Source organism: Podarcis bocagei (genome assembly GCF_964188305.1).
Source record: "Podarcis bocagei genome assembly, chromosome: 9".
In the NCBI taxonomy this organism is placed as follows: Eukaryota; Metazoa; Chordata; class Lepidosauria; order Squamata; family Lacertidae; genus Podarcis; species Podarcis bocagei.
Window position 1 is genome coordinate 16656014 of NC_138134.1, and position 288358 is coordinate 16944371.

The window sequence follows — 288358 nt, forward strand, 5'->3', positions numbered from 1 at the left end:
CTCCAGCCAGACATCGTCGTTTCCCTGCTGTTGTTCGCTGAGTTGCGTGGCCGCTTTCACCGTTGCGGAGGCTGCAGTGTGCTTGGAGCTCCGCTGGGGACACTCCTTCGCCAAGTGTTGAGAGCTGTCGCATATATAACACTTCCTGGTCCCTCTAGGAGGTTTAGTCTTGACTGCCGCCGGTGCAGGGGCTCTGGTAGCTGACTGAGCCCTGGCGCCTCCCACCTCCATAGGTTCCACTCCCCCTGCTGGCGGAGGTGTGGATTGCGCACGCACAGCTTCCCTGGGAACGAAAGAGAAACTTCTCGCTGCTTCGCGCCCTCCACGTCCTTCGTCTCTGCACCATGGACGTTCTTCCAGCCTCACCCCCACAGTCAGCGCCCTTTGGACCACTTCCTGCGTGCTCCGGGGCCTCTCCCCCCTCGCAATTTCGTCTTTAACAGCACTGCTCAAACCTTCCCAGAAGAGGTCTCTGACTGGGGGCGAATCCCGGTCCCATTCTAAGGCACTGACCAGCGCAAAAAAGCGGGCGTGATACTGGCGTACGCTCGCCCTCCCTTGTTTCAGTCCATGAATCTCCCGTCGGGCAAGATCCACGTCAATGGTAGATAAAAAGCACGCATCCATCGCTTTGATAAAGGCATCAGCATTCTGAAGCGCCGGATCTTTATCCCTCCACAAATTGCGTAGCCACGCTTTCGCATCCCCATGCAAATGGGATAGTATAAACCCCACTTTCTCTTCCTCATCTCTAAAGTCTTTCGCCAGCAGTTGCAGTGCGCACATTACGTCTGCTCGAAAATTGGGGTACTGTTGTAAATTCCCATCGAAGTGAGCCACAAGCCCTCCTGCTCTCCGTGCCAACCCAACCCCCTCCGGTCTGGGTCCTGGCTGCCCCTGCTTAACCAAGGCTTCAAACCTGGCGTGGAGATCTCTGTAATAATAATAATAATAATAATAATTTTTTATTTATACCCCGCCCTCCCCAGCCAAGGCCGGGCTCAGAGCGGCTTACAAGCAATAATAAAAACAAGATGAGTGATTACAACTTAAAAACAAAAATAAAATACAACATTAAAATAATGGAACATTAAAATATTAAAATGGAGCCTCATTGCAGGAGAAGGAAAAGAAAAAAGAAAAAGGGGGCGGAGGGAATCAAATTGGCTCCAATCCAAAGGCCAGGCGGAACAACTCTGTCTTACAGGCCCTGCGGAAAGAGATCAGATCCTGCAGGGCCCTGGTCTCATGAGACAGAGCGTTCCACCAAGTTGGGGCCAGTGCTGAAAAGGCCCTGGCTCTGGTTGAAGCCAATCTAACTTCCTTAGGGCCTGGGACCACTAGGGTGTTGTTATTTATGGACCTTGAGGCTCTCCGTGGGGCATACCAGGCGAGGCGGTCCCGTAGGTACGAGGGTCCTAGGCCGTGAAGGGCTTTAAAGGTCAAAAGCAGCACCTTAAATCTGACCCTGTACTCCACCGGGAGCCAGTGCAGCTTGAAAAGCACTGGATGAATATGCTCCCATGGCAGAGACCCTGTGAGGAGCCTCGCTGCAGCATTCTGTACCCGCTGGAGTTTCTGGGACAGCTTCAAGGGCAGCCCCGCGTAGAGCGAGTTACAGTAGTCAAGCCTGGAGATGACTGTCGCATGGATCACTGTGGCCAGGTCGGGGCGGGAAAGGTAAGGGACCAACTGCTTGATGCGGCGAAGGTGGAAAAATGTCGCCTTGGCTGTTGCTGTGACTTGCGCCTCCATGGAAAGGGAGGCGTCAAGGATTACACCCAAACTCTTAACGGAAAGCAATGGCACTAATTGGGCCCCCGCAAGAGAAGGGAGTTGGTCCCTCATCCCCATGCTATCCCGACCTAGCCATAGGACCTCTGTCTTCGAAGGATTTAGTTTCAATCGGCTCCCACGAAACCATCCAGCCACAGCTTCCAAGCATCTGGTCAGTGTGTAAGGGGCCGAGTTGGTGTGGCCATCCATCAGTAGATAGAGCTGAGTGTCATCAGCATATTGATGACAGCCCAGCCCAAAGCTCCGGATAATCTGGGCAAGGGGGTGCATAAAGATGTTAAAAAGCATTGGGGAGAGAATTGCGCCCTGCGGCACTCCACACACCAAGGAGTGGCGTGACGACATTTCCCTCCCTAGTGCCACCCTCTGTCCCCGACCAGAGATAAATGAGCACAACCAGTTACGGGCTATGCCCTGTATCCCCACGTCTGCAAGGCGATGGTCCAGAAGATCATGATCGACCATGTCAAAGGCTGCTGACAAATCTAAAAGGATCAGCAGTCCTGACCCGCCTCGATCCAGTTGTCTACGGATATCATCTGTTAGGGCAACCAGAGCCGTCTCCGTCCCAAAACCAGGACGGAAACCGGACTGAAATGGATCTAATGCCGATGTTTCCTCCAGAAACCTACCAAGCTGTTCAGCAACCGCTCTCTCAATTACCTTACCCAGGTATGGAAGATTTGAAACTGGGCGGTAATTGGATAGGTCTAAGGGATCTAATGAAGCTTTCTTTAAGAGTGGACGCACCACTGCTTCCTTCAGTTCCCCTGGGAATGTCCCTGTGTCAAGGGACAAATTGATAATTTCAACCAGGGGGGTCCGTGCAACATCTGGACACTCCCTAATCAGCCAAGACGGGCACGGATCAAGGAGGCAGGTGGTGGGCCTACCAACTTGGAGGAATCTATCCACATCAGTAGGGAGTATCCGATCGAAATGGTCCAACACTGGACCTGAAGTCAGTCGAGGGGCCTCCAGTTCAGTCACTGTATCTAAATTGGCAGGGAGGTCACGGCGGAGCAACAGGACTTTCTCCGCAAAAAAGCTCGCGAATGCCTCACAGCTGTGGGTCGAATTTGTGCTTAAATTTGGTTGTCCTCCTAAGGACGTTATTGACCTAATTATTCTAAAAAGTTGTGCCGGGCGAGAGCTAGCGGATGCAATAGAAGCTGCAAAGTAAGATTTCTTAGCAGCTTTCATAGCCATCTCATAGGCTTTCATAAGCGTCCTATAAGATGTTCTTGAGGCTCCGTCACGAGTCCGTCGCCATACTCGCTCTAGCCGTCTGAGATCCCGCTTCATTTTCCGGAGCTCCTCAGTAAACCAAGGGGCCCGGTTTCGACGGGGTCGCAGAGGGCGCTTAGGCGCGATCTCATCAATGGCTGCCAAGAGCCGGTTATTCCAGTCCTCAACAAGGTCATCTAATGAGTCGCCAGGAGGAGCAGGGTTCCGCAAGGCTTGTCGGAATCTATCAGGATCCATCAGTTTTCGCGGACGAGCCCAAATAGGCTCGCCACCCGAGCCGGGGAGGAGCGGGAAGTCAATCTTGGCTTTTAAAGCGTAGTGATCAGACCATGGCACTTTCACAGCGGGGAGCATGATCACATCTATGCCAGCCCCAAAGATCAGATCCAGCGTGTGGCCTGCTTGATGAGTGGGGCCCAAAACAAACTGGGAGAGCCCTAGTGTTGCCATGGAAGTCACTAGGTCTAGAGCCTGTGAGGAGGGAGCGGCATCGGCATGGACGTTGAAGTCTCCCAAAACCAGTAGGTTTGGGAACTCCAAGGCCCAGCCCGCCACCACCTCCAGCAGATCTGACAGGGTGGCTGCAGATGTGCTGGGTGGTCGGTACATGGTCTGTAGGCGGCTGCTGCATCCTCCTCCCTTTTCTTGGATGCCTGTACCTCCGCGTTCAATTGGGTCACTGCCTGTTGCAGCGCTGAAATTTTCTCTGCTTCCGTCATCTCTGCCAACCGTTGTGAGCTTGCTCCCAAACACCAATTTCCTCCTCTCGCTGCTTCTGCCTCCGCTGCGAGGTATCAGGTGTCCGAAGCTTTAAGGAGACGGGTCTTACTGTCAGGGCTGCCACTCAGTCCCAGCTCACATAGGACCACGCTAGCCAGCGTTCAAGTTAAAAGAGTCTTTATTGGATTACAGGTTGCATTTCCAAACTGCAATGTGCAGCCCTACTTCTTCTAGGTCAGACCGGCGAAGACCCGTCTGAGTCTCCGCCTCTAGCACACCAGCTTAATATCCTAGCCTTGCTCCACCTCCTGCGCCTTTCCTTCCGTCTCTGGGTCCTTCTGCCCCCCGGGGTCTCTTCTTTCCTACTCTCTTCTGACACGGACCCCCCTGACCCTTCCGCCTCCCTGCGGCGGGCTTTGGGACCTGGCTCACTCTCTGGGCTGCTTACTGCGCCAGCTTCCGCTACATTTGAACTTGGCGCGCGCGCCCAACTCTCCACCTTCCTCTTGATCGTTTCGTCGCTCCCCGAGGTGGGCGTGGCTACTCCTGACTCATGCTCTCCCTCTTTCTGAAAGCCTCCGGAACCCGATATCTGGTCCCCTTCCTCCCCTCTGCTCCCGGCTGGGTACGTGGGTCCCGATCTCCAACTGCTGCTCTCTGATCCCTCTCTGGACCCTTCTTCCTGGGGTGTCCCCCTGTTTTCCCCCCTTGCTCTGACCGCTGGCGCTCCCTTCTGGGAATCTTCTGACTCACTGGATAAGCTCGGCGATCTCGGTTCGTCATCCCCACTCATCTTTCCTTCGTATTCCTCCCCCTCGCTCTCTGTCTCCTCCCTTCTCTGCGTTTCTGCTCCTGAACCCCTGACAATACTTAAAATGGCAATTTCCTGTACTTTTTCTTTTGAGGCGGAGCAGTGCCTCACATGACTGAATGTTCTACTAACACAGCCAAAAATCCCTACTCATAGATAATTAGCATGTGGAGGAGAATGCTAAGCTAGAATGCTTTTCCAGACATCTAGTCTTCTATGTTCAGGGAATAATAATGAGTCTCTGATAGTAATCCCCTATTGTTCATAAGCATGACTTTCTTTCTTTTTTAAAAAAGATATTTATTAAAGTTTCCAATTTTTTGCAAACAAAAGAAAAAACAAACATAAAAATATTAAAAACACTTAAATTTCACAGCTTATTTTCTTGTAACTTATTTCCCCGACCTCCTCATACCTCCCCTTCTTGTATACCCAGTTTGAATTGTTTGTACAGCAAATCCTTATCTCAACATCTTAGATTATTATAGCTTTAAATTCTTGCTTACAAAAAGAAAGTCGTTTTATCATAGTTACAGCTTGAAACCACTTAATTTCAATCCAGCATCATTCAACATTCCTTAATTTTACAATATTTTTGTAAATAGTCCTTAATTTTTTTCGAATCTTCTTCTGCCGACTCTTCTCCCTGGTCCCGGATTCTGCCAGTCATTTCTGCAAGTCCCATACAGTCAATCAGCTTCATCTGCCATTCTTCCAAAGTGGGTAGGTCTTGTGTCTTCCAATACTTTGCAATGAGTATTCTTGCTGCCATAAGCATGACTTTCAACTACTATAAGCTGTGCATCATCAGCCTAGATAGTTCAGTTGGTTATAGCATGGTGCTGATCACTGGCGGAGGAAGATGGGGGCAGGGGGAGCGCACCACCCCCGGCAGTGCGATTCCAGTGGGGTGCCATTGCAGTTGCCCACACACACACACTGGGTGCCACGCCCCTGCAGTGTGCCACGTCCCCGGGACACACACCACACCCCTAGGATGCGCACCAGCCATGCCCCCACCTGCTCTCCGCCCCCCGGTTCCGGAGCATGAAGCTCCACCACTGGTGCTGATAACATCAAGGTTGCAAGTTCAGTTCCCATATGGGGTAGCTGCACATTTCTGCATTTCAGGGGTTTGGACTACATGAGTCTCAGGGTCCCTTCCAACTCTACAGTTCTATGATTTTATTGTGACCCCAATCCTGTGGAACTCCTTCCTAATTAAGATTAGGCAGAACCACAGTCATTTTGAGGTACTTTTCTGTTTATAGGATTAAAATTAATTATTCTTCTTTGTATTTGTAAACATTTTATGTACAATTGGAGATTCTGGATATCAAGCCATATGCAAATACAGGCGTACCTTGGTTTTCAAACAGCTTAGTTCTCGAACGTTTTGGCTCCCAAATGCCCCAAACCCAGAAGTGACTGTACCGGTTTGCAAACTTTCTTTTGGAACCCGAACTTCCAATGGGGCTTCCGCGGCTTCTGATTGGCTTCAGGAGCTTCCTAAAATAAATGATTTTGCTATGGCGGAATGTTCAGCTATGTTAGCAGTCGCCTGCCCTCTGAACTGGCACAGCCCAGACATTTCTTTGCCCCCATGGTGTGGGCTTATCAAAGCACAAGATGGAAGGTCTGTGACTCAGATCTCTTGTTTGGTTAATTTTTTGTTTGGGGGAGGCTTTGTAAACCCCCATGGGGAAATGGCACTCAGGGTTTAGGGTAAAAGAGGAAGGAATCCTCTTGGTCTTCCAAGCAGTTTTGTGATATTACAAATTAGTAAATAAATAAATTTAGAGAATCCTGATTATGAATTTCCCATTCACATCTAGTTTGGGCCAGAGAAATAAGGGGGAAAGTCTTTGTGGTGTTGCTTGTGAGCGTTCCGTAATTCCAAGCAATGCTCTGATATACAGGGGTTTTTTTAAAAAAAGGAAAAGCCCTTTGCTGACTCAATGGAATAAAGGAAGGTATGAAAAGGCAATCAACTTTCACTACAGGATTCTTCCCAATTGCAAAATTGCCTCATTTATTTCACTAAGCTGCTACACATTACAGGTTTGAAGAGTAAATCATAAGGATCCCAATAACAGAAATTACTCCAGAAGTGAAAATTCTTCACTTGGCTCTAACAAATGATCTAAAAGGAAGGGCAAGGTAATGCATCTCAGATTGAAAGGGTTGCTCAGCTAGAGAGGGGGTAAAGCAGTAGCCCGGCAGATGGACACAGAAAATGAACAAGCCAGATTTACTATTACGATAATGGGCAATGACTGCACCCAAATTGCTTTTCATTTTCTAACCAGTAGCCCTTCAGAACTTCCACGGCCTACTAATTTCAATTATATATTAACTGATGGGTATTTTTTGCATGCTTTAAAGATAGACAGAGTGCTATCTTAACATAGGCTCAAATAAGGGTGAGTGAAGCTGTCCGTTTCTCTTGGTTTCTCGTATTTCCAATCTTAATTTCGGTTCTCCACATTAGTTTGTTTTCTTCAAAAAAAAAGGTCATCATGAAAATCCCTCAGAACCAGACGAAGCATGAAAGAAGCCAGGAGAGCTTGGCTTCATGCAAGTGCCGTCTCCAATCGCTTGGGGAAAGCCCTGGAGAGGAGGGGACATAGAAGATTGTGGGGAGTCAGGGACAAGTGATCCAAGGGGGCAAGAGTTTTGGGCTGGGTTGCCATCAGTATGCTGATGACACCCAACTCTATCTGTTGATGGATGGCCATCCTAACTCGGCCCCAGACACACTGACCAGATGTCTGGAAGCTGTGGCTGGATGGTTACGTGGGAGCCGGTTGAAGTTAAATCCTTCGAAGACAGAGGTCCTCTGGCTGGGGCAGGACGATATGGGATCGAGGGGGCAACTCCCATCTCTTGCGGGGGTGCAATTAGTGCCAGCACCGTCCGTTAAGAGTTTGGGTGTAATCTTCGATACCTCCCTCTCTATGGAGGCGCAGATTACAGCTATAACAAAGGCGGCATTTTTCCATCTCCGCCAAGCTAAGCAGTTGGCCCCTTATCTCTCTCGCCCTGACCTAGCCACTGTGATCCATGCGACGGTCACCTCCAGACTGGATTATTGTAACTCGCTCTACGTGGGGCTGCCCTTGAGACTGACCCAGAAACTCCAGCGGGTGCAGAATGCCGCGGCAAGACTCCTTATGGGGTCTTCGCTGCGAGATCACATTCATCCGGTACTATACCAGCTGCACTGGCTCCCGGTGGAGTACAGGATCAGGTTTAAGGTGCTGGTTTTAACCTTTAAAGCCCTATACGGCCTAGGACCCTCGTACCTACGGGACCGCCTCTCCTGGTATGCCCCACAGAGAAACCTACGGTCTGCAAATAATAACACCCTCAAGGTCCCAGGCCTCAGAGAGGTTAGGCTGGCCTCAACTAGAGCCAGGGCCTTCTCGGCTGCGGCTCCAACCTGGTGGAATGCTCTGTCACAAGAGACTAGGACCCTGCGGGACCTGACATCTTTCCGCAGGGCCTGCAAGACAGAGTTGTTCCGCCAGGCCTTTGGTCAGGGCGCAGCTTGACTCCCTCCTCTGGTAACCTGCGCAGAATTTTGTTTAATCGGTTGCCATCAATTTGATTTTAACTAATTTTTATAATGAAATATTTTTAGAATGTGTTATTATTTGATTGTTTATTTGATTGTTGTTAGCCGCCCTGAGCCCGGCTCAGCTGGGGAGGGCGGGATATAAATTAAATTTATTATTATTATTATTATTATTATTATTATTATTATTATTATTAGGGATGAGCTGCTATGCTCATTAGGCCTGACACCCCACCTAGTCTGTGCAGATTGTTTTCTTGGTAATAAATAGTTAAGTCCAGCTTACGCAGTGTGATTTATTGCCAGCTCGCTCCTGCCCTAGGCGCTCTCCTCTGTCAAGAGGCTTTGGCAGACTTATGTGGCTACAGTGCTGGTGCTCCAAACAATACAGGTTGACTGGATTGAGCAATTCTTTTCATTTCCTACAATGGCAATGTCACACGAAATGTATTTTAGTAAATTAAAAGGGTAGCTAGATCTATCCACCTGGTACATGTCAAAGTGCAAGACTGGGGTGGGGGGAGATTAAGTGAGGACCAATCAGACATCAGCTGTGGGATCTACCCAGGAGTTGGAGCCCTGGAAAATTTCCAAGGACGTCAGGCAGTGACACTGACATTGGTCCATTGCACTTGTTCCCCTTTCCACAACAGAGGCAGAAGCATAATGCAGATTTGAATCACTGTTGTACAAGACATCAGATGTTACATTTCACTTAATGCACAAAAGCCTGTGTAATTAAACTACCTCTGGCTTGTACCCGTGTAAGCATGTGTACCAAAAAAATATTTGCAAGCCTGCTGCTTGTTTGGGACACAATGCCAAAGCTGTGGTTTTCACTTTAGGAGCAGACTATATAATGTTTTCATTGCACCCCTATCTTGTAATTATCTTAATTAGATTGTAAGATTTCCAGTTTATGTGGTTTCACAGTGACTAGCATCTTGCCATTTCCACTTTAGTTGGTGTCATGGAAGGTTGAACAGACACAAAATTGGGAACCTAGACAATAACTTTATTAACTCTCTCAAACAAGGACAGGACAGGAACAGGAAACTCGAATTATACCCAGATTCAACTGTGTCCACTGCCACCTAGTACTGAAACTAAATAATCACATTGCCTGCATAACTGGGATCTCTAAGCTCTGCTTTTCATATAAACAATAGCAGATTGTCCCATTCCTGAATTATAACTGTTTAAAATAGCCAAATGTCATCCATGTGGAGTATTAGCAGTTAGTCTGGCTTGGATCTGTCTAACAGCACTACTGAAAATTTAAAAGAATGGCGCCATGGGAATATTTTAAAAGCTTAGAGTACATTTTGCACTCACTTAGCTGAAGGGAGTTCAAAATGTTCTCAATTATGTGTTCCTAAAGTCTTTTCTTGTAAATATACCTGCTTCTTTGTGAGTAATAAAATTCCTGCAGGCTTCTAAGTGAGCAGGCTTCGAAACAAGAGAAAAAGAAATGTTTCTATTATTATTTTTTAACGCTTCCCTTAAGATGATTAAAGTGATGGTGATTTTCTTCTTCTTCCATAGGTGACAAACTATATGGAATTTCAAATAGATGGAAAAAACATGCTTTTTTTTTTTTAAGTGCCGTGTGCATCTCAGTTAGCAGCATTAAAAATGAACCTCCCGTGGCTCTCCTGTATAATTCCATATACATTGTAGACACTTGAAGCCTCATCATTGTTCATGTTAAGCAATAAAATATATGTCACACAATAATAGAATACTATGTGAGTTGCACATTAACAAACACCGCCAGAAGCCAGTAGATTATTTGGTATGCACGATGTAAAGACAGAAGAGAGCTAAAAAATAATGGTTGGACACTGTGAAAAAACTAGTGTCACTGGAATACAAAAAAGGATATTATTCTATGCTACAAGAGCTACTTTATGGCTAGCTGGATCTCCAACCAATGAAACTCCATCTACTGCAACAAAGGAACCAGATAGGCTCCTATACTCAGGGCCATTGGAGATCATGCCATTAAGCCACTGTTTAGTGTTCCCCTTTGCAAGAAAGCTATCACTGATGAGTCAATAGTTCACTTTCCAAAGACTTTGCTGATTATTAGAGGTTACCCAAAGAGTGCAAGGAATGAACTTCTTCTTATGTCAATGTAGTGATGAAAGGTGGTGTTCAACTAAGTGTTACGCAGAGCAGATTCACTGAAATTAATGGACATGACTAAGCAGGATCCTTTAATTTCAATAAGTCTACTCTGAGTAAAACTTTGCTCCAAAGGGGAACAAACCTGCTGCTTCCACAAAAATGTGAGGCTCTGCAAAGGAGGGTATGCAGAGCATTGCATGTCTGTATTTAAATAAATCTTACATAATAGAAAATGCCAACAGCATTCCATGACCTTCATCCTAAGAAAATCAAATGCAAGGTATGCACTGGGAACCTTGTGATCTCTTACCGCTTGGAGAATATACGTATATATTTCTGAACCTCTGCTGTTGTTGCTTTCCAACCTCACCTACCCCGCACACTGTTTAGACCTTCCCTCCCATTTATTATCCTGTAGAACAGCCATTCAGACATTGCAGCTGGGGTTCCATTGCTTTCCTGTATCTCCAAGAACACAGGTCACTGCTTCGTATTGAGAAGTGGGGGGAAAGATGTGGGAAGTGTGGTGAGTGGTGGCAGGGTCAATCTGACACTTCTGCTGTGCATACCATGCCACATCTCACCTCTCAGTGTTTCAGAAACCAGCAGTGATCCATGGTGCTGGGAAGCCAGAAGAGCTCCACCCATGCTGTGTAACTGGCCGCTACTTCTCAGCTCGCCATAACACCCATCCCCTCAGTGATGAAAAGTAAGTAGTAGGGAAGTGGTAGGCATAGCAGGACTGGGGAGCAGTTAATAGAGAACTGCCTTATTCTGTTTTGAATGTTCCTCTGTGGCTCACCTGGGACTGCTCCCCTGCCTCCTGCTCACCAATGAGCATGGGTTTGGGGGTGAGATGTCATCATGCTGTAGTTTGCAGTGCCACCTGTCTGTTACCAAGCAAACTGCAATGTGACGACACCATTGCATTCTTAGTATACAGTAAGATATACAGCTGTACCTTGGTTCTCGAATGGAATCCATTCCAGAAGTCCGTTTGACTTCTGAAAACATTTGAAAACCAAGGAGCAACTTTCGATTGGCTGCAGGAGCTTCCTGCACTCAATCGGAAGCTGCAGTAGCCTTGTCAGATGTTTGGGTTCCAAAGAATGTTCGCAAACTGGAACACTCACCAAGGTACGACTGTATATGTATTGGCTTAACTGCTAGGGCTCCCTTCCTGCCCTAAGAATCATAAGAGCTATGTCTTGGTGATGATTATACTAGAGATCCCTAACTGAACTACAGTTACCAGGTCTCTGAGAAGAGGATATAACAATTAGCCAGTTTTAAGTCTGTGGGGTAAATTTTCTCAGTAATATATAAATGAATAAATACACAGGCATAGCCTACAGATTATTAGTGCATCCTTATATAAACCCAAAGCAGTTTCATAGTTTTATATTTGCTCTGCTTCCATGTAGAAAAGGTGTTTTGTTTTGGTTTTCTTATAAAGTCCTACATGACTCTTGGCTGTACTTCTCAACCGTATCTCTCAGCTTAATTAAGTTGGTTTCTTCACGCTACAAATACCCTTCCTTGTTCAGCAGCAAGAATAAGAGGTAAAAAAAAAAATCAAAATCAAGGGACATTCACTGAGCCATGAAGCTGTCAGTCCATCATAACTTGAATATTGATTATTATGAGCTGGTGACATTCCCTAGGCTCACATATCATAGTTGTTGACTGAGAGCTTTAGACTTAATTGAATGTGGTGCTGGTGCGAGAAGTGATGAACAATGCAGTGGATGTACAAGCTAAGCTTCCCAGCAGCCCAAGATGCATCAGAAAGTTATGAGGTGCTACGCACTTTCCAAAGCTCTGAAAAAGTTTTCTACTTTTAAGCAGAACAAGGCATTCTTGAAAATTGAAAATAAAAAACAGGAATGCCCCCCTCCAACCTATCAACCCTGTGTTGTTATGCCCCCCCCCCACTAAACTGCCTAGTTCAGGGGTGACTCCCATCAGCATCAGTCATCAGGACCAAGGATCAAGCATGATGGGAGTTGTAGCTTACAGCATCTGGAGGCAAATCCTTGGTCTAGTTCATCAAACCTCAGTCATCTACACACACACATATCCATGGAAAGGGTTGAACCTAGCTATTTGGGGGTACCTAGACCAGAGAGCCTAGGACTTGCCAATCAGAAGGTCGGCGGTTCGAATCCCCATGACAGGGTGAGCTCCTGTTGCTCAGTCCCAGCTCCTGCCCACCTAGCAGTTCAAAAGCACATCAAAGTGCAAGTAGATAAATAGGTACCACTCTGGCGGGAAGGTAAACGGCATTTCCATGCACTGCTCTGGTTCGCCAGAAGCAGCTTAGTTATGCTGGCCACATGACCCGGAAGCTGTACGCCGGCTCCCTCGGCCAATAAAGCAAGATGAGCACCGCAACCCCAAAGTCGGTCATGACAGGACCTAATGGTCAGGAGTCCCTTTACCTTTACCTTTAGGGGAAAAGAGACCATCAATCATCATTGCTCTCTTCTCCAAAGGAACTTCATAAACCTTATGAAGGCTGCCTGGGGCCTCCTAGTCCTCATTTATTTATTTGGTTCCATTTATGAATTGCTTCCTCTAAAATATCTCAGATTGGAAAAAACAACAACAGCAAAAGTAATGCCCTATGGGGGGAAAACAATTAAAAACCATGCCATGTATAACCATTTCATGTGTAAGAACTATTTCAGATCCAACACAGATATAAAGATAAAGATCTCCACTTGTAGAAAAAAGGAAAGTATTCAAAAGGCACCAGGAAGACAATGGAAACAGGTCCTGTCTGATATTAAATGGGAAGGAGTTCCAAAAGGTAGGTGCCACAGTACTAAAGGCCCGACTCCTCAATCATACAGAGCAGACGTCCTGGTGAGATGGTACCTGCAGGAAACCATCTCCTGCAGAGTGCAGAGTGAAGCAATCAGTTGGGTGCATTAGGGGTGAGAGGATATTTTAGGTCTCATGTGCCCAAGCTGTATAGGGCTTTGTATGTGAGGCAGAAAAGTGTGAAAGAATCAGCTATTGAACGCAAGGTAGGGGGGCCCTGCAAAAAGCAGAACAATTCTCTTGATAGCCTTAATCTTCTTATCATACTGCAAAGCAAAGCAAAATGGGAAGGGATTTTCAGTCCTTTTCATCATCGGGTGGGAACCCATGGAGAAAATCCAACAATTCTCTTTGCATAGAACCCTGAGATTATCCTGACCTCAGTTGTTCAGCAGGAGCATTAGGCTCATCCATGATGAACAAACAGATGCAAATTCAGCAAAGCTCCTTGTTGCATTGACAACAGAAAACTTAATAACTAGCTTGTGGTGTTCAGCAATGAACTCAGTAGGACTATTACACCTTAAGTCTTAGTACTTCCATTGAAAGGCACTGTGAGTTGGTCTAAAGCAGTGGTTTTCAAACTTCCTCCCTTCAGGGTAGGAAGTGGGCATTGATTCCTCGGCTGATCAGCTCTTGAATATCAGGAAGTCTCAAATGTCGAACAAACAATCCTACATTCTAGCCGTCATGCACAGGTAACAGTCCTTAAGAGGCATGCCCTCTGTGAATATATCCGATCCTTTTGTAAAGCCATCTACCAGGAGAAAACACCATAGAGACTTGGTTCAGATGACTTCTGCTGTAACCACAACTTTGTGGTTAAATTGTTTGTAGTGTTGCAGGCCACCCTAATCTCTGAGTGGTGCGAGATTCCAGGGGTTCCAAGCACTTACCCATGGTCCATGCTCTCCTTGGGAAATGAGGCACAGTGGAGACTGTGGTGTCTTCATGATATAAGGTTTACTTACATAAATATATGAGATGGAGGGGTTCACAGCATTTACACCCCAATATGGTCTTGCTTCTCCCAATGGATTCCAACAAAAACCAGTCATGCATCTGTCTCCCCAACTGCCCAGCCTGCAACCTTGATTCTGTCTTCTAGCTTACATAACTCAACTCTCTACTCATGCCTCTGTCTTTCTAACTACCAGTGAGTTGAGGGAGGGAGGCCCACTCATATACCATCAGGCACAGAGCCACTTCCAATTTTTCAGCCCATACTCTGTTGCTGAGATAAGCCCTTTTGTTATCGCGCTAGGTGAAGGCTGAGGTGGCAGACAGACAATCACTCTAGAGTCGGCTAACCTTTCGTCACACTGTGAATTTAAACCCATCTACACTATCAAGTCACTGTCAGATAAAATATGGTGAAAGCATAACTCTACAGCTGATTACTTGGCATAGTTATTAATGGCCAATGACATACTTTTGCTAATTTCTTTCACTGTTTGTTTCTGCTGTTGCTGCAGCTCATTCTGTCTCATAATTTAGTCCTCTGTGTCTCAGCTTTCTTGATCTCCTCTATTCTTTCTCCTCTTCTCCCTGTTGTTGCTTCTTCTCCTCATTGCACCTCAGCTGCTCTTCTGCTGCTCCTTAAACTCTTCCATGCCTGTCTCCTCCATTTCCCTAGATTTCGTGACATTTTCCTCTCCACTTTCTACACCATTCCCTCTAGAGTTCCATATAATGGACTTTCAATGCACCAACTCTGCAAAGTTATGAAGACTGGTGGCAACATTTCCCAAACTTTCTGGACTTTCTATTAGGGATCCAATTTGTAAAGCTTTCCCTTGCTGTCACTGCTTCAAACCATCTGACATTTAACAGAAAAATAACGTCTTTCACAACACTACATATTTTTAGACACATTTAAAGCACTTTGTGTGTTCAAGAAATGTCATAATGCCATTAATTCACATTTTGGAGATATGTAATTTTTGCTCTATTACAGAAGACTGCAACCAGCAAAGTGATTGCATGAACAGAGGGGGGGGGGAATCTGCAGGGGACTTGTTTGGAAAGCATTTTTTAAAAAATGAAAAATGAAAAATCAATAGTAAATGCTGTCAGATCTTTGATTTGTGAACCTGGGGATGAGTGTTCAATGGGTCTGTGAGGTAAATCCTCTTTTACAAAACAAAGCCTAAATAGTGAAGGACAACTAATCCCTAGCCATTAGAAGATTTTTAAGGTTGGATACAGTAGAAGATGTTAAGTTCAAAGCAGGAGGAAATAATTAATGAAGTTTGTTTTCCTTTTGACAATATATATCTACATGCATAATGAAGGCACCAGGCGAACTTCCCTGGGGAAAGTATTCCATAGATGGGGAGCTACTGCAGAGAAGGCTCCATTCTCATGTTGCCACCCTCCGGACCTCTCGAGGAGGAGGCAAACGATGGAGGGTCTCAGAAGATGATCTCAGGGTCCAGGTAGGTTCATATGGGAAGGGGTGGTCCTTGAGGTATTGCAGTCCCGAGCCATTTAAGGCTTTATAGGTCAACACCAGCACTTTGAATTGGGCCCAGAAACTAATTGGTAGCCAGTGTGGTCGGACCAGGATGGGTATGGTAAGCTCAAACCATCTTGTTCTGGAGAGAAACGTTGAATTCCGCACCAGATGAAGTTTCTGAACTGTCTTCAGAGGCAGCCCTACATATAACGCATTAGAGTAATCTACAGCGATCAACATGTTACCTGTAAGAGGCCAACAAGCAGGGCATGAGCACAACAGCGGTCTCCCCTTCTGTATTTGATTTCAAACAATACCTCAAAGATGTAAGAATGAAACTGGCAATGAGCAATGAAGCAGGCTATCTGGTATCCAGATATTTCCATGCTCGACTTCCCACAGTGCCTAAGCATCCATAAAGAGGGAAAAGGAGTCATCCACTTAATGATGTTTAAATCTACAACCCAGCGCAAATATGCTGCATTCCCTGCTGGGGTTGTAGGTTATCTGAAGGCACGTTGATCTTTGCCGATCATCAAATGGACTACATAAACATGTTGATTTGGCATGCAATACAGGTCTGGGCCTTCAGGTAAAAAGAAGAAGACAGCATTAGCAAATAAGTCATAATAAGTAATGTTCACAAACCTTTTTCTTAAAAAAAAAAGCGCCTTGTGCTATATGAAGAATAACAGGTATTAGAACGAGGTCCCGTTATCTCTGGAAAACACATTTGTTAGGCATATAAACAAGATATAAATTATGTATACCTTTGCTGCACCAACAAAAATATAACCCTTACGGTTTTTTTAAAAAAATCATTAAATTTTAAATAAACTGCAGCATTAGCTCGTGAGAAAATTGTTTATTTCAAGACATTTCTGCACCCATCAAAGGGCAAGTGATACTATTTGTTATTCCTGGTGGAAGAAATGTTGAATCACCAGGAAGGCAGTGCTTAATTGCAGAACTTTGGGTTAAAAGTTTGGGTAACGGGAAGGTGACACTAATTGCTACATTGAAACCTGACCTAGGGAGTCAGTGACAAAATGAAGCTGAATAAAAAATCTGGCTCCCAGGTAGGAGGCTTTCAGGGTCTGGCTAGGTGAGGAGGAGAAGTGGAAACTGCCTGACCAAGAGCCCCACAAGGAAAGCACAGAGAGAGAGAATTTGGATCCTGGATCTGGTGGTGGGAAACCGGCCACACCCCAGAGGAGGGGAAGAACTGGGAAGTACTGAAAGTGTCAGGAATGTGGCCCCCCAGAACCCAACAGAAGGGTCAGCATTGTGAAGTGAACAAGAAGTTATGTTAGAATTCCTGCTCCGTAATTGCAGTCATGGGATTGTTGTCTATCACAGGACGGTATATGTTTTGACTCCACAGAGTGAGAAGTAACGGAGACAGGATGTTTGTGTTATTGTGTTCCGTGAAGTGGGACTATTGTCCTTTGTTCTTTTTCCTCTTTGTTGTCTGATGCTAGAGAGAGAGGGAGCCATGTTGCAGTGCTCCGTGTGTGTTTATATGTAAATAAGGTAGATTAGCCAAAATGCTGAGTTGCTGAGGTCTGTCTCGAAAGTGCGCAAACTCTGCGGATCCCTGAGTGTGCCGATGTCTGTTGGCATCGGTTGCTGTGATGTTCAGGCTGAAGAAAGCTTTTGAAGCTCCCGAAGGATCGACCAGGAGGGAGGGAACATGCCAGTCGGGCATGTGTCTCTGCCAGGGTCCTACTCGAGTGTAGGAAGAGCTCCTAACACCGACAGCCCACAGCCCTCCCTTCCCATGCCAGACGCTCCTAGCTCAGATGAATAGGGAGAGTTGGAAGGCAGCCAAGGCACGGCCAGGCTGCAAACAGATAAGATAGGCTTGGGAACTTGTACACTGACAGTGGGGAAGGGCCAGTCCAGACTCTCAGTCCTCAATCTCAGCGTTGGGAACGCCTCCAGAAGGAGCGGAAGGGGAGAAATATGAGGTTCTGGCATCGTTCCTGTTGGAGGCGGAGCTCTGATTCAGATAAGAGCATCTATCGTTGCTAAGAGGGAGTGCGAAGCTCCACACTGGATGCTTATTTCTGTAAATAAAACTACCTTGAAATGACGGGAGTCTTGTTACTGCTGGTCACCCAGCTTGTTACCAAGGATTGTTATAGAAAACTGGGAGCTTGGAGGAGAGAAAAGGCAGGTGCCCAGCCCAGGACAGAGACAGGAATCAGATTTGGCAGCTCCAACCCAGAGCCGCCCTGACAGCTTCTCTGTTGACAGCCTACAAGCACCCCCACTGCTCTCAGAACAAGGTGTCTATTGCATGTGACTGAGCAGAGAACCAGGGAGAAATAGAGAGGGTCCCTGGGGGCTCACCGTAGACAGAGAGAAGGGCCTGACACAGAGGGACAGGGAGTGGAGGGGGAGTTACAAGCCAGTAACTTCATCTAGACAGGAGCATCCCTTAGACATCTCTGTGTGTTCTATGTTCTGCTTCCTTAGTAAAGATGATAACTGTAAGCAGTGGCGAAGCTGCATGCTCCAGCACCGGGGGCAGAGAGCAGGCAGGGGCATAGCTGGCGCACGTCCCAGGGGGTGGCGCATGTCCTGGGGGTGTGGCATGCGTCCCGGGGTATGGCACATGTACTGGGAGCATGGCACGTTGTCCACGGGGACGTGGTGCGCATCCTGGGGGCATGGCGTGCCGCCTGCAAGGGCATGGCGCCCGGCACAGTGGGGGGTGCACGGTGCATGTCCGGGGTGGCGGCCGCAATGGTACCTTCCTCCCCAATGGTGCTGGGGGCGATGCGCTCCCCCTGCCCCCCGTTCCTCCGCCAGTGACTGTAAGTTATCCAGTGTTTCACTGTTTTTCTCTGATCTGCAGATGACCAGTTCTTCTTGTTAGCTCCCTGACAGAGGCTCACATACACAAACTCCACACAATGAAAGGTACCTTCTAGTACAGGGGTAGTCAACATGGTGCCTTCAAGATGTTGTGGACTCCCAACTCTAAGCAGACCCAAGCAACATGGCCGAAGATCAGGGATGATGGGAGTTGTAGTCCACAAAATCTGGAAGGCACCATGTTGGCGACCCCTAATCTAGTTTGTCTTGAGGTATATGGGGTGCACTGTTTTGAATTAACTAGAGGCGGGTATGAAAGGGTACTGTTGCCCTTCGACATTGTTAAGTAGAATGCCTGAAGATGTATCTGGGCTTCTCAATTTTTCTCTGAGCAGATCCACCAATGGTAGCATTATTATCTAGGCAGGCAGCCTCATTCATGTACAATACATATTTTTTTTCATATACTACTTGTGCCTCAGAAATGGACACTTTTGTAAATCCATTCAAAGCAATGCAATCTTATTTCCCCGATAAGATGACCCTGCCGCCACATACAAAAATCATACCCATTTGGAAATAGAAATGTTTGAGGATTTTGATTTGTCTCATTCTGATGCAAACTGACCTGATCTGCAACTCCCAAGCTCAGAATGTAATGATCATTTGGATTTTGTGCTTCTCTGAGTTTTTCAAAATATTTCTTGGTTCAGAAAATGTACCAAAAGGCATTTAAAATGCCTTTTAAAATCTCAAATACTATTAGAAATAAAATAGTATTTAAATACATATGTCGTGATAAAATATGCAATTAAGCAAATGCATATTTAAATATGAATTTTATGCATAGTATTTTTTTCCAAGTTACAGATAAATGCAGAAACAGACAGAACAGACTCACGGCATGTAAAATTGAAATGTACCGGAAATAGAATGATCCATCTATCCCTAATTGGAACTCCCAAGTAAGGCTTGTTAAAACAAATGGAGGCTGTGCAGTAATAGCTCTTATTGGATTACATACTAGGACTGAACTGTGTCTTCCCAGCAGTCAAGAGACTAAGTATCTACACAGCTTTCATCACAATCATTTTTTTAAAAAATTGGGAAGATAGATTCAAGACTAGAAAATGCAATGCTGAATAGCAGGGTGGCAGAATATTGTCTCAGAAGTTATACTCCCCACATCAAACTACATTTACTCCTGATCCATACATGTGGACAGGATTTCAGCTATGGATGGGTGAATCATTTTTCCACTCTTAAGTTCAGTTCCCCATCAGTTTGCAAATTTAAAAAGAAAAAAACAAATCCTCATGGAAATCCAGTGGAGTTTTAGTCTGAATTTCTCCTAATGTAAACATCTTTGTAGACAATTTTGTCTATTTTCCACAAAGTAATTTAATCTTTTACAACACATTTGTGTGTGCTACTTTCACTAATACTGATGCAATTTACTCTGATGTGTGTGTGTATGAATATGTACGCAGTTCTTGCCAATGCAAAATTCAGAGAAGCATGAATTTCAAAGGACAGTTGTGTTTTGGTCCTCATTATTTCAGTTACAATTTGCTTGTAAATCTGAACCAAAATGAATGTCTCACCCACCCCTAATCATCTTCTTCCCATGATGGCAGTCTCAGTGCACTGACTTCCAGCAGGTTACCATACAAGTTTATTTGGCGGAGGCAGGGAAAGTAAGTGGGCAGGCAGAAGAGCAGACAGGGATGGGCAGGCATACCAATGGAACCAATTCAGTGGTCCTGCATCAGCGCAGCTCTGACCCCACCACTGCCCTGCCCTGCCCCGACTTGTCCCGGTACAATCCAGTAAACAGCAGCAAAACTGCTATCAGGAAGGCAGTGGCACAGCAGCACCTCACTGCCCCAGCTGCTCCTCTCTCTGTGTATTGATTGACCAAGTTATGAGGGAAAAGGCTTTGGAAAACTAGATCTCTCCTCCCTTCAAGATAGGATGGTCCTTAGGTAGCCCTGTGGTGACACTTGGAGTGGGATGAGAGACCTTGTAAAAATTTCCTCTTCTATCCCCTGTTGAAGACCCAGGAGCCTAGTCTTCTTTTTCACCTGGCCACCTGAATTCCTGGGCTGACCTCAAAGCCAATGGGAGAATGCTTTCTCTAGAGCAGTGATGGCCAAACTTGGCCCTCCAGCTGTTTCGGACTACAATTCCCATCATCCCTGACCACCGGTCCTGTTAGCTAGGGATGATGGGAGTTGTAGTCCAAAAACAGCTGGAGGGCCAGGTTTGGCCATCACTGCCCTAGGGTATGCATGGTTGGAAAGAGAACTCTGAGTAGCCCCACATGCTATGTGTGGCAATACAATATTCTGAATTGGTGTTACACACACACACACACACACACACACACACACACACACACACACACTGCTTTTAGTGAAAATATCCTTTAATTCAGCAAAGGAAAACATACTGAAGTAGGTTTTGAGAGAGGAGGGGGGAGAGAGAGAGAGAGAGAAAGAGAGACAAAGAGAGAGGTATTAGAATAGCTAAGCCTACCTTGTGGAATAGGGGAATTAAATCTAATTTTCAGTATGACCAAGCAGTGCTCTCACCAGCTACATTTTCTATATTCATAATATGCATGGTGTTGCCTTGAAATGCTGTGGGGATTAAAAAGAAATATATATATTTGAGAGAGTCAGCAATCTGCAGGCAAGACCACTATTGTCTAGTTAATAGGTTTAAAAATCAGGAGACATGCAAAATACCAATTTAATGTGCCCACATTTAACCATCTCCTATTCTTCTACTTACGGAAAGGTTACTTTGGAAGAACAATGATTCCTAAATCCTTAACTGTGAGTGATGTACCATCCTGAAGCAGCATAGCTGGTGATTATACAGAGGACTTATTATGTCTGAGTCCATCAATATTCAGATAAAACCCCATGACCTTGAAAGACAGACTTTTGCTATGAGCCACCACTCAGTTGAGCAGTAGAACATCAGAAATTCAGCTCTGATTTCAGACATGAGGATGGTGTCATTTCTTTCTCACTGTAGCTCTGTCCCATCTCAGTAGCAAATAACCATTTCTACTACAGTTACCTACTCATCAGAGCATCAGCAGCTCCCATGGATATTCCTAGGGAGCTAAAAGAATGTCTAAAAATTATGTTTATGTGGGCTGCTTTAATGATGTAGATTGTAAGCATAAAGGTGAGGCATCACCAGGAAGACTGGGTACCACCTTCATAGTTGCTGACTGTTAAATGATAACTAATCAGAGGCAGTTACAGTTGTAAATGGCAAAAAAAAAAAAAAATCTGTGAAAGGAAGAGGAGCAGGTTTGCTCAATTGTGTAGAAGGTAGAAATAATCTTTGTAATGAAGTGAGAGCAGTAGTTTACTTGCTCGAATTAATAAATAAGAAAGTTTCAATAATTTAAATTCTAGATTAAAATTGATTACTTAATTGAGAAGGGGATTGTAACAAAAACACTGAGACCTAATTTGAATAGTAGAGTGCCTGGTATCTGGTGGGCAATCTCATCCTTTATTTCCACACTGTGGCTGCAGACCAAATCGCCTGTCAGGAGAATTATGAGATTCAGGTGAGGGTCAGCTGCCTTTTCAATCTAAGCAGGTATATAAGAGGCCTTCGCCCTCCAGAGCCTGAAGGGGCCAAACATCTGTTGTGAATACATGTATTCCTCCTTCATTCCATAGCCCACTTCTAGGAATCTAGCTAAATGGTCCAGTACTGTGTCAACTCTTCCATGTGCAAAGAGGCTGATGGATCTCCCTGAAAGCTGCTTTGTTTGGACAGGAAAGTAGCTTGGATGAAAATATCTGATAATTCTTAAAATGAACAGCATCTGAGTTAGATGATCCAAAGCCTTCTAACCACACTGAAAGCAATCTCTCTCCCTCCAGGTGTCCGTTTATTGCCAAGTGTTGTCTTTATTATCTCTGTTTACAGCCATAAGTGGAAGAGTAAATAAACTCTTAAATAACACCATGTTGAGGGAACAGAAACAAATATTGACTGAATTAGAGTCAGCCTTTGCAGCACTTTGCTGCAAGAGATAGGACTCGGTGGGCAAATGTAATTAATGAATCTTTTCCCAGGGTGTGTTGGTAGCCTGCGCCTTTAAGCAGGGCCATGCAAGAGCTAGATGTTTTCAATTTCACAAAAAGTAAACTCCGCTAAGAGACTGCAAAGTAAGGCACTCCGGGATTCAAGCAACCAAATCCTAGCACTCTAGTCTCACTCGCATGTGTCCCCTGACACCTTACCAGAAAAGGAAACTGTCAGCCTTCTCATTGCAGTACTTAAGTAGTCTAAACCACTGAGCATCTTGGGCTTGCCAATCAGAAGGATGGTTGTTCGAATCCCCACAATGGGGTGAGCTCCTGTTCCTCTGTCCCAGCTCCTGCCAACCTAGCAGTTCGAAAGCACACCAGTGTAAGTAGATAAATAGGTACCGCTGTGGCGGCAAGGTAAACAGCGTTTCTGTGCACTCTGGTTTCTGTCATGCTGTCCTGTTGCTCCAGAAGCGGTTTAGTCATGCTGGCCACATGACCAGGAAAGCTATCTGTGGACAAACGCCGGCTCCCTTGGCCTGAAGCGAGATGAGCACCACAACCCCATAGTCGCCTTTGACTGGACTTAACTGTCCAGGGGTCCTTTCCTTTTTCTTTTTACTTAAGTACTGTAGGTACTACCAATCCTGCAACTGGACAGAATGCAGCTGTAGGATATATACAATGCAGTCAAACCAAGAATGCACGTTTGCTAGCTAGACACATGAATGGAGCTGAAGTTCACAGAGTTTTCCTGTAACTTTGCTAGAGAGAAGTCTTGAGAGACACTCCCTGCACTCTGAAAGGGAGAGAGTGTGGCCATATATAATCTATTCACCTGGCAAGACACTTCTTTGCTCTTTCGCCTCTTTCCAGCAATGTGAGAACATGGGCTAATAATGTCTTTGTTATTGGATTACCATTTTAAGACTGCCTGAAAAAAGCTGCTGTATCTGTTACTCTTCAACGAGTAAATGCTATTTTTACAAGACTGTTTGTGTGATTATTGTTTTCAGTTGGAGAAAGAGGGGAAATACCAGTAAAATCCAGTCTGCCTTAAAGCTTCCTGTATACGTAAACTAAAAGGCTAAAGTTAGCCTATCTAAGCTTCCCTTTTTAAGCTGCAAAGAGATGCACTGGAAAGAGATTTCACAAATGTAAGGAAGGGATGATAATATCTAATAAATAGATCCTCTCCTAGCATCTATTCACATTCCTACAACAGCTACACCATCCACAATGTCAAGTGACACAATAATGTTCCACGTGGACCTAGAAACACGTTTCAGACTGGCTCTTCTCCTTAATTCAGTCATAATCTAAGGGGGTCGTCAGACTGTTAACATTTGGTGGAATAAAGTGGAACAGAGCTGTAAGTTTGTGCATTAAATGCAGGTTGAAGTGCTCCGTCATCCTTGCACAACCAGCTTTTTTGGGGGGGGGGGTTAAGGACTTTTGTGGTTTGGAACATGTTAGGGAAGTGCATGCAAATTTTGGGGGTGAATGGATTATTTCTGGCAGTACCAGCCCAGCCATAAGGCAGGTGAGGCCACTGCTTCAGGTGGCAGAAACCCCACCAGGCAGCACACCAGTGGGTGCCCTGCCTACCCCACCAACTCCACCAGAGCCACTGACATCAGCACCGATTTGGGGTAAGAACACTGCTAAAATTGGTGTGATGTTGCCCGAAATCAGGACTGATTGTGTTGCTGCTTCTCCACCAGCAGCAGATGGGGCAGAGCAGACTATGGCAGGATGTAATGGACTGATGTGATGCAGAGGAATGCTGGGAGGAACCAGCTGGGGAACTCCCAAAGGAAGAAGTCTCAGAGCCTGTGGATTGGTGGTGGGACAATGATGAGTGACCAGAAGGAAAAAGAGAGAGAAGACAGAAGGGGTTGTGCCAGAAACTGAAGAGGCAACAGGGCTTAGTGAGTGGGAGAATCTGTGGCAGAATGCAAATATTAACTGGCATACACAGACCAATTGGAAATGTAATATTTACAAAACGGCCTGGCACTACTTCCATCCCCTTGCTTTATTTTCGTTAAAAAGCAGGCACACGTTCCAACAATTAATAACGATCAGATTATCAAGATAAGATGTGTCCACTACCATACAAAAATATAAGAACTAAATGTAAGAGTTTATTTCTTGTAGGGTGGAATGTTGGGGTGCCATTTGTATGCGAGGTTAGTTAAAAGAATAAGTGTTCCCTTTTTGAAGTGCCTTCAATCACAATTGGACATTTTCCCTACAGGAATTCTGAGTCAAGAAAATATCTCCTGTTTTTCCAAAAGAAACATTTCTGCTGCCAAAGAACCTGTGCGTATTACTAGGCTTTGTGAGCCAACAGTGGCATCCAGTGGAGAATCCATTTATCAAAGAAACATATTTACTATTGCTGTGTTTCTTCGCATTTCTCTGTGCTATTGTGCTTTGGGCCTGAAAGGGACAGCTCTCAAGTCTGCTACAGGCATATAGCATTAACATCTCCCCGTTACCGTTTTATAATGCGGTGTGAACAGTATAACAATGCAGTCTATTGAATAATGGATATCATAAAATTGCAAGAGGATTTTATGCTATATCAGAGCGAGAGCTATTTTGTGCGTGCAGCCAAGTCATTGGAAACATATTGAGAATTGCTGAGTAGATGCTCTAAACCGGGTCCAGTGCATGCCCCCTAAAATTTCAAGAACATTCTTCTGTACCCCAAACATCTTCTGTACCCTCTCACAGATAAAAATTACTGTCTGTGTTCCTCGATCTGAAATGCATTTTAGCCCTATCCAAGTGTTATTGCAAGTACATGAAAATCTATATGTGAGGGTGAGATGGCATTACAAGAATCACAGAATCATACAATCTTAGAGTTGGAAGGGACCATAAGGGTCATCTAGTCCAACCCCCTGAAATGCAGGAATCTCAGCAAAAGCATCCTCCAAGGAAGGTCAGTCCTCCACCTCTCGTGGAAGTCTGTTCCACTGCCGAACAGCTCAGAAAGTTTTTCTGAATGTTTAGTGGGAATGTCCTTTCTAGTAACTTGAAGCCACTGCCTTGAGTCCTACCCTCCAGAGCAGGAGAAAGCAAGCATGTTCCCTCTTCCATGTGACAGTCCTTAAGATATTTGAAGATGGTTATCATATCTCCCCTCTCAGTCTCCTCTTTTCCAGGCTAAACATATCCAGCACCTTCAAGTGTTCCTCATAGGACTTAGTTTCCAGGCCCTTGATCATCTTGATCGCCCACCTCTGTACACGTTCCAGCTTGTCAACATATTTCTTAAATTGTGGTGTCCAGAATTGGACACAGTATTCAAGGTGTGGTCTGACCAAGGCAAAATGGAGTGGTACTATTACTTCCCTTGATCTGGACACCATACTTCTGTTGATTAGACAAATCCTTGGAGGATAAGTCTCTCAGCAGGTGCTTAGCCATCAGGGGTGCCAACTTGAAGGTAAGCCCCACCCCACATAATCAATCACATGACATGGTGCTTTCACACCATTTGTATGGCAATGCCCATCAACTTTGGGGGGACCTGGCCCCCTCAAAGATTTTATTAGGGAGTGCTGAAGCCCCTGCAGCCCCTAGGAGTTGGCTCTTATGCTAGCCTAGATAGCTGTTCTACCTCCACTATCCGAGGCTGTATGCCCCTCAATATCAGTTGCTGGGAATGAAAATTGGGTAGACTGCTGGTGTACTCAGGTCATGCTGATGGGCTTCCCATATGCATCTGGTTGGGCACTGTGGCAACAGGGTTTTGGGCTAGAAGGTCCATTGCCCTAATCCAGTTCTTATGATACATTTGTATGAGCACATTTTTGCTGCTGCCCTCCTCTCCATCCCTGTTGCTCTGCACAAGTTATGGGATGGCTTTCTGAAGCAAGGGAGCCTCTCACACTCAAGGCAGTTTCTGTGCGATGTAGAACACTAGAACAACTGGGTTCCACAGTGTATGAGGAAAAGTCAGCTCCCTTCTGCAAACCATTATCCCATGGAGGGTGACATGGGTAGAAATAATGCCAAGGCTCTGGCAAGGCTTCCGGTTGAGGCAAGAGCAAAAAAACCAAAGTAGAGTCCTTTTTAATGAGTTTTGTTCAATCCTAATAGCGAGAGACAAAAGAACGCAACAAACCTTAACAATGGTGTTGCTCTAAACTGGGCTCCTCCTCCCTCCTTCCTAGAAATAGCATCTTCTCTTATGGTGGCCTTCCATGGTCAAATGTCTCTGATTCCGTTGTTCCTGCACTCTTATTTTATTTTTTTAATATATATTTATTAGCATTTTCTATAATGAAACAAAAACAAAAATAAACAACCACAAAAAAGAAAGAATATAACAAACATACAAAAATGTAAAACTTAAAAACAATTAAAAACACATAAAATTTCAATTGCTTATTTCTTTTAACTTATTTCTCAGACCTCCTCACACCTTCCCTTCTTGTATTCCAATTCAGATTATTAGCTCAGCAAATCCTTATTACTTATTTCTCAACTTTAACTTAATAATTTAATTTAACATATTATTATTTTACTTTTTCTCTTTCATCCATTTCCTCAATTTATTTTTGCTAACCTTATTTTCATTTAATTTAGTTCATTTTAAAAAACCAATTATACCTTATCCAAACTTAAACATCAATACTTATACATCAATACTCATTCTTAAAACATTTTTTCTAAAGTCGATACAAATTCCCTTCCATGAATTTCCCAATTTTCATACAAATAACAAAACAAAATAAAAACAAAACAAATTATACTTATGTACCCTTTGGATTCCCAAACTCCACCCCCCCCTTTCCCGGTTTCAGTCCCCAATAAATGTCTATCAGTCTTAATCTACTATCAGCCTGGAGATCTCACATCCGAGGCTCTTAATTCTCTCTCAATTCCTCTCTGTCGGTTTTTTTGATAGTCCTTAATATTGAACACCAAATCTTGGAGAAGCTCTGACCCAACGGGATCCATGTTTCTTCCAGCCAGACCTCCATACTTAAAAGTGGAGCCCAAATCTTGTTTCTTACTCCTTTCAAGTCCAAATGTCCCCAGAGCTCCAACTTCCACCTTAAACAAGTTTGTAATCCTTAGGTCTTCGAATCTCCACATAAGGAGATCTCTCCATTTTTCAATCTCCAGTTCAGGCCAGATTTTCCACATCGTTTTTATTTTCCTTTGTTGCCATCATGTCTGGCCTCAAGCTCTCCTTTGTCATCTGCAAGATTACAGCTCCTCCATCCTTTTCTTCAGGGACAACATATATCTCCTTCTCCAAATTCTCAAAGCTCTCAAGTTTCTCTTTTTGTCCAGTTGAATAGACTTCCTGATTCAAATCCTTATCAAATTCAATAATGTTATTTACTGTTAAGTCCAGAGTTGTAACATTTGTAGCCAAAACATCAATTTGGCCTTGTAACTTTCCCAAGAGAACAAAAACTCTGTCCAGTTCAGCCTGAATTTTCCCTCCTCCAGCCATTCTTGTAATGTCCCAGAACCCCCTCTAGAGGGATTTTGGTCCCTTGATATTCCTTCCAGTTCGAATCCAAAAATCAAGTTAGTTTGTATCAGCTCATCCTTATTTTCAACAAATTGTAGGAAAATTCTAACAAATATAACCAGCAGGAGCAACAGAAACAAAGTTCTCTTTTTCCGTCTTGACGGCCAATTTGACAGCTGTCAAACTCTTCAGTACCTCATCAACAGGCTTTCTCACGGAGCACTCCCGGGTCCGGGGGGGTGGCACATCAGCTCCCAAAATTAGCTCTTTATCCTCCAGTAAAATTTCTTAAACTGCCAAACCGTGAAATTAAAATCTTTTACCAAAAAAGGGGGGGAAGGGTTCACTCGACCTTAGTTAGCAGGTCCTTGCTTTAAATTATTTACAAGGAGGGGAGGCGGACTTCCTGTTTACACCTTCCCCGATCGTGCCTAATTCATAAAAAAATAATAATTTACAATTCCAATTTCCGTGCTACTCACGGGTTGTTACTTTAAAGTCCAATTGCTCACAAGTCAGCGCTCTCCGACAACGGCAGTGCGGCTTCACTCCGCAGGAGAAGCAGTCGACTCTCAGCACCACGCCGCTCACCCCGTCCCCGTTCCGAAGCCTTTAAAAAGGCTCCTTCGCAGCTCGGGGGGGCGCAAATGGTCCCACCAAGTCACCACGTTCACAGGCTTCACCGCCTGTGATTTTTGAGGGTCCCCGCATCGCCGCAGCGGCAAGACCCGATCCTGCGGAGCCGATTCCCTCCAGAGCTCAGGGGGAATCCGCCATTAGTCGTTCGCGCTAACCCGGAAGTCCCGTTCCTGCACTCTTAACGAATGTCAAGTCCTCAGAGAAAGGGGATCAGAAATACTTTCCAGTGACAATGTGTCATCTGGCTGCCCTGCCACAGTTTCCCCCTCTCTTCTTCCCAACTTCTCTGTTCGTTTATCTCTGAGTTATGAGTTTCCTCAAACCCCTGCTGTAAATCAAGGCTTCCTCCCTCTTTTTCTGCAGCATCAGGAGAAGCGTGGGGGGTGATCTCCACCATTCCTCCTCCTCCATCTCACCTTCTTGAGTCCAATCCCTGACAAATAAGGAACAGAGCTCGTGTGAGAGTAGTTGCCCCTCACCATGTATAGAATTTTTGTGTTACATATTAGCCTCTTGTTGGAGGCTATCCATCTAAAGTAAAAGGTAGAAGGTAAAGGACCTCTGGATGGTTAAGTCCAGTCAAAGGCAACTACGGGGTTGTGGCGCTCATCTTGCTTTCAGGCCAAGGGAGCCTGGTTTGTCCATAGCTTTTCAGGTCATGTGGCCAGCATGACTAAACTGCTTCTGGTGCAACAGAACACCTTGACGGAAACCAGAGCACATGGAAATGCCGTTTACCTTCCCGCCACAGCGGTACCTATTTATCTGGTGTGCTTTCAAACTGCTAGGCTGGCAGGAGCTGGGACAGAGCAGTGGTATCCATCCACACTGCAAGAGCATGTCCTAACCAACATCACAAGTTGCCTGTTAGCACAGCAGGGGAAATACCTTTTTCCATTTGCTCCTCCTGAAATCCCACACCCCTTCTATGTTGCCCGAACCATATAAAGAAAGGCCCCTGCTCCTACTGGAAACAATTGGTTATTGTTTTGTGCTTTGGGGATTATGTGTATTTCAACTTGCATTTTAATCTGCGAACTGCCCTGAGAAATTTTGATGCAGGGTGGTTTATAAATAAATAAGTAAAATAAAATTGAAGCCGAAGGGCCAAACTACATGGGATATGAAATGTGCCTTGGCATCAGAGCACACCTTGGTTGTTGGCTTTTAATTGATCAGTCAGAACAGGTATGGGGAGAAGGGGCAGGCAGAGGGCAGGGCTGCCCTGGGTGGGAAGATAGGGGGAGCAGAGAGGAGAGGAGCACAAGGAGTCTTGAATATATATATATATATATATATATATATATATATATATATATATTTGTGCCCCTTTCTAAAATTTATTTATTGGTGTGCGTTTTTCTTTTTGTAAATACACCAAAGCAAAAATAAATTTGAGATTAATTTGTTTTCTCAGGAAGGTGGAGGGTTTGTGTGCTGTGTCCCATTGGTGGAGTGGTGGCGGCACTCACCTCTGGTAAAGAATGCTCTGGGGGTGGGGCAAGGGTTGTTAGAAAAAGTGAGGGTCAATGAGGGTCATTTGTTTGGGAGTGATAACTCCTGGTGGGGTGGCAGAAGCATGGATGCCAAAGGGGTAGCATACCCTCCCTCCAACATTCCTCAGCTGAAAAGGTCCTTACTTTTATCTGAGGAATGTTGGAGGGCATTCAACTCGGGAATTGTAAAAGTGCTTTAAATGTGCATTGTGTACACCGCCCAAGTCACATTGTCTCTCACAATGGCCTATTCTGCCTGCAGAAGCCACTTCAGTCGAGCACTCATACACAGACACTGGGAAAGGCAGCTTGAACTTTTGAAGGCTGACTAGCTCCAGTACACTGTCAGCATTAGATAGGACAAGTTGTCAAGCTGAAAGAAATTCAAATCACAAGGTAAGAGTTTTTAAAGCTAAGTAGTTCTATTCCTGTCCCCCCACCATCCCCACACACACCAAGTTTCTGAAATGCAACTGATGTTTCTGTGGGGACAAGTCAAGATAGAATAATAGATTTGAGAAGGGAAGATGTATTTAAGAAACAAAAGATTGCAGCTGACTGCACAATTTCTCTCCAAATGACATGAAATACCTTTCCTTATAATGTGATCCCCATAAAAACAGAGTGCCCTGCAGCAGGGAAGATGAACGGTGGTCACCATTATGGCACATCTGCCCTGGGATGAGTCCAAGATAACGACATGGTGTCACTCTAGCGTAAAATTATGGTGCATATATTTATTTTATATAGAGCATTTGTACCCCGCTTTTTAGCCAAAAATCCTCCCAAGGTGGTTGTCATTACAATCAATTTAAACTAGACAATCCCTGCCCACAGGCTCACAATTTTTAAAGAAAATGACTCACAAGGAAATATGAACAGGGAGGGAAGAGGAAAAAATAATCTCAGGCACCAATTCTTATATAGGAGTTATAACAACCAGCTGGTATAGAAATGGTTCAAGAGCAGGAAGTGCCTAATGGAGCTGTTCTTTCAGCACAGCTGATGGAACAATGCGACTATCCATGGCCCTGGTCTACCGAGCTGAGAAGTTTGCACCACTGTGCATTGAATAGTTATGCCACCACAAGGACCATGATCATTTGGGTTCTTGCCACATCTTGCCACAATTCCTGATGCCTTTAGGGTGGCATCAGGAACTGTTTTACGGAGAGAATTTGAAGGGTTGCCATGAGTCCTCTACATGAAGCGCTATCTGGTACAATTCCAGTTTGTTAATTTCATTATTATAGCTGATGAGAATTCTAGGTTAAAGATAAGGAACAATCAAAAGGGAGAGTTGGAGCCTTAAAGTTGCCCATCAACCATTAGCTGCCCTCCCAACACCAGGGTCACTGCTGAGAACCTGGACGAGACTGGGGTGGGGTGGTGGCAAAGTCAGGGCTGTGCAATTTGATGCTCCCATGGGTGCTGCTCTGTAGCTGAGGTCTCCCCATCACTGCACTCCAGCTGTGTTGATGTAAGGAGCAGCAGTGCTGAGGTAATAGGGCAATTCTGTTCCACCCCATGAACTGCTACTGTATACAGGTATACAGGGCCAAGGCTGTTTAGGGCTTTAAAGGTCAGCACCAACACTTTGAACTGTGCTCGGAAACGGGAGCCAATACAGTGGTGCCCCGCAAGACGAATGCCTCGCAAGACGAAAAACTCGCTAGACGAAAGGGTTTTGCGGTTTTTGAGCTGCTTCGCAAGACGAATTTCCCTATGGGCTTGCTTCGCAAGACGAAAACGTCTTGCAAGTTTGTTTCCTTTTTCTTAACACCGTTAATACAGTTGCGACTTGACTTCGAGGAGCAACTCATAGAACGCGGTGTGGTAGCCTTTTTTGAGGTTTTTGGTGATTTTTGAAGCTTTTCCAAAACTTTTCCGACACCGTGCTTCGCAAGACGAAAAATTCGCTAGACGAAAAAACTTGTGGAACGAATTAATTTCGTCTTGCGAGGCACCACTGTATAGGTCTTTTAGGGCTGGTGTTATATGGTCTCGGCAGCCACCCCCATTCAGGGAGACAAAGCAGCATCTTCTCTTTTTCGATGCAGCAGAAGTGGAAAGATCTCTAAGTCCCTGCTATTTTTTTGTCTTAGTTAATGTATCTCAGCACAAATAGGATTTGATTGTATTTGATTATTTTTAAGGCTGTTTAATTCTTGAGGAAAGGTTAGTTGATTCTTAATTAAAATGAAAGGAGATGCACTGGAACAGGAATAAGGAACCATTTCTCTGTAACTTTACATACTTTTAAAGTTACAAATCAGGTCCACACGTGGCAACATATATATGTTGTATATGAACAGGCCATGGTAGAACACCTTTCCCCACCAGGTATGAAAACCTGAAGGTGAAATGGAGTCTACCTTACTAAATTCCTTTATAATGAATCTCCTGCTTGTGATCCTTTTCTTTCTCCCTTTCTTTTTCACAATTGTCAGATCACATGAGCAGGGCTTGCTAACAAAAGTTACATCAATAGGCTCTGGTTGACACTCAAAGCTCTGGGCACAGGTAGGATGAGTGTTCCCATCATGTGTAAAGAAGGCACAGAGTAGACCAATCGTCTCCAACTCTTGGGTCTCTGGGTGTCATTGGAATATAACCACATCAATCTCAGTCAGACTGGTGGTGAATGGGGTCAGGAATAATGGTGGTCAAACTGCAACAGCGTCTATAGAGTCACAGCTGGGGAAGGCTGCTCTAGAGATATGCATGGACCACATTTTTTAAAAAAAAAACTCACTTATGTCTCACAATTTCCCAAGGCACAGATATAGTTGCTACAAAGCTTTGCCTCACTCTAGCCCCTTCTGCAGAAGGTGAAGGTCAGTTTCACCTTTGTCTGCCTGCTTTCTGTTTTCTATCTGAGGACAGGCCAAACCTATTTCAGAGTTTCCGTCACATGCCTCAAGTCAGTTGTCAATGATATTTCTTTCACAGCCTCCAAGTCTTCCTTAAATGCTAAGCAACCCATTCTCAGCAGCACGAGGGACACCCAACACATCTCATCTGTCTATGATATGCAAACGCTGACCTTACGAGGGGTGTCAACGCTTCTACTGAACTCTCAATAAACCATTTCTCAATTTGCACATGCCTTGTCTTTGCCACCACTCATCTGGCATGCTTAATTACCTCCCCTGCATGGCAGCAGGAATCTCGCAGCTAATATTAAACATCTCTTAATATTTTCAAAAATGAGATCCACTTAACCATGTCCTTCTGACAGAATGTGGTTAACGTAAGAGGGAGGTACACTGATTTAGAACCAAGGGCAGTCAGACAAGGAGTTTAACTTCAAAATATGTTTCTTGAGCTGTAAGAGCCACTTCATACGTTGGAGTAGGTGGAGAAATCATCTTCTGGTACTGGTATGTTCATGGGGTGTGGGGGGGAACAAAACCAAAGCTGGTTTCTCTCGTTTATGGGATGAGGCCCAAACTCTCAAACAACTTCTAGGCTAGTCATGCTGCCTGATATAAGGGGGAAAGGGAGACTTTTATTGCCACTCTGCCCTACTGTTCCCTCATCATCTCCTCAGCCTCAGTAAAGATGAAGGTAAAGGACCCCTGGACGGTTAAGTCCAGTCAAAGGTGACTATGGGGTGCAGCGCTCATCTTGCTTCAGGCCAAATGACCTGGCGTTTGTCCACAGACAGCTTTCTGGGTCATGTGGCCAGCATGACTAAACCGCTTCTGGCACAACAGAACACCGTGATGGAAACTAGAGCGCACGGAAACGCTGTTTACCTTCCCGCCACAGTGGTACCTATTTATCTACTTGCACTGGCATGCTTTCGAACTGCTAGGGTGGTAGAAGCTGGGAGAAAAAAAATGGGAGCTCACCCCATTGTGGGGATTCTTTACTTTTTTATTTTACCTTGTGGATCTGGATGGCTACTTGTGGTTGCCTTCTGTAGCCAGAGTTGGGTGGTGGTGCATGGACTGAAAGTGACACCCCTACTTTCACCAATTAAAAGATTTGCAATGGGCTTGAGCTCTGACACCTGCTTATCCAGGACATATCAGTGTTATTCATAACAGTCCATAATTTTAATGACAAATAGATCTCTCTCTCTCTCTCTCCCTCTCTCTCTCTCTCTGAAATCAAAGGATACATTTCATACAAGTTGAAGTCATATACACAGCTGGCTAGAAGGAAGGTATGTTCCAGGAGAAGGTGCCAGAGAAGTGTTCAGTGTGTGAATGAATGATAAGATCTGTTTATCACGTTGCAGGGTGCTGCAACATAACCATTCACAGAAATTATGCGGAGGACTACCCAGAACAGCAGACTGAATATTGAAGAACTTCAGCCACAAAACTGCAGTCTTTTGCCTCGTTAATCGGTAAAAAAAACCACCAACTTTAAGCTAGCTGCTGATGCCCAGGGATTAGAAGCAATTCACTGTCACCCTGTTGACCTCACATAATGTTAGCAAGCAGCGGACAAGGAATGCTCTATGGAGAAATACAGGAGTCCCATGGTGCAAGAATCTGACAACTTTTTTTATTCCCTGCAGAGAAAATATGAGAGCAGCAGGACCTGACATGCAGCAAGGCTCAGTATCAACACTGTATCATCTGGTGTTCCCGTAACAGCCCTAATATAGATAATGACAACAAAGAAACTGCGTAAATGGGAGGTTTTTTTCATAAAGAAACATCGTCCATTTCTTGAAGCATTTTTGACAATCACAGGAGAAGCAGCATTTTCTTTTTGACAGTTACAGGACAGTTGCAGGAACTTTCCTGAGTTTGGCTTTCAGGAGATTGCTGTACTGCTCACCGTGAGTAGGGCTTCAGGACAAAATCTAACAAAAACAAGTTTTAAGCTTTACATAATTCACCCTTGTGAGTATAGGGTTATACACAACAAAGTCATTACATCAGTGGAATGAATTCTATTCGTGCAATGGGACTTTCCTCTCAACGTGGCATGTCACCCCATGCCCCCAATTTGTTCTGGCGGTTCCCTTGTATTTTAGTGTTTTGTTGGAAGCCACCCAGAGTGGCTGGGGAAACCCAGCCAGATGGGCAGGGTATAAATAATAAAAAGTTGTTGTTGTTGTTGTTGTTGTTGTTGTTGTTGTTGTTGTTGTTGTTGTTGTTATCTGTCCTTCACTCATGCTAGCGTAGCAGAGCAAATTCCCCTCAAAAGCTAGCTTGCAGATTCGTTTGAATCTCCTAGTTAAGCTTATTTCCTGGTGTCCCCTTTAATCCCTCTTAAAATAATAAAGACACAAGAGTCTTTCTGAGTAAAGTAACAAAAAGTTTACTCACATTTCAGTTCACGATATGATCCCCAAAAGACAGGCTTTACTTAGTGGTTACACAAAGAAACTGTGAGTTCATCTCATATGGAGACTGAATTCATGTGCCGCTGGCTGAGAGCCAGCAGACAGCAAAATTACAATAAAAGAACATAATGGCTGCAGGAGAGCAGCATGGCCGCATGAGATGGAACAAGACAACACTGGAGCAAGACCACTTCAAGATGAACAAAACTAGACTGAGAAAATGGCTGCATGATTCGGCTCTTTTATAGAGTCAGCCAGAGCCACGCCCATCTCCCAGGTCACATGCAAGGAGAAGAACAGGAAGTTACACTGACTGGATGTCCCCCTGCCTGTGTCCACTCTAGGGAAATAAGGAACGTTGCATTTGATGGCACCAATGGATTACATCCAACAGATTCAACAACTAATTCCGCCCTCATAGGACCTTTCTTGAGTTTGACTCTTAGCAGGTTGCTGTACTGCACCCCATTTACAAGGCTCTGCACCAGTGTAATCTGTATCAGTGTTTACATCATTGGTATATCTATTTTTCTGGTTGGGAGGTCACTAGGAGTGCAATAAAAGTGGGGTGCTCATGACAATTCTGTTCAATCCTGTTTAAAATGCCCTTTTGTTCTTTATGCTAGTAAAAAGGGGTGTCGGTAGTCTTTGCGGTTCACCTGCCGTAGCTGCTGTGGTTCAAGGGTCTCTCCTGCCACAATGCAACAACCAATTAAGGAAGATGGTGAAGGAGACAAGCAGGATAAAAGGAAAATGAAGACGCTACTGTTTGGATCTACTGAAGTCATGTGAGGCTGTATAGCTAGCTGGGATATGCACAAGTTTTATAAATGCATGGTGCTTTGTATTTTGTTGTTGTTGTAAGCTTTTCCATGCTGTCAGTCTTCCCACTACCAGAGACAATAATAATAATAATAATAATAATAATAATAATAATAATAATAATAATAAATAATTTATTATTTATACCCCGCCCATCTGTCTGGGTCCCCCCAGCCACCCTGGGTGGCTTCTAACAAAACACTAAAATATTATATTATATTAGGGCAGAAGACTGGCTCTAGGTTTCTGTAGCACCCAGGCAAGAGACCTTCGCTGGCCTTCTTGCAGCCCTGTGCAATTACTACCACCACCAGTCTGGATCATGTCTGTGGGGTTACTTCCCCTCTCTTTGTGGGAATGTTGTGGATAGTAGGAGAGGATGTTTTGATTAAATATTATCCTTCCTCACTCACGCTAGTGAGTCAGGTAGCAGAGCACATTCCCCTTATACATCAGGAAGCTAATTTGCAGATTCGTTTGAATCTCTTTAGTTAAGCAATCCAGTCTGGCTTGCCCAGATTGGATTATTCCTGGTAAATCCCCTTTTGATCCCTCTCAAAAGAATAAAGACACAACAGTCTTTCATTAAAAGTAACAAGAAGTTTACTTACATTCAGTTCACAGTTCCCTGAAGGCCGGCTTTGGTGTAGCCTTATTGGAGTTCACCAATTGGGTCTGCGTTGCTCCCGGAGAGGGTTGACACCGAGGGTTGGTTCAGAGAAAGAGTTCTTTATTTCTGCTCTCTGGAACAGCAGAAAGGCACCTGCGTGGTGTGTCCACAGCAAGTCCAAAGAAATGAGAAATTTCATGCAGTATATATATCCTCCAGGCACCCTCTCCCTCCTTCCCCAGGAATCCAACCACGTCAGCCTATACACGCAGGTTGACATCACATATGTTTCTGCTCCGGTATTCTTAACCATAAAAGGGTATTCCTTCCTGTACTTCTGACCATAAAAGGATATTCATGTTTCTACTCTTATCTTGGAGCAAGAGGTCACCATCTCCAAGAACACACTCTGGCGCTGTTCCCAGACTAGGTCTGTGTGTCAGAGTGTGTCCAGGACGTAAGATAAGACCTAGACGTGTCACCCCTGTTCTACTGGAACAGTCAAGGCCATCCTTTCCATCATGAACTGATAAAGGAGAGGGCTCTGAGCACTTGTTTATTCAGCCGGGTTTTTGTTTATACATTGACTCAGAGCTCGAGTTAATGGATTTTAGCTAAGGAAAAATAGGGATTTTGGTGCCTGTTTCAAACTGCCTGCACAGTCAGTTTTGGGTTTGGGAAACCCATTCCTTCATTGGCTTGTAGTTACAATTACAGAGATAGCTGTGGATTCATCCCATATGGGGATTCATCCCATGTACTCCTGGCTGAGAGCCATCAGTGCAGTCCAAGAGAGTCAACATGAAGAAAAGAACAAAAGAGTAAGATGGCTGCATGACTGGACCTTTTGTTGGGTCTACCAGAGTTACGCCCACATACCTGGTCACATGCAGGATGCTCCAGACCAGGTGTAACAGGAAGTTATACTGGCTGGAGTAACATCCCCCTGTCGGTGTCCACTCTAGGGAAACAAGGAATGTTGTATTTGACTGCTCCAATGGATTACATCTCACACTCTTCTGCTTCAGTATTCCTAGAACCAGCTTCCACTTCCTCTCAGGGACCTGCCTAGTCCAGCATACAGCATAGCTCCTTCCTGCCCCCTCTTTGCCACTGTTCACTATTTGAATGCTGCAGAGCTCGTCTGACTTCTGGTGACTCCTCTACTGTTGACCAGAGGCACCAGGCTCTGGACTGACTGGAAACCAACCTCTGGGCTATCCTAAACATTGTTCTGTATACCATGGTAGGCATCTTCAGTTTGAATCACATTGGATGCCTCTGTATCAGCCACCCCTACCTGGTGCCCTTGCTGTGCTGATGGGAGTCCAAAACACATGGGGAGGGGGTGCCAGGTTGGGAGGGGCTGCTCTCTAGCAATGTTGAACAAAGCCACCATCAGCACCTATCACAACTAGGCACCTAGTGTGTGTGTGTGTGTGTGTAGATAGTTAGATAGACAGATAGACAGACAGACAGACAGACAGACAGACAGACAGATGATAGATAGAGATGATAGATAGATATAGATATAAATGATAGATAGATAGATGATAGACTAATCAGAATTTTCTGTCTCATCTCTACTGACTACTTATCTGTTTTCCACACTGACATAGTGTGGAAAATATATGCCTTTTGTCCAATTCCATGCAGCTTTAATGTTTCCCAGTTTTATTTTCCAGTATAGGTGGTATTAAATATTTAGCTGGGACGAGTGAAGGTAACAGGTAGAATTGAGTATAACTTTAAGCTTGATGAACACCAACATTAGCAAAAGAAGAGAGTTCAAAGAGAGCATTGTTGGTGGGAAAAAGTCAAATAAAACAATCAGAATAATTCTGACTCTGAAGCTGTGTGTTGCGTAGTTGCTGCTTACCAAAATAAGACCCAGTCTGGGGAAAGGTAATCTTGTTTATGTCCTACTCAAATAAATAGACTTCAGTTGGGACTAACTTATCTCGTTGATTTCAGTGAGACTGAAATGTACAACTTTTGATTTGGACTATGGTCTTTAAAGCAGTATTCACCAAAACACATCCAATATATTTTTCCCCCTGCTCTGCAACTGATCTTATTAAACATTTATGTATTCAGACAATGAAAAAGGTTCTGGAAACCAAGTGTGAATTAGATGACTCTTCCTGAGCCCTGCTTCTAAAGGACAATGAAATGGCTACATGTTTAGGGAATGTAAATCCAAAGAGAGATTTTGATAACTTTCAAGTTCAAGTCAAAGTCATATCCTTTGCTATCTTTAATAGTAACCCAAAGGCAAAATGGGGGAGGGCATTAAAATAATTTCATGTGCTGATGGGGGGGGAAAAGCAACTAAATCCAGCTGTGACCTTCAGGTATATTCCTGCATAAGCTGACAGCAAGATGTCCCACAAAAGATGTCCCAATGGGTACCAATATCAAATAGATTGTCCTTTTCATCTCCGAACTCAGAATTCTTCCACGTGTTTGAGTCTTCTTGCCGCCAGAGTCCCTAATCTTTTGACAGAGTCATTGACAACCTTTTATCTCTTCAAACACGCTTCCCTGATGATCTGAACAGTTAAGGACTATCTTATCTTCTGCAAGAACACATGCAAGAATAACTAATGCTGCAGTCTGTGAGCTGGTTTACACATTACTTTTTGAAAATAGAAGCACATTTGCCCAGGCAGGAACAATCTGGGACACTGTGAGGTTGTTGAAATAATGGATTAAGGACATAGGCATTGGGTGAAATCAGGCAATTATTGATTATGGTGGGAGGGGGGTTGGCATGGCCGTGGGGCAAGGATCATTTCCTTTGCCTGCTCAGCCCATCCTGGTGGAATAGCACTCTATCAGGATTGTAATAATAATAATAATAATAATAATAATAATAATAATAATAATAATAATAATAATAATAATAATAATAATTTTTATTTATACCCCGCCCTTTCTGACCAGAGCTGGGCTCAGGGCAGCTAACACCAATAAAATTACAATAAAACATAATAGGGGGGAAAAACAAACAAACAACCAGTTTATTAAAATACGGGTTAAAATACAATTTAAAATGCAGCCTCATTTTAATAGTAGCCCATAAATCAAAACCATAAGGGGAGGGAAACATAAGGGCCAGACTGAGTCCAAACCAAAGGCCAGGCAGAACAGCTCTGTCTTGCAGGCCCTGCGGAAAGATGTCAAGTCCCTCAGGGCCCTAGTCTCTTGTGACAGAGTGCTCCACCAAGCCAGGGCCAGTACTGAAAAGGCCTGGCCTCAGTTGAGACCAATCTAACCACCTTGTGACTTGGGACCTCCAAAGTGTTGTTATTTGTGGACCTCAAGGTCCTCCGTGGGGCATACCAGGAGAGGCAGTCCCGTAGGTACCTAACCCCACCTGCATACGAATCAGCCAGCACTGGACCCTGGCATGGTGCAAGCCAAGCACCCGGAATATCACTGGGTGACTGGAGGAGAGATTCTATCCAAGCAGAGGCACTAACCAGAGCTCAGGGAAGCTCCACCCCACCCTCTACCCATGTCCACAATAACTCTTGCTCTCACTCTTGTCTCTCCTCATGGAACCACCTGCTGCCCACAAAAACTCCCACTCCTGCTCTTGTTCTCTTCCTCCCACCGGACAAATCCTCTTCCTTAAACAGGTTTGAGAAGAGGAATGAGCTTGAACACATGAAAAGGGCATCCAGTTTTTCAAAAATAGGATGGGAAGCACTTTTCTCCCCCAAAAACCACAGGATGGTTACATTTTTCTAGGGGGGTGGCAACCCTACTGTTCACACCTGTATTCTACGGTTGTGCCCCAATTTTTTTTATCCTGCTTTGTTTTTATTTTTTTATTATTCCACATCAATGAATGAGAAAAGGTTTGGGTTAAAAAATCATCCAAAGAGAGAGATTTCATTGAAATTCTCAAGGGTGGGGTGAAGATTTTGATGCAATTACCTTATTTTTAACAGGTCCAAGGGGTGTTTGTGAGTATCCTTTCTTTCTACAAATCACCTTAACAGTGGTCTGTGCCCTGCAACCTTCCAAGGTGCCCTCATTCCAATCATAGCCCAGGGGGAGGCATCACAAGATAACTCGCCCCATGGTGCTTCTTCAGAGCAGTAAATGGAGGCACCCAGGGAGGCTGCAGAGCACTGGGAAGGAAAAATACAATACATACAACACCCTATCACATCTCACAATGATAAGATAAGTTTACACTCACTGAAATTCTAAAGAATTTTTCCCCCTTACATTTTTTTAATTGGTTTTTCAGATTAAAACTTTACATCCACATATCGAACGTATAACATAGAAACAAGATTCCAAAGAATATCTAGGACTTCCATCCTCCCCTTTGGGGATCCTATTGTTAATCATTTCTTCCTGCGTCTTTTATGATAATCCACATCTTTTACATCTCCATTGTGTCCAAAATTCACCATTAAACGGCAAGTGATATTCCAATCCTACTAACGATTTTAACTGTTTACAATGGTTTTTTAAGATAGGTTATAAATTTTCCCCATTCCTTATTAAAATTTTGGTCTTCCTGTTTTCAGATTCTTCCAGTCATTTTAGCCATTTTGGCATAGTCCATCAACTTGAAAGAAATTCTTAAGTGTCTTGAAAATGGGTCAGAAATAATGAAGCCTCTTTCACAGATAAATAAAACCATTTGAGAAGCAGAAGGATGGGTTTCAGCACAGAAATAATCTGTAATTGTCATTCAGGTGCGCAGCCTGGGAGTCATTTTGGACTCACAGCTGTCCATGGAGGCGCAGGTCAACTCTGTGTCCAGGGCAGCTGTTTACCAGCTCCATCTGGTACGCAGGCTGAGACCCTACCTGCCTGTGGACTGCCTCACCAGAGTGGTGCATGCTCTGGTTATCTCCCGCTTGTACTACTGCAATGCGCTCTACATGGGGCTACCTTTGAAGGTGACCCAGAAACTATAACTAATCTAGAATGCGGCAGCCAGACTGGTGACTGGGAGTAGCCGCCGAGACCATAAAACACCAGTCTTGAAAGACCTACATTGGCTCCCAGTACGTTTCCGAGCACAATTCAAAGTGTTGGTGCTGACCTTTAAAGCCCTAAACGGCCTCGGTCCAGTATATCTGAAGGAGTGTCTCCACCCCCATCATTTTACCCGGACACTGAGGTCCAGCACCGAGGGCCTTCTGGTGGTTCCTTCACTGCAAGAAGCCAAGTTACAAGAAACCAGGCAGACGGCCTTCTCGGTAGTGGCGCCCTCCCTGTGGAACCCCCTCCCACCAGATGTCAAAGAGAACAACAACTACCAGACTTTTAAAGACATCTGAAGACAGCCCTTTTCAGGGAAGCTTTTAATGTTTGATGTATTACAGTATCTTAATATTTTTTTGGAAGCCGCCCAGAGTGGCTGGGGAAGCCCAGCCAGATGGGCGGGGTATAAATAATAAATTATTATTATTATTATTATTATTATTATTATTATTATTATTATTATTATTATTTTCAAATGCCATTTCAAACCATCAACCACAGGTAGAATTTTAATGCTGTCTGAATACTTTCCACAGGAGTCTGTTCGCACATTCAAGGAGTCATCAGGTGTTGAATACATGAATGAGCAAAGCGACTTCATGTTGCAAATTCTTCTCCTAGAATAAGTTGTTTCTGTTTACTTTCCAATATTCACCGAGGATTGTGAGAACCACAAATAGCAAGACAGATTCAATCTGTGTTTTCACATAATGACTTTCTCAAATTAAACTGAAATTAGGCACTAATTCTGTCAATTGCCAGAAACTGCAAATACCTAAGAAGTGGGACAGAATAGATGTCCTTACCAATAGGACTGTTAATGTGCCCCAATTCTAATGCAAAGGCCTTTGGATTATAGAATTGTAATTTAAAATGAAATCCAAAATTTCCCAAGTGATTTGATCAGTATTCCATGGCAGCAAATAGGAATCTGTTCCATTTTTAATAAGCAAGTGTCCCCAAAAGGGGGGGAAAGGCATTGCCTATTAAAAAATAAATAGAATCAAAATTGTCGTGGTTTCTTCATACCGTTATTAGAAGGCAAAACTGTTTTTAATTCATGGGGATAATACTAAGTTTAATGTCCTACCATTTCAACATTTCCCTGCATTTATTATGAGTTTAACAGATTGCTTTTGCTTATCACTACTCTGTATGCATTAGAACTTTCACTTGTAACTTTTGCTAAAGTATTTTAATTAAAATGAGACTGTTTACATTTGTTTATGGCACATTAATATTCCAGTGTGCATAAAATTTTTACTAAATAATATTAAATAATTAAGAAGTCATGCATTATTTATTGGTCCTGAAGAGTTTCCTATAACAATGTAAACCATGGTGCTATTCAGTTATTGCAAAGTCAAGTTGGTGACAGAAAATGAATTTGCCTCATATATGCAGAGCAAATGTAAAATGACTAGGTTAAAATAAGATAAAAATGACTAGGTTACATTAGTGTTAAAATGTTCCCTAAAGGCAGCATGGCTTTGAATTCCAGAAAAATAAACGTGGAGTACGGCAAAAAGAAGGAAAGAAAAACTGCACCTGTAAAACACCTGGTTTCTTGTCAGCATTTTATTTCAGAAAGCTGTGAAGTGTTTATTGAAAAGTACCATACCTTCGAGAAGCAACAATTATGCTCACAACTTTCCGCAAGAGCATTTTGATGAGAAACCAGTTTTTGATGGAATCACAATTAGTGGTCATTAAGCCATTTTGTTCCAAAGACCTAGTTCATATGTTCAGCTGGAAAACTTGCAAAATCCCATACTGCATAGGGAGAGAGATGTGAGAAATAAAGGGAAGAGTTTGGGGAGGAGCCAGCTAATAAAGCCTAGTTTTTTTTTCCTTCCCCCAATGATTGGCTCTTCTATCCACATGGTTTTCTCCAACTCCTCCCTTGGGAAAAACCATCCAAAGTCTTCTTCCCAGGGGAGTTGGGGTGTGGCAAAGATTCCCCCAATAAAAGGCAGAAGCAGCAATCTCTAAACCAACGTTACAAAATGTACTGTGCATGTGTGTGTCTGTTGGTCAGTTGGACAATCTGTGTGTATTTTGCAAATATATATATATATCACTTAATTGTAAACAATAAACACGTCATTAAATGAAAGGAAATTGTACCGAGCTTTAAGCAAACGATGCTGGCTTTAAAACTACAATCAACTTGATTCAAGATGCTCCATAGAGTTGATTAGACATTTCTATTACAGTGGTATCTCGGGTTAAGAACTTAATTTGTTCTGGAGGTCCGTTCTTAACCTGAAACTGCTCTTAACCTGAGGTACCACTTTAGCTAATGGGGCCTCCCACTGCCGCTGTGCCACCGCCACGCGATTTCTGTTCTCATCCTGAAGCAAAGTTCTTAACCCAAAGTACTATTTCTGGGTTAGTGGAGTCTGTAACCTGAAGCGTCTGTAACCCGAGGTACCACTGTACTTGCAGATAGAAGCCCAACTTACCCATCTTTCCATCTGTTGGGCACACTCAACAGAGACAACAATTCTGCTATTCGCTTAGAACTTAAGACCCCCTCCTTAGAGATCCTGATGTGGAGACATGCTTTTAATTACTGGCTGTCCCTTTGGCATAAATTGCCCAATTACCTTCTTATTCAGTGTCTTTGGAGAGATGAATTTACCAGCCCATGGGCAACAAAAATCCATTCCAAACTGTTGACATATGGAATCTCTCATTCCGATATACTAAATTTAGATCTAATTACAGCAAAAAAGGTCATCAAACAAAGATTGGAGGAGGTTGATTTGCAACAAAATCTTACTACAGGTGGAGGTACATGTTCCCCGATAAACCAGGGCATTACATTTATGCCCCAGATACCTCAATATCTGTCTACCTTATCGGTTGCATCACATAGATTCGCTTTGGTTAGAGCCAGATTTAATGTGTTCCCCTCAAATGTGCTGAACAATAGATTTTCTAATGGTAAAACCTCTGTTTTATGCGCATGTGACAACAAATCAATATAATCCCTTCATCATATCTTGTTTAATTGTCCTTTATAGATTGTTCCCCGATCAAGGATTCTGAGTTCAATCATTTTGGAAACTCTTGCAAAACCACCTGAATCACATCTAGCCTATCTACTCCAGGACATTGATTCTTATAGAACATTACAGGTTGCCAGATTCCTGAATTCAGTCCTTTCATATAAAAGACTTCATGGAATGCTGCATGACTATTAAAATCTAGTAAACTCTATCCACCATCCTTATAATCAAGGCCACAATATGGTACATCTAGAGATTGTATGTAAGGTGAAGGAGAGTATGCCTTGAAATATTTTAGTTGATATTTTAGAATGTAAAATGCTATTTTATTTATTGATTGGTTTTTACCTTTGAACCATAAAGCCCATTATATAACTGGCAAGCCATGCACTACACTGCACACACAGCTAGCCCATAGAATAGAGAACTGTTACCAGCAAAGCAATTGCTGGTGGGATGCATTCTATATCTGCCAAGTAAAACTGCACTTCCTGCAGAAGTCAGTCCATTCATGTGAAGAGTTGGCAAACTCTACATAAGAATGGGCTAACTTTCATGGTCATTTGGGACGCTTACATATGTGGGCAAACACATCACCTGTGGCTATTGTCATATCTGTTTTAGCCATAGCATATTTATACAGTGGTAACTCGAGTTACTTAAAAAGTAGAGACATCACCTTGCCAACAAAGGTCCATATAGTAAAAGCTATAGTTTTCCCAGTAGTGATGTATGGAAGTGAGAGCTGGACCATAAAGAAGGCTGATCGCTGAAGAATTGATGCTTTTGAATTATAGTGCTGGAGGAGACTCTTGAGAGTCCCATGGACTGCAAGAAGCTCAAACCTCTCCATTCTGAAGGAAATCAGCCCTGAGTGCTCACTGGAAGGACAGATCTTGAAGCTGAGGCTCCAATACTTTGGCCACCTCATGAGAAGAGAAGACTCCTTGGAAAAGACCCTGATGCTGGGAAAGATGGAGGGCACAAGGAGAAGGGGACGACAGAGGACGAGATGGTTAGATAGTGTTCTCGAAACTATCAGCATGAGTTTGACCAAACTGCGGGAGGCAGTGGAAGACAGGAGTGCCTGGCGTGCTCTGGTCCATGGGGTCATGAAGAGTCGGACACGACTAAACGACTAAGCAACACCTCAAGTTACAAACACCTCAGGTTACAAACTCTGCTAACCTGGAAGAGTTACCTCAAGTTGAGAACTTTGCCCCAGGATGAGAACGGAAAACTTGTGCTGGCGGCGGAGCAGCAGCAAGAGGCCCCATTAGCGAAAGCACGCCTCTAGTTAAGAACAGTTTCAGGTTAAGAATGGACCTCCGGAATGAATTAAGTTTGTTACTAGAGGTACCACTGTACAAGGAAGAAACACATGCCACTCCTACAACAGGCTATTTTATAGTACAGTGGTGCCTCGCAAGACGAAAAGAATCCAATTCTGTGATTCTCTTCGTCTAGCGTTTTTTTCGTCTTGTGAAGCAAGCCCATTGACGGATTAGCGGATTAGCGCTATTAGCGCTATTAGCGGCTTTTAGCGGCTTATTGGCTTATCGGATCAGCTGATAAGCGGCTTAGCATCTTAGAAAAAGGGGGGGAGGAAAAAAAACCCGCAGGAACTTGCAAGACATTTTCGGCTTGCGAAGCAAGCCCATAGGAGATTCGTTTTGCGAAGCACCTCCAAAACGGAAAACTCTTTCGTCTAGCGAGTTTTCCGTCTTGCAAGGCACTCGTCTTGCGGGGCACCGCTGTATCAGCCCCAGCTGAATATATGAACTTGGAGAGAGGTGTCACAGTAAAAAGTATCTGTGAGCAGATGACAGTGCTCTGGCAGAGCAGTGTGTATGGAGATGTGTATGGACAAGACCAACCCTCTCAGCCTCACTGATATGGTCTTAGGAAAACAGAGTAATATGTTTGGCAGCAGCTTGGCTGCAGGAGTTGCTGGAAGGAGGTGTATGAGGTGATACAACCATCTTAGGGACTCCACTCCAGATTTGTGTAATACTTACTCCTTAGCCCTTTCTTCTCCCGAAGATATCCTGCAAGGCAGTGGAGCTTTGGGATCAGATTTTTCCATCTCCGTTATGGACCACCTTCCCAGGTTGATGAGCCCCATTTGCTCCTCATTTCCCACTACAGCACATGCAGAAACCACTTTCTTGACCATTAGATGGGGACCATTAGCAGGGCTTTTTTTCAGTCGGAACTCACCAGAACTCAGGTGGGCACCATTGCCATTACAGTGATACCTCAGGTTAAGTACTTAATTCATTCCGGAGGTCCATTCTTAACCTGAAACTGTTCTTAACCTGAAGATCACTTTAGCTAATGGGGCCTCCTGCTGCTGCCGCACCGCCGGAGCACAATTTCTGTTCTCATCCTGAAGCAAAGTTCTTAACCCGAGGTACTATTTCTGGGTTAGTGGAGTCTGTAACCTGAAGAGTATGTAACCCGAGGTACCACTGTATAAGAGAACAAGGGAGGCGTTCATGGTGAGTTCCGTCACCTCTCTTTCTAGAAAATAATAGTGCTGCACATATGGCAAAACTTGCTTATGCACACTTTACTTTAGTCTATGCATTTTTGCACATTCGACTTGAACGGAGAAGTAGATTGAAAAATTCGGAGAAGTGTGAATTTCGAAGGATGGCCCCGTTTCGGTTTGCCTATTCTTTCGGAAAGCGTAGATTTGATGAGCTCACCTTTAAATGTGAATGGAATTGAATTTATCTTGCATCAAAGGGTGCCCTTGCTTGCTTCTTCCCTCATGGGAAGGGAGTCTTCTGGATATATATATATATATTCATTTTTTAAAGGGGAGGAAATAATTGGAACATGCCTAAACAGCAATTTGTAGTTGCTGGAGATCTCATTATGAACTGCTCTGAAGCGAAATGAGCAAAGGGTTCTTTGCTATCAGATGGCACAGTGAAAATGGAAGGCGGATGTTGGGGGTGTGACTTCTCTTCTGAAGCAACATTTGCACATTACAAACCTGGCAAGTTAGCTCATTAGGATTCATCTCTATATGAAATGAACATGTTTTGCATAAAGAGGGAAATGAATGAGTAAAAAGAGCTCATTACTGATTTCACAGGAATTGCTATGCAGGCTTTCAATGCAACCCACAAAAGCTTTTTATATAGCCTATATGCCTTTGAAATTAATAAAGAGTCCATTCCTTTCATACTCAGGATTGTGAAGTAGTTTGAAGACAAAAGGCTCACTCTCCACCACACGCCTAATTGAACTTGGGAATAATGTCTGAGTTTCAAAACTTATGACACATGCAATATGCCTGGCAAGTCGTTATCATGAATAACCTCAAAACAAACATGGATACCAGTATTAGAAGGGCGAGGTAAGCTTGTATTACTCTCCTTATACTGTAGATGGGTATAATAATTAGCAGTGTGTCTCAAGGATAAAGATTCAGTTTATACTCCATTTCCGTGCTTTGGAAAGTGGTCTGGTTTCGCTGAACTTGCTTCAGAGCAGAGCTGACGTATGCCATGTCAGAAACAGAATATTGCTTCACAGAATTTTGTGTGTTCCCATTAAATATCATTAGGAAATGACAGGTGAGGTGGCTACCCACTACCACTGACATTTTGGGCAACTCCTTAAAGGGGGCTTAATCACACCCCAGTCATTTTGAGGGCTGAATGGATGTTTGTCCAACGCAAGCCAAGAACGTTGACATACATTGCATTCAAAAAGTACAGCAACTGTTTTGTGCCTGTGTGCACATGTAACTGAGCTGTAGACTTGCACAGTTATTCACATGCAACATTTGATGTTTGTGTGGTCTGTGTGCACCATAGTTGATCTGTATAAATCAATCAGTGTGCACTTTTTCATACAAACACGTGTACAAGTGTAGGGAGAGCTTGTGCCTGTCTTTAGTAGAGTGTGTGAACAAGCCGACTGAGGTTTGAATTGTTTGAATTGTGGGCAGGGGGACAGGAAAATGACTTAATGGGAGCACAGGACATTGCTTTCAAAGTGTCACTCCTTGCACCAAGCGTAATGGCTAGAATTTCACTCCCTACCAGCCATTGCCTCTCCCCAGTAAGTCACTGAGGCATACCTGCCTCACTTACTTGCTCTGGGTAGAAGAAAACCTTTGCATCCCTGAAAAACAGCTGGTGAGGAGAGATAACGTGCTTCTTCAACAAAGACTGCAACACCAAGCTACTAAACTCTAACCACCATCACCCAGCTGCTATAGCAAGCAGTAAGAAGAATTGGTGATATTATTTCTTTATTTGCTTAGATGTATATGTGGGTTAATAAATGAATAAATAGTGCATCCAAGCAGTTTACATGAATTAGTAAAAAAATATATATTTGAAAATACTGACGATATTGAAGATTGAGTAGACGCAATAAACATTCTGAAATACAGATAATATCTGCAGAGTTAAAGAACAAATATGCACAACGTAATTACCGGTCTGGATAAGCTTGCCGAAGGAAAATAACATTCTTAGCAGGCGTCAAAAACAACAGCCTGAGAGAACAAGGGATACTTAAGCCCTAAGGAAGTCAGAAACCCAGTCCAGCAATTTCAAGCCATCAGCTCCTAAAGGGATGCTCATCCAGTCTGAGAAAACGGTTGTTCTGAATTTTGTTTGCTTGCTTTCGCAGTTTCAAACTGCAAACTGCCTTAATAGCAGAGAGGTGGTGAAGGCATGCAGTAGGCAAATAGATTTAATCCATTCTCACTGCAACAGAAGTCTCTGCTGGCATCCAATGGGAGCTTCTGTTGAAATGCAAATAGCAGCTTGAAAGTTAGGGTTTTCGTCAGGATTGTAGGCAGGTGGGAAAGAGAAACTCTGCCTCCTCACCCATCCCATGGTCACACAAGGTTTCTCAACTCCCATGGAGCTTCTATTTGCACAACAAAAAAGTATGCATGAAATATGGTATTAATTGTGTAAATGCTTTGAGTCTGTCCCTCTCTGTGATTATTTATCATTGCTGGGATTAAACGTCATACATTATTCACTGCAGAGCTTTCCAGTTAGAATTTTCCTAAATGAAAAGGGAGACGGTCTTGTACCCTTGCAACACTCCTCATACTCACAAGGATCACAGTCTGAGCCCCAGTTCACACACACACACACACACACACACACACACACACACCCATTGCAGGAGATTATTCTCTATTTTCTGTCTATTTACTGTGAAGAAGAGAAGAAGAGTTTGGATTTGATATCCTGCTTTATCACTACCCGAAGGAGTCTCAAAGCGGCTAACATTCTCCTTTCCCTTCCTCCCCCACAACAAACACTCTGTGAGGTGAGTGGGGCTGAAAGACTTCAGAGAAGTGTGAGTAGCCCAAGGTCACCCAGCAGCTGCATGTGGAGGAGCGGAGACGCGAACCCGGTTCCTCAGATTACGAGACTACCGCTCTTGACCACTACACCACACTGGTGTACACCACACTGTGCTACACCACACTGTGCTAGAACCTGCCTACCTTAGGCTTGCCCAAAAAGGGTATGTTAGCAAACATTGCTCAGTTGTGTTTTTGAGTTGCAGCAGTTCTGTAAGTACATCCAGATCCATTGTAAGATTGAAATGTTCTATTAAATATTCATAGTTGTAAGTAAACTGTTGCGATCAGTTTGCTATCTGGATATGCAGTTATGAAAGGATGTAAGAGAAGCAGTGCTCTAGCACCGAGTGTCCAAGTGTTTGCTGGCACATGCATGTATACTCATTCACAGCCATGCCATGCATTGAAAGAACACTTAATGCATGTTTAAAACACATGGTTTCGCCCAGAAAATCCTAAGAGCTCTAGTTTAACTTTCACACAGCTACAGTTCCTGACAGTCTCCATGATTATGGGATGGATGATATGAATGCCACCCTAGAGTCAAGATGTTCACCATTTTGAAAACCTATGTGTGTGGGTTGGCAGTATGTGTTGCTAGAGATTCCATGGCCCTTGCTTTTCCTGAAGTTGATACATTGATATCAATGTATCAATGGTTAAGGTGAGGGAGCATGTCAGTGGTGGATTGGGTGGAGAGGGGAATACTATGGTACCTCTGGTTAAGAACTTAATTCGTTCTGGAGGTCCGTTCTTAACTTGAAACCATTCTTAACCTGAGGTACCACTTTAGCTAATGGGGTCTCCCACCTCCGCTGCACTGCCGCCACGTGATTTCTGTTCTCATCCTGAAGCAAAGTTCTTAACCCAAGGTACTATTTCTGGGTTAGCGAACTCTGTAACCTGAAGCGCCTGTAACCCGAGGTACCACTGTATATAACAACTCTGGAGTCTTTCCCAGACCATGACTTTGAGAACAGAAGAAGCAGCCGGGAATAGAGGAGCTCAGGTATATTCTTAAAAAACAATTGTATAATTTGTGTGTTCTTGTTTCTCAATTTGATCCTTTTACGTGGTTTTGTATGTTTTGTGGTATTTGATGCAATGTGATTTGCAAGGTCCCCTGGCTTTTGTAAGCACTCAAAGAGAATGCATACACAACCTCAATCACATCAGTTTTGAGCCTGACATGGAGATGTTTGTGCCTCCTTATGTGTGTTGTTCTAAAAATGCTTCCCATTTTCACTTAAATTCCCAATGGAGTGCTTTGGCAACATTTATGGGATTTTTTTTGGGGGGAGGGGGGATCAACGCCCCTGTATCTGTAATTAAAAGTCTAGAACTTGATTTCAGTGGTGTGCTACTCTTCAATGAAACGTTCAGGCAGAATCAATAGGCTCATTATGACCCATCATTCCTCTAGGACTCTCATTTGCCCCTGAGCTTTATATTGCCTTTCATTTCCCTCGTGAGGTCAGCTCGTTCGCCATCATACACTTTTGCTCTGCGTACGAGCTGGAAAAGAGCTGTTACTATATATACTGCATGTGCTGTCATTTGTTTGCTCCCAGACTGCCTGTAGTATCCAGGCACCACACAATGGAACCGAGCAAGAAAGTTAGAAGGGATGTTGGGAAGAGAAATGAAGAGACATAGATCACGATTCTGGCTTAAAGGTCAGGAATGATGAAAAGAAAAGGTTTTCACACAATAAGGGACACAGAAAAGTAGAAGAGGTGCAAAACAGAGCAGTGTAAGCCATTCAGGTACATATCTGTGTGCATTTACACTCACACGTGCAAAGGCTCATGTCTCGTTATTTAAGAGATGTGTCTACTGCCCTTTGTCAAAAAGACGGCAGGGCAGTTTACAGCATAATAAACATAAACAACACAGTATAAATCCACATTATGTACTAATCTCAGGTGTAACTATAAAACAGAATACGTTTTTAACAACAGCAGTGCTATGAAAAATGGGGAGGGGGAATCGGTGTCAACAATCATATACTTCTCTCCCTGCAAAAGTAGCCCTTAAACATTGTCCTCGGATAAATTTTTGACATGTTTTGAAGATCGCAGTGGATGCGGGTGGCACTGTGGGTTAAACCACAGAGCCTAGGACTTGCCAATCAGAAGGTTGGCGGTTTGAATCCCCACGACCGGATGAGCTCCCGTTGCTCGGTCCCTGCTCCTGCCAACCTAGCAGTTCAAAAGCACATCAAAGTGCAAGTAGATAAATAGGTACCGCTCTGGTGCGAAGGTAAACAGCGTTTTCGTGAGCTGCTCTGGTTCGCCAGAAGCAGCTTAGTCATGCTGGCCACATGACCCGGAAGCTGTACGCCGGCTCCCTTGGCCAATAAAGCGAGATGAGCGCCGCAACCCCAGAGTCGACCACGACTGGGCCTAATGGTCAGGGGTCCCTTTACCTTTACCTTAGATCGCAGTCTCTTGGAAGTTGGACGTGTCTGATATATTCTACCAAGAATAGGGACAATTAACGATAAGTCAAAAAATATGCAAATATGCAGTCAACAAAGTAATGATGGACCCATATTGAGGATGAGGGAAGTCCCATTATATGGAAGAGTTTTATTTTCTGTGTAAAAAATTCTCTGTACTGTATGTGAGGTGATTTGTTTTCTTTTTTGTTCTTTTGTGGTGGAGGGATTTAATACCTAAAATCAATACAGATTAAATTTCAAAAAAGAAGAAGCAAAAGTAGCCCTTAATACACACATACTGTACACTCAATGACAGACCCTCCCAGCACCTATTTGAGCATTTTCCTTTCCTCTCCCAAACTCTCAACCTGGGAGATCTCCAGTTCCCTGTCACTCAGTCAAGGTATTTCCATCTCCTATGTGCCACTTTAAGTAGGGTGCTGTCTCTGCTTTCCAATGGCAACAAGAAGGGGAGACAGGAAAGGGATAATTTATAACTTGCCTTTTTTGATTGAAGAGTAGGATTAATATTAAGGGGGGGGGGAACCCACTAGATAAATAAATAAAACCTTGCAGGTCTTGGGGGGGGGGCAGGAGAAATTTATTTCTCACCCTGCTTTCCATGGGGAGTAGCAGAAGTGAAGATAAACAGGCAGTGCCAAATCTACTAGCTTCCATCTCTGATTTATTCTTTATACATACCTGCCAATTGCTAAGTTTTTAATATATATATATATACTTTAGTTTGGCTTTAGTTATCATGCACCCTTTATGCTTCTGAAATAGCCTTTGCTTTCCTCAACCCCGTCAATTCCCATGCCATCAGCTGCATTTTTTCCTGCCGATACAATGATTTTTGTTTAATGCTACCTGCATTTGAGGGGAGTGATTCATCATACTGCTAGGTAGCCATTAAGCTGGTACACAAGGGAATTCCACTGATCCATGTTGCTCCATAAAAAAATAAGACTGTAAAATAGCCAAGGAATACAGTACAAAAAGGAATTGTCCTGAAAGTATGCAGAGCAATTTGTAAACTATTCTGGGTTGTTATTTTTAAATATCTAAATTACATTCCCCCCCCCCCCCAGGAAATATGCAACTTCCTCTGAATTCCACTGATGAAGCTACAGGCTGACTATTGAAAATGCTATTCTCTTTGTGAGTTTAGGCAATAACAGAAGCAAATTTTCTTTGGGTTTACCTGCTGGTGATTCAATACATATTTCAGGAAATATGTGATTTCTCCCTTATTGAGGTTGTAGAGGTTTCAGAAGGAATTACCTCTGTTTTATTCCTTAGTCTATAAACTAAATGGAAATCTGTCAATTGCTGAATTTGGCTTTTTCCATCCATCATCAGAACAACAAAAGCTTCCCTCACACCCAAATGTATCTACCAAATCCTGTTACCAACAGCAACAGCTGAATGCCATCATTACTTTTCATTTCAGAAGTGCACTGTTGTTTATTTTAAACAACATAAAATTACAGCATCTATGACATACATAGAAGATACACAAATAATAGAAACTGATGAATGCAAAAGGTACATCACACCGCTTATGCCACTTCCCAAAAATGTACGTGAAATTTCCGTCTCTCCCGGCTGAGGGTGTGTTTTTTGGCTGCTAAACTGTCTTATTAAAATGCAAATTTTGACCTTCCACCTAGTATTAACCAGAAGCTTGTCTCCCCTGAAATCCTTTGGGAAAGATATATTTTGAAAGAGAGGAATGATTATCTTGCCGGATTGCAAGTGTTTATTTTAATTTTCTTTCCTCCTGGCCTTTTTGGCATTTGAAGGTACTTCAGCAAAATAAATCGGAGAAACTAGTTTGGAACTGTCACCATTTCAAGAAGGGACGCTTAAAAATAGAAGTCAGAAGTCTAATGAGAACAGAGCAGTGCCCCTTCTCAACTCAGGGAACGTTTTATTTCTGAGCAAATCCTAAGGGACGACTCAAAATAGCAGCGAGGGCTTTTCCTCCCCAGGGGGTGGCAAGCTTATCTGAACTGGCTGAAATGCAAGGCAATGGGTGGGAGGGACATTGAGAGTGCAGTCTTGTATGTGTGTCCATCATTTGGTGACCACAACATTCAAATATGCAATCACACACTGCTGAAGGAACTTTAGTTATCACTTCATATTGCTTTGAAATGTAATAGTTTTCAGTTGCCATAGGAAACACCAACAAGGCAATCCGCTTCATGACTGCTCATCTCCACTAAGTTCAGTGGGACTTATTTCCAGGTAAGTCTTTATGGGACTGGACCCTTAAAATAAAAAAAAATCCTTCCAGTAGCACCTTAAAGACCAACTAAGTTAGTTCTTGGTATGAGCTTTTGTGTGCATGCACACTTCTTCAGATACGATCTGAAGAAGTGTGCATGCACACGAAAGCTCACACCAAGAACGAACTTAGTTGGTCTTTAAGGTGCTACTGGAAGGAATTTTTTTATTTTGACTATGGCAGACCAACACGGCTACCTACCTGTAACTGGACCCTTAAAGTTTTTTATTCTGCCTCTTTCCGTAAGTCTGCTGTATGGACAGTGTTCTACTTACAGATGAGACTGAAATGCTTCATTGTTCAGTTCAGAGGCTGAATCAGATCCTCTCGCCTGTGCTTCTCTCTGCCATCACTTTTCACAAGCCTTCAGCTGCACTCAAGCCATATACACAAACACCCCTGACTACTGAGACTCTTGCTCTGTGCATCTGATGAAAGGAACTGTAGCTCATGAAATCTTGTGCCATTTAAAGTGCCACAAAGCTCTTGGTTGTATCTGCTGCTGTAGTGCACTAACATGGCTACCCTTCTGGTGGTAACAGAGCCTGCAGGCAACAAAATAATTTATAATAATAATTTATTATTTATACCCCAGCCCAGACACTCTGGGCTGCTCCCAACAGAATACAGTGGTACCTTGGGTTACATATGCTTCAGGTTACAGAATCCGCTAACCCAGAAATAGTACCTCGGGATATGAACTTTGCTTCAGGATGAGAACAGAAATCGCGCTCCGGCGGCGCGGCAGCAGCAGGAGGCCCCGTTAGCTAAAGTGGTGCTTAAGGTTAAGAACAGTTTCAGGTTAAGAACGGACCTCCGGAACAAATTAAGTACTTAACCCGAGGTACCATTGTATTAAAAATATGATAAAACATTAAGCATCAAAACTTCCCTAAACAGGGTTGCCTTCAGATGTCCTCTAAAAGTAAGATAGCTGTTTATTTCCTTGACATTTTATGGGAGGGCGTTCCACAGGGTGGGTGCCACTACCGAGAAGGCCCTCTACCTGGTTCCCTGTAACCTCAATTTTCACAGTGAGGGAACTGCCATTGGGTGGTGGACCTCAAGTGTCTTGGCTGAACAATGGGGGTGGAGACACTCCTTCAGGTATACTGGGCCGAGGCTGTTGAGGGCTTTAAAGGTTAGCACCAACACTTTGAATTGTGCTAGGAAACGTACCAGGAGCCAGTGTAGGTCTTTCAGGACCAGTGTTATATGGTCTCAACGGCCACTCCCAGTCACCAGTCTATCTGCCAAATTCTGGATTAGTTGCAGTTTCCAGGTCACCTTCAAATGTACCCACACATAGAGTCCATTGCAGTAGTCCAAGTGGGAGATAACTAGAGCATGCACCACTCTAGCAAGACAAGATAAACACATTTTAATTTGAAATTATATTATATATTGTGACTCCAAACTGGGAGGGGTGGCTAACACCCCAGAGGACAGGCTCACACTTCAAAACAACCTTGACAGATTAGAGAACTGGGCAAAAACAAACAAGATGAATTTTAACAGGGAGAAATGTAAAGTATTGCACTTGGGCAAAAAAAATGAGAGGCACAAATACAAGATGGGTGACACCTGGCTTGAGAGCAGTACATGTGAAAAGGATCTAGGAGTCTTGGTTGACCACAAACTTGACATGAGCCAACAGTGTGACGGGGCAGCTAAAAAAGCCAATGCAATTCTGGGCTGCATCAATAGGAGTATAGCATCTAGATCTAGGGAGTAATAGTGCCACTGTATTCTGCTCTGGTCAGACCTCACCTGGAGTACTGTGTCCAGTTCTGGGCACCACAGTTCAAGAAGGACACTGACAAACTGGAACGTGTCCAGAGGAGGGCAACCAAAATGGTCAAAGGCCTGGAAACGATGCCTTATGAGGAACGGCTAAGGGAGCTGGGCATGTTTAGCCTGGAGAAGAGGAGGTTAAGGGGTGATATGATAGCCATGTTCAAATATATAAAAGGATGTCATATAGAGGAGGGAGAAAGGTTGTTTTCTGCTGCTCCAGAGAAGCGGACACGGAGCAATGGATCCAAACTACAAGAAAGAAGATTCCACCTAAACATTAGGAAGAACTTCCTGACAGTAAGAGCTGTTTGACAGTCGAATTTGCTGCCAAGGAGTGTGGTGGAGTCTCCTTCTTTGGAGGTCTTTAAGCAGAGGCTTGACAATCATATGTCAGGAGTGCTCTGATGGTGTTTCCTGCTTGGCAGGGGGTTGGACTCGATGGCCCTTGTGGTCTCTTCCAACTCTATGATTCTATGATTCTATGATTCCATCTCTCCCTCCCTCCCTCCCTTTACATGTTTTTATCCTTTTAAAAACAGGGACAATTAACACCCAATTTCTGACTTATGTTGGCAATATAAGAAAATAGCTTAACTGGGCAGGGGAATGAGTCGTGAAATCAAATGTTGGCAGTACAGCCCCAAAGAAGTCTATGTTTTATGTTCTATAAAGAACTATGGGACATGGCCAAGTGTTTTGAACATTAGAAAAATGTCGACTTTATATACACTGTTGCCAGTGTTTGGCATTCACAAATGCGTAATTCCAAGAGAAAGCAGAATTTCTTTTGTGCAAATGAAAACTCAACATGGTCATTACTTTAAATGCCATTGGCTATCTGTCAGAGAGTTCATGAGAAGGTCTTCACAGAAAACTATAAAAACAACAGGATGATGATTCATTCACTTATTTATTCATATGCTGCTCTTCTACTAAAAAGTAACTCGAGAGGCATGCAACATAAAAATAAAACCTTATATGGTAATCGATAAAAAGTACAACCATTTTTTAAAGCGACAACAAACTACAACCAACACAAGGAAGCCAAACGTGAATCTGATAGTAGCTGGAAGAAAAGATGTTTCATGTTAAAACTTGAAATCATAAGAAGAGCCTGCTGAATAATAATATTTTTTATATATGTACCCCACCCATCTAACCGGGTTGCCTCAGCCATTCTTTGCTTCCAACATATACAGAAACATAATAAAACATTAAACATTTCCCTATACAGGGCTCCATACAGATGTCTTCTAAAGGTTGTATAGTTACTTATCTCCTTGACATCTGATGGGAGGGCATTCCACAGAGTGGGTGCCACTACCGAGAAGGCCCTCTGCCTAGATCAGGCCAAATATATTCAGCGTACTTTTCTCACAGTGGTCAAATAGATGCCTCTAGGAAACCTGCAAGGAACACTGAGCACAACAGCACTCTCCCCAGTCTGTGATTCCCAGAAACCATTATTCAGAGGTGTACTGCCTCCGATTGTGGAGACAAACAATAAACTACGTGTTACACATTAAACGCCCATTGACATAAAAGCATCCTCAATTTCTGGTGGAAAACACACACAGAGAGCACTTTATTCTGACATTTCCTTACCTGATAATTTCTACCTTCTGCATGATCATTCACAGGACATGAAAGCCTTTTCTGGAAAAGTAGCACAATCTACCAGAACGTTAGTGCACATTTCTGTTGTTATGCACTTCCAGTGAAATCTGTTAGCAACCTCCTTAACCTACAGATTATGGGCATTTTGTGTCGTAATTTGACATGGCGAAATTTGGGGTAGTGTTCCAGCGTTCAGTTCTTTCCCACTATTTAAAATGTAGCACAACTATATATATACACAGTGGTACCTTGGATTAAGTACTTAATTCGTTCCAGAGGTCCGTTCTTAATCTGAAACTGTTCTTAACCTGAAGCACCACTTTAGCTAATGGGGCCTCCCGCTGCTGCCACGCCACCGGAGCATGTTTTCTGATCTCATCCTGAAGCAAAGTTCCTAACCCGAGGTACTATTTCTGGGTTAGCGGAGTCTGTAACCTGAAGCGTATGTAACCTGAGGTACCACTGTGTGTGTGTGTGTGTGTGTGTGTGTGTGTGTGTGTGTGTGTGTATAAAATAGGAAAACTTACACAATAATTCCCACATCTGAATGTACCCACAAAGAAGGAGAGGGCATTCTAGAGTTGGGGCATTGCCACAGAAAAGGCTGCCCATCTTATGCTAACCAGCTGAACCTCCCAGTACAGCACTGACAGCAAGGCCTTCAACGTTGCTCTTAACTTCCATGCAGTTTTAGATAGGAGCACTCAATCTCTGAAGGGCTTTGAAGGCTGGAACCAGCACTTTGAACTGGGGAGTTGACATAAGACTGGGGTTACATGCTCTGACTCACAAGCACCAGACAGAAGTCAGACTGCTGCATTTTGGACCAGCTGAAGTTTCCAGACTTCTCTTCAAAGGCAGCCCCATGTAGAAAACAAGTCTATCTTCTCCAGGTTAGGTTCCAAGCTGACACAAGCTGAAGCTGTTAAAAGTCACTGATAGGAACTTGCATTAACAAAGGGTTCACGGGAAGCCATGGATCAAGGCAAATGACACACCTGCTTCTTCATGGGGAGTGCAACACTACCCAGGACTGCTCCATTTAGATAACCAGTGTTCTCAACTAATAGTATTTGAACAGTATACTGACCTGAACGGAACACTAAATCTTGTGTTAGCCCAGTTAAGTGCATCAGACCAGGTAACATCTGAGATCTGAACCATGAAGATCTGAGCTGCTTCCAACAAAGGACCTTGGCATATACCGTATGTTAAAGTACCCCAACCCCAACGACAGCAGCGCGGATATTATTGACCCAGAGATGGAAAGAAGACAAAGTCTCGACCAGAGACGAATGGCTGATAAAGATGGCGGACTACGCCGAAATGGCGAAAACGACTGGAAAGATTGGAAACCAAGAAGGTAGAAATGTTAACAAGGAATGGGAAAAATTTATAAGTTACCTAAGAGAACACTGTAAAGGTAAAGGAACCCCTGACCATTAAGTCCAGTCGTGGCCGACTCTGGGGTTGCGGCGCTCATCTCGTTTTAATGGCCAAGGGAGCCAGAATACAGCTTCCGGGTCATGTGGCCAGCATGACTAAGCCACTTCTGGTGAACCAGAACAGTGCATGGAAATGTCGTTTACCTTCCTGCCAGAGCGATACCTATTTATCTACTTGCACTTTGACGTGCTTTCGAACTGCTAGGTTGGCAGGAGCAGGGACTGAACAGCGGGAGCTCACCCCGTCACGGGGATTCGAACCACCGGCCTTCTGATCAGCAAGCCCTAGGCTCTGTGGTTTAACCCACAGCGCCACCTGCATCCCACAGAATGTTGTAAACAACTAAAAACTTTGGCAGAATTATAACAACACTTGTAATTTAACAAGAACCAAGGTAAAAATGGATTTTTAAGCAAAAATGAAGAAACTATGATGCAGTAGAAAGAGAGTGACAATGGAACCCATGGAGGAGTGGAGGGAAGTCTAAGGATTCAGGGAATCCTATATGTTTTTGTTTATGATTATCCTGGGCTGCTTTCTGATGGGGAGCAGCACCACTTTGCCAGCGGCCTCCCCCCCCTTCCCCCTTCCTTGCGGTGGCTTGAGGGAGGCTCGGGAGACGCGGTTAAGATGGGAGCCGTTGTCCCGCACCCCCGACGGCCCTTGTGGGCAGCTGATTCAGCAGCAACACCGTAAGGTCATGAATATAAGCCACACTTTAACTTTTCACAATTGGAATTTGGGGGGAGGGGAGTGTGGCTTATATTCGGGCCAATACAGTAATTACTACTACTGCTACTACTACTACTACTACAGTCAGACCTCATGTTACAGACGCTTCAGGTTACGTCTTTTCAGGTTGCATCCCATGGCGACCCGGAAGTACCGGAAAGGGTTACTTCCGGGTTTCACCACTCGCGCATGCACAGAAGTGCCAAATCGTGCCGTGTACCTGTGCAGATACGGCGCTTCAGGTTGCGCTCTTTTCAGGTTGTGAATGGACCTCCAGAATGGATCCCGTTTGCAACCAGAGGTACCACTGTACTACTACCCAGGTAATAATAATTACCTAGGCCTAACCTAGAGGCATTTATAGTTGTTCAAGACCAGGAGGAACTCAATGGGCTCTCTGGGACTGGGATGAACTACAGCTATGAGCATTAAGTGGCTCATTTTGGAATGCACATACCAAGAGGCTCCTGGTTCAGGAAATATTTCCTCCTTGCACACATATCACTAGCTTTAGCCACACTGTATTCTCCCTGGATTTCTTGGCCTCAGATATTTATGAACCACAGTAAACTACAGGAAGCTTCTCTGTCTATAGTTCTGAGCCCAATAACTGTTGTCATATTCCAACTGCACTTGCCAGTGGAAATCACATGCCATTTATCACTGCTGAGCATCATATGCTATTTCTCAACCATGTCTGAGCTTCTTTCCACCACCAGAAATTCTTTCCCAAAAATGGCTCTAGTGGGGTCTTCTCATTGCCACTTCTCTTTAACAGATCACGCACGATTTTAATTAGGTAACCAAGTGTCTAGATGCATAATTTCTACTTAAAGAGAAAATATTGCATTTCAGGTGGCGTCATTCCCTTTCACTCTGAAGTTTTGTGCTCTGTGTACAGTCATACCTTGGGTTACAGACACTTCAGGTTGTGTGATTTCAGGTTGCACACCGCGCAGAACCCAGAAGTACCGGAATGAGTTACTTCTGGGTTTTTGTGCTTGCGCATGCGCAGAAGCGCCAAATTGTGGTTTGTGCATGTGCAGAAGACCAAATCACAACCCGCGTGTGCGCAGACGCGACACTGTGGGTTGCCGACGCTGTGGGTTGTGAACGTGCTTCCCGCATGGATCACATTTGCAACCCGAGCGTCCGCTATAATTTCTTTCATATCAGGGCAATTCTGGATATGTGCCTATTATGGTACTGGTCAGCAAATAATTTTTAAAGGGGGATCAAGGGCTCCACTCTACCTCAGAAACAAATACTTCTATCTTGTCGGGATTAAACCTCAATCTGTTAACCACCATCCATCCTCCATCTTGGCTAGCAGCCACTGAGACATTGCTCTGAATTTGAAATGCAGGGGGTTGTTTTGTAGACCTCCCATCTGAAATAGACATGCAAAAACAATTGGCTGGGTCACACATGATGATAAGCCAACCCATGACTTACTGGGACCACGTAAATGTGCATAATTTCAGGGAAAAGCTTCTAGCTGCTATATCCCCCCCCTTCCAGTGTGCCAGTGTGGTGCAGTGGTTAAGAGCGGTAGTCTTGTAATCTGGGGAACTGGGTTCACTTCCCCGCTCCTCCACATGCAGCTGCTGGGTGACAATTCTCTGAAGTCTCTCAGCCCCACTCACCTCACAGAGTGTTTCTTGTGGGGGAGGAAGGGAAAGGAGAATGCTAGCCGCTTAGAGACTCCTTCGGGTAGTGATAAAGCAGGATATCAAATCCAGACTCTTCTTCTTCTTCTCCTGGTCTCTCTGTCTCTCCTTCTGCAGCACACCTTGTCTTCTGAATCTGGGCTTGTAATTAAGCTATCTCCACACTAACCATAATCTGTAGTCCACATTCATACGGTCCTGGGAAGCCATGGCTTCGCTTTCTGTGACCTACAGACCAGATCAATGCGAAAGCCATTTGAGAGCTTGTACAAAATCCTAAAAATAGAGAATGCTGCTAGAGATCTCCAGCATTGTGCAAAAATGTCATGCCAATGTGATGTCAGATCATTGTAAGCGGCTCCAAAGGAAATCTTTTGCCAGATCCAGGAAAAGCAACACAATTTTACAAAATAGTTACAAAAATATAACTTCTGCGCCAGCAACAGGAGGGGATTCAACTCACTAGCTGGCAATAAAGGTTGTTTACCAGGTTCTGGACTCCTAATTGGGTTGTTGAGCTTGCTAAGTAGCAGCTGGTCTTTAATTAGTTGAAAAATTATTACCACTAAAAGTTGCCACTGAAAAAAACGGAAAAGGAAAAGGAGGATATAATTAAAATGTTACAATCCATATGGTGAGACACTTATCTCCACTTGTCAATAGTTCTTGCCTTCCTTTCCCCTCCTCTTGCTCAGCATTAACAACAGTCAAAAGAGGCGATTTCGGTTTCTCTCTCTACGATCTTTTGTCAGAGAAAATATGTAGCAACCCCCGAGTCCTCCAAAATATTAAATGCGTTGAGAGACCAAAGCTCAAATACACTAACTCTCTGACTATGAAATTATCTGTGTTGCTAGCTTTTAAGTATGAAGTGGAATGATTGATGAGTCATCCCTGTTAGCGCATCAGACATAAAGTACTATAATGGAGCATCAGAACCCTTTTTTTCTCTTTTGGAGGGGGGCGTTTTAACAAAAATTAAAGAAAAAAATAATATAGCCTAGACATTTCTGACTTAGGGACAGGAAGACGACATTGTGGATGAGCTGCTTTCAAGAATAAAATAAAACCATTTTTACAACAGCAACCCATGCCTACACTGTCATTAACAACATTAACAAATAAAATCCTATGTGAAACAATTTACAACCATAAACAAACCATGTGAGGACCCAGGTGAGGCTGCAGAATCAGACCTAGAGCAGTTTCTGTCAAACTGATGCCTTCCAAATATTGTAGGAATGTAACTGTCAACAGACAGCACATAGCTCAGTTAGTAGAGAATGAGACTCATAATCCCTGGGTTGTGGGTTTAAGACCTGTGTTCGGCAATAAATTCCTGCATTGCAGGGGGTTGGATTAGATCAGGGTTTGCCAAGCTTGGGACTCCAGCTTTTTTTGGACTACAATTCCCTTCATCCCTGACCAATGCTCTTACTAGCTAGGGATGATGGGAATTGCAGTCTGGAGACTCAAGTTTGGGAAACCCTGGACTAGATGGTCTTCATGTTCCCTTCCAACTACAATTCCATGATTCTATGATTCTTCAGACCTAGCCAGCATGGTGGAAGGTTGACCTAACATATGGACATTCTCTAACCCAGAGCCCATGAAGTTTGCTTCTCCAGCTGTAGGTGATAGTGCAGGGATGGGGAACCCTCAACCATCCAGATGTTGTTCTGGCCATATTGAGTGAGGCTAATGGGATCCAACAACTGAAGGGTCATAGCTTCCTAAGCCCTGTTATAGGGGAATCCTCAGCTACAGACATAAATTACTTCTCTGTTGATCAGGCGAGGCTGAAGACCAGGCAACCATTATAACGAACAAGAGAGGAATGGAAGCAGCTGCAGAAGAAGAAGGGCCAAACATGAAAAAGGCAAGAAAGAGAATTTCTTTTTCAAGAGAACTTAAAAATACTTGATTACGAAAGTGCATGCTCTAAATTAAAAGAAAACACCCAAGAAATACTTAATACAATGCTCAACCATTACATGTGTGAACGCGCACACATACATTTTCACCCTATGAGACGTGGCCCTTATGAAAAGCAATATGGTAATATCACAAAGCCAGTTCTGAGTGAGAGCAAGAACTTAGTTAGAATTGGTGTCCAGGAGTGAGCTGAGTTCCAAATACAGCCCTCTAGACACTCGTTCCAAGTGAGGTCAGTGCTTCTTGCTTTCACCCCAAATTGTGATTCCCAATTGGCTGGTATCTAAAATTCTGCAGACTGTCACATGCATTTATGGCACCGTTTAATTAAATACTACTTTTGGGGAAATTGTGAATACAAAACAATATGCAAAAGATGACTACATGAATATTAAGCTGACAGTGATAAAATTAAGATTTGGGTGCAGCTAGTTTGTAATTCTTCATTCATTCCGGATAGATGTCCTGTGTTTCATCTGTTTCATCACACCCTGTTATGTGTGTTCATCAAAGCCAGTCTAGGAAAAGGGATTTTTCAGGCATTTTATGCCTGGAACCTGGAAGGGATAGAAGTACTGGTAAGTCATGTTTATTAGCATCCTTATTTTATCCAATACACAGTATAGAATTGGGAAGCCTTTACATGGTTCATTTTTCATGCACATTAATTATGTGAAATTAGAGCCACAGAGAGTGGGCTATTAAGTGCTGATTAGACCATAATATCAAGAACTCTACCAGTGCTGGTAATGATGTACCTAATTTTACTTCCAAAGGGAACAGAGTTCATTACAATTTTAATTTGTTTCCCCACAGTTCAATTATAACATGCTTAATGTGCTACATATTAACCTTCAGGGGCCTGAACATAAGTATAGCCCCAACCAAAATTACCTTTCTCACTTGCTTTATGTGAACAAAACAGACCCGGCTAGAGCCAAATCTTTGTTTTCTATCTCAACCATCAGTCATTTGCCTACATTTTCCACATGGTTAAAGCCACTTACAATTCATAAGGTTAGAAGGCAGATAGAGGGACAAAGGCTTAGTTCTCACTGAGAAAATAAGCCCGTGTTTCACTTGAACCACTTCAGGCTGCAGCTGAGGTCTCTCATGGTGAAATGCTCTCCCGCCAGCCAAAATGATTCCTACACAGAGCAAGCAAAGCATGCCATGAAAAACAACAACACTAAACAGGAATCTTGATTTTTATATATCTATGGAGAGAGGTTTCATGGTAGAACAGTATTCAGTCATCTGATCTCCCACCTGCAGCCTGAAGTGATACAGTCCCAAATTCAGGTTTCCTATTTCAATGAAGGATGTAGTACTTCCGGGGGGGGGCATCGTGGTCCTCCTGGGGTAATAACAAGAATAATTTATTATTTGTACCCCGCCCATCTGGCTTGGTTTCCCTAGCCACTCTGGGAGGCTCCCAGCAGAATATTAATAATAATAAGAAAGTGATAAAACATCAAACATTAAAAACTTCCCTAAACAGGGCTGCCTTCAGATGTCTTCTAAAAGTCAGATAGTTGTTTATTTCCTTGACATCCAATGGGAGGGCGTTCCACAGGGCAGGCGCCACTACCAAGAAGGCCCTCTGCCTGGTTCCCTGGAACTTGGCTTCTTGCAGTGAGGGAACTGTTGGAAGACCCTCGGCGCTGGACCTCAGTGTCCGGGCAGAATGATGGAGGTGAAGACGCTCCTTTGGGTATACTGGATCAAGGCCGTTTAGGGCTTGAAAGGTTAGCACCAACACTTTGAATTGTGCTCGGAAACATACTGGGAGCCAGTGTAGGTCTTTCAAGACCGGTGTTATGTGGTCTCGGCGGGCGCTCCCAGTCACCAGTGTGGCTGCCGCATTCTGGATTAGTTGTAGTTTCCGGGTCACCTTCAAAGGTAGCCCCACATAGAGCACATTGTAGTTGTCTCGGGGCTGGACCTCAGTGTCTGGGTTGAATGATGGGGGTGGAGATGCTCCTTCAGGTATATTGGGCCGAGGCCATTTAGGTCAGCTTGGTTACATTAAAGGAGAGTTTGTCCCCTTTTGGTCCCCAGTCTGCACTCAGCTCTCACCTGTGGCTCCTAGAAAATGTCAGCATGTGACAAAAGCTACACCCTGGGAACAGCTTCAACTGGCTGGCTAAGCCAGGTGTGGGTAGCCCATGGGTCTCAAACCCTCAGTGAGTTACGGACTTTCCCTACATGCAAAGTCAGGCTTCGGTGGATTGTGTGGATGAGGTCAATAGTGGGTCCAATAGTTAATAAGGCAGTTTCTGCATGTGCTGTAGAGGGAAGTGAGGGGCAGATGGGGCTCATCAGTCTGGGAAGGCTTGCACCCCAGGGTGGTCACTTTGGTGCTACTAACACAGCGGTTTAACTTCGCCCCATGGAGGCGCACTCTAGAGTCAGGCAGATGCCGACAACAAATTTCTGCGAGAATTAGACCAACGGTGGAAAGAAGAAAGAGCTAGACCAGTCTTCTAGCAAAACTGCACACAAAGGGCTTGGGTTGGGATGTCTCAGATTGCATCACAGCATAGGGACCCGATGCCACACAAGCTCAAGAGATTTTGGCCACACAGTCAGGCAGCCCCATTCACTTCCACTGGGTTGGTACCTTAGTTTTCGGGCACCTAAAACCCAGAAGTAACTGCTTCGGTTTCCGGGTGCTTTTCAGAAGCCAAATGTGCTACGCTGCTTCCACATTGAGTTTTACGGACATAAATGCTTCCAGGAATGCCTGCTTTGGTTTTTGAACATTTCGGAAGTCGACCTTCCAGAACAGATTATGTTTGAAAACCGAGGTTCCGCTGTACTAGTTGAATGGTGCATAAAAGGGTAAACATGCACAGTGGCACCATAAATGTCAGGACAATGATGTCAGCTATACAAAAGGCTTCCTAACACTCTCCAAGGCATGGGTCATAAAGGAAAGGGAATCACATATCCCTCAGCATGGTCAATGCCTAGGTGACTTTGGACGAATACAGAGAGCCATGTGAACATGTAATCATCACAGCACAAAGAGTTCAAATAAAGGTTATAGAGGTCAGATCAGAACCACACAAGCCATCTCGAGCTATTTATGAAGAGATTTTATAGAGTGATGTGTCAGACCTCCTAGTGACACATTGTACACAGATTTGCATTTCTGATATACAAGTTCTTCTGATGAACATAGGCTGGGCTTGATGCGCTAGCAACCTCTCAAATTTAATGATTTTATGGTCAACCCTCAGGCACATCAGTGGCATAGTATAGTTTGCCAAAATTGCTGCTGCACAGTGGGCCAGTCAGGGACTAAACATAGGATTGAACTATTTATTTACTTGGCCATTCATGTGCTGTTTTTATGCCCTCAAGGTAGCTCCCAATGTGGATTCATATACTAAGCTCTGCCTCTTGCCTACTCAATCCCTTATTTAGCTTGGGGTATTCTAGATCTTGTGCAATTTGGTTTGAAATCAAATGTTCCTTCTTTAGTTTCATTCTGACAGTTCCAACATCCATTTTAAGCACCACAGAGCTTGACTTTATGTCAATGTCACTTTAACCCAAGACACAATGCACACCAATTTCATGCCAGTTTTATTCAGAAGAACTCACTCCTTTAGAAAACTCCAGTATCAGTGAACTGAAATTGACATGAAACTGACACATCTAACCATTACAGAGTGACTTCAACAACCTTAGAAGAGTTCTCCCAAGATCCATGTGGACATGATGGAATGCCAGATGCAACACTAAGTGCAATAAATTCTATGCCCCAGTCAATCATGCTAGCTTTCTTTCGATGGGATTTTCTGAAGGTCTGGAATGCTTTGCTTTCAGGATAAAACCTTCAATGCTGCTACCTAAATACATCCATGCACCTTGTGGATCAGAGGTTGGCAAAGTTGTTGTGGCTTGGGCTGGTTCATGGTTCCGTGGTAGGCCGGAGTGTACATGTGCAAACACTATTTCCGGTGCTCATTCCAGCGCAGAGGAGGCATGCGCAGCTTCCCACTGGCTGCAAGAGCTTTCTGCAGCCAATGAGGAAGCCGGCCAGCGTCGTAGAAGGCAATCCCCGCTCTGCTCAGTGCCGGTTTAGCGTGGCGCACGGGAGCCAACCGAGCGGGTGGCGGGGGTCCATGGACTGGTTAAACGACCCCTATGGGCTGCTTGTGGGCCATGGGTCTTAGGTTGCTGACCCCTGTGTGGCTAAAGGTAATCGAATGCAATGCAAGTGTTTCTGTCTATGCATACTGGGATCTGTGGTCCTTTCCTTGATTTGTCTGGGATTCAACTTTTCTTCATCAAAGAAGTTAAACTGAATATTTCATCCAAAAATTAGCAACCACGGGTTATTGTCTATTCTGCACTTTTGTTCTAAGTTTTAGGAACTATTGTTCCCTTTTTTTATAAAAAAGCCTGAACTAATAGTTTTAAGTAGGTGAAACTACAACCCTGTGCATATTTAGATAGAAGTAAAACACAGGTTAATAATAATAATATATCGTACCTTGGAAGTCGAATGGAATCCATTCAGGAAGTCCATTCGACAATCAGCACCTTTGTTTTCCCCCCAAACATATAAAAATCCATTTCACCTATGTAGCCCTTCCGGCCCTCTGTTTCCAGACCTAGTGTGTAGAGATAATTTATTGCCATTGTCCTTTGTCCCACTCCTTTGAAAACATTCCTTCCGTTGTTCAAGGACTTGGTGGGCTATAAATAACTCCAAGATGCCCGCTGCACCATTAAAACTCTGGGGATTATTTTCCTCAGCCTGCACTTAAAGAACAAAGTCACCCCATGGGGCATTTTCTGTGGTGGCTCCCCATTTGTGGAATGTTCTCCCCAGGGAGGATGACATGGCGCCTTCATTACATATATTTAGGCGCTGGTGCTGGAGGAGACTCTTGAGAGTCCCATGGACTGCAAGAAGATCAAACCTCTCCATTCTGAAGAAAATCAGCCCTGAGTGCTCACTGGAAGGACAGATAGTGAAGCTGAGACTCCAATACTTTGGCCACCTCATGAGAAGAGAAGACTCCCTGGAAAAGACCCTGATGTTGGGAAAGATGGAGGGCACAAGGAGAAGGGGATGACAGAGGACGAGATGGTTGGACAGTGTTCTTGAAGCCACCAGCATGAGTTCGACCAAACTGCGGGAGGCAGTGGAAGACAGGAGTGCCTGGCGTGCTCTGGTCCATGGGGTCATGAAGAGTCGGACACGACTAAATGACTAAACAACAACAACAGGCGCCTTCAAATGAAGGGGTGCTCTACAAATTAATGATATTGATAATGATGGTGATGATCATCATCATCATCATCTGTTTAGTCATTGTGAAAACAGAATGCTGCACTAGATGGACCCTTGGTCTGATCTAGCAGGCTATTTTTATGCTCTTATGAAGCCTGAGGTAGTCACCCATTACTCAGCACACCAGATCCTTATTCTTGACTTGTTCTTTCTTCTTAGTTCAATAAAGAAAAGCTCTGTGAAAAGAGGGCCGCCCTGTAATAGCCCTGTGACCACAGGGAAGGGGTGGGAAAACCGGCTTTTATTATGTCCACTGTAGCTCTCCCCATGCACAGGTGTCCATCATGGTTGAACTAGATGGAACTCCCAGCATTCAGTATGATTCTTAGTAAGTACGTGTAGGAAAGAGTCCCAATAATATTGAGCCAAGCAAATAATAAATACCTAGATTAACAACTCCGAAATAGCTTTCTTACAATAATTGAAATATGTAAATAGAAATAGAAAATACTATTCAACCCTAGCACGATTAGCCCTTAATTGGCACATATTGGAAATAAAGAAAACAGGTCATTAAACGTATTCATACACGGAATGAACCAACCCCAATTTACTCCTAATGGGTAGTGTAAAAATTGCAGCTCTTGGTGAATTAATGCTAAGATTTAAAAGCAGGGGAAAGGAATTATATTCTATGTTACAATTGGTAAAGTATTGTATTAACATAAACAATGCTCATTACCAAAGTCAGAATGACTTAAGGAAGAAGAAAAAAAGGTAAATCTCACTTCAGAATAGAAAATGGAATAATTAACAGCAGAAGCTCTTTTAAAAGGATGAAGCCTGCATCCAAAGCACTCCGCCACTCAATCTGCACATCAATGGAGCTTTGGACTGATCACAGGAATCAGTTAAAATGCGCTAACAAGTGTACTGGGAACACCCAAATCCTTGGCCATGTTGAAAGTAGTTCTTTGGAGTCCAGCCACTGTCTGCTAATAGCTAGGAGGGGGACTTGATCAGATTGTCAGTACTAGTGAATTATTTACTTGGCAAGACACCACAATTGCCCTTTCTTCTTCATAGCAGCCACCTTTGCATGGCTACAGAACCCAGATTTTAATAACTGGCTAAAAATAGCTAAAGGGTTGCTGACATCTGACCAAGCGAGTCAGGGATGCGGGTGGCGCTGTGGTCTAAACCACTGAGCCTCTTGGGCTTGCCAACCAGAAGGTCGGTGGTTCGAATCCCTGCAATGGGGTGAGCTCCCGTTGCTCTGTCTCACCTCCTGCCAACCTAGCACTTCAAAATTATGCCAGTGAAAGTAGATAAATAGGTACTGCTGCAGCGGGAAGGTAAACAGCGCATTCTGGTTTCCGTCAAGGTGTTCTGTTGTGACAGAATCAGTTTAGTCATGCTGGCCACATGAGCCAGAAAGCTTTCTGTTGGCAAACACCAGCTCCCTTGGCCTGAAAGTGAGATGAGTGCCATGACCTCATAGTCACCTTTGACTGGACTTTACCATTCAGGGGTCCTTTACCATTTCCCCTGAACTCAGCTCTCACCTGTGAATCCTAGAAGCTGTCAGAAACTGCTTCTACTGGTCGGCTAAACCAAGTGAGGCTGGCTGATGTGTCTCAAAGCCTTGAGAAGTTAGAACCTTCCCCTGTGTGTGAAGATAGGCTCTGGTGGAATGAGTGGATGAGACCAATAGTGGGTCCAATGGTCAAGATGGTGGTTTCTGCATGTACTGGAGAGGGAAGTGGGGGAAGATGGGGCTCATTGACCTGGGAAGATAGCCTATCTGGAAGAAGGAAAACTGATCCCAAACCTCCACCACCTTGTGGAATATCTTCAGGAGAAGAAAAGACTAAGGCGCAAACCCTACACAAATTTGGAGTGGAGTCCTTAAAATGGTTGGATGGCACCTCCAATTTCAGCAGCTCCTGCAGCCAAGCTGTTGCCAAATGTATTGCTCTGTTTTCCTTTGGACCACATCAGCGATGCCATGGGGGGGGGGGTCTTGTTATATAGGCAAATACCGTATTTTTCGTCCCATAGGACACTCCGTCCCATAGGACGCACCTAGTTTTTTGGGGGGGACATAAAGGAAAAAAAATTCTCCTTTATTTCCCCCCAAAAACCAGGTCGGGGAAACCGAAACAGGTTGAGGGACAGCGGGATGGCGGCGCTGCACCTCCCTGCTGTCCCCCAAGTTTGTAGGGCTGGCCGATGTCTGCCCGGCGCGCGGGGCGCTCTGCGCCTCACACACCGGGTGGCAGGCTGCTATCCGCACCGTGGGGAGCCCTGCGGGGAACTCCTGCAGGGCTCCCCACACTGCGGATGTCTGCCCGGCGTGAGGGGCGCTCTGCTTCAGGGCGCTCCTCGCGCCGGGCGGCAGGCTGCTATCCGCAGCCTAGACAGCCCTGCGGGACCTCCCGCAGGGTTGCCTAGGCTGCGGATGCATTCCCGAGGTGCCGGGCGCTCTGCTTTCAGCACGCCCGGCGCTCCGGGAAGCAAGCTGCTATCCGCAGCCTAGACAGCCTTGTGGGACCTCCCGCAGGGTTGCCTAGGCTGCGGATGTGTTCCCGAAGCGCCGGGCGCTCTGCTTTCAGCGCACCCGGCGCTCCGGGAAGCAGGCTGCTATCCACAGCCTAGACAGCCCTGCGGAACCTCCCACAGGGCTGCCTAGGCTGCAGATGTCTTCCTGAAGCCTGGAGAGCGAGAGGGGTCGGTGCGCACAGACCCCTCTCGCTCTCCAAGCTTCAGCGAAAGCCTGCATTCACCCCATAGGACGCACCCAGATTTCCCCTTCATTTTTGGAGGGGGAAAAGTGCGTCCTATAGGGCGAAAAATACGGTACACTGCCCAGGCTTTCACCCTGGGGAGGTCACTTCAGTGTTGCTAATGCAACAGTTTGCCTTCACCCCTGGAGTCACACTCCATTGTCTCTCGAGACAGACGGATGCCAATAACTACCTTATCATGTGATGTACAAAAGGACAAGTGCATCGTGACTATTAGTCCTATGTCACCCTTATCAGAGTTATCAATCCTGTTACCTCAGGGTAACACTCAAAACAGAGGTGTGACACTAAAATTAGAAGTGTAACACTCAAAACGGAGCATGTTCGGCTTCCGAAAAAAGTTTGCAAACCAGGGTTTGCAGTGTTTGGGTTCCAAGTTGTTTTGAGTGCCAAGGTGTTTGAGAACCAAGGTACCACTGTAGAGAGGAAGAAGATTGTCTTCCCGGGCAGTTACTTGAATGTTTTTAAAATTATTATTGGTTAGGTCAGAATTAGATGGTAAAAGAGATCTGTGGTTGCTGCATATTATTTTCAGCCCAACCCAAATTCTTGTCAGCAAAGCAAGTGGACTTTCAACAACATGTTGCAGCATGATGAGCTCCTGTTTGAGAGATTCATTTGAAGCTTCCATTCAGTTTTCCATCCCCCTGAGCATCCCTAGTAGTCATTGAGATTTATTTTTTGGGGAAGGGGAATCTTCTTGGGACTTCTCTATCCTACACAATTTAACCTACACAATAAACATTAGGAATAGAAGGATGGGTAGACATTATTATTACAAAAGGCAATAAAAAGGATAAAAAGCATACAATGCCAACAACCAAAATAAAACAGTATAAAATACAGGTCGAACTTCACAGTGACCCATCAGATACAATAAAATACATGACAGCAGCTACTCCAGGCAAGGCCAGGATGAAAAAGTGAGAGGAATCTTTAGGGTGTGCTGAAAATATAAGATTGTCGGTGCATTCCTTTCTTTGAGGGGAAGAGTGTTCCACATGGCAGATGCCTTTATACTAAAGGCACAAAATAGTATATGAGATTCAAATTCATCCTCTAAAATAAGTGGTATCAATGAATTTGCAACGGAATGGGAGCTATGAGGGCAAGGGTATCACATCACTGCCTCGACAGCATGGTGGAGAAAGATGATGTGGCATTGCTTCTTTTTGGCACAGCCATGCATGTCTTGAAATGTCTATTTCTGCTCCAACAGACTGTGCAACTTTACTTCTGCAATCCAACAACCAGATAGGTTGATGGCTAAAATAGGGAGGAACAACAAGGAACTTTCTGAACTTTTTGCTCTTAAACTAGACAAAACCTTCCTGCAGACATTTTAAAAAGCTAAAGATATTTTAAAATAAAATTTAAAAAATCCCTGGGGGGAAATAACTCACTCCCTCTCCCAAGAAACTTTACCATAATATGCAGATTTTGTTTATATAAATGTCAGCTTTCATTTTTCACAATGAATTGATTCAGTGCTAACCAGCATGAGAAACAAGTGGAATAACAGTGATGGTAGAACAGTTGGCTTATCAGAAATTAAATATAAGTACAGTAGATTGATTTTTATTTATTTTTACTCACTGAGCTATTGAAAAGAGAGAGAAAATGCAGCAGCAATTCACCATTGGCTGCAGTCTGAACCTCTGCAGGGATTGGATGTGCATGCAGAGCTCCTTTTGAGAATGTTTTTCACCAGCACTGGGGAGAGTGGGATCAAAATTTGTATGTGCGCCACAGATGTTGAATCACACCAATAATCCTATATGCCCTTAGCTGGCCCTGCACATGATATATATTTCCCCATGAAGATTGAGGCAGTTTGGGGCATTGCTGCATTACTGAACAGGCCAGCAAGCCCTGGTCTGGGATCCATTACTGTTCTAAAGGTAAAGGGACCCCTGACCATTAGGTCCAGTCGTGACCGACTCTGGGGTTGCGGCGCTCATCTCGCTTTATTGGCTGAGGGAGCTGGCGTACAGCTTCCGGGTCATGTGGCCAGCATGACTAAGCTGCTTCTGGCGAACCAGAGCAAAGCAGTGCATGGAAATGCCGTTTACCTTCCTGCCGGAGTGGTACCTATTTATTTACTTGCACTTTGACGTGCTTTTGAACTGCTAGGTTGGCAGGAGCAGGGACCGAGCAACAGGAGCTCACCCCGTTGCAGGGATTCGAACCGCCGACCTTCTGATCGGCAAGCCTTAGGCTCTGTGGTTTAACCCACAGTGCCACCTGCGTCCCTATTGCTGTTCTAACAAAGTGCTAATACAGTCCACCATTTTGTTTTCATCCAAAATGTGTTTTTATGGTCTGTATTATTTTCTTAATACTATAATCTAATACAAGTTTGCCATGGCCTTTGTTTAGAACAATAAACTTATGAACTTGAACTAAAAAAAAAAAAATCAGTTTAAGGTTCATGATACTTTAATGACAACAAAAAAGTTCATTAAATGGACTGTTGAGACACCCAAGAGTTTTCAGGTAGTCTAAGGTGCAGAAATATTTCAGAAGTGCTCCTCTGCTCTTATTATATTTACATCAGTTACATTTAGAACTAACAGTGTTAAGATGACCCCTTATTCACTGCCAAATCCCATTAATCTTTCCCTTCTCTTCCAATTGCCTATAAAATCTGTTACATGAAATGACACAGCTTGGATTCGCAAGTGAAAAATGATGGCCAGTATCACTTTATTCTTCAGTATCTTAGCAGCAGCAAGTTGTACATAAATAGGTATAAATCCACTTTTAAAAAAACGACGACACAGTATATTACATTCAAGAGTTTGGGTAAGGTGACTATAGTATCCTCGTCAAAATACTGGTCTGATCTGCGCATATGGCAGAATGTGAGGTGAGAATGAGATTGTTGTAGCCAAATATGATGGACTGGACTGTTACAATTCAGACTGCAAGTGTGGGATGATTTTAATGCTATTGTTTGTTTAAAAAGTAAAATAAAATAAATTCTCTGCTCCTGGAAAACTAGCACTAGCGGAAATGGTACAAAATCAATGACTTCTGCATTAGGGCCAAACTACATGGTTTGGCTCTCAGTGTGTGATTTTTCTTTCAGAAACTGCCAATGTGTTGAGTGGCAAAATTCTGATTGGGAACTTGGTTTGCAATGATAGAGGAATTTAGCCATCTCTCCCTCCTGCTATCTAGATCAGTTCCTCACACACCTCCCAATGTGTAGATGGGAGGAAGCTCCCATTTCTCAAAGAAAGAAAACATGAACTCAGGGGAAATATTAATGCTTAAAGTCATGCAACTTGGCTCTTAGTGAAAATTCTGCAGTCTGGTGTTCTCAGCCTTGCCTATGGGCAAGTTTGCAACCTATGCCATTGATAGGTTTCTAGGTCATCGTGTAGTTTCTTTGAATTGACAGATCACATTTCAAACTCCTCAAAGCTTTTTAAAAGAACACTCTATGCCCTGGGAAGCTCTATACGACATACAACGAAGATAACCATGTAGTTGTGATCAACGGATGAGTTGTTCATTCTTGTGACCACACAGTCAAGGCCCATGGATTGGTAGTCAACACCCACTTTCTCTTAGATCATCTATAAATACATTTCATAAGTCTGCACACTGTACACGGACAACATATTGTGTTTCCTAGAATATTTTAGTCTTTGATGATGTGCAAATCTGAAGAACTGATTCTAAGTGTTTTCATGGACAATTTTGTGCCTCTGCAGGACACTGTTGAGTTCCTGAATAACATTTGCTGGAAGCTGCTTATCAGATTCCTGATGGGTTTGGCCAGTCTTGATCTCATTTTTCTTTGGTGACTTGCATTCCTTGTAGGGTCTTTGGGGTAAGTCAAGAACATCTGCCCCTGTGTCATCCAAACAGATGAGGCTCCGGTGTTTTCTCGCACGGGTTCGGGCTTTTTCCTCCTTGCGCTCCAAACACTGAGCTACCAACGTCGCTTTTTGTTTTAAACCTTTCCTGTCTTCGGTTAAGTCGCTTTCAAATTCCAGTTTTGAATTCTGAAGAAAGAGGAGCACAAGTTGAAATGCATGCTCAATACACCCCCAAATAATTATCTGTAGCTCGTTTAGTTTGAAAGCAATTGTGGCCATTGTTTGTGAAGCAGACAAGAATTTTTATATAACTTTCCCTTACAAGCAAGGCTTTCTGCTGCTACCCTGGGATTGCTAGATTTCCAAATGTGAAATTCCAGACAAAGTTGTTGACATTTTTTGGCTGAAGTTGTTGAATAAGCTTTTGGGGGTTTTTTAAAGCATTAAAAAAAACCACAACTACCCTAGTTGCCATACGTCCAGGCCTTCCCAAGCATTTTGCTGATTCAGCGAAAATATGCCCGGACGCCATTTTGACAGCCCAATTCCAGGACATGTCTGGGAAAACCAGGATGTATGGCAGCTCTCCTTCTGAGAGAGACGTGGTTTGAGACAACACACAAGACTAATGTTGTCTCCCTCATGGTGCCCTCTCTCTGCAGCTCCCTGTCTCAAGAGGTTTGGTAATCTCTTTTCTGGGTTCCATGGGAATGGAAATCTTTCCTTTTTTTAAAAAAAAAAAACATTTTATTTTGTTGCTGCTTAATGTACTGAGTTCTTGACTTCTGTGTTTTTGCTGCTGCTACTGTATTACATTCATTTAATTCCATTTATATGTATTTATTTTACTTTATTTAGTACTGGTTTTTTTTATTTAAAAAAACATTCAATTCTAACCCACACTTCATAGGGTAATCAGTTTTAATATTTTCTTGGGAGCCGTCCAGAGTGGGTGGGGCAACCCAGTCAGAAGGATGGCATATAAATAATAATAATAATAATAATAATAATAATAATAATAATAATAATAATAATAATATCATCTCAGGGTGGAGTCCAATACAAGCAAATATGTGTTTTGAGAGCTGGATCACATTATGATGGTTTGTAAGCCATTTTATGGAGGGGAGCAACAGGGTATACTTTTTTAAAAATAAGCAAATAAATAAGTTCAATACTGAGATGAGCTCCATTGCATGTTACTTCCTATTCTGCCCTACTGAGGCAAAACAGAAAAGGAGGTCATTGTATCGTTAGCATTCTGAATTTCTAAAGGGCTTAGAGCCGGGATGTCCCTTCAGATGTGATCTAACTACAATTCCTATCATCCCTGACAACTGCCCCAATGTCGGCTAGGGCTGATGAGAGTTGGAGTACAACATCAGGGTTGTGGATTTGAGCTCCATCTTGGGCAAAAGATTCCTGCATTGCAGGAGATTGGACTAGATGATCTTCACAGTCCCTTCCAACTCCACAATTTTATGATTCTGAGATCATCTGTGGGGGCCCGGGATCCCCATCTCTGGAGAAAAAGAAACAAGAAACTACAGTGGTATTTCGGGTTAAGTACCGTATTTTTCGCCCTATAGGACGCACCGTCCCGTAAGGCGCACCTAGTTTTTTGGGGGGAAATAAAGGGGGGAATTATTGCCCCCCCCAGGCACGGGGCTGGGGCGGGGGAGGCCCGAGCTTCCCCCTACCCCAGCCCTCAAACAGGCAGCTCTCTGCAAGCACTCCCGCTGCTTGCGGAGAGGTCCGCGAAGCCTGGAGAGCGAGAGGGGTCAGTGCACACCGACCCCTCTCGCTCTCCAGGCTTCAGCAAAAGCCTGCATTCACCCCATAGGACGCACACACATTTCCCCTTCATTTTTGGAGGGGGAAAACTGCGTCCTATAGGGCGAAAAATACGGTACCTAATTCGTTCCGGAGGTCCGTTCTTAACCTGAAACTGTTCTTAACCTGAAGTACCACTTTAGCTAACGGGGCCTCCTGCTGCCGCTGCCCTAAGGAGCACGATTTCTTTCCTTATCCTGAAGCAAAGTTCTTAACCTGAAGCACTATTTCTGGGTTAGCAGAGTCTGTAACCTGAAGCGTATGTAACCTGAAGCATATGTAACCTGAGGTACAGTGGTGCCCCGCAAGACGAATGCCTCGCAAGACGGAAAACTCGCTAGACGAAAGAGTTTTCCGTTTTGGAGGTGCTTCACAAAACAAATCTCCTATGGGCTTGCTTCGCAAGACGAAAATGTCTTGCGAGTTCCTGCGGGGTTTTTTTCCTTCCCCCCTTTTTCTAAGCCTCTAAGCCACTTATCAGCTGATCCGATAAGCCGATAAGCCGCTAAAAGCCGCTAAAAGCGCTAATAGCGCTAATCCGCTAATCCGTCAATGGGCTTGCTTCGCAAGATGAAAAAACCGCTAGACGAAGAGAATCACAGAACGGATTCTTTTCGTCTTGTGAGGCACCACTGTACCACTGTATAATGTGTACAAAAATAAGAAGAAGCTGCAGACCCATCTCCCCAAGGCTTGTAACTTGAGAGACTGAACACATTTTTTAAAAAAAATGTTGAGAGAGAAAGGTCTGCTTGAAGATGCCAGAGTGAAAAATTAACTTTGAGAACAGTAGAATTTGAGCCAGATGAGCATCAGGAGGTCCTGAGTTCTAACGCAGTAAGTGAAACTGGATGCAGTTAAGGAACAGAAGATATAATTTAGGGTTCATAAAGTAGAAGGACATAAGAACACTGAAGGATTTGAGGAGGGACATGGAGAAAGAAGTAGAGAAAGAAGAGAAATCAGAACAATAAAGTCGTTAGAAAGCCAGTAGAAGATTATCATCATTAACATCCATTGTGTATGGAAAGTTTCTTTTGTATTCCCAAACTGATAACTCAAAAATGAATCATATCCACATAGGCAAACCATCTGTTATGCCCCATGTGTATATGCAGTGATTTCTAGTCAAGTTGGATGGGTAAGTTAGCGCTATAAATTTTATTTTCTCCCTACCTCACCTAGAAACAGAACTAAACACTCATACCCAAAAGACACGACTGCACTCCTTGTGGGAGCACACGATTCATCTTGCAAGGCACATATGTTGAAGAAACAAATCCCAACAGACCCTAAATGTCTGCTGCTATACGAGGAGACCTCAGTTGCTATGGTTCCAGCCAATTTCTTCTTCAAGTTGAACAACATTATAATGGAAATATATGGCTGCTAAGTTCCAGATGAGGCTTAATTTACTATTTCAGCTGTTTAGTGCAATTCTAGATATACATTTTTTTAGAACTGCCCTGCTTTGGGGGGAATAAGCAGTGATAAGGCATAGGAAAAGAGTGAAATTATTCTTTGATGGATGCATTAGAGCTCTTGAAGTGCAATAATTTTTCATTTAATTCAAATGGATATTTTGTCCCCTAGATAAGACTTCTATTTAATGAAAAATTAATCTGACAGAAAAAAATAAATAGAATTATTTATGAGTGCCAATGCAGTTACATGAATCTCACAAAATGCGCCACAAATCTTTAACATCAACATGTTATTATGACATAAATTCAAATATTTAATATACAGAACTAATTCCATACAAAAGAGTGTGTGTATATTATCCTTTGCCTTCAGTTAATGGATGCCATTTTTTAAACTGTTAAATTTCTTTCTTTAATATAGGCTGGAGTGTGCTATGTTTGTGTAACTCCAAAGGTCTCTGCGTTAGGAATATCTACTGTTCTAATTATCACTGGACTAGAACACCTACAAAAAAGTGGAGTAAGATAAATGCTAATAACCAAATATATCCAGCAACCCACCTCTGATGTGTTGACTTTGGTTTTGGGCACACTTCTTTCTTGTTGGATTGGTATTAAAGGCAAGCCACCAATTTTTGGATTTTTAGTAACAGATTGCTTTCTTGTCTTCCCATCTGGTGGCCAGATATCACTGTGCTGTGGAAAATTTGTCAAGTCAGAGACGTTATTACTGCAAAGTGCAATCTCTTTAGTACACAAAATTAAAGCAGTATATTTTAGAACGCAGTGGGGTTCTCAAATGTGAAAAAGAGCAATATGGTGACCTTTGAAGCCCTTCTAAGGCAACTGGTGACCAATGCATGCAGGGACTATTGAGATTAGGCCCGTCAGCACCCCAGCTACAAATTAGCCAAGTCCCCAGCAAATCTACCCTCATCGCCAGTCAGAAGAAGGCCGCACTCTCAATATTGCTTTCATGCATTCTCTACTGTGAGCTTGCACTTGATATAAACAAGACTGCTGAACATCTTTTAAACTGACTCTTGTGGGAAAGTTGTCAGGAGCTGAGGAACATCAACCCTGGAAGATGATCTGATATTTGGCAGGCTTTATCCCCTCAGATCATCTAGATCAGCCTTTCTCAACCTGTGGGTCCCCTGATGTTGTTGAACTACAACTCCCATAACCCCTAGCTAGCAAGGCCAGAGCTCTGGGATGATGGGAGTTGTAGTCCAACAACATCAGGGGACCCACAGGTTGAGAACCGCTGATCTAGATCATACCTAGAATGAGGTAAGGAACATCTAGATCATCCCTAGAAACCATCTGATATTTGGCAGGCTTCATCCCCTCAGAAGGGGGAACCATGTCTGCAGTTTACATCCAATTCTGGAAGACTATTAAGAAGTTACAGACTTAAAAATATGTCAATGTTCCCAGCATGAAAACTCCTATGTGTATTTGCCAGATCAGGGACTGGGGGGCAGGCAGCTTTGCCTGTAAATTCCATTCACCTTTGTAAAAAGGAGTGTGTGTGTGTGTGTGTGTGTGTGTGTGTGTGTAGATAGGTAAAGGTAAAGGACTCCTGGATGGTTAAGTCCAGTCAAAGGTGACTATGGAGTGCGGCACTCATCTCGCTTCTCAGGTCGAGGGAGCCGGCATTTGTCCACAGAGAGCTTTCTGGGTCATGGGGCCAGCATGACTAAACCACTTCTGGTGCAATGGAACACTGTGATGGAAACCAGAGTGCATGGAAACACAGTTTACTTTCCCACCACAGTGGTACCTATTCATCTACTTGCACTGGCCTGCTTTCAAACTGCTAGGTGGGCAGGAGCTGGAACAGAGCAATGGGAACTCAACACTGCTGCGGGAATAGATAGATATAGATAGATGATAGATAGATGATAGATAGATAGATAGATAGATAGATAGATAGATAGATGATAGAGACATTTTCAGATTGCCCATTAACTAATGGGAATGAAACAGATTTTAGGATAGAATAGATAAGATTTGAACCCGAATATTGATTTGAAGCAGAATGGTGCCAAATAGATCTGAAACAGACCAGACTGCTTCCAAAGGTACTGATTCTTGGGGTTTCTGTGCACCCCTAGGAGTGAGGTGGTGTTGCTCTGTATATGAAAGAGGCCATTAAGTGTAATAAATTAGAAATCGCAAATGATGTGAACATCTCCACAGGGTATCAATAGCAGGCCCTCAAAATAATTCAGTAGTGGGGAGATACACCCCTCCCCCATGACCAAAATTGTGAGAGCAGCCTTGAGATACAGAATGAAATCAGTGAGGTATCTAAAATGAGAAAGGTTTTATTGAGGAAAGGTGTCATGTGTAGTTTACAATTTATGTTGATAAGGTAAATTTTTGTGTAATGAGTGTGTGGGTGTGTATGCATACAGACAAATGTGTTAATACATACCTAACACATACATTAAAATGCAAAATTATTTTCAAGAACCCAGAGAGTTGTTCTTTTGAATAATGATATAAAAGAACTAATACCTGTGCAATAAAAATGCTGCTTAGCCAATCCAATTGGGAATCCTGTCCATCACAACACAAATGCCTAGAAGACACACATTAATTAGTGTGAATTCAGTTGCAGTGACATAATATACTACACAAGCAATGCCAGTCAGGTTGGCACTATAATTGTTTGCAATACTTCAGAAAAATCTAAGCAATAATGGAGAAGACATGGATCAAATCTGAAGATACATCACTATGCATGCTTAGTGGACAGATTCTGGCACTGGTAGAACTCATACTTTCAGTCCTTTAGTGTCTAGGGAAAAAGCAGTCAGTGTGCTATAGTAAAACAAGTGTTAGTTTTGAATTTGGGGTATCTGGTCTCAGATTCAGGCAAGAATCTCTTTGTGTGAGTCATTCTCCTCATTTAATTAAAAAAACAGCCATACCTTTCCAGATGCAATGAAAAATGGGGAATTGTTTTCATGCCAGTCACTTACCAGTGATGTTTTTCAGAATACAATGTAAGGCCCCAACTGCAAAAAACAATAAAACAATTAACACATACTTAGTGTGTGTGTGTATATATATATAGAGAGAGAGAGAGAGAGCGCGCAAAAAAAGTACACATTGGAGTTTAGCCAACATTAGGTAAGCGAAAGACCTTCAACTCTGGATACCAAGATGCTGTGGGACCACAACTCTCACCATCCCAGACTATTGGCTAAGAATAATGGGGGTTGCAGTCCAGCAACATCTGAGGACCATAAAGGCGGCTGGACCATAAAGAAGGCTGATTGCTGAAGAATTGATGCTTTTGAATTATGGTGCTGGAGGAGACTCTTGAGAGTCCCATGGACTGCAAGAAGATCAAACCTCTCCATTCTGAAGGAAATCAGCCCTGAGTGCTCACTGGAAGGACAGATCCTGAAGCTGAGGCTCCAATACTTTGGCCACCTCATGAGAAGAGAAGACTCCCTGGAAAAAACCCTGATGTTGGGAAAGATGGAGGGCACAAGAAGAAGGGGACGACAGAGGACGAGATGGTTGGACAGTGTTCTCGAAGCTACCAGCATGAGTTTGACCAAACTGTGGGAGGCAGTGGAAGACAGGAGTGCCTGGGGACTTCCGGGTTAGCGCCATCGCCAATGGCGGAGTTCCTCTGACTGAGAGGAACCCGCTCCGTGAAAATCGGGTCTTGACGCCGCGGCGAAGGCGGAGACCCTCTAAAAATCCCAGGCGGAGGAAGCCTGGGAACGTGGGATTCGGCTGACACCAGGAGCGTCTCCCCTACTCACAGGGAAACCCTTTTTCGGGGATCCGAAGCGACGTGGGGTGAGTGGCGCGGTGTTTTGAATCAACCACTACTTCTACGGAGTGAAGCCGCACAGCCGTTGCCGGAGAGCGCTGACTTTTTCCTGTGGACAATTGGACTCTAAACAAGTACCCGTGAGTAGAACGGAAAATTGGATTAAGAAACATTTTAATTTGGCACTGAAGCGGGAAGGCTCTAAACAGGAAGTCCGCCTCCCATTTTTTTGTAAATAGATTGAAGCAAAAACTTTGTAAGCTAAAGTCTGGAAAGCCATATATAAAGGTCTAAATTTCCTTCAGTTATTATCACCAAAACCCCTCTTGGAAGCAGGAGAAAAGGGGGGAATTTTTGACTGTTTAAGCCTGCAGGAGAGAGAGTAAAGAAAGATAAATTTCCACCGTCTCAAACCTGGGAACGGGGTGTCAGAGACAGAAATTTATGGGGAAGTTCATCAACTGTGAATGGAACGTCTTTTGACAGATAGTAAAAAAAAGAGAAACAAATTGACTCCAATGTTGCTTCTTGTATTCAAAAGAAACAAAGTATTTGAAAAATGAAAGTAATTTTCTTTTGTTGGTCCTGCTTTCAAAAGATGGATACAAATAGAAATTGTCTCCTCTAGAGGGAGCTTGTTAATTTGTTGCCGGAGTCGATCTGGGGATTTCACAGCTGTAAGATTAGGATCGTGAGACCAGGCTCTGACCTTGAATAAAAATGTGTTTAGAAGAAGTTTTGGTGCTTGCTTTTTGCAAGACAAGCGCTTTGCTGGAGCAGATGCATGAGAAGATGGATTTGATGACTGTTGCAGTTAAAAACTTTGGACAACCGGCGAATACCCATATAGAAACCATTCAGGAACCAGCCCAGGAACTTGTTTTGACAGGGCAAGTGCAAGTGCAGAAGATAATGGAGGAGGTGGCTGTTGAACCTCAAGTAACACAAATGGAGAGATCCGAGGCCTTGCAGGAGCATAAGCCGCTGTTCTTGAAGTTTGAATCTGGAGTGGACCAGGGGGAGTCTGGAGTTGTGAGGGCTCTTAATTTTGGAAGGACTTTGAAACATGCTTTTAAATACTTTCTGGATTACAGAGTTGACTGCGGGGAATGGGACTGTGGGGAATGGGCTGATCTGCTGAGGAGAGATGGAGATATTTTTGGATTGGAGTCCTCCCGAGACATACCCCCCAATGAGAAAGGAAAGAAATTAAGAAAAAGATCAACAAAAGACAAAGTAAAGCGCAGGTATAAACAAGAAGAAGATCTGCAGAAGGGACATGGAAAAGACTTAAGAGCCTCGGACATAAGATCACCAGGTTGATGGACTAGATGGAATGGACAAGAAGGACTGACAAAACCCGAGACCAAGAAGAAGAGACGTTGGATGAAGATTGGAAGAAAGTTTTTCAAAAATTTATTTTGAGAATTAGTGTAAAATTAACGAGTATTAGGAAAAATGTTGGAATGAAACTATTTGGCTTTAGTAGAAATGATATAAGGAGTTATGTACATTAAGTTTTAAGTTTTAAGGTTTTTTATGGTAAGACAAGGTTAAATAAATTAAGGTAAATTGAATGACAGAATATAGTGAAAGATGGAAAGGATTTGTTGAGTTAATTAAAAGGTTAGATCGTTAAGATAAATTATATAACAAAAATTGAGAAAGATGGAAAGAATTTGCTGAAACAATTAATTAAATTAGAATACGAAAAGGGAGGTGTGAGGAGGTCGATGAAACAAGTAAATGAAAGATAAAGATATGGAACATTGGATGTGTGTTTTAATGTTATTGTGTTTTTCTTTTTTGCTGTATTGTTGTATTGTTTTTTATGCTTTTCTTTTTATGTATTGTAATGTATGCTTTGCCAAATTTTTTGTTGTTTTCTTTTTCTCTTTTTTCTGTAATTCTTAAACTTTTAATAAATATCATTTTATTTTATTTATTTTTAAAAAAGGAAGACAGGAGTGCCTGGCGTGCTCTGGTCTATGGGGTCACGAAGAGTCGGACATGACTAAACGACTAAACAACAACAACAACAACTGAGGCAGAGACATAGCTATTCAGGGGGCCTAGTTGCCCCTCCCATGAAGCCTCCAAAAGGGCTCCATTGAGGATCCTGGCCTGTGTGTGTGTGTGTGTGTGTGTGTGTGTGTACACAAATGTGCATGGGGAGGGTGCCAAACTGGGTCTTTGAGTCGGGTGAAATAAAGCCTAGTTCTGCCCTGAGGTTGACAAAGACTGCTGCATAAGCCATGGGTTGTATCAAACATTGCAGCCCTTCTCCACTGTAGCCTGCTTAAAAATGCTTCTTTGCAGACTCGGGAGGACCTACTGAATATTGTGGACACTGTGTAATGGGGCAGTGGGACTGCATGTTTCAGGCAACAACCCCAAGTGGATCATTGGTGGGCCCTGATTCCAGTGGTGCAAAATGCTGATCAATACCACTTCAGAGCAGGGTCCCTCAGAAAAGAATTTTCAGGCAATTTTTTGAGGACTTCTGTGCTGTCTGTACATGCATAAGTAAGGTAAAGGAAAAGGTAAAGGACCCCTGGATGGTTCAGTCCAGTCAAAGGCAACTGTGGGATTGTGGCGCTCATCTCACTTCTCAGGCCGAGGAACCAGTGTTTCTCCAAAGACAGCTTTCTGGGTCATGTGGCCAGCATGACTGGTGCAACGGGACACCATGACAGAAGTCAGAGTGCACAGAAACACCAGTTACCATATTTTTTGCTCTATAAGACTCACTTTTCCCCTCCTAAAAAGTAAGGGGGAAATGTGTGTGCGTCTTACGGCGCAAATGCAGGCTGCACAGCTATCACAGAAGCCAGAACAGCAAGAGGGATGGCTGCTTTCACTGCGCAGCGATCTCTCTTGCTGTTCTGGCTTCTGAGATTCAGAATATTTTTTTCCTTGTTTTCCTCCTCCAAAAACTAGCTGCGTCTTGTGGTCTGGTGCATCTTACAGAGCGAAAAATACGGTACCTTCCCACCACAGTGGTACCTATTTATCTATTTGCACTGGTGTGCTTTTGAACTGCTAGGTTGACAGGAGCTGGGACCAAGCAACGGGAGCTCACTCCATCGTGAGGATTTGAACCGCTGACCTTCTGATCAGCAACCCCAAGAGGCTTAGTGGTTTAGACCACGGCGCCACCCACGTCCCAACACATGCACAGAAGTGTGCACCCAGTTCTGGCCAGTATTTACCCCAAGTATGTGGCCTACAGAAAGTTAGCAAAGGGTGATTGTCATCCCTGAGCCAACCATCCTTTAGTCACTCCCAGTTTATGTTTTTCATCCAGCACTTTGAAATTTAGTTGAGTTAAATACAATAAACCAACGAACAAAATAAGCTACCATTTGCCAGCCTGCTGGAAATTATGGTCAAACTGTGGTTTGGTGCTAAAGCGTGTTCTCCATAACAGAGAGCACATGTTGCGGTTGGGAAAAACAGGCCACCCTGCAGTGACTAGGCAAATTTGGAGGAACCCAAGCCTTTAAGTGGTTAAAATTGGGTTGCTGGGGAGTTTTGATTGTTGCCAATTCAGAGGAGGGGTCAGAGTCTTTAAATACAGGGGCCAGACGTTGGACGTTCTCTTGGCCATTTTGCACCGGATCACCCGCCCTCCCTCCCTTTTATAGGGTGGCTTTTTGTTTTGCTCGATTGGCCTTGCTATGCCTGTCATGGGGTCGTCCGCCTTGGTGCGGGGGCCTGGTAGGAATTTTGCCATCTGGCTGATGACATTTGGTTTTTGCCTACTGCGTAGCAAATCGTCACAACTTGTAAGGTTGGCGGTTAGGCATTGGTTAAATTGGTGCTTGGAGGGGTAAGTGCCTATCCCTCCAAATGATGCGAAGGGAATTCCGTTAAAGGAATCCAGGGGCTTGCCATACAATTTGTCCTTGTCCCCGGAGTCAGACCTGCGGCCGTGTAAGCCCCACCGGAACATGAGGGTGAGTAATGTGAGACTGATGCCCAGCTTCACTTTCTCACCCAATACTTGTTTCCCACGCTGGCTTCCGTTGGTGTCCGGAAAGGCCAGCTCTGTCCTTGAGGGCAAGGACAGATAGTCGGAACCAATGCCTAAGCAACCACTCACATTTTTTGTATTTGAATAAAGTTGTGGCCAAAATTATGCCAAAAACCTTAAACAAAAATCACGTGTGAAGTGTGAATTTTTTGGTGGGTGGCACTGCGGGACTCAACACGCAACTAAGGTTAGTAAAGGGACGCGGGTGGCACTGTGTGTTAAACCACAGAGCCTAAGACTTGCCGATCAGAAGGTCAGCGGTTCGAATCCCCGCTATGGGGTGAGCTCCCGTTGTTCGGTCCCTGCTCCTGCCAACCTAGCAGTTCGAAAGTATGTCAAAGTGCAAGTAGATAAATATGTACCGCTCTGGCGGGAAGGTAAACGGCGTTTCCGTGCGCTGCTCTGGTTTGCCAGAAGCGGCTTAGTCATGCTGGCTACATGACCCGGAAGCTGTACGCTGGCTCCCTCAGCCAATAAAGTGAGATGAGCGCCACAACCCCGGAGTCGTCCACGACTGGACCTAATGGCCAGGGGTCCCTTTACCTTTACCTAAGGTTAGTAAAAATGCCAGTGCTGAGGTAACAATAGCTGAAGTAGTGGCAAGTCTGTAGGGTTTGGCAATTGTGCAGTACTGTGCCTGCACCGAGTCAAAGTTGTACCTCAGGGAAGGCAAACGTTTCTTCTCTGGATCAGAGCTTGACGCCGAGATGATCAAATTAGTGTGTTTTACTGCCTCCCACATTGAATATCTGCCTATCACTAGAATTCAGGTCAGAGGATCGGAGACAATTTAAGCACATAACCAATACAACCCACAAGAGACAGCACACTGAGATAGAAAAGGATGGTCAATAATGCAATTTCTTAGCACAGAAGCATTAGGACCACTTGGGTAAAAGAGCAACTAATATTATGGGGATGCAATTTAAGAGCAGGACAAAACGATGGATATAGATTAGCTTCCTTGTTTTCGTTGGTTGTTAAAAGTTTTGTGTTCCTGTCTTGTCAATAATGCAGCATGCCTGGCTAGGAAGAAACCAACACAGCCTTCTCTTTCATCTTCTTTTCTTACTTTGTTGGGGGCTTCAGTTTCTTCTTCACTCCAAGATACAGTTTCAGTGATTTGACCGGCAGCACTTTCTCAGGCTTGCTACTCTGTTGAGATCAGAAATGTCTAAATCAATGGAATGGAAATGTACTAACTGGAATGCTGGAGTATACACACACACACACACACACACACACACACACACACAAACAAACATATACATATCGCCCATTATCAGCTTTTCTTCTGGCTATCCCTTCTTGCCATTTCATTACAGGCCAATTTATTCCAAATCGTTCTCCCTTTCAATTAGCATGTAAATGGAAAGCAGTCGTCTCTGGGGTGCATTTAAGACGTAATGCAGAAAACTGGTTAATTTTACTTATTTCACTATGCTGTTTGTGGAAAGTAACGACCAAAGATAAGGGTGGGGGAATACAAAAGGAAAGAAGCATAAACTCTTAAAATATGAAGAATACTACAGTCCTACCTCGGCTCCCGAATGCCTTGGGAGTCAAACGTTCTAGTTCCCAAACCACTGAAAACCAGAAGTGAGTGTTCCCATTTTTAAACATTCTCCAATTTGAGTGCCACACTTCTGTTTTGAGTGCCACACTTCCGTTTTGAGTGTTAGGCTGAGGTCTGTCTTTTTTTGCTATTTATTTTGCGTTTCTGTTTTTGTGGCTTTTTTTTGCTTCAGTGACTGTGTGGAACCCATTTTAGCTACTGATTGACTGATTGTGTGACTGCAGTACATTGTTGATTGCTTTCATTTTATAGATCATTGGTCTCCTTAGATAGTAAAATTCATGTTAAACTGCTGTTTTAGGGGTTGTTTTTAAAAGTCTGGAACGGATTAATCCATTTTGCATTACTTTCTATGGGAAAGCGTGCTTTGGTTTTGGAACACTTTGGTTTTGGAACAGACTTCCAGAACGGATTATGTTTGAGAACCAAGGTACCACTGTACTGGGAAAATACCGTTAGAAAAGGAGAAGAGACCTTCACTGACCTATTTCTAAGGATATGACAAGCTAAATCCCCACCATAAATCATTACACATCTCTCTTTTGGGGGATGGATCCACCAGGAATCCAGAAAAGCTGAACCCAGTTTCATGGGAGCCCCTCTACATCCTCTTAACTTCCTCAGGCTCAAGATGGCACACATGTACAGTAGCATCCCATGACTTCACCTGGAGTACTGTGTCCAGTTCTGGGCACCACAATTCAAGAAGGACACTGACAAACTGGAACGTGTCCAGAGGAGGGCAACCAAAATGGTCAAAGGCCTGGAAACGATGCCTTATGAGGAACGGTTAAGGGAGCTGGGCATGTTTAGCCTGGAGAAGAGGAGGTTAAGGGGTAATATGATAGCCATGTTCAAATATATAAAAGGATGTCACATAGAGGAGGGAGAAAGGTTGTTTTCTGCTGCTCCAGAGAAGCGGACACGGAGCAATGGATCCAAACTACAAGAAAGAAGATTCCACCTAAACATTAGGAAGAACTTCCTGACAGTAAGAGCTGTTTGACAGTGGAATTTGCTTCCAAGGAGTGTGGTGGAGTCTCCTACTTTGGAGGTCTTTAAGCAGAGGCTTGACAACCATATGTCAGGAGTGCTCTGATGGTGTTTCCTGCTTGGCAGGGGGTTGGACTCGATGGCCCTTGTGGTCTCTTCCAACTCTATGATTCTATGATTCTATGATTTCAGGCAAATTCAACTCACTGCTAAGCTCTCTCTTTTCCTTCGTATTTTGTGGCTAATGGGCCTTGCAATGTTTCAAAAATAATTTTTAATCCAATTCTGCCACAGTAATAAAAGCAGCCATTCACGCAAAAGAAATGTACTTATTAATCTAGGTATGCACAAGTGAATAAGTTTTTAAATGATAGCTTAGCAGTGTAATATAACATTTTCAGGCAATTGATTGGTAATATTGCACATAATGAAATAAACATATCTGTGCTGACATCATCTGATTTAGAGGACTTGCAGTGGTATGTTTGAAAAAAGGCATTAATTACAGGGTAAATAAAGAAGCATTAAAACAAAGAAAGGCAGAGGAAGGGAAAGGCAGCAGAAGGGGAAAGTTGGGGCAAAATTGGAAATGGGATAGGGATTTTTTTTGCTGGAGCATTTTAGACACGCTTCTCGTCAATTAATGGTATGTAATATACCATATTTTTCGCTCTATAGGATGCACTTTTTCCCCTCCAAAAATGAAGGGGAAATGTGTGTGCGTCCCATGGAGTGAATGCAGGCTTTCGCTGAAGCCTGGAGAGCGAGAGGGGTCAGTGCGCACCGCTCTCCAGGCTTCAGGAAGTTATCCGCAAGCCTTTGGAGCGCGGTGGGAGTTCCCGCCAGGCTCAGAAGGCTTGCAGATAGCAGCCTGCAGCCCGAAGCCCAGGGAGCACAGAGCTGTGCACCCCGGGCTTCAGGCAGCTATCCGCAAGCCTTCAGAGCCCGGTGGGAGTTCCCACTGGGCTCAGAAGGCTTGCGGATAGCAGCAAGCTCCAGGAGCAGAGGCGAGGTTGCGCGCAACCTCACCGCCACTCCTGGACCTGTTCTGGGGGCTGGGGTCAGGGGAAGCTCGGGTTTCCCCCACCCCAGCCCCGTGGCTAAAAACGAAGCCAAGACAGCTAACGGGATCTATCCCGCTCGCTGACTTGGCTTCTTTGCTCTTTGGGGCTGGGGGGGGAAAATAATTTTTCTTTCTTTATTCTCCCCCCCCCCTAAAATCCAGATGCACCTTATGGTCCGGTGCGACCTATAGAGCAAAAAATACGGTACTTGAAATTAAAAACTGCAGAATGACATCCACATTAGACTTCTTAGTGCAGAACCACAAAGAAGTTTGTAATAATAATAATAATAATAATAATAATAATAATAATAATAATAATAAATTTTATTTATATCCCACCCTCCCCAGCTGAAGCCGGGCTCAGGGCAGCTAACAACAATCAAACAATCAAATAATCCAACATTCTAAAAACATTTCATTATAAAAATTAATTAAAATCAAATTGATGGCAACCGTTAAGCAAAGTTCTGTGCAGATTGCCAGTGGAGGGAGTCAGGCTGTGCCCTGGCCAAAGGCTTGGCGGAACAGCTCTGTCTTGCAGGCCCTGCAGAAAGATGTCAGGTCCCGCAGGGCCCTAGTCTCTTGTGACAGAGCGTTCCACCAGATTGGAGCCGCAGCCGAGAAAGCCCTGGCTCTAGTTGAGGCCAGCCTAACCTCTCTGTGGCCTGGGACCTTCAAGATGTTTTTATTTGCAGACCGTAGGTTCCTCTGTGGGACATGCCAAGAGAGGCGGTCCCGTAGGTAGTGCCAAATAATTCTTTCTTGCAACGAATTTGGTAGTGACACCACACAAAAAAAGGTTGCCCAGGATTGAGATCGCTCACCTGTTCTATCAAGTTCAGAACAGACTACTCACTTATCCTGACATCACTACTATACAGCAGTAATGTTGATCAAGAGCACAGAATTATAAAGCAGACTCAACATAAGGACAATGGGGTAAGTTAAAGGAGAGGTGGGGTAGTTAGAGACAAGTTCTTTGCAACGTTTTGTCCTGAAAATAAATGATTCAGACATTATATCAAGGGAATATTTTATGCTTCTATTTTTTTTTTAATGTTTCCATTCTTTTATAACAAATAATATGCCTTTCTGCTTTTCTTTTTCTTATGTACACATCACCATGAGAAGTGAAATGTTAAGGGAAAAGTTATGAACGGGAGCAATTTAATGGTATGAAATGCAAAGTTTAAGGCAACTTATTAAATCAACCCAGTGATAAACACTTGCCAAGTGCTAATTAAGACTTCAGTCATGCCCAGTTACATGTGCACAAGTTTTAAAGGTGCCAATTTGTACTCACAAATGTGCCAATTTTAGATAGTAGCCCTAAATAATTAGACATCTTTTTTAAAACACAGCAGCCGTGCCAATTAAAGGACAGTTTAAGGTTTTTAGGAAAAAAAATATCTATGCTTAATACCATCATAATATTAACACATACTTTACTGGTCAGCTAAAAAGAAAAAAAAGTTCCATTTTTCCTTAGGAAACACAGAAGCTGAGAAAGGAATTTCACTTTCTCCCTTAACATTTTATGAAAGGACCATAAATCAAGATGTTCTGATGAAACATTGCTAACCAATTAATTAAAACGCTTGAGAAAGCCAAGATAATACTAATAGTATAATTCTATACATATCTACTAAGAAGTGGGCCCTTTTGAGTTCAATGGCACTTACTCTCAAGTAGGTATGTTTAGGATTTCAGCCGCAAATATGTTAATCATCCTCTTGAATAATGGAATGTATAAGGATAAAAAAATGTGATTAGCTAGTAAAAGGAGGCCACAGACCATGTTTAAATACTTTGGAGTCTGCCTTGCCAAGTCAACAGAGCATCCTTAATGCACTCTGGTTTGGAGACCAAGCCTAACCTCTAATTTCAGCTCTTGTTTCAACATTAACTATGGGAACCCTGGATTGGTGAGCACCCCATTCCAGGTTCTGACTCATAATTTATGGGAGCCGGTGTTCAATTCACACAATGGAACAGTTGTCCATTGAGGCAACATGTGGTGTTAACTGAAGCCACATTAACAGCCAAAAAACATGGTGACCATGTTCACATCTCCTTTTCTGAGAAGGAAGACACAGGCCTGGTTTACCGTATTTTTTGCTCTATAGGTAAAGGTAAAGGTACCCCTGCCCATACGGGCCAGTCGTGTCCGACTCTAGGGTTGTGCGCCCATCACACTTAAGAGGCCGGGGGCCAGCGCTGTCCAGAGACACTTCCGGGTCACGTGGCCAGCGTGACGAAGCTGCTCTGGCGAGCCGGCACCAGCTCACCAAATGGAAATGCCATTTATCTTCCCGCTAGAAAGCAGTACCTATTTATCTACTTGCACTTTTTTTAAGGGTAGCTTTCGAACTGCTAGGTGGGCAGGAGCTGGGACCGAAGACAAGCGCTCACCCCGTCGTGGGGATTCGAACCGTCGACCATGAGATCGGCAAGCCCTAGGCGCTGAGGTTTTACCCACAGCGCCACCCGCGTCCCTTTTTGCTCTATAAGACTCACTTTTTCCCTCCTAAAAAGTAAGGGGAAATGTATGTGCATCTTATGGAGCGAATGTAGGCTGAGCAGCTATCCCAGAAGCCAGAACAGCAAGAGGGATTGCTGCTTTCACTGCGCAGCGATCCCTCTTGCTGTTCTGGATTCTGAGATTCAGAATATATATTTTTCTTGTTTTCCTCCTGCAAAAACTAGGTGTGTCTTGTGGTCTGGTGCATCTTATAGAGCGAAAAATACGGTATGTTAGACAGTTGGAAGCTTGTCCAAACCAAGCACCCATCACAATCGGCGTATGTCTGGTTCCGCCATGGCTTCTGCTTGGCCCTGAAAGGTACCAGTCTTAAGTCCATTAAATGGCATGAACAATGTGTGGATATGAAAGGTAACGTACTTGTGCTTCCCTTTTGGATTTCAAGATTCCCTATCACAAAAACATCCCACCTTCAAAGAAGAGCAGATCACTAAAGAAAATTTGTCCTTAGAGCCTGTTATTTTACAGCCTTGAACTTCCCCCCTCCTACATTATCCAAAGCACTCTTTCCCAATCTTGACGTTCCTCCTGCTATCATTTTTCCTCTTCACCATCACAATTTACTCAGATTAGGTCCTCTCCCCTGTCTCATGCTTTCGCTTGGACAGACTCACTGATGGTGAGAATACAGAGAGAAGGGAACAAAATAATTTTTCCTTGCCATATGATTCTTTTTTTAAACAGACTACCCAAGCTCCACAAATCAGTGAGGTGCCTATTAAAAGTGTTGGCAACACATTCGACATTCACTCAAGTGTGTTTGAATTAAATGTTACATTAATCTTCACTCTTGTGCAAAGCAGAATAAATTCCTTTTGAAACTCTGACTTTTTTGTTGTTGTTATACTGTATTGTACTGGCAAAACCCAGAATGTTTTCCAACTTTTCACGTCGGCAAGTAGAACAAAAAGCGTCTAATGTCAGTTGTCAAACCCAACGTGAAAAGAAGGATTTTCAGCATAATTGCTCGTGATTTAAAAGGACTCAGTGCAGGCATTTATACCTTCATATCCTTGTAAAGGAAAAGATTTCCTTCCCGCAAAACAAAATAACGCTCCTGAAACTTATTTCCAGACAGTAATTTGGAGGGTTCCTCTTTGTATTTCAGATAGCTGGCTTTTACAGTGCCTTCTGCCTTCTTTTCTGTCAAGATGATAAAAAGAGCACAGTATTTTATTTTATTTTTTAAATAAACACTCTGCAGAGTACCGAATTTCATAAATCCTTAACATTAATCTCCACAAACAGAATACAGAAAAAAATAAAGATCCTTTGACTGCCTCAATTTATTTTAAACACGGTTGCCCTTGGCAGACAGAAGGCTTATGCACAGTTTGATTACTTTAACTATGGTTACGTATTACACCCTGAATACCGGATTTAAAGTATTGGCCAACAAATCAGGATGCGAAACCCATTTTCATTCAGCCAGAGTTAACTGTTCTGCCTGGATCAACCGAACAAAGGTGAAGATAATTTCCTCTTCAGAACATGAAATGAGAAGCAGGTGTCTTCTTATACCTTACATAACTTTTAAAGGAAACTGACGCATTCATTTTTCAAACAAAAGGCATGGATTAGTTTGACAAGTTAAACCATGGTTTTCCTGGATGCTTGGAATCTTAACCAGGGTAAGGCAACAAATGGTCATCAGCAGGGTTAAGGTAAAGGGACCTCTGACCATTAGGTCCAGTCATGACCGACTCTGGGATTGCGGCGCTCATCTCGCTTTATTGGCCGAGAGAGCTGGCGTACAGCTTCCGGGTCATGTGGCCAGAATGACTAAGCTGCTTCTGGTGAACCAGAGCAGCGCACGGAAACGCCGTTTACCTTCCCGCCGGAGCGGTACCTATTTATCTACTTGCACTTTGACGTGCTTTCGAACTGCTAGGTTGGCAGGAGCAGGGACTGAGCAACGGGAGCTCACCCCAGTTGCGGGGATTCGAACCGCTGACCTTTTGATCGGCAAGTCCTAGGCTCTGTGGTTTAACCCACAGCACCACCCACTACAGATAATGACCAATATCTGAACACATCAGACCACTTTGCAATAGAAGGTCTAAAGGGAGGAGGCCTTTACAATGACGTCTATGGAAAATGGGAGGGGTGTTGGAAGGTTTGGCAAGATCCAGGGGGTGGACCATTTGGTGAGGACAGTTGCACTGTTCCCACCCGGTATTCCCAGCGATTGGGAATTCTCGGTAGTGGGCCTTCTGGGTAATGGCACCCACCCTATGGAACGCCCTTCCATCAGATGTCAGGGAAATAAAAAACTGTCTGACTTTTAGAAGACATCTGAAGGCAACCCTGTTTAGGGATGTTTTTAATGTTTGATGTTTTTAATATTCTGTTGGGAGCCGCCCGGAGTGGCTGGGGAAACCCAGACAGATGGGCGGAGTATAAATACATCATCATCATTATCATTCAGAAGAATGGTGAAGGTAGAACTTAACCAGCAGAGTTAGCAGCCATTAATAGCCTTGCCCTCCATGAATGTGTCTAATTCTCTTTTTAAACCTTCCAACATTTCATTTTTGAAGTTTCCAAACCTCTCGTTTTCATCAGCCCCTGACTGAAGGAATATAAATATGTCTATGTTAGATGGGAACCAGAATGAATTGGAGGAGGGGGGGAATGTGTTGAATGAGAAGGGTGAACTGACCTTCAAGGGTACACCCCCACCGAGTTCAGTCCTCCACTTCTTTGAGATTGGGAGTAGCCTCCCTTTCTGGACATTGCTATGGATTATAACCAGTTGCTGTATTTGGAGTTGGGGAGAAAATTTTCCCCTCAAGTAAATTGACCAAACTGCCTCATGACAACTGTCACAGCTTTGGAGGGTAAGGCATTGGGTGACACCTTAGTCATGTTTCGAGGGGAAGCTGTAAGCTTCTGCCTGCACCTCCAAGGAAACGGGGTCTTCTGTTAAAGAGATCTTGGAGGAGCTGCTACAGTCTGAATGACCAGACAGGGGCTAGGGCCACAACTTTCTTCCAAAAGGTCAACCAAGTATGGTAGCACCTATTTGATGTACAGTGGTACCTCGGGTTACATACGCTTCAGGTTACAGACTCTGCTAACCCAGAAATAGTGCTTCAGGATGAGAACAGAAATCGTGCTCCGGCGGCGTAGCAGCAGCAGGAGGCCCCATTAGCTAAAGTGGTGCTTCAGGTTAAGAACAGTTTCAGGTTAAGAAAGGACCTCCGGAATGAATTAAGTACTTAACTGTACAGTCGTACCTTAGAAGTCGAACGGAATCCGTTCCGGATGTCCGTTCAACTTCCAAAACGTTTGAAAACCAAATCATGGATTCTGATTGGCTGCAGGAAGCTCTTGCAGCCAGTCGGAAGCCACGGAAGCCCCGTCAGATGTTCGGGTTCCAAAAGAATGTTCGCAAACCAGAACAATCACTTCCAGGTTTGTGGCGTTTGGGAGCCAAAACATCCAAGTTCCAGGGCATTCAGGATCCAAGGTACTGTATGTCAAAGGACATCCTCATCGTTGGTTCAACCTCTGGGCAGGCTGGTTTATATAAGTTACACCCAGGGCTTCTTTCTCAGGGGGAACTCACCAGAAGTCAGTTCCGGCACCTCTCAGGTGGGTAACATTGCCATTTTAAGTGAATGAGGGAGGTGTTCATCGGTAGTTCCAGCACCTCTCTTTCTAGAAAAACAGCACTGGTTATTTCCAATGCCTAAGCCAAAACTCCTTATATCCGCAATCAATAAAGCTGTCGCCTAATTTGAACCAAAGGATTGTTGCCAATAGCAGCCACTCAATTGCACTGCATAGAGTGGGGTGGCAGGATCACATCGTCTGGGCATGCAGTTCCCTTGGTTTATTTTATTCCAATAACATTTGGCTCCTTCCAAGACTGAGACTTATTTTCTTGCTGCCTATGATAGCAAGATAAGGGGCTGCTCTCTATTTTTCAAAAGAAACCTTCCGTAAACACACTGCACTTAATCTATCAGTCTTGGGAAATTATAGGGCAAGGTGATGGCTGCACTCCAATGGCCCCATACGACACTTATCTCACAGAAACCTCTTTGAAATTTGAAAGCTCAGCCAAGATTAACATATGAAAGTCTTTGTTGGGAAGTGACATGGAACATGACATTCTTTTTTTAAAATGAGTTTCTCTCATACATACCGTTGTATAGCTTCATTGTGTCTCCTGTCAGAAACTTCTTTACGACAAGATATGCACTGCTGGGGTTAGGCAAAGAACTCCAATGGAGAATTTGCTCTAGAACATTCTCAGTATAATGCAAAGGTCGTTCTGGGAGGGGAGAGGGACAGAAAAAAGCTGTAACTAAATAAGATTAAATTCTTACTTTCCATTTACCATAGCTTCCGTTGTGGATCTTGCTATATCACGGAAGTCAAATTACGTATTCTGGCCAGCACAACTATGTCAACACAACTCTTACATCTGTCTATACATTGCATCTGAGCTATTTGTACATAAAATATACAGTCCTCTTCTCTGTTTAAATCAGGGGTCAGCAAGGTCTATCTTGCGTGGGCCGGATCGGTCCCGTGGAGATTCAGCATGAAGTACATTCACTCCTGTCTTCATAGATTACGTAGACCAGCTGTGATAGAGAGAATCACACAGCTACAATGTTGACTTAATAGAGGAAGGGGCATAGGAACTGTATTCTAAAAATCAGGTGTTGACATAAGGGTTGCAGAAATTCTGGCAAATCCTAATTTGACAGCACTTTATCATTAGCTAGAACTTAGCGCTTTAAGCCTGAATACCAATGGAGGACTATTGTGCAACACAGGCCACAAAATAAGGGGGCCATAATATAGCAATAATGTCTCCTTTGCTACTTGCTCCCCCTCCTAGAAATCACTTTTAGTTCTTAAATGTGAGGGCACTTATGTGTGCAGCTGCTCATGCAATCGAGGACCAAACCTGAAGGTGGGATCCTGTTCTATATGCAAAGCCTACCTGAGTAATTAAGAGGCCTTATAAGAATCAAGTGTTGAGCCTACACAGACTCCTCTCTTCAGGCCTTCTCTCTGTGTGCAGAGAAGGACAGCGGATGACTCACTCGCTGGATCATCACCTTGTCATGGTGAGAGGCCTTGCGCATTCCTATGACCCTTGTGAGCAAAGCCGCCAGGAGTCTCGTACTCCCAGCAGGGTCACCCAAGGTGGTAAGGTCAAAGGGGAAGAACTAGACAAACAATGATCCAAGAAGTCCTCAACGGCAGAAGAGGCGGAGGATAATAAGTGCTATGTTGCAATGGCTGTGAAGGCGGATGAAGGCTGCAGCAGATAATAATCTACCCGTCATCGTGATACTCATGCCTTACTGTGAAGACTGTGTGTTGGTCAGTGTGCACTGATCTCCACACATAAAACAAATTCATGCACAGGTGTCTTTGCCTTTACCAAAAGTGTCATGGGCTTTGAAGGCACACAAACTCAGGAGAAACGTGCTAAGAGGAAGGCACGCTTGGCAAACCCTCACCATTTCCAACTCCCACCCAGAAACCTATGTCCTCACTGTGGAAGGACATATGGATCCAGAATTGGCCTCCACAGTCACCTACGGACGCACTGTTAAAACCGTGTTCATGGAAGACAATCTTACTTGGCTACGAGTGATTGCCAAAGAAGAAGACGACAGCGGATGAGGAGGAGAAGCAGGGGTGCCATCTCCTTTTGGCGCCCCCAATAACATTGGGGCCCCTCCCAATGTTCAAAAGTAGCAGAGAAGACCAAGCATGGAGCTGAGCACGGCACAGCGTCAGTGGCTGGCTCCTTCTCCTCCTTCTCCTCCTGCCACAGAGGGATAGGAGCAGCCCCTGGTGGGTGGCAACAGCAGCAGTAGGAGCCATGGCCATTAAAGTCATGGTGCCACCACATTCAGCTCCACCTCAAGCTCCTCTGACGTCATGACGTCTCATGTGCAACATCACGTGCTGCATGACATCATCGCCCGTCCCACCCCAGCAATTCTTCGGAAGCCAGCACGAGGAGGAGTCAGTGGACACAGTCAGGGAATTGTGTGAGCTAAAACACCCCAATAGGCCTTGTGACAATGGCTTGGTTCAAGTGTCATGCTAAGCCAAGCCATGGCTTGGCATAAATATGGAAAGAGATTGCAACCGCTCTCTGGTCATTCTGCTGCTACCGTGAGCTACACCATGGTTTGGTTTAATATGGTGTCTGACCCTGGGCAAATCACAACAAATCAGACAAATCACGAACTGCAAACCATAGGACAAATCCTGGTTACAGTCGTACCTTGGTTGTCGAACGCCTTGGTACTCGTCCATTTTGGTTCCCGAAAGCCGCAAACCCAGAAGTGAGTGTTCCGGTTTGCAAATGTTCTTTGGAAGCCAAATGTCTGATGTGGTTTCCCCAGCTTCCGAATGAGTGCAGGAAGCTCCTGAAGCCAAACGGAAGCTGTGTCTTGGTTTTCAAATGTTTTCAGAAGTCGTACTGACTTCCAGAATGGATTCCGTTCGACAACCAAGGTACGGCTGTATTTGGAGAGAGCCAAGCCACGAGTCCAGGTTGGGACAAACATGGTAAGCCAAGTCATGCCTTAACTCAGCACAGAGCTCCAACCAGGAAGGAGCAAAGCAGTTGTGATTTTCTTTCCATGAGCCCACACACTGTGCTAAACCATGGTCTGGATTACCATGAAATGTGAACCAGGCTACATCCCAGTTTTGAGCTGGGATGCCACCAAACATGGCAATTCTCCAGTGAGTTCTTCAGTGTTTACAGGTCTTTACAACATGAAACACACACTCCCTTGTTGGCAGGGCAGAAAACTGATTATAGAATGAATTGTTGCATGTTTACACAGTAAAAGCTTCTGAAAAATTATAGCAGTTTTTGGAGGGGGGGTATTGCCTTAGGAGGAGTAAAAAAAAAAAAAGATAAATAAAGGGTTTTGTTTAACCCTTACAGCAGCTGTCTTCCAAAACCAGTTAAACTTAATGACAATTAACTCTCACACAAATATAACATCTTATCTTCAGTTCCACCTTAAAGCAGAAGCTTCAGTAGAAAAAAGCAGTAAAACAAGACACATCGACTAAGAATGTGTGTGCTCCCAGAGCAAACACCTACTGCTTTATTTATAGTTGCGTTGAAGACCATCTGTCATAATGGATTATATGGTACATAAATCATCCTATTGAAATGCATTAGTTATTTTACTGGCAACACACCTCATTTGCAAACTATCCATCATATAGAAATTACTGCAGAAAAAAAATAAAAATAAATTATATACTAGAGATCCCATTTTTACAGCAATCCCTCTGTATAAGACCAGATAATTTTGCCAATTATTTCTGCTGGTATATATGTAAATAATTCAGTTTATCTTTAATATTTCAGTTCCAATATTTCAGACATCTAAGCTGTCAAACTTACATATACCATTATTTTGCTCCCAAGGTCATTATGTGTCTTCCAGTAAACAGCAAGAGAGCTATTTGTTCCAATCCAACAATAAATATCAGACGGAAATTGCTTTCTTGAAAATGTAAGGTTTTAATATACTTCTCTTCTCAGAATTTGGTTTCAGCCAGTTAAACAAATTCTAATTTGAACTGAGATTCTTTTCTTTTTCCTGTTTTTAATATTTAACTCCCCACAGAGCTGAATTGCACCTGAAGGTCGTTATGCTTGTGAGATGCCTCAAGGTGATATCACTTCAGAATGCAGATACAGAGGTACCTCGGGTTACATACGCTTCAGGTTGCATATGCTTCAGGTTACAGACTCCGCTAACCCAGAAATATTACCTCAGGTTAAGAACTTTGCTTCAGGATGAGATCAGAAATTGTGCTCCGGCGGCGCGACAGCAGCGGGAGGCCCCATTAGCTAAAGCGGTGCTTCAGGTTAAGAACAGTTTCAGGTTAAGAACAGACCTCCGGAACAAATTAAGTACTTAGCCCAAGGTACCACTGTAGAGGAATGCTAAGGTCCAAGATTAAATGTATACAGTGGGGTTTTTCTGGACCTCAGCATTCCTCTATCTGCATTCTGAAGTGATACCCTTAAGTACCCCCTGAAAAAAAGCACTGCATGTATATCACAGAAGTCATAAAGAAGTCAAGATGATATGGCCAAGGTAGCCCTCAGCACTGTGCAACCTTAATACAGCTCTGGGCAATCCAATTAGATTTAACTTTTGCATTTATTCCAAAAAAATAATGTTCAAAACAAACTACCACAGCCTTTTATACAATGAAAACATCACAGAATGAATAAATACAGATATACAAAGACAACACCAAAAAAAGGGAAGTCACAAACCTAGCTCTCCACTTTCAATCACTTCAAATGTAGCCCACATATCATCTTTATGGGGTGTGATGTTTTTTATTCCCAATATGTCATTTGTCAATTCTTCTGCTTCCATTATTGGCGATACCTGCATGGAAGACCACAAATAGTCCTGAAATCATTAAAATGGGCCCTAAGACCGTAAATTGTGCTGGAGGTTTATGCTCTGTCACAGGACATAGACCTGCCCAACTTCTACAGCAAGGGCAACTGCAAAACAATGTTGATACATTTATCAATTTTTTTAGCCTATTCATCATTAACTGGGTAACAAAATATTGAAAATATTGAAAAGGACTCATATTGTTTTAGAAAAACAGAGAGGTGGTCCTGATAGCATTCTTACCATAGCATTCTTACTTAATTAACCATTTCTCAAAGTCTAGAAGAAAAACTCTATCATAGGATTTCTGCTCATTTACTGCTTATTTCTCCAGGCTTTTAAAAGCAATTTCCCTCCTTTGTTCTATATGCTTAAATAATAATGGAAAGCAACAATATTTCATTTGCTATAAATAAATGGTTGAATTTTTGTTTTTTTTAAAAAATCCTGGTTGTATGGCTTGGGGAAATGACGTTTGGTTCACCATATTAGAACAAACTGGTATGCTTTTGCTATGTGTGTACATCCACACATAGAGCACACTAAAGTCAGAAAGGAATAAATTTATTTTGCTTTCCAAAAGAGTAACTGTATTATTATTATTATTATTATTATTATTATTATTATTATTATTATTATTATTATTAAAACACCTCTGTGTTGGGGTTTGAGAGCAACACCAACAAACCCATGGGTCTTGCTTCTGAGTAGATATTAGTAGGCTTGGTCATTTTAATTTGACGGTAGCCATGGCGAAAACTGAAGAACGTCAGTCTTTAATCCAGATTAGTCAATCCTGAACAGTTTTCTCTCTGCTCATCATTGGGTCTCACCTGTGCCACACACACACACACACACACACACACACACACACACACCCAACAGATTACCCATAGGTAAAGCAGTCCTTGGTTTAAAAAAAGGGTGCCACCCTGGGTTGAAAGAGTATAGAAAAATAAATGATCCAAACCCGTATTATAATGCTGCAGTCTGGCTCCTTTCTTTCCACATAAACTTCAATTAGCATGTCTCCTGCCTGGGAAACCTAGAATAGTATGTAAAAAATGGAAATGTTAAAGAGATAATCCAGACTCATGCTTTCCTCTTGCATGCAAATCTGAGGGGGGCACAGGGTATTCCCATACAACCAAACTCCAGACCAGTGTTCGAAACTCCCACTGTTCTAGGTGCGTTTTGCGATGGGTAATTTCATTCATGCAAGCAGTTTCTGAGCTCTGGGTGCAGTACTGCGCCTAAGATTTCAGATTAAAATTGCAGAGTGGAAGGAAAGGAGGACCTTTTTCTGCCTCCCCACTTCCAGCTACTCTCTGAAGACTGGAGAAGAGACCCTCTTAAGAATATTAGGGGGTGGGCAGGGGAAGGACTAGACCATGTGAAAAATGAACATAATATTTTAGCTGCAGTTCATTCATTTTCAGCTTTGTATTGCGAGCCCATGCGCTAACCCCCCCAGCCCAGAATAAGGAGACACGACACAATGATGTATGGGGTAAATTAGACCACAACTTTATTGATTTCAGATGTAGGAAACCTTGGTTTAGGCACTAGAGGGCATCCCTCACATCCCCATTTGGGTCTGAGGATGTGCAGGATGTGAGGGACACTGCAAAACGAGAAATTTACACAGCATGCCTCCCACTTCACCGATATTGGGAGTTTGATCTTACGACACCACTCAGGGCCAGTGACTCCCACAATCACCCTTTAACGGGCCCTGCAAACACCACCGCATGGGGGTGCATAATAACGCTACCCCCCATTCCTAAGACAGACTATAGGATACCGCCCAAGGCCTAAAATTGCGACCCAAGACCGCGCATGAGGAGACGGTCGGCAGGAGCCTGCCCTTATCTGGCCCTCGCTCCGCCCCCCAGCCAGCCACCGATTGGTCAGCCAGGTGGGGGGGGCGAGTGATGGACAGCCCAAAGGTGGGGGTATCACCCAAGCTTGGGGAAGCCCACACCAGGTCACAAACCCCGCCCACCACTTGATTGGTGAGCAGTAATTCTTGCTATTAAAAAGTGTGCCTAGACATTCCATTGTTGCACCCATTGCGTGGTGAGTTCCCGCCTCCCCCTGAGGAAATAAAGACACAGGACACAAGAATTCAGATTAATGGGTCGAATTAGGCCACAACTTTATTGATTACAGGAATTGAGCGGTATTGGCTTAGGCATTGGTCCTAACTACTAACCGGCTTGAAGGCCGGGAGGTTTAATCACCAGTGGGAGGAGTCCTGCTAAGGCACGTCAACTAGGACCTCCCCCCGGTGTCACCGCGTGGGGGCGTTCCGTGGGCCCACACCTCCTTAGGCTTAGGACAAGGCCACGCCCCCCGGAATCCCTTACCGGACTACCTTTTTGTTTAGGGGAAGGTGATGGCGCTCCTTCCCCCTTCATTTGCATAACAATAGGACAGTACCCCCACCAATGCCTAACCACCACTCGAGCCAGGCCCAATACCCTCAAACCTGTAACCAATGCCTAATTCCTGGAATAATATCGCTCAGCCAAACATCATTTCCCGCATCAGAAAGATGCATGCCATCATCTCTGTAGAGGGCCACCTTGGGCAGCTGGAGCAAGGGAAAGAGAAGGAGCCTCGGCTGCAGCAGGTTTAAATAGCCAAGGCCCTGCCCCCGGAGCCAGCCAACTGGCTGGCCCGGGGTATGATGCGGCCGGGGATTCCCTCTGCTATTGCGGGGCCTAGAGTGGGGAAGGAGCGTGAAGCCCTCAACCCCACCTCCTATGTTATCGCGGAAGTGGCTTAACCTAGGTTTAAGGTGCTATTCAGCTCTGAGCTTTCATATCTCAGTTTCTAACACTGCTCCACACGCAATGTTCCTTTCTTATACATAGTAAACTGAGCTCATGTGACTACATCCGTTGCCACATTTGGGGCACAGATTTGATATAGGTCTTGGGCACCCTTTCCTCATATGTGGTTTACCCTTAGATGAACTTCCAGAAGATGGGCTGGAGTGGAACAGCAATGGCTCTACCCAATGTCAATGCCAAATCGTTCTCTACTGTAACTAATGACGTTGTGGCCATATTCAAGCCCAGACCACCCAATATACAGTTGTCCTGTGTGGTTATTCAACTCCTTAGGGAACTGTGGGGTCACACAAGCCCCTCATCACCAAAAACCTGAAGGAGGAGGAAGTCTCTTCCTGACAGGATGTAGAATTTCAGGGAGGAAATCAAACTACACATGCAAAAGAATGGAGGAAGACAGGATTTCCTATTAACACCACTATTAGCTTCGACCAGTTCAGATTGCCAGGGGTGCTCATTTGGTAGAGTATGCAGGAATGTTAAGTCTGACCCCAAAAAACTCCACACATGTAACAAATTGTGGGTGTTGCCCAACATGAGAGTGGGGGATTGTTACAGTGCATGAATTGGGGAGGGTAAATTTCCCATGGGATGGAGACATATATCTGTGCTTCTAGGATTCTAACTGCATCTATTGGAAACAATGAGACTTTATTTAGAGGAATTTTCTGTAGAAATACTGCATTTTCTGCTGCTAAACCCACATCACTATGTTTGAAAGAGTCACATAATGGAGAAATTAGGACTTTAAGGTCACAGTGCCTTCTGAGAATTGAAACTAATGGAATCATTTGCAAGGGGGGGAAACATTACAAAGCGACTTTGAAGAAAGCTTCTTAATTATACTGGCAACGATTCAGAAAAAGCCTATTTCCTGGTGAAATTTGCTTTTTAGATGATATTACGGGAAAAAGGTTGGAGGAAAGAATGAAGTTGACATTTGATTTCCACTGGGCGTATGTAAACAACTGAGCATTCGAGGAAGGGGAAAAATGTGTTGCAAATTATGGCAGCAAACAAAAACAGCTGGCAAAGTGTTTGGTGGGCAGGAAAAAAAATGAAGAACTGTTAACGAAGTGCCAACTGGAATGGAAAACAAGGTCATTGTAAGTGACATGAGAAGCAGGAGATTTTTCTTTGAGTTGAAATAGAAGTTTGGGCTAAACGAGTTTTATTTTTAAATTGGCTTTCTATTTTTAATCACTCTGAAGATAGATTTACTGCTCCTACCAGACAAAAAACTGCTGTTAATTTTCGTATTGCCAGCTGCTTTTCACTTCTATACAGATAGGTGCTGTATAAAATGTACTGTAACATCTATATACTTTTATTTTTGACTTTTGAAGGTTAACAGAGAAGGTTGGCTCATGCAACCAACAACACACAGATGCATCACCTGAATAGTTTGCATAAAACAGCTGGATATTGGCTCCATTCTGACTTTCTTTTTAAAATAGATAATGCCACGTACAGAGGCAGATCACTGCTCCATTTAGCTCAGTATTGTTGAAACTGACCATCAGGGTTTGAGGCAAAAGTCAGTCCCACCCCTACCTGCCTTTCCGCTTGCAAAATATTTGCCTTACTGCTGAGTGACCGCTCTTCCCCTGAACAAGGAAGGAAACATCATTACTCACCTGAGTATCCTTCCATTTGGTAATAAAGCTATTTTCAATATCCATTTGTTTCACCTGATCTTCATGCACCTGTTCATAAAAAATGGCAATATTGGTGCCTCTATTATTTATTACTATTACTACTACTACTACTACTACTACTACTACTACTACTACTACTACAATTTGTATGCCAACTTTCAACCGTAGATCTCAGGACAGTTCACAACATAAAAATACAATTAAACAAACACACATAATAAAAAGAAGAGCAGAAACAAAAAATAATCCCTCCCTCCCAAAACAAATTTAAGGGTATCGGATGCCAAGGCCTGGTTGAAGAAGAATGTTTTCACCTGGCGCCTAAAATTGTATAATGAAGATGTTGGTACTAAAGGGTTAAGAGGTAACAAGTCGCTCTAATCACTGAGCAGCTGGAAGTCATTAAGCATCCAGGAATGTGAGTTAGTTTGTATAAATAGTCAGTTCACCCATGTGTTTTCTCTCTCTCTCCCCCCCCCCCCCGTGTTTGCTAATATGAGTTAAGTTTAGAGTAAAGTTTTCTTTATGCCGGAGATAAAAGCATGTTTATCGCCAGGGTTTTTCTTTTGTCAATAAAGGTTTTTTTTCCTGAGTTCCAAAGTGCTTGCTCCAGGATTCTTCATTGAAAGGTACTGACTCTCCTGCCTTCTTCAACCGCTGCACGAAATTCTCTGCTGAGATAAGATTTATGGCGTTGGAAGCGCACTGGACGTTTACTTAACATTAAACTAATTAAAGTTTAATGGACAGAAGACGCCAGCCAAACCTTGCTGAGGAGAGCATTTCAGAAATGGGGAGCCACTGCAGAAAAGGGCTGTTCTCATGTTGCCACCTTCCTCTCCTGGAGGAAGCACACAAAGAAGGGCCCGAGATGGTGATTGCAGGGTCTGGGTCAGTTCAGATGGGGAGAGGCAGTCCTTGGGGTACTGTGGTACTGAGGTGTTTAAGGTTTAATAAATCAAAACCAGAACTTTGAATTAGGCTCAGATACTAATGCGCAGCCAGGGCACTTGGGCCAGGATTGGTATCAGATGCTCAAACTTTCTTGAGACAGTGGCTGCCAAATTCTGCATCAGCTAAGTTTCCTGAACTGCCTTCAGAGGCAACCCTATATATAAACGCATTGCCCACAGACTGTCTTGCCAGTGGTGCATGCTTTAGTTATCTCCCTCTTGGACTACTGTAATGTGCTCTATGTGGGGCTACCTTTGAAGGTGACCTGGAAACTATAATTGATTTAGAATGCGGCAGCTAGACTGGTGACTGGGAGCGGCTGCTAAGACCATATAACACTGGTCCTGAAAGACCTACATTGGCTCCCGGTACGTTTCCGAGCACAAAGTGTTGGTGTTGACCTTTAGGGCTTTAAACAGCCTCGGCCCAGTATACCTGAAGGAGCGTCTCCACCCCCACCGTTCAGCCCGGACACTGAGGTCCAGCACCAAAGGCCTTCTGGCGGTTCCCTCACTGTGAAAAGTGAGGTTACAGGGAACCAGGCAGAGGGCCTTTTGGGTGGTGGCGCCCGCCCTGTGGAACGCCCTCCCATCAGATGTCAAGGAAATAAACAACTATCTGACTTTTAGAAGACATCTGAAGGCAGCCTTGTTTAGCGAAGTTTTTAAATGTTTGATGTTTTATTCTGTTTTTAATCTGTTGAGAGCTGCCCAGAGTGGCTGGTGTATAAATAATATATTCTATTATTATTATTATTATTATTATTATTATTATTATTATTATTGCAGTAATCTAATCTTGCACCATTCCTAATACAATAAAACAAAACAATCGAAGTGGCTGTGTCACTGCAAGGCACACCAACTTTAAAAGTGAGAAAGACAGTGCCCTGGCCTACACATAGTGGAGGAGACATAATCTGAAAATAATTCTGCAGGGATGCTTCTTCCATGTTGCTATTATCAGGTGTGGTTCAATCGCATACTGGCCAACCACATTGCACAATTACAGTTGCACAACAAGGCCGCCTCTCCCACAGATTGGACATTTGGCAATAAGGAAAGTGATGAGGCCATGTACTGGAAAGTGTGGAATAACACTTGATGCAACTTCATCTAACCTCCCCACAAACAAATCAGAATGAATGCTTATTAACGGCTGACATCATCTAAACTCCCTGCAAAGAAATAGAGATAAATGTTCAATCAACAGGTTGTCTGGAAGTGCCCTTAGGCACAACCAGTGCTTTTTTTTCTGGGGGGACACAGGGGTACGCATACCCCTAAACATTTTATGAATTAAGTTTGGCCTCATTGAGGGGCAATATTTCAATATGAGTAGGAAAATGAGAGTACCCCTAAACATATTTTTTTAGGAAAAAAAACACTGGGCACAACCAATGCCAGGGATCGGTCTCCTAATTTTGTCCCCACACCCATCCACTCTCCCTATACTTGGTGCCTTCTTAGCATCCTTTTTCTGTGAAAAGTAAACAACTATGATAATGGTTGTAACTGAGACTATTCCCTATGCTAGTTTTCTATCTACAATGAGTTTTGATACAAAAATGTGGGTCTGCCACAGAGTTGGGGGAACTTTGGTCCTCCACCTGTTGCCTGAATACAGTCATACCTTGGATCCCAAATAACTAGGTACTCGGGATGTTTTGGCGCCCAGACACCACAAATCCGAACGTTCGATGGGGCTTCCACGGTTTCTGATTGGCTGCAGGAGCTTCCTGCAGCCAATCAGAAGTCATGCTTAGGTTTCTGAACGTTTTGGAATTCAAACAGACTTCTGGAACAGATTCCATTCGACTTCTGAGGTACCACTGTACAGCTCACACCTTCCATCACATTTGACCACATTGCCTGGTGGGAGATAGCAGCCTTTCATCAGCTGGAGAGCTACCGATTATCCCTACAGCCTGAAGAACAGGCGCAGACCAGGACAACTTGAGGAAGCCAGAACTGAACTTGCTACTGAAACGTTTCACACAGTTTAAATATACATAATTCTAAAATGCACACCTGTGTGTATTTGATAAGTTTAACCACACCACATTAAAAAAATATAATAATGACAATACCGTTCAGGGAGTGAAGAGCCGATCCCAGGTGAGCTAAGGGCTTTCCCCCAGCTGTGAGTGTTTTTACACATTTTGAGCAGAATCTCTACCAGGAAATTTTCAAAAATAAGTCGCATGAAAACAAATGGCAGGTGTGCACGATCATAGCTAATGGTGCTCTTGTACAGCTCTTGTTCATTTTCATAGGAATTGCACAAGCAAATATCCTGGTGAATTGCGCGCCCTGTTCTTATGCATTTGATTTTTATTGCTGCCTGTTTTACTGTGATCTTGTGTTCCAATGTTTATATTAGAACATTAATGTGGCCCATAGGTCATCGCTCTGGTGTAATTAAAGTGCAGAGGAAAATCTGTTTATCCCCCCTCCAGGCATTTCAAATTGACGTGCAGGTATTTTAGCTGTTGCCTTTTTTTGGTACGGTTTTATCGCTGCTGCTTTTATTGTTGTTTTATGGCATCTATAAGTTATATATCACTTTGAGTACCTTGCCCAGAGGCAGAAAGGGAATTAACAAATTTTCTAAATAATAGATTTTTATTCCTATTTCACAGTGAAACAATTTGAGGGCCCTATCAGACCCAAATGCAGATGATGATGATAATGATTCGGAAAATAAACAGAGTAAAATTGATGTTCACGCTAAAGGATTTACAGTGCAATTTTGACCCCCTCCTGAAGCACAGCTGAAGGGAATTAGGGTGGAACATACATGTAACTCCAGCACCTCCACTCCAAAGACTCTGGAAAGCTCTGCAGGTGTCAATCTACCAACACTAATGTTCCCTTGTTCCCATAGCACATCCATGGACTGGGTCTCCAATCACCATAGGTATTTTAACTTCCTTTGGTGGTGTCAGTGGAAGGAACAGTATTAAAAATGAATTAGTAACTGCTGGGGGTGGGGAGAGTGGAATTAAAAAGCCACCACCCCAACTTCTGCCCTGGCCTATGTAATAAATAAATAGTAATAGTATGGGACGCGGGTGGCGCTGTGGGTTAAAGCAGAGAGCCTAGGACTTGCCAATCAGAAGGTCGGCGGTTCGAATCCCCACGACAGGGTGAGCTCCCATTGCTCGGTCCCTGCTCCTGCCAACCTAGCAGTTCGAAAGCATGTCAAAGTGCAAGTAGATAAATAGGTACCACTCCGGCGGGAAGGTAACAGCGTTTCTGTGCGCTGCTCTGGTTCACCAGAAGCGGCTTAGTCATGCTGGCCACATGACCCAGAAGCTGTACACCAGCTCCCTCGGGCAATAAAGCGAGATGAGCGCCACAACCCCAGAGTCAGTCACGACTGGACCTAATGGTCAGCAGTCCCTTTACCCTTTACCTTAATAATAATAGTAATAATTGTACCTTGCCCATCTGACTGGCCTGCCCCAGCCACTCTGGGCGGCTTCCAACATACCGTATTGGCCTGAATATAAGCCTCACTTTTCCCCAAATTCCGACAGTGAAAAGTGTGGCTTATATTCGCAACCTTATGGTATGCACCCAGGAGCACGGTGAACTGTCGCCCACCCCATGCATAATCCCCCATCCTCTCCCCCAAGGCCAGAAAGTAAGAGAGCGAGGAAAGGTAAAGGCCACTGGCAACACAACGTTGATTACACCCCCCCTCCCATATGCAGCCAGGAGCATCAAGGAATTTGTAATCAGGTATTTTTTTCTTTTCCCTCCACCAATTTTAAAGGTGCGGCTTATATTTGGGTGTGGCTTATATTCGGGCCAATACGGTGTATAAAAACATAATGAAGCATTACACATTCAAAAGCTTCCCTATACAGGTCTGCCTTCAGATGTCTTCTAAGGGTTGTTTATTTACTTATCTTCTTGACATCGGATGGGATGACATTCCACAGGGTGGGCGCCACTACCAAGAAAGCTCTCTGTCTTGTTCTCTGTAGCTTCCCTTCTTGCAGTGATGGAACCACAAGAAGGCCCTTGGAGGAGGACCTCAGTATCCGGGATGAATGCTGGGAGTGGAGACGCTTCTTCAGGTACACAGGGCTGAGGCCGTTTAGGGTTTTAAAGGTCAGCACCAACACTTTGTGCACGGAAACGTACTGGGAGCCACTGTAGGTCTTTCAGGACCGGTGTTATATGGTCCTGGCAGCCGCTCCCAGTCACCAGTCACTGCTGTGAATAATGAACTTTTAAAAAAACAAAAACACCCCTAACCCTCAGTTTTAAGCAGCTGTGGTTTGCTTCTGTCCATGTTCTTTAACTCTCTCCCTTCTTCTACTGTCTCCACTACTAGTGCTTCTAAATTGTATACTCCTTGAGTGCAGGGACCTCTCAGTGTGCTAACTATATCATGGACAAGAAGATATACCTGCATATAGGTAATCTAAGATGACCATCAGATAGATTCCCCCCCCCTCAAGGGAGGACACTGGGTGCAACCCATAAGTTTAGGTTTAGCTGCTCTGAGTCAGTCTAACTTCAAAAGGAAAATGCTAAAGTCGAAATTCTTCAGATTGAAAATCAAAGAGAGAGATAACAGTGTTTTTCAGGCCTGCTGAAAGCTTTTCTGAACAAGAGACAAAGTGCTGTATAAGATGCCTCATTGCTGTTTTCAGCCATTTGCTAAATTATATTATTGGAGAAATCTGATAAATGTGCTGGTTACTTACATCAAAGAGATGCACATAATTTATAATCAGGTCTTCGATCACATCAACTTCTTCGCTGGTTTGCCCTTTGGTCTGAAACAAGCACGACGAAAACACCATGGCTAGATTGTGTGGATCCATGTGATTGATTTCCGAACACTTTTGTACCCTGCGCAAAGTTAATAAATCCATTTAGAAGGCTTCAGTAGGCATTGGCTTGTTTAAGGGAAGAATCCCCCAACCCAAGCCCACGACACAGCATGCATTTCCAACACAGCAGCTCAACTTAAAAGCAGGCATCCATTAAAATGAAATTATGCATCTCATTTTTTCCTAGATCATTAACTCACCATTCTCTTGCCACCTGTTTTTACACAAACAGATTGTTCTGCCTTCACACAAACAGATTGTTAGAGTATGGTGAAGTTGCTCCCTCCAGGTAGGCCAGGGTATAGGACTGTTTGAAACAGTGAACAAGCCAGCTGCCTTGGGAAGGTCAGAAGCAGAGCAATATTATGGAAAACACCAAAACTAGTTGCTTCTTCTCCCCATCTGGCAATCAGGGATATACTCTGGAGGGACGTAAAGTCCACCTTCTGACCACCAGCTATCTTATTCAGCAAACGGGACACGGGTGGTTCTGTGGTCTAAACAACTGAGCCTCTTGGGCTTGCTGATCAGAAGGTCGGCGGTTCGATTCCCTGCGACAGGGTGAGTTCCCATTGCTCTGTCCCAGCTCCTGCCAACCTAGCAGTTTGAAAGCACGCCAGTGCAAGTGGATAAATAGGTACCGCTGCGGCGGGTAGGAAAATGGCGTTTCTGTGTGCTCCGGCTTACATCACGGTGTCCTGCTGCACCAGAAGCAGTTTAGTCATGCTGGCCACATGACCCAGAAAGCTGTCTGTGGACAAATGCCGACTCCCTCGGCCTGAAAGCTAGATGAGCGCCGCAACCCCATAGTCGCCTTTGACTAGACCTAACTGTCCAGGGGTCCTTCACCTTTACCTTTTTTTTACCTTATTCAGCAAACAAACACTGCCACCACTAAGCTTGTGAGATTTCATACCTTCACAACTAGAAGGGCTAGGAATTTTTGTAAATAAAATCAATGTGGAAATCTCAGAAAGTGGACTTTCCCCCATTCAATAGTATATTTGTATGAAACTACTCCATACATAGTCCTGGACTTGTAGAATATTAATGGTGACACAGATTGAAATTCCCAATTCCCAGACAGCTAACTGATGTGACTCCAATGTCAGCTACCTCCAAATTTGAGAAGCAGTATATGTGGGGCTGCCACCGGAGACAGTTTGGGACATGGCAGTTAATTCAAAATACAGATGTTCAGGCTTTGTGAATAAATACACTTCTGGCAAGATCCATCACCAAGTGAAATTAACCAGCATCTGGAAGTTATCAGTTGCTATGGATTGGATTGTCATGGCTAGCAGTGACAGAGCATAGCGCCGAAGAGCTGCGAACCAGGAAGCCGCCAGGTTAAAATCTTGCCTCACCCATGAGTTCCCTAGATGGCCTTATGCAAAGTACTATTCTCAACCTTCAGGGGTGACTGCCATTGTTTACGTAGCCCAAACATCACCAGCTGTGCACAAGAGAAAGGTGTTGGCAGAAACTGAGGGCCTGACTGACAGAAGTACTGCAACAGCTTATTATTACTTATTACAGTTAATAAAATATTATATTTTATAATATAATAATATGTCATATAATACATTGTGCAATATATTCACACCATTGCCTAAGGGCTGTTATAAGAATTCTAAGGTCTCAAATAGAAATTAAACATTCATAAATGTACAAGGCAAGCACATACAAAAGCATATAAACCACGTGTCTGAAATAGTACAGGAGAACAATCCTGAAGCCATTTTGACTCTCTCTGCAAGGAGGAAGGAAATGCAAAAGCCTCCCCATTGTCTTTTGCTTACAAATCCTGTCTTGTGTATGAATGGAGAGAGCCTGTGACCTGGATTCAGGAACTAAAGTATTTACCATCACAAAAGAATGACCACGCTGCCCAGGTAAAGCAATCAGTGACCATTTTCAGGTATGCTGGCAGACAGGATTTCTGCTGTAGACCACCTCTTTCTGTGGTGTATGTATGATGTTTTGGGGTGGTGGTCTTGGGCTACCGGGTGGGCAATTTCAAAAGTCTATATAAGGGCTTGCACACCTTTGTTCTCCTCCCTCCTGCATGTTTGTGAGTGGGGACCCTGTTGCAACAGTTCTTTGAGTAAAGATCATGCTTACTAGCTGCTTTGCTTCTCAATATACTCTGGTTGGCCTCTGTTATTTTCTCCCACCAATAGGGAACCCACCTAAGGACTGTATATGGGCTCTTGGATACCCCATCAGAGAAGAGGAGCAGTTTTTTTCTTATAACAGGGCTATCAGCTGCCAACTGGCTTGTGCTGATCCTCATCTTTAGTTGTCATCTGGTGATCCTGATTGCTAGTAATGTTTTGAGATTGCTTCTTGTGATTTTATTAACATATTTTGATGTTACATGGAAGCCCACCTGGAAAGATTTGCATTCTGCAAGGGAGGCGAAATTTCAACTATGATAATTCCCCCTTAGAGCATTCCAAGGATTCCTGAGATAGTATATAAATAAAATTTTGATCATTATCTGGTATATCTAACATTCATCTCTCCCCACAGACCTTTGACAAAGTTAAAAGAAGATGTATAAAGAGCTTTCTGTTATAATACCTTCTTTTCAGTAGATTTACCAACACACTGACCTGTAAAGGTGCTCCATTAAAGCTGCCAACGTCGCCCTATTGACTGGTGGAAGTGTTCGAATAAAAGTGCTGTACTTTTTCACTCTCTTTTTCTCATCCAGTGTATCTGATAGAGAATTGGGAGGGGGGGAAATTAAATTACCCAGCATTAACAGAAGTGCAATCCAAAAGAGAAGGATATTGATCCGCCATCTCAGCAGCATCTAGTCATTTAAGATTATTATTCAGCCAATCCACCCCTACTTCACCGACACAATATTGGTAAATTCTCTTTTGACGAGCTATGTTTGAAGGAAAACAATTTGGAGAACAAGGAGGTTACGCCTTGCAACTTTTGTATTCTTGTACCGCCTGCAATGAGTCGCAGGCTAAGTATCCATAAAGCAGATTCTTCTGTTTGCTCATGGATGCACTTAATGGGCAGAGCTGATTAAAATACAAATGGGCAAGACATACAAATAGGTAGAATGGAAAACTGAGTCTTTCGTTGCTGGGAGCAGGTTACTTGGAGGTCACAATATTGATTGGAATACATCCCTCTTGAATGACACCATTAACAACTCAGATGGTCTAGTCCACAGTCTGAAAAATATGTTTTTTCCTCCTCAGCTCGGTGTTTTCCCCCGCTGTGCTTCTTTCAACAACCTGTTGTTCTAAAATGTGTTATACCCACTCGTCCCCATGTTCTGTTTACTGATAATCATATTTAATTAGAACCCACCCTTCTCCAAAGCTTAGAGAGGGGCAAAGGCACTTATAAACCCTGTGATGACTTGGAAATGAATGAGACATCTCATTGCTTTTTGAGCCTCACTGAGGCTCAGCACAACATCAGAGAGAGCTCCCAAAAAAATTTCAGGCTTGGAAGGAGGACAGGGAGGTTCAGAAAACAGATGCAATGTCTCTACGGCTTCGTCAAAAACATGCAACACATTACCTAATGCAGAAATCCAAAATGGATAGAGTTCTTTGGTAAGCAGTGCATCATCTATTTCAGACAGAAAGCATTTCAGTGCATCAGTGACATCTTCCAGCTGATTTGTCCCAGCCCTCAGCTTAACACTTCTCGCATCTTTTTTGAAGCACTCCAGAAGTTCATTCACACGAGAAGGATCCCCTCCTTTCAGGTAGATGTGTTTGCTACCCAGACCTTAGCGAAAGGAACACAAAATCACTTTCAAAAAATTTTTAATTATGCCTTAAATCAGGGGTTGTCTACCTGGTCCCTACCACCCACTAGTGGGCGTTTCAGGATTCTAGGTGGGTAGTAGGAGATTCTACAGCACTAGCTGAATCCTTCTTCCATCGAGCACTGGTGGGCAGTAAGGAAATTTTACCATCAAGAAAGATGTATTAGTGGGCAGTAGGTATAAAAAGGTAGACTACCCCTGTCTTAAATAGACCAATACTTCAATATAAAAATATTGTACAGTTAGAGGGGGAAAACACAATTTGAACAAATGGCAATACTTCAGGTTGCTCTGTATAATCATGATTTTAACACTGTATCACAGATTCAGTTAAGAGGCAGCAACACAGAAGAAGCTTTTACTGCATGTATAACCAGTGGTAAGAAAGGGGGGAAGCAGGAATCCTAGGCTAACTAAGAGATTCTCCTTGCACTAGTGGGGGGGGGGCAAGTCTGTCACTTTCTGTCTCTCATTTTCCCACCACCTTGGATCCCGAACGCCTTGGCTCCCGAACATATCGGCTCCCAAATAATCAAAACCCGCAAGTGAGCGTTCTGGATTTTGAACAATTTTTGGAAGCTGAATGTCCGTTGCGGCTTCTGATTGGCTGCAGGATGCTCCTGCAGCCAATCAGAAGCTGTGCCTTGGTTTTTGAACAGTTCCAGAAGTCAAACGGACTGCTGGAATGCATTCTGTTCAAGAACCAAGGTATGACTGTACATGGTATCTCAACTTTTCTCAGATGTTTTGCCATTCCAGCTCCATCCAGCACTGCTTGCAATCCTTTAAAGTTTCAGATTACTCTCTGTACATCTGCTTGTATGCCACAGTACCCTAATGGTACAGACATTTATTCGTTTCTTACATATCATTTATGCAAAAACATTGCCAGGGTTTTGGCTAATTAAACAATCTATGATCTTTTAAATTGTATTGTTTTTTCTTTGCTACTATGGTATGTAGTTTTTGTGTTTTTATATGGTAAACTGCCCTGTGATTCTTGGATGAAACCTGGTATAGAAATCTAAGTACCGTATTTTTTGCTCTATAAGACGCACCAGACCATAAGACGCACCTAGTTTTTGGAGGAGGAAAACAAGAAAAAAAATATTCTGAATCTCAGAAGCCAGAACAAGAGGGATCTCTGCACAGTGAAAGCAGCAATCCCTCTTGCTATTCTGGCTTCTGGGATAGCTGCGCTGCCTGCATTTGCTCCATAAGACGCACACACATTTCCCCTTACTTTTTAGGAGGGAAAAAGTGAGTCTTATAGAGCAAAAAATACAGTAATCGATATTTCAAGGACCACTTCTCCCCACATAAACTGTCCCAGACACTGCGTTCAGCATCTGAAGGCCTTCTTTGTGTGCCTCCGCCATGTGAGGTGCAGAGGGTGGCTGCACAAGAATGGGCCTTCTCTGTAGTAGCTCTCTGTTTGTGGAATGATCTCCCCAGAAAGGCTTGTCTGGTGTCATCGTTATACACCTTTAGGTGCCAGGTGAAATCATCCCTCTTCAACCAGGCCTTTGGCTGATTAATAGTCTACAGCCTTTTAAATGTGTCTGTGGGAAGGGTGGGGGCTGTTTTGCTGTTCTTGCTTTAATTATTTACTTGTGTTTTTATCTTGTCTTTTGTTCTGTGAACCACCCCAAGATCTTGTGGTGAAGGGCAGTATTCAAATTTAATAAATAAAAATAAAATAAAGAATTTCCATGGAAGCAACTCTTACACAGCTAGGAGACCGTTTAAATGATCCAACTTGAATGAGAGCCATTCAAGTGGGCGTGTCCCACACAACTGGAACTCCACCACCACTCATGCGTTTGGATCATTCAAATGTTCTTGCTGGAGCTGATCACAGACTAGCGGCTTGGAGACATGCATGGCGCAAAGGGTTCTGGATGATAGTTTTATCAAACCTTCAAACCTTGTAGAGCACTGGCAGAGCTTCTTAGGTCTCCCTGTTGTCCATAAGATCAGAGATTGGATATTACAACACATCCAATGTTATTTTGTGGCTGAACAGTGTAGTGGGAGATCAGCAGAGCAACCTTCCTCAACATGGCAGGTTCTAGCAGTCTTAGCCTTCTGGCTTTCAAACACCTTTTGAAAGCCACGGCCTGATAAGCTGTTGGCTTCACAGCATGGCAGCAGTTCTTAAACTAGGTACCAAAACAACATACACCACATAGATCTTCATCTTTCAGTGAATAAGATCCTGCACCCAACAAAAATAAATGGACCTCGAATACTACTGGCCCAGAGATGGAAAGAGGACAGAGTTCCGACCAGAGACGAATGACTGATGAAGATGATGGACTACGCCGAAATGGCTAAATTGACCAGGAAAATCAGAAACCAGGAAGAGAAGAACTTTAAGACAGAATGGGGAAAAAAATCAATGTATTTAAGAGAACACTGTAAATAACTGAAAACTTTGGCAGGATTTGATTAATGCTTGTAATGTACAAAAAATATGGTAAAAATGGATGGTGATTATTTTTAAAAATAGAGAAAATAAGAGAAGCAGTTGGGAAAAAGATTGATAATGGCAACCATGGAAAGGTGGAGTGGTGTCAAAGGATTCAGAGAATCCTAAATGACGATGTTGATGTTTAATGTTTGAATTCAAATTTGTTATGTAAAACTTTACACACACACACACACACACACACACACACACACACACACAGGACCTCAAGAAGCTCCTTGTAAGGAGATGCTCTCTGCCTTGACTTGTACATTTTAGACACACACAGACACACACAGCCATGCAAATAACACAGTGCAACAGTGTGAACCTGTGACAAAGTGTGGTCTTTGCAAATAGCAGTTCAAGCCCAGCTAATGTAATCTGATATAGATGCTTCTTAAGTACTCTATCCGGATGCATCTCCAATTTTCAGGAACTTGAACAAATGCTCTGCTCCACTTACCATACTGCGTAACAAATGCAGTACAGCTGTTCACTATAATCGGGACGTCATTTCTGCTGAGCTGCTGATCTTCTAACACGTTGCCATCTGTACCTGCTGCTTTTTCAATTGCGCTGTGCCAGACTGTGAAATCCAACTTTGTGTGGCCGTGGATGTATAATGTTCTGCAGCAAAAAAAAAAAAAAAGTTTTGGGAAAATATTTTGAAAGGAGCAATAAGAGGGTGAGTGGAGAAAGCAATTCTTATTTTAGTGAAAAAGAGCAAGATGGATATCGTATGGATAGGTGAACACAGACCAACTGAACAGCTGGCCATAACCTAAGGCTGAAAACAGCCACAATGCTGCTTCTCTTGAAACACTCTCACTTTTGAGAGAATATTCAAAGAGAACATGAATATTTCTCCTCAGGGTTGAACTCAGATGATGAGGAGGGTGGAGTGAAATCACATATAGTTTGATCCTCTTCAAAATTTGTCAGCTTCTTGGTGCAAACTTCTCCCAATGAACACATAAGCAGTGTTGATTAATAGGCATATTGCTGCAAGCAATTCCCCCTATTGTAATGCATTTTGGAAGGTTGTTTTCACAAACGTATGCATTTTATGGAGATTTTCCTCTAATATATGCATTGTGTACATACTGTTTGGATTTTAAAGGTTAACAGTTTGGTTCACATATCGGTTTGAGGATTGTGAGAAAGGTAGTCTCCAAAGTGTCCCAAGTAATTGCTGGAGGTGTGGATATAAATCAGGCAAATGTGGTGGCTATGTAAAAAAAATCCAGGCATTTTGGGAGCGTATCCACTTAGAAATACAAAAAATAATAAAGACTTCCTTTAAGAGAAAACCAGAAGCTTATCTCCGGGGGATCACAGATTCGGATATCCCGCAAAAAATGAAGAGTATATTTTTATACGCCACAGTGGCAGCAAGAGTTCTTATCGCTACAAAGTGGAAGAGTGATGAAATCCCCTCTCCCCATGAATGGATCCAAAAGTTAACAGATTATGCGGAGCTAGATAGTTTATCAGAAAAAATAAAGAACAAACCAAAACAGGAATTTATTTCAAAATGCTAAGTCTTCAATGTTTATTTGAAAAACAACTACAGTAGTTTAAACTCGGTCGAAGCATTTGAATAACTTTAGTAGTAGATTTAAGAAAGATGTGAAATTTAAGATAAATCAATGATTAGTTAATTTAAGACAAAAATGTGTTTTGGCAACAAATAATAGATAATTGAAACAAAGAATGGGCGGGAGGTTGGGCCTATAGTCCAAGGACTGCTTTTTACTTTATTGATTTGTAATTAATATTGTCGTTATCACTGTTTTGTTTGTATTCTTGTCTTGTTTTTTTTTTCCTTTCTTGAGTATCAAGAAAAGAAAAGAAAAGAAAAAGGTAGTCTCCCATGAAAAGACAAAATAATTTTGATTTTTCCCTCCAACCCTACTTGACACGGAATTTTGCATGAATGACAAAATGCAGTTTGGACAACAAAAGCTCTAAAAATCCATGCTTTTGATAAATTTATTCAATACTCCTGTTGGATATATAAGCTTTTATTGCCCTTCATTAAAAATGTATTATTTCCACATCATCTGCATTTGGGGGCTATTTTAAGCCTTTTGAGTCATAGTACCCCTTGTAATCTTGCTGAATTTCACAATATCTACAAAGGCACAAAAATGAATCAATGGTTGAGAAGATTTAAGATGCTACATCCCATAAGATAGTATGACATTGTGCAGAATAGATACACTCAGGAATAACTAAGTGAGATCATGAGCAAAAGTAAAGTATAATAAATATCCATCAAACAACTGAGGAAGTGAACACATGAAATTTTCTTTTCTTTTTCTTTTTACTCTGCCAATGTGTTTTCTGAGGAAATTCACCACTTAGGGTCAGGAAATGGAATCAACAATGGATTTAGTCCTGTGAGAGGGAGGGTGGGTGGGTGTGTAAGAGAGAGGGAGTTATTCAAGATGTATGTGGTTATTTATAAAGCTCTTGTATCCAACTTACAATGTGATTCCAGCAACCGGTATAACTCTCTTCAACTGAACAATGCCTCAAGCTGCTTTGAATTCTGACAAGAAGTGTCAGGTGTCAGAAACAGTATAACCTCTGGAAAGCCTCTATCTGCTATAACTCCAATCCCCTCTGTGAAGTCTCCCCTCAGATTCTCCACCCCAGTCAAACTGGTTCATTGAAAAAGTATTTCTCAGTACAACCAGCCAAGAGATGTGCTCGGTTCTAGATATGCGAGTCCTTTTCTCTACATGCACATCAATCTGGAAAGGGTACAGAAAACCTGACCAAGCTACCACATAAACCCCAATGTGACTCTTTCCAGAGCACCCATGTGTTGTAGTCAAACAGCTTCTACAGTCAAACCTCAGTTCTCGAACGGCTCCGTTTTTGAACTTTTCGGTTCCCGAATGCCGAAAACCCGGAAGCAAAATGCTCCGGTTTTCTAACGTTCCTCAGAACTCGAATGTCGGACCTTGGTTGCTGAACGTTTTGGAAGTCGAACGGTCTTCCAGAACGGATTATGTTTGACAACTGAGGTTTGACTATATAGCTCAGTGAATAGCACTCTTGAACTTTATGAGAAACTGTTAGGCTGGCTGGTCACACAGTGGACGTAGGGAGAGGGAAAGCTTTTCGGTGGAGGGGAATACAGTTAGGCTCCCAAGGCAGCCGCTGAAGTCAGATAACACTTATTTCTTTGCAAGGCTTTCCTTGCAAAGGGTTTCAGAAGGTTACTGAAGTGTTAGAGGAGCTTCTCTCCGAATTTCCAACATAATGCGCTGTTCCTCTCTTTCAAAGTCAAGCGTATGCAGTGTGAAAAGAAAAAAATGCAGAAAAACAGGAGGATTTATCTTATGGGTTAAGAAAGAACTGAACAGAAACCTCAAATTACACTTTTCAGATGTCCAACATTCACAGGAAATGGAAGGTCAAAAGAATTTCATTTTCTGACCAGAAAGCTGCTATGTATATGAAGAGAACAATGGAAGTTCACTTTTTGCAGTAAGAGATTTAGGCTGCATACATAATGTACATTTATATCACATATGCACCCAACAAATCCTAGGAGATGAGCTTTGCTAGGTTACTGGGAATTGTAGCTCTGTCAGGGATATGCTTCAGTTCCCAGGATGGGAAGATGTGCTTTAAATGTATGATGTGCATTCAACCTTTTAGGTGTGAGAAGGATTTAAAGTGCTGAAGAAAGGATTATATTAATCTAATATTTATATTCCACCTTTCCTTCAAGGAACTCAAGATGGCATATATTTCTCTGTGCGCCACACACACACACGACAGATATTCTCACAGCAACCTTGTGTTAGATTGAGAGATGTCAGCTAGTGAACTTCATGGATACTTGGGGATTTGAACCTGTTTCTCTACCAGACATTTTAGCTACACAACAACAACAGCTCTCAAGAAGCCATTTTGTAGCAATAAAGCAATTTGGTCCACCTTTTATTCAAAGTTATCCAAAATATAATTCAAAAGCAAAAGCTTTTGAATTATGGTGCTGGAGGAGACTCTTGAGAGTCCCATGGACTGCAAGAAGATCAAACCTATCCATTCTTAAGGAAATCAGCCCTGAGTGCTCACTGGGAGGACAGATCCTGAAGCTGAGGCTCCAATAATTTGGCCATCTCATGAGAAGAGAAGACTCCCTGGAAAAGACCCTGATGCTGGGAAGGATTGAGGGCACAAGGAGAAGAGAACGACAGAGGACGAGATGGTTGGATAGTGTTCTCGAAGCTACCAGCATGAGTTTGACCAAACTGTGGGAGGCAGTGGAAGACAGGAGTGACTGGCGTGCTCTGGTCCATGGGGTCACGAAGAGTCGGACATGACTAAACAACAACAACATCCAAAATATACACCTCAGGCAATACACGTTCCATGCATTATACCCACTGAGTTTAATACCCATTCCAGCAACACCTTCATAGTTCCAAAACAAGAAGCTATAAAGCCTACACACGCGCGCACACACACACACACACACCCCTCCTAATAATTAGACTGGCTGCAGCAGTGAGAAGGTGGTTTTCATTTTGCTAGGTTCACAAAAACAGACATTACAATTTGCATAGCAAAAAACGTGCAGCTGAACACAAGACAAATCTCAGCAATGTCTACCTCAGGGCAGCATTTTAGAACTTCTCTGTCGCCTGCCCCAACGGGACTCATTAACATCAGGTATCCTCCTGGTGTAGGTGTATCATGCTCTGTTTTTGAGCAGAAAATACCAAGACACCTGTAAAGTAGCTACATATGTTCACATGAAAGGGCTGCACAGGATATCTTCAAAAGAGGGATGGGGAACCTCTGCCCCTGAGTCCTTCAACATTGTTGTGTAGCCTTATTAGACTCTACCAACTGGTGGGGTCTGCGTTGCTCCCAGGAGGGAGAAAGGAAGTCAAATGACACCGAGGTTGATTCAGAGAAAGAGTTTATTCTGCTCTCCAGATAGCAGAAGGCATTTGTGTGGTCAGTTCACAGCAAGTCCAAAGAAATGAGAAATTTCATGCAGTATATATATCCTAGAAGGCACCCTCTCCCCCCTTCCCCAGGAATCCAACCACATCAGCTAATGCACGTAAGTTGACATCCATGACCATAAACAGATATTCCTGTTCTGGTACTCTTGACCATAAAAGGTTGTTCCTGTTCCTATACTCTTATCTTGGGGCAGGATGTCACCAACTCTAAGAGCACTCCTGGCGCCGTTCCCGGGTCTCTTGTCAGACCTGACAAGGTCTGTGCGTCTTTGTGGTCAGGATGTAAGATAAGACCCAGAGGTGCCATCCCTGGTCCACTCGGAACTGGCAAGCCCATCCATTGCTGTCATGGACTGATAAAGGAGAGGGCTTTGAGCACTTGTTTATACAGCTGGCTTTCTGTTTATACATTGACTCAAGAGCTCAAGTTAATGCATTTTAGAAATGCTCCCTTGGAGGAGGAAAAATGAGGATTTTGGGTCCCGTTTCAGACTGCACAGAAACCCATTCCTTCCCCCTTCAGTTGGACTCAAGCTCTCATCATTGGGAGTTGAAGTCCAACCATTTCTGGATGGTCTCAGGTTCCCATTCCTACTTTAGAGGCCAAAAACCCAGAAGGAGAGCACCTAAGTTGGCATGCAAAAGGTCCAGACTTCAATCTCTGCCATTTCCGGTTCAATGGAGCTCGAGGAGCAAGGCTGAGACCTTGGAGAGTTGCTATCACACAGTTGGAGGAGACCATGCTGGCTAGATCAAGGGCCTGACTGCGCTTGATTATTTCTTTCTTTAAAAAAAAAAAGATTCTAGAAACTTGCAGTCCAGAATATTTATTTTGTTAAGCTGCATTTTAATGCAGTATTTACATAGTGTGGATAAACATTACGGTATCTTTCTTTGTATTCCCAACACATTTACATAGTTGATTACTTCAGAACTGCCTGGCCAACAAGCAAGGCAAATCTAAGAAACTAGCTGCACCTCAAAGACTAACAAAATTATAATGAGATAAGCTTTTGTAGACTATCATACACTTCATTAGAAGAAGGAAGTATTATTGTGAGTTGCAGGGTTGTCTCTGTGTGTGTGTGTGTGTGAGAGAGAGAGAGAGAGAGAGAGAGAGAGAGGTGATAGATAGATGATATAATAATAATAATAATAATAATAATAATAATAATAATAATAATAATAATTTATATCCCGCCCTCCCCAGATAGATAGATAGATGATAGATAGATAGATAGATAGATAGATAGATAGATAGATGATAGATAGATAGATAGATAGATAGATAGATAGATGATGATAGATAGATAGATGATAGATGATAGATAGATAGATAGATAGATAGATAGATAGATGATAGATAGATAGAGATAGAGATAGAGATAGATGATAGATATAGCTAGATGATAGATGATAGATAGTTAGTTAGATAGATAGATGATAGATAGATATAGATAATAGATAGATATAGATAAGAGAGAGAGAGATATGATAGATAGATAGATAGATAGATAGATAGATAGATAGATAGACAGACAGATAGATGGATAGATGATGATAGATGATAGATACATAGATAGACACACACATCGGTATCAGAGAGAGAGAGAGAGAGAGAGAGAGAGAGAGAGAGAGAGAGAGAGAGAGAGAGAGAGAGAGTTAGGGCCAGGAGAAACAGTTAACAGGGAGGTCAGAAGGAAAGTAAATGCAAAAAATGCAGAAATGTACAGTGATAATTACCCATGAAAGTACAAAACCACATTAGATGATAACACAGACATCCTAGCATAGGTGAGCTAATTAACCCCTTAGAGTCAGGCAAAAACTCCCTTCATCCTTAAACTTTAGCTTGCAAGGTCCAGAACCAGCCTTTTTTTAATCACATTATTCTTCAAACTTTCATACAGGCTCATTATACCATATCAATAATAAGTAGAAGGTAAAGAAAGCTAGTTTCATTATGTCAATTATCCTGATGCAAAGGTCTCACTTCAAAATGCATATGCGGGGTCCCACTTTTCATTTAACGGTGGACAAGCTGCATATCCCCATGTTCACTGACATCTTTAAAACAAAAGGGATTAATAGTTTGGGGCTAACTGATACAATAATTATTGATGATGCAAGAATTGCTTTATAGTCCTATTCATGCCTGCAGGACATTATGTGGACCCTGCTCCATGAGCCCTCCCCTCCCAACATCTGGACATTGTGCAGGAGAGGTGAAAAGGAGAAATTTACATGAACACTGGTGGACCCAGAAGCAGTTCATGAGATGTGTATATCTGCTTCTGTTCACAAATCTTACAACAATGCATGGGTGTTGGATGTTATAGCAAAACGATGACTGGGGGTGGGGTCTAGACCCATCGCCTCCACATTAACATTAATTATGTGATGCATGTGAAAACAGAGTTGAAGGCTGAGAGCATCATTTTCACATATGAAAATTGTTGTTGTTTAGTCGTTTAGTCTTCGTGACCCCATGGACCAGAGCACGCCAGGCACTTCTGTCCTCCACTGCCTCCCGCAGTTTGATCAAACTCATGCTGGTAGCTTCAAGAACACCATCCAACCATCTCATTCTCTGTCGTCCCCTTCTCCTTGTGCCCTCCATCTTTCCCAACATCAGGGTCTTTTCCAGGGAGTCTTCTCTTCTCATGAGGTGGCCAAAGTATTGGAGCCTCAGCTTCACGATCTGTCCTTCCAGTGAGCGCTCAGGGCTGATTTCCTTCAGAATGGAGAGGTTTGATCTTCTTGCAGTCCATGGGACTCTCAAGAGTCTCCTCCAGCACCATAATTCAAAAGCATCAATTCTTCGGCGATCAGCCTTCTTTATGGTCCAGCTCTCACTTCCATACATCACTACTGGGAAAACCATGGCTTTTACTATACGGACCTTTGTTGGCAAGGTGATGTCTCTGCTTTTTAAGATGTTGTCTAGGTTTGCCATCGCCTTTCTCCCAAGGAGCAGGCGTCTTTTAATTTCGTGACTGCTGTCACCATCTGCACTGATCATGGAGCCCAAGAAGGTAAAATCTCTCGCTGCCTCCATTTCTTCCCCTTCTATTTGCCAGGAGGTGATGGGCCCAGTGGCCATGATCTTCGTTTTTTTGATGTTGAGCTTCAGACCATATTTTGCGCTCTCCTCTTTCACCCTCATTAAAAGGTTCTTTAATTCCTCTTCACTTTCTGCCATCAAGGTTGTGTCATCTGCATATCTGAGGTTGTTGATATTTCTTCCGGCAATCTTAATTCCGGCTAGGGATTCATCCAGCCCAGCCTTTCGCATGATGAATTCTGCATATAAGTTAAATAAGCAGGGAGACAATATACAGCCTTGCCGTACTCCTTTCCCAATTTTGAACCAATCAGTTGTTCCATATCCAGTTCTAACTGTAGCTTCTTGTCCCACATAGAGATTTCTCAGGAGACAGATGAGGTGATCAGGCACTCCCATTTCTTTAAGAACTTGCCATAGTTTGCTGTGGTCATCACAGTCAAAGGCTTTTGCATAGTCAATGAAGCAGAAGTAGATGTCTTTCTGGAACTCTCTAGCTTTCTCCATAATCCATCGCATGTTTGCAATTTGGTATCTGGTTCCTCTGCCTCTTCTAAATCCAGCTTGCACTTCTGGGAGTTCTCGGTCCACATACTGCTTGAGCCTTCCTTGTAGAATTTTAAGCATAACCTTGCTAGCGTGTGAAATGAGTGCAATTGTGCGGTAGTTGGAGCATTCTTTGGCACTGCCTTTCTTTGGGATTGGGATGTAGACTGATCTTCTCCAATCCTCTGGCCACTGCTGAGTTTTCCAAAATATGAAAATACAACATACCCAATTTTTTTCTTCCAGACATGCATGGAAGATAATATGTGTGTCCCTCTGGATTTTAGAATACAGTGTGTGTGTGTGTGTGTGTGTGTGTGTGTGCGCGCGCGCACACACACACACACACACACACACACTTGGGAGATGATGATAGATAGATAGATGATAGATAGAAAAATAGATAGATATAGATAGATAGATAGATAGATAGATAGATGATAGATAGATAGATAGATAGATAGATAGATGATAGATAGATAGATAGATAGATAGATAGATAGATAGATAGATGATAGATAGATAGATGATGATGATGATGATGATAGATAGATAGATAGATGATAGATAGATAGATAGATAGATAGATGATAGATAGATAGATAGATGATAGATAGATGATAGATAGATAGATAGATAGATAGATGATAGATAGATAGATAGATGATAGATAGATAGATAGATAGATAGATAGATAGATAGATAGATAGATGATAGATATAGACAGATGATAGATAGATGATGATGATAGATGATAGATAGATAGATAGATAGATAGATAGATAGATAGATAGATGATAGATAGATGATAGATAGATAGATGATAGATAGATAGATAGAGATGATAGATAGATAGATATAGACAGATGATAGATAGATGATAGATAGATAGATTGATAGATGATAGATAGATAGATAGATAGATAGATAGATAGAGAGAGAGATAGCTATAGATGACAGAAAGATAGAGATGATAGAAAAGCAATTATGAATCTGGAATAAGATTTTGGATATAGGAGATACGCATTTTTGCCTAACCATCCCTTCCTTACCTTCCTTTCTCAACCAAAAGCAGGACGTCTATTTTTTCTCCGTTTTGGATTATGCTGCTGATTGCTGAAAAATGGACAAAGAAACCAGACCATTTACAATTGCCTAATGGAAGTTTAAAACAGACACACAGCATTTTAAAAAAGCAGAATCAATCTTTTGGAAGTTATACTGCAAAACAGCAACAGCAGCTGAGACTGGAAATCTGCTTTAATAATCATTAGTCTCTGGGTAAGCATTAAATGGAAGCTGGCATCTAGTAAAGGCGAGACATGCAGCCCTCTCTGTAAGTAATAATGAAGACAAGTAAAGCAATGAATATGTTTCCTATTAAGGACAGTCAAGTGAAGTCAACAGAAATATTTCAGCTCTTAGGTTCGGAACTATATACAACGGTGTAAAAGGGGAGAGGGGTACATAAAGGTTGGGGTTCTATGGCAGTGGAATTAAAAAAGTACACCCTATGGCAATTCAGTTGGAGCCCAAATGTATGCAAACTTCCCCTTCCTAGCAGGAACAATTGGTGATAATGTAATCATTTAGACCAGCTGAGTAAATTAACATTTCTATAGTGGGACAAGATACCGTTAAGTCCCTTGGAATTTGGTGAACTCTCTTTCATTGGAGGTTTTCAAGCAGAGGTTTGATGGCCATCTGTCATGGGTGCTTTAGTTGAGATTCGTGCAGTGCAGCGAGTTGGACTAGATGAAATAATGTCTCTTCATTCATGATACCAAAATGTATGTGTGTGTGTGTGTGTGGATGTACAGCTATCTATTTATATATCTACTATATCTATCTATGGGGACGTGGGTGGTGCTGTGGGTTAAACCACAGAGCCTAGGACTTGCCGATCAGAAGGCCGGCAGTTCGAATCCCCGCGATGGGGTGAGCTCCCGTTGCTCAGTCCCTGCTCCTGCCAACCTAGCAGTTCAAAAGCATGTCAGAGTGCAAGTAGATAAATAGGTACTGCTCTGGCGGGAAGGTAAATGGTGTTTCTGTGCGCTGCTCTGGTTCACCAGAAGCAGCTTAGTCATGCTGGCCACATGACCCGGAAGCTGTACACCGGCTCCCTTGGCCAATAAAGCGAGATGAGCAATGCAACCCCAGAGTCGGTCACGACTGGACCTAATGGTCAGGGGTCCCTTTACCTTACATCTATCTATATATCTTCTCACACAGTTCACCCATTACCATATCAGTGTGGGAGTCACTTTCTCATAGTTTCGAAATTTGGGTATTATTGTAATTGGTTCCTTCTCATGTGAATGTTGCTCAATACTCTGAGAATGACATCGTGCAGGAAGAAGCTATGTCATTGGCCTTGTCCGCATTTCCTTTATCCATGCATTGCTCAAGAAAAGTGGGAAGAAGTTACAGAGAAGTGACTCCCATACCACTGGATACACAGTTATGGAAGTTTATTACACCAACACACACAGAGACACACACAGCATCTCTGTGTGTCTTGCCCTTCAAGCAAGTAAAGTTCTGTGAACTAGCTCTTAACCCATGATGTTTCCAAAGTCTTACTTAACTCCTGGAGCCTCCGTAGATACATGGAATCCTCCTGAGAGTTTTCCGGTTCCAGGCAAAAATACAGGCTTGACTTCTCCACAGCAAACCAGCCTTTCTTCCAGTTATCAAGGTTCTGGCAGTCTTTGTAGTACAGCTGGCCAATCAGATCGTAGTCCCTTTCCAAAAGACATTTGCCAACGATGGGTACAAAGTGCTATTCAAAATGAAAAGAAAGAAAATAAGTGAGCATAAAAATCAATACTAGAAACTAAATCAGTGCTGGATTTATGTATAAGCTAAACAAGCTAGAGCTTAGGGCCCCACTCTCTTACTGCACCCCCCAAAAATATACCGTATTTTTCGCTTCATAAGGCGCACCGGACCATAGGGCGCGCCTAGTTTTTAGAGGGGGAAATCAAGAAAAAAAATCTTATTTCCCCCCCCCCAGCCCCAAAGAGCAGCGTACAGGCTGTGCGCAACCTCTACCTGCCAGAGGGGTTGCGCGCGGCTGTGGCACAAGCCAAGACAGCGAGTGGGATGAACCCCCCTCGCTGTTTTGGCTTTCTCTTTAGCTGCGTGCAACCTCTCCCTTCCAGAAGGGTTGCGCGCAGCCATGGCACAAGCCAAGACAGCGAGCGGGATGGATCCCGCTCGCTGTCTTGGCTTGTGCCATAGCCGCGTGCAACCCCTCTGGCAGAGAGAGGCTGCGAGGGGCTAAAGAAGCCATAGCCACGTGAAGCCTCTCCCTGCTGGAGGGGCTGCACGCGGCTATCCCTGAAGCCTTCCAAACGCAGCACAAGTTCCCGCTGCGCTCCTCAGGCTTCGGGTTCCTTTTGCTGAAGCCGGGAGAGCAAGACTCTCTTGGCTTCAGCGAAAGGAACCTAAAGCCTCCAGAACACAGCAGGGACTCGCGCTGTGCTCCAAAGGCTTCAGGTGGCTATCCCTGAAGCCTGGAGAGCGAGAGGGGTCAGTGCGTACCGACGCCTCTGGCTCTCCAGGCTTCAGCGAAAGCAAAGCGAGGCCTCTGGAGCGTGGAGGGAGCGCTCCCTCTGCACTTCGGAGGCTTCGCGTTGCTATCGCTGAAGCCAAGGAACCTGCATTCGCTCCATAGGATGCACACACATTTTCCCTTAATTTTTGGAGGGGGAAAAGTGTGTCCTATAGAGCGAAAAATACAGTACTTCTTAACTGTATTTCAGTTCAACAATTACTTTGATAAAATACATATTTTGTTATGTGCAAATGGCTTTAGATACCTATGAGGTCCATAAATTACCATATAGCATATATTCAACGCAAAAAACAGCGACAATTTGTTGTTGACAAAGGACAGCTGGACATATAAAGGGCCCCATTACCTTCAGGAGCTTAGGGCCTCATCAAACCTAAATCCGGCCCTGTACTAAATGCTGTATGACCTGTTGAGTTTTAAGTAAAATTCAGATTGACTTTACTTCCCAATTATTGAAGTGGTCCATGGCCTATTTCTTAACTTTAAAATAATTATAGCTTGACTGTACATCACATATATCAGAGGCTCAAGGTTGCTTAAAAATAAAAATGACACACAACAAAAAAAAATTTAAGCACAATAAAAAACAGCATAGAAAAACAATTAGCAGAACTATACTGATGATACTGCAACTCAGTCTCTAGATGACCTCGACCAGAGGACTTGGGCATTTGTTAAATAGCAGGGTTTGTTTGTTTTCAAGCAATGAGGGTATTTTGAGACATCAGAAATCAGTGCCTCCTCATCCTGATTCCCCTTAATGTGTTCAACCAGTGTTTTTGAATACAGTTATTACCTTAAAATTCAAGATTATTGGGGGGTTTTTAAAAAAAAGCTTGAATTCTGATCTATGTTTTACGCCTGCTTCAGAAGCAATTATAACAACAGATATTTTCCATTAAGAAGTTGTGGGCGGAAACACATTTTCACATTCTCCAGATCCAAATTCACTTGTACTGAAACCTGGCTTCTCCCAAGATTCTAAGCTAATAGCGCCAACTTCACACGCACTGCAAACGCTCTTGACTTATCTGGAATGGATAATTACCTTAGCAATTGCCCGAGTCCATTTTCTTTGAGTATGTGCAGCTTCAGCACAGAAGAGAAACACACGTTCTGACAGTAAGTAGATTTCAAAGGCAAATATAGCTCTAAAACCACCAAGGACAAGGAGAGTCAATGCTATTTAGTATAATCCTCATAAAAGCGAAGTAGCAAACGTTTCAATTATTCCCCCAGATTTCCCTGTGTTGTTCTCATAATTGAAAAAGGGGGAAGCAGGTTGTAAGAGTGACACCAACTAAAAGGTTTTATTTATGGTTTATGTGTTTTTATACAATATAAAATTAATCGCTCATCTGACTGTTTAACGAAGAGGGAATGGATGACAGGTAAGTGGTAGGAGGATATGAAAGTTTAAAAGAGAAAAAGATGGGACTAATGGGTTGTGGGTGGATGAAGTTGAGTATTCAGTATATTTGTTAATTTTACTGCCACTCAGGTTATTTCAAGTTGAAGGTAGATCAAAATTTCTTGAATCCCCTGGGATAGCTCAGTTGATAGAGCATGAGACAGCTGGTAGAGCATGAGACTTTGAGGGTTGCAGGATCAAGCCCCATGTTGGGCAAAAATATTCCTGCATTGCAGGGGATTGAACTAGATGACCCTTCCAACTCTACAATTCTGATTCTGAATCGTAAAGGGGCATGTCAAGGCACTGCCAAGGCTTCGGGAAGCTATTCCTCCCCCGGTTGCAGCAAGAGCAGAGAAAACAAGGAGAGGCCTTTTTTAATGAGTTTTATTCACTCCTAATAAAAGGACCCCTGACCCTTAGGTCCAGTCATGGCTGACTCTGGGGTTGTGGCCCTCATCTCGCTTTATTGGCCAAGGGAGCCGGCGTACAGCTTCCGGGTCATGTAGCCAGTATGACTAAGCCGCTTCTGGCGAACCAGAGCAGCACACATGGAAGCGCTGTTTACCTTCCCACTGGAGCGGTACCTATTTATGTACTTGCACTTTGATGTGCTTTCGAACTGCTAGGTTGGCAGGAGCAGGGACCAAGCAACGGGAGCTCACCCCGTCGCGGGGATTCGAACTGCTGACCTTCTGATCAGCAAGTCCTAGGCTCTGTGGTTTAACCCACAGCGCCACCCGCGTCCCATTCAGTCCTAATAGCAAGAGACAAAAGAACACAACCAGCCTTAACATGGCATTGCCCAAACTGGGCTCCTCCTCCCTTTTTCCTAGCAACAGTAACTTCTCTGGCAGTGGCTCCTTGTGGTCAAATGCCTTTGAGCCCTTTGTTCCTGTACTCTTAAACAAACGTCGCCTTCTGGGAGAAGGAGGATCAGAAATACTTTCCAGTGACAACGTGTCAGCTGGCTGCCCTACCACAGCTCCCTCCCCCGTTCTTCTAACTGTGCCCAATTCCTTTGTTCACCTATCTCTGAGCTGGGACTTCCCTCGGGCTCTTTAAACTCCTGCTGTAAATGAAATCTGCATTCCTCTTCTCCTGCAGCATTATTCTGAGTATTATTCTGCTTGCCCATTCTCTTCCCTAAACATTCCCCAGACCGCTTTATTTCTCCAGCTAAGTTCCGAAAGCTGAATTAAGCGAGAAAGGGTATTTCTTACATTGGAGGGGAGGGTCATTTTGCAGGTGGCAAATCGGTCAGTGCAGGAAGAGTTAAATAACCCTTGCCAATTCTTCTCTGTAACTGTCCCTCCATGCCGCCCCTACAAACACATTATCTTCTCTGTTTTGGAATAGGTGTCTGCATCATAGCTCTGCATTCTGCTTCCCCATCTGGAGAGAGCAGCGTTAGGCTATCTCAGCTGCCAGTTCTGGTTTTAAAAGGCCTGGAGGGATCTCGGGAAAAGCAAAGGAGAATGTAGTCACAGCAGCTCTTGAAGCCAGCAGCAATTGATGGGAGGGAAGCAGCACATGCAACAAGAGCAGGGGATAAATATTTGTTTTCCAAGTCCCCAAACCAACCATGCTTTGGGGAGGATATATTTCAAAGAAGATTATTTATAAGAGGGTTTTTGGGAATGATCCAGAACTTACCCCATGTGTGAAAAGGAGTTTGCTTTGTGAATGACCAGGCAGATGACTTCATTAAGGTCAATCATCCCATTGGGGGAGGCGGTCTTCTCATTTTCATAGTAGCTCAAATAGCGACTTTCCAAAGCACACCATCTCTTATTGCAGTCTGCATTTATGTTAAAAAGGAAAAGGGGGAGATGCATGAGTCTACAGATCAAGGAAATAGTGCATAGCAAAGTTTCCATATTTTTCCATGTATAACACTAGGTTATTGTCATAAAAAAATATTCCAAAAAACTGGGGCTCGTCATATACATGGGTAGTCGAGAGGTGGGAGTTTTTGTGGGTGAATGGTGGATGTGTCAAGGTCCGCCAGCTATTGGCTGCTGCGGCAATTGGGTGGGTGATTTGCGTTTGCTTTCTGTGATCGTGCAGATGATTGGCGGATTGTTCGCTGTCCATGTGATTGGCTTCTGTGGTTCTGCGGGTGAGTGATTTTCGGCACCCCCTCCAAATAAAGCTCCACAAGTGTGGGCAATCTTCCCCCAAAAAAGCTCAACAACTCTTGGAAATCTCCCCCCATTTTCTCAATTTTTTTGAGTCCCATGCATCTTATACATGGGGGTGTCTTATAGACGGAAAAGTACGATAATGCTGAAAAAAGACTCTTGCAAAACTTAAGGCTTTCATTTTCTTTTGCCAACTAATAAATGTGATATTAGTTCAATAAAAGGTAGTTTTCAAAGGAGGAGGAGACACACTTTAAGAAACACAATTTGGGAAACATAATTTGGCTTTCTTTGCAGAGAGTATCTCTCAAAGTAGAATTAAATAAAGCAACAGCAAATGTGCTGGCAGAGTTTTATCTTCTTAATAACAGGTAAAAGTACCATGTAGAGCTACTCAAATGTTATTCAACATATCTCCACTCTGGTATACATGCAGATAGTTCAATGTACACACAGGTCTAGTCCACATATGCAGCAGAATGATGTGAGAATGAGGTGGAAGAACAACCTCCCCTAGATTAGTATCCTTCAGATTTTTTCAGACTACAACTCCCTTCAGCCCCAGCCAACATGGCTAATGGTCAGGGATGCTGGGAATTGGAGTCCAATGACTTCTGGAAGGCCCCAGGTTGAAGAAGTCTGCGGCAGAGCTGGTGGATTTGACCAGGCCAATTCAGACGCCAGAAGAGGACTACATTTTTGAATGTTCTGTGTCATAAGAGGATGTCTGCAAATACAAACCTTTAAAGCCCTAAACGGCCTCGGTCCAGTATACCTGAAGGAGCGTCTCCACCCCCATCATTCTGCCCGGACGCTGAGGTCCAGCGCCGAGGGCCTTCTGGCGGTTCCCTCACTGCGAGAAGCAAAGCTACAGGGAACCAGGCAGAGGGCCTTCTCGGTAGTGGCGCCCGCCCTGTGGAACGCCCTTCCAGCAGATGTCAAAGCGATAAACAACTATCTGACATTCAGGAGACATCTTAAGGCAGCCCTGTTCAGGGAAGTTTTTAACATGTGACATTTTACTGTATTTTTGGTTTTTATGGAAGCCGCCCAGAGTGGCTGGGGAGGCCCAGCCAGATGGGCGGGGTATAAATAATAAATTATTATTATTATTATTATTAAACTAGTACAAGATGGAGCTGGATAGGCTGGAACATTTCTACTGTACAGCGGTACCTCTGGTTACGTACTTAATTCGTTCCGGAGGTCCATTCTTAACCTGAAACTGTTCTTAACCTGAAGCACCACTTTAGCTAATGGGGCTTCCTGCTGCTGCGCCGCCACCGCTGCGGCAATTTCTGTTCTCATCCTGAAGCAAAGTTCTTAAACCGAGGTACTATTTCTGGGTCAGCGGAGTCTGTAACCTGAAGCGTATGTAACCTGAAGTGTATGTAACCCGAGGTACCACTGTATTTGTAGTTATTATTTGAAAAGTAGTTTATTTTTATGTGGAGTCTCAACCAGCTCCCATCGTCGTACCTGCACATGAAAAAAGCGAGAGGAAAAATGCATGTACACATCTGACAGGGTGTGTATTCAGTTCCATTCCGATATCATTCATATCAGCTCTCAGATAAATTCTGTCTATGTCAACTTTCAATATACTATAAAGGGTTTTAGTTGTTTTTATCTTACCAAAATGACATTATGCTGCTACAAAAGAGGGGGCCTTTTCTGTGGTGGCACCCATTTGGACTGCCCTCCCAAGGAGACATTACAATTAAGAATTTCCTATATATACACGCCCTCTTTTTCATCATAGTGATACATAGCTAAAAGTAGCAGTAGGCAAATGTGTCCTCTTTTTGGCTCTTCAAAATATGGCAACCCTACATATAGTCCCAAGCATTTTATATATGATTTGAGTCAGAACTGTGCTGTTCTTTAAGCTTTTTGTTCTTAACTAGCTCTTTGTTTTATTGTTTGTTGTGAAGGGGTTCATTGTTTTGGTTTGTTACTATGTTATGTATTTTTGTGTTTTTATATTGTAAACCGCCCTGTGCTCCTCAGATGCAAGGCGGTATAGAAATTTAATAAATAAAATAATTAATAAACATGCAAAATACAGGTGGAAATCTTTGGAAAATAAGTTGTATTTTCTGCACTCTGCACTCTTTGAGAAGGGTATGATTCAGACTTGGGATTAAAAAAAAAATGGAAATTGTGAGGGCTTCAGTAGTACCAAAAGCTTGAAACAAAAGCAAAAACCCACAAAATGCATTAAATAAAACACTAATGCGGTCCCCATTTGCACAAGCACACACAGAGAGAAGTCAACAAAATGCAACTGAGCTTCCTAGACATGCATCCTTTTTTTTAGTAAACAGCTTCAAAGTCTGGTCTTGCCACAATCTCGGTGCACATTACAACTAAATAAGGATGTCTCGGCAAACAGACTTATGTAGACTGTTACATTTAGGCCTTTAGCAAATAAATATCACAGCTTTAAAGTACAAAGTAGCTGTACACAGTAGTAAACTGCCCTCGCAATTCTTCAAGAGAACATAAAAGTAACGTTCATTTATGTTTGCGCCACATGTAGTGCACCATTTCTTACTTTAACCATCACCCAGGTAACAAAACATTATGGTTTTTAAGGACTCATTTGAACTGCACCTTGTATTTAAAAAGTGTGTAGCTTCTCAAATAGCCATGAATAATTTCCCATAGGTGCTGGTTCGCTTGCTGAAAAGCTAATGGTCTTTATAGTAGTGCTATTCGGATAAGCCCCCGACACATGTATAAGCAATGGAAATTCCATTTTTTTCCCCCAGCCCTCTCTGCGCACACTCCAAAAAAATGGCACCCCTGGACAGGTATTGGGGGTGCATGAGAGGCTGCACAGAGGAAAATAGGAACAGGAAGTCCCGCCATGTGAGACGTCCACCCAGTAAGTAAGCTGATATTATGATTGACATCCAACCATCCCTGCTGACTCCACCCCCAATGTCCATGCAATTCCCCAATCTACTTTATGGAACTGAATGTCAACTGAAGAAGGGAGGCAGCTTAAACTTTTGTTGCCACAGGAGGGGGAAAGGCAAGCTGATGTTCAGATGATCTCGTGGCCACACCTTGCTTTTTTTCAACAAAAACACTGGTGGATTCAAAAAGATGAATTCAAGTAATCATGAGCTAACCCTTTTCCGATTGAGGAATTTAGCACACAGGCTGCCCTCCTGGTTCTGCGGCTTCTCCCATGATAGAACAAAAGTGTAGGCAACAAATGCAGTGTTGGGAAAGGTCAGAGTTATGTAACAGGATTGGGGGGAAGCTAAGAGCAAAGTGTAGTGATATATGGAAGTGAGAGCTGGGCCATAAAAAAGGCTGATCGCCAAAGAATTGATGCTTTTGAATTGTGGAGCTGAAGGAGACTCTTGAGAGTCCTATGGACTTCAAGAAGATCAAATCTATCCATTCCGACGGAAATCAGCCCTGAGTGCTCACTGGAAGGACAGAACCTGAAGCTGAGGCTCCAATACTTTGGACACCTCATGAGAAGAGAAGACTCCATGGAAAAGACCCTGATGTTGGGAAAGATTGAGGGCACAAGGAGAAGGGGACGACAGAGGACGAGATGGTTGGACAGTGTTCTCGAAGCTACCAGCATGAGTTTGACCAAACTGCGGGAGGCAGTGGAAAACAGGAGTGCCTAGCGTGCTCTGGTCCATGGAGTCACGAAGAGTCAGACACGACTAAACGACTAAACAACAACAACAAACAGGGCTGCCTTCAGATGTCTTATTTATTTATTTATTTATTTATTTATTTATTTATTTATACATACCTGCCTATCTGCCGGGGTTTCCCCAGACAATCTGGGCGGCTCCCAACAGAATATCAAAAAACACAACAAAACATCAACCATTCAAAAGTTCCTTCAGATGTCTTCTAAAGGTTGGTTAGTTACTTATCTGTTTGACATCTGATGGGAGAGTATTCCACAGGGCGGGCACCACTACCAAGAAGGCCCTCTGCCTGGTTTCCTGTAACCTCACTTCCCACAGGGAGAAACCACCAGAAGGCTCTCAGCACTGGACCTCAGTGTCCGGGCTGAATGATGGGGGTAGAGACACTCCTTCAGGTATACTGGGCAGAGGCCCTTTAGGGCTTGAAAGGTCAGCACCAACTTTGAATTGTGCCCGGAAACGTACTGGGAGCCAATGTAGGTCTTTCAGGACCAGTGTTATATGGTCTCAGCGGCCACTCCCAGTCATCAGTCTAGCTGCCGCATTCTGGATCAATTGTAGTTTCCTGGTCACCTTCAAAGGTAGCCCCACGTAGAGCGCATTTCAATAGTCCATCATAGAAAGGACAGACGGCTCTGAAGTTTGTCTAAGTGGAACCAGCCTGACATCAGCCTCCATCTGCTTCTATAAATAGTGGCTGCAGGAAGGCAGGCACTAAGGAAACACAGGTATTCCCAGGTGTACTGGCATTCCAAAGCAGGGAGATGCCTTATGGGAAATTCAAGGTTGCATCTTGTGAAAATGGCATAGGCTCCTGCAATGCTTTTGTTCCCATCTAGAGCTGTGGAAATATGTAGAAATATGTGCCTTGTCTACAAATACAGACAGATGCAAGCCTTCACTCCCATCAGGGATCTACAGATTTGCAACAAATTGCCTTGCTCTCATCTCCCGGATCATCTAGATATTCAAGTCCAATCGGTGTTATTTTGACCAAGGCTTCCGATAAATCGATGGGTTTACACAGCTTGTTTATAGATCAAAAGCAGACAGCAATGTTTTCTGAAACAGCCTCCTTTTAACACTTGCCACAACCTCGCTGGGTTTCCAAATAAGAAGATCTTTTTAAAGCAGAATATCGTATTTTGACAATTTCAGGTTTACCGAAACTATACAGACACGGATAGAAGAAAGAAAAACCTCTGAACTTAGAAGAATTGAAAGCTGCAGGAAAAAGCATGTAGCCTGACAGGAGCTGATTGCAAAATGAACAGTTGAATCATAGCATGCAGTAGCTAAAAGGTGGTGCTCTTGTTTTCCATGAACACTGGAAATAGAGGCCAAGACAGAGTCAATGTATTTTACGCTGGCAGAGGTGATGGTAGAAAGCTCACTCTGTATTGTGGGGCTATAGCTTTCACAAAAACACAAACACACACACAAAATATCAGGCTTTACCTGAAGATATATGCATAAAAGATTTGTAACAAATAGGAGAAAAAGCCAAGGAACACTATAATATTTTAAAGCTTACCAATGCTATTCTTCCAAGAAACCACTACATGTCAAGATTTGAGAGCCCATCCTATAAAAATATATACCTAGCATTGTCATGTACAACTATTATGGTGCCTGTTTTATCTTAAGATGAGCAGTGGAGGAAAACAGAGGGCTTTTGATTCTTTCTTCCTTCACCCCACAACACCACGGGTCCCTCACCTCTTTCCCCTTGGCCTTCCAACCAACTCTTCCCTTTCTCCACTGTGAAATCCTTTGTCCAAGCCTCAGTCATCAACACTACATAATGACTGAGAAGGTCATTTGCATAACTCTCCTTGTCTCTTTGTCACAAGGGAATGAGACCAAGACATCATCTGCATTAACAGAAGGTACACAGAACTGTTTTGGTTTGGCATTGTAGTGACCAAGCACCTCCTTAAAGCAATCTGTTATGACCTTGCAACATCAAGAAGCAATTCTGCGGTAACTGTTGTCCTGTGGGATGATTAAATAGGACAATGGTTTCATATACAGTGGTACATCTACTTACGGATGCGATCTGTTCCAGGGTGCGGTTCACACCCCAAAAAGTCCGCAAGTAGAGAACCGCTTCTGTGCATGCATGTGATCCGATAGAGCATTCCTGTGCATTCGCAAAGCGCGCAGATCACTCCTGTGCATGCGTGAAGAAGCAAACCCAGAAGTAAACACTTTTGGGTTTGCCACGTTTGTAACCTGAAAAAATGCAACGTGAAGCAAACGCAACTCGAGGTATGACTGTAGTGGTGAATTACTCATCATTCCTGAATCAAGCTTTCATGTTAGTGGCACACATCATAGGCAGTGTTTCGAAAGCGTGTGAGCTATCTCCACTCTATGGGGCAGAGAGAAGTAATCCTTGCAGCAGTTGAATACATTTCATTCTACCCCTGAAAACTGCAAGCCTCTATGTTGTGTAACAGCAATGAAACTCCTCTCCATTTTGCCATGTGGTAATCTGCTGTTCAAGAACTACAAATCTCCTGTGGGCATATGAAATTAATCCCACAATATATTTAAACTCAGGCTCTAATAAAAGTCATAGGACCCAACTCCAAACGCTACCACTTTTTGTTACACCATTTGGTGCCCTTGCAATAGAGGTTCCCATAAAAGGCTTTCAGAAAAACATATCTTTACAACCCAATTTTCCTTCTCTAAGAACCACAAAGAAGTGAATAAGTACGACTGAATTATAAATACAGTGGTACCTCGGGTTACATACGCTTCAGGTTACATACACTTCAGGTTACAGACTCAGCTAACCCAGAAATAGTGCTTCAGGTTAAGAACTTTGCTTCAGGATGTGAACAGAAATCGTGCTCCGGCGGTGCGGCAGCAGCAGGAGGCCCCATTAGCTAAAGTGGTGCTTCAGGTTAAGAACAGTTTCAGATTAAGTACGGACCCCCGGAACGAATTAAGTACTTAACCCGAGGTACCACTGTACAAATGTTTGGAATTAAGTAATTTCAAGAAGGGTATATACTTTGTTTTGACTTAACTGAACTGCATCTTTAATCCTAAGGAACTTTTTTTTTTATTCCCAGAAAGCAAGCTTGAATATGATCCCTATTAACTATCAAACTAATTTGTCATAATGTAGGCATTTTTAAAACACGGGGGGGGGGGGGGGGGGGAATCTTTTTATTTATTTATTCTTCTTTGGAACTATTGGACAACTAAAACCTAATGGATCTCTTATAATGCACACACGGAATTCATTAGGGTAAGCAATATTTTAAAAGAAATCAAGTGTGTAGGAACCATAATACCTGCTATACATATTACCGAATCATTCCCTCTCCTTCTATTCTTCATTATGAACTTGTGATCAGAGGATCTTATTTCATTTAAGGGAACATTTCTGTCTCTTTGCAGACACATCATTTCACAAAAACATCCCCCCCCCTTGTATTATTTTTAACGTTCTAAAATAAACAGGAAAGAGCTGCAATCTGACCAACGTTCTAAAAAGCAAGTCAAGCATTGGGGTGAGCAGGATGGGAAAGAGACTGTAATACCTTCTTTTAGTTTCTTCTCTGTAAACGGCTTTGTAGCATTGAAGGAAACCTTGTATAAATAGTCACAAAGGAAAGAAGAAGAATCTCGACAGGAAACATTGTCTGAATGAACTTCATAGTTAGGGAAATCTGTAAAAGTCACCAAAAAGTATAATGAAAAGAGCCTGTTTCAGTGACTATGAAACACGTATCGATAAAACAATAGAAAATTTATTAGCTATTGGAATTTTATGTGAAATTTGTGGGAATTATAATAAAATATATTTAAAAAGGTGTATACCTCAATTTATTTCTACATCCAGGCCATCTGCCCCTTCCTTTTCTCTCTTTCCTCCTCTCTCCCTCCCCTCCTCTCTTTCTCTCACACACAAACACACACACACACACACATGTCCCAAGGCAGCAAGGTGCCAAAACCAGTAAAGTACAGTCGTACTTGGAAGTTGAATGGAATCTGTTCTGGAAGTCCTATCGACTTCCAACATGTTTGAAAACCAAAGCAGGGCTTCTGTTTTTGTTTTGTTTTTTTTTCCAAATAATTTTTATTAACAGGCCAATCAAATCACATTAATTCCAAATCACATTAATTCCAAATTACACAGCCAAATTTTTAAATTTTTGTTGGGGGTACCCATGTTTCGAGCTCAGAAAGGGATCCAAACATCTCTCTTGCTGCTGCTGCTTTAATGTACACAGTTCTGTCCAAATAATATTCACAGTTCTGTTCAATTTTTTCTTTGTTATTTTCCTCATCTTCTTGTTGTTATCATATACAAAGCAGGGCTTCTGTTTGGCTGCAGGAAGCTCCTGCAGCCAATTGGAAGCAACAGAAGCCCCATCGGACGTTCGGCTTCCAAAAATAGTTCGCAAACTGGAACAGTCACTTCCGGGTTTGCGGCGTTCAGGAGCCAAAATGTTCAGGAACTAAACTGTTTGAAAACCAAGGTACGACTGTAAAAGGGAATTTACCTGCAAGCATACAGGATTCATGATTTTTATCTAGCTTACAAAAATCCAGTCACAGCATCCAATATACATCAAAGAGTTTTGCAAGTGGGACTTTGACTTAGTGCTGCCACATTCTCTCCGTTTTGTCATTATTTGATCTTTTTAAATCCATATTAACTTAAAATACATTGCACCACGCAGTTACACACACACACACTTCAAGTCTGTACCTGAAAACTTATTGTGGTGGAGGAATTCCATCTGCAGCCTTTGTCCGGATTTCTTGGCTAACAAGTATGGGGTACTGTAGACAGGATCTCCGGTAGCGCACATCACATCTGCTCCACTAAACAACAACATCATTGTTTCCAATACGTCCTGCTTAACTACCGCAGCACACAGGGCCTGATCATAAAGATGAAAAGCATGAGCTACAATCAGTGGCGTAGCGTGGGTTGTCAGCACCCGGGGCAAGGCAAGTAATTTGCGCCCCCTAACCCGTGGATTTGCGCCCCCTAACCCCTGGATTTGCGCCCCCTAACCCTAACCCCCAGATGTTGCGCCTGGTGCGGCTGCCCCCCCCGCACCCCCCACGCTACGCCACTGGCTACAAGTAGAACACCAAACAGGAAGGAATTAATGACTCTTAATGCAATGGGCAATCTCAGCGGTCTCATCACACTGTAGCCGATGCATTCAGCTGAAATTCACGCAGCAAGGTCAAAGCTCGCCACATTTCACAGGCTTGACAACCATATGTCAGGAGTGCTCTGATGGTGTTTCCTGCTTGGCAGGGGGTTGGACTCGATGGCCCTTGTGGTCTATTCCAACTCTATGATTCTATGATAACTATCATAAGACTATTAAATCACAGTGTGCTACAATTACTGGGGGATTCGTAGGTCTGGACCAACATCCATTATTTAAGACAGCTTACCTTGTACAGGGACTATTACTAGCACTGTTCAGTAGGCGAATGGGTTATAAAAGGTAAAGGTAAAGGACCCCTGGATGGTTAAGTCCAGTCAAAGGCGACTATGGGGTTGCAGCGCTCATCTCGCTTTCAGGCCAAGGGAGCCGGCATTTGTCCACAGACAGCTTTCCGGGTCATGTGCCCAGCATGACTAAACCACTTCTGGCACAGTGGAACACCGTGACAGAACCACAGTGCACAGAGACGCCATATACCTTCCCGCCACAGTGGTACCTATTTATCTACTTGCACTTTGACGTGCTTTGGAACTGCTAGGTTGGCAGGAGCTGGGACAGAGCAACGGGAGCTCAACCCATTGCGGGGATTCGAACCGCTGACCTTCTGATCAGCAAGCCCAAGAGGTTCAGTGGTTTAGACCACAGGGCCACCCACATCCATTATACTGAAAGCATATGTACATGTACAAACCTAACTTTTATTATTAGATACCTGATTAATGTCTTATTTCATAAGAGGAGAAATGGATCACTGTATGACTCTGACAGCTTAGCCAAACTTAAGAACCATCAATAAGTGCCAGAACTAAGACACATATCCCCCAAAATCTGAGGGATTTGAATTGCGGTTGACATAGAGGGAGCTTATTGTATATAGTGTTTACTTAATTGAAGTAAAATTGGTTTTATATGGGTGTTTTAACTCGGATCTGTTTAAATTCTTTGTTTATGGATAAATTTTGATGTATTGTTTTAGATATGGGCCAATGGCCGTAATAAATCAAATAAATCAAATCAATCAGAAAAAATAAATAAATAAATAAATAAATAAATAAAAATAATAATAATAATAATAATAATAATAATAATAATAATAATAATAATAATATATTTTTATACTGCCCCATACCCGCAGGTCTCAGGGCGGTTCACAACATAACATCACAATATAAAACCACAAAATGTGTAATAAAAATGAAAACAAGAACCATCCAATAAACCACCCCCTCCCCAACGCAATTTAAAAGGGCATTAGATGTCAATCAGCCAAAGGTACTTGTTTGCCTGGTGCCTAAACATGCATAATGAAGACTCCAGAATCCAACCACAATTTTCACACATTCAGCTAGACTGCTGAGCAGAGCACATGTTGTACAATTTGTATGTACACGGGGCCTCTCTTTTTTTAAGTGTCCCTGATCATGCATGCAAGATGCACATGTGTAGGCATTCTACGGGGAATTTGAGCTAGTATGTGGATGACAACAAGGCACCATAATACCACCTCTTCTCTGTACAGGCGTATATTTGCCATCTGAGCAGGGCTTCTATGTATGGAGGAAAATGCATGACACTTGGGTTTAGCCAGAAATGTAGTACACAAATTTATGGGGTTATGCAAATACATATTTTTCTTTTTTCTCTTTTCGAGCAACATGAACCGGGCTCTGACTTCTCAAGGCAGACACAGTAAGAAAACCTTATAAGGCATTATTAAAAAATGCTACACAGGAAGCACAATCATTTTACTATTTGTTTCAGCAATACTGGTGACACATCTATGCCTATAGAGGATACTCTAGCTCAACTGATTATTTTGCTGGTCCTTGTCTACCTCTGCAGATCAAAACAAAATCCTTTCTGAACACGTACATTTAGAAGTCACAGAACAGATGGAACAAACTGAAATATCTTCATTTAACCCTAGAAGTGTAACTACTGTCACTTGGCATTCCGGAATAAAATAGTAATAGGGCTGCATGCCCTACATATAAAATACAGAGCTCTCTTAGGTGAAGCCAAGGTCTTCCTTGAAGTTCTAACGTTCCTCGCCTCTTTGAACAACAGACCTTCATGCCATATAACAAGCTATCTTTAAATCTCTACACCATTTCAAAAGCAATTTGTTATACAGAGCATGAAGACCACTGGAAAATTACAAGTTCAAAGCTCCCCTTGGAGGTATAGTACTAGCTATGTGATTCTCTGGATTCTGGCCTTCATAAATTGCATACAATAAAATAAACAATTAATTGAACTATTAATGTGAGTTCATCAACATATCTAACAAAAGCCAGAAATAATTGAGTGGGGGGGAGTGATTGTATCTAATGTTAGTCCTGGTTTGCTCCTCTGGCTCTGCAATGCTTCTGCCTGTGGGATTTGTTGGAGGGGGTGGGTTGGCCACTGGAATCATGACATGTTTAATCAGATATGTTTCTTAGGATTTGGGGTCCACCCAGGGACAGCTGTGAGCTAAGGCTTCCTGCATTGCAGGGGGTTAGACTAGATGACCCTTGGCATCCCTACCAACTCTACAATTCTATGAGTCTATGAGCTGTGGTCTATATATGGGCTATATACCCAAACGCCATTTGGCATCAGTTGAAGTTTGGAAGGGCATGGTGTATCTATTTGCTCACTTTGGCAATAAAGCAAACTAGGTTTTGGCCAGTCCTTTTTATTGCATGTCTGTTTGGCTGTGCCTTTTTATTTAACACCTTCTTGTAATCTTTCTTCTCCTGGCTGTGTCAGTTGAGTTGTGACAGACAGCATCAACAGAGGACATCAACAGAGGACAGTCCAGTTGTGCGTTCAATTAGTTTGGGCTACTTATTCCTTTCTTTACATAGAAATGACCATTTAATAAAGTTGTGGCCTATTTAAACCCACAATTCCTCTAATCTTTTCACAGTCTGGACTCTAATCTACAAAAGCACAATGTCATCCAGATGTTTTGTACCACAGGCAGCATGGCCAATAGTGAGCGGTGATGGGAGTTATGGTCCAAAACAAAATTGGTGTTAGTCTTTAGTCTTTATTATGCCCAGATTCTTTGAGATAGATGATGATTGATAGATGATAGATAGATAGATACAGTGGTGCCCCGCAAGACGAATGCCTCGCAAGACGGAAAACCCACTAGACGAAAGGGTTTTCCGTTTTTGAGCTGCTTCGCAAGACGAATTTCCCTATGGGCTTGCTTCGCAAGACGAAAACGTCTTGTGAGTGTTCCGATTTTTTTCGCTCCCCCCCCCCTTTTTCTAAGCTGCTAAGCCGCTAATAGCCTTTTAGCCGCTAGGCCGCTAAGCCTTTAATAGCCGCTAATCCGCTAAACCGCTAATAGCGCTAATCCGCTAAGCCGCTAATAGGGTTGCTTCACAAGATGAAAAACCCGCTAGACGAAGAGACTCGCAGAACAGATTATTTTTGTCTTGCGAGGCACCACTGTAGATAGATGATAGATAGATAGATAGATAGATAGATAGATAGATAGATAGATAGATAGATGATAGATAGATGATAGATAGATGATAGATAGATAGATAGATAGATAGATACATGATAGATACATGATAGATGATAGATAGATAGATAGATAGATAGATAGATAGATAGATAGATAGATGATAGATAGATAGATAGATAGATAGATAGATAGATGATAGATAGATAGATAGATAGATGATAGATAGATAGATAGATAGATAGATAGATAGATAGATAGATAGATGATAGATGATAGATAGATGATAGATATCAAACAACAAAAAGAGACATACAGTCCACAACCTCAAAGAAAAAGAAACTAGTCCCATATCCCAACATTTCTTCCAGATTTACCTGGTTTAATTCTTCTTTGGTTCTGTACAACAAAGTGCTTTTTCTGAATCTTCCCTCTTTATATTTCTGTGTAATAAAAGTTAACCTCTGGTCTGTTGGGGCATCCATACGCAACTCCTCATTGGGCTGAATGTTTCCTTCCCAAAAGCTATTTGCCCTCTTATTCCCTATCACAATAAAAAGCTGGAGAAGGAAGAAAGCAAACTTAGTAAACATCTAACGCTTTGCTGCCTTTCCATGACACCCAAAATCAGCTGCATGAGGTGGCTGTTTCACTCTGTCTAAACATGGGACTTGCTCTGCTGCTTCTCCTAGCCAAAGAGACTGTAATGGAGCCAAACCTCATCCTTGAGGATGGGGAAAGGGTTGTAGTTGAGTGGTAGAGCATGCAGAAAGTCCCAGGTAAATTTGCAACATCTCCAAGTGGGGCTATGGGAGAATTCCACCTGAAATTCTGGAGAACCACTACCAGACATTGTAGACAACCCAGACCTATATGGAACAGTGTTCTGGCTCTGTGTAAAGGCAGCTTTCCCATGCTTTCTTAGAATCTTATTCAACAAAATCTTGTTCAGCAGTTCATGTGACTTCAGCAGGCACTCTCTGCACACATCATCAAGCACATCAGCAGAGCCATATGGCCTAGATATACACTTTTAAAAAATGAAACTCTCAGGAAGCTGAATTCTGTGCTGTGCCATGCATTCTGCAGCTTTCCTGTGCTCCTATCGAATCACATCATACACATAGCCCTAGCAATATCCCAACACAGGATCCAAGGAAAATGATGAAATACTTAGAAGGTACAGATGAATTAAGGGGCATCTGTAGAAAACCAATTATGTACCCCAACTGACATTTTGCCATTCTAGAAACTGGAAAATGTGGGGAAATAAATTAAAGTATTATGTCAGTGAAGTTCTTTAGAAAACAACAGCAAGCTCTAATAGCTTGGCATTAAGGAGAACTTTTCAAAGTACAGTGGTGCCTCGCAAGACGAAAATAATCCGTTCCGCGAATCTCTTCGTCTAGCGGTTTTTTCGTCTTGCGAAGCAACCCTATTAGCGGCTTAGCGGATTAGCGCTATTAGCGGTTTAGCGGCTATTAAAGGCTTAGAGGCTATTAAAGGCTTAGCGGATTAGTGGCTAAAAGGCTATTAGCGGCTTAGCGGCTTAGAAAAAGGGGGGCGAAAAAAATCGGAACACTCGCAAGACGTTTTCATCTTGCAAAGCAAGCCCATAGGGAAAATCGTCTTGCAAAGCAGCTCAAAAACGGAATACCCTTTCGTCTACCGGGTTTTCCGTCATGTGAGGCATTCGTCTTGCAGGGCACCACTGTACTGAAGTCAAAACAGCCTTCCTTTTTATGTTAATATATTTATCCCCCACACTTTCTATTCTAAGAAATCTGGCCCAACACGGAAAAAAAATCCTCACTACCATGGATCAATAAAAAGCAATAAAAGTTTTAAAAAATCAGCACGGAACTATGAAGCACAGCAGCATTTGTATCAAGTGGGAAGGGATTTCAAATTAATAGACAAATTCCTCAGGAGCATCATTACATGCCACGAAACTTCACAGTAAATGTTTACTTTTCCCACTGATAAGGCTCGTCTCTCCTATTCCCTTTCCGCCCTACTGTTTCCTACCTCAATGAGTTCATTACTCCAAATGCTGGCATCCATTTTGAGGCTTCGGACCTTTGAATCTCTGGGTCCTAAGGATCTGTGTTGCCCTGAGTCAAAATAACAAGATGTAGCATGTTTCAGGGTTAGAAATTAGGGACAGAACTTTGATAAACAGATAAAAGAGAAGAAAGGAGTGTGCCTACACCATGTGGCTTACAATATATTGCTGGTGGGCAAGATCCTGAACTCCTTCACCTGTGGATCATTTTGACAAGCAGGTTGGATCATCTGCTTGTCTATTACCTGACTTCACCATGTCATCAAGTAATCTATTTTTCCTTCACAATCTAGCTTGCAATCAAGCCATGCTGCAAAGGAACATTTGTCCTCAGCAAGGTGGATCGATTCAAGCTGGGATGTGAAGGAAAAATGGTCCTTTGAAGGGATCGATTGGATTAAAAAAAACCTCAGCAGTGGCTTCAAGCTCCATTTTTACCAGGGGTCGGCCACACTCTATAGAGTTCCCAATGAGGAAGTCCAGAGTAGCCAATCCTAGGTGTTAAGTTGTGGGTGAACATATCAGACGACACAGCAATTCTTCAAACAGCTCTTCTTTATTCAGAGGCCAGAACAGAACTGAGCTGAAGAGATCAGTCAGCCTGCTTATATAGAGCTCCAGAACAACATAACTGTAGCAACTTTCTAAAACTATCCAATCACTGAACGTCACTTTCGATCCTTCATTTGCATAACTATCTACAGTATCCCCCTGCTAGCCCAGGGTGAGAACTTCAGTACATAACACTAGGGAGTGCCCAAATTTAAAGGTGCTGAATACAAGCCCTGCTTGCAAGGGAAAAATCAAGAGCACACATTCCTTTGCAGCCACATCTTCACCTGTTTCACACCTGATGTCAAATATGACTTCAGGTGTAGGGCAGGTGGGCTTCATAAAATCATAGAGTTGGGAGGGACCTTATGGGAAATCTCAACTAAAGCATCCATGACAAATGGCCTTGACTTTGAAAAACAGTTTTATGGGCTAAACTACGATCCCTACTGGATGTAATTTTGCCCCTGGGCTGGAATTTCCCTATGCCTGATTCAACTGGTCTGTAGGTAAAAAGATAAAGAACCCCTGGAGGGTTAAGTCCAGTCAATGGGGATTATGGGGTTGTGGCGCTCATCTTGCTTCAGGCCCAAGGAGCCGGTGTTTGTCCACAGACAGGTTTTTAGGTCATGTGGACAGCATGACTAAACCACTTCTGGCACAACGGGACACCGTGATGGAAACCAAAGCACATGGAAACACTGTTTACCTTCCCACCGCAGCGGTACCTATTTATCTACTTGCACTGGTGTGCTTTCAAATTGCTAGGTTGGCAGGAACTGCAACAGAGCAACGGGAGCTCACTTCATCACGGGGATTTGAAACTTTTGATCAGCAAGCCCAAGAGGCTCAGTGGTTTAGACCACCCGCATCCCTGCTTTGATCTGTAAAACCCTTTAGGACTTTATGAGTCATTACAGATCCCACATACTATCCCTGCAAAGCTGTACAATAATTTCCCATATCATTTCATATGCTACACTTAAAAGGGATTTATCAAATATATCACAATTTTGAAAAATTAAACTGGGCTCTTGAAGCTATAAAAGGATTAAGGCCTTTGCACTAAATCAGAAATAAATATGGCTGAGACACACCATGCCCTTTAAGGTAGGCATGTTGTCTGATGGAACACTCAGTTTCTTAATTACCTGCACACTTCTTACAAATGACAACACAGAGATTGATGGATGCCCAGTCAGGATCCGGTTCCTTGCAGTCAGCACAGGACCTGTTTGAGTCATTGAACCAGATCTTCTCAGCTACTTCATAGTCAGAGAGAGTTTCCGCAATAGACTGCTGTAGTGCTTCAATCCACGCCTGCTTCTCTTTTTCAGATTCTGCCGTAAAACTGAAACCCATTGACAAAGGGTCTTCCGATTAAATACAAAATAGATCAGGCCTATCTGTTTTACCAGCTATTAAGAGAAGTTGGCTGCATGAAGATGAGAGCTGAGCATCAAGATAATCAAATCAATGCACATTAAATGAATCTTAAAATAAAAACCCTGCTTTGCTTTCTTACCTCAGTTAGTATTTGCCAACTTATACTCATCACCCTTATATATCATGCTTACGACAATATTTTATTCCCTTGTTAATTATGCTGTTTTAAATATGCATTTTATATTTGACTTCACTTAGCAATGGTTTTTTTTAAAAAAAGTTTAAGTTTTTTTTTAACTTTGTGTTAAATATGTATTCTGTAGTTGACCTCCTTTGTAATGTTTTGTTTTGAAATCTTTAAGATATTTTAATTTTCTGTTAATTATGTTGCTTTGACTGTATACTCTATATTTGACTTTCTTCAGATTGTTTTGTTGGTGTTTTGTTGATGTTTTAATATTCTGTAAACCGCTTTGAGATTTTTCTTAAAAATAGAAACAGTACAGAAATGAAATAAATAATAATAATATACAAAGGGTGTGGATTGGGTCTGTGAGGAAACCAAATAATGAGGCAAACTGGGGTGATTTGGAGTGCTTTCCCCACTCATGGAATCAAACTGTGATGTCAGGAAGCCTCCTCAATGCAGATCTGCGTTTCCACAAAGCCTCATATGTTTCTGTGTTGTTTCTGTCCTTTCTGTCTTGTATACAGTCGTACCTTGAAGTGGTACCTTGAAGTCGAACGGAATCCGTTCCGGAAGTCCGTTCAACTTCCAAAATGTCCAGAAGCCGTGTCAAACATTCAGATTCCAAAGAATGTCTGCAAACCAGAACACTCACTTCTGGGTTTGCAGTGTTCAGGAGCCAAAACATTTGACTTGCAAGGCATTCAGGATCCAAGGTACGACTGTACCTCTATCCTCTTCTATATCTACGCTTTGCAAGAAGTGAAGTTGTCTAAAATATTGCCTGTACACTTAGGAGTTCTGGATTTATTTCCTTTTGTCAAAACACAGCAGAGGACTTAAACAAAACAAAACAAAAAGCCAAAAGATTCATTTAAAAATAATAATTCCTATCCTGACGTTTCAACAAAAGCAAACAAAAAGCAAAACAGAGTTCTGAATTCTACAGACAGCATCCTAGACAGCCTCGTGCTGGAAGTCTCATTACAGCTCTAGAATCCCGTACCACTCAGAGATTGGGATGGCATGCAACACTATTATTGCACTATAGAACAGGGTTGCCATACATCCTGGAATTCTTGGGCATGTCCTCTTTTGGGGCTACTACATGCCCATCTAGGGGGAATTAAACATTTTAAAGCAAACGTCCTGGATTTGGGGTTTAATAAAAATAATTGTGTGCATGGGCAGCTCTGGTTCAAGATTGAACTCTGCCGTGGAGGACCCGGGCTCTGGTTCAGGCGACCCGGGTTCTGGCGTGGTGGCTTCAGCTTGGCAGTAGGGGGCTATCAGGCGACTGCCCTAAAAAAGCTCAATGACTTTTTGTGTCCAGGTTTTTACCCTCTTGAAATAATGGCAACACTATGCGACAACAGCTGCACAGATGTTACTAGCCCAGAGATGGAAGGAAGAAACAATGCGGGAGAGGGAAGAATGGCAAACCAAGTTGATGGACCACGCTGAAATGGCAAAATTAACTGGGAAGCTCGGAAACCAAGACGACAAGAACTTTAAAAAAAGAATGGGGGAAAATTTTAATAGATCTACGTGACCATTGTAAACAGATGAAAACATTAGCAGGATTTTAACCACATTTGTAAAGTAACAAAAACTAGGGCTAATTTAGAGGGACAAAATATTTGGATAATGAATTGATATGCAGGTGTAAATATTAGCATTAGGACTCATGGAGGGGGTGGGAGGAAGTCGTGAGATTCAGAGTAATCTCTGTATATGGACTTAAAAATGATTTTGTTATATTTTGTTTATTTTTAAAAAGCAAACAAAAATTATTATTATTATTATTTAAAAGAAATATGGCAACCCTACTACAGAATAATAATAATACTTCATGTAGGTGGTTTCAAAGGTTCTCAATAATAGTTTCCACAATTATTTACATAATTACATTAATTATTTGCATTATCAAAACAAGTGTTCCAGAGACTTACCTAAAGCTCTTGTAAGGTGTGATTATTTCAAAAGATTGTTTGGCTGTGCGGTCTACCTGTCTCACATTGGCTACGTTCATGGGGATTATAGTGATGCCATATCCAAGTTTAAAATCCTAGAAATGGGTGTGGAGAAGAAACACAGAATTATGAAACGGCATATAATAGCTTTTAACAACAGTGATTTACAAAAAATGAGGGAAGACAGTATTTGCTCATTCAGCTCCAGGGGACCTTGCTTGTCTTCCTGGGAAACACCTGTATCAAAGATCAATTCATTGGGAAGACAAGGAGGAAGCTGTTGTGATTCCCTTCAGGACTGGATCCATTGAGCTATAAAACTAGGGTTGCCATACGTCCAGAATTTCGTGGAAATTCATCCTTCGCAAAGAGCCTCCGGGCGGAAATCGCTGGAATGTCTGGGGAAATCGGGTCGCAGCCCATGTCGGTAGTGTAGATTTTGGTGATTTTTGTTTAAAATAGCTCAGAAACTTTTTTTTTCTCAACAACTTTGCCAAAAACAAAGTCAAAAACGTTTGTGTCCAGATTTTCACTTTTTGAAATATGGCAACCCAAATAAAACACCCAGCTCAGATAGTGTGCCGGGCCAACATGGGTGAGCCAATCTCAGTTTGTTGACCCTGAAAGACTACATCAAGTCTCGCCTCTGGAGTCACCATGAGGGTGCCACCTTCTTCTTTGAGCTTAATTTGAGTACCATTTATGTAATATATTCATACACTGTGTAATATTTAAGGCGGCCTATAGCTGGTTTACAAATAACAGAGGCAATATGTACACTATAACAAGGAATGAAATAGTGAAACTCTAATATAATATATTGCAATAAAACAATAACCCTCCCCCCCCCCCAAAAAAATAGCAGCACATTCTGAAACATATTTTGAATTGGGGACTTTTTGCTGTCTTAGTTCTTAAAAAGAAAAAGGGGGGAAAGCTACGGTCTTATGTCGGGAGGTGGGGTAGCCTAATTGATGGTTGATTTTGATCAGGCATAGGCAAATTTGGCCCTCCAGATGTTTTGGGACTACAACTCCCATCATCCCTAGCTAACAGGACCAGTGGTCATGGACGATGGGAATTGTAGTCCCAAAACATCTGGAGGGCTGAGTTTGCCTACGCCTGATTTTGCTATTGCTTCAATGCATTTATTGTACTTTTACGGAATGCTTCATTTTGTATCAGGAAGCATTTTCATTTGTTAATGGCTTGTTATTGACATAAGTGCTTTGAGTTCAACTTGATTGCTGGGGAAGCTGCATATAAATATTAAATCAACTCAGATGTATCACAGTTGCCAAGCTATCCTTGTCTATGTATGACTGCAGCTACCAGCCACTGAGGCCACCTGGGCCTCATGTGTCAATGCAGAATTAAAAAGTACCCTCATATTAAACACTTGATCCTTCAAGGAGAGTGTTGCCCCATCTAGAACAGAATGTCTACCCACATCTTGTAAAAGTAAAGGGACCCCTGACCATTAGGTCCAGTCGTGACCGACTCTGAGGATGCGGTGCTCATCTCGCTTTATTGGCCGAGGGAGCCGGTGTACAGCTTCCAGGTCATGTGGTCAGCACGACTAAGCCGCTTCTGGCAAACCAGAGCAGCACACGGAAATGCCATTTACCTTCCCGCTGGAGTGGTACCTATTTATCTACTTGCACTCTGATGTGCTTTCAAACTGCTAGGTTGGCAAGAGCAGGGACCGAGCAACAGGAGCTCACCCCGTCGAGGGGATTCAAACCGCTGACCTTCTGATCAGCAAGTTCTAGGCTCTGTGGTTTAACCCACAGCGCCACCAGTGTCCCACCCACATCTTACACACCCCTATAAATCTTTTGTACTCAAAGGAAATTCAGAGAATTAAGCACACAGCATCCTGGAAAGCTTATGTAAACTAGGTCTCAGACCATAAGTCTCCTAAGGCTGGTGTTCTTCAACCCCCAACAATTGTTGCAAAGTAGGTATGCAAAATTTTCAGGCTGGGAATCCTCTTCATTACTTCCATTCATCACTTTGGGTCATTTTTCCATTTCCTTTTCTCTGTTGCTAGTCCTCACTCACTTTTATGACTCCAATAAAACTCTCTCCTTTTGCCTTCATTTATTTCTTAAATCAATGGCGATCCACCTGATGTATCTGCTCTGGTACAACACAACGATTTCTCTGGAGACTCCATGGAGGCTTATTAATCCACTCCTATCAGTCGTATGGGTGGAGAATCAGCACTATAATCACCTGTCAGCTTGGGCTTGGCAGTACATTATGTAGCAATGATGTGTACGCTAAGAGGAGGGTAAACCAGACGTAATATATACACTCGGTCAAACTAGAAACTATGAAGAAAGGCAGAAAGTTCCTGGGATATTTAACCACAATCTAAGCCCATCATCCCTAACTAACAAGACCAGATTACCATCTTCCAAGCCAGAAAAGCAAATGGTTTGGGGTGATGGGAGATGTAGTCTGCATAGGTAAGATAAGACAGGCAAAAGTAAACTACCGTATTTTTTTGCTCTATAAGACTCACTTTTTCCCTCCTAAAAAGTAAGGGAAAATGTTTGTGCGTCTTATGGAGCGAATGCAGACTGCACAGATATCCCAGAAGCCAGAACAGCAACAGGGATTGCTGCTTTCACTGTGCAGCAATCCCTCTTGCTGTTCTGGCTTCTGAGATTCAGATTTATTTTTTTTCTTGTTTTCCTCCTCCAAAAACTAGGTGCATCTTGTGGTCTGGTGCGTCTTATAGAGCGAAAAATACGGTATATAAGATAGCTGAATACATTAGCTGGAGATCACTAGAAGACTTCTAACAATCAAAGGAATAGGAAATTGTTAAGTTATAGCATCATTTATTTCCTCTGCTTTTCTGGCACACTGCAACATGAATGATCTCAGGATTTTATCCCTTTGCATTTATGATCTGGCACAGGGATGACCTACTGGTTCCCTGTAGACCAGAACCAGCCTCCACAGTAATCTTATCCGGTCCCTGCAACTCACTCCAAGCTTGGATCAAGATACACAGTAAACATCTCTCCACAATCTGCCAAGAACTGTCAATCACTGTCTCTGGCTCCATTTACCATTGGCCTCTTTGCCTTCTGCCCTGCCAGACTCAATGGGGACCAGCCACCATGGTGGACCAATTGTCAGAATCAATGTAAGATGTTTCCTAATAAGCTATTAGAAGCAATTTCAGTTGTCTTTAAGCAACATCTTTATATAACTATCATTATGCAATTATTCCACAGACTACTGTGAACGCTACTAGATTATCTACAAGATTAAACTGTATTCAGAGCATGGGACTTGAAAACACAGTTGTGGGGGCCATTCCAAGAAAACAACACCCACCCTATGATGAAAAATATGTATTTCATAGGCTCAGTGTTCTTTTTTTCCTTGTTTTTTCCAATATACAGCAAGAAAACATCACATTTTATCTCACTACTCACATTTCAGGGTGCAGAGAGCTGCAAACTTTGGCTTTAAAAAGCCAAATCTATGGCATATTTTCTGTAATTCCTTTTTTTTAAAAAAAAAAATACATGTTAACTTTGCAGTTTATACTTTTAGCCAGGGCTTTTTATTTAGCTGGAACTCACCAGCACCTCTCAGGTGGGCACCATTGCCATTATAAGAGAATGAGGGAGGCATTTGTGGTGTGTTCCAGAACCCTTTTTTCTAGAAAAATAGCACTGCTTTTAGCTCTCACACTGCAGTATCTTTTAGATTTTGACCACCAGTAGTAACCACTGCACAAATCTCATGCAACTCTGAGATCAAATTGGAACTAGAGGTTTTCCAGTACACAGGTCACACATTTAAACAGTACCCTATACCAGCTATCAGGCACAAGCCAAAAGTTAAGGTTAAAAGTGAACAGAATTCTCTGGAGTGATGAGGATACCAAACAATAACAGAGGAAACACAAACATATAGAACATAGTACAGTGGTACCTCAGGTTAAGTACTTAATTCGTTCCGGAGGTCCGTTCTTAACCTGAAACTGTTCTTAACCTGAAGCACCACTTTAGCTAATGGGGCCTCCTGCTGCTGCCGCGCTGCCAGAGCACAATTTCTGTTCTCATCCTGAAGCAAAGTTCTTAACCTGAGGTACTATTTCTGGGTTAGCAGAGTCTGTAATCTGAAGCGTATGTAACCTGAAGCGTATGTAACCTGAGTTACCACTGCAATCATGTTTACTTCAAAAATAACAGAGTACAGTTGCAGCCTGCAGCTCCTGCAGCCAATCAGAAGCCCTGTCAGACGTTTGGCATCCAAAAGAACATTCAAAAGCCGGAACACTCACTTCCGGGTTTTGATCGGGAGCCGATTTGTTTGGGAGCCAAGGCATTTGAGATCCAAGGTACAACTGTATTTCAAGAAGTTTGTTTCAAGGAAGACAGAAGACAGTACGTTAAGAGGCACACTTGACACTCCACAGATCAAGTACACAGTACGCAAGTCAGTTGTCTTGCAAACATCCCAAATAATCTCACAGAAGCAACATAAGCAGAAGAGGATAACAACAGCCAAACTAGATAGCACACAGCAAGAAGGGCAACATACCGACGCAATCGAACAATCCCCATTTGCACAACAAGAGTGCAATTCCCTCTCAGCTGGGCTTCTCTAGTACAGGAGCTGAACACCATAATAATTAAATGGAGCTTATTCAGAATTTCACACCCTGGTGACTAATGGACTCCAGCAATTGTGAACACATTACGTTCCCAGCTCTGTTCATTTATATTCAGATGTCTTTAGAGTCAATATCAATGACTGGCATTTGCTTAACAGCTAGCAATAATGAAAAGATTACAGAATCAAAGACCCATGAAAAGAGTCATTCCGTCCAGCCCTGTCATTTTGACAAACCCCAAGATGTTCATCCCACCGGGCATTCATACTGGTTGTTTAGAACAACCTCAATCATGGTCATGATCTCTTCGGGTATGTCAGGGGAAAAGGGGAAATAAGCTCTCTTTGACACTCCTGTGAAATTTTCATGGATAACCGCAACCAGCGCCGCAGCAAATTTGTTTTATGTCTGAGCTGCATTTAGCCATTTCATTATTCCAGTCGCATAGGGCATTTCAGCTCCCTCCTTCCAGCAGCACCCCGGAAAATCACCCCAGGATTCAGGGGAAATGCAAGGGGATGGCAACAGAAGAGGAAATTTGCACCCTTTTCTCAGTGCTTCTGTAGAAAAGCTGTGTGTCCTGCTCCTCCTTGGATCCTTGGCAGACTCCAGCAGCCTTGTTTGTCTGTTTACCAATTAGCATTCCCTTAACAAAACTATTATATCTGTCTCATAGCAACATGAGTCATGAAATCAGCTCCTTCAGGCCTCATTTGCTTGGTTCCTCTGCATCAAAACTCCTCAAATTTCTCTTAATCATCTGCTAATGTTGTCCTCAAAAACAAGCCCAAGGTCTAAAACTGGACCAAACAGAATGGGACTTGCCACTTTTGAAAATGTATCAAACTCCATCGCTTCCCTTCCACTTGTCCTTCCTCCTCCCAGGATTGTAACCCTCAAAATGCATCTGGCTAAGCTGTCATTTTGATTATTCCATGCATCTCCTGTCTGGCCTCCATCCTTGTTGCTTCTCTAGTCGATCAAGTACACAGCTGCTAATGGCAAGTCCCTGTCCTCCTCTCCCCATTCACTTGCTCCCTGCTTCTTTTTCCTGCTGCCAATCAAATGGAGGCTTCTCACTCTCAAGAACCTCTTGCGGGGAGAGGAAGGGAGAGTTTTAAGATGGCAATGCTTTATTTTTAAAAAGAAACGTTTGTCACTATTTGAACATGAAGAGAAGTTTCTTAGTCAGCTTAATCAACAAGCATAAATTGAACAAAATCTTGTGGCACTTTAAAGAAGGGAAACTGTGGACCTTCAGAGGTTGTTGGAATCCATCTCCCATGAGCCCCAGCCAACACTCAAGAGATGTTGGGGCCACTGAAGTCCAACAACATATGCAGGGCCATCCATAGGTTCCTCATCCCACAAATCAATTGTGACATATGGCTTTATGGGTCAGAGCCCACCTAAGTAGTGGCCAAAAACAAGAAACACTTGGCATAATATTACGAGGCATAACTTTTTAGCATGAGAACCCTTTAACAACATCATGCACATGTTTGCAAATCCTCAGTAGATAGGAAAAGCCAAAGTGAAAATCTCAGTGAATGGTTAGGCCTATATGGGAAAACATAGTCACTTAGGTAAGTCAGTCCCATGTTGCTCAGGGCTATATATGTCAGCAACATCACCTTGAACTTGACCCAGTAGGAAGTTGGCAGCCAGTGAAATGCTTTAAGCAGCAGCATCACATGTTTGTGGTTGTCTGATCCAATCAGCGGCCACACAACTGGGTTCTGCACCACTATTCTGGATCAACACCAAGGAAAGCCCCCCATGAGTGGCTTGTTGTAATCCAGTCTTGAGGTTGGCAATGCCCAAGTCACAGTGGAAAGCCTTTCCTGGTCTAGGAAAGGCTGTATCTGGTGCAGCAGGTGAAAAGGCTGCTTGCCACTGGGGGCATTGGGGTCTTCAGTGACAAGGATGAAACATGGATCACCCCCGGAGTACATACTTCATCCTTTGGAAGGAGTGCAGCCCCATCCAGAAAAGACAATTTGCCTAACTCCCAGGCCCAGGAATCACCCGTCCACAAGACCTCCTTCTTGTCAGGATTAGGTTTCATATTATTGACTCTTGTCCAAGTCACCACTGAATCCAGGAACTCATCAAAGGCCACACCCAATTCAAACATAACTGAGAAACAGAGCTAGGTGTCAGCATGCAAATGAACAAGTGCTCCAAATCTCTTGGTGCCTGTTCACTGACCCCATTATTAACATGCCTAATATGATTTTTCAAGCACAAAACCTTTTTAAAAAATTAAAGCTTATATTTTAAACCCTTATGCTAATTAGTAATTAACCTAGAACTGATTATCTCCAAATCTGGAAGAGCTGTGTATAGCTATTAACCAAATGAAAAACAACAAAGCCAGCAGACCTGATGGGATACCTGCCAAAGTCTTCAAAGTGGGCAGAATTGAACTTACACAACAACTTCACAAGCTCATTGGGGGGGGAAATCTGGGAGAGAGAGATCCCAGTAGACTTTAGGGATGCCAAATTATCAATCTCTTTTTTTTAAAAAAAAGTGACTGTGTAAACTATCAAGAAATCTCTTTACTATCTGCAGCTAGAAAAATTCTTACAAGGATCTTAGCTAACAATCTCCTAACAATCTCCGAGGCTACCATTCCTGAATCCCAAAATGGTTTTCGACCTTCTAGGGGGACAGTGGACATGATTTTCACCACTCAACAGCTTCAGGAAAAATGCAGAGAGCAAAACTGATCCCTGTATATGGTGTTTGACCTGACTAAGGCCTTCGAGACTGTAAATCGTAATGCCCTGTGGACTGTCCTTCTGAAAATTGGCTGCCCAGATAAATCTTTGAACATCCTTCAACTCCTCCATAATATTACAGCAACAATCGCGGATAACAATGGATCTCAATATGAACCATTCACAGTGGAATCAGGTGTTAAACAGAGTTGAGTTATCGCCCCAACTCTATCTATTATTTTCATTCCCATGATCCTACACTCCCCATTGGAGTAGAAATCATATACTGAACAGATGGAAAGCTCTTCAATCTGAGCAGGCTGAAAGCAAAGAGTTAGATTACCATAACTTCCATCATAGAGTTTCAGTATGCTGATGACAACAGAGTGTGTGCACACTCAGAGGATGCCCTTCAAACCATCCTAAATATCTTTCGCAGAAGCTTATGAAAGCTTGGCCTATCGCTCAACATCCAAAAAACCAAACAAGCACCAACAAGCACAAAACAACCCCTCTGCAGTGCCACATATCCAACTCAATGGTGTAACATGGTGTAACATTGGAAAGTGTCAATCACTTTTCCTACCTGGGCAGTTATCTTTCCACAAGGGCAGATATTGATGCCAAAATCCAGCATCGCCTGAGCTCTGCAAGTGCAGCTTTCTCCCAATTGAAGTGCAGAGTGTTTGAGGACTGGGACATTCACAGGGAAACCAAAACACTTGGTTACAAAGGTATTGTACTACCAACCTTACTGTATGCTTGTGAAACATGGACCACTTATAAATACCATCTCCAACTCCTTGAAAGATTCCATCAATGGTGTCTCCAAAAAAAATTACAAATCACTTGGGAAGACCAATGAACAAATGCCAGTGTACTGGAAGAAGCAAAGATCACCAGTGTTGAAGTGATGATTCTTCAACATCAACATAGTTGAATTGGTCATGTTGTTCGGATCATCTTCCAAAGCAACTACTCTAGTCTGAACTTAAAAATGGAAAGTGTAATGCTGGTGGTCAACAAAAGAGGTTTAAAGACTTTCTCAAGGCAAATCTTTAAAAATGTAGTATAAAGGTAAAGGTAAAGGTACCCCTGCCCGTACGGGCCAGTCTTGACAGACTCTAGGGTTGTGTGCTCATCTCACTCTATAGGCCGGGAGCCAGTGCTGTCCGCAGACACTTCCGGGTCACGTGGCCAGCGTGACAAGCTGCATCTGGCGAGCCAGCACAGCACACGGAACGCCGTTTACCTTCCCGCTGGTAAGCGGTCCCTATTTATCTACTTGCACCCGGAGGTGCTTTCGAACTGCTAGGTGGGCAGGCGCTGGGACCGAACGACGGGCATGTCCTAGGCGCTGAGGTTTTACCCACAGCGCCACCCGTGTCTCCAAAAAATGTAGTATAAACACTGACAACTGGGAAACACTGGCTTGTGAGCGCTCCAATTGGAGAACAGCCTTTACCAAAGGTGTCATGGACTTTGAAGGCGCTTGAACTCAGGACGAAAGAGAGAAACGAGCTAAGAGGAAGCACGTTTGGCAAACCCTCACCGTGATCAACTCCTGCCCAAAAACCTATGTCCCCACTGTGGAAGGATGTGTGGATCCAGAATTGGCCTTCTCAGTCACTTACAGACTCATTGTTAAGATTGTGTTCATGGAAGACAATCTTACTCAGCTACGAGTGAGCGCCAAAGAAGATTTCTGATGTTGCCAATTTTCAAGTGCAGGTATTATCAGAACAGCTCAGAGTGGGAAAACGCACACTCACAGGATATTATGTGTTCCTAACACACTGAGAATATATGGGTCAGTTTGTTCTGCCTGAGATAATTGGTCAAAGTGACTTCCCAGGGGAGGTAAGTGTCCTCTTGCAAAGTAAGCAACACCCTCACCTAGTCAGCTGTGACAAGCACTCCAGGCCTTGTGGGGCTTCCTTGCTGTGGGAATTAATGGCTATATATATCCAGGCCATGCTTTTGAAGAGACTTGGAAGGGACCTTTAAGCTAGGACAGTGCCCTCTGCAAACTGCCTCCACTCAGACGAAAGTCAGTTAGGCCATGCTGGCAGTGAAAATTTGGTCTAAGGGGACTCCAAGTTATCTTGTCATTTTAGCCTATGTGCTTCCACTTGGCATTTTCTTCTTCTTTTAAAGAGGAATTCATCTCGGTTTGATGGAAAATTTTCATTTAGGGCAGTGCTACCAGAATAGGATGTGCACCCAAATTTCCCCACTGTTGTCGTGTTTACTACTGAAGAAAAAGACTAGTACCCATCCACAAAGCTAAATATTGGTTTGTCATGAATGTTATATACGGCTTAACTCCAGAGAAATGTACTCACATCTGAATCCCAAAATCAACAGTTAGGCAACACCTTCATTAGGACCAACTAAAAGGGCACTAGATTTTGAGGCAAAACTGAGTTCTTCAAAAAATCTCTGTCAGGCTTGATGTTTTCCAAAGCAGTGAGGAAAGGGGAGGCACCAAAAGAAGAATAAATCAGTCTGATTGATAGCCATAAGGTTACAAATTTAGATTCAGTCACAAGATAGAGATTGCATAAATTCCTATGGGTGTTGCAGTTTTGTTATACATAGGATTCAGAGAAAAAGAGCGATGGGTGATCCCCGTTTTTGGAAGCAAATCTCAGAGGTTCTTAATAATAATAATAATAATAATAATAATAATAATAATAATAATATTTATTAAAGTTTTTTAATTTACAAAAGTACATGCATTGTCTCTTTTTCAGGTTGTGTTTTCTGCAGATCTATTACATTTGTTGTGAGACATTAGTGTTATATGCGGTATAAGATTCAGAAGAAAAGGAGTTGGGGGAGGTTCTTTGCTAGGCAGAAAGCAAGCATGATGCTCCCTCCTTTATTTCTTACCTTCCCATGCCAGGAATAGAAACTTTTGATCTCATTATGTAGCAAGCCATAGCTGTTCGCTTTGTCCAAACTCAACAAAGGATGATTCCCACAAACCCACTGTATGCTCACAAACCAGAAGGGCAAATCATAAACCATGGATTGCATTACTGCTGCTATAAAGTTACACAAACCATAGACTGCCTGTTTTGAACAAAACAATTAGGTTTGGCTGCAAATGAAGATTAGAAGTTTCTGACCTTAGCTTACAAGGACAGGGGGAAAGCTCGAGAGTTCAGTGTTTTGTAGTACATGTGAATAGCCTTAAATACAGATTGCATACCTTTGTTCACATAATTTAGCATGAGGAGGTAAAAGTGGCTTTTATTTACCCCTGATTGGGAAGAGGATCCAAAATAATGGTTCTTCCTCTGGACAACACAGAATAAAGGGTAAATTGCTCTGTGATTTTTAGATTATCTTTCCTTGCTTTGGCATCAGCAAGATAAGTTTAATTTATCTCTTATAGATTGAATGTGGCTAAAATCAAAACCTCTTTAACGCCGCTTGATATATATTTAAGTTACATAAGCATTTTCGATATATTCATGTGATTTTACTTGCCTCAACTCATCTACTTTCAGAGCTTGATATGAAATAACCTTGCTTCCTTCTATGCTAAGCATTACAGTCATGTGATCCATTTGCTTTATCATTTATGTTTATGAAAACCTATGTTTCAAATCCTATATCTGGCCTGCTCACACAGCTAAGAACTTCACTAAGCATGCTGGTTTAGCTACATCGCAATATAAAAATTATTTTAATGTACATATATCATTTTAATAGAGCATTTTGTTCTTTTCTTATTTAATGTGGCCTGTTGTTTTTGTGTCAGTTCCATTTTTAGCTCTGAAAAGCGACTAATAAATTCATACGGTACTTAACAGACTGTGTTCAGATTAGAAATCTCTCTGTGTCGGAAGATTTTACCCAATCAAAAACTTTGAAGTTTGAAATTAACCTCAGCCATGAAGTTGCACTATCAATAAACTTTGGAATGGACATGGGATTATGTTTAGCTTCATACTTTTTTTTTGAAAAATGCTGCAATATACTTTTGGACTTTTACCTATCAAATTTAAAAGCCATCAGTATATCAACTTGACCTCTTTTGCTTTCAAACACTGTTATTAGTCTAGACAGATGTCTTAACGCTACCATTAAAATAAACCTATGGGAGACACCATGGGAATAGTTCCCGGATAGATGAGGATTTCAGCACTCTCACAACACTCCGTGTACTTGCCCAAGTATCAATCAACAGAATATATACCTCTTTCTAGGAGAAAAAATAAATAAAAATCCTAGATACCTCTAATGGCATCTAAGATATATTCCAGGGATGGGAGTCTTTGGTTCTATGTTGTATGGATACAACTCCAATCATCCCTGGCTATGGGCCATGCTAGCTGGGGCTGATGGGAGTTTAGAGACGACGACGACGACGACGACGACGAAGAAGAAGAAGAAGAAGAAGAAGAAATGTTTCTATTTCCAAACTGATGAGATGTTGATGAACTCAACATTATGAGGAACGGCTAAGGGAGCTGGGCATGTTTAGCCTGGAGAAGAGGAGGTTAAGGGGTGATATGATAGCCATGTTCAAATATATAAAAGGATGTCGTATAGAGGAGGGAGAAAGGTTGTTTTCTGCTGCTCCAGAGAAGCGGACACGGAGCAATGGATCCAAACTACAAGAAAGAAGATTCCACCTAAACATTAGGAAGAACTTCCTGACAGTAAGAGCTGTTCGACAGTGGAATTTGCTGCCAAGGAGTGTGGTGGAGTCTCCTTCATTGGAGGTCTTTAAGCGGAGGCTTGACAACCATATGTTGGGAGTGCTCTGATGGTGTTTCCTGCTTGGCAGGGGGTTGGACTCGATGGCCCTTGTGGTCTATTCCAACTCTATGATTCTATGATTCTAACTCCATTCTACCTCTCCAACATAGGCAATGGTCAGGGATAATGGAAGTTGCAGCCCAGCATCAAAGAGAGGTCACAGGTTCCCCATCCCTGCCTCAGAATTTGGCCAAGGAAGCATTTGGCCTATATTTAGTGATGTATGGAAAGCAAAAAACCAGAGAACAGGCTAGGATGATGCTTACCTTACTAAGTTACCAACTCCTCTTATGTGAATCTGCTCTTTTGTGGGTGACTGCGTTCTGAGGCAAGGTTGATGGCAGCGCATGAGAGGGCTTTCTCTGTTGCGATGCCCCTTAATGAGGAACTCCTTGTCACAAGAGGTTAAATTCCTCTTTACATGTGTCACAGCAGAAAATATTGAACATTTTCCTTCTTAAATCAAGCTTTGGATTCAGTTGCTGCTTAGCATAGTAACTGAGAGCACTCAGAGTGCTGCTCTTTTTGGCCTTGTTTCTATGCCGCTGTTTTTAGTCTGATAATCTGTCTTTTAATGTCTGTTTTAAAAATAAGCCATTTCGAGGTATACCTTTGTGGAGGGGGACAGCGGGACATTGATTTAAGTACAGTGGTACCTCTGGTTATGAACTTAATTCGTTCCGGAGGTCCGTTCTTAACCTGAAACCATTCTTAACCTGAGGTACTACTTTAGCTACTACTTCCGAGTCTGGTACTACTTCCGAGTCTGTAACCCGAAGTGTTTGTAACCCAAGGTGTTTGTAACCTGAGGTACCACTGTAATAAATAAATAAATAAATAAATAAATAAATAAATAAATAAAGGCCTCACTCATAATGCTATCAGTGGGAAGAAAGCAATGTTAAAAAGGCCCTTACTGAATGTAACCCACCTAGCAGCTGTATGCCATTACTTTAGGACTGCAAAGCCTACATTATACCAAGTCAGACCAATAGTGTCTATGATGACTGGGAGGGACTTAGGCTGTGATCTTCCCTAACCTCTCTGTATGGGGTTTTTCCCCCTGGGCATGCTGGAGATTGAATCGACGACCTTCTGTGTTCAAAGCATATGCTCCGCCACAAAGGTGAGTGCCTTCTTCCAGATATATATAATGGGTGCTGCTGTGGTCTACACCACTGAGCCTCTTGGGCTTGCCCAAGGTCGGTGGTTTGAATCTCCATGACAAGGTGAGCTTCCATTGCTCCGTCCCAGCTCCTGCCAACCTAGCAGTTCGAAAACACGCCAGTGCAAGTAGATAAATAGGTACCGCTGCGGCGGGAAGGTAAACGGCATTTCCGTACGCCCTGGTTTCCGTCTCAGTGTTCTGTCGTGCCAGAAGCAGTTTAGTCCTGCTGGCCACATGAAAGTTGTCTGTGGATGAACGCCAGTTCCCTTGGCCTGAAAGCCAGATGAGTGCCACAACCCCGTAGTCGTCTTTGACTGGACTTAACCGTCCAGGGGTCCTTTACCTTTTTACATCGAGATTTATATATACACACATCACTTCTAATATTTCAGTTGCATTTGAATTCTTATCTTCTTCATCCATCAAAAATACATCGCTGCAAACCTTTCCTGGCCTTATCAGAATTATCCTCATTCTAAGGTGTGGTGGTGTTGCAGGCTGGTGGCACCTCGCCCTGGTCCTCCCCAGCAGGAACTGCCTAGCTGGTGGAATTCCTGGCTGGAAGGCCACACAGCCCTCCCAATGGCCGGGGAAGTTTGAATTCTGCCCAATTGCTGAATTGGCCAATGGCAGGCAGGCATAGGGGCGGGAACCTGGGAGAGGGGTGGACCTGACTGGGCTTGGGGCTTCACTCGGGGCCACTCATCCTGTATTTAAACAGGCCGCCTCTTCTGCTAGCACACAGTTCTTTGCCGGATTATTGTAGTTTCACATATGGAGTAGTGGAAAACAGGTTTATCTAAGACATCACCTTGCCAACAAAGGTCCGTATAGTTAAAGCCATGGTTTTCCCGGTAGTGATGTGCGGAAGTGAGAGCTGGACCATAAAGAAGGCTAATCGCAGAAGAATTGATGCTTTTGAATTATGGTGCTGGAGGAGACTCTTGAGAGTCCCATGGACTGCAAGAAGATCAAACCTATCCATTCTTAAGGAAATCAGCCCTGAGTGCTCACTGGAAGGACAGATCCTGAAGCTGAGGCTCCAATACTTTGGCCACCTCACGTGAAGAGAAGACTCCCTGGAAAAGACCCTGGTGTTGGGAAAGATGGAGGGCACAAGGAGAAGGGGACGACAGAGGACAAGATGGTTGGACAGTGTTCTCAAAGCTACCAGCATGAGTCTGACCAAACTGTGGGAGGCAGTGGAAGACAGGAGTGCCTGGCGTGCTCTGCTCCATGGGGTCACGAAGAGCTGGACATGACTAAACGACTAAACAACAACAACAACAAAACTATCAGGTGAAAATCCATGGCTGCAAGTGAGATTTAATGCAGGGCCTGTTCACCCGCAAACCATGTTTTCTCATAAGAAGCACAATGCCACTGTCATTCTGCATGTAAAATTTGAGAAATACTATACATCATTTTCATCTGAAACACTACTACGATTACTGATTACAATTCAGGTTGGGGTGGGGGGAAGAAAAGCCAGACATTTTACCTGATCATTTTTGCAGATCCACACATTGTTTCCTTGCAGCAAGGTGAAGATTTTGGCTTTGTATCCTTTCAGTTCCAGATACCCACTTTTCTCAGGAGGGACAGCGGTTCTCACTCGAGAGATTTCAGGTTGCGACTGCATAGCTCTGAGTATTGTAGCAATCCAGTCATTTCTTTCATCTAAAAAAAGAAAAGGGAAGAAAATGGCTCAAAAACTACTCATTGCAAGCAACTATTCAACACGATTTTAATGTTGAATTTTTAAAATGTTTTGCTTATGACTTTGTTTCACAACACCGACATAAGCTTTGGGGACACAATGTTGAAAGGCAGGACATTCGTCTGGAAATAAGGTGGAAAAATGAACTTGAAACATAAGTAATCCTGCAGGTGCATTGTGTCCTTTGAACTAGGCATGTGAGACACAATTCATTCCATAATATACTGGTATGTTGCAATAAATGCCACTCAGACGAGTAAGTATCTCCTCTCCTGAAATATCTTTTCATAGTAGTGGTCTACTTGTGTGACCAACACAATGTCAGAGGGGAAGATTTATGAATAAGGACTTTGTCTTTCATGAATAGAGCCATATTGTGTGTGTGTTTTTCTCCTAATCACAGGAGATATGTGCTTCTGAGTCCCCTTTCTCTATGTTTGTATTGACCATATCAATAGAGCACTTTCACAGTTGCAATTTTCATAGATCATCTGGTTGCAGCAAAGAAGGATAGGGAAATAAGGTCTGTACTGACTCCAGCTACAAAAGCTGAGGCTGCTGAAGAGGCCAGAGATCCGTTTTGGCTGTCTCTTAGTGCAGACACAGGTCATCAGTCCTGAGCTTCCACAGCCACCATTGGCAGGATCGACAGCAACAGCAGCCTATGATAATATTTTAATATCTTGCTAATGATGCTGTTTTAAATGTACACTCTTTATTAGACTTCACTTAGTAATGTTTTCTTCTGAAATGTTTAAGAGAAAAAATTAACTTTGGTGAGTTAAATGTGCATTCTGTGGCCGACTGCTCTCTTTTCAATGTTTTACGTTGAAATCTTTAGCATAATACTTTACTTTCCCATTAATTATGCTGCTTTGAATGTATACTTTATATTTGACTTTCTTGACTGATGTTTTATTCTAGATAGCTTAGTTTGATGTTTTCATGTAGGTTGCAAACCACTTTGATATCTTTTCTGAAGTATAAAGCAGTGTAGAAATTAAATGAAGAAGGAGAAGAAGAGGAAGAAGAAGAGGAAGAAGAAGAGGAAGAAGAAGAAGAAGAAGAAGAAGAAGAAGAAGAAGAAGAAGAAGAAGAAGAAGCAGCAGCAGCAGCTTTAACAGATTTGTGGGTACTATAATAAACATTAGCCAATTGTGATTCTTTGGTTTTAATGGCATATTTAACTATAAATCTTTTGGCTTAAATGGCTATAAACACTAATGAAATTATGTCCACCTTTAACAAACAAACAAGTGCCAGCACATGTTAGCTACTTTGGGCAGCAAAAAAACAACAACAAAGACTAACTGCAACTATCATTGCAAAAAGGCCATAGCACACAACACATCTTAATGAGGAAGGCAGACAACACTCCAATGCTATAGCTAACTTAATGGACAAAGGAAAAATTCTGCATGCATCCAATCAACGAGAAGAAATGCCTTCTAGAAAAGCTAAGTTTATACTTGACAATGGAAGTCCTCAGCCAGGCAAACTCAACAGGGAGGCATTCAGTAATGTTGGGTTGTAAGATTGCCTTCTCCCCCAGTGGCACTGCCAGGTATCAGTAGACTGGAAACCTCTATGAGAAGGCTTCTTCAAAGAAAAGGTTGGGGAAAAAGAAAACAGTCCCTTCCTCATTGCCTGCCTGGTCAGCCATCAAGTTTCCTTTTTCCAATTCACCAGGCAAACCACTACAGCAGCAATTCTCATCGAGAAGGGAGCATGCTTGTTTTCTCCTCCTGGAGGGTAGGACTCGGACCAATGGCTTGAAGTTGCAAGAAAGGGGATTCCAACTAAACATTCAGAAAAACTTTCTGACAGTAAGAGCTGTCCAGCAGCGGAACAGACTCCTACTAGAGATGGTGGACTCTCCTTCCTTGAAGGTTTTTAAGAAGAGGTTGGATGGTCATCTGCCATGGATGCTTTAGCTGAGATTCCTGTGTTGCAGGGACATGGACTATATGACCCCTGGGGTCCCTTCCAACTCTAAGATTCTATGATTCATAGGGCCTTTGTGCATTGCTATAAACATAAAGGTAAAGGTAAAGGGACCCCTGACCGTTAGGTCCAGTAATGACCGACTCTAGGGTTGCATGCTCATCTCACTCTATAGGCCGAGGGAGCCGGCGTTTGTCCGCAGACAGCTTCCGGGTCATGTGGCCAGAATGACTAAGCCACTTCTGGTGAACCAGAGCAGCACACGGAAACGCCGTTTACCTTCCTGCCGGAGTGGTACCTATTTATCTACTTGCACTTTGACGTGCTTTCGAACTGCTAGGTTGGCAGGAGCAGGGACCGAACAATGGGAGCTCACCCCGTCGCGGGGATTCGAACCGCCAACCTTCTGATCGGCAAGTCCTAGGCTCTGTGGTTTAACCCACAGCGCCACCCATGTCCCTGAGTGCTATAAACACAGCAAAGCCCCAATCAGTCACACCCAGCCTCCTCAGTTCTCTGGACCCAAAAGGTACTCTGGTATGCTGACCTTACATGTGATTTCCATGAATGAATTTACATCCAAGTAGTGCTTAGGTTAACGGCTCCTCCATTTTCCTGTGTGATTCACCTTTTGCCGGTAGAATGTTCAAGAGGTAACTAGCTGAAATGTTTCAACTCTTGTTCCCCTCTTAATACTCTATGGCCATCGGATTTTGCACACACACACACACACACACACACACACACACACACTCCATAAATAATTCAACCTGTACAATCATCTTCCATATTGATTCTGCGTCACACAAGCGAAAGGTTAATAAATGAACAGAAAAGAAATTGCTCAGTGCTCCTTTACTGAGCTTAAGTCCTGCTTTCAGTATCTTTAAAAAAAAGGCTAGAAACACTGCCAAAAAATGACAATGTATTATCTGTATTTATCTATCTATATGTGTGTAAGTCACAAGAAAACCTAAACCAGATTTTCTTCAATCTTCACACCCGAGCCATCAACTCCACATTGCTCTTTGTCAGTTTTGTACTGAACGGTGACTCGCACCAGATGGCAGAAAACACAGCTTTTTAGGGGTGTTAATACGTGCTAAAAAAGGTCCCAAGAAACTAAAACCATTTCATAAAAAGTCTTGAAAGTGCTACTTTACTTTTCTATCGTGACTATACACTAGAGTTTTGCACATTGTTAGTCCTCTCATGTATATTTTCCCTTGTTCCTCGTTCTTATATTGCAGTCAAAAATTATTATCCAGACTTTACATGACCAGAGATGATTATTTGCACTATCCAGACTCTCCTCGTCCCAGCCCTAGAGGAGCCAATGACTATAAAATAAGGCAAGAACCCTTTACCAGCCAACCAGCTCCTATGGAGAGACAAGGCTTGTTTCTCTATAGATCCAGTGAACATATACAGTGGTACCTTGGTTCTCAAACGCCTTGGTTCTCAAATGCCTTGGTTCCCAAACACAGAAAACACAGAAGCAAGTGTTCCGGTTTTCGAACGTTTTTCAGAAGCTGGACGTCCGATGCGGCTGTTGGCTATTGTTTCCAGGGTGCCTGCATCAATCAGAAGCCGCTCCTTGGTTTTTAAACATTTCAGAAGTCAAACGGATTTCCGGAACAGATTAAGTTTGAGAACCAAGGTACCACTGTATTTGGCGCTTTTGTTTTTGCTATTTATTTTGCCTTTTTTGTTTTTGAGGCTTTTTCAGTTAATTTGTTTTTGTGACTGTATGGAACCCAGTTCAGCTACTGATTGATTGATTGATTGATTGATTGATTGATTGATTGATTGTGTGACTGTGGAAATGGATAAAAGCCCCCTATCCAAACAATGACTATCATCTGTGCAGGTAAGATTTTTTTTTTATCATTTACAATACTGTCTTATTAATTTTATAGTACAGTACACTGACTATTGCTTTCATTTTATGGATCAGTGCTCTTGTTAGATAGTAAAATTCATGTTCAATTGCTGTTTTAGGGGTTGTTTTTAAAAGTCTGGAATGGATTAATCTGTTTTGCATTACTTTCTATGGGAAAGCGGGCCTTGGTTTCGGAATGGATTTCCAGAACAGATAAAGTTTGAGAACCAAGGAACCACTGATCTAAGCTCTTGCAGAGACAACAGCTTGGATAGCTGCTTCAGCAGAACCCTGTGAACTGTCCAAGGTCCTGAAAGCGCTCCTGACTCAGAGGACCCATTTGACCTCTCGGCTACTGCCAACTTTGACCTCTCACAGAAAAGGACAGTGAACAGACATGAAGGTGTACTACCAAAAGGGTTTGGGGGCTCTGGGACTTGGCAATGGGCGTCTTGCTGAGGCCTGGCCCTTAGCAGATGTCCAACGACAAGCCCTAACACTATTTTTATCATTTTCATTTGCCCCCTTGCTTTGTAACATGTCATCAAGGGAGTTGAGGAGATGTAAAGCTGCTGTTTTCAGTTACAGCCATATGTTTCAGGTAGCGCCTAGTTACTGCAATATTATGCGAACCATTGCAGTACAGCACTTACTAAAGGACCATCTGAGTTCACCAATATTCCTGTGGTCTTTATCCAATCCAAGTTAGAATGCTGACGACTGTCAAATTTCTACAGATGTCTTAAAGTAACTGTTGGGCTATGGGAAAATCCCTCAAATACAGAGGTCAACTGTACAGTAGCTGTACAGTAGATCCAGACATTATCTGTTGGTCTCATAAAACCATAATGACTCATAAGACAAGCTACTCAAGGGCTTGGTGACAAATTGCATGTGTCTTTTCCTGAAAGATACAAAACTCAATATGACCAGAACCTCTTGAGTTCATTACAGGAATAAATGTTAGACTTATACAGAGCAAGCATCTCAAAGGAAATCACTAATCGACTGCTCCCATTTTGTTCTGGACTTCGGATAAAGTTGTAATCCTTGAACTGGAATAAAAGCCTCCTTAGCTTCATAAGAAATATCATCCACAAAATATGCAACCCGGCACATGGAACACTTGGAACCGAAGAGAAAAACAGAATGAACCAGCTATGGCCCTTAAATACATCCATCTTACCTTCCTTTTCAGCCCTGAAGACAAATACCCTGTGCGCTGTAACAACTTCAAGTTTGTTGTCCCCATGGGCTCTGACTGTAGACATAGCAGAGAGGAGGATTATTCCCTTAGAGTACACTTCCTGTATCAAATGCAATAAAAAGAGTCTATGAAGGTACAAGTTAGTCTCACTTGAAAAGCCCTATTTGAACTAATGGCACCAATGGCAAAGCATAATTTTTGATACGGCCTGCAAAAAGGAGAGTCTCCAATCACAATCAGCCTAGCCCCCTTCAGGGTGTTGCTCATGTGCTGTACCTACACATGAGTAGGCCACACTAACAGGTTCCACCAGCTGATGTTGTCACATACAGCGTAAATGTCTGCAGAGAGGGAATCTTTGTGTACAGAAGGACACACACTAAGTCTCCCTCCTTGGAGATGTTCACACTGTATGTGTGGGTGCCAGGGGCTTGGACTAATTGACCTTACCCTACTCATTCATGCTACAATGTGCATGGAAAACTTCTGAAGGGCCTTTTCAACACTGGCCCTGGCCTGGTGGAACGCTCTGCCTCATGAGACTAGCAGGATCTGATTTCTTTCCACGGGCCTGTAAGACAGAGTTGTTCCGCCTGGCCTTTGGCTTGGAGCCAATTTGATTCCCTCCCCCTCTTTCTTTTTCCTTTCTCCTCCTGTGATGAAGCTGCATTTTAATATTTTAATGTTTCAATATTTTAATGTTGTATTTTAATCTTGTTTTTAAGTTGTATTCATTCAACTTGTTTTTATTATTGCTTGTTAGCCGCCCTGAGCCCGGCCTTGGCTGGGGAGGGCGAGGTATAAATAAAAATTATTATTATTATGTGCTTTAAAGGTCCAAAAAATGTTGTACAGCAGAAGAGATGAGCTAAAACTGCAGTAGAAAAATTGCAGCAGAATGGCTGTTTTGTCTTACAGCGAAAGTAGTTGCATGAGCAGAACTACCAGCCTGAACTCAGTATTTCCTACCAGCAATAACAACAACCGCTATGTATGTGGGGGTTATTGTACACTACATGTACTTTGTTATTTTTCTCAGGGTAAAACTGGTTGCCATACATGAAGCATCATTGCTGTGTATTTCATCATAGTGGACTAGCTTGATTATAAAATTTCTGCCAGCTCTCCTGCCAGAAATTATGTACTGGTGTCTGCAGGCATCTACTGTCTGAATTTGGTACTGCTACTGCATTACAGTCACAGTGAAAATATCCAGCACAGGTGTGTGTGTAAGCTACTGAGGATTCCACAATCTCTCCCCTTCCCAGTTTTGACATGCATCCTTTAATCAAAATTTTAAAAAATTGCCACACACACAGACACACGCACGCACTTAAAATCACATCAGTGTCTCAACTTCTACAGAGCAATGCTTTCAACTAGTCTTTAAAATGAAACCATAAGAGAGGTTCCTTTTCCAACATGTGAACAAAGAATGAGACTGTTACAATTATTAGTAGGGCATAAAATCCTACAGCCCAGGATTGTATTTTAGTGCTGTTTTTACAGTATTTTTCTGAATAACCATGTGTGTGATTTTGCAATTGTAAGCTAGCATCTGGAGTCTCCTCAAGCAGATGGGTATAAATGTTTTAAACGAACAAAAAACGTAGGTTTATGGGGCTGCCACCCACTATGACAAAGGTGGGGAACCTCAAGCCCAAGAGCAAAGTCCCTCGAGTCCAGACCTCTCTAGTCAGTCCTCTAAACTTTCCCCAGCCCTGATCCTTGACTTGCTTGAGTGCTTTGGCTGAAAAATGCCCTTGAACTATGATAGTGCTTCCTGCCTGCTTGGACAGAGGGAGGTGTGTGTAGAAGCCTCTGTCCTTTGCGTGGCTGGAGTATGGCCTAGTCTACTGAAGCTGAATGTCATCTCTTTGGCCACATCCACTTTGGCCAGTGCTCACACACCACTGGAATACAGCTGCCGCAAAGTTGCCCATTAGGAAGTGCATCCCTTGGGCTGAAAAGGATTTCCCCCCGCTGTGTTATGGCAACTGCTTCTTTCGTCCTTCAATGCATATTTAGCAGAATTGAAAGGTGTGCAATATTCCCCCAAGTTTGTACAACCAGTAAGCTGCAACTAAGTACAGTCGTACCTTGGATCTCAAACAATACTTGGCTCCCGAACAATTGAAACCCGGAAGTGAGTGTTCTAGTTTTTGAACACTCTTTTGGAAGCCGAATGTCCGACGGGGCTTCCGCAGCTTCTGATTGGCTGCAGGAGCTTCCTGCAGCCAATCAGAAGCTGCACTTTGGTTTCCAACTGTTTTGGAAGTCGAACGGACTTCCAGAACGGATTCTGTTTGACTTCCAAGGTACGACTGTACACACTAACAGGTCTAACCAAGTACATATTATCTGACCAGTGCAAACTTACCTTGTCATTATTGTAATAAGAAATGCTTTCACCGTCAAATTTTACCCAGCGCTTTTGAAACACATGTTTTCTGTGTGCAAATCAAGAAAAAGAAAAAGAAAGTTATTTGGAGAGGTGGAACACCAATGGTTCAGATGAATCATCATCATCATATTTGTATGCCGCCTTCCCATCGTTTAAACCATGCTTAAGGAGGCTTACAACATTAAAAGATTTACATAATTACAAACATAAAAAGGCAAAAAAAAACCACATCAGAAAGTACACAACCAAATCGAAACAATTTCCACGTAAATCATAAGAAGATCTAAAAATAAAGATATAAGAATTGTTTTTAACAGAGCTATCTAAGGTATCTAACTGTTGGAGATGCAATAGGGATAATGCTTCTCTAAAACATGTTTTTTCATTGTCCTATATTGAAAGAGTTTTTGGCAGAAGGTACCTGAAACCATCAGCAGAACTGTATGGAACAAAATTACCTTTACAGAGCAAAATATCCTCTTGAATTATATACCCAGTACATGGAACCTTACAAAAGGACAATACGAGTGGACTCTCTGTGCCCTTACCACAGCAAAAAGACTGATACTGATGAATTGGAAAAATTAAAATGTATCTCCCTTCTACAATTGGATTGAAGACTTATACAAACTCACAACATACAGACAACTTGCATATAAACAGAGACTTGCCATGGGCAAATTCAATGATATTTGGAATCCATTCTTACAAATACTGTAATAGGTTACGATCTGGTGAAGTACAATAACAACCTTGTAAAATATACAGTTTGGGGGTTTCCCCCCTCCCCCCTTTGTTTTTCCTTCTGCACAGGTTCTGTTTCTCTTTTTCCTTTTCTCTTTTTTTGTTTGCATCTCACCATGTTTGGTGCATATATAGTTATGCACTTTTTGAACTTTCAATAAAGATGTTACCAAAAAAAGAGAGAATTAATATCAATAACAGCAATCAGCTGCAATCCTTTGCACACTACTGCCCACTGACTACAGGGGTGTGTGTTTCTGAGTAAGCACAAAGTGGAGTCTGCTGATAGGCTGCAATCCTAGCCCCAGTTACTTGGGATCATACCCCATTGGATTCAATTGGATTTATTTCTGAGGAGACATGGTTAGGATTGTGCTGTTTGTCTACCATTTCTTACAAAGCTATCGCTGCCCATTAACCTCCCAGGCTTTTCAGAAGACAAAAAGGAGAGCAAGCAGAACCAGTCACCTACTGTTTACATGTTACAAAGTCCCATTAAGAAAGAAACATTCTCAGAGTTAAAGATGACATACCCCTGAGGAGACAACTTATCCAGCCATCCTTCTTTTGCCTTCTTTCCTGAAGGACCATAAAAGCAAGCATAGGGTGATATTGAGTCTTTGGGGCTACTGGCCAATTCATCATGGTGGGAAGAATATGTCTGCTCCTTAGCACTGAGGTCAAGCTTCCCACGTCTGAACCTTTTTGATGTTTTATATTTTCCTCTCCGTGTACATTGAGCATATTCTTTCACTGAAGAGTATTCTGATTCCCCAGCAAATCTGTTTGGCGGTACAAACGTATCCTCCTGGGGTACTAATTCATTGTTCGCCACATCTTCAGCGGTTTTCTGTTTCTGATTATTAAGAGTACTGAAAGCAAACACACAAAGTAACGCTACTTCAGACAATCAATCTTCCTCTTTTGCCACAGGGTGTTGCAATTTAATTCGGAACAACAAGCATATGAAAACAACAAAACATCCCACATAAATGTCGTAAAGAGACCTGCTGAAGTCCGCTGTGCTTTTGAAAGATAAGAGAACCTTTTTTTTCAGGCTGAGGGCTAAACTCCAGAGCCAGAGGCACAAGTGACCACAGCAAAAAATGTAAATTTTACCTTTCCTCAGTGGGCTGGTTTCTACACACACGCAAACACACACACACATATGCCACTATCCAGGCAAACAATGTCACATTTCCAAGAAACATTCCAGCTAGGCAAAAACACTCAAAGGCGGTGCAAAGCAGAAATGGCAAGGGGTGTCAACTGGGGAATTGTGGTTCAAGAAGCAGGTTAGCCTGGGAAGACTCCACATCACAACTGTAATGGATGGTGCCTCCAGCTGAAACATATAGGCAGTGCCATGCAAATATGTTTCCTCCTGCAGGTAAAAAGATAAAGGTAAAGGACCTCTGGAGTGTTAAGACTAGTCAAAGGTGACTATGGGGTTGTGGAGCTTGTCTCACTTTCAGGCCAAGGGAGCCAGCATTTGTCCAGAGACAGCTTTCCAGGTCATGTGGCCAGCATGACTAAACCACTTCTGGTGCAACAGAACACCGTGATGGAAACCAGAGCGCATGGAAATGCCGTTTACCTTCCCGCCACAGCAGTACCTATTTATCTACTTTCACTGGCATGCTTTTGAACTGCTAGGTTGGCAGGAGCTGGGACAGAGCAACAGGATCTCACCCCATTGCAAGGATTTGAACAGCCGACCTTCCGATGGGCAAGCCCAAGAGGCTCAGTGGTTTAGACCACTGCGCCACTCATGTCCTGTAGGAGGAGACACCCACCACCACCCAGACCAAACTGGAAGTAGTAGACAAGCCTTGAAGCCCAACTAGAGCTATAAAACAAACCCCAGGCTACTCTGAGATACCTACAGGGTTGTACAATCAATTTCAGGCAGAAATAAGAACTGGGATGACGGTAAAAATAAAGGGGGGAGACAGGGTGGGCAGGGCCATATTTTTGCTCATGTCTATGATTCTACATCCCTGCTATGTCTTGTATTTAGAACTTTGTCAACCAATTGTTGGTCTCTGCTGTCTAAAATAATGTCCAATGTTTTAAGATTACGTAAGGTTTTTATTTTTATATCGTTTTATATATTGTTGCTTTTCAAATGAAGATCAGTCTAGAAAGAAACCACTACGAATACAGTGGTACCATGGGTTGCAGACGCTTCAGGTTACAGACTCCGCTAACCCAGAAATAGTACCTTGGGTTAAGAACTTTGCTTCAGGATGAGAATAGAAATCATGCAGCAGCTCTGGCAGCGTGGCGACAGCATGAGGCCCCATTAGCTAAAGTGGTGCTTCAGGTTAAGAGCAGACCTCTGGAACGAATTAAGTACTTAACCAGAGGTACCACTGCTACTAAACAGTTCCACTAGCACAAGTACTTTTGGCTGCGCAGTGGAACTTCTTCTCCCTCTTCCCTTTCTGTGAACCCCCTAACTATGTTCTGGGGGGTTCTCCCAACCCTCTGGAGCAGATTTAGGGGGCACATAAGGAGAAGATAAGTTCCTTTGCAGAGTGAAAAGTGCTTGAGCTAGCAGAATTGTTTAGTTGGATATCGCCCAATGATAATAAATACAGGGCCTATTTTATGGGTGGTCGTACCAGTGACTGCGATCATGGATTATCAGCATGCATTTTCCCTATTTACTACTATTTTGAAACAAAAAAAAAATATGATGAAAGCAATAATGCCAAGTGAATGTTACTTTTCTCCAGTTTTCATCTTGTAAACACTTAGATCTGCTCCTAAGCATATTTACTGTAACGTAAGCCCCACCGAATTCGGTGGAAATTACATCCTAGTAAGTGTGCTTGGGAGGACAGGCACTTTGTACAGGGAAGCGGGGAAAAGACACTCCAAGATATTAGTATTTGCAATGGGAGGATATTAATCTGAAATATACAACTAGCAGAGTTCTGGAGAGCCAGTCTTTCTCGCGGCACAATTGTCCTCTGACCATTCCATTATTAAAGATGTGTGCCTTGGGCCATTTTATCCCGCTTCGCTAGGCACATCTTAAAGAGGCAAACAGAAAAAAATAAAAATATTTGAAATAGCCCTAATCCTTACTTCCACACCAGGTTTACCAGCTCAGAGGTGCCTCCCTTGGTTGGCAGTGATTCCCTAGAGCAGTGTTTCCCAGAGTGGGTGATATTGCCCTCGGGGGGCACTGCAATGATGGGGGGGGAGCGGTAGTATCCTCAGGTGCAATTGGGAGGCATTGAATAAAAATAAGGGGCTGGTGGAAGCAAAAGGAAAGTAAGAAAATGGGCTTCACTCAGGCCCAGGAAGTGGATCGCAGCTTGCCTGTGCACCAGGCTCAGCCTTCTCATTGGGATTATTTTTAATGCTATCCTTCGTTATCTTAATTTTCTGTATGTAATGCAAATGTTGCTACAGTTGAGCTTAATAAATAATTTTATGACTTCAAGCTTCAAGGTGTCTTATTTACGATATCTTTCTTTACTATGGAAATATAGCTACATAAAATGACACAAATTTGTCACTGCGTCTTTCTGTTTCCAGGGGGCGCTGAGTAATTATTATTTTTTCTGAGAAGGGAGCAGTAGGCCAAATCAAGTTGGAGCACCTATGCAGCTGAACACTTTTGATCATTGTCAGCTTCTTATGTAACATCAGGCCTCCACTTTAGCACAAAGAATGGGGGAAAAACTGAGATTTCTGAAAGAAGAAGAGAGCAGAAGCAGCACAGGGGTGTGTGAAAACCAGACCACGTTGGTTTCCTGTGGTTATTCCCATACAAGGCAAAAAAATCCATTGAAATAATAATAATAATAATGTATACAGGTTGTAAACATGATGCAATTTCTCAGTATTAAAAACCCCCCACGAAATCCTGATTCTGTTACACATGTTCTAATTCCAAGCATTTAAATCAAGAGAGGTATGTGTGATGTTTGACCAAAAGTTATAATCCAATACCGTGTTTTGTTCAGAAGGCTCTCCCCGAGAGTGTTTTCGTCGTCTCTGTTCTCTTCCGGTGTGCCTGAAAGTTCTTTGTCGTAGTTTTCCTGCAAATAGAGAGTCCGAAGCTGAATAATTAAATGGGTAATTTTTGGAGAGCTAAAAGGCTGTCAGTTGCATCCAGAGATGCCCATGCACAAGCAGAAGAGACTTCCAGTAATGCAACAGGATTTCTATCCCTCAAGTTTCTATCCCATGAAACACAAACAGGAGGTGGGCAGATGTGAGGGACTCCCTGGTCTTGAATGGGGTAAGTGTGCCCCTGAAGGATCAGGTGCACAGCCTAGGAGTCATTTTGGACTTACAGCTGTCCATGGAGGTGAAGGCCAATTCTGTGTCCAGGGCAGCTGTCTACCAGTTCCATTTGTTATGCAGGCTGAGACCCTATCTGCTGGCAGACTGTCTCACCAGAGTGGTGCAAGCTCTAGTTATCTCCCACTTGGACAACTACAATGCACTCTATGTGGGGCTACCTTTGAAGGTGACCCAGAAACTACAACTAATCCAGAATGCAGCAGCTAGACTGGTGACTGGGAGTGGCCACCAAGACAATATAACACTGGTCCTGAAAGACCTACATTGATTCCCAGTACATTTCCGAGCACAATTCAAAGTGTTGGTGCTGACCTTTAAAGTTCTAAACAGCCTCAGCCCAGTATACCTGAAGGAGCTTCTCCACCCCCATCGTTCTGCTTGGACACTGAGGTCCAGCTCCGAGGGCCTTCTCGGTAGTAGCGCCTGCCTTGTGGAATGCTCTTCCATCAGATGTCATGGAAATAATCAACTACCTGATCAACTCTCCAATGGTTTGACTTTACCCCCAAGGCACACTCTTCCATTGTCTCCTGGGACAGACGGATGCCAACAACAACAATATATATAACTGCTAAACTAGTTCTACACATCCAAGTGCAGGGATTTTGAGATTGCGTCAGACGAGGCAGCAAACCTCTGAGGGACATTTCCAAAACCAGTCTGTAATAAAGCCAACATGATGCCCTCCAGATGTTGATGAACTACAACTCCCATCATCTCTGACCACGGGCAATGCCAGCTAATGGGAACTGTAGTACAACAAGATCTGGAAGGAACCACATTGGCTAAAAAAAGGGTAAGAGGGTTTGCATTTCCGAATAGAGGGTGGGGGAACTAAAAAAACCAAACTGGGCAAATCCTATCTCAAGTAATGCTTCAGAACATGTAAATTGACCACTTTAAAGGGCAGTATGTTAAACAAGAGGCTTTTTGTGACTGTCAACCTTGAGGTGGGGAGAATCATTGCTCACTGATGACTTCTTTCTTGGTTGAAATCACAGCCCAGTATCGCTAACATCTTAGCTCATTTTTCAGCACAGACAAGTGCCTTAAGTTCCAACTGATGCACCTTCCTCCTCCAATTCCCCAGTGTCTCATTAATATGTTTCTCCAGGCATCCCTCCGATAAACTAAAACCTTCTGTTCTCTATGTCTGGCCCAATATCCTTCTTCAGTCTTACATCTAACCACATGGAAAACCTGTCTGTGAATAGTGCTGTCTCTTGTCTGCAACTCCATCTTAGTTTCATATCATTTTCCCTGTCATTAATCCTGCAAATGAAACTTGCATAAAGCGATGACTGCATGAGATCTGGGTTTTATGCAAACTCAACAAGGCATCTATTTATTCTGAATATATGCTTAGGAATACAGTAGAAAACATCAACCTTCAGTGGATATCTTTATCCTTGCTGGGCTGAAACAAGAAGTGAAAGCTAGCCCCAAGAGCAACATGGACCCAGACTGACAAGACAGTAGCTCTTCAGAAGCAAATGAAACCCTATGTCACCTGGTCCCTACTGAAGTGGTTGCTACCATGCCACCCTCTGACCACACACAATGTTGGCATCACAACACAGCAAAGAGCAGCTTCCTTCCCCAGTTCAAAAACCCTGGCATCCTAAACGCATGCATCATTTCTTAGCTGAACTAAACAGAGTACAAATCGCCCATTTCGACCATAGCTAATTTTCTGTTATCGTCTTCTTCCCCTGTCTTAATGAGTCCAGTCTTCTAGATTGTGCCATATAAACTGAGTCAGTCTCTTTTAACTTTGTGGGCTTCCTAATAAGTAATGCAATTTATAAGTCAACTCCTAGCGTTCCACTCCTTTCTCCCAATATTTTGTCACACTCTTATGTGACCAAGAAAAAGAACACAGGCCGAGACTAATGGATGTTTGGTAAACAGCCTCACCCAGTATACCTGAAGGAGTGTCTCCACCCCCATCGTTCTGCCCGGACACTGAGGTCCAGCGCCGAGGGCCTTCTGGTGGTTCCCTCCCTGTGAGAAGTGAGGTTACAGGGAACCAGGCAGAAGGCCTTCTTGGTAGTGGCACCTTCCCTGTGGAACACCCTCCTATCAGATGTGAAGGACATAAACAACTATCTGACTTTTAGAAGACATCTGAAAGCAGTCCTGTTTAGGGAAGTTTTTATTGTTTGATCTTTTATCGCTTTTATTATAATTATTATTAATATTCTGTTGGGAGCCACTCAGAGTGGCTGGGGAAACCCAGCCAGATGGGCTGGGTATTATTATTATTATTATTATTATTATTATTATTATTATTATTATTATTGAGAAAGCTTAACACTAACTCCAGTAGTGTTCATGCACGAGGCCCTTTACTTTATTCCATAACAGTGAATGGGCTATCATCACTAACATTTGTTGCCAAAAATGAAGTTCTGCACTTGAGAAAATCTCTTCTGCAGTCTGGCACTGGGTGGCCCAGTTGATGATGATAATTTTATTATTTTATGAATGTATATACTGTCCTATACCCAGAGGTATTAGGGCAGTTCACAGATCTCGCTAACAGGAGTTCCTACAGGGCCTATAATGTGCTTTTATCATCTCCACCGCACCCCATTAGAACAAAAGAAATTTTGCTAGTAAACGACAACTCACTGTGTCTTCTGGGCAGCTGACAAGGAAAGTTTCCCCATATGGAGAGATGGGAGGTGGCTTTTCTTCCCCGGAGTCTCCTTTAAAAGAAAATAGGGGTTGTTTCAAATAGAATTGCTCAATTTCTCTAACATGATAACCTGCACACGCTCTCCCAAGATAAATGCATGTACTCTATGAAGAGAAGAGCAGTGAGTTGCAATGAAGTAGTACCTGTGATGGCTAGTTCACGCAAAAAGTCTCTACTTGATGATACAATCCTAGAATAGCTCATGCGGTGCCTTTCAGATGCTGTAGACTACAAGTATCATCACCTCTGACCATTGGACATGCTGGCTGGGTCTGATGAATAATGTGACACAAAACATCTGGAAGGCAACACATTGGCTAGGCCAAAGGCAACCAATAAATTGATGCATGCATGCAACTCCTAAAAAGATTGTCATACAAATCTGTTCAGATTTTTTACATTTCCTATTATTAACCACCAACTCTTTATTTAAAGCTGACTGAAACACCATCAGTGTACCAATGATACCAATTTAAGCAGATGGTACTTCAAGCCCTTGATCCAAGTATTAAGCTATACAAGTCCCCTTCAATATACATGTTTCAGAAAATAATATGGGTACCCTAAGCTAATCCCATTTACCTTATTTAACATTCATTTCACTAGAACCTGCTTCTAAGTAAGCCTCAGGGCTGCTGACAATATTAATTAAAACTTCTGCAAAGGTTCATGTGCCTCCACTTTCTCAGAAACCTGTTTGTACTATTCAGCACATTTTTATTACATTCTAGCGAGGCACACAGCAGTCTAAGGTTGTCTTTTTTTTTCAAAAAAAGAGTATCACAATGTGGTATCAAAGAATTGTTCCCCATATTGCCGCTGTTTAGGCTGGGAATACTGTTGCTAATGTAGCCAATATGACACACCACACAAGTGAGGTCTCAACAGGTTTGGGAGAAGCACACAGTTTAGAAAAGTAAAAAAAAATAGAGGGGGAAATCTAAAAAGGGAGAAGAACACCCAAATAGCCCAATGCTATTTGGGTGGACATGGCAGAAAGACATGGAAGTCCAAGTGGGAATGGAATGGAATGGAGTAATGTAGAGGAAGATTTGGGTAGCTGAATTAAACACCAGTAAGGGGGCATGTGATGAACTACTATATTCTGATTTAGACCGGGCGTATGGGAATCGGGACCCCCAAAGAGGAATCCTATGTGGAATCAACAGTCTTTATTTTATTTCCAATCCATTTTCCAAGTTAAATATTGAAATATACTCAGAGTTGAGAGTGGATTTCATGCTCTTTATTCAGCTCATAGTGGTGAGGAGGAATGAAAGTCCCCTCAAAGTATCTGCTTTATATACATTATTTACACAATGGGCTGCACATGATTGGCTAATTCCAGAATTCTCCTGTAGGTTGTGGACTCACTTCCACCTGGAGCTGGATTGGGTGGCTCCTGCGGACCAATCATACTGCTGCATTGTTCTAGGACCAATCAGACTGCTGCATTCTGAATCCTATTGTTCTGGGACCAATCAGACTGCTGCATTTTGGATCCTATTGTTCTAGGACCAGTCAGACTGCTGCATTTTGGATCCTATTCAACTCAGTACATAACAAATATCTTATTTTGCAGTAGCCAACTGGCTAGCTCTCTTGCAAAGGAAATGCAAACCCATCATAAAGGTGAAACCATTGTGAAAGAAAGTATATTTATGATTAGTTTCCTTGACTTTTCACATCACTGATGGAACTTCTTGCTTGTTTGGTCCAAGCTACACTCTTTACTTAGAAAAGAAACCTGCTTCAACTCATGATAGATTCCATAAATGTGGGCTAGAGCGCTGGTACCTTTGCTTCTTTGAAATCATGCAAGTAAGGTGATCAGAGATGCTATGCAAAGGACTAAGATCATCTTTTCTGAAAGGAACTCTACATCTGCTCTGAAATCCAAGACTCCACAGTACAACAGACCATGAGTTTATCAGCTCTAAAGCCCACATCTCCAAAGGGTCCATTTGTGGGTCACTGAAACAAGAACGCAGTACAGTGGTACCTCGGATTAAGTACTTAATTCGTTCTGGAGGTCTGTACTTAACCTGAAACTGTTCTTAACCTGAAGCACCACTTTAGCTAATGGGGCCTCCTGCTGCTGCTGCAACACTGCTGGAGCATGATTTCTGTTCTCAACCTGAAGCAAAGTTCTTAACCTGAAGCACTATTTCTAGGTTAGCAAAGTATGTAACCTGAATTGTATGTAACCTGAGGTACCACTGTAATGGCTTCACAGTGGTACGGTGCCATAACTTGAACCTGTTGACCTAGGATTCCAAAGATGTGCTACGTTGCTGTGAGAATGTAACGAAAATGCACCCTTTGTATTTAAATCTCTATTTAATCAATAGTTCCATTACAAACTTTTCTTCTCAACATCTTCTTAACATCTGCAGAATCTCAGGGTTGTGAGTTGAAGCCCCATGTTGGACCAGATGATCCTTGTGGTCTCTTCCAGTTTCTACAATTCTATGATTTTATTATTCTGTGATTCTTCCTGACATCATGTTGACTGAATGAAGCTGAAGCTTTCCAGTCATTACTATTTCCAGCCCGAAAACTGTGGATGTAAACTTTAAAAAGAATCAAAAGGAAGATCAAAAAACGAAACAAAACAATACCCACTGCCTTCAAAGTCGTCTCATCGTTTCCAGGGTGCAAAGGGATGGGAGGGGAGGGGAAATTGTTTGGTGGTTTTTAAATGCCTAGAGCTGACAGCAGGGTTATGTTGCAGAGCACAAAATGTGCCTGAACATGTCCAGGTTAAGTCTTAAATATGAGCAGGCAGAAGTTGACTTCAAGCAGTTGTTTAGCCATCTTCACAGGAGGAAAAAAGTTGGAACGCTATTAACGCTCCTTAATCCTTTGCCCTCGGGGAGAGTGTCAGCTATTCAATTAAACACCAGAGCAAGGATTCAAACAGCCATGTGACTAGTTCTGCACACCCAAGAGAGATTCAGGCTTCCCTTTGAAAACCAGGAAGAGTCTCAAAATAAAAACAAAAAACAGAGTGTCCTATGGAATAGGAAGGTTAAAGAATAAATGTTTGCAGGGGTGTGAGAGAGCGAACGAGGTGGGGGGCCTTTGATCCTATGGGAGGGCCCACCGTGTCAATCATTCTCTCGGTCTGGGCTCAGGAACCCTCTTGACTTTAAATAGCATTTTCCAATTGATGAGAATATATCCCTGCTGCTCTTCTTGTTTTGTCATTTTCCACTGTGAAATTTAGCTTTGATCTTGTGTTATTTGGATAGCTGGTTTAACACTGGAACATTTTGTAGGGGCGGTCCTCTGTGCACCTTGGACTGAGGAGCAGGGAAATGAGCCAAAAGAAAACCCTCTTTCTCTCTGTCTCCTTTCATTCACACACACATACCAATTGAAACACATCTCAGTTTTCCCTCTGTTAAACACACGTCCTTTTGTCCCATCTAGTCGCAGTCCAAAAGGTTCTTTTTTATATATAACAGATTCTCATTCAGTTCTGAAAACCTCAACACATTAACTTCAAATTCATTATTCTTGCAAAATGAACAAGGTGATATCCCACCCTTACCTCTGTGGTGTTTTTTCCACCCATATTCTGCTGCTTTATATGCCAAACTATATCTAATACCTATTTCCTCTATTATGTTTATTGTCATCCTCAATCCGCTGCTCATAATTCAAATCCTGCTTGTGATTTTATTTGACTACACAAATTATTCCTCTCTCTTTTTTTTTTTGTCCCGTCGCTTTGCACAGGAAAAGCTACTGTTTACAAGCATTGGTCAGATTTTCTGCAGGTAAACAACAGGTTTCCCCAGAGAAAGTTGTGGGATAATTATTATTTTTTTAAAGAACTCTTGGATCTGTGACTAGAAATCAGGGGACAAACAGAAGAAATTAGGGGACGAACAGAATGAGCCCCAAGTTTGCTCCTACGCTCTGCCCTGCCTATACAGTGGTACCTCGGGTTACATATGCTTCAGGTTACATATGCTTCAGGTTACAGACTCTGCTAACCCAGAAATAGTGCTTCAGGTTAAGAACTTTACTTCAGGATGAGAACAGAAATCGTGCTCTGGTGGCACGGCGGCAGCAGGAGGCCCCATTAGCTAAAGTAGTGCTTCAGGTTAAGAACAGTTTCAGGTTAAATACGGACCTCCGGAACGAATTAAGTACTTAACCCGAGGTACCACTGTATTACACTTTACTTAAGCATCTAATTTGTGGTGACAACATTATGACCTGCATGTTTAAAATGTCAGCTGCTCAGAAGGAGTTTGAAGCAAAGTTTTTCTCCTGAAACTAATTCCAGAAGCAAGCCCTGACTGGAGAAAAGTAGGATGAAGAAGAAGCTTTGAGAAGAGAAACTTGGGAACAGAACAGTTTGGCACCACCCCCTCTTTGTATGAATTATCCCCAACTGCCTGCCTGCCTACATCTGTCTGGTGGCACACATTTGTCTGTAAACAGATTCTGCTACCGTCACACATACTTAGACTATACAAGCACTCCCCTAGCATATATCAAAGAAGGAAGAGATCAAAGGTTACTGATAAGTACATAGGGTACGAAAAATACATCGCAAGTGGCTTTGTGAAGCGCGATGAGAAGGCAGCATCAAAGAATGCACATGTGACTCACACATCCTGTTTCTGTGCTTCTTGGGTTTCACACCTGAAACAAACCTTGCACATGTCCTCCACAGAAGAACAGTAACAGTGAGCACATTTCTCCCTGGGGGAGATACAAGACATTTGAGCTATGCTGAAGCACTTTTCCTTCATTGCAATCGAAGCAAATCTACGCTATCCGGAAAAAAGAGATATTAAGTAAAGCTAGCATATTTTCTTTATTTGAAAGAAATAATTCAAGAAATGTAAGATGTGCCAACTTATCATCTATAAAGATATTTTGTTTATTAAGATGGCCTTCTCGACGTTGTCATGCTATATTTCCCAAATAATAATAAATAATAAGACATTTTTATTTATACCCTGACCTCCCCGGCCAGAGCCAGGCTCAGGGCGGCTAACACCAATAAAATTACAATAATGGGGGGAACAAACAAACAAAAACCAATTTATTATCACCTTGCTTTCTTCTTACATTTTCCAATAACTCAATATAATTTGCTCATAGCTGCAAAGTTCAACTTACTTCTTTGTGAAATATGGGTCTCGGAACAAAGGATACTTAAGCCATTCACGTTTCTTCTTTCCTGAAGGGAGCTGAAAAAACACCAATGTGAAGAGATAAATATAAGGCAGAACATGCTTCTAATTACTCTGATGGAAATACAGACTTTAAATCACCAGATTAAAAAAATCAGTCAGGTTTATTCACAAAATGCTAGCACTAACGTTATGTGCTGTTTTCCATTTTTCAGCACAGTTAATATTTTGCCATTGGGTTTGTCCACAATTCATAGGTCCATCAATAGAGCATGAGACCCTTAATCTCAGGGTTGTGAGTCTGAGCTCCATGTTGGGCAAAAGATTCCTGTATTTCAGGGGGTTGGAATAGATGACCCTTGTGGTCCCTTCCAACTCTTCAATTCTATTATTCTATTATTCTGCTTGCCCTAGGCAAAGGTCTTAGCAATTTTGCCTTTCTCCCACTGCTTTTTGCTAGATTCAGGTAGGTATTGGTCTGACACAGTCAAAAGAAATTTTCAAAAATTTAAATTTTCCAGTAGCTCCTTAGACACCAGGAGGTGGGTGGTGCTGTGGATTAAACCACAGAGCCTAGGGCTTGCTGATCAGAAGGTTGGCAGTTCAAATCTCCGTGACGGGGTGAGCTCCCGTTGCTTGGTCCCTGCTCCTGCCAACCTAGCAGTTCGAAAGCACATGTGCAAGTACCTTCCAGAGGGAAGGTAAACGGCGTTTCCGTGCACTGCTCTGGTTCACCAGAAGCAGCTTAGTCATGCTGGCCACATGACCCGGAAGCTGTACGCCGGCTCCCTTGGCCAGTAAAGCGAGATGAGCGCCGCAACCCCAGAGTCAGCCACGACTGGACCTAATGGTCAGAGGTCCCTTTACCTTTACCTTAGAGACCAACAAAGTTTGTTCTGGGTATAAGCTTTTGTGTGCATGGACACTTCTTCAGATAGTGCTCAATTGGAGCAACTCCTGAGAAAACCCAACTGAAGTTCTCTCCTATTTAGCAGTAAATATCAGGTTTTTCTAGTGTTAGGGTAGGTGGAAGTGTAGATGAGCCCCCACTTTTCTATTACAGCACCTAATCTAAAGGCAGCTCCGAACTGTTGAAGCAAATAACTAGAATTCAATGAATATCCATGATACTTTTGTTTCAAAAGGACACATTTGCACTTCACACTGAATCAAGGTTTCATAGGAAGTTCACAAGCTTCAATGGAAGCTGGGTTCGTGTGCTGCCCTTTCCTCTCCTTCCCCATACAGCTGGGAAGAGAAATACGTTTCTGAGCACAATTCAAAGTTTGGTGCTGACCTTGAAAGCCCTAAATGGCCTCGGCCCAGTATACCTGAAGGAGCGTCTCCACCCCCATCGTTCTGCCCGGACACTGAGGTCCAGCGCCGAGGGCCTTCTGGTGGTTCCCTTGCTGGGAGAAGCCAAATTACAGGGAACCAGGCAGAGGGCCTTCTCGGTAGTGGCGCCCGCCCTGTGGAACACCCTCCCACCAGATGTCAAAGAGAAAAATAACTACCAAACTTTTAGAAGACATCTAAAGGCAGCCCTGTTGAGGGAAGCTTTTAATGTTTAATAGGTTATTTTATTTTAGTGTTTTGTTGGAAGCCGCCCAGAGTGGCTGGGGGGACCCAGCCAGATAGGCAGGGTATAAATAAATTATTATTATTATTATTATTATTATTATTATTATTATTATTATTATTATTGGCAGTTCTGCATTTAATTAAGCACAGCTTACCACACTGTCTCCAGCCAGAGCTGTGATCAATACCAACTATAGATGGTTTTTTTTAAAAAAAGCGCTTTCTAACCCATTGTTTGAAGTTGGTTTGTTTGAAATTGACCACTGTTAGTACTGGTTAAAACACGTCACTCAGGGCAACAGGATAAACCATGGCTAGCCAAAAGAAAAAGCTTCTGAACTCCTTCTGGCTATATGGGAGAAGTAATAATAACAATAATAACAATTTATTATTTATACCCTGCCCATCTGTCTGGGTTTCCCCTGCCACTCTGGGCAGCTTCCAACAGAATATTAAAAACGCAATAAAACATCAAACATTAAAAACTTCCCTAAACAGGAAGTAGAGAAGGAGGGATGTTCATGGTACCTTATTCCTCTAGAATGTCATGCTATGATTTAGCATGATATGCAAAGTGACAAAGACTCTCCTCCCTGGAAGAGAGGGGAGTGGTTGTGGGCGGGGCCCGAGCACCGCCCCTGGCAGGGGGCGTTTGCCCCCTGCCTCCACCTCACCTGGCTGGCGCCCACGCCCCTCTGGAGGCACCCAACCAGGTGCCTCGGAGGGGGCATGTTCAGCAGCCTTTTGCTGCAGCGCCAGCCTCTCCCCGGCCTCATTCTTTGCCGTCGTCTCGTCGCGAGTCACCCACCCTCCACTCCCTTAGAGTTAGGGCTTAGGTCATTGGCCTTGCTATGGACCTTAGGTTGGTCGCCCTGGTTGTCCAGGGGGCCTGGTAGGAGTTTTTCCATTTGGCATTAGGCTTTTTGGTTTTTTCGCCTACCTCGTAGCAATCGTCACAACTTTTGTGGTATTGGTGGGTAGGTTAGGCATTGGAATAATGTGGTGTGGTGTGTTGAAGGGCCATCGCCTATGCCTTCAATTTTTGGGTATTCCATTAAAGGAATCTGGCGGTCGTGTGTTCTGTCCGATGCCTGCTTGGCGGGAGGCCATAGCACGACCCTCGGTGACATCAGGGGGGAGTCTATAGTTGGATTAGCATCAACAGGTTCCACCTACTGGTGAATAAACCCACTTGTTTTAGAGATCCAATGCCTAAGCCAATACCTTTTCACTGCTGTAATCAATAAAGTTGTGGCCTTTCCATGCCCATTAACCTTATATCATGCGTCCTTGTGTATTCTTTTCGCATCGCGGGGGTCGGGTCCTCGAACCACAATAGAATATTAACAGCTACTGATACATGTGCTGAACAAGGGATAAGAGCTGGATCTAGACATGTCAAAGAAGTGTTAAACTTTGTTTGAGAAATTGGGTTGGCAAAAACGGGACTCCACAGCGCCATCTGGTGTCACAGGGTTACAATGCACATACAACACAGATAAAGCGTTTTTTCTTTGCCAGTGTCTCCGAGTCCAAGGTCTCCAAACACTTGCCACACATCCACTAAAAAGCAAGTGTTTTGCTACATTGTTAAGTCTATGGCAGAGAATGAATAACAATGTAGAATAAAACAGTCTTATTCAACGGCTCATGACTGTGCACAGAAATCAGCCAGTCGCTTTGACAGGAAGCATGATAAGCATCATCTCAACATCAAATGCAACGGCAAACTGATCAGCACTTCGGATGCAGAACAATGTATTTATGCAAAGTTGCAAGCCAACCATTTCGAAAATTCATTTAAAAAATGGCATGTCTGCTTTTTTGCATGTGTGTGTGTGTGTGTGTGTGTGTGTGTGTGTCCCAAACATGTTATGTTAATTTTCAGGCGGAAGTACATTCTGAATAATGGAAGCAGCATTATTCCTCAGCAATACATATTGAAAATAGAGATCCATGCCAAGAATACAAGAATACAGAAAGATAGACAAGGATATAAATCTTCTCAAAGAAAAAGTTTTTTCAAAAAAATCAAAAAAGCAGTTTAGAATCCAAAACATATGCTTCGACATATGTAATGGGATGAGTGGATGAAACCAGTTGCCCTTACTTCCTTGAAAGAAATGCAAAATAAAATCTGTGATAAAATAAAAAAGCTGGCTTTCCAGAAAAGTCTTCACGTAAAACTTGTGAACTTGTTTATAAACCCCCCCCCCCCCAAAAAAAATAGTATGATTCTCCAGAATTACACTGATAAAAATCCACACGGAATGGGCATTAATTAATTCACCTTTAGCTTGCCCTTTCTTCCAAAAGGTGCCAAGGTATCTTAACTTATCCCCTTGTGGAAAGGGGAGACATAATGGACTCAAAAATATGTGTATCCCTAGTTTCAAACTACAATTCCCATCAGCCTCCTCATGCTGAGTGGAGTGGGTGGCAATTGCTGTCCCAAACATGTGGATGTTGGGGAAGGCTAACTATTGAGTTTAGAGTATAAATTTGCCCATATTCACAGCTGTTGTGCAAGTGAATCAACTGTGGGCCTTCTCTGTTCCTATAAACCAAAAGGCTTTTTTAAAAGTCTTCAAAAATTGCAAAATAAGTGTCATCATGTAGGCAGCATGTCACTTTGATATTATCTCAATTAGGTTTCTCAGACAAGGAAACTGTGACTCATTACTTTTATTAAAATTACAAAACAAAGTCTCTCTGAATCTTGTTAGGAAACAAAGGCAGCACTCACATTGTGTCAAACCACTCATGTCTTGTAACATAACCGAATACAACATGACAGTCTTGAAATTCTGAGAGCTGGTGCTATCAATTTGCTCTTTTCAAAACACAGCATTAGAGTTTCTGAAAGATTTCAAATCAAGAAGTGATGTAATGCAGAAATGAGAGAGGATCTCTTTACAAAAGCACCAATGGAAGGTTGTCTAGCATTGGGTAATGTTCCCGGTCTCAAATTCCTATAATCCACCCAGTGGCATAGCGTGGGGACCCGGGTGCAGATTTTTGAAGGGTGCAATGGGGTGCAACCAAGTGCCACTATGACAGGCTCCCTCATCAAGGCCAGAGTCGCAAGGAGGCAAGCCAAGCCGCGTCTGGGACAGCTAAACTGGTGTGCAACAAATACAAATTCATCACATTCACAGGTCTTAAGGTTCCTTCTGCAAAAGGGGGAGGGGAGCACATGAACCGAAGAACCGTATTGACCCAAATACAAGCAGCACTTTCCCCCCAAATTTCTACTGTGAAAAGTTAAAGTGTGGCTTATATTCGCAACCTTACGTTATCGCTGCTGAAACAGCTGCCCACGAGGGGGTGCGGGACAATGGCGCCCGTCCCGACCACGTCTTCCAAGCCTCCCCTGAGCCACAGTAAGGAAGGGGAAAGGGGGGATGACACTGGCAAAGCGATGTGCCTCCCCCCCCCCAGAGCCGCCCGGCACAGCGGGACACAGCCTGCCCACCGCTCCCAAGCCTCCCCCGGCGCCGGCTTGGGGAGGTATCGCCCGGAGGCAGTAGTGTTGGGAGGTGGGAGCCCAGTGTGCTCAGAGCCAGGTGCCGGCACCGCCTTTGGGAATGGGGTGCCAGCCGCTCCCCATTCAGGGCGGCAGTGGCAGGAGGCGGGCCGCACCCGCAAATAAGCCTTGAATTTTAAAGGTGTGGGTGCGCCTTATATTTGGGCCAATACGGTATTTAAGACATTGATCACATCCGAACCTGCTAGACCAGGCATAGGCAAACTCGGCCCTCCAGATGTTTTGGGACTACAACTCCCATCATCCCTAGCTAACAGGACCAGTGGTCAGGGATGATGGCGGTTCTAGTCCCAAAACATCTGGAGGGCCGAGTTTGCCTATGCCTGCGCTAGACTATCCAGTCCAGCATCCTGTTTTTACAGAGGCCTATGGGAAGCAAAAACTGAGCACAGCAGCAACTCTGTGCGAGTTGCTGTGAAGAAGTACTTTGTTTTGTCTGTCTTTCAACATCCAGGATGTCCCCCAAATGCTAGTATTAAGAGACAAGAAGAAATACTTTTTTATCTCTCTTGATCCACTTTCTCCATAAATATTTTTATACACCTGTTTCATTTCGCCTTTTCTCTAACCTAAAAATCCCTGAATGCTGTAACCTTCCCAAGGCATTCAAGCTACAAAGTAACAGTCGGCTGGAATGCAGCATTGCAAGTAACATATTTTGTTAAGTAATAAGACACCAATTAAACAATACAATCCTGGACCTAGAATAGAAGTGGGAGTGGGGAACACAGAGTTATTTGCTCAGTGCGGCTACTCTGCATGACAGATTTGGTATTGAAATTTCAATGAGGACATTTTTTTAAAAAAAAATATCTCTGCAGCACACTTTAAATAAGAGGGGACAAAACATGAGCTCTCTGTAGAATTCACAGCCATGCTGCTAGCACCGCTGCGCTGTTCCATATCCCCCAAAGTTCCTTTACATTTCTAAGGACACAGAGACTTCTATAATCTGTGCTTAACAAGCTGGAGGCAATTTTCAAAGACAGGTAAAGGTCTCAGGGAAGTGGGGAGAGAATCTGTCCCTTAGCCATATGTAAGGAGAATAATAATATAGAAATTTTCTTTTAAAAATCGAGGCATGAAAGAACACTAGATAAGTGCACTACACAAGGACACTAAACTTTTTCAGAGCTTGGGGAGGAATCTAAGCAGCAGCATTAAGTATAAAGACCTTAGCTTCAAATTCAGCAGTCTGCATCTCTGAACAGATCTCAGTGTCTGTGCATGGCATTTAATGCAATTCATTGAAAAACAAAGGGTGACCACAGTTCTGTGGCTTGTGCATCATGACCACAAAGTTGAGGGCTGCCTATTTCAGGGCAGAGGTGAATAGAGCGGCTGACAAAAATGGTTTGAATGCAGTTCTGGTTTTCCCCTCTGAAATGTCTCGTTCAACCTCTCCCAAACCCTGAAGTTATTGCAATGAGCATTGCCCATTCCCCCACTTCATGCCACTGGCAGCTGCTGAATGGGCATGGAAACATATCTGAGATGATGTCAGAGCACAGAATGCGGCAGCTAGACTGATGACTGGGAGTGGCTACCGAGACCATATAACACTGGTCCTGAAAGACCTACTTTGGATCCCAGTACGTTTCTGAGCACAATTCAAAGTGTTGGTGCTGACCTTTCAAGTCCTAAACAGCTTTGGCCCAGTATACTTGAAGGAGCGTCTCCACCCCCATCATTCAGCCCGGACACTGAGGTCCAGCTCTGAGGGCCTTCTGGCGGTTCCCTACCTGTGAGAAGTGAGGTTACAGAGGACCTTCTCGGTAGTGGCACCCACCCTGTGGAACAACCTCTGTCAGATGATGGTGTGGTTGCTCAAGAGCACATATTAATGGTTACTGAAGCCTCCTTTCCCTTATACCTAGGCTTGCCATACGTCAGGAAAACTCCTGACATGTCCTGGTCTTCGGACGTAAGAATGGCGTCAGCAGCGGAAATAGCTCCAAAAGCTTAAAACTATTTAGGGTGAAGCTCAATAGTTTTGGGGTCTTCCTGAAAAAAGCTCAGCAACTTTGTGGGTATCAGAAATTTTACTTTTGAAATATGGCAACCCTACTTACGTTCTCACATGTTTATCCACATTTCTGCAATAAGCCACACTGGCCCCATCACCATCCCTGTTCTTCAACTCAAGAGCTCAGTCAAGAGACTGAGTTGCAAAGCAAGAAATTCCTGGTTCAAATATTGAATCAGCCATGGACACACTGGATGACCCTAGGCCTCAGCCTCCCTGTCTGGAAATACTAATACTAATAATAATAATAATAATAATAATAATAATAATAATAATAATAATAATACTCCGCCTATCTGGTTGGGTTTCCCCAGCCACTCTGGGGAATAAAACTGACTAACCTTTAAGAATTGTAAGGATTACTGAAACAGTGTACATGAAGCACATTGAGCACTCCAAAAGCAACACAAAACATAGAAGTTTATTAAAGTTTACCTCATCAAAGCCTTCACCGCTGAGGAAGAGCCAGGTATTTTGGGAACAGGACGGTGCCTGAGCATGAAGGAGCGCGTTGGCCTAGGAGTTCCCTTTGTACTCTGAGTACAAGTGCGGTACAAATCGTTCTCTACCATTTCCCCTTTAAACTCAAAGAGCGGGGAGTCTGGTGGAGTATCGGACAAGCTTTCCGGTTCCGAAGACTTCAAGCGCTCATCTCTGCCAGACTTCATTTCAGATGAAGAAAAACCAGAGGACAGAAATGATGTTTCTTCCGGTGTGTTACTTGGCTGAAAATCGATGGCTTCTGAGTGCACTTTTTCGCTGAGTGAAAGGGGTATCTTTTTGGACATCACATTTTTCACTGCATTCCTCGGAACAGAGGCAACATCTGTTGAGCATTTCAAGTCCTGACAGGATGAGCTAGGAGAATCCAAACCTGAAGACATGTTGTCTTTGTCTTCTAATGACTCATGGTCTGAAAGTTTGCTATTATCTTCATACGTGTAATTACTGCCACAAGCTTTATCTGCCCATTCACTGGGTATCCAGCTTGTTTCACCGCCGTTTGGATTTAGGATGTGCGTGGTGGAACTGCAGCAAAATGGCTGCGAACAGCTATTTCCCAACTCTTCGGCATCATCAGTTTTCTGGCTTTCAACAGGCACAGATTTTTCGAGCATTTTTGCAAACATGACCTCCAATTGCTTGAGAACCCTTCTGCGGTGCCCAGTAGGAGTTATTCCAATTTGTTGAAGCACACTGTTGTTTATCCCCACGCAGTCTCGCAAAGCATTATAGCCGAAGTCTTGGAAGTTCTGAAAGTATTGCCCCAGGTTGATGCTCACCAGGAATTCTTTTATATCCACATCAGTGTCCCTGAATGACATACTGGCAACTTCATTCCTCACTTTCAGAGCTCCAAAACAGCATACAGTGCTATCCACACATATTCAGAAGCGAGACAAAATGCTTCTTTAAGCCCCCTGGACAGAACGAAATGTCTTCCACAAGCAGGATCAGCATATATAAATGCAACGCACACCTTCAAATCCTACAGTGCGTGGGGAGGAAAAGAATATATGTATTAGAAAGGTACTTCATAGTCCAAGTTCAGCACTTTTTTATTGCTATAAATAAAGAACTTGAAGCCCTTTGGATGCTTTGGTTGTGGAGTACGTATGATCACAGAGCAAATAAGCATCTGGGCTTTTATTTTGTGCTAGAAGATTTTACAAACAGATATCGGATATGTGCTACTTTTCCTCTTAACGTTGGCTCCCTAAAGCTTGCACAGTTATGGAAAACAACAAGAATGGAGTGAACACAAGCTTGCAATTAACCATTCGCCTGGTTGCCTGGGGTGAGGAGGCACCCACTCCAAGGATTTCTGAATTGGAAGAAACTGAGTTCCCTTTTCTTCCGACAGGCCGAGTCTTAAACAAATATATATTAAGGAGGGAGGGCAAGATGCTTACGGATGTGGGGAGAGAGTCTTTCGGAGATTTCATAGAAGGTTGCAACTAAGGAAAAGCTCATGCAACCAAAAGAGCTGTACAGTGGTGCCTTGCAAGACGAAATTTATTCGTTCCGCAAGTTTTTTCTTCTTGCGAGTTTTTCGTCTTGCGAAGCACGGTTTCCCATAGGAATGCATTGAAAATCAATCAATGCGTTCCTATGGAAACCGCCTTCAGACCAGGTCCGGGGACAGTCTGTCCCCCGACCTCTTCTGAAGGCTGGGGGGGGGGAACGAAGGCTTTGCTGCCGCCCGCCAGCATTTTAAGATCGCCCGGGACAGTGGAGAAGTCTCCGCTGTCCCGGGAAGGCAGGCGGGGGGAGCAAAGACTTTTGCCCCCTGCCGGCCTTCAGAAGAGGTCCAGGACCTCTTCTGAAGGCCGGCGGTGGGTGAAAGTCTTTGCTCCCGACCGCCAGCATTTTAAAAGAGGTCCCCGGAGATTTCCCTATAGGCTTTCTTCTTGCGAAGCAAGCCCATAGGGAAATTCATCTTGCGGAACGACTCAAAAACGGAAAACTCTTTCGTCTTGCGAGTTTTTCGTTTTGCGAGGCGTTCGTCTTGCGAGGCACCACTGTATATGGATTTCCTGTTCCCCTTGACTCCACTTCCTCTTAATATTATTATGAATTTATGGGTGCCAGGCCAGTTTGTGGGTTGTGGGGGGGGGGAGAGAGAGAGGAAGTAAGTTGTATGTTCACAGATTCCATTGCTGTAATAGCCAGGCCAGCTGGAGTGATGGGCCATTAAGAGAACAGAGAAAAAGAGGCTCTGTGCCAGGTGGTAAATGGGTGGGGGTCCTCTTCCAGCTCTCAGTTAGTTAGAAAGAAAACAGCTAGACTGCAGCAGCTAGACTGCTGACTGAGAGTGGCTGCCGAGACCACATAACACCGGTCTTGAAAGACCTACATTGGCTTCCAGTATGTTTCCAAGCACAATTCAAAGTGTTGGTGCTGACCTTTAAAGCCCTAAACAGCCTCGGCCCAGTATACTTGAAGGAGAGTCTCCACCCCCATCGTTCATCCCAGACACTGAGGTCCACCTCCAAGGGCCTTCTGGCAGTTCCCTCACTGTGAGAAGCAAGGTTACAGGGAACCAGGCAGAGGGCCTTCTTGGTAGTGGTGCCCACCCTGTGGAACGCCCTCCCATCAGATGTCAAGGAAATAAGCAACTATCTGACTTTTAGAAGACATCAGAAGGCAGCCCTGTTTAGGGAAGTTTTTAATGTTTGGTGTTTTATTGTATTTTTAATATTTTGTTGGAAGCCAAGGTCAGAGAAAGACTAGGTTGGTGATATCCGTGTCCCACATTCATCACCCCAGGCCTCCTCCAAACTCTCTACCACTTCACCCTGACACATCCCGATCCTGGCAAGTGGTAGAGACACTGATACATAGAAGGTGCTGCTGTTCCTGCCTGCCTGCCTCTTCGCCACCCCGCACACTGCTGTCAACTTCAACCTCAGACCCAGAGCCGTCTTTCCCATAAGGCTTAGTGGTTCATTGCACCAGGGCGCTGGACTCTCAGGGGCACCCCAGCGAGTGGGGGAGCTGCCCGGCTTTGCCAGCGGCCTCCCCTTTCCCTGCACGCCCTCCAACTGTTCCCCGTCAAACAAATGGTCAAAGGCCTGGAAACGATGCCTTATGAGGAACGGCTAAGGGAGCTGGGCATGTTTAGCCTGGAGAAGAGGAGGTTAAGGGGTGATATGATAGCCATGTTCAAATATATAAAAGGATGTCACTTAGAGGAGGGAGAAAGGTTGTTTTCTGCTGCTCCAGAGAAGCGGACACGGAGCAATGGATCCAAACTACAAGAAAGAAGATTCCACCTAAACATTAGGAAGAACTTCCTGACAGTAAGAGCTGTTCGACAGTGGAATCTGCTGCCAGAGTGTGGTGGAGTCTCCTTCTTTGGAGGTCTTTAAGCAGAGGCTTGACAACCATATGTCAGGAGTGCTCTGATGGTGTTTGCTGCTTGGCAGGGGGTTGGACTCGATGGCCCTTGTGGTCTCTTCCAACTCTATGATTCTATGATTCTATGATATGGCTGGCGGGCACACAGCTTCCTTCCCAAGCCTCCATGGGAGGAGAGCGTGCGGCATGGGGGAGAGGTGTGCACCCCCCCCCCATGGCTGGCAGTGCGCAGCTTTGTTCCCCCCCCCCCACTATCCATGGTAATTTGGGGGTGCTGAGCATATATTTGCACCCCGACATTGCATACGCTAAAGACGGCCCTGCTCGGACCCTCCAAGTGTCCCTATTTTCTGGGGACAGTTGCCGATTTACAGAAGCCCTCCCAGTTTCTGTTTGATCCTGCAATGTCCTGCTTTTCCTTAAAGGATGAAGGGGACCCCTGATCATTAGGTCCAGGCATTACCGACTCTGAGGTTGCGGCCCTCATCTCGCTTTATTGGCCGGGGGAGCTGGCGTACAGCTTCTGGGTCATGTGGCCAGCATGACTAAGCCGCTTCTGGCGAACCAGAGCAGCGCACGGAAACGCCGTTTACCTTCCCGCCGGAGTGGGACCTATTTATCTACTTGCACTTGGACGTGCTTTCGAACTGCTAGGTTGGCAGGAGCAGGGACCGAGCAATGGGAGCTCACCCCATCGCAGGGATTTGAACTGCCAACCTTCTGATCGGCAAGTCCTAGGCTCTGTGGTTTAACCCACAGCGCCACCTGCTTTTCCTTAGGGCATCCCTATTTTCATCAGAGAAATATTGGAGGCTACGCAAACCTTCGTGAAGTCATAACACTGCACTGTGGCTACCACCAAGAACGGAAGAAAATGCACAAGGGAGAGAGGATGGGGAAAGAATGTGAGTGACCTCAGTCTATGGGGCATTTTTGTTTTGGTTTTTTTAAGACATTTATTAAGATTTTCAAAAGATTACAAAGAAAAAAGAAAAAAGAAAAATACAAAAGAAAAATGCAAAATAAAAATAGTTAAAAACAATTCAGTCTTTCCATCACATATTTTTCATCTGCTTATTTCCCGGACCTCCTCACGCCTCCCTTTTCTGTATTCCAGTTCAAATTGTTAGTTCAGCAAATCCCTCCCTTCTTCATTCTTCTTAGTCTTCAATTTTAAAATATTGTAACATTAAATTTTTACCTATTAATGGCCATTTTCTCATATTCCCTTATAGCGTTACAACTAAAGACCACTTAGTTTCTATCCAACATCATTCTAACATTCATTAATTTTACAATATTTCTGTAAATAATCTTTAAACTTTTTCCAATCTTCTTCCACCGACTCTTCTCCCTGGTCTATGGTGCATTTTTGGTCTTTAACTATTATGTCTGCAACCAGCCACAGACTCATAGAATCGCAGAATTGTCAAGTTGGGGGAAGACACAAGACTTACCCACTCTGGAAGAATGGCAGATGAAAATGATGGACTACATGGAATTGGCGGAAATGACTGGCAGAATCTGAGACCAGGGAGAAGAGTCGGTGGAAGAAGATTGGAAGAAATTTAAAGACTATTTACAGAAATATTGCAAAATTAATGAATGTTAGAATGATGTTTGATTGAAGTTAAGTGGTTTCTAGCTGTAATGGTATAAAAGAATATGGAAAAATTGGATTTTTAATAGGTAAAAATTTAATGCTACAATATATTAAGATTAAAGATCAGGATAATAAGGAGGGAAAGGAATTGCTGAACTAATAAATTGAACTGGAATACAAAAAAGGGAGGTATGAGGAGGTCCGGGAAACAAGTAAATGAAAGATAAGTGACGAAAAGATGGAATTATTTTTAACTGTTTTTTATTTTTTATTTTGTATTTTTTCTTTTTCATTATGTAATACTGTGAAAACTTTAATAAATATTTATATTAAAAAAACAAAAAACAGAATTGTCGAGTTGGAAGGGACCGCAAGGATCATCTAGTCCAATCCGTGCAATGGAGGAATGGTTCTGTGATTCTTTGAAAAAAGGATCGTTGGCAGAAATCACAGCCAATCCAACATTTGCAGGTTCCTGATCATCAGAAAAAAATATTTCATGGGAAAGATCCAATTACGATCTTAGTCTTGGGAATCGTGGGTGCAAGCACATGATTTGATTACAGGTACATGCAGACTGCAAAAACAAAACACCAAGTTTCTTGCTAACTCAGTACTAAGAAACAGCTTCCCCAGTAATGACCAATTTCTTTAATGCCCTATTGTGCATCGCTTCCCTCTTTTATGGAAAAGAGGCAGGTCCTAACGTGTAGCAGTTTGCAGAAGGGTAGGTAGTAATTGAAGCAATATAATCATAAGTCTTTAGAATGTACCTGAAATACTCGCTTCTGCCCCCCCTCCCCAATATATATTATTTAAACCATGGGTAGGCAAACTAAGGCCCGGGGGCCGGATCCGGCCCAATCACCTTCTAAATCCAGCCTGCAGACGGTCCGGGAATCAGCATGTTTTTACATGAGTAGAATGTGTCCTTTTATTTAAAATGCATCTCTGGGCTATTTGTGGGGCACAGGAATTTGTTCATTTATTATTATTTTTCAAAATATGGTCCGGCCCCCCACAAGGTCTGAGGGACAGTGGACCGGCCCTCTGCTGAAAAAGTTTGCTGACCCCTAAATTTCAAACTCTTGATTGAGAGTTCAAACAGCAGCCACACAGCACTGCTTCTGAAGATCACAGTCACAGAGACCAGCCTAGCTATCTAGTTTAGCTGCCTAAGAGAGAAAGTGCTGCTCAAAGGGGGAGATTCTATGGCTTCCACTTGCTGCATCTCAGCTCCCAATGGCTAGAATTATATTCTTCATTGCCTTGGCAATGTTGGCAGCCATATTTGTAGGCTCTGATAAGGATGCAAGAAGGCAAAGATTTCCATTTCGCCCTGTGTTCATTGCACACAGTGCTGTTTGTATTCCACTACAGTGCACCTTCGGGCATAACCTCCATTATTTGTGGCAGAATTTTACATAGCTGATTGCATTATGAACATGTTATTCCACACCATTCATTTCCTAGTGTAACGGAAATGGAATGCACGGGGTGGGTGCGGGGAACCATAATCAATTTCAAATAATTTGAAGAACTGAAAACAACAAAAGCGAATACCGATTGAAATCATTGAATTAATTTCTCCAGAAGCATTTTTACTTGGTATTATAGGTCAGGACATTAATAGGCAAGATGTTAAATTGTTTTTATATGCAACAACTGCAGCAAGAGTATTGTTAGCCCAGAAATGGAAAAAAAAAGAAATTCTGATGAAAGAAGAATGGCAGACAAAATTAATGGACTATGCAGATTTGGACAAAATGACAGGAAGGATTCTAAACCTGCGGGACCAGAGATTTACAGAAGATTGGAAGAAGTATATGAATTATTTGAAGAGCAACTGTAATCAACAAATTACGCTAGTAGGACTACAAGAAGTTTTGTAAGGAGAAATATACAAAGTGTTGCAAAGTAGAAAAAAATAGAGATATTGGTTATGAGTTTGAAATGTAATAGGGAAGATAAGAAATGCATACTGAGAGATTAGATTGGAAAATTTTCAAACAGGATTTATGGAAGTCAAAAATTTGAATAAGATGTAAAAGTATGTTTAATTACTGTTGAAAATGATATGTTAAAAAAACATATATATATATATATATATATATATATATAATTTATGCTCTGGACATTAAACGAATAAGTGAACATTGACCATTTTCCACTAGAATTCTCTGACATCTCTAACTCCCCAGAGAGGCTTACCTGGCACCTTAATTACACGTCATTAGGTACCAGGCGAAAACATTCCTCTTCTCCCCAGACCTTTGGCTGATTAAACAATCTATGGGCTTTTAAACTGTAGGTGGGGATATTATTTTGTTTGTTGTTACCGTATTTTTAGCCCCATAGGGCGCACCAGCCCATAGGGCGCACCTAGTTTTTTTGGGGGGGAATAAAGGGGGGGAATTATTTTTTCCCCAGGCATGGGGCTGGGGCAGGGGAGGCCTGAGCTTCCCCCGACCCCAGCCCCCAGAACAGGCTGCTATCCACAAGCCTAGGGAGCCCGGCGGGAACTTTAAATTAAATTAAATAGATAGATAGATAGATAGATAGATAGATAGATAGATAGCTCCTGAAGGCATGGCTGCACATAGAAGGTTGTATATGTTTTATATGAACCCAACTGGACTTCCGGGTTGGCGCCATTGCCGAATGGCGGACTCCCTCCGAGCTCCGGAGGGAGTCTGCTCGGCAGGGGCTGGGTCCTACTGCGCCGGCGACGCGGGGACCCTTAAAAACCACGGGCACGGAGACCGTGGACATGGGGACTCGGCTGGTACCGTTAGCGCCCTCCCGACTCGTGAAGGAGCCTTTTTAAAGGCTGCGGATCGGGTGCCGGGGAAGGGCGTGGTGCTGAGAGTCCATCGCTTCCCCTGCCGAGCGCAGCCGCATGCCATTCGTCGGAGAGCGCTGGCTTCTTCTATTGGAAATTCGGACATTTAACAACAACCCGTGAGTAATTGGGTAATCGGGCATAAAAGGAGAAAAAAAGAAATTTTTTTTCGAATTCGGCACGAGCGGGGGGGATCTAAAAAGGAAGTCAGTCCCCTTCCTGATTGTAAACATGCTAAAACAAGGACTGGGAAACCAAGATCGATTCAGAAGTTTATCGCTGACAAAGATGATCAATTCCACGATGGGATATTATAAGAATAAGAATTGTGCTGGAGGAGAAAAAGTCGAAGAGGGAAAAGGCAACCCCCCCCCCGGGAACCGGGGCGATTCGGAGAACCTGGTGGAGAGAGACGGAGAATTTGACAGCTGTCAAAGTAGCTGTCAAATCTTGAGTATATAAAGAGGACTCTGTTACAAGTATTTTGCTGGTTAATTCTGTTACAATTGGACATAAATACGGATACAAAATGTCGGAGGGAAAAAGAAACAACAATTTGACTTTTGGATTAGAGGACACAAAGTTATTGCAACCCCCCTAGAGGGGCTTTGGGACATTACAACTGGCGTAAGTGGAAAACTACTCCGGGATGTGTACAGTCTTATCTCCTGGGAAAGCAGCTAAACTGAAATATTGTTTCGTCTACAGAGGTGACAACACAATAGAATTTTTCTATTGAAGCAAGGTAGGAACTGGACGCAAGTTTTTGTTCCTGAATAACAAACCTCTGTGGAGATACTAGATTTCGGAATAAGAATGGTTTTGCAGCTGAACAAGACAGAAACCTGAGAAAGCAAGAAACAAAAGAGCAAAGGACCAACTACGTCACAGAAAGAACAATGGGAGGAGTAATAAGGACTAAGGAAAATTAAAGGCCTCTATAAGTCTGGATTTCTGAAGTAAAACATCATTAAAACAAGCAAATTTAAAGAAAACCGGCAAGATGGATTGAGAAAATTTTGGCTGTGGACTTGAGACCTCCAGGCCGACAACACATAGACTGATGGACATGGGGAATCTAAACCGGGGAAGGGAGGGGGAATTCTAGAATCCAAAGGCTATGTAACCAAATTTTTGAATTTTCTGCTATCTTTTATCTTCTATCTTTCTATCTTGATTTAATATGTTTTGGGGGGGAAAGTGGGGGGAACTCGTGGGAGGAAACGGGGTAGATCTTGGAGGAAAAATCTTTCTTTTTCTATTTTGTTAAAGATGAGGAGTGATGTTAAGATTGTAATTTAAATTGGCTAATAGGTACAACATATTAGGTTTAAATTGGGAATGAGAGCTTGTGGAACTAAATTAGGGAAAGGGGAATACAGACGGGAGGGGAAGGAGGGAGTCCCAGAAAGAAGGCTAAGAAAATAAGGGTTTAAAGTTGGTCTCTTTATTTCTTTCTTTTCTTTATCTTTTCTATCTTTTCTATTCTGTTATTATTGGAAATTATAATAAATATGATTTAAAAAAAAATATATGAACCCAACTGTATCTGCACAGCTCTCCTTCCTCAATTTTTTTTTAAAAAGCTAGGAATCGCGCAAAGAGGCCTTGCACAAGACATTATCATATGTGTATGATGAAGTTGCACACTGCCAGGGTGAAAAGGTTATGTAGCCTAGGAAAGTTTATCAACCAGTTTGAAATTATCAGCTGATGATGGGTAGCTAACAACATCAAAGCATCCTGGTTTATCATCACTAGGTTGTGCAAGAGTGCTTCTCTACCAGTCGTGTTTGCATAGAGCTCTGATTGTTCAAGTTATTTTTAATGGTTTACTGCATTTTCATTGCATTCCTCAACAGCATCTATATATCCGGTTATTAGGATACAGAAAAGCAAGCAAAATATAAAACACTGTTTCCTTGAAACATAGCTTTAATATATCCAAGAGTATGCTTCTGAACTTTGCAAGGAATCTTATCCCAAGACTGAAATGGCATCACTAGTTTAACATGAGATGTATATAACAAAAACCAAATCTATTTATTATGTTTATATCTTGGCTTTCCGCTAAGGAATTTTAGGTGGTGTTATTTCATTCTCCTATTTCATACCCTCCAACATTTCTCCAATGAAAAGAAGCAGTATCTTTTTTCTATTATTTTTTTAAAATGTTTATGGGTACTTTCTTTTTGAGTCAAGAAAATCACCATTTTATAGTTCAAATCGTGAAAAATAAAAACAGTAAATGGACAAAAGTACAAAGATTCACAAAATGTTTAGGGGTATGCGTACCCTGGCGCCCCCCCCCAAAAAAGCACTAAAATAGGAATGTCCTATTCAACAACAACAATTTTATTATTTATACCCCGCCCATCTGACTGCGTTGCCCCAGCCACTCTGGGAGGCTTCCAACAGATATAAAAAAATAATAAAACATTAAAAAAATTATTTTAAAAACCCTTCCCTAGTATATAAGGCTGCCTTCAGATGTCTTCTAAAGGCTGTATAGTTATCTCGTTTAGAAGACATCTGAAGGCAGCCTTGTATAGCAAAGGGGGGTTTTATGTTTAATGATTCATTATAACTCCATACCCTCCAGCATTTCTCTGCTGAAAATAGGGGTGTCATAAGGAAAAGCAGGACATTCCAGGATCAAGTCAGAAACCGGGGTGGCTTCTGTAAATCCGGGACTTTTCCTGGAAAATAGGGACATTTGGAAGGTCTGCTATTTTATCCTCACAGCAACCCTGGGAGGGGTAGATTAGGCAGATAGAGGCTCAAGAATAGCCAGTGAGCTTCACTGCAGAGTGAGCATGTGAAGCTGGGAATACATACATAGTCCTAGTCTAACATGCTGGCCTCTGATGACAGTCATGTGAAGCAACTTAGGCAGCACACACACATGCTATCAAGGACCGACATGTATGTGCAAATGAGCTATCATGAATCTAACACACCAGGCAGAACATGCTCTGAATTCACCTTCCACACAATGCCCCGTAAGGAGGGAGCAGCTCTGAGTCACCAAATATTGTACGTGCATGTGTGAACCAGCTCTGCGTCTCCACTGAGGATGAGGCATAGGTGCCAGAGACTGCCATACACCCACCTAAGAAACATTAAAAATATTACTCAGCAAGATTGCTGCTCCACCCCTCTAACACACACACACACACACACAGAGAGAGAGAGAGAGGCGTTTAGAGTTCCTGGCACTAGTGCAGGGAAGGAATGACTTTATCAGCCCTACTGGCAAACTCAATTTCACACCATCCCACCCATGTAACTGAAGAGCCTTTTATTCCCCTGACAACGTTTAGGACATTGCTTGCAGAATGTATTTGCCAGCTCTGATAATCAGAGTCATTTGATTGGTAACCATGACACCCACCTTCTTTTCATCTCAGCCCCTCCCTGAGAAGAAAGTATTCAGCCTGCACTAATTCTCCTTCCCACGTTTTCAAGCTCAGCAAACCGGCATCTTACTCATTACTTTTTATAATGGATTTTAGAAAGTCGTGGAAAGAAGGCTGCTGATTGAAATTAACCCAGCTATACAGCTTTCGGTACGGCTTGCAGAGTTTCTAATGGCGCCGTCTCATCTTAGGCGAAGCTTCGAAGAAAAGTTCAATAGTCCTTGAAAACACAGGGAAATGTGCTTCTCCAGTTGTGGGGTTCCCGCAATATTTAGGAACTCCCACTATACACAAGCAGGCAAACAAAGTGCAAGTACATAAATAGGTACGGTACCACTCCGGCGGGAAGGTAAACGGAGCTTGCATGCGCTGCTGGTTTTCCAGAAGCGGCTTAGTCATGCGGGCCACATGACCCGGAAGCTGTACGCTGGCTCCCTTGGCCAGTAAAGCGAGATGAGCGCCACAACCCCAGAGTTGTCTGCGACTGGACCTAATGGTCAGGGGTCCCTTTACCTTTACCTTTAACTAGTAATATAATGTTTATCAGTGACAGGCAATGTAGCATGAGATAAGGACATCCAACAGTCATGAGAAGAAGAAAAAGGGAAATGTAAAGTCTTATACAGTGGTACCTCGGATTACATATGCTTCAGGTTACATATGCTTCAGGTTACAGACTCCGCTAACCCAAAAATAGTACCTCAGGTTAAGAACTTTACTTCAGGATGAGAACAGAAATCGTGTTCTGGCGGCGCAGCAGCAGCAGGAGGTCCCATTACCTAAAGTGGTGCTTCAGGTTAAGAACAGTTTCAGGTTAAGAACGGACCTCTGGAAAGAATTAAGTACTTAAACCGAGGTACCACTGTAAAGTAAAGAAGTCTTTCAACACAGATGAAAGCTAGATTTCATTTAAATGCGCTCAGGGGCCCTCAAACACAACAATACAGTTCTGGAGCTTTCAAAGCTGCAATTTATGTTCCTGCACCTATTCACATGAACAGGTTGAGGCCTGCTTCCAAGAGGTGCTAAAACCTGCCTGTCGAAAGGTGACTGCCAATTAGGTGAAGTTAGCAATCAAAAAGTTTTTTTAAAAAAAGAAAAGAAACAGCGTCAGTTATGCTTTGGAATGTGTGGTCCATTGGCAAGCACATTTGAATGCAGAAGATGCTCCCAGATGACGTCAGCTAGAAACTCCTGCTATACTCCTGCGAGTCTGATTCCTTGGTGATTGTGCATTATCTAGTTCTCATGTTGAGAAAAACAAGAGGAACACAGTGCTCTCTATGCCAGCAGTACCACCACACATTATCTCTGACCACCACCATTTTCGTAAAATAAAAACAAGAGGGAAAGGATAAGAAGGTCTTCCATTTCAGCCCATTCCCTGGAGCAGAGCAAGTACATACAGTATTATGTTTTTGTATATGCTGGAAGCTGCCCAGGGCAATGACTTAAGACCACCATTCATTCCATGTTATATTAAAGTAAGGTAGATGTCTCTATGATAGTCTGCAATGTGCATTTGACTATCTGACTTTTAGAAGACATCTGAAGGCAGCCCTTGTTTAGGGAGTTTTTTAATGTTTTATGTTTTATTGTGTTTTTAATATTTTGTTGGGAGCCACCCAGAGTGGCTGGGGAAACCTAGCCAGATAGGTTGGGTACAAATAATAAATTAATTATTATTACTATTATGGATGAGGCAGCTTTATATTGCTTTGCTTAACTCTCAGAGAAAGGCCCTTGCTTCCACAGTTTCCCAAACTTGGGTCCCCAGCTCTCTTTTTGGACTACAATGCCTAACATCCCTATCTAGCATGGCCAGTGGTCAGGGATGATGGGATCTGTAGTTCAAAAACAGCTGGAGAGCCAAGTTTGGGAAATCCTGCTTTAGCCTAACAGAGCTGCTCCACTGCCCTTAGACCACCCAACAAAACACCCCCCCCCACCCATTGCAAGTCCTTGGGCCAACAGCTATCAGTGAGTGAAGCAACACTTGGGCTTCTATCAGTCCTCGCTTGGTCACAGTGTTGGCAACTATCTGGGAACGTGTTAGTCATGCAGGTGACATTCCAATGCTGGCAATGACTAACTCCCATGTCCATGTGGCAAGTACATGAAGTAGAAAAGGAGTTAGGCAATCAGTCCAGAGAGTGACCCAAGCAGATGTGTTGACTGAGGAGTCTAGTAGATTTTAGAGTTGCATACCATGCCATTGCAATCAGCTCTCCAAAATCACCAAGTTTAGAACTATCCTATGTACAGTTGTTCAAAATTAGGACTGCTCAGTAAAACATGCAGCCACCAGGACCATGTAACACTGGTCCTGAAAGTCTTACATTGGCTCCCAGTACGTTTCTGAGCACAATTCAATGTGTTGGTGCTGACCTTTAAAGCTCTAAATGGCCTTGGCCAAGTATACCTGAAGGAGCAGGTAAGTAAAAACAGTAAAGGACCCCTGGATAGCTAAGTCCAGTCAAAGGCGACTATGGGGTTGCGGTGCTCATCTTGTTTTCAGGCCAAGGGAGCCAGCGTTCATCCACAGACAGCTTTCCTGGTCATGTGGCCAGCATGACTAAACCGCTTCTGGTGCAATGGAACACCGTGACAGAAACCAGAGCACACGGAAATGCCATTTACCTTCCCACCACAGCAATCCCTATTTATCTACTTGCACTGGCGTGCTTTTGAACTGCTAGGTTGGCAGGAGCTGGGACAGAGCAACGGGAGCTCACTCCATCATGGGGATTCGAACCACCAACCTTCCAATCGTCAAACCCAAGAGGCTCAGTGGTTTAGACCACAGTAGGACCCGCATCCTCTATACCTGAAGGAGCATCTCCACCCCGTCATTCAATCCAGACACCAAGATCTAACTCTGAGGGTCTCCTGGCAGTTCCCTCACTGCAAGAAGTGAAGTTACAGGGAACCAGGCAGAGGGCCTTCTTGATAGTGGCACCCACCCTGTGGAATGTCCTCCCGTCCGATGTCACAGAGATGAGTAACTATATAACTTTTAGAAGACATCTAAAGCAGCTCTGTATAGGGAAGCCTTTTAACGTGTAATTTTTAAATGGTTTTTATATATCTTAGAAGCTGCCCAGAGTGGTTGGGGCAACCCAGTCAGATGGGTGGGGGTACAAATAATAAATTATGATTATGATTATACTCTGGATGAGCAGTTCCCATTTCACACGTGTGGCCCCAATAGCGAGGAGAAGAAAATGGGTGAATTCTTGGTTCAAACACCACAGAGACATCTATAGCATGGAATGATGCAGCCAGGAAAAGAGACACAAACTTATGGGTTACCTCCGCTTAATGCCTTAAAACATGGGCAGCAAATCTTTATATGCTGGCCATATGACCCAGAAAGCTGTCTGTGGACAAATGCCGGCTCCCTTGGCCTGAAGCAAGATGAGCATCACAGTCCCATAGTGACCTTTGACTGGACTTAACCCTAGAGGAACATCTGCAAAGGGATTGCTCTATTGGTCTCAGGCCTGTCAGCAATCCAAAATATACCACCCACATCCTGATTCAAGGTGTTTATTAATAAAGGTCTTATCTTTGAGAGAAAGAGCTTACAACAACCACATGTTGATGCAAGCTACATGCTGAGACGTATTTCTCAATGAACAGGGTGCCTACAACGATATGGGAGTTTTATCTACTTACCTGGGGAAAAGCCTCATTCAGCTCAATAGGACTTTATTCAGAGTAGACCTGCCATGTGTACGATTGCACTGTTAAGCATTTCCTCTGACTTTCAAAACATGTCAAGGGGGCTGATATTTGTGGCCTCTGAGCAGGGCAACATGTTGAAAGAAATCCCAGGGAAACTAATCCCTGAAGAGGAACAAACAAGAATTAAAGAGACAGCTCCCTGCGAACAAGCAGCAACTCATCTCAAGAGCGGAGATTGCTTAAGCGCTGCCACAGTGTGCAGCAAAACTGTAGGCTGAGCTCTCTGTACCTATATCCCATGTGAATGGTACTGCTCAGTACAACAGGTTCACATACAAGTAAAAAGGTTTTTGAGAATACAGCCTCCCTGCCCCAAAGATAGCATGTAGAAACAGCAATGCGGGGACTCAATAAAAATATCACTCTGCACATGCTCAAGAACACTTTCATACTGTATTCTGGCAGTGCCATAAGCAGATGCCATGGCTGAGCCCTGGAGAACCACAAAATAAATTAAGCCCAGGCCGCCATCAGCCAGCCAGCCAGAGCAGAACTGTGTTCAGTTTTCAGATACACCAATTGCAACAAGTCTCCAAGATGGTTGGAGAGACATGCTGCGACTTGCAAATCCTATTTGTTGTTACCTCGCTGCCCAACGTGCAGATACCAGAAGCAGGAGCTGCCAACTTATTTTAATTGCCCCGTTCCTCTATCTTTCCCTTCACATAAGGAAATGCTTCATCTGTTAGATTTCCAAAAGTAGGGTGGAAAATTCTACACATGAAGGGGCTCAATAAAAGTATATTTCAAAAAGGTAGCAGCTCTAGAAATCATTGTAAAATCTTGCTTTAGAGTGCCTTTGAACTAAGCCATGAACTCTCAAGCTGCTTTCTTAACCTTCAGCTTTTCCCTACAGTTTAGGGATAATCACAGCATCTTTCCAACCTCACAGGCTTGTTGTAAAAGGTACTGATATTAGGTATGCAAAGAGCTTGAACGCTCTAAATCAAGCAGCTATACTCCAAGCACAGTTAATAAAAGTAAACAGAGGACTCATTAGTGCGTGCAAATTTTGAGGGGGAAATCCAGATTTTTATGTAGAAATCTAAATTTCCTATATTGCCCAATGGCTGCTAATCTATGGCTCATTTAACACTAATAGTTTTGCAATTCCGCACCGCAAAGTTGACTGAATCCCTCAGCCGTGCCCTAAATTAGACCATCTGCAACATCACTGTAAACAAGCTGCCGCTTCTCATTAATTGTGGCATTCGTCTCGTTAAAGTGAGCGACTTTTCAGACCCTCCAATGGAAACGTAAGAATGTAAACGCGAAACGGAGGGATTAAGTGTATGTTTCTATCTGCGGCAATCCCACGGGTTAAACGCAAGTCAGCATTTCCCGGGACAGAGGTTAAGGAAGTAGGTCGGATTCCAAGAAAACTCCCCAAACATGGGGGGGGGGGGACGACAACGACGACTCGCTGCCAGAACAACCTGGCGGCGGTTTTTTGTTTTTCATTTCCCCTTTTTTCTTTCTTTTTAACCCAAGTCCACCCGCCCCTTTCTTGCAAACTTACCCCAAGAATTCGGATACGGCAGGAAGCGAGGAGCTGAACTTTACGCTCGCTTTCTCTTTTCTTTTCCTTCTCTCCGCCACTCCTTCCTTCTGATTTGCTAGCTGGGCTTGGAGAGGCGCTCCTGCAAAGGGCTAGCTGGCCAGGCACGCAGGTAGGCAGGCAGGTGAAGGCGGAAGAAGCACCTGGAGCAGCCGGACTGGAAGCGCAAAGGCTGCGGCGTCGCCAGGGCGCTCTCCTGAGCGCAGGGCCCGGAGAGGCGGCGGCTCCTCCGTGGGGCGGTCTCGTTCGGCGGCGGAGGGAGGAAGCAGGGGGAAGCGGAGGTTTTGCAAGCCGCAGAAAGTGTGCTTGTCCTGCCGCTTTCTTGCTGGCCCTGCTTCTGTTGTTCCAGCAGAATTTCTGCCTAGAATACCAGGCAGAAATTCAACAGGTGAAGTTTTTTCCCCTCCCTTAAGGTGAAGGGAGAAACTTTCTAACGCGGAGTAGGTGAACTTGACTAAATTATTAATTTTTTTTCCAATTTAATCGTTATTGGTTTATAAACAATACATCCAAACCACTTGCAACACCAAAACACCAAAGCATTACAAGCAGACCACCACCAATACAAAAAAGGACAATGTATCTCGAAAAGGAAACAATAAAGTTAGTTTCTTCTCTGCCTGATGACTTCCGACCTCCTCTGCGTGGGTCCTTTATTTCCTTGTTAACTGCATCTGTTTTTCAATAAACTTAACCAATATTGCATGTTGTTTATATTCTTTTTAACTTGAGTTATTACAAGAGGTAATCAAAGCATATTAAAGATTTGACGTGGGGACAATGTTCTTTTAGATATAGGAACTTTTTTTCTAGGGGGACGCATACCCCTAAATATTTTGTGAATCTAAGTTTGGCCTCATTGAGGGGCAGTATTTCAATATGAGTAGGAAAATAAGAGTACCCCTAAACATTTTTTAAAGAAAAAAAGCACTGGTTATGACCCTCAGGGTCCCTTTCATTATTTTTTTTAAATATATTTATTAAGTTTTCAAAGGTTATACAAAAAAACAAAAAACAAAAATACAAAAATAAAAACACATATAATTCCATTCACTTATTTTCTTTTAACTTCCTTCTCAGACCTCCTCATACCTCCCCTTTTTGTATTCCAATTCAAATTATTCATTCAGCAAATCCTCGCCCTTAATTTTCACTTAATTTTACACCTTTCTTTCTTTTTTATTTTTCCCCCAATTATCTTAATCATTACAGCTGATAACCACTTAAATTCTAACCAACATCATTCTAACATTCACTAATTTTGTAATATTTCCCAAGATAGTCCTTGAATTTCTTCCAATCTTCTTCCGCCGTCTCTCTTCCCTGGTCTCGGATTCTGCCAGTCATTTCTGCCAGTCCCACCTCAGGGTCCCTTTCAACCCTACAGTTCTGTGAATACCCTCCTTTACTTCTTGGATTTTGGTGTGCCAGAAGCTGCTGATTAAAACAGCAATCCTAAATCATGCTCAGTTTAGGCTGTGGTTGTCACTTTACAAACCTAGGAGCAAGCTCCATTGAATTTAATAGGGTTTTGCTTCTGAGTAGACAGTGTTAGGGTTCTGCTGATAGTAATGTGGTTGGGTAAGTTTACACCAGGCATCCCCAACCTTTGGCCCTCCAGATGTTTTGGCCTACAACTCTCATGATCCCTAGCTAACAGGACCAGTGGTCAGGGATGATGGGAATTGTAGTCCAAAACATCTGGAGGGCCAAAGGTTGGGGATGCCAGGTTTAGACACTGGTCTAAATGGTCCTCAGGGGCCTCCTTTCTCTTTAGATGGTGATGTGTATCAGTCCACTTGCTTCAAAATATGATATGCCAGCCCTGCTGTGTTTTGAACTGAAATAAAAAAATTAAGGTCTTATATATATAATAAATGTTCATAAATGTACCAAGCAAACACATACATAAATATATAAACCACATGTCTGAAGCAGCACAGGAAAACAGCCCTGAAACCATTTTGACTCTCAAACTGCCCAAATGATTTCTCTGCAAGGTCAAGGAAAATGGAAAAGCCTCCCCATTGTCTTTTCATTCACAAATCCTGTCTTAAGGGTATGTCTGTGTATGAATAGGGTGAGTCTGTGACCTGGCTCAGGAACTAAGTATTTATCATTACAAAAGACTGGCCAGGTTCCCCAGGGTATCCAATCAAGTAAGCATTAACAGGTAACCTGCCAGACAGGAGGTAAACAACGCACTCAGATTTCTGTTGTAGACTGCCCTTTCTGTGATGTAGGTATGATGTATCTGGGGGTGGCCTTGAACTCCAGGGCGGGCAATTTAAAATTTCTATATAAGGGTGGGGTGGGCACACCTTTGTTCGGGGTCCTCCTCCTTCTCCTGAGTGTGAAGGGGGCACCCTGTTGCAACAGTTCAAATAAGATCAGGCTTACTAGCTGCTTTGCTTCTCAGTATTCTCTGGTTGGCCTCTGTTATTTTCTCCGACCGATGGAGAACCTGCAAAGGACTCTATAAGGGCTCTTGTGTCCCCCATAAGGGAATAAGGGCAGATTTTCGTTTATTACAGAACTCTCTTACTCATTCTGCTCACTGGGACCTGGGACATCTCCCCCAAAGTCCTTCCATGATGGCAACATTAAGTCAAGGTTTCCAGCTTTTCAATGGGACACTGCCTTTATAATTGTAGATATTGTCAAGGTAGCATTATCAATCTCTATGCTGTCAAAAAGCCAGGTTGAATTGCATTATCATCAACAACAACAACAGTGTGGTCCAGTGCTTAGAGCGTCAGGCACGGACCTGGGAGACCAGGGTTCAAATCCCTACTCCAGCATGAAGTCCACTGGGTGACCGTGAACCAGTCACAGTTTCTCAGTCTAACCTAATTCACAGGGTTGTTGTGGGGGTGATAGGAACGGAAAACTATGAATGCCACCTTGAGGTCTTGGGTGGAATATAAATGAAATAAAAAATAAAATATGTATTTCAGGGCATACTGGGCAGGTCTAAAGTATGTACCACTGAAGTCAGGGATACAGTGGTGCCCCGCAAGACGAATGCCTCGCAAGACGGAAAACTCGCTAGACGAAAGAGTTTTCCGTTTTGGAGGTGCTTCGCAAAATGAATCTCCTATGGGCTTGCTTCGCAAGACGACAATGTCTTGCGAGTTCCTGCTGGGTTTTTTTCCTCCCCCCCTTTTTCCAAGCCGCTAAGCCACTTATCAGCTGATCCGATCAGCAGATAAGCCGCTAAAAGCCGCTAATAGCGCTAATCCGCTAATCCTTTAATGGGCTTGCTTCGCAAGACAAAAAAACCGCTAGACGAAGAGAATCACAGAACGGATTCTTTTCGTCTCGCGAGGCACCACTGTACTTGCTTCCAACTAACAATACACAGACTGCGTTGACTGTAGTTACTTGGGACTGAGAGCCCTTGGACTCATTGGGATTCACTATTAAACAGATATAGGATTGCACTGGCTGTATAGCTCAAGTGGGATTCAACATGTGCTTGCTTGGGACTAAAAACCCTTTCAATCTTACCCAAAAATGGAAAATGAGGTCCCAACTAAAGAAGAATGGCAACTTAAACTGATGGAATATGCACAGCTTGCGGACCTAGCATATAGAATAAGAGAACAAGAAGAACATATGTTTAAAGAAGATGGGAAAATGTTTATCGAATATATGAGGGGAATTGTGTACACCTGAAAACGTTGGCAGCATTGAGATAGATCCAACAGTTTTGTTGGATGTAATAATGGAATACTGAAGGGTTTGGTTTATGTAAAATGTGCAGGGATTTATGATATGCAAAATGAACCATGGGAAGAGAAGAAGGGACGTCATTGCCATTTTAAGGTTGTTTAAATGCATATTCTAAAGTGTAAAACAGAAAATTTAATAAAAATTATATTTAAAAAAATAAAAACCCTTTCAGTCTTTGAGATTTACTATTAAATAAACATGCATAGGATCAAATTGGAAGAGGGTCAGAAACCTATATTATTTGATAAAATATATGTACTTTCCCTTTCTTTGGGTAAACCCAAATCAGATATATCATGTACTTAAAAATTATCCATACCACATTTTCTAATGAGTGCAATGAGACTATATGACCCTGGCAGGACCCCTAACATGGCCTGCTCTTACACTGTTAGCTTGAACAGCAGAAATTATCAGGCAAGGTTACACTTCAAGGCCTTGAGATAAGCTTTATCAGCAGCCAAGAGTGGTGATCACACAACTATGGGGGAAGCTCAGAAGCTGGCAATTCTAAATGCAATCTCCGAGTGAAAGCAATAAAGCAAAATCTGGGACACAGGAATGTGCGGACAGCAAAACCCATAAAACACATATGGGTCATAGGATTGTAGAGGTGGAAAGGATCACAAGCGCCATCTAGTCCCCACTGCAGTGCAGAAATCTTTTGCCCAATGTGGGGCTTGGACCCACAACCCTGGGATTAAGCGTTCCGTGTGTATATTAAAATAGAGGCAGTTTCACCAAGCAAGCCTATACTCATGTTGAGACCAGGTCCAAAATGGCCATTGTTGCAGGAATTTGCCCCTCCAGCAGATATCATGCAGATGCAGCCCACTACCAAAACCAGCTCAATTGCTTTTGTGACTTTTGTGATTTGTCCCCACAAAACACTTCATCACAGTTTCTTCCTATCTATTCAAAGGGCCTTTACTGCATGATACCAAATGTAACAATTTACTGATAAATGTATCTATGTACTGGCTCACTGGGAAAACTTCAGAAATTCACATAGACATGTGAGCTCAGCTACTCAGCAAGCCCCTCTTCCTGAATGATAATTCCTGGCATCCTGATACCTGAGTGCTAGAGAGGTAGCCATTCCAGAAATAACAAACCCAGATGAAAACAAAAGGGTGTGATTAACTTGGCTGGGAAACAGGGAAATGTAAATATCTTTTTTGTTACACTTGATGGGTGTTTGGTGGAGGGCAAGGAGAACCAGGGGGCAGGGCCCAGGATGCTCAGATTACTGCCACCAGACCTCCCCTTTCATGATGTAACCGTGATTTAGTTTGTGGGGGGGTGTAACATGGGGATTCGCAGCTAATAAAAGTTTGGGGGCTCTTTTGTTCGGGGCTTCCATCTTGTTCCACCTTGTGGCAGGTGGGAGTCCTGTCGCGACAGTCTTCAATAAAGACCAAGCCTACTGGCTGCTGTTTTGCTCTGGTATTCCTGGCTGGTGTCCTTGTTTTTTTGTCCAAGGGAGCCCTCAGATTTCTCTGTTAACACCATTAATTCAACATAGGATGCAGTTTACATATAACAAGAAAACACTTAAGGGAGAGGAGGATGGCAACAGTGGCGTAGCGTGGGTTGTCAGCACCCGGGGCAAGGCAAGTAATTTGTGCCCCCTAACCCGTGGATTTGCGCTCCTAACCCGTGGATTTGCGCCCCCTAACCCTAACCCCCAGATGTTGCGCCCAGTGTGGCCAGCCCCCCCTGCACCCCCCACGCTACGCCACTGGATGGCAAGTCTATCAATATCCGTTAAATAATTGCAAACAGCACAGCCAAACAGGGGCTCCACCAGTGACAATGATCACATGCCACACACAGATAAAAGTGGCTAGCAAGCTCACAATGAATTTATACAAAGCCCTACACTTAATGAAGTTTTGGAGGAAAGCACTAGATTGTATAAATATTACTTTGGGGGAAAGCTAGTATTGTCAGAGGATAATATTATTTTAAATTATCTACCTGCCGGATGGAATTTGACAACTGGTCAATGTCAATGGATTCTCCGTGCCCTCATTACGGCTAAAAGACTGATATTGATCCCCTGGAAAGAAAAATCTATGGATCCCTTTATTCAATGGATAGAAGATATAACAACTCTTGCAACATACAAATGGATAGCTTATAGACATAAATTGTTTAGGGACACATATATTGACATTTGGAGTGCATTTATAAAAAAAAACCTGAGTAGGTTATAAGTAAACAAACATATTTATATTAGAATAATAATTTCACTTCCATACCTTTGTATTAGACAAGTATGTACGGAATTATTATGATTTTTTGCCTTCCTTTTCTTTCTTCCTTTTTTTGTATTTTTAAGCACTTTAGGTGTTTAGGCACATACGCTTCAGGTTACATACACTTCAGGTTACAAACTCTGCTAACCCAGAAATATTACCTTGGGTTAAGAACACATTTTCTCATATAGCCAAACTCATTTGTGAAGGAAGTTGTCTGCGGGAGGTTATTTTATAGTTTGGCTCCCTGCACAATAGTTTATATGTATTTCCTTCCATTTTATAGAAATGAGAAAGCACAGTTTATCAGATTCTATAAGACATCATTCCTTGTTGTAACTGAACGAAAGTTTCAGCACCCTGAAAATTCACTTACATTGCAGTAAAGCCGAGTCAAAAAGAACCTTACAAAAATCAGAAAGGAAATTGCATTCTGTGAACCTGATGCAATGCTTATATTGCAAGGAGGACAAGACAACATTATTCTGGGAGCTAACAATGTTCACAGCCTACTGTGGGTTTGCAAATGTCAGCTGACAGCTTTGAACACGCCAGAGATTTTATTATCTGATATTGTCCTTTTTTCTGAGCTTCCCCGTTAGCATCATTGGGAAGATTTTTCTTTCTCTCTCTCTTTTAAAGAAAATACAATTGCCCATTTGAAAAGTGATTTGAAATGGTGCTTGGAAATTCTCTGCAAGGAGCATTTTATTTAGCATTTGACAATCTGGAAATGTTGCATGCTGAACAAATGAAACAGACGAAGCACAATTATGGAAGGAACAGTTGGTCTGTTTGAACGTTGTCTCCAAATGTCTGCTTAACCATACTGGTTTGCACATCAATCCCATATACTGACACAACTTAAAGGTACAGTGGTACCTTGGTTCTCAAACGCCTTGGTTCCCAAACGCCAAAAACCTGGAAGTACGACACACCGCACAATCGAACGAAATTCCAAGTAGCCTTATTGTACAAGGACAATTGAGTTAGGACAAATCTGAGGAGCCGAAGGACCCTTTAACGGTCCTCCTCCAGCCTCAGCAGTTTTGTTTTTTTTCTTTTTCTTTCTCTAAGTAATCGCCCAGGACGATATCTACCTTTACCTCCCCACCCCCATTTTATGTTGTTATTTTAATGTATATCATGCTATGGCCACATGGCTAATGCAATATATAAATAAAAAACCTGGAAGTAAGTGTTCCAGTTTTTGAATGTTTTTCAGAAGCCGAACATCCGATGCAGCTGTCGGCTATTGTTTCCGGGGTGCCTGCACCAATCAGAAGCTGTGCCTTGGTTTTCAAATATTTCAGAAGTCAAACAGACTTCCGGAACGGATTAAGTTTGACGCTTTTGTTTTTGCTATTTATTTTGCATTTTTGTTTCGGGGGCTTTTTCGGTTAATTTGTTTTTGTGATTGTGTGGAATCAATCAGTTCAGCTACTGATTGATTGACTGACTGAGTGACAGCAGAAATGGATAAAAGCCCCTCATCCAAACAATGACTATAATCAGAGCAGGTAAGAAAAAGAATTAATTTTAACTGTTATCATCTACAATGCTGTCTTATATATTTTATAGTACAGAACATTGATTATTGATTTCATTTTATGGATCAATGGTCTCATTAGATGGTAAAATTCATGTTAAATTGCTGTTTTAGGGATTGTTATTAAAAGTCTGGAATGGATTAATCCGTTTTGCATTACTTCCTATGGGAAAGTGTGCCTTGGTTTTGGAACGCTTTGGTTTTGGAACAGACTTCCAGAATGGATTAAGTTTGAGAACCAAGGTACCACTGTAGATGAAATATCTTAAATATTTATATAACACTGACGATGGGCTAACTTCAACTCCGTGGTAGATACATTCATCACTGCCCTTAAGACAGGCTTCCTCAGCCTTGGCCCTCCAGATGTTTTGAGACTTCAATTCCCATCATCCCTGACCACTGGTCCTGCTACCTTGGGATATTGGGAGTTGTAGGCCAAAAACATCTGGAGGGCCAAGGTTGTGGAAGCCTGCCTTAAGATATTTGAAGATTCCTATCATATCTCTTCTCACTCTCCTCTTTACCAGGCTAAACATGCCCAGCTTCTTCAACCATCCTTAATAAGTAAGGGTTGGTTCCCATGCCCTTTACTATCTGGGTCACCCTCCTGTATTCAAGGTGAAACAACTTTTGTGGCTAGGTGAATAATCCAAAGAATCAGTAAACACACTAACAAGAAGAAGAAGAAGAAGAGTTTGGATTTGATATCCCGCCTTTCACTCCCTTTAAGGAGTCTCAAAGTGGCTAACATTCTCCTTTCCCTTCCTCCCCCACAACAAACACTCTGTGAGGTGAGTGGGGCTGAGAGACTTCAAAGAAGTGTGACTGGCCCAAGGTCACCCAGCAGCTGCATGTGGAGGAGCGGGGAAGCGAACCCGGTTCCCCAGATTACGAGACTACCGCTCTTAACCACTACACCACACTGGCTCTCAAGCATGAGAAGAACCAAAAGAGACTTGGGCTTTTGTTGTGTGCTTCTGTAACTGATTGACACCTGTTGCCCTTTTAAAATGTGCTGTGGAAGGAGAGAATATTCGGTTGTCTTTGTTTTTTGTTTTTGTTTTTTTCATTATGTATGTTGTGTTTTTGATATTGCGATTTTATGTTGTGAATGGCCCTGAGATCTACGAGTATGGGGCAGTATAATGAATTTAATGAATTAAATTTAATTAATAAGTTAATTAAATTAATTAATTAATTTAATTAATAATAATAATTGAAGTGACATGGACCTGTGCTTGAAACACAACGGACAGCATTTGTCACCAGCCTCAGAAGAAGATCCCTGTTGAATCAAGCCCAAGGGCCATGTTGTCCAACATGCTGTTCTCACTGTTGGCTCAACCAGAAGCTCATGGGAAATCTATAAACAGAAACTGAGTGCAGCAGCACTCTCTGTGCCTGATATTCCCAGTAACTAGTATTCAAAGTATAGTGCCTCTTGACAATGAAGATAGAACATAGCCATCTATCTCCAGTAGTAGCTAGTGTATCCTTAATATATAGACTTATCCTCCATGAATTTGTCTAAAATCCTTTTTTTCTATAATTTTTATTAAATTTTCTGATTTACATTTTCGAATACTCATTTATAAAAACCTTAAAATATCAATGACTGCCCTTCTTCTCTTTCTATGGTTCCTTTTGCATAACATAAATCCCTGCATATTTTACATAAACCAAACCCTTCAGTATTCCATTATTACATCCATCAAAACTTATTTACACTGTTGAATTTATCTTAATGCTGCCAACTTTTCCAAGTGTACACAATTTCCCCCATATGCTCAATAAACATTTTCCAATCATCTTTAAACGTTATGTTCTTCTTGTTCCCTTATTCTATATGTTAGGTCCGCAAGCTACGCATAGTCCATCAGTTTAAGTTGCCATTCTTCTTTAGTTGGGACCTTGCTCATTTTCCATTTAGGGCCCTTTTGTAAGCTGTACAAGTTGGTGACCAGCACTACAACTTGTGATATCAAATTCCACAGTTTTACCTCACACTATGTGAATAAATACTTCTTTTTGCCTGTCCTGAATCTTCAAACATCCACCTACCTTGGATAACCCTGGGCTCTAGAATGATGGGTGTAGAAGGAAAAAAATTCTCTATTCACTCTCCCTATACCATGCAGTCTTTTACACCTTACTCAACTTTTTTTATAAACTAAAAAGCCCCAAATGTTCTCATTTTTCACCCTCAGAGGAGTTCTTCCCTCCCCTTGATAATTTTGGTTGTCCTTATCTGAACCTTCCCCAACTCTGCAATACCCTTTTTGAGGTGAATCAACCACAATACTGTACACAGTATTCAAAATGTGGTTGCACCATAGATTTGTGTAATGAAGTTATGATATTTGCTCTTAACCCATTAGATCTCTAATCATGTATTAGTCCTTTGTACACCAGTTCTCTTTATTCCAGGAAGGCCACACCTATTTGTCACCTAGTAACTCCTTTTTCATTGTCAACAGTAAGTCCATGTTTCTTTGCCAGGTGCTTATTTTGCTATAGGACAAGTGTACACTGTTTCTTAGGCTTAGCAATAAATACTAGAGGACAAACTCTCTTCAAAAAACTGTTCTACTGGGAAATCTTTTGCTTTTAGTTTACAAGCTGGCCATGGAAGCTGTTACTGATAATCTAGGTCAAATACTGGAAGAGATTGGGCACCAAAACTTCAGTTTAGGAGAGCTTCTTAAAGGTGACAGTAAGGACAATGAGAAGATAGCGGAATTCCTTCCAAAACTGACTCCTCTCCTTCTGGGGCTCATGAAAGCCTTCAGCCGGCAACTGGAAGACACTTCTAAGATTCTTCAAAATACCTATCAGCTGCTGGATGTTGTTCACAACAAAGGCTGGGAACAAGCTTCAATTAAAGGCAAGTAAAGCTAAATATGTAAATCAAGGACTATGTAGCAGCCAGTTGCTCCAATGCAAGACTCAGCATACATAGTTGTATGCATTTTTAGAAATTGGTTTTCTATTACAAAAGTTCTAGAGAAAGCAGCAAACAGTTACAATTTATTTAAGGCTTCAGTCAGGCCCGTAGGTGAGTAGAGCTTAAGGAATTCACAGAGAGCATCATAAATAAATATGAAATGGCAAAAAACCACTAAAAAGAAGCAGTCTTTTTTAAAAAATAAGAAGTCTTAAAGTTGTTTAATTTACCAAATAATTTTAAATAACATTATATTCAAAAATTGAAAACATGTCAAGCGAGTTAGGCCAACTTTAGAAACACACTCTGCTCTTGTTGCTTTAACAACCCCTCAGTCTGAAGAGATTAGGAGGTGAACACGATTGTCTCTATTCTATGACAAGCATTCATTCCTGCAGCTCATAAAGGCACCCCCTAGGGGTGGCTTATAATCCCTTAAACATATATAGACAACAATAAAAAGATTTTTTAAAAAATGTCCCTTGCATGTAAGCCTAAACACAAAAAGAAAATACACATAAGGGATCTGTGCCTCCTTCTCTATTTTGGGTACTAGTGTGTTGCCAAGAAGTAACATGGGATGCGGGTGGCGCTGTGGTCTAAACCACTGAGCCTCTTGAGCTTGCCGACCAGAAGGTCGTTGGTTCGAATACCTACAATGGAGTGAGCTCCCATTGCTTGGTCCCAGCTCCTGCCAACCTAGCAGCTCAAAAGCACACCAGTGCAAGTAGATATATAGGCACCACTGCAGTGGGAAAGAAAATGGTGTTTCCGTGCACTCTGGTTTCCTTCACAATGTTCTGTTGTGCCAGAAGCGATTTAGTTATGCTAGCCACATGACCCGGAAAACTGTTTGTGGACAAACGCCAGCTCCCTTGGCCCAAAAATGAGATGAGCACTGCAACCCCATAGTCACCTTTGACTGGACTCAACCATCCAGGGGTCATTTACATTTACCAAGAAGTATCCAGAGAGCTTGAATCTGATACATATTAAATACTTGAGCAAAGTGTTAGTATGCTTGCTCCAACCCTTTGGAGTTCCTTTTACTGTCTCACAGAAGGAATCTCCAGAAGGCTCTTGGATCTGGATTTCAGTGTCCAGGCTGAACGATGGGGGTGGAAATGCTCCTTCAGGTATACTGGGCCAGGGCCATTTAGGGATTTAAAGTTCAGCACCAACACTTTGGAAATTTTGTCTAAAACGTACCGAGAGCCAGAGTAGATCATTTTGGACCGGTGTTATGGGGTCCAGGCAGCAGCTCCCAGTCACTAGTCTGGCAGCCACATTCTGGATTTTTTGTAGTTTCTGAGTCACCTTCAAAGGTAGCCCTGTGTAGAGTGCATTGCAGTAGTCCAAGCGAGAGATAACTAGAGCATGCAGCACTCTGGTGAGACAGTGCTCAGGCTGATAGGTCTCAGCCTGCATACCAGATGGAGCTGGTAGACAGCTGCCCTGGACACAGAATTGACCTGCACCTTCATGGTTAGTTGTGAGTCCAAAATGACCCCCAGGCTGTACACCTGGTCCTTCGGGGGTACAGTTACCCCATTCAGGATCAGGGAGTTCCTCACACCTGCTCGCCCCCTGTCCCCCAGAGACAGTACTTCTGTCTTGTCAGGATTCAACCTCAATCCGTTAGCTGCCATCCATCCTCCAACCACCTCCTGACACTCACACAGGACATTCACTGCCTTCACTGGTTTGATTTGAAAGAGAGATAGAGCTGGGTATCAGCCACATACTGATGAACACCCAGCCCAAACCCCCTGATGATCTCTCCCAGAGGCATCATATAGATGTTAAAAAGCGGGGGGGGGGGGGAGATGGAGCCCTGAGGCACCCTACAAGTGAGGGCCCAGAGGTCCAAACACTCACTCCAGAACACCACTTTCTGGACGCAGCCCAGGAGGAAGGAACTGAACCACTGCATAACAGTGCTTCCAGCTCCCTACCCCTCTAGACAGTTCAGAAAGATACTATGGTCAATGGTATCAAAAGCCACAGAGAGATCCAGCAGAACAAGGAAACAGCTTTCACCTTTGTCCCTAGCCCACCGGAGATCATCAACCAGCATGACAGTTTCAATCCCATGATGTGGCTTAATCCTGACTGGAAGGGATCCAAATTGTCTGGATTGAGTTTATTAATCATGTGAAATCAGTTCCAGAATTTTGCACATCAAATAATATTTAGGCTTACATTCAAATTGCAATAGGCTTTTGAAGTAAAGGTTAAGTAAGCTGGACTGTAATGCACAGACGACCGGGCTGTAAAAATGTGTTGCTTTTGCTGCAGCCAGACAAACAGCATTGCCCCTCTGGAAGTTGGGCAAAAAGAAAATGACAAAGCAACTGTAAAATATGAATGAAAAGCTATTGTTTCATTGTCCCCACTTCCGCAAATTACAGGAAGTTGTAGGTGTGGACATTGCAAGGTCAGATTCCTTCTGAGAGCACAGGGGGGTGGGATAGACAACTTGTAATAAATTGGCTGTTTGCAAATGCGCAGGTTGAGCAAGACAGAAGCAATATGCAGGCACACAAGCTAAGTTCTTGAATGACATCAATTCAGCTTGCCAGTATCTTGAAAGATGCTTTGAGAAGTCAGGGACCTTCACTGTTTTGCCTCCCTCCTCCACCCAGAGCTAAATCCAAACTGAGACTGCTTTGTCTTCTTCCTTTATCTATGTGCAATGTTTTTCCCCATCTCCATTCAGACAGGTGAGATCATGTTCCAGTTGGGATAGCGAGGGACCATCAAGCATGCATATATATATATATATATATATATATATATATACACACACACACACACACACACACACACACACACACACATATACACATATACACACATATATATATACATACAGACACACACACACACACACACACACACACATATATTGCTTACAACCTGATATCCGTAATTTAATAGACAAAAATGTTTTGCCTAACTCAAAAGTTCGTTTACGCCTCGGCTTCTGAGTCATGAGCCTAAAGAAAGCAACAAAAGGAGCTTTCTTTTGAGAAAATGGTGACTTAGATTCACCTTAATGTAGGTCTTTGATCTGCATCAGTTCCTTTTTAGATTCTTCTCCAAGAAAGTACTCTCCTTCTCCAAGAAAGTACTCCTGGACAAAAGCCCCTGTCCTCCTTTCTTCCCTCCCTCCCTGCCTCTCTTTTGTATAAAATACTCCACAAGAAAAGAGGAGATGAGAGATGAGAACAGAGTCTGCCGTTGTGTTACAAAACTGGGCAATCAAGGTCGGAGAGGAAAGAAAGCAGCAGCCTCAAAGGAGTCTGCATGATTCTGAAGAATAAAAAGTACTTTGCTTGCTTAACTCTATAAAGAGCGACATATTGAAAGTACTGCTATGTTGGCAGACGGAAGCCACAGGGAAAGGTCTGATGGAAAAGGCCTCACTTGGACATACATTCTGTAAAGCTTAGCTTTTCAAAACGTGTGGAAACATCCTTGGGAAAGGCTGTCATTACTATCAATTACAGTGGTACCTTGGTTCTCAAACGCCTTGGTACTCAAACAACTTGGAACCCAAACACTGCAAACCTGGAAGTAAGTGTTCCAGTTTGTGAACTTTTTTTGGAAGCCAAACGTGCTCCGTTTTGAGTCTTACACTGAGGTCTGTCTGCCTGTTTTTGCCATTTATTTTCCGTTTTTGTTTTTGTGGGGTGTTTTTGTGTGTGTGTGACTGTGTGGAACCCAGTTCAGTTACTGATTTGTTGGTTGTGTGACTGCAGTGCATTGTTTATTGCTTTCATTTTATGGAACAATGGTCTCGTTAGATGGTAAAATTCATGTTAAACTGCTGTTTTAGGGATTGTTTTCAAAAGTCTGGAATGGATTAATCCACTTTGCATTAATTTCTATGGGAAAGTGTGCCTTGGTTTTGAAACGCTTTGGTTTTGGAATGGACTTAAAGAATGGATTAAGTTTGAGAACCAAGGTGCCGCCGTATTTGCAAATTGTCAACATTCACTCTCCTGTACTCTTCTAGCCTGCCCAAGAAACAGAATGGGGGATGGCTTTGCAGATTAAGAAAAAGTTAGGGGACTGAAGCAATCTTGCTGAGCAATCTTCTGTTAATTACAGGTAAAGGTGGGGGTGCTTGAATAAATCCACCTTTTCTGCAGCCTCCTAAAAAAAAAAAGCCAAAGGGCTGTAGAAAATAGATAAGGGAACCAAGTTGGGCAATGATAACAGTGTATAAAAATGGAAGGACATGCTTAACCTTTTCACCCGAACAAATCACAAATAATGTATTACCCGTCACATATATTTCTGTTTGCTTCTTCAGAGGGGAGCAGCCTTGCAGACTGGCTTCAGAAATTAAACAAGCTCATCTTACATGTTGCCAAATACTTTGGAGACTTACAAAACAATCTGCTTGAAATGAGCTGCAGAAAATCGGATGACGTGCCGTTTGTTCCATGTATCCCTCAGAAATCTGTGCGTGATGCTGATAAAGCGTGTTCTCCCTAGCAGAGAGCACGTGTTGCGGTTGGGAACAGGCCACCCTCCAGTGACTAGGCAAATTTAGTTGAATCCCGACCATTTAAATGGTTAAACTGGGTTGCTGGGGTGTTTTGATTGTTGCCAATTCGGAGGAGGGGTCAGAGTCTATATATACAGGGGCCAGACGTTGGCACGGCCTCTTGGCCGTTTTGCATCGGATCACATGGAGCACTGGGACAATCTTCTCATTGTCTGGTTACATTTCTTTATTTCTTTATTTCCCCTTTCTTTTAATCCTCTCTAGTCCCTTAAATAATTTATTTCCCCCCTTTTCCTGTTCAATTTCCCACCCCACCCCTTACCCTGCCCTGTAGGAAGATTCTCCCTGTATCTGTGGCTTGCCTTTCCCAATAGTGAGAGAGCCCCCGTTAGGGGCTTTCTTTCGCAAAAAGGTTTCCCCCATTTCTCTTGTTGAAATTGTGGGGCTAGTCAGGGCTGTTCCCAGCTTAGCTGGTATCACTTTCGTTTATAGTATCCCCGAAGGTTGGCTTTATGGCTCCCTGTGCCTCCAAGGACTATGAGCACTCTGTATATGCTCTTGAACTATGCTGTTTCTGAACAAGTTTATTTTCTTTAAGTTTGTTTTGCCCTGATAGAGGCGACTGCCATTTTGAGATGAGCCATTGTGGCTTAGTGGCTAAAGTGCAGGACTAGGACCTGGGAGTTCATATCCCCCTCTTAGCCATTGTTATAACAAAACAAAACAAACTGCTCCTTATGGGCTATTCTGTTGCTGGGCAGTTCGGCCCATTTGTGATAAAAGAACTTTGGGTTTCTTTAAGGGGTGCTTCCCTCTAAAAGGGCAAGCAGGGGTACCTGGACAAGCTGTGGGCTACCTCAACTCTGCTATTTCACTGGAAACATTTATGCCTGGCCTAGCAGGTGATCCTAGGGCTTTGCCCTAGAATTCGATGGCCTGGAAGCGTTTCCGGCCTGAATAGTGTCCCCATGTGGTCCATGAAGCATTGGTTTCACTGGGTCAGCGCATAGTGCCGGTAATGCCTAGGTTGCAGGATTGGTCCCTGTATGGGACAGCTGCATGCTCCCCCATTGCTCTACCTGGACACTTAAGTCCTTTTGGTGGTTACCTCACTGCGAGGGATGTAATGGGCGCCATGTTTGCAATATGCAACTGGGAGAAAGCACCTTTGCGTGCCCGCATTGCAGTTTGCTCTGTGCGTTGCAGAGCACGGCGCTGCACGGGCTGCAATTGCATTGCATTGCTAGGAGATTTGCAGTTGCATTGCACGGAGGGTGTGTAGTTGCATTGCACGGAGTGTGTTGTTGCATTGCACGGAGTGTGTAGTTGCATTGCACGGAGGGTGTAGTTGCATTGCACGGAGTTTGTTGTTGCATTGAACAGAGGGTGTGCAGTGCACGGAGTGTGTAGTTGCATTGCATGGTGTGTAGTTGCATTGCATGAAGGGTGTGTGCATTGCAGGGAGTGTGTAGTTGCATTGCATGGAGTGCGTGTGCATTGCAGGGAGTGTGTAGTTGCATTGCATGGAGTGCGTGTGCATTGCATGGAGGGTGTAGTTGTATTGCACAGAGTGTTTTTTGTTTTGCTTTGGTTTTTTGCATTGCACAGAGTGTGTGTGCATTGCACGGAGTATGTAGTTGCATTGAACAGAGGGTGCAGTGCACGGAGTGTGTAGTTGCATTGCATGGAGTGTAGTTGCATTGCATGAAAGGTGTGTGCATTGCAGAGAGTGTGTTTTGCATTGCACGGAGTGTGTACTTGCATTGCACAGAGGTTTTGTGTGTGCATTGCACGGAATGTGTAGTTGCATTGCACAGAGCGTGCTTTTTGCATTGCACGGAGTGTAGTTGCATTGCATGGAGAGTGTGTGCACTGCACGGAGTGTGTGTTGTTGTTGTTTTTTGCATTGCACAGAGTGTGTGTCTGAAAAGGAAGCTGGCTTGGCGGCAGCTTGGTTGGGACTTCTTTAGGGGTTCTGGCCAGCGTCGGCCCTGTAAATTTACATATCATGATGGCTGCACAAGATGCCCCCTGCCCAAACGGGGGCTGGAAGTTGGCAAGCAATAGCTCAATACCTTTTGCCCATATTCCCATTTTATTTAGGGATCCAGTTGGATATCGTTGCTAAAACATACCACTTGGCTATGGAGAAGCTGTCTGCCTTGAAGGAAGTTATTTTGTAATACTTCCTCTGTAGCAAGTGATGCTTCACCAGATCCGATCTTGCTGGGTCACTTAACTAATCTTCCCACTAGGCCAGGCTGCCTAGATTTCACCCCTCCCATATCCAAGAATCTCCTGAGGAGTCTGCTGATTCTCCAGAGAGGAGGAGGCGTGTTCTGGTCTCTACTTATTCTGCTCCAGCACCAAGTCAGTCAGTCAGTCAGTGTCGGAGAGGGAGAGAGACTGAGTGTTAGAGATCATGTGTAGAGATAAGGTTGCTGCTAAGGGCAGCTGCAGATACTCAGTGCAGTGCAGCATTTATTTATGCTTAGACCTATTAAGCTCTGTATATAGTTTGTATAGTTGTAGATAGAATAAAGAAGATATTCTACAGAGCTGCTCTCTGAGTTGTTTATATACTCAGACTCTGCTGTACTCTGCTGTGCGACGACTGTCTTTTTGTTGGAGTGAATCCGGTGCTCACAACTCTAAGCTGTGAGTCCACAGCACTTTGACCTGTTCATGTGCAGAAGGTGGTCTCTGGAAGTGCTACCCAGCTCGCCTAGCCCAGTTGGGGCTGAAGTGGATGAGTCCAGTTGGTGGCACTGGCTCAAGGGCGATGCTGACAGAGGTCCCCTTACCTTTGTGTATGCCTACCAAATGTGGTGAAGGCAGATATCAGGCGATGGTAGCAATTCCTGAATGTATGCAATAGTAGTTCGCCATGGCAGGATACCTTGAACCCGCTCAGGGATTTTCAGGTTCATGCTGGTGCTGCTGGATCTTTGCCCTTTGGTTTTTATTTCAGGGGCTGCTGGTGTGCAAAGCTATGGCCTCAAGCCTGGTGTGGTGAGGCAATCATGTGACATAACTTTTCTTGAGTTTTCCCCATTGTAGTAGCAGTTCACATGTGGCCCGAGGAGTTCAGTGACCATCGGATCTGCTTTTGGTCTGATAACCAGGTGGTGGTGAGCGTCTTGGCAAAACAGTCCTCATGCTGTAGCACAGTCTCTGCCCCTCTGCTCATGCTTTCGAGCTGCGCCACTTAAGGTTTAATATTGTGCTTTCTACTCTCCAAATTACGCTGACACTATCCGATTTTCAGATGAAGCGCTTCAGATCCTGGGCTCCAGACTCAGCTATTGCCAGACTTTTCCAGTCTTGTGGCATTTTGACAACAATTAGTAATTTCAGAGAGCGGCAGCTTCCATTTCCCCTTCTGCTTTTACCTCTTATGGGAAGGCCTGGATGGATTTCTTAGCCTTAAGCTGGCAGTTCTTGGCCATTCAGAAGAATTTGCCCCCATCCTCTGAGCAGATCCTGCAGTATTTGGTCCACCTGCTGCAGATTGGGCATGCGGTTATAACTATCCGAATTCAGTCCGCTGCAATGTCTGTTTCATTGAAGCTTTATTTTTTCAGAGACCCTTGTATAAAGTTTGCAGTACGCAGGGCCTTGGAAGGTTGGAATAGGCTCCAACCTCATAGGACAGTGGGCAGGAAGTCGGTCAATTTTTACCTATGCAGTATCTGCAACAAGTTAAAACTTGTCTGCGGGTTAAAGATCAAGGTGAGACTCCTTTCAGTAGTCCATTGCATTTTCGCACTGAGGGTTGGGGAAATGGTTGTTGGAGCCAGCACGGGGCCGAGATTCTGGAGGCTTATTGTTTCAGGACTTTTCCTTATCCTTTGGAGCTTGTCATTAGAACTGGTAACTCTAAAACAGACTTAGTGGGCAGGAGTGCCACAGTCAGGCTTCCCACCACAGGTGAGGAGGGCCCTTGCCCGGTTATGGATAACAGAATATTTGGCTTTTTATTCCCTGGGGGCTGGCCCGCTCCTAGTGCATGAAAATGGGTTCCCGTTAGCCCGGCATCAATGTGCTTACGTCGTGCACCAGTTATTAGAGCCTGCGGCTTGCTTACCGCTGAACACTCCTCATTCCTTACGATTAGGTGCTGCTGCAAAGGCTGCACACTGGGGGCCTGTCAGTAGACAGGATTGTGAATACGGGTCATTGGAAGTCTGACGCTGACAAGGATTATATCAGGAAGTGTCACAGTGATGTCTGTGCTGATGCTTGTCTGTTGTTTCCTTTTTTCATAGGAGCAGCTGTGCACATTTGGGCCACAGCATTGTACACTAGGCTGGCAAGCATGTTGACGGGTTTGGACTGGGGCGTCATCTCAGTCTTCCTGCCCATGTGAACATATACTGGATGTCCAGATGGGGAATGCTTTGGGAGGAGATCCTTCCTTTGGTGCGGTCGAGTGTGACCTGTGCAGGTCCTCCCGCAGTGCTGGTGGTACAGCTGGGCGAGAATGTTTGCTGTCTTCCTCCAGCATAAGTTTGCATTCCTGCATGCAAGAGGGCTTGGATTGAGTTGATGGCAGCTCTCCCTGGACTCAAATTAATTTAAGGCATTGGTTCAAGGTGGTCTGGAGGGGGGGTTGGAGCACCTGTCCCCTCCAATGCGCAAAGATGTTCCATTAAGGGAATCCAAGGATTTGCCATGCTTTTGTCGACCCCTTTTGAGGGGTAGGGCCATGCAAGAGTCCCTGGGAGCATTTGGGGTGAGCTTGAGTCTGATCCTGGTTCATTGCTCCCCCATGCTGTTTATTGGAACTGACGATATGGTGGGGCCCAGTCGTCAGTGCTGCCCTGCTGAGGTCAGGTGCAGCTAGTCGGGAACCAATGCCTAGACAAACTACCACCGAGCAGGCCAGAAAGCATGTTAATAAGGCGGTGGATAATAGAATAAAATAAATAAAGTAAATAAAATAACAAATAAAATAAAATAGGTCCTTGCTTTAGGTGGTTCTGTAATATTGCACCCTGCTAATTTTCTTCAAGGCTGTTGCCCTCTTTAGGGCAGATGGGGTGCATCTGTCCCCTATGGGGAACGACACCTGGCGGGATGCGATTGCCTTGGGATTCATTGCTCCCCCACAATGTTTGCTGGTACTGACGATATGGTGGGGCCCAGTCGTCAGTGCTGCCCTGCTGAGGTCAGGTGCAGCTAGTCGGGAACCAATGCCTAGACAAACGTACCACCAAGAAGGCCGGAAAGCATGTTAATAAGGCAGTGGAAATAAAATACAGGTCGTTGGAAATCGAATGCATTCAAAGATTATGTTCGTTAACATTATTGGTGTCTTACAATTTTTGCTTGTTTCATCTTATTTATCAGGTTTAGCGGTGACCCGTGTTTGGATTGTGGGGCACAGTATCGTCCATTGGGCTGGCGTTGCAGCACGGCAATCTGGATTGGGTCCAGATTTCGGCTTTGCTCCACATATTCGCTTGTCTTGGCTGTCCAGACGTGGGATGTGCTGGTCGGAGTTCCTGCCAAGTATCCGGAGGCAGTTGCTCTTGGAGGGGCCGCCAGCTGCTATTGTGGTGCAGCTTGGTGAGAACGACCTGGTGCCCATGGACTGTTTGTCACTACGTGCTGCAATTTTGGGTGACCTGGAGACGCTGCGTGCAATGGTGCCGACAGCGAAAAATTTTTGGTCAAAGCTTTTGCAACGCTGCGTTTGGAAGGGCAGTCGTTGCCCGGCTGCCACTGAAAGGGCCCGAAAACGCATCAATTCTGCTGTGGTCAAAAAAGTTTTGGAGCTGGTGGCGATGCAATTTCCCACCCCGAGATTCTTTTTGAGAGGCCATCCTTTTTCCAAGCTGATGGCATGCACCTTTCCGCTTCAGGGAATGAGGCTTGGATTGGTGCGGTGGTGACCAAGCTGAGGTCTTGGTTGGGGCTGTGAGTGGTTTGGCGGTGAGCTGAGGGCTCCATGGCGGTTAGGCACTGGTTAAATTGGTGCTTGGAGGGGTAAGTGCCTACCCCTCCAAATGATGCGAATGGGAATTCCGTTAAAGGAAATCCAGGGGCTTGCCATTCTTTCGTCCTTGTCCCCGGAGTCGGACTTGGGCCGTGCAAGCCCCACAGGAACATGAGGGTGAGAAGTAATGGTCTGGTGCCCAGCTTTATTTCTCACCCAATACTTGTTTCCCACGCTGGCTTCCGCTGGTATCCGGAAGGCCAGCTCTGTCCCTGAGGGCAAGGACAGATAGTCGGAACCAGTGCCTAAGCAACCACTCACATTTTTGTATTTGAATAAAGTTGTGGCCAAAATTATGCCAAAAACCTTAAACAAAAATTGATGTGTGAAGTGTGAATTATTGGGGGGCTACTGTGACTCAACACGCAAAGCGTGTTCTCCCTAGCAGAGAGCACGTGTTGCGGTTGGGAACAGGCCACCCTCCAGTGACTAGGCAAATTTAGTTGAATCCCGACCATTTAAATGGTTAAACTGGGTTGCTGGGGTGTTTTGATTGTTGCCAATTCGGAGGAGGGGTCAGAGTCTATATATACAGGGGCCAGACGTTGGCACGGCCTCTTGGCCGTTTTGCATCGGATCACCCGCCCTCCCTCCCTTTAATAGGGGGTTTTTTTTATTTAAGCTGATCGCTTGACCTTGCTATGCCTGTCATGGTGTCGTTCGCCTTGGTGCGGGGGCACGGTAGGAATTTTGCCATCTGGCTGATTGGCTGGTGCCATTTGGTTTTTGCCTACTGCGTAGCAAATCGTCACAACTTGTAAGGTTGGCGGTTAGGCACTGGTTAAATTGGTGCTTGGAGGGGTAAGTGCCTACCCCTCCAAATGATGCGAATGGGAATTCCGTTAAAGGAAATCCAGGGGCTTGCCATTCTTTCGTCCTTGTCCCCGGAGTCGGACTTGGGCCGTGCAAGCCCCACAGGAACATGAGGGTGAGAAGTAATGGTCTGGTGCCCAGCTTTATTTCTCACCCAATACTTGTTTCCCACGCTGGCTTCCGCTGGTATCCGGAAGGCCAGCTCTGTCCCTGAGGGCAAGGACAGATAGTCGGAACCAGTGCCTAAGCAACCACTCACATTTTTGTATTTGAATAAAGTTGTGGCCAAAATTATGCCAAAAACCTTAAACAAAAATTGATGTGTGAAGTGTGAATTATTGGGGGGCTACTGTGACTCAACACGCAAAGAGAAAACAAATGGCACGCAGTTATTGGCAGGTGTCAATCAACCATTTCATGAACCTTCATCCGTATGCAGAGGGGGGAACGAAACCCAGATGACAGAAGACAAAACGGTAGAAACTGAAACAGGTTCATCCTCAAATGAAAATATAGCTGGCAAAGAACAGGAATTTCCAGTACTTGTGAAAAATGAAGATCAGCAACAAAAATCCATTGCAGTGCCAAATCAGGACAATAGAATAGATTCTCAATCAGTGCTATCTTCCACTCAGAAAATTTCAGAAAACAGAGATTTGGAAGACAGTTCAGGAAACAATGGGGGAAATGTAACTGTGCCCAGAAAGCTGGAAAACAGCAGCGCAAAGGATCTGCAGACGTGTCCTAATCAGGAAAAACAGACAGAGATAAAGGAAGCCCTGAAGCAGATGGGAAATGGGAATTACAGGCTGATAGCCGAGCCAGGCAGGAGTGACAAAGATGTCAATCAAAAGGAGACAAGTATTGAAATTGCCCAAAGCTACCAAGAAAATTGTACGAGGTCAGGAGACTTGCATAAAAACAGTCCCATGCATCTGTCTTCCGGTGACCTGGAAGGAAAGGACAATGAAAGTGGCTGGATGACTAAAGAGTAAGAGCAAGTGGTCTTTTGGGGGAGACACAACAGTAGCCTTCGGGACAAATTCCAGAGGGTGGGTCATTGTTAGTCTGTTGCAGCAAAAGCAGCTAATAATAATAATAATTATTATTATTATTATTATTATTATTATTATTATTATTATTATTAATAATATTCTACTCATCTGGCTTTGTTTCCCCAGCCACTCTGTGTGGCTCCCAACAGAATATTAAAAACACAATAAAACATCAAATATCAAAAATATTTCGGCCTTGGGAGCCGAACATTCCAGCTCCCGAACAATCGAAAACTGGGAGTGATTGTTCCAGTTTTTGAACTTTCTTTGGAAGCCAAACATTCGGCACTGCTTCTGTGGCTTCCAACTGGCTGCAGGAAGGTCCTGCAGCCAGTTGGAAGCTGCGCCTTGGTTCCTGAACCGTTTCGGGAGTTCAACAGCTGCAAATCGATTTGAGCTCTTGGTCTTCTTTACAGATAATATGGGTACTGTTGTATTTTGTCTGCAGGTTTCTTGTGAAAGCGAATGACCTGAGTGAACCTGAAATAGCCTGTTGCATTAGAGCTCCTTTCAGTGTGCTGGAAAATCTAGTCATCCGAGTTGTCAATGATTTGAGTTCATTGGTGGTGGATGGTTCTGAAGAACTCGTCAGCAATGTCATCCATGCTGAGTGCTGCTCTTCCGTTGGCCCACCAACCCTTCATTCCATCACCATCGCGATCCCATTTATTTCACGTTACAGAGGAATGTACAAAGATATTATAGTGAAGGTGACTGATGTCAACTTTCGGTCAAGTTATTTGACTCCTGTCTCCTTCGAAGGGCACCAAGGGAACCAGAAGGTGAGTGAATTATTGTCAAGGTTTGGTGCTCAATCGATCAATCAAATCTTTATTACGGTCCCAGACCAGGGTGGGGTACAATCATTAACAATCTGTAAAACATTTTGGAAAGCTAAAATTATTAAAACAGAAGGTGTATATATAAAAGACTATAAGAATCTAAAAGAGCTAAAATAATCTAAAAGAAGGCTTAGGAGCATTAAACGGATGTGGAAGAGCATAAAAGGTTGGTATATAAAAGGCTATGACTATCAATTTACAAAGCACCCTGATATGGGTGGTCATTAAATCTAGTTTGTAGCGCAGGACATCAACCGACGGATTTTGAATGCTGCTATGCGGAACCTAGCAACACTGTATGTTGTAGCAGGGTTGGTATCTGAAAGCAGCAGGGAGGTATAGAATTGTCCTGTGCGCCCTGCGTACTTATGGAGTAGTGGGGAGATGAGGTTAATACGGATTTCTCTATAATATAGGTACTGGAGAAGCGCATGCTCTATTGTTTCTGTTTGTCCAGAATCACAGGGGACACCAGAAGGCTTTAGATGAAATCACTTCCTGTTTCTAATTCATGGGAAGAAAGCAGAGCTATCACACACCCTGAACCACAAGCGATGGAGCTCACCCAAAACAGGGAATTTGTGGAGGTCCTCCACCCCCTCTGGCCACATGTAGCTTATTTTACCACAAAGGTTTTCTAGACAAGCATTCGCAGAGTATCAGGGCCGTCACCAAAATCCTCCAAAAGAAACAAGCAGTTAGTCATGCTACAAATTACAGCAGCAGAGTGGGGAAAGGCCACAAAGGTGCTATTTAAGGTAGTAGGGGATGCGGGTGGCGCTGTGGTCTAAACCACTGAGCCTCTTGGGCTTGCTGATCAGAAGGTCGTGGTTTGAATCCCTGCGATGGGGTGCGCTCCCGTTGCTCAGTCCCAGCTCCTGCCAGCCTAGTAGTTCGAAAGCACACCAGTGAAAATAGATAGATAAATAGGTACTGCTGTGGTGGAAAGATAAACGGTGTTTCCGTGTGCTCTGACACTCGTCACGGTGTTCTGTTGCACCAGAAGCAGTTTAGTCCTGCCGGCCACATGACCTGGAAAGCTGTCTGTGGACAAACGCCAGCTCCCTCAGCCTGAAAGCAAGATGAGCACCGCAACCCCATAGTCGCCTTTGACTGGACTTAACCATCCAGGATTCCTTTACCCTTTTACCTTACGTAACTCCTATCTAATGAATACAATGAGAATGCGCCCCTGTCTTCCACTGTCCCCCATCACTAATCTTTCCAAAAACCCTTCCAATCATGAGCAGTAAGAGCAGATACGCAAATACAGATTCCCCATCTGTTGTTGTTTTGTATATGTTGTGTGGGATCATGCCTCTAAAATGCATTAAGTAGAGTACATTCAATAGGATGGGGCTGGGCAGCCACAATTTTTTGTGCCAGGGCTTCACATACCAAGGATGGTCGGCCCAGATGGAGCCCAATGCCCCCAGCTGCGCAGAAGAATGTTGCTTCAACAGCATCCTTGCGCAGTGCTGCCCAGCCAAGCAGGGGTTGGCAATGCTGCCATGACTCTCCTCCTCCTGGATCAGACCTGACCTAGGAGCAGAGCTGTGGCTTGGTGTGTGCAGCCCTGTACAGGAAAGAGGCAGTGCAGGGGCAACACAGCTGCCATTATTATTATTATTATTATTATTATTATTATTATTATTATTATTATTATTATTAGAATTTATATACTGCCCCATACCACAAAACCACAAAATATATAATCAAAATAAAAACAACCCAATAACACCCCCCCAAAAAAAACCCCACCACATTTTAAAAGGGCATAGGATGCAAATCAAATCAACCAAAGGCCTGGTTAAAAAGGAACGTTTTTGCCTGGCACCTTCATTATACGTTATATTCTACTGGGGAGAGCATTCCACAGACGGGGAGCCACTGCAGAGAAGGCCCCTTCTTGTGTCGCCACCCTCTAGACCTCTTGAAGAGGAGGCACATGAAGAAGTGCCTCAGAAGATGATCTACTGGACCCGGTAGGTTCATATGGAACCTAGGTTCTTCTCCACTCCACCCCCGGGTCAGGCCTGGCAGAGCTGCCACTCAGAGCCAGGCTCCAATGAGGGAGCCAGGGGGTGGTACCTGGTCATGCCCCCTCTCAAAAATGTGCTCATGCATGTGACATCAGCACACGATGTAGGCATGCTGTGCACCCACCTTCCCCGGGCAAGTCGGCTGGCCTGGTCCCCAGATATTGTTGGACTACAACTCCCATCATCACTGATCACCGGTGCTAGGGATGATGGGACTTGTAGTCAAACAACATCAGGGGACTCAAGTTTGAGAAAGGCTGATCTAGAATAAGAAATATCTTTAAATAATGTAACTATTGACCAACCAGGGGCTGCCATTAGTGTCACTTCAAAGCATTGGGGAAATTAGAATGGAGGTTCACAGACCCCACTAGCAGGGCAGGGATCTGCACTTGTGACCCTACTGGGTCTCAAACAACTGCCTCAGGATGCCAGGTGCTGCTGTCAAGTCTGGGCAGTCCCCATCAGAATTGCTCCTTATTTGATATATTACTGAAGCAGTGAGGGAAGAGACCACAGGAAGTGATACTCATATCTCTGCGGTAGCTAAAACTGCAAAGCAGCTACATTTCTGTGGCTGTCAGATAAAGTTGCCCGGAAACAGAACGGAGAAAGCAATCTTTCTTTGTGGTTGTTAACTCTCAAGTTACTTTCCTTTTATACCTCTGATTCATGCTGGCTTCCCAGGGTAGAATTCGTTTATCATTATCCACTTTAACATCTTTCACTCATTACTATCACGCAGGGGACTTTTGCGGAGGTGAAAACCAGCCAGCTTGGCCTTTTTTCGGTGGTTTCATGCTTAAAGACGGAAACAGTCACCATTCCAAAGAAAGGACTTTCACGAAAGCTAAGTATGGATCCCAGAATTTCATTTTGCTGGCCTCCGTCAACTTTTACTTCTCGAGTAACAATGCACCTAAAGGTATGCTTTTTTAAAAAAAACATTCGCTGGGGGCAAAAGGGTATAAACACCTTGCTTTATTTTTTTATTTTTTTGAATATTTTATTAGTTGAATATAAGAACAGCATATAATCAAATACAAGCAATCAGATACAGTTTTCTCCTAACACCCCCCCCCCAAAGAGCCCCAACTACATCCAGGTAATTACATTAGTAATATAATCAAATAAAAATTTATTTCTACAGTTGCTGGTTTAAGAAATATCATTCCACATGCTCCCATGTCTCTTAGGTGATTTAAATGCATGTTCTTTCTTTGATGCATATGCAATAAAGGAGGACCACGTCATGTAAAAGTTATGTAGTTTCTCACGTTGTTTTCTTTAACGTACCTTTTCTGTTAACTTTTCCATCAAAATTAATTCCCAGACATAAGCATACCAAACTTTATATAGGTTCACCTTTAATGTCCTCCAAGGTCTAGCAACAGCAAGACGTGATGCAGTTATAAGATGCACAATTAAGTCTTTGTCTCTAAGAAACACCTTGCTTTATTAGCAGAGATCAGGGAATGACTATAGGAGAAGCTGGGCCAGCCAAACCCAAAATGGGTAGGAGTAGCTCATGGGCAAAATGGTTCCAATGGTGGAATGGCTCTTGGCTGCTCTGTCCACCTAAAGCCCTCATGAGATCCCTCATCCTCCTCTGGGTTCTTGTGAGAGCCAGCTGGGAGGATCAAACCCCCTATTTCCACCCCCCAGAGTAGAAAAATGGTGCCCCACACTCAGGGCTCACAGAGCTGTGGCTGTTCAGAACATAGCGAAGACCTACAGTAACCTGATACCCAAGAAAAGATTTGTTTCTGCATGGCCATATTGGTGAAGCTCAGCTGGGGAATGGAGCACAGTTTAGTGCATGGGCCATGACTGAGAGGTCCAGTAGATGGGACCTGCCATATAACTTCCATGTAACTTTTTTTTTAAAAAAAATCATTTTCAGGGGATTGAGTTTGCAGATTCCCCTTACAACACAGGTGTAGGAAGAAAGTATGGCATGGTTTCTACTCCATATGACTCCATATGACTTTAGACACCTAAGGTTAGCAATCAGTGAAGGAAAGAGTCTGCAAAGTTTCGGGTTTTTTTCCTTCTTTAATATTAATACAGTGGTACCTCGGGTTACATATGCTTCAGGTTACATACACTTCGGGTTACACACTCTGCTAACCCAGAAATAGTGCTTCAGGTTAAGAACTTTGCTTCAGGATGAGAACAGAAATCATGCTCCGGCAGCGCGGTGGCAGCAGGAGGCCCCATTAGCTAAAGTGGTGCTTCAGGTTAAGAACAGTTTCAGGTTAAGAACGTACCTCCGGAACGAATTAAGTACTTAACCTGAGGTACCACTGTATTATTATTATTTATTTATTTATACCCCACCCATCTGGCTGGGTTTGCCCAGCCACTCTGGGAGGCTCCCAACAGAATATTAAAAACACGATAAAACAGCAAACATTAAAAGCTTCCCTAAACAGGGCTGCCTTCAGATGTACAGGTTAAGAACAGTTTCAGGTTAAGAACGGACCTCCGGAACGAATTAAGTCCTTAACCAGAGGTAGCACTGTATTCTAAAAGTCAGCTGTTTATTTCCTTGACATCTGATGGGAGGGCATTCACCAGGGCAGGTGCCACTACCGAGAAGGTCCTCTGTCTTGTTCCCTGTAACCTCACTTCTCACAGGGAGGGAACCACCAGAAGGCCCTTGGCGCTGGATCTCAGTCTCTGGGCAGAACGATGGGGGTGAAGACGCTCCTTCAGGTATGCTGGACCGAGGCCATTTAGGGCTTTCAAGGTCAGCACCAACACTTTGAATTGTGCTCGGAAACGTACTGGGAGCCAATGTAGGTCTTTAAACAAGTGACCTCTGTGCCACGTAACAAACTGCTTTTCAAAGGCCTTTCAGGACCAAATTAGACTTTATTTTTATTGCCTTGTGCATGTGTACATGCTTTAAAAATGTAAAACCAGGCATGGCTTTGCAGGTGCAATTAACACTGAGACCACATCATGGGTGCAAGTGAGATTCAACCTGCCATTATCCTGATCCCAACTTGCATAGTAATGAATCGGGGGGGGGGGGTTTCTATTAATACTAATGGGAGCTTTTCCCAACCCCAAAGATAGATTTTCTTTCTTTTTTTTGTATGAGAATCATTCCTGGGGAGGAATGATCATCATACAAAAACCTCCCTGTATGTTGTGATCCATAACCCCCCTCCCCAGTCAACCATGACTGGTTGTTGCTTTTTAATTAATGGCTGGTATTAATTAAAAGCAACAACCAGTCATGGCTGCTAACAGCACAATAAAAATGGATTTTGGCCCTTGGTTTCAAAAGGGTATTGCTATGTGGCATAGCAGGCTACCATTCAAGAAACAAACTCAAACAATGTAGAACTAATTGTGCATTTCTTTAGACTTCGGGCAAGATCTCAAGCAATTCATAAATGCAACTGCCAATATGTTGCTCATCTTCCTTTTAGTACAGTGGCTAGGAGCCGATGTTGTTGCTGTTCCTGTTAAGGGATTCTTGATATTGAGAAATAGAGGCTGTCATTCACTTCATCCCTGGGTGGCAGTAAAAGCTTGGGAAAGAACTGCTAGACATTTACCATCGCGTATTTATCCTGCAATGTTAACTATGCAGTTTGTCGCTCAGCTCCTGCATGGCTGCATTTTTCCTGGGAGGTATTTTGGGTTTGTCTGTCGTCTTTATCATTCAATCACAGAGCCAGTGTGGTGTAGTGGTTAAGAGCGGTAGTCTCGTAATCTGGGGAACCGGGTTCGCTTCCCCACTCCTCCACATGCAGCTGCTGGGTGACCTTGGGCTAGTCACACTTCTCTGAAGTCTCTCAGCCCCACTCTCCTCACAGAGTGTTTGTTGTGGGGGAGGAAGGGAAAGGAGAATGTTAGCCACTTTGAGGCTCCTTAAGGGGAGTGAAAGGCAGGATATCAAATCCAAATTCTTCTTCTTCCACCATGCCCTACAATTCTCGGAGCCTGTCTGTGTGCTTGAGTTCTCCTCCTGAGACACTTTGCTGATGTTGGTTGGACAGGTACCGCCAGAACGGGCAAGCAGCATGATGTACTGTCTACAGACAAAATAGCTCTTCATGTCCATTGTTCCCTAAGGACTCATACTTGGAAAGAGCTCTGACAATTGCATGTCGAGGTCCCCAAGCCACCCCAAATAACTCACACATCACACAGAAATAAATTTTGTTTAAGGTTTTTGGCATAACTTTGGCCACAACTTTATTAAAATACAAAAATGTGAGTGGTTGCTTAGGCATTGGTTGCAACTATCTGCCCCCAGTGGGGACATACTGACATTTTGCAAGCTTGCGAAAGCCAGAAAAGGGGAATACATTTTGGGGATAGCAACAAAGCAGGGAACCTGCCCTCAGCCCTCCCCAAATGCAACCAGGGGCTCTTGCGTGGCCCTAGCCCCTTGACAGGGTTCGGACAAAAGCAATGGTGAGCCCCTGTATTCCTTTAATGGAATACCCTTGCAGCAGCAGCATTAGAGGGGCAGGCATAGCCAATCCATGCCCCTCAACCAACCAAACCAAAAACCAATGCCTAACCGTAACCTTAGAAGTTGTGACGATTTGCTATGCAGTAGGCAAAAACCAAATGGCCCCAGCCAATCAGCCAAATGGACAAAAATTCCTACCGGGTCCCTGCCCGAAGAGCAGACGACCCCATGACAGGCATAGCAAGGTCAATGCAAACAACCCTAAATGTAGGGAGGGGGGACGGGCAATCCGATGCACGGAGCGAAAAGAGGAAACTCTACGCTTCATGCAGGGAGTTTTAAGGTTTCTAGCTGTCAATCACAAAATGGCAACATTAACTTCTTCCCAACAACAAGGGAAGCCCAATCGCAACCGTGGCCAATGAACAATTAGCCTGCCCCACAACTTTGGAGTGTCTTGTCAGCCCCCACCACAACCCGTGCTCTCCATGAAGGAGAACACGCTATAGCAATGTTGCTCCCTGTTCCGGGGAGCCATCAATTGCACCAACAGTTGCCGCACCAACCCACACCCTCCTATCATACCTATTTCCATGTCTGCCCAGCAACTCTAACTAAACAAAGTGAGGAAAGATTGCCAGGCAGGGCCGGCCCAAGATATTTTGGCGCCTGAGGCAGACCCCAAAATGGCACCTCTCCTTCCCACCGGGGAAGAATGGGTGAGGAAAGAACTATATCAGGAACAAATCTATACTGAGTTGTGCTGCTCCTGTGGATTCTGCCGCCTGAGGCAGTTGCCTAACCTTGCCTCATAGATGGGCCAGGCCTGCTGCCATGCTTAACAGAACTGGAACAAAGGGTCAATAATTATTATAAGGAAGGGAGCAACAGCTAGCGCAGCTGCTCTACAGATATTCTAGCCATTTGGTGTGCATTTAATTAGTAAACCAATAAGAGATAATCTGACTCAAATGAATTCTTTATATTCCACGTGCTTTGGCAGTTGGTTGTTCTCTGTTGCCTGTTTTAATCTACATTTTGCTTTAGTAGGCAGCAAAACAAGAGCAGAAGTTGTTGCTCATTCCATTCGGCAGATGCCCTCAGGAACTCAGTCCCATCTGCCAGAAGTATAAAGGGAAGTTCTCCATGGAGAGAGGGGGGATTCCCCTCTGTGCAGTCAGGCCATTCATTCGCTTATAGAAAAGGGAAGTCCTTGCATGTACGTGAGAGCATTGGGTCATGGCCTGTGGCCATCGTTCTGTTCAGTCAGTGAGCTTTTGTCATGTGTAATGGGAGAACAGCCGCATGCGTTGCTTCACAGTTGTCTTAAATCAGAGGAAAGGATGGATTTGGTAAAAATGGCAAGTTTTTGGACCGTTATTTTTTGTGAAATGATGCATATCAAAATGGAGAACTTGAAAGTAGCCCAAGGGCTGGGGATTGGCACAACCTTCCCTTGACCTTCTGAAAGTGCCCTCCCACTGCCAACAAAATGAGCTGCTGAACAGGACTTCGGATTGCAGTTGTCTGTGGGACAAGGAGTACCATTTTGCTAGTGTTATTCTCTATTCGATTTTAATTTGATCCTGACTTTTTTTTAGGAGGTAGTTTAATTATTGTTTCATTTTATGCCAATGTTATATATTTGATGTTAACTGCCCTGAGACTGGTTTCAGCCGGGGAGGGTGGGATACAAATAAAAGTTGTTGTTGTTGTTATTGTTGTTGTTATTGCAGTGGCATTCAAAGGGTGTGGTGCATCACACTGGTGTGGCAGGAGAGGAATGCAAGTGGAGCAGGAAGATTCAAGGACAGTCAAACAAACATTTGAACATTTCATTGTACAGTCAAACCTCAGTTGTCAAACATAATTCATTCCGGAAGACCATTCGACTTCCGAAACGTTCGATAACTGAAAACTGAAAGCGGAAGCTTCAATACAGTAGGGAAACTCAAAATGGAAGCTGCATAGCACGTTCGGCTTCTGAAAATTGTTCGAAAACCAGAGCAGTTACTTCTGGGTTTTCAGCATTTGGGAGCTGAAACGTTCCAAAACGGAGACATTCGGAAACCAAGGTTTGACTGTAATATAGTGCAGTGGTACCTCGGGTTAAGAACTTAATTCATTCTGGAGGTCCGTTCTTAACCTGAAACTGTTCTTAACCTGAAGCACCACTTTAGCTAATGGGGCCCGCCGTGCCGTGCCACTGCTGCGCGATTTCTGTTCTCATTCTAAAGCAAAGTTCTTAACCTGAGGTAAAATTTCTGGGTTAGCGGAGTCGGTAACCTGAAATGTCTGTCACCTGAAGCGTCTGTAACCTGAGGTACCACTGTATAGTACAGTGGTACCTCGCAAGACGAATGCCTCGCAAGACGAAAAACGCGCAAGACGAAAGAGTTTTCCGTTTTTTGAGTCATTCCGCAAGACGAATTTCCCTATGGGCTTGCTTCGCAAGACGAAACATCTTGCGAGTTCTTGCGAGTTTGTTTCCTTTTTCTTAAAGCCGCTAAGTCGCTAAGCCGTTAATAGCCGCTAAGCCGCTAAGCCGTTAATAGCCGCTAAGCCGCTAATAGCCGCTAAGCCGCTAATAGCCGTGCTTCGCAAGACGAAAAAACCGCAAGATGAAGAGACTCGCGGAACGGATTAATTTCGTCTTGCGAGGCACCACTGTATAGTATAGTATAGTATAGTATAGTATAGTATAGTATAGTATAGTACGGTACGGTACGGTACGGTACAGTATCAAAATGAGAGCAAGAGCATTAAGTGATACTGAGGACAATCCTGGTGTTTTTCAGTGTATTTCTTATTAATAAGAAATTTATTATTAATAAGAAATTCAATGTGGTGCAAGCAAATGTTTCTTCTGAAATTGTGGCCCAGAGAAAAGAGTTTGTGAACCACTGTTCTAAAGCATCATACTCATACAGCAGTATGGTGTAGCGGTTAAAGTGCTAGACTAGGACCTGGGAGACAAGGGTTCAATTCCCCACTCCCAGACCCTCCAAGTGTCCCTGTTTTGCAGGGACAGTCCTGGATTTACAGAAGCTGTCCCAGTTTCTGATCTGATTCCAAAATGTTCTTTTCTTTACGGCATCACTATTTTCATTGGAGGGATGCTTAGGGATATGGTAGGACGCCCCCATTTTCACCAGAGAAATGTTGGAGGGTATGGAATAGGACGTCCCTGCTGGCCACATGACCCGGAAGCTATACGCCGGCTCCCTCGGCCAATAAAGCGAGATGAGCGCCGCAACCCCAGAGTCGGCCATGACTGGACCTAATGGTCAGGGGTCCCTTTACCTTTATTTTCATTGGAGAAATCTTGGAGGGTACGTCTCTGTTTTCATCAGAGATATGTTGGAGGCAATGGACTCCACCACGAAACTCACTAGGGGACCTTGGGCCAGTCACTCACTCTCAGCCTAACCAACCTCACATGGTTGTTGGGAGGATAAAATGTGGAGGAAGAGAAAGATATAGGGCACCTTGAGCTTTCCGGAGGAAAGGTGGGGTAATAAATAATACAGGACTGGTGCCACATTTGGCAGGATCCTTTGGCATCTTCCCAAGGTGAGAGTAGGCAGGTGCATCAATAACACACACACAAGTCAGTCTAGCTGGCCCTGGAGCGACACTGTGCCGGGGCCCCAGGGAAATTGTGGGGGGAGTTAAAATGTAGGATGCTGCCAGTAGTGTTAGGCCCAGGAATCTGTAAATCAGCTTGTTGGATTGGTGATGGGAACTCCTGATGGCTTAAGTCATCCCAAAGGTTCTGCCCACAGATGTTGGGCCTGCTTGACTGTGAAGAATGATCAATAATAATGGTAGTAACATGGACAATTCTCTTATTCTAACTCTGTTACACCAATCAGCGCTTTCTGTTGTACTGCTCTTTTAAGCTAGTTTCCCTAATTCTGGCAGTTATTTGTTCCACAAACAGGCCGCAGTCCTGTGTAATCTCAGAAGGATGTTCCACTATGCCCCCACTATGGGGTTACTTCCTAGTAAATGTGTTTAGGATTACAGCTGTAACCTATTGATACTATAACAGTGCAACTCATTAAAAGCTGCATGGCATCAATAAAGACACATTGTGAAGGTTTTACAGTGGTACCTCAGGTTAAGTACTTAAATCGTTCCGGAGGTCCATTCTTAACCTGAAACTGTTCTTAACCTGAAGCACCACTTTAGCTAATGGGGCCTCCTGCTGCTGCCGTGCCACCGGAGCCCGATTTCTGTTCTTATCCTGAAGCAACGTTCTTAATCTGAAGCACTATTTCTGGGTTAGCGGAGTGTGTAACCTGAAGCGTATGTAACCCGAGGTACCACTGTATTTATTAAAACATGCTTCATGTTGACTAATTAAATATAGATAGAATGTCATTTAAAGACATCCTGCTAGAAAGAATATTTGTAACAAGGTGAATTAAAGAGGGCGGGGAAGCATTTATATTTCACTGGTATGAAGGCAAATTTCAGAAATGTAGATTTTTCTGGCAACAAGTGATGCTAAAATCATAAAACCACAATATTTATGCAGGTGCAACCAATTGAGCCATCCCTGATTTCCATGTTAAAAACAAAGAACGACATGTATCATTCAGTGGTGTCTACTAGCCCTCTGGTGTATCTGCAACATCCTTCATCGCGGCCATTCAACAAATCCATCACAATTATTCTGCCTTGCCCTCCAAATCAAGAAAAGAAGATGGAAGGGAATGAGAAAGACCAGGGGAGAGCTATGAGTGCATCCATACCCAGAGTTACAACTGTGCATCAATTTCGGTGAGACAAAACAGTTCCTTGGAAACTTTGCATTTATATATTTTTATTTTTATTAAATAAACAGACATTAAGTTTCCAAGCTTTTAATGGGTTTTTCATAGTATGATTCTTCTTCTTTTCCCATGCTGTTTTTTAAGTGATTGTTTTTAAAACTTCTCTTGCTGTCAGTTTTTATTGTATTAAGATGTATGCTCACATCCCAGAGAGCTTTTCTATGCCCAAAGCTGGTATATGAATACAGTGGTACCTCGGTTCTCAAACTTAATCCGTTCAGGGAGTGCATTCCAAAACCAAAGCGTTCCAAAACCAAGGCACGCTTTCCCATAGAAAGTAATGCAAAATGGATTAATCCATTCCAGACTTTTAAAAAAACAACTCCTAAAAAAGCAATTTGACATGAATTTTACTATCTAATGAAACCATTGAGCCATTATATGAAAGCAAGAATCAATGTACTGTACTATAAAAAATAAGACAGTATTGTAGATGATAAAAATTAAAATAAAATTAAAATTCTTATCTGCACTGATTGTTATGTACTAGCCATTTCCGCAGTCACACAATCAATCAATCAGTAGCTGAACTGGGTTCCACACAGTCACAAAAACAAATTAACTGAAAAAGCCCTCAAAACAATAACGTAAAATAAACAGCAAAAACAAAAGGGCCAAACTTTATCCATTCCGGAAGTCCATTTGACTTCCGAAATGTTCAAAAACCAAGGTGCAGCTTTTGATTGGTGCAGGTGCCCCAAAAACAATAGCCAACAGCCACATCGGACGTTTGGCTTCCAAAAAATGTTAGAAAACCAGAACATTTGCTTCCAGGTTCTCAGCATTTGAGAACCAAGGTACCACTGTATTCTCCCCCCCCCATGCTGTTTTTTAAGTGGTGGTTTTTTAAATTTCTCCTGCTGCCAGTTTTTATTGTATTAAGATGTATCCTTACATCCCGGAGACCTTTCCTATGCCGAAAGCTGGTATATGAATATTTTTAAATGAAACATATAACTATTTCAAACCCGTTCCTGTAGGTACTCACTCTGCAGAGAGGGCAACGTTTTGTGCTTGACAAAGCATCAGATATTACTGGACCCCAGAGCCAATAAGGGGCGCATGGGAGGTTAGGGGAGGGATAGAACCTTTGGTGGGGGGACAAGTCATGCTTCTTCTGGGGGTAGGTTGTCTACTTCTGGTCCCCACTCTGAACTCAGCTCTCACCTGTGGCTCCTAGAGGCTGTCAGCATGTGACAGCGGCCACACCAAGGGAATGGTTTTGACTGGCCGGCTAAACCAGGTGAGGGTAGCTGATGTGTCTCAAACCCTGGGTGGGTTAGGGTCTTTCCCTGCATGTGAAGACAGGCTCTGGTGGATTGAGTGGAAGGGACCAATAGTGGGACCAATGGTCAAGAAGGTGGTTTGTGCACATGCTGCAGAGAGAAATGAGAAGGGATCATCAACCTGGGAGTGGAGTTCAACTCTGCTCCTAAACTTCCACTGCCTTGTAGGTGTCAGGCTGTAGGGAATCGGTTTCCTCCCCCCGTGGCAGTAGATAAGCAGAACAAAGGAAAGTCTTCTTACCAGTTAGAAACTTTAATAATCACAGCAAGAGAACAAAGAACTCATCTCCTAGAAATGGCAGTGCTCCCACTTAAGGTTCACACCCCCTTCCGTCCCTATTAATCCACGTCACCTCTACATCTTGTAATCTGAGTCTATACCCTCTTTGCTTTGTGTGCTTTCTGTTCTGAGACTTTCTGAGCTCTTCTTGACCTTGGGGAGAGTGAATGAACGCTTTCCAGAGACAATGAATCTGTTAACCCTCTCTCTCCCAGTGTTTCTTCTCCTAGCTGTTCCCCATCCAGTATTTCCCAGCTTCTGCCTTCTGAACTATGTCCCTCTGCAAACCACTGTTCCAAATCTATACTGTCCTCCTGCTCCTGGGGAGATTCAGGATCTGGAGCAGGAGCAGGGGGAGGGGGAGGGGAGGCTCCCACCATTCCTCCTCAGTGCCTGACAGCAGGACATCTTCAGGAGAAGAAAAGGCTAAGGGGTAAACCCTACACATATTCGTTTGGATGGAACCTTGCATGCCTTTTTTTGGCAACACAAGCCAAGCTGGTGCCAAATGTATTGCTCTTCTTTCCTTTGGACCATATCAGCGAGTCTTGTCCTCTGGGCAGCTCAGGACCTCCGTACAAAGTTCAGCTCCTTGTTGTTGTTTAGTCATTTAGTCGTGTCTGACTCTTTGTGACCCCATGGACCAGAGCACGCCAGTGTGTCCACTGCCTCCCGCAGTTTGGTCAAACTCATGCTGGTAGCTTTGAGAACACTGTCCAACCATCTCATCCTCTGTCGTCCCCTTCACCTTGCGCCCTCAATCTTTCTCAACATCAGGGTCTTTTCCAGGGAGTCTTCTCTTCTCATGAGGTGGCCAAAGTATTGGAGCCTCAGCTTCACAATCTGTCCTTCCAGTGAGCACTCAGGGCTAATTTCCTTAGGAATGGATGCATTTGATCTTCTTGCAGTCCATGGGACTCTCAAGAGTCTCCTCCAGCATCAAGAGTCTCCTCCAGTATTCAGCTCCTTAAGAGCTTTAAAAGCCAGCCTGAAATTTCTCAGCAACCTTTCTTAGCTAGCTTCCGCATTTGATTTGATTTATTTTTCTGTAATCAAATTAGATTCCGCCTCCCCCCTCTAAAAATAGCATCCAACCTGCTAAAAGGTGTGGCTTCAGATACATTCCAGAAAGTGGTTTTATTTAAACAAGAGTGATGTACAACAAAACACTGCAATGTGGAATGCTGCTCTTCTGGATTCCAGTCACTCTGTTCCATTATACGCTGTCCTTTCAGGTTTCCATTTCCCCTGTCAACAGTTGGTCAACAAGGTGAGACTGGAAAGTTCAGTGAATAGTCACAGAAATAGGACAGCGAGAAATATTCAAATATTGCAGGCCTTCAAAATAAGCCCTCTCTGATACAATGCACCATTGACAACGTTCGTAGAACTGTTGGAAACCTCTGGAGAAGTCCTCTTTTCATACTGCTTTCCGTTCCCTCATCACAGCAGTTGGATTTGTAAAATGTTACAGTTCTCAGTTTTGGAAATCCAGTGGGGCCAGATCTGGAGAATATGGAGGGTAACCTCTGTTCTGCTCATCGACGGTCTGCCATCTTTGATGGTTTTTCACCCTTCATGGAAACTCTTAAACCACTCGTACACTGTCTTTCGAGTTACAGCTTCAACTCCGTACACAATTGTGAGCATTTCGTGGGTTTCCAATGTTGATTGTATATTCGAATATTTCTCGCTGTCTGATTTCTGTGACCATTCACCAAACTTTCTGGTCGCACCTTGTATGTTCACTGAGCACATTCAGTTTCCACTGAGCAATTGTTGTGTGTGTGGGGGGGGGGGGTGCGGTGGAGCAAGTCTCTTCCACTTAGCATTTTTTCAGAAGTGTGGTTTTTTGGTTCTTGTTTTTTTGTTTGTTTTTTTGTTGTTGTTTTTTGTACTTCTGTAAATCTTGTGATTCCTCCAAGACTCCTGACTGTTGAGCATGGGTGGTGCAATTTTGGCTACCCAAGCATTGGCACCCAGAACGTGAACACTGGAAATAATGTGAAATGCTAGCTTTAACGTAGGCCATTGGTGGCAGTTATGGAAACCACCAGTGTTGACTACTGACTAGAAAGGATGCAAGGATCTAAACAGAAGAGGTTAACTTTTCACTTTGGACAACAGAGCTAGCTCAGTTGGTAGAGCATAATACTCTTAATCTCAGGGTTATGGTTTCAAATCCCATGTTGGGCAAAAAACTACTGCGTGGCAGGGGGTTGGGCTAGATGACCCTCAAGGTCCCTTCCAACTCTACAATTCCTTGAAACAGTCTATATAGCAGCTTATACAGAACAAAAAACCCCTGTGTTGCAAACTTAACACAACAAACAATACAAGCAACACAGAGACTAGTATACTAGATAGCACTGAAATTCTTATTGCATGATATACATGATTTAGTACAACAAAAACAAAATGTGTACACTTGTAAATTCTCTAATATATTTGAAATCAAATGAACACATGCCTGTCAATCTTTGAAAGTCCGTAGAAGTATAATAAGTCTATAGTTGAAACAAAGTAATAGATGCTATCCTGTGATCCCGGATAATCTGACTGTTTCGCTGGAATCTTCTTCAGCACAACTACAAAAGTATTCAAATATGAAACAATGACCTGTGTACATGAAAACTATATAAACTTCACACATTACAACCCATATGCTACAACTACAATAAGAAGAACAAAGATTGACAGATGTGTGTTCAGTGCTATCTAGTACAGTGGTACCTCGGGTTAAGTACTTAATTTGTTCCGGAGGTCCGTATTTAACCTGAAACTGTTCTTAAGCTGAAGCACCACTTTAGCTAATGGGGCCTCCTGCCACCACCACGCCACCAGAGCACAATTTCTGTTCTTATCCTGAAGCAAAGTTCTTAACCTGAAGCACTATTTCTAGGTTAGCAGATTCTGTAACCTGAAGCGTATGTAACCCGAGGTACCACTGTATACTGGTCTTCATGTTGCTTGTATTGTTTGTTGTTGTATATAGCAGCTTATGCTATTTTACAGAAAGAGATTTTCAGATTCTCACAAGTGTTTTGATTTCCAGAAAGCTGTGGATGCTGTTGTTTTTAAAGTAACTATTGAGTCTTGTGATTCTCCAGAGCGATGAGTGCCTCTCCAAGAAAGCATGTGGAAAATCTCCACGAATCCTTAAAATTACTGGGGTACAGAAGCAGAGAAGAAGAATGGGCAGTGTTGGATGAGATTGCGGTGCAAAATGCACGGAATGGCCTCGTGTCGTTTGAACTGGACGAGCCCTTAGACAGGTGAGACAAAATCAAATCCTTTCCATCTGCAGATGTGGCAGTGGATTTGCTGGGAGAAGACATTTGTCCTTGGGAGTGGGGCTAAACCATCGTCACACTGCACCCATCTTCACTCTTGGCTTGGTAATGTCTAAATATGGCTCGGCTTCCATTTGCATAAGAAAGTCACCACTATGAGGCTATAGAAAATGAATGAAGGAATGTGAGAACCAGTCCTGAAATTCACAGTGTACCATATACTGGACACACTTCAGATTTATTTATTTTTAATAATGTTCTTTAATCGAATGATGTCCCTTCTTAATATATTTAAACACGGAGACGGTAGAATGTACAGAGAAATGTTCTTGATCTATGTATCAGATAATCAAAGTATAGGTTCTAGTTTGTATACGTAGTAGCCTATGAATTAACTCTAAGAATTATAACATGCCGTTTGGAGGTACTGTATTTGTTTATTGTAAGAATTTGTCTAATTTTAAAATGGGATTAAGGGTGTCATTTATAAGTGTACTCCCAACTGAAGTTGCTTTCTTTAATATGAATTTTTGGATCTGATTTACATCCTATGCCCTTTGAAAATGTTTTTTTTTTGGGGGGGCTATTGGGTTTGCTAGAAGGGGCACAGGTGGCGCTGTGGGTAAACCACAGAGCCTAGGATTTACCAATCAGAAGGTCAGCGGTTCGAATCCCCTGACGGGGTAAGCTCCCGTTGCTTGGTCCCTGCTCCTGCCAACCTAACAGTTCGAAAGCATGTCAAAGTGCAAGTAGATAAATAGGTACCACTCCAGCGGGAAGGTAAACAGCGTTTCCGTGCGCTGCTCTAGTTCGCCAGAAGCGACTTAGTCATGCTGGCCACGTGACCCGGAAGCTGTACACCGGCTCCCTCGGCCAATAAAGTGAGATGAGCACCGTAACCCCAGAGTCGGCCACGACTGGACCTAACGGTCAGGGGTCTCTTTACCTTTACCTTTATTGGGTTTGGTGTTTTTATTTTTATTATGTATTTTGTGGTTGTATATCTTGATTTTATTCAGTGAAATGCCCTGAGACCCCCCCCCCCCGGGTATAGGGCAGTATATAAATTCAATAACAATAACAGTAATAATAATATTGCACTAATGAAATGCTTGAACGTAGTGAAATGGTTTTCCTAGTGACTTGACGCAAATGAAAACTGCAACGATCACAACTGAGAGCCTTGTTTGCTTGTTTCAGCCCAAGAACACACGTTGAGATGCACATATATTTTCTTTCTCTCTTTTTAAAATGCAGCTTTATTATCCTTCGCCTGTCCTCTTCTGTGGATAACACGCATTTAGTTCAGCTTGTTAAAGATATGGAGAAAGACATCTACACCACAATGGTGAAAGTGGTGCTCTATCGGAAAAAAGAAGATCCGTACAAGGTTGCTGGCTTACTCGTTCCATCCAAGGAACTGAACTTGGAGCTGCAGGGACTGCGTGAGGAGGGTTTCTCTGGCCCTCCTGATCCCTCGCAGCAGTTCAAGCTGAGAGAAGGGGAGCAGGTTTATTTTAGATTTAGCGGAAATATTCATGCTTCAGGTAAATCCGTTTCCTGCTGCACAACTACATTCCATGTAAGTGGCCCATTCTGAAGGGTACAGGAGGGGGTAACCCTCTCCCTGTCGCCTCCCACTGTGGCCCTACACGCCTTATGTCTGGGTTGCATGTGAATGGACACAGTGTACTAACAGATGAACACACCTAGGACTCAGCGACATTAGGAAAGAAACAGCGATTTGAATGTGCTATAAACACACGACACCAGATGGCGCCAGAGAGCAGGAAATTAAAAAAATACGGTTTTCCGTAGGGATTTTTTTTCTTTGTTGAAACAATCTAATTTCTGCCTGTGTTTAGATACACCCATAGAGGTCCTCTAAAGAAGGGAGGAGCTGTAGGTTCACACAGCCCCTTCAGAATGTGTGGGTAGTGATGGAGGAGAACAGTGGTGGCATTTGGGCATCGAGGAGAGAATGATTGACGGGAGCTACAGCCAATGGGAAAACAAGTAATATTTGGGGTTGGAGGAGGGTTTATGTTGTGTGCTAAAAAAAATCAAACATGCAACATTGGTGAATACTGATCCGTTGCATCAACTTAATCTTATCTCCTTCCCCCAACTTTCTCTTCCCCATGGCGTATATTCAGATGATGGGGTGGCCTTTGGAAAAAGCTACAAGCTTACTTTTCATGTGCAGAGAAAGCCACGACTTGACCTGCAAATCAAGGAGGTGGATGAATTTGGCAATTACAGCTCACCGCATTACAAAGGACTCGCCTTGTTCTACAAAGTGAGCAAAGAAGCCATTGCTAAAAGCTGGGAACAGCCTCTTTTGCCTGAAGATCACCAGCAGGAAGACCTTGTCTGCAAATTGGCTCTAACCTTGCCAAAAGTAAGTCGTTTACCTACATTCTCAATTTATTTATTTATTTATTTTCATTATTGAATTTATATACAGTGGTACCTCAGGTTACATACGCTTCAGGTTACATACGCTTCAGGTTACAGACTCCGCTAACGCAGAAATAGTGCTTCAGGTTAAGAACTTTGCTTCAGGATGAGAACAGAAACCATGCTCTGCCGGCGTGGCGGCAGCAGGAGGCCCCATTAGCTAAAGTGGTGCTTCAGGTTAAGAACAGTTTCAGGTTACGTACGGACCTCCGGAACGAATTAAGTACTTAATCTGAGGTACCACTGTACTGCCCTATACCCGCAGGTCTCAGGGCGATTCACAGAATAAAACCAAGATATAAAACCGCAAAATGCATAATAAAAATAAAAACAACAACCCAATTGCACTCCCCCCCCAAAAAAAAACCCCCACATTTTAAAAGGGCATAGGATGTCAAACAGATCAACCAAAGGCCTGGTTAAAAAAGGAATGTTTTTGCCTGGCGCCTAAAGGTGTGTAATGAAGGTGCCAGGCGAACTTCCCTGGGGAGAGTATTCCACAGATGGGGAGCCACTGCAGAGAAGGCCCTGTTCTCGTGTTGCCACTCTCCGGACCTCTTGAGGAGGAGGCACACGAAGGAGGGCCTCAGAAGATTATCTCAGGGTCTGGGTAGGTTCATAAGGAAAGAAGCGGTCCTTGAGGTATTGCGGTCCTGAGCCATTGAAGGCTTTATAGGTCAAAACCAGTGCTTTGAATTGGGCCCAGAAACTAATCGGTAGATGGTACAGTCAGACCGGGATGGGTATAATATGCTCAAACTGCCTTGCTCCGGTGAGCAACCTGGCCGCTGAATTCTGCACTAGCAAGTTTCCGAACTGTCTTCAGAGGCAGCCCTACATATAACGCATTGCAGTAATCTAACCTTGAGGTTACCAGAGCATAGACAACAGTAGTTAGACTATCCCTGTCCAAAGAGGGGCGAAGCAAGTTGTAATGGGAATTGGGGTTGTTTGTGCGTAAACTGCAAACTGCTCCAAGCTGGTCGTATAGCTAAACCTTTCCCTGGTTTGACAGCCCTTACAACGCGACTGTCTCAGTCACTGGCAGAATCCGTCAGTGGGCGTTTCCTAAACTTCCTCCAACATAGAAATTCTTTGACTCCAAGTCTCCTCCTAGATTCTCTGCGCAGAAGCCTTCTGCGCAGCGTGGGCATGCCAAGCGGAGGTCCTGTGCTCTCTCCGCTGATTTCACTGGAAGAGTCTCGGAGCCTGCCCTCCGCAGTACTCTCAGCCTCCCCTTTCTCCCTGGTCTCCCCTGGATTTCCTTCCCCAGCAGAAGCTCTCTCTCTCTCTCTCCTTGCTAGTTCCCTCCCCTGCATCACTGGAGCGTCTTACCTCTCCTCTTGCCTCTGATGGCAGTTCCCTGACACAAGTGTTCATTTTTCATAAAAGGAGGGATAAAAGGAGGGATAAAACAAAGCAAAACACACTCCATTCATGCAACCCTGCACCATCTCTTACATTTAATGCTTTGCCTCATCCATCAAATTCCTGGATATGACCAGCATCCATTGGCAGGTGCCTCCTCCTTGCAACTTAAAAGTGGGGAGATGGGCAGTAGAAAGGGGGTGCGGTAGCCAACTTTCCCCTAACCTGCTCCCCCCCCCAAAAAAATGAGAAAACTGCACCTTGGGGAAGGTATTGTGGGTGGAGAGATAGCAGGCAGCTGAGGGAAGCCATTCACTGGGCAGCAAATGGCACAAAGGGCCATCTCCTCTTTTTCTCTTTTCCCTCCCTCTTCCTTGGCAAGAAGTGAGCTGCACTGTATCATTTGTAGCTGTAGACAGAGGCCCAGAGGCAACTTTCTTCTAACCACTGTTGGGCAGGAAAAAAAGATATTTGCACAGCTCACCTGACACATCCACAGGGAAATTAAGTTGAAGAAGACCTGTGATGTAAGGTCTTCCTATACAATGGTACCTTCGTTCGTAAACGCCTTGATACTCAAACGCCTTGGTTCCCAAATCCTGAAAACCCAGAAGCATGTGTACCGGTTTTCAAACTTTTTTGGAAGCCAAACATCCAATGCAGCTGTCGGCTATTGTTTCTGGGGCTCCTGCACCAATCAGAAGCCGAGCCTTGGTTTTCGAACGTTTTGTAAATCAAACAAACTTCCGGAAAGGATTAAGTTTGGCGCTTTCGTTTTTGCTATTTATTTTGCTTTTTTGAGGCTTTTTTCAGATAATTTGTTTTTGTGTCTGTGTGGAACCCACTTCAGCTACTGATTGACTGATTGTGTGATTGCAGAAATGGATAAAGTCTCCCCCACATCCAAACAATAACTATCATCAGTGCAGGGAAGAAGAAGAAAAATAATTTTAATTTTTATCATCTACAATACTGTCTTATTTATTTTATAGTACAGTACATTGATTCTTGCTTTCATTTTATGGATCAATGGTCCTGTGAGATAGTAAAATTCATGTTCAATTGCTGTTTTAGGGGTTGTTTTTAAAAGTCTAGAACAGATTAATCCGTTTTGCATTACTTTCTATGGGAAAGCACGCCTTGGTTTTGGGACGCTTTGGTTTTGGAACAGACTTCCGGAACGGATTAAGTTTGAGAACCAAGGTACCACTGTGGATGAAAAACAGTCTGCTCATACTGTGGGTGGGGGAAAACCTTCCAGCTACCTTTCCCCTCTCAGTTACCAGCATCAGTTACCCATCCATGTTGGGAAGCCAGAAACCAAAACTGCTCCATCCTGCCAGCTGAAATTTAGGAGAAAAAAATGTAATCTACAAGCATATGTATCTTAGCCTATACTTCAACAATTTCATTAGTTTTTTGGTCCCATCTCCTTTGCTAAAGCAACACTGACTATTGTTTGCTTCATGTTTGCTTCTCTGATCCCTCAGTAATTATTCTTTCCCTCTCTGAACATCTTTTCTTGTACAGAGGGAAAAGCTTATCGTTCGTCCACAGAGCACAAAAATAATGTCAACTGATTCATCGGGTAAGAAGACTCCCTACTCCCACCTAGAGATCGAAAGGCCTGGGGAAAAACCAGAAAAAATGTGTGTGGGGGGGACCATTTTGTTCTGGGAAAAAATGAAAAAAGGTGTGTGGAATGTTCAAACTATATCAAGCTGTTGTTATTTTTTCAATTTTTGCAGGAAAAAACAGCTTTGGAAAAAACTGGTTTTTCCCCCTATTTTTTCCAGTTTTTTTTCCAGGCCTTCCCATTTCTACTCCCACGCCAGCGAATAGTATGCCATGTTTTCACGCATGTTTCCTCTGAAATCATACCCTGTGAATTTAAGGACCGTCTGAATCCTAGCCGAGTGGCAACAGGATATGATGAAGGGTGGATCACAATTCTGGATCACATTCCCAGTGTTCTTAGTGTTTTAATCTCAGGGCTGAATGCCATGTTATTCATTCAGCTTGTCTTCAAGTCCTTGGTCTAATCTAAAGGTAAAGGTAAAGGACCCCTGACAGTTAAGTCCGGTTGCAGCGCTCATCTCGTTTTACTGGCCGAGGGAGCCGACGTTTGTCCGCAGACAGTTTTCCCAGGTCATGTGGCCAGTATGATTAAGCCGCTTCTGGTGAAACCAGAGCTGCACACGGAAACGCCGTTTACCTTCCCGCCAGAGTGGTACCTATTTATCTACTTGCACTTTGATGTGCTTTCGAACTGCTAGGTGGGCAGGAGCTGGGACTGAACAACGGGAGCTCACCCTGTCACGGGGATTCAAACCACCAACCTTCTGATCAGCAAGCCCTAGGCTCAGTGGTTTACACCACAGTGCCGCCCACATCCTTAGGTGGAATCTAGACACACAGAAAAAACGCTGTGAAAATGCTTTTTTTAAATAGCGTTTAAAAATATATACCATATTGGCCCAAATATAAGCTGCACTTTTTTCCAAATTCCTACTGTGAAAAGTTAAAGTGTAACTTACATTCGGAACTGAGCGCTGGGCACCCGCCTCCTGGCACTACCGCCCTTAATGGGGGACGGGGGCAGCCAGCATTGGCATGGGGAGGTAGTGCCAGGAGGTGGGCCACACTCACAAATAAGCCTTGAATTTTAAAGGTGCGGCTTATTTGCGGGTGCATCTTATATTCGGGCCAATACAGTATATTGCATTTGCCGTAAGCTCACAATCGCCATCTAGTCTCACATTTGTGTAATGCACTTAAAACACACCTAAAATGTTTTATTTGCAGCTGTATAGCTGAGTACCTCATTGCTGCTTCTTACAGTGGTGCCCCGCAAGACAAACGCCTTGCGAGACGAAAAATTCGCAAGACGAAAGGTTTTTTCGTTTTCGAGTTGCTTCGCAAGACGAATTTCCCTATGGGCTTGCTTCGCAAAACGAAGCTTGCCCCCGCACCCCGGACCTCTTTTGAAGCAAGGGGCGGCGGGGAGAAGATGGCTTCTCCCCGTTGCCAGCCCCGCAATCTCCGGGGACAGAGGGGAAGGCGCGCACGCGCCTTCCCCTCTCTCCCCGGACCCCTTTTGAACCAAGGGGCGGCAACGGAGAGAAGCAATCTTCTCCCCTCCGCCCCTTGCTTCAAAAGAGGGGACAGAGTAGAAGGCGCGCGGCGCTTCCCCTCTGTCCCCAGACGGTCTCCATAGGAACGCATTGATTGATTTTCAATGCATTCCTATGGGAAACCGTGCTTCGCAAGACGAAAAACTCGCAAGAAGAAAAAACTTGCGGAACAAATTAATTTCGTCTTGCGAGGCACCACTGTAGCTGCAAAATAGCTGCCAGAGGAGGGCATGTTTTACAAAGGCAAAGTGGCAGGCAGGAGGTTCCTTCCATTATCCCTTGTTTTTCTTTCTTCCTGTGTGACTTCAACAGCACTTTGCACGGGTGGCACAGCAGTGGCCCTGAAAACAGATGTGATGATTGTGCAACTGGCTATTGTGTGATTGTGGTTTGTTTAGTAAATAGCAGCCACGATAGAGTAGAGGGTGAATATGAATCAGGACTACACTGAGGAGAGAGAGGGGAACAGGTTTTATCCATTTGTTCCCACTGTGGTCCTGATCTAAGTTAGGTCCACCACAGAGCTGCAACCACAGCAAAGCCAAGCAACCAAAAAAGAATTGTGCAAAAATGCCAGTTGTGCGATTGTCGCCACATTGGTTTTGTATCTCCGCCTGCTCTGCCCTTTCTTTCAAGAAGCAAAGAGGCTTAATTTCCTTCAAATCTTTTATGCTTATGATTTCTTCAATCCTTTAAAATACGATTCAGTGCCTTTAAAACAAAACCCTTAGCCACAAACTAGATTTAATGAACACTAATACCAGAGTGCTCTCTAAATTGATATAGTCTTTTATATACTAACCTTTTATGCTCTTCCACATCCGTTTAATGCTTCTAACCCTTCTTTTAGATTCTTTTCATTTCTTTCAGATTCTTATAGCTTTTTATATAAACCTTCTGTTTTAATACTTTTTAGCTTTCCGAAACATTTTACAGATTCTAAATCGTTGTACCCCACCCTACTTATGCTGGTCTATGACCGTAATAAAGATTTGATGATGACTGTCTTAATATTTTTACTTGCAGATGCACTGTGGGACAATTTACTGTACTGGCTGTCACACGAGCTGTCGGAAGATAACGCTTCTTGCCTCGCTCTCTGTCTGCCTCTCCACCGAAGCACTCTTCCATTTATTAAACTGAAGTGCCCTGATAATCTCACTGAGCAGATCTATGAGTTCCTGTGCTTCTGGAAAAGGAATCTTCCGCGATCTGCTGACAAGCTCCAGCTCCTCTCCCGCTATCTTTATAAAAGCGGCAGAAGCGATCTTGTTAAGGATCTCCGGTTCAAATGGGAGAGCAAAGTTTTCTGGAGGAAAACTCATTGTCACCCTGATTTCTTTAGTAGGCCAGTTGGGGATGGGGAGTCTATGTAATTGTCTTTGCCCCCCTGCTCTTTCTGAACGACTGCTTCATTTCAGTAGTGAAAAATGGAAACCATTTAGGAGGGAGATGTCAATCGTTAGATACGTATATTTTAACACCACTTCATTTGCTCGGCAGTACATTTCTCTGCCAGGCCTGTAGACAGAAATTATACCTATGTGTGGTTTTGATGGGGGTCCAAAAATCCATGGGGGCACTGGGTGCTTGTCAGCAAAGTTTTATTCAGAGCAGACATATTTAAATTAATGAACATTACGAACATAGGCTTATTAATAGGTCTGAGTAAAACCTAGTTGAATACTGTGGAACCTCGGTTGTCGAACACTTCAGAAGGCAAACAATTTGGAAGCCAAACACCGACAATCCAGAAGTGAATGCTTCCTTTTTCGAACGCGCCTCAGAAGTCGAATGGCTTCCGAGGTGTGTTTTTCCATTTTTTTAAAGGAATTTGTCGACCGGCCATTGCACTTCAGTTGTTGAACGTTTCGGAAGTTGAACGGTCTTCCGGAACGGATTACGTTCGACAACCGAGGTTTCACTGTACCACTCATTGCAAGCAACCGTAAAAGCAGCTTAATGTATTTATATTAAGGATTGCATTTGCAATCCTATACCAACTTTCCTGGGTGCAAGCCCCATAGAACTCCATAAAACTTACTTCTGAACAGTGCTTTTTCTCGGGGGTACACAGGGGTACACATACCCCTAAACATTTTGTGAATCTTTGTACTTTTGTCCATTTACGGTATTTATTTCCCCCCGATTTGAACTATAAAATGGTGATTTCCTTGAATCAGAATGAGAATACCTCTAAACATTTTTTTAAAAAGGCACTCACTGCTTCTGAATGGCCACTTTAAACAGTTGTAGTCCCCCCCCCCAAGAATCTGGGGGACTGTAGAGTGGTGATAATTCTTTGTTGTTGTTTAGTTGTTTAGTCGTGTCCGACTCTTTGTGACCCCATGGACCAGAACACGCCAGGCACTTCTGTCTTCCACTGCCTCCTGCAGTGGAATAATAATTCTTAGGGGTTTCCTATTCCCCTTAAAAGGGTAAAGGACCCCTGACAGTTAAGTCCAGTCGCATACGACTCTGGGGTTGCAGCGCTCATCTCACTTTACAGGCCAAAGGGAGCCGGCGCTTGTCCGCAGGCAATTTTTCCCCTGTCATGTGGCCAGCATGACTAAGCTGCTTCTAAGACAATTCCCAGACTTTCCTGCAAAGAAGGATTGGTTATTAAACCATCCTGGGATATTGGCTCTGAGTGGGGAATAAGGACCTCCCAACTATTCTCAGCACCCTTAATGAAGTCCCCAGTATTTGAGCAGTTTGCTCCCCAAGTGCCTTTCCTCAAATACCTCACGTACCTTTCAATGAGCCGGGGATTCATCTCATCCTGAGCCCCTCAGCCCAGCATACTGGAGCTCAGGATTTCTCCTGTAGATGGTACAGCATGAAGCCAAACCATCCATGAGAAAGGCCATTTCAATGTGGCAAAATACACTTCCAGACCCTATCTGGGAGAATAGCGAAGCCCACAGAAATACAAAAATTGGATTTTAAAATTCAGGTTAGGTTTTCAGCTTTCAGTTAGAAGTACTCAGTGCTTTCTTTTCAGGGGGGGACACAGGGGGATGCATACCCCTAAACAGTTTGTGAATCTTTGCAGTTTTGTCCATTTACTGTATTTATTTTTCCTGATTTGAACTATAAAATGATGATTTTTCTTGAGTCAAAATGAGAACACGCCTAAGCATTTTTTTTTAGGAAATAAAGCACTGAAAGTATTTGTGTTTAACCACAAGATGGCCTCGGTGTCTGCTTTTTCAAAGAAAAACATGGTGCAATGTAGATACAGAAAGCTGAAATAAAAAAGGGACCTTCCTTTAAAAAAGAAGAAAGAAATCCACCAGGATGTTTTCCACAAGTGTTTTGTAAACCAAATGGTCATTTACACTGACAATGAAACAAGCAGTATAAACGAACTCCACAATTGTGGTTTCAGGTTTGAAAAGGCTTTTTGTGAGTATATAAAGTGTTTATCACCTCATTGGGTGCTCCAGAAACAAACAGTCTTAGAAACCTGCATCTAGAATCAGTGGATGCATTCAGCATCCCTTCCTAGATGGTCAGATACTCACATGTGCCAAATAGATGCTTTATGTTTAATGCAAATGAAATTGACTTTAAAATCTGCAGTAACTATTCTGAAGCTTCGTGATAAGAAGAAGAAGAAGAAGAAGAAGAAGAAGAAGAAGAAGAAGAAGAAGAAGAAGAAGAAGAAGAATAGTAGTAGTAGTAGTAGTAGTAGTTTGGATTTGATATCCCGCCTTTCACTCCCTTTAAGGAGTCTCAAAGCGGCTAACATTCTCCTTTCCCTTCCTCCCCCATAACAAACACTCTGTGAGGTGAGTGGGGCTGGGAGACTTCAAAGAAGTGTGAGTGGCCCAAGGTCACCCAGCAGCTGCATGTGGAGGAGTGGAGACGCGAACCCGGTTCCCCAGATTACGTGACTACCGCTCTTAACCACTACACCACACTGGGGCTTTCTCAGTTGTTTTCTATACTAGGTGGATCTAAGTATTAAGTCATCAGGGTGTGCATTTAACCACTTTGTAAGATGATGTTAGGGATGCAGGTGGCGCTGCGGTCTAAACCACAGAGGCTAGGGCTTGCCAATCAGAAGGTCGGTGGTTTGAATCCCCGTGACAGAGTGAGCGTCTCCCCCTGGTGCTGGTACCTTCTCCTGCAGAATCGGGGAGCCTCTCCTTCTCCTTTCGCTCTGATGTCGGTTCCCTGACAGGCGGTATATAAATTGAATAAATAAATAGAATATAAAATAAATTTCCTTCCCAGGAAAGGCAACATTCACTGAGGAGCAGTCAATGGCTTGCCACTTTCTACTCATTCTACTATGGTAAATAGAGCGGGGGGAGAGAGAGAGATTAGGCAGGCTGTAGGAGTTCCTGCCTGCCAGAGCATATTTCTTTCAGGCCCTGTTTGGCAATCAGAAACTATTACAGGCTTCTCCATTTCCCAAGTTCCCTCGCCTGTCGATTCACTGGAGGAAGGAGGAAAACAGCCCACGGTGGTTAATGACTGCCACCCCGTGATCAGAAAGGACATGGTAAGCCTACAGTCAGGAAAGGGACAAATCCGTTCGAGGCTTGTGGCTGGACCTGGGAGGTTGTCCCTGTCCCTCTTGCCCTCTCGCAGGCTTCGCCCGAGGCCACCTTTAGGTCTCTGATGCAGATCTAGAGTGGCACGCTATCATTTGCAGCTGCTAGCGGGCAACATTTCCACGCGGGTGCCTCCGTCGACTGACTCACCCAGTGCTCAAGCTTCGCTGCCAAATGCAGAGATGAGATGGAATCCCTTTCTTCAAGGAGCTGTTCTGATGACGCAAAGGACAAAAAATAAGAGAAGAGCTCACTTTGAAATGACTTCCTTCCGCACTCGAGCTCAGACAAATTCGTGTGGCAAACCTGCTCTCTATAGCTCAGTTTCAAAAGCAATGGACGCAAGTTAATACATTATCAGGATATTTTTTAAAAAAACAACAACATGTGTAATGTTATAGACAAGGTTTAGATTTGGAGGTAATTAGAGATAAAGATTTTATTGACATGTATGATTGAAGTTAATACAAAGGAGCCAGGGGAGGGAAGTCAATTCAAGTAATCCCATAATGTGGATTTAATATTGATTGTGTGTGCAGTTGTTTTAAATGTTTTTTCTTACGTTTTCCTTTCTTTAATGCAATGGTTTTGTTTTTTGTGAAAATTAATAAAAATATTATTACTCCCCCCCCAAAAAAATGTCAGACCGTTTCTTCCAGGTGAAACAGGTGCATTATGTTCTACACACACACACACACACACACACACACACACACACACGAAGAAAAGGCTATTTTGAGATTACCCATATTTTTCGCCCTATAGGACGCACTTTTTCCCCTCCAAAAATGAAGGGGAAATGTGTGTGCGTCCTATGGGGCAAATGCAGGCTTTCGCTGAAGCCTGGAGAGTGAGAGGGGTCGGCGCACCCCGGGCTTCCGGCAGATATCTGCAAGCCTGGAGAGCCCGGCGGGAGTTCCTGCCGGGCTCCCAAGGCTTGCGGATAGCAGCCTGTTCTGGGCCCCAGCCCGGCAACCTCGCCTTCGCTCCTGGACCCCCAGCCCCAAGGCTAAAAACGAAGCCAGGACAGCTAGCGGGATCCATCCCGCTCGCTGTCATGGCTTCTTTGCTCTTTGGGGCTCAGGGGGGAAATAAAAGTTTTTTTCTTTATTTCCCCCCCCCCAAAAAAAAAAAATAAGTGCACCCTATGGGCCGGTGCACCCTATAGGGCAAAAAATACGGTAAATAAGACCCTCTCACACTGGTGCAAGACAGTCCTGGATTAAGATGAATCCTCAGTCTGAGAGATCCAAAAGGACTCTCCTTATGTCAATCAAGGACCCTCCAAAAGTTTTGACCAGCAGCTCCCAGCCGGGATGGGAAAGGCTGTCTTATGTTCTCAACAATGTCCACCTCAATTTAATGAAAACTTTTTTAAAAATATTTTTATTGGTTTTTAACATACAAAATTATAAAACCTACCACACAATTTATCACAAATACATTCTTATTGGACTTCCATCAGCACCTCTGGCAATCCTCCGTCTTAATCACTTCTTACGCATTTCCTAACTTAATATTGCCTTTACATTCTTAACATATCACGTCTCCTTCTCCATTTTTGCAATATTTCTAATATTATTCCTCACAGAACTTCTTGCAAACCTACAAACGTCGTCTGGTCGTCACAAATAATTTTCAAATAATCCGTAAATTTACTTCAGTCCTCGGTAAACTTCTGGTCCTGCCGGTTTCGGATCCTTCCCATTAGCTTGTCAAGTTCTGCATAGTCCATTAATTTCATCCTCCATTCTTCCATCGTCGGTAATTCTTCTTGCTTCCATTTTTGGGCCAATAGTATTCTTGCCGCTGTTACTGCATATAGAAAAAGCTTACATTCCTTTCTATTTATATCGTTTCCAACAATACCCAAGAGAAATGCTTCTGGTTTCTTTATAAATGTATATTTCAACATTTTTTTCAACTCATTATATATCATCTCCCAGAAGCATTTCACCTTTTTACATTCCCACCACATGTGATAAAATGTTCCCTCTTTTTCCTTAAATTTCCAACATTTATTATTGACTTTATACATTTTTGCTAACTTCACTGGTGTAATATAACATCTATACATCATTTTCATCACATTTTCTTTTAGTGCATTACATGCAGTAAATTTTAAGCCTTCCTTCCATAATTTTATCCAATCACTCAACTGTATATTATACCCAAAATCTTTGGCCCAATGAATCATAACCGATTTACCCTCCTGTAAATAACAAGGTCCTTAGCCCTTTGTGCATCTCCTGATCTCCTGATAGCAGATGTGGAGTGACCCACTTCCTTGTGTCAGTGGGAGCTGTTGCCTAGCAACACCAAGTACCAACAAGAGAATATATGCTTCCATCATGGGCTGAACGAGATCCAGTTGCCCCCCCCCCCATTGCATTGGAGAACAATACCCAGGAAGGTCAAAGGTGGACCTGAAAGAACTTGTCACTGTGGGATGTAATCCATTGGCGCAGTCAAATGCAACATTCCTTATTTCCCTAGAGTGGGCGCAGGCAGGGAGACATCCAGTCAGTGTAACTTCCTGTTCCTCCCCCTGCATGTGACCTGGGAGATGGGCGTGGCTCTGGCTGACTCCATAAAAGAGCCAAGTCACACAGCCATTTTCTCAGTCTAGTCCAGCAGTCTTGTCTTGTCTTGCTGTCTTGTTTGTGCTCTCCTGCAGCCATTTTGTTATCTTAATGTAAGTTTTGCTGTCTGCTGGCTCTCAAAAAAACTTAGCCTGAGTTTTAGCACACATGAAAAACTTAACTAACAAATTTTTTCCCCTGATGAATAGCCTTTGGACTATAATGTAACTTAAATAGAAAATTATCTTTAGAAAGATTTTTCCTCCAAAAGCATTTTATTTCAAAAATCCGATTTAAATTTTTAAAAATCCAATTAAAATCAAAACAATCTGATTTAAATTTTAAAAATTGAGATATATATATATTAAAAACACTTATTTTTATCCACCCTGCTAAAACCAGTCTAGAGCTGGTACTGTCTGTTAACATCCTCCTCCTAAGTCTCAGTGTTGCTGTTAAATAAGGTGCCTCCCACCTTACCAGTTCCATGGGATTTCCCTTACCCCACATGTCTGTGCCCCATTCCTTGGAAGAGGGGAAGGAATTTCTAGAGACAGCAGTGGCCTAAGGCTACCAGAAATGGATGTTAGAGGGAAGGAAATTCTCCACAGGAATGAGGGCTGTTATGTACTGAGTTGAATAGGATCCAAACTGCAGCAGTCTGATTGGTCCTAGAACAATAGGATTCAGAATGCAGCAGTCTGATTGGTCCTAGAACAATGCAGCATTATGATTGGTTGGCAGGAACCACCCAATCCTGCTCCAGATAGAAGTGAATCCACAACCTAATTGGCTTACAGTAGAATTCCGGAATTAGCCAATCATGTGCAGCCCATTGTGTAAATAATGTATATAAAGCAGATACTGTGAGGGGACTTTCATTCATTCCTCCTCACCACTATGAGCTGAATAAAGAGCATGGAATCGCTTTGCGACTCTGAGTATATTTCAAGGGCAAAGACAGGAAAGAATCTGGAGGGGAGATAGGAAACTAGGGAAAGAGGATGTAGAAGAGATGGGAGATCACAGGAACATGAAGGGTAGGGAAAGAGCGCTTTCTGGTTAGCTCCAACTGCGACCTTGGTTGCTAGGTAACTGTGATTATTGTCTCCATTCTTTCCTTCCATCTGCAGAATGAAAGGCCTGCTTTGTACAGTCAAACAACTTAAAATACAGCCACCTCTTAGGCGAGCTACTTAGGTGGTGCAATTTGATTCAGGGTTACTGTTAAGTTGTGGGTGAACATATCAGACGACACAGCGATTCTTCAAACAGCTCTTGTTTATTCAGAGGCCAGAACAGAACTGAACTGAAGGGTTCAGCCAGCCTGCTTATATAGAGCTCCAGTACAATGTAACTGTAACAACTTTCTGTAACTATCCAATCACTGAACGTCACTTTCGATCCCTTATTTGCATATGTGGACCTGAACTATCTGCAGTATCCCCGTGCTGGCCCAGGGTGAGAACTTCAGTACATAACAGTTACAGCCATTAAAAATGCAGTGCTATGATTGCAGTCTCAGAAAGTCTGCACTTCTGTTGTCACTTGGCAGTGGCAAATGTGAGGAGTATCCTGGCAAACTCTAAGGGAAATATGTCTGTGTTCAATGTTTCCCATTCAAAACCAATGTAGCAGTGCTACATATGTTTCCATGCAGTATCTTCTGTGTAGCACAAGAAAGAATCCCAGAAAGGGGCAGAAATGAGGAGGTAAGTAAGATATTGCATTCAAATACATGCAGTCAGATTTTTTTGGAAAAGGGGCCAAGTCCCTAATTTCCCTTGGTAAATAAAAGCTGAACTGGCTGGGGATGAAGGCAGGGTGTGCCAGTTGGAATCGACCAGGATATATCCCATTAGAATCAGGCTCAACTCAGGGCCAGATTTAGATGAAGAGAGGCCCTAGGCTACTCCACTTGTGAGCCCCATCCCCATCCCCCACCCTCACAACTAGAAGAAAATGGGAGTGTTATAAACAAAATTGAGTGAAGCCAAGGATGATGACGGGTATTTAAAATTCTACAATTCACAATTTCTCCTCTAAAGGACATACCATATTTACACCTGAGGATTCATTTATTCCCATGTCAACATTTCATCTGCATGGATCATCCACTGTCAAAATGTTTATTTTTCGTACACTTCTCTAGGGTTGGAAACACCCGTCTAATGTGAATGTTCTTTGTGTTCTGCCTTATTGAATCCCTTCATTATTTCGAACACTTCTGTCAGCGTGCATCGAGAGCCTCCGTGTTCCCATTCAATATATGCTCCATTGTCTCCACAGAAAAGAACCGACTTTGTGAGAAATGACAGGAGCAGGCATCTAATTTGGCCTCGTGTCCTCTTTGTGAGGAGCAAAGCATTTGTCCGTGCTTTACATACTTCATCTCCACTTCGCTAGTTCAAGGTACAGTGATACTTTTATCGCCACTTTCAGAGGGAGGAAACAGATACAGTTGTTGTATAAGAAAACAGATTTCTCCCAGAACCAACACGCCAAAGCAATGTCACCCCTCTTTTCTCAGTAGTGGTATCTCAGATAAAAAGAGACAGCAGACATATTTTATTTCATGCATCGTGAACAAACAAGGAACACTGTGGGAATTTCTCTTTTGTAACACTCCCTTGCATTGCTTTTTTAAGAACAATGAACAAGGTGCATCTTTGCATCTTTACATCACAGTGGGAGAAATTTTTATTCTCTATGTTAAAACAGATGCACTAGTTCACTTTTACTACTATCTGAGCTGGTTCCTTTATTATTTTTTCTCCCTCCGTTTCCCCTTCTATTGTACAATATTTTAAGTACTATTCTTATCAGATCCCTAATGTTATTTATAGTTTGGTTTAAGCAGCATGATAAATGTCGCTAAGAACTTATCAAGATTCTTTTACAATCACACGTAAACTTTACTGCCATGATTGGCAATGATGATGATCATAATTAGGTACTGACTTTTCCATAAGACTCAGAATAGACCCATTGAACTCCATTGACTCAACTAACTGATGTTAATTAATTTCATGAAGCCTGTTCTGAGGACCACTTAGATGCAGTGGAACCTTGGTTCTCGAATGTTTCCGTTGACAAACGATTCAGAACCCGAGCACCGAAAACCCAGAAGTAATTGCTTCCATTTTCAAACACGCCTCTGAAGTTGAACGCTTCCGCTGCATGTTTTTTCATTTTTTCAATGGATTTTGCCAACTGCCCATTGATCCTCAGTTTTCGAATGTTTCAGAAGTTGAACAGTCTTCTGGAATGGATTACATTTGAAAACCTAGGTTCCACTGTACAACACAACAATGATAATAATTGGAAGCAGAATTGGACAAAATGACAGGAAGGATTCGAAACCTGCGGGACCAGAGATTTACAGAAGATTGGAAGAAGTATATGAATTATTTGAAGAGCAACTGTAATCAACAAATTACGCTAGTAGGACTACAAGAAGTTTTGTAAGGAGAAATATACAAAGAGTTGCAAAGTAGAAAAAGATAGAGATATTGGTTATGAGTTTGAAATGTAATAGGGAAGATAAGAAATGCATAGAGAGATTAGATTGGAAAATTTTCAGACAGGATTGATGGAAGTCAAAAAATTGAATAAGATGTAAAAGTATGTTTAATTACTGTTGAAAATGATATGTTAAAAAAACTAATTTTTTTTAAATAGATAGATAGATAGATAGATATAGATAGATAGATAGATAATAATTGGAAGCAACTTCAGCACAGGCTCTCACTATGCGGACCATCGAAGGACATCAAATGTTTCCATTCTACATTTGATCCCATATCTAGAAGAAGGGGAAAAGGGGGCATCTGAATATATGGTGCCATCTTCCACTGAACGCTGGTGCATCTAGCCCTAAAACATTTAATTTGTCCAGTATTGACTCCCCAGAGACTTAGGCTGAAATCTTTTCTGATATTTTTAAAGTAGAAATATTGAGATTTGAACCTTGAACATTCTCTTCCCTGTTACTAAACTAGGGCTCCTCTGAACCATTAAGGCTTCTTCCCATCAGTCTTTGGCTGTTGGTCTTACTGGGAACCAGAATGTAACCACCTGCCACAGTTATTGTGTTTAGCCTGGATGTGAGAAGCCCAGCTTCCAATTCTCTATTTCGTCTTGAAGCTCACAGGTGGCCTTCTGCAAGGGACTATCTCTAATCCAGACCTACAACACATGCTATTGTGAGGTTGAAATGCAGCTATGATCTCCTTGGAAGAAAACTGGGGTATTTAAAAAGGGAAGCAAATAAACCCAACTGAAAAAGAATAGTCAGGAAACAGTTAATGTTCTATTGAATGCCATTTCCACATTTTATTCAAGTCAGGGGAAATTAGTCTGCCGCCTGAATGTTAAATCCCTTACATTACACTGGTCTCCTTCTGATTTTATTATAAATCACGTATAAAATTCAATATCACTTAGCCAAAGAAATGTATGAAATCCAATCTTCCAAATTAAAACTCATGAACATTATTGGAGACAACATTCATCTTATATAGATTGCAGCTCCTCTGTACACAATGCTCAAATAATATGCATTTATGTCTAATTAAAATAAATGAAGCAAGATGGCAGGAAAGACTATCAGAACTGTGCCCTCAAAATGAAAGAGGATGAGCAGAAGACCCAAAATACTTCAGAACATGGTGTATTGTGTTCAGTCATTTGAGGACATATGCTCTCTGAAGGAAAGAATGTAAATAAAACTTGGCCAGATATAATTCTTCCTGGGCATAAAGTTGGTCCTCCAGCTTTTTTCTTAAACTTATGAACTTACTTCCAACATTTCTGCATAATTTTTTATTCATCATCATCATCAAAACTTTTATTGGCATCACATCCAAACATCCAAAACAAATCAATACAGAATTACCACTTCCCCAGTGGCACAAAACATTTGCTAAAAGAAAGGAGGCAGAGCAGTCTATCGTCACATCTCTAGGTCTCCAGGGAGTTCAGATGTCTGCAGTGTATTTCAACGACAAAAAACCAAATAGAGATATTTAGCCACTAACTTGGTGAGCTCCTGATCATTCCCCAATAATAGAAAATGTATGACCTCCAACTCTGGTTTCCATTTGGGGATGCAGAGTTGATCTAGAAATTGCTGACAGAGATCAGCATATAGTTTACAATTAAGAACCATATGTGTAAGGGTTTCCACCAGGTGGTCTTCACATGGGCAAGTTCTTTCTCCTTCTACCCTGCCTGAGAACCTTCCCCAAAGGAGGTTTGATGGATTTGAATTAAACCTGGCCAGCGAAAATGCCCTTCTTTCTTGAGGGCTAAGCAGAAATTCAAGGTAACTGTGGTTAGTTTCATGTGCCAAAGAAAGTTGAAAATAAAGAAGGGAACATGTTTTCTCTGCTGCTAGTTAGTTCCTGGTGCTCAATATCCCACAACCTAGTTTTTATTATAGCCTTGGCAGATGGTAGGGACATTGATTGCAAAAGTTCCACTGACAGTCCGAGTTGCTGTACCTTCTTGTTAAACTGTTGTAGCCCTTGGGAAAGAAAGGGATCTTTTTATTATTATTTAATTTCAAGGATGGTGGGAGTATGTGTCCCTTAATTAAAGCAACCTAATGCCTATCCAATGGGACACGGGTGGTGCTGTGGGTTAAACCACAGAGCCTAGGACTTGCCGATCAGAAGGTCAGCGGTTCGAATCACCGTGACGGGGTGAGCTCCTGTTGCTCGGTCCCTTCTCCTGCCAGCCTAGCAGTTCGAAAACACATCAAAGTGCAAGTAGATAAATAGGTACCACTCTGGCGGGAAGGTAAACGGCGTTTCCGTGCGCTGCTCTGGTTCGCCAGAAGCAGCTAAGTCATGCTGGCCACATGACCCAGAAACTGTACTCCAGCTCCCTTGGCCAATAAAGTGAGATGAGCGCCGCAACCCCAGAGTCGACCACGACTGGACCTAATGGTCAGGGGTCCCTTTATATCCAATACTTCTCAATGTCTGTATATCTTGGGTCTACAGATGTTGTCAGGCAACAACTTCCACCATCCTTGGCAGAAGCCCAAAAATCCCCTTCGGTCGAGGTGGGTGAGACTGAATGGTGTCGATGAAGGAGCACAGAAGCGCCAGGGATGCGCCGGAGCCCCGCAAAAGGCCTTCAGCCTGGACGAAGTGATGAAGCGAAACACCGACAAGGAGACCTGGCTGGTGATCAGCAGAGGCGTCTATTACATCACCCACTTCCACAGCGAGCATCCAGGTGGAGAGGAGGTTCTGCTCAAACAATCTGGTAGAGATGCCACTGAGAACTTTGAAGATATTGACCACTTATCTTGGATGCCCAAGAGATGCACGACCAATACCTTATAGGAGTGGTTCATCCATGTGACCATAATCCTAATGCCTCCAGGGTTCCAAACAAGTCTCCCTCTAAAGAATCAAGTTCTGGACAGTCTGGCTGATCCCTGTTTTGGGAGTCCTAGTCTTGGGATTGATGTATCACTGCTATGTGATGGATGGGAAATCCTTCTGATTTGACCTTGCTGAACCTTTAGGACTCGAAAGCCACTGAAAATGGTGGGGTTTTACTAAATTCTAATGAACACCTAGATTTGGTCCTTCACTTGTATCAGTCAGTCCAGCAGCCCTGGTGTCTGCAAAGCCAAGCGGGAATTTGGTGGGGCCCTCTGTTATCTTTCTTGTAACTGCAGAAACAGCAACTTCCTGCCATTCCATGGCATGGCATTTCTGTCACCATTGACCATGAGTCACATTTCATCCAGCAGCTTCTGGTTCGTCGTGATGGTGCCTCTGACCCATGCCAGCCTGCCCCATTAAGTATCAGCAGAAAGTGATGGCATGCTGTCATCATTCCTCTCTAGCAGGAGACCAGCAAGAGAAATGGCCCCACCAGCACAGCGTAGACTGGGAATGGCCGCACACCCACCTCTTCTTGGATGTTTTCCTTCAGCTTCTTTCTGTACATGGTTTTTGAAATGGTCAAATGAGTGCATTTTTGTTTCAGTCTTCTGGTTTGCATAGTCCTAACTGTCTGCCTGATCTGTAATAAAGGACTCTTCAATTACTCTGGTTAAAAAAGAAAAACTTCCACCATCCTTGACCATTGGACCTTGCTAATGGGAGCTAGATTCCAAAACATCCAGAGAGCCACTACCTCTGATGCTTATATGTCATCAGCCCTTGTTAAAGCATAAAGGAGTCCATATATGTAGCAGATCCCTGATAAATGGGCTGCAGAGAATGTTTAGAGATGTTGCAATCTTTGCAATGACTTAAAAGTTAAAGGTAGCCCTGACAGTTAAGTCCAGTCGCGAACAACTCTGGGGTTTGTGGTGCTCATCTCGTTTAAAGGCTGAGGGAGCCAGCATTTGTCTGCTTCTGCAGACAGTTTTTTCATGAAGCCAGAGCAGTGCATGGAAACACCGTTTACCGTCCTGCCGGAACGGTACCTATTTATCTACTTGCCCTGGTGTGCTTTTGAACTGCTAGGTTGGCAGGAGCAGGGACCGAACAACAGGAGCTCACCCTGTCGTGGGGCCTCGAACCGCGACCTTCTGATTGACAAGTCCAAGCTGTGCAGTGGTTTAAACCACAGCACCACCCGCGTCCCTGCAATGACTTCATTCAGATCAAAATGCAAATTTCTTGAGCTCTGATTCTTATGAAAGCAATGTGTGAGAAGTCCGGTCACCATTTATCTGGTGTATGGCTTTGCAGCCAGTCAGCCAAGCCTCAACAGTTTTCTGGCGCAAAATGAGAGCTAGAGATGAATTAAGGCATGTTAAGCCACTTTTCCATTCTTCCTTGCTTATGCTCTGTTGGAGAATGACAGACATTTGAAGGGACAAGGCTCTGGAGTGAAGAAGAAACTTCTTTGATGGAACAATGGCTTCAAATGATGTGAGCCCTCATTTTTCATCTCAACTCAAACAAATAGGGCAGGTATATTTAGGGATTCATAAACCCTCAGGAGCAGAGGTGATGGGGGAGGGATGAGTGTGGAAATGTGGTCAAAATCAATGTATCTACAATTGTTGCCTACCTCCAGCATTGAGAATACAGTTTGTGTCAAAGAAAAACTGTTTCCAAAACGTATTGACTCCTCCTTGACTGGACAGTTTAAACCACAGGAGGAGGTAACAGTGGCAATGGTGAGGTGGTCCCAGGATTTTGGCCATTCAATAACCATGGCCCAATGGGAAAATTTATGGAAGATCAATTGGAAATTCACAAATTGTTACACGATTAGAACTCTCAAAAAACGCAACATCGATGGTATCTAACACCATGGAAACTTTCAAAAATGTATAAAAATGTGTCAAGTAATTGCTGGAGATGCGGTGAATCAGGAACATTCTACCATATGTGGTGGATATGTAGGAAAATACAGGTATTCTGGGAGAGTATCCATGCAGAACTGCAAAAAATGCTAAAGATTTCTTTCAACAAAAAACCTCCTGGGAATAACAGATTTGGATATTCCACAAAAGAGGAAGGGTATCTTTTTATATGCGACGGTGGCAGCAAGAGTTTTGATCGCAGCAAAATGGAAGAGTAATGAAATCCCCTCTATACAAGATTGGATCCAAAAGCTGACAGAATATGCCGAATTAGATGGTTTATCAGAAAAAATAAAGAATAAATCAAAACAGGAATTTGTTTCAAAATGGGAGGTTTTCAAAGATTATCTGAAAAATAAATATAGTAGTTTAAATTCTGTTGCAGCATTCGAGGAACTTCAGTAATAATTGCAAGGTATATATAAGAAATTAGATTTATTGATAATAAGTTAAATTATGTTAAAAGTGTATATTGGCAAAAAGTAATATGAATTTGAAATATGGAATAGACGGGAGGTTGGGTCTTTAGTCTTAAGACCAATAGCTGTTTTATTGTTTGCTAAGAAAATTATGTGTCTATGGTTATTTTTGTAATTTGTGTATAATTTGGTATTTGTGGTTTTTTTTTCTTTTTTCTTGTTGTAAAAATAAAAAACTTTTTTAAAAAAGAGACTACAGTTTGTGTTAACCATCTTCTCCCTCTTGTACCATGTGCCTTGGAATAATAATAATAATAATAATAATAATAATAATAATAATAATAATAATAATAATAATAATTTCTTATACCTCACCCATCTGGCCGGGTCTCCCCAGCCACTCTGGGTGGCTCCTTTCTTTTCTATCGACTCCTTTCCCTTACTGTTCAATGCCCACTAATGTTTTCTCCTTTTAAAAAAGAGAATTAAATCGACTCCGTGGAATTGCTCAAACCAGCACGTATGCACTTAACTCTAGAAAAATCTATGTTTCTCTCTTCAAGTTAATGTGAGATCAGAAGAGAAGAATCATTCTCACACTAATTATCCGTATCGGAATTTACCTCCATAGGCTGCAACAAAATGGATCATTTAGTTGGGGTCCAGGTATTATTTTCAAAGGACAATATGAAGAAAGCTAAACGGAATATTTCTTTATAAAGCCATGTCTATCTTTCTTATGCAACATGTGCAGAATTTGTTGAATCTCTGGCAAGATAGCTTTACAAGAAAGCTGCCCCGTGTTGCACCTAATAAGATCTCAGCACAATGAATGAGAGCAAATTAAATACCTACAGGTGTCCGTTGAGAAAGAAGGGATAATTTACCATTTCCTTCCCCAGAGCATACACTCATTAGAGGAAAATAAGCAAGCAGCACTGCCACAACTGTTTACAACAAATGGGTAGCTTTAAACTCCTATGCATCTCCACAGTCACTCCCATTGTGGCTTCTTCTGTTATTCTGGATGTTGTCTAGGAAGCTGTAATTTGGAGGAGTTGTCTTCCATCCTGATCCATAAAAACACTGTGAATAAAAGTGGCTGGGTCCAGACTCCCCATGAGTTATGGGATGTTCCTACTGAAGGAAGGTAGGAGGCAGAGGCAATACCATTAATTCTCTTGTGGTCGTCTAAAAATCTGCTCCCCCTAGAATTGCTGAGGAGTCCAACTGGATGAGGGAACTGGCAAAAATGGCCTCCTACCGTTCCCCTTTTGGGAGAATGCTCTGAATCTCAGTTTGTTTCACAAGTGGGTGGGGCCCAGGATCCAACCAATCAGCTGCAATGCACACATAGAGAAACCAGACCCTCCAAGTGTCCCTATTTTCCAGGGATGTCCCTGATTTAGAGAAGCCATCCCAGTTTCTGATTTGATCCTGGAATGTCTCACTTTTCCTTAGGACATCCCTGTGTTGGAGGGTATGGAGTTATCCGACCCCCAAGCCATCTGAAGGCAATCCTGTATAGGGAAGATTTTTTAAAATGTTTACTATTTTATTATGTTTTTATATATGTTGGGAACTGCCCAGAGTGGCTGGGGCAACCCAGTTAGGTTTGTGGGGTATAAATAATAAAATCAGCAATGTGGAATGGGACGTCCCTATTTCCACTGGAGAAACGTTGGAGGGTATGAGAACCATCTTCTATGAAAACTTTGTGATAAACAGGGGGCATCTGGAATTATTTTTTATCCTCCTGTTTTTATGGTCGCTCAAACAAGACTTTCATATTGTATTAACATTACCAGTTTGTTTCCTTTTTTGTTGTTGGTTGGTTGGTTGGTTGGTTGGTATCCAGCTACCTTTGACAAATTATCACAATGACTTATTATCAATGAAATAACATAGTGGAGGTGGTATTCATATAGCGTGAATATATATTGCATTGGGACACGGGTGGCGCTGTGGGTTACACCACAGAGCCTAGGACTTGCCGATCAGAAGGTCAGCGGTTCGAATCCCCAAGACGGGGTGAGCTCCCGTTGCTCAGTCCCTCCTCCTGCCAACCTAGCAGTTTGAAAGCATGTCAAAGTGCAAGTAGGTAAATAGTTACTGCTCTGGCGGGAAGGTAAACAGCGTTTCTGTACACTGCTCTGGTTCGCCAGAAGCGGCTCAGTCATGCTGTCCACATGACCCGGAAGCTGTACACCGGCTCCTTCAGCCACTGAAGTGAAATGAGCACCACAACCCCAGAGTCGGCCATGACTGGACCTAAAGGTCAGGGGTCCCTTTACCTTTACCTTTATATTGCATTATCTAAAGCAAGATAGGCCAAAAAAAATGAGGTCTCGGTGCCCTCAGTCACAGTTTTTGCCAAAATTCCGATGTTGTCCGATTCACTTTAAAATGGTGCCAATGACCTGCAGATTTCCCCCTGCAACACTGGGTGGTGCAAAAGCCACATTTCCAGGTAGGCCAAAAAATGAGCCAGACACATGGGTCACGGTTTTCGCACAAGTTACAACAATCGTTCAATTTACTTAAATTTGAAGTTATCCAGTTCCCTCAAATGTGGTGCCACACACTTAAAATTTCTCCCCTACAGTGTGTGATGGGGCAAAAAGCAAATTTTACAATAAGACAAAAAAATAAGTCCTCAGTGACCTAACCGGCAGAAAAAGATTTTTTTTAAAGAAGCCCTAAGGCCTGGGGTCAGAATTTCGGCAAAAATCTGACTTTTGGCAATTCACTCAAAAATGGTGCCAACCGCTTGCAAATGCTCCCCTGAATGTTTTTTCAGTCGAAACAGAAGCCTTTTTATCACAGGACAAGAAATCAGCCCTCAACAACTTAACCGGCGGAAAATATTTTTTTGGAAAAAATCCGTAAGCCCCGGGGTCAGAATTTCAGCAAAAATCTGACTTTTGGCAATTCACTCAAAAATGGTGCCAACCGGTTGCAAATGCTCCACTGAAAGTTTTGTCAGTCGAAACAGAAGCCTTTTTAATCACAGGACAAGAAATCAGCCCTCAACAACTTAACCGGCGGGAAATATTTTTTTGAAAAAATCCGTAAGCCCCGGGGTCAGAATTTCAGCAAAAATCTGACCTTTGGCAATTCACTCAAAAATGGTGCCAACCGGTTGCAAATGCTCCCCTGAATGTTTCGTCAGTCAAAACAGAAGCCTTTTCATCACAGGACAAGGAATCAGCCCTCAACAACTTAACCGGCGAAAAATATTTTTTTGAAAAAATCCGTAAGCCCCGGGGTCAGAATTTCAGCAAAAATCTGACTTTTGGCAATTCACTCAAAAATGGTGCCAACCGGTTGCAAATGCTCCCCTGAAAGCTTTGGCGATGGAAACAGAAGGCTTTTTATCACAGAACAAGAAATCAGCCCTCAACAACTTAACCGGCGGAAAATATTTTTTGGAAAAAATCCGTAAGCCCCGGGGTCAGAATTTCAGCAAAAATCTGACTTTTGGCAATTCACTCAAAAATGGTGCCAACCGCTTGCAAATGCTCCCCTGAAAGTTTTTTCAGTCGAAACAGAAGCCTTTTTATCACAGGACAAGAAATCAGCCATCAACAACTTAACCGGCGGAAAATATTTTTTGGAAAAAATCCGTAAGCCCCGGGGTCAGAATTTCAGCAAAAATCTGACTTTTGGCAATTCACTCAAAAATGGTGCCAACCGGTTGCAAATGCTCCCCTGAAAGCTTTGGCGATGGAAACAGAAGGCTTTTTATCACAGAACAAGAAATCAGCCCTCAACAACTTAACCGGCGGAAAATATTTTTTTGAAAAAATCTGTAAGCCCCGGGGTCAGAATTTCAGCAAAAATCTGACTTTTGGCAATTCACTCAAAAATGGTGCCAACCGGTTGCAAATGCTCCACTGAAAGTTTTTTCAGTCGAAACAGAAGCCTTTTTAATCACAGGACAAGAAATCAGCCATCAACAACTTAACCGGCGGGAAATATTTTTTTGAAAAAATCCATAAGCCCCGGGGTCAGAATTTCAACAAAAATCTGACTTTTGGCAATTCACTCAAAAATGGTGCCAACCGTTTGCAAATGCTCCCCTGAAAGTTTTGTCCGTCAAAACAGAAGCCATTTTATCACAGGACAAGAAATCAGCCCTCAACAACTTAAGCAGCGGAAATTTTTTTTTTGAAAAAATCCGTAAGGCCCGGGGTCAGAATTTCAGCAAAAATCTGACTTTTGGCAATTCACTCAAAAATGGTGCCAACCGGTTGCAAATGCTCCCCTGAAAGCTTTGGCGATGGAAACAGAAGGCTTTTTATCACAGAACAAGAAATCAGCCCTCAACAACTTAACCGGCGGAAAATATTTTTTTGAAAAAATCTGTAAGCCCCGGGGTCAGAATTTCAGCAAAAATCTGACTTTTGGCAATTCACTCAAAAATGGTGCCAACCGCTTGCAAATGCTCCCCTGAATGTTTTTTCAGTCGAAACAGAAGCCTTTTTATCACAGGACAAGAAATCAGCCCTCAACAACTTAACCGGCGGAAAATATTTTTGGGGAAAAAATCCGTAAGCCCCGGGGTCAGAATTTCAGCAAAAATCTGACTTTTGGCAATTCACTCAAAAATGGTGCCAACCGGTTGCAAATGCTCCACTGAAAGTTTTGTCAGTCGAAACAGAAGCCTTTTTAATCACAGGACAAGAAATCAGCCCTCAACAACTTAACCGGCGGGAAATATTTTTTTGAAAAAATCCGTAAGCCCCGGGGTCAGAATTTCAGCAAAAATCTGACCTTTGGCAATTCACTCAAAAATGGTGCCAACCGGTTGCAAATGCTCCCCTGAATGTTTTGTCAGTCAAAACAGAAGCCTTTTCATCACAGGACAAGGAATCAGCCCTCAACAACTTAACCGGCGAAAAATATTTTTTTAAAAAAATCCGTAAGGCCCGGGGTCAGAATTTCAGCAAAAATCTGACTTTTGGCAATTCACTCAAAAATGGTGCCAACCGGTTGCAAATGCTCCCCTGAAAGCTGTGGCGATGGAAACAGAAGGCTTTTTATCACAGAACAAGAAATCAGCCCTCAACAACTTAACCGGCGGAAAATATTTTTTGGAAAAAATCCGTAAGCCCCGGGGTCAGAATTTCAGCAAAAATCTGACTTTTGGCAATTCACTCAAAAATGGTGCCAACCGCTTGCAAATGCTCCCCTGAAAGTTTTTTCAGTCGAAACAGAAGCCTTTTTATCACAGGACAAGAAATCAGCCATCAACAACTTAACCGGCGGAAAATATTTTTTGGAAAAAATCCGTAAGCCCCGGGGTCAGAATTTCAGCAAACATCTGACTTTTGGCAATACACTCAAAAATGGTGCCAACCGGTTGCAAATGCTCCCCTGAAAGCTTTGGCGATGGAAACAGAAGGCTTTTTATCACAGAACAAGAAATCAGCCCTCAACAACTTAACCGGCGGAAAATATTTTTTTGAAAAAATCTGTAAGCCCCGGGGTCAGAATTTCAGCAAAAATCTGACTTTTGGCAATTCACTCAAAAATGGTGCCAACCGGTTGCAAATGCTCCACTGAAAGTTTTGTCAGTCGAAACAGAAGCCTTTTTAATCACAGGACAAGAAATCAGCCATCAACAACTTAACCGGCGGGAAATATTTTTTTGAAAAAATCCATAAGCCCCGGGGTCAGAATTTCAACAAAAATCTGACTTTTGGCAATTCACTCAAAAATGGTGCCAACCGTTTGCAAATGCTCCCCTGAAAGTTTTGTCCGTCAAAACAGAAGCCTTTTTATCACAGGACAAGAAATCAGCCCTCAACAACTTAACCAGCGGAAATTTTTTTTTTGAAAAAATCCGTAAGGCCCGGGGTCAGAATTTCAGCAAAAATCTGACTTTTGGCAATTCACTCAAAAATGGTGCCAACCGGTTGCAAATGCTCCCCTGAAAGCTTTGGCGATGGAAACAGAAGGCTTTTTATCACAGAACAAGAAATCAGCCCTGAACAACTTAACCGGCGGAAAATATTTTTTTGAAAAAATCTGTAAGCCCCGGGGTCAGAATTTCAGCAAAAATCTGACTTTTGGCAATTCACTCAAAAATGGTGCCAACCGCTTGCAAATGCTCCCCTGAATGTTTTTTCAGTCGAAACAGAAGCCTTTTTATCACAGGACAAGAAATCAGCCCTCAACAACTTAACCGGCGGAAAATATTTTTTTGGAAAAAATCCGTAAGCCCCGGGGTCAGAATTTCAGCAAAAAACTGACCTTTGGCAATTCACTCAAAAATGGTGCCAACCGGTTGCAAATGCTCCCCTGAATGTTTCGTCAGTCAAAACAGAAGCCTTTTCATCACAGGACAAGGAATCAGCCCTCAACAACTTAACCGGCGAAAAATATTTTTTTGAAAAAATCCGTAAGCCCCGGGGTCAGAATTTCAGCAAAAATCTGACTTTTGGCAATTCACTCAAATATGGTGCCAACTGGTTGCAAATGCTCCCCTGAAAGTTTTGTCAGTCGAAACAGAAGCCTTTTTATCACAGGACAAGAAATCAGCCCTCAACAACTTAACCAGCGGAAATTTTTTTTTTGAAAAAATCCATAAGCCCCGGGGTCAGAATTTCAGCAAAAATCTGACTTTTGGCAATTCACTCAAAAATAGTGCCAACTGGTTGCAAATGCTCCCCTGAAAGCTTTGGCGATAGAAACAGAAGGCTTTTTATCACAGGACAAGAAATCAGCCCTCAACAACTTAACCGGCGGAAAATATTTTTTTGAAAAAATCTGTAAGCCCCGGGGTCAGAATTTCAGCAAAAATCTGACTTTTGGCAATTCACTCAAAAATAGTGCCAACCGGTTGCAAATGCTCCACTGAAAGTTTTGTCAGTCGAAACAGAAGGCTTTTTATCACAGGACAAGAAATCAGCCCTCAACAACTTAAACAGCGGAAAATATTTTTTTGAAAAAATCCGTAAGGCCCGGGGTCAGAATTTCAGCAAAAATCTGACTTTTGGCAATTCACTCAAAAATGGTGCCAACCAGTTGCAAATGCTCCCCTGAAAGTTTTGTCCATCAAAACAGAAGCCTTTTTATCACAGGACAAGAAATCAGCCCTCAACAACTTAACCAGCGGAAAATTTTTTTTTGAAAAAATCCGTAAGGCCCGGGGTCAGAATTTCAGCAAAAATCTTTCTTTTGGCAATTCACTCAAAAATGGTGCCAACCGGTTGCAAATGCTCCCCTGAAAGCTTTGGCGATGGAAACAGAAGGCTTTTTATCACAGAACAAGAAATCAGCCCTCAACAACTTAACCGGCGGAAAATATTTTTTTGAAAAAATCTGTAAGCCCCGGGGTCAGAATTTCAGCAAAAATCTGACTTTTGGCAATTCACTCAAAAATTGTGCCAACCGGTTGCAAATGCTCCACTGAAAGTTTTGTCAGTCGAAACAGAAGCCTTTTTAATCACAGGACAAGAAATCAGCCATCAACAACTTAACCGGCGGGAAATATTTTTTTGAAAAAATCCATAAGCCCCGGGGTCAGAATTTCAACAAAAATCTGACTTTTTGCAATTCACTCAAAAATGGTGCCAACCGGTTGCAAATGCTCCCCTGAAAGTTTTGTCCGTCAAAACAGAAGCCTTTTTATCACAGGACAAGAAATCAGCCCTCAACAACTTAACCGGCGGAAAATATTTTTTTGAAAAAATCTGTAAGCCCCGGGGTCAGAATTTCAGCAAAAATCTGACTTTTGGCAATTCACTCAAAAATGGTGCCAACTGCTTGCAAATGCTCCCCTGAAAGTTTTTTCAGTCGAAACAGAAGCCTTTTTATCACAGGACAAGAAATCAGCCATCAACAACTTAACCGGCGGAAAATATTTTTTTGGAAAAAATCCGTAAGCCCCGGGGTCAGAATTTCAGCAAAAATCTGACTTTTGGCAATTCACTCAAATATGGTGCCAACTGGTTGCAAATGCTCCCCTGAAAGTTTTGCAAGTCGAAACAGAAGCCTTTTTATCACAAGACAAGAAATCAGCCCTCAACAACTTAACCAGCGGAAAATATTTTTTTGAAAAAATCCCTAAGCCCCGGGGTCAGAATTTCAGCAAAAATCTGACTTTTGGCAATTCACTCAAAAATAGTGCCAACCGGTTGCAAATGCTCACCTGAAAGCTTTGGCGATGGAAACAGAAGGCTTTTTATCACAGGACAAGAAATCAGCCCTCAACAACTTAAACAGCGGAAAATATTTTTTTGAAAAAATCCGTAAGGCCCGGGTTCAGAATTTCAGCAAAAATCTGACTTTTGGCAATTCACTCAAAAATGGTGCCAACCAGTTGCAAATGCTCCCCTGAATGTTTTTTCAGTCAAAACAGAAGCCTTTTTATCACAGGACAAGAAATCAGCCCTCAACAACTTAACCAGCGGAAATTTTTTTTTTTGAAAAAATCCGTAAGGCCCGGGGTCAGAATTTCAGCAAAAATCTTTCTTTTGGCAATTCACTCAAAAATGGTGCCAACCGGTTGCAAATGCTCCCCTGAAAGCTTTGGCGATGGAAACAGAAGGCTTTTTATCACAGAACAAGAAATCAGCCCTCAACAACTTAACCGGCGGAAAATATTTTTTTGAAAAAATCTGTAAGCCCCGGGGTCAGAATTTCAGCAAAAATCTGACTTTTGGCAATTCACTCAAAAATGGTGCCAACCGCTTGCAAATGTTCCCCTGAAAGTTTTTTCAGTCGAAACAGAAGCCTTTTTATCACAGGACAAGAAATCAGCCCTCAACAACTTAACCGGCGGGAAATATTTTTTTGAAAAAATCTGTAAGCCCGGGGTCAGAATTTCAGCAAAAATCTGACTTTTGGCAATTCACTCAAAAATGGTGCCAACCGCTTGCAAATGCTCCCCTGAAAGTTTTTTCAGTCGAAACAGAAGCCTTTTTATCACAGGACAAGAAATCAGCCATCAACAACTTAACCGGCGGAAAATATTTTTTTGGAAAAAATCCGTAAGCCCCGGGGTCAGAATTTCAGCAAAAATCTGACTTTTGGCAATTCACTCAAAAATGGTGCCAACCGGTTCCAAATGCTCCACTGAAAGTTTTGTCAGTCGAAACAGAAGCCTTTTTAATCACAGGACAAGAAATCAGCCATCAACAAGTTAACCGGCGGGAAATATTTTTTTGAAAAAATCCGTAAGCCCCGGGGTCAGAATTTCAGCAAAAATCTGACCTTTGGCATTTCACTCAAAAATGGTGCCAACCGGTTGCATATGCTCCCCTGAATGTTTCGTCGGTCAAAACAGAAGCCTTTTCATCACAGGACAAGGAATCAGCCCTCAACAACTTAACCGGCGGAAAATATTTTTTTGAAAATATCCGTAAGCGGATTTTCAGCAAAAATCTGACTTTTGGCAATTCACTCAAAAATGGTGCCAACCGGTTGCAAATGCTCCCCTGAAAGCTTTGGCGATGGAAACAGAAGGCTTTTTATCACAGGACAAGAAATCAGCCCTCAACAACTTAACCGGCGGAAAATATTTTTTTGAAAAAATCCGTAAGCCCCGGGGTCAGAATTTCAGCAAAAATCTGACTTTTGGCAATTCACTCAAAAATGGTGCCAACCGGTTGCAAATGCTCCCCTGAAAGTTTCGTCAGTCAAAACAGAAGCCTTTTCTTCACAGGACAAGGAATCAGCCCTCAACAACTTAATCGGCGAAAAATATTTTTTTGAAAAAATCCGTAAGCTCCGGGGTCAGAATTTCAGCAAAAGTCTGACTTTTGGCAATTCACTCAAAAATGGTGCCAACCGTTTGCAAATGCTCCCCTGAAAGTTTTGTCAGTCGAAACAGAAGCCTTTTTATCACAGGACAAGAAATCAGCCCTCAACAACTTAACCGGCGGGAAATATTTTTTTGAAAAAATCTGTAAGCCCCGGGGTCAGAATTTCAGCAAAAATCTGACTTTTGGCAATTCACTCAAAAATGGTGCCAAGCAGTTGCAAATGCTCCCCTGAAAGTTTTGTCCATCAAAACAGAAGCCTTTTTATCACAAGACAAGAAATCAGCCCTCAACAACTTAACCAGCGGAAAATATTTTTTTGAAAAAATCCGTAAGCCCCGGGGTCAGAATTTCAGCAAAATCTGACTTTTGGCAATTCACTCAAAAATAGTGCCAACCAGTTACAAATGCTCCCCTGAAAGTTTTGTCCATCAAAACAGAAGCCTTTTTATCACAGGACAAGAAATCAGCCCTCAACAACTTAACCAGCGGAAATTTTTTTTTGAAAAAATCCGTAAGGCCCGGGGGTCAGAATTTCAGCAAAAATCTGACTTTTGGCAATTCACTCAAAAATGGTGCCAACCGGTTGCAAATGCTCCCCTGAAAGCTTTGGCGATGGAAACAGAAGGCTTTTTATCACAGAACAAGAAATCAGCCCTCAACAACTTAACCGGCGGAAAATATTTTTTTGAAAAAATCTGTAAGCCCCGGGTCAGAATTTCAGCAAAAATCTGACTTTTGGCAATTCACTCAAAAATGGTGCCAACCGCTTGCAAATGCTCCCCTGAAAGTTTTTTCAGTCGAAACAGAAGCCTTTTTATCACAGGACAAGAAATCAGCCCTCAACAACTTAACCGGCGGAAAATATTTTTTTGGAAAAAATCCGTAAGCCCCGGGGTCAGAATTTCAGCAAAAATCTGACTTTTGGCAATTCACTCAAAAATGGTGCCAACCGGTTCCAAATGCTCCACTGAAAGTTTTGTCAGTCGAAACAGAAGCCTTTTTAATCACAGGACAAGAAATCAGCCATCAACAAGTTAACTGGCGGGAAATATTTTTTTGAAAAATCCGTAAGCCCCGGGGTCAGAATTTCAGCAAAAATCTGACCTTTGGCAATTCACTCAAAAATGGTGCCAACCGGTTGCATATGCTCCCCTGAATGTTTCGTCGGTCAAAACAGAAGCCTTTTCATCACAGGACAAGGAATCAGCCCTCAACAACTTAACCGGCGGAAAATATTTTTTTGAAAATATCCGTAAGCGGATTTTCAGCAAAAATCTGACTTTTGGCAATTCACTCAAAAATGGTGCCAACCGGTTGCAAATGCTCCCATGAAACCTTTGGCGATGGAACAGAAGGCTTTTTATCACAGGACAAGAAATCAGCCCTCAACAACTTAACCGGCGGAAAATATTTTTTTGAAAAAATCCGTAAGCCCCGGGGTCAGAATTTCAGCAAAAATCTGACTTTTGGCAATTCACTCAAAAATGGTGCCAACCCTTTGCAAATGCTCCCCTGAAAGTTTCGTCAGTCAAAACAGAAGCCTTTTCTTCACAGGACAAGGAATCAGCCCTCAACAACTTAATCGGCGAAAAATATTTTTTTGAAAAAATCCGTAAGCTCCGGGGTCAGAATTTCAGCAAAAGTCTGACTTTTGGCAATTCACTCAAAAATGGTGCCAACCGTTTGCAAATGCTCCCCTGAAAGTTTTGTCAGTCGAAACAGAAACCTTTTTATCACAGGACAAGAAATCAGCCCCCAACAACTTAACCGCCGGAAAATATTTTTTTGAAAAAATCCGTAAGCCCCGGGGTCAGAATTTCAGCAAAAGTCTGACTTTTGGCAATTCACTCAAAAATGGTGCCAACCGGTTGCAAATGCTCCCCTGAAAGTTTTGTCAGTCGAAACAGAAACCTTTTTATCACAGGACAAGAAATCAGCCCTCAACAACTTAACAGGCGGAAAACATTTTTTTGAAAAAATCCGTAAGACCAGGGGTCAGAATTTCAGCAAAAATCTGACTTTTTGCAATTCACTCAAATATAGTGCCAACTGGTTGCAAATGCTCCCCTGAAAGTTTTGTCCATCAAAACAGAAGCCTTTTTATCACAGGACAAGAAATCAGCCATCAACAACTTAACCGGCGGAAAATATTTTTTTGGAAAAAATCCGTAAGCCCCGGGGGTCAGAATTTCAGCAAAAATCTGACTTTTGGCAATTCACTCAAATATGGTGCCAACTGGTTGCAAATGCTCCCCTGAAAGTTTTGTCAGTCGAAACAGAAGCCTTTTTATCACAAGACAAGAAATCAGCCCTCAACAACTTAACCAGCGGAAAATATTTTTTTGAAAAAATCCGTAACCCCGGGGTCAGAATTTCAGCAAAAATCTGACTTTTGGCAATTCACTCAAAAATGGTGCCAACCAGTTGCAAATGCTCCCCTGAAAGTTTTGTCCATCAAAACAGAAGCCTTTTTATCACAGGACAAGAAATCAGCCCTCAACAACTTAACCAGCGGAATTTTTTTTTTTTTGAAAAAATCCGTAAGGCCCGGGGTCAGAATTTCAACAAAAATCTGACTTTTGGCAATTCACTCAAAAATGGTGCCAACCGGTTGCAAATGCTCCCCTGAAAGCTTGGCGATGGAAACAAAAGGCTTTTTATCACAGAACAAGAAATCAGCCCTCAACAACTTAACCGGCGGAAAATATTTTTTTGAAAAAATCTGTAAGCCCCGGGGTCAGAATTTCAGCAAAAATCTGACTTTTGGCAATTCACTCAAAAATGGTGCCAACCGCTTGCAAATGCTCCCCTGAAAGTTTTTTCAGTCGAAACAGAAGCCTTTTTATCACAGGACAAGAAATCAGCCCTCAACAACTTAACCGGCGGAAAATATTTTTTTGAAAAAATCCGTAAGGCCCGGGGTCAGAATTTCAGCAAAAATCTTTCTTTTGGCAATTCACTCAAAAATGGTGCCAACCGGTTGCAAATGCTCCCCTGAAAGCTTTGGCGATGGAAACAGAAGGCTTTTTATCACAGAACAAGAAATCAGCCCTCAACAACTTAACCGGCGGAAAATATTTTTTGGAAAAATCTGTAAGCCCCGGGGTCAGAATTTCAGCAAAAATCTGACTTTTGGCAATTCACTCAAAAATGGTGCCAACCGCTTGCAAATGTTCCCCTGAAAGTTTTTTCAGTCGAAACAGAAGCCTTTTTATCACAGGACAAGAAATCAGCCCTCAACAACTTAACCGGCGGGAAATATTTTTTTGAAAAATCTGTAAGCCCGGGGTCAGAATTTCAGCAAAAATCTGACTTTTGGCAATTCACTCAAAAATGGTGCCAACCGCTTGCAAATGCTCCCCTGAAAGTTTTTTCAGTCGAAACAGAAGCCTTTTTATCACAGGACAAGAAATCAGCCATCAACAACTTAACCGGCGGAAAATATTTTTTTGGAAAAAATCCGTAAGCCCCGGGGTCAGAATTTCAGCAAAAATCTGACTTTTGGCAATTCACTCAAAAATGGTGCCAACCGGTTCCAAATGCTCCACTGAAAGTTTTGTCAGTCGAAACAGAAGCCTT

General features: G+C 43.1%; 2 protein-coding genes across 4 annotated transcripts; one reads left to right on the forward strand and one right to left on the reverse strand.

Moving 5' to 3' along the window:
- Positions 1-74903: 74903 nt before the first annotated feature.
- ARAP2 (ArfGAP with RhoGAP domain, ankyrin repeat and PH domain 2) lies at positions 74904-212425 on the reverse strand. Of its 3 annotated transcripts, XM_081207574.1 has the most exons (34): positions 212191-212423; positions 210603-210773; positions 195635-196688; positions 188032-188102; positions 182820-182896; positions 179829-179917; positions 176393-176731; positions 175092-175161; positions 172691-172811; positions 167460-167638; positions 152620-152735; positions 150246-150445; positions 148506-148591; positions 146855-147037; positions 142531-142705; positions 141353-141481; positions 133616-133760; positions 131597-131699; positions 129552-129750; positions 128021-128084; positions 118825-118988; positions 115636-115848; positions 114699-114804; positions 111952-112099; positions 106254-106322; positions 102729-102803; positions 101626-101743; positions 97477-97605; positions 94327-94466; positions 88219-88301; positions 82302-82337; positions 81835-81898; positions 79870-80004; positions 74904-76237 (listed from the first exon to the last, which is right to left on the reverse strand). In XM_081207574.1, the coding sequence occupies exons 3-34, from the start codon at positions 196522-196524 to the stop codon at positions 75908-75910; spliced, it is 5046 nt and encodes a 1681-aa protein (XP_081063700.1). In that variant the 5' UTR covers positions 196525-196688; positions 210603-210773; positions 212191-212423; the 3' UTR covers positions 74904-75907. The 3 variants fall into 3 exon arrangements, with proteins under 3 accessions (XP_081063700.1, XP_081063702.1, XP_081063701.1); XM_081207576.1 differs by lacking the exon at positions 79870-80004 and having other exon boundaries at positions 212191-212425; XM_081207575.1 differs by lacking the exon at positions 210603-210773.
- Positions 212426-234425: 22000 nt separating this feature from the next.
- On the forward strand, positions 234426-262252 carry DTHD1 (death domain containing 1). Its single transcript, XM_081207674.1, has 9 exons — positions 234426-235045; positions 235558-235891; positions 238739-238918; positions 246975-247219; positions 251949-252113; positions 253389-253678; positions 254288-254532; positions 257490-257547; positions 260120-262252. The coding sequence occupies exons 1-9, from the start codon at positions 234513-234515 to the stop codon at positions 260467-260469; spliced, it is 2400 nt and encodes a 799-aa protein (XP_081063800.1). The 5' UTR covers positions 234426-234512; the 3' UTR covers positions 260470-262252.
- Positions 262253-288358: the final 26106 nt, after the last annotated feature.

What these genes read in the sequence shown, in the direction of transcription:
- ARAP2 (XM_081207575.1), bottom strand. Translation starts at nt 196,524, where the DNA reads ATGTCATTCAGGGACACTGATGTGGATATAAAAGAATTCCTGGTGAGC. An exon ending in GCGGTGAAGGCTTTGATGAG is followed by an intron (nt 188,103 to 195,634) that starts GTAAACTTTAAT and finishes GTGTTTTTTCAG; the next exon opens with CTCCCTTCAGGAAAGAAGAA. An exon ending in ACGGAGGCTCCAGGAGTTAA is followed by an intron (nt 128,085 to 129,551) that starts GTAAGACTTTGG and finishes TCCATTTTTCAG; the next exon opens with CAATCAGCAGCATAATCCAA.
- DTHD1 (XM_081207674.1), top strand. Translation starts at nt 234,513, where the DNA reads ATGACAGAAGACAAAACGGTAGAAACTGAAACAGGTTCATCCTCAAAT. An exon ending in GGCACCAAGGGAACCAGAAG is followed by an intron (nt 235,892 to 238,738) that starts GTGAGTGAATTA and finishes ACTATCACGCAG; the next exon opens with GGGACTTTTGCGGAGGTGAA. An exon ending in ACAACTGTGCATCAATTTCG is followed by an intron (nt 247,220 to 251,948) that starts GTGAGACAAAAC and finishes GTGATTCTCCAG; the next exon opens with AGCGATGAGTGCCTCTCCAA.